This window comes from Cheilinus undulatus, linkage group 13 (assembly GCF_018320785.1).
Source record: "Cheilinus undulatus linkage group 13, ASM1832078v1, whole genome shotgun sequence".
Classification (NCBI taxonomy): Eukaryota; Metazoa; Chordata; class Actinopteri; order Labriformes; family Labridae; genus Cheilinus; species Cheilinus undulatus.
The window spans coordinates 36030081-36318438 of NC_054877.1; the positions used below are offsets into that span (position 1 = coordinate 36030081).

The 288358-nt window shown below is 39.1% G+C and overlaps 4 protein-coding genes across 8 annotated transcripts; 3 read left to right on the plus strand and 1 right to left on the minus strand.

Moving 5' to 3' along the window:
- The first annotated feature begins 123900 nt into the window (after positions 1-123900).
- LOC121520228 lies at positions 123901-211488 on the plus strand. The gene is made up of 25 exons (XM_041803603.1): positions 123901-123985; positions 139305-139444; positions 146743-146841; positions 154952-155083; positions 159446-159565; positions 163662-163700; positions 166961-167026; positions 170658-170717; positions 174874-174921; positions 175156-175264; positions 187729-188370; positions 192836-192963; positions 193309-193378; positions 199045-199216; positions 199424-199571; positions 201398-201545; positions 204546-204687; positions 204815-204947; positions 207811-208008; positions 208096-208336; positions 208645-208773; positions 208861-209024; positions 209485-209638; positions 211105-211176; positions 211275-211488. The coding sequence occupies exons 1-25, from the start codon at positions 123916-123918 to the stop codon at positions 211427-211429; spliced, it is 3579 nt and encodes a 1192-aa protein (XP_041659537.1). The 5' UTR covers positions 123901-123915; the 3' UTR covers positions 211430-211488.
- A 1161-nt stretch (positions 211489-212649) lies between these two features.
- c8a (complement component 8, alpha polypeptide) lies at positions 212650-220101 on the minus strand. Of its 2 annotated transcripts, none has more exons than XM_041803028.1 (11): positions 219904-220101; positions 219656-219764; positions 217453-217600; positions 217183-217330; positions 216880-217069; positions 216611-216793; positions 215696-215936; positions 215475-215606; positions 215217-215374; positions 214641-214866; positions 212650-213525 (listed from the first exon to the last, which is right to left on the minus strand). In XM_041803028.1, exons 1-11 carry the CDS (start codon positions 220011-220013, stop codon positions 213374-213376), a joined length of 1797 nt encoding a protein of 598 aa, XP_041658962.1. In that variant the 5' UTR covers positions 220014-220101; the 3' UTR covers positions 212650-213373. The 2 variants fall into 2 exon arrangements, with proteins under 2 accessions (XP_041658962.1, XP_041658961.1); XM_041803027.1 differs by having other exon boundaries at positions 219656-219767.
- Positions 220102-222622: 2521 nt separating this feature from the next.
- On the plus strand, positions 222623-236159 carry si:ch211-188c16.1 (uncharacterized protein LOC562677 homolog). 2 transcript variants are annotated; one of them, XM_041802350.1, is made up of 20 exons: positions 222623-222818; positions 223700-224633; positions 224743-224934; positions 225154-225685; positions 227594-227709; positions 227788-227813; positions 227905-227945; positions 228050-228103; positions 228298-228430; positions 229532-229691; positions 229894-230017; positions 230129-230160; positions 230525-230585; positions 230736-230770; positions 231042-231105; positions 235053-235151; positions 235284-235297; positions 235539-235572; positions 235724-235814; positions 235904-236159. In XM_041802350.1, exons 1-19 carry the CDS (start codon positions 222810-222812, stop codon positions 235791-235793), a joined length of 2730 nt encoding a protein of 909 aa, XP_041658284.1. In that variant the 5' UTR covers positions 222623-222809; the 3' UTR covers positions 235794-235814; positions 235904-236159. The 2 variants fall into 2 exon arrangements, with proteins under 2 accessions (XP_041658284.1, XP_041658286.1); XM_041802352.1 differs by having other exon boundaries at positions 227908-227945.
- Positions 236160-239532: 3373 nt separating this feature from the next.
- On the plus strand, positions 239533-267453 carry LOC121520627 (phospholipid phosphatase 3-like). Of its 3 annotated transcripts, XM_041804177.1 has the most exons (7): positions 239768-239892; positions 241867-241940; positions 251403-251557; positions 261869-262149; positions 262231-262288; positions 262421-262597; positions 263289-267453. In XM_041804177.1, the coding sequence occupies exons 2-7, from the start codon at positions 241925-241927 to the stop codon at positions 263415-263417; spliced, it is 816 nt and encodes a 271-aa protein (XP_041660111.1). In that variant the 5' UTR covers positions 239768-239892; positions 241867-241924; the 3' UTR covers positions 263418-267453. The 3 variants fall into 3 exon arrangements, with proteins under 3 accessions (XP_041660110.1, XP_041660109.1, XP_041660111.1); XM_041804176.1 differs by lacking the exon at positions 241867-241940 and having other exon boundaries at positions 239533-239892; XM_041804175.1 differs by lacking the exons at positions 241867-241940; positions 251403-251557 and adding an exon at positions 254387-254544 and having other exon boundaries at positions 239533-239892.
- Positions 267454-288358: the final 20905 nt, after the last annotated feature.

Below are 288358 nucleotides of genomic sequence, written 5' to 3' on the forward strand. Positions count from 1 at the left end.
GAGGTTACTGCAGTGAAGGAGAGAGAAATTTAATGAAAAAGAGCAGGGGAGAGAGGAAATGTGGATGTGTGAGCGGGGTGACGTGGGGCAGAGGTGGGGGTTGGATATCCAGAGAGCACAAAACGTTATGTAATTCATGGCTTGCTTATGTAAGGGATCAATAGTGTAAGTGCAAAAGAACCCCAGTTCCGCCTGTATGTGTCCGCACACATGCTAATCATTGTTCTCCTCTGAAGTTCACGGCTAATTGTTTCTCAGGAGAGGTGCCAGCATCCTCTGCTGCTCCTGCTGAGGAAACAGAGATGGTGTTGCAGGCTGTGTTGTCAGACGTGAACAGGAAGAGCTGCACAGCCCGATCAGACAGGTTTCCCCTCATGCTTTTTAACATTAAAGAGGTGGGATGTAGTGAATATTCTGAAGTGAAAGGCAGAAGAACATTAAAGTCTAACCGAAGATAAATTGCATGTTCTTCTATGGCATTCACGCCAACTCTTAAAATCTTGTTCTTTGCTGTATTGGAAAATAAATAATAGAAAGGACACATTCATCTTTCATATTTTTTGGTTTTATGACTGTTCCCCTTATTATACCACAGCAGGGAGAAATGTGGAAAGTGGAGGCAGATTTTTCCAGCTTCCAGCAGGCATTCAGTGCGATGCCTCACTGGTTTCGCTAATATGATTAAATGCAGACAGACTTTACAGTCCAACATCGACCCTGTGTAAGCAAGACAGCAGGTCTTTAGTGGCTCATGTTTGGCCTTTTCTCTGCATGCTGCTTTGTATGTTTTGCACGCTAATAATAGCTGCCATAGCATAGGCTGCATAAAACAGATTAATGTATTATTATAATGGATTATGAAGCTACAGTTAAAGCCTTATTTTGGCATTTTGGCTCTTCACATTCTTGTTTATTTAGTCAAAGGTAGCCATATTTGGACCACTGCCACTCTGTTTGTTGACAGGCATTACCTGATGTTGAAAACAAGTTGATTTATTTTGAAAGTCTGGCTAAAACTACACTGAAACTCCACTTTAAGCACCATGATTTGCATGTGCATTATGTGGATATCAGAATCATTTCTAGAAAAACAAACTAATGAAGCTGTGCTTGACAAAATTGATGGTATCCCTAGAAAAGCTAGAAAATAATTTGACCATAGGGACATGTTAAACTAAGGTGTATAATTAGAATCACAGGTGCCATCAGACTTGTAATCAGTCAATCTGCCTATTTAAATGTTGAAAATAGTCACTGTGCTGTTTGGTATCACTGTGTGTACCACACTGAACATGGAGCACAGAAAGCTAAGGAGACAGTTGCCCCAGGAGATTAGAAAGAAAATAACTGACAAGCATGTTAAATGTTAAATGACTCTGATGAACCATAATTTAAAAGCAGTGTCTGATTTTCATTAGTTAATTTTCAGTACATTTAAATTTATTATTACTTTTGTCAGTTTCAAGTTATTTTATTGACCAAATTGTTTTTTTTTTTCTGTAACAGGAAGATACCAACAATTTTGTCCATGTGTGTAAAACTTCATTTCTACACACAAACAACCGCATCATAAAAAACTTTAATTAACTGGTCAATCCAGACAAGTAATACAAATTAAGCATAAAAACACATCAGAAAAACATCCACACATAGCCAAAAAGGCAGTTAAAGAAACTCTTATAATTCAGAATTTCTGTTCCATGGTTTTTTTTAGCTGTGTCTCAATTCAGGGGTAGAATTCTTTGAAGGAGTCAGCCTTTGTAGCATGTGTAGATGGCTGGGCTGATCATAAATAACCCTTTCAAAGTGCTATCACCTGAGCTAGCTAAAATAAACATCGCTCAGCTTATACTGTAATTTTTGATGAAATTCATATGATGTAGACCCTGAAATGGGACAGAGCTTATATGTCAAACCCACCTTCCTAAACTATTCCCTTACTTAGCTCTCCAGTAATCTCTCCTGTATTGTACTGCAACGTGAAAAAAATATCTAACCGTTTTATTAATTGAAGTGCTGTTAATGATTTTAATTAATTTGCTTCAAGGCTGGGTAAAGACTATCTTTAGCCCAGCTTGAAACAGCCCAGGATCCTTATTAACTTGAATGAGGTCACCAGCACAGATGCTCCAGTAAGCAAAAACCTAAAGGCACTTCAGAGCGGACAACTGGGAAGTACTATAGATGGCCTCAAGTACATCATACGGGGCAATTTGGGTTTGGGACGTAATAAAAAAAACTGTGGATAAGGAGTCAAAAGTTAGGTAGCTTTAAGGTATAAAATGCAAATTTCAATCTAATAGATGTTGCACTTTCGCACCTGTCTCTCAAATATACATGTGAAAACAAAGCTGAGAACAACAAAATGAGAATGAGTTGGACTCCACTCTTTTTTAAACTCAGAGCAGAGCAGACATCAGTGACAACAGAATGACATTGATTAAGTCAGTTAGAGCATAGAGGAGGAGCTGGGGTGGAGGAGGGTTGAAAAATCAGCTTTCACAGAACAACAGAAACATCATAACTGTGATGAAAGCCTTCCATATAGATTTTTCTTTTTTTTACAAACTATTGATAACATCGTAAAGTTATATAATTTACTTTTTGACAATAACCCAATAGTAGTAGTAAACATATTTACATTTATTTTGTTCTTTTTTTCCTCAGTCTTCTCTTTAATTTAGGGGTGTTGTTGCAGAAATCCATGTAGGCCATGGATTTACTAGTATAAAGGCACTTAAAAGAGGAGAAGACTCAAACTGTAGGTTAACTTATCCACAAATTTTTTATTTAGTCTTTTGTGGGATTGACGTTGTGCAGGGGAGGCGGAGTGGAGTACCTACTGTTACATAATTATTTATTGATACCCTGTTTACTGACTAACTGTGCTTGAGTAAATAGATAAGCTAAACTATCACCTTAACTGACATCCAAAGCTTACACAGGTCATAAAATATTCATGCAAGTGTCTGCCGTACTCTGGCTGAGTACAGTGCAGTGAGGAATTGGCATTTCGCTTGAACTGAACGTCTATATATGTGTGTCAGAAAGCCAACATCATGCACGGCAGAACTCTACATGACACCTGTCAAGACTGGGAAATGGCTGTTCTCTGTTTTCCAATCCCCTGCTCCATCAGGATGGCCTTGTTCCTTTTTCTTCCACTGTAGGGAGACACAAAATCACAGGCTTTCCTTCTACTTACATTTCCTACATGCTCCCTCTCTCTGGTCTTATTTCGGCACTCATGCTCTCCCTTTTTGCACAAATAGCTCTCTTTTGTTACCCTCCCTGTTGTTTTATTTCCTAGTCTTTGTCTTTCACTCTCTCTCTTTCTTTCTCTCTCTTGCCCACTCGGCTTCACCTCCTTCCTCTCAGCTCAGCTGCTCTGGGATTGTCCCCGATCATCCGACATCAAAATATCCTCTTCTCACTGTTGCCCTGTGTTCCCTTCATCTCGACCATGTAATATTAAAGTCAGAGGGGACAGTCCTGCTGTTTTCAACGAGTGCTTGTTCACAGTGAAGGAAAAACAGAAAACGAGAGCAGGAGAGGGGAAAGCGAAGTCACCCACAGCCGAGCCAGCGAGATGAATGCACTTTGACTAAATCTTCCCTTTAGCCACTTATTATTATTCAGAAAGTCCAAACCCTGCTCTACCGCAGCTCTAAAGCTGCATATAAAATGTGAGGGGTGCATTTATAGACGTCAACAAACAAAGCTGTTTAAGGCAAGGCTGAGATTGGAACCAAGCTCAGATATTTTTGAGTGATCACATGTTTACTGCTGTTTAGGAGCAATAAATATCCTACAGCCTTGAACAAATATTGATGTTGTCCAGCTAGATCTGGACAAAATCAGTCTGTAGAAATGCATGAATGTTCACTTAACAGCACTTTTTATAGTAAGGTAGGAACCTTGTTACAGCTATAAGAATAAACACTTATGGTGCTGCGTTAAAGTCTTTTGCCCCCTTCCTTAGTTCTTTTTTTGGTGTATTTTTCACACTTGCATGTTTCAGATCATCAAACAAATTTCAAAATTAGACAAGAGTACAAAATAAATGCTGTTTTTAACTGATGATTTCATTTATTAAGGGAAAAAAAACATCCAAAGCTACCCGACAACTACACCCATATCGTCAGACCTGTTGATTTAAGAAATCACTTAAATAGAACCTGTCGGACAAAGTGAAGTAGGCTAAAAGATCTCAGAAGGCAACACATCTTCCTTTTATCTAAAGAAATTCAAGAACAGATGACAAACAAAGTCAGTGACATCTACCAGGCTGAAAGGGTTACAAGGACATTTCTAAGGCTCTGGGACTCCAGTAAACCACAGTGAGAGCCGTTATCCACAAATGGAGAAAACTTGGAACAGGGGTGGACATTCCCATGAGTGGCTGGCCAACCAAAATTACTCCAAGAGTGCATCAACGACTCATCCAGGAGATCACAAAAAAACCCAAAACAACATCTGAAGACCTGCAGGCCTCAGATTCAGTTTAGGTCAGTGTTCATGATTCAATCATAAGAAAGACACTGGGCAAAAATGGCACCCATGGGAGAGTTCCAAGGTGAAAACCACTGATGACCAAAAAGAACACAAAGGCTCATCGCACATTTACAAAAATATATTTAAAAAAAAATCTTGATGATCTCCAAGACTTTTGAGAGGTTGTTCTGTGAAGTGACAAGAAAAAAGTTGAAAAGATCAGTCAAACATGTTGATGGTAGTGTGATGGTCTGGAGCTGCTTTGCTGCTTCAGGACCTGGACCACTTGCTGTAATTGATAGAACCCTGAATTCTGATCTTTACCAGAAATTCCTGGAGGAGAATGTCCAGCCATCTGTTTGTGACGGCAAGCTCAAGCACAATAGGGTTATGCAGCAAGACAATGATCCGAAACACACCAGTAAGTTGACCTCTGAATGATCTGAAAGACAAAATAAAGGTTTTAGGAGTGGCCTGGTCCAGTGGTCCTCAAGTGTTTCAATCTGTGACCCCCAAAATAGAGGTGCCAGAGATCAGGGTCCCTCACTGTTGTTGAAGGTGGTTGAAACATAGTTGAACACAGCCGTGCAAATTTAAGAACAGTCTTGTGCAGACTTTTTTGTAAGTTTTTTAAACATCACTTTGATTTCAGCATAAATCTCACAAAATTAGTTTGCATATCCAGAGTTGTGTTAACCCAAACACTACTAGTGACCTTTAATACTTTTCAAAACAATAAACTGTAGAAAAGTGTTATAAGTTTTATTTCTTCATTTAATTTAAGGAATATATAAGATCCATAATTATGTATCTCCAGTAAAAGATTGTGAACTGAAGTGGGCCGGTCTGGGCCATGAAACTCCAGGGCTATAAATAAGTCCCACTCTGGCCCTGGACTGACATGTTTACATGCATTATAAAAATCCAGATTTGCTTGGACGAAAACAATAATTTGACTTTTCTAACTGCATGTACATGTAGTAATTGGTGCAGAGAGTGAATCAGATCAAGATCACTTCCTGAATCAGATTACTGCAATTCAAACAAAACATCAAAATGAATGTTAAACAAACTACTTTTCTGGCATTTCACCAACTTCAGAGAAACAAATGAAAAAGGCTTTTTAAGGGGTTCAACTATTTTATTGTGTTTGCAAACAAATGAACCTTTAAGTGTTTATAATGTCATTGCAGCCCTGAAGGGACTTTATTTTTATCTTGTAAATCTCTAAATCTCTTTCACACATACACTGCACCCCTGAAAGCTTACCAGAATTGGTAGTCATGTTCTGTCTGACTTGTGCAGACTTCTTCCTGCCAACTCCTTGATAAAAAGTTCATGAGAGGTCAGGCAAAGTTATGAGTGCAGCAGATAATAGTTCGTAACATCCACTGTGATCTGCTGAGCAGGGTGGGAGAAGTTTCAATGATTTATACTCTCCTCTGTTCACCTCAGTTAGAAGTGTCATGTTTTCTTCTCTTGGATTTATATCCTGGGAACTTCTTTATGCATGACATAATGATACTATCACAGACCTGGTCACCTTTATTGTAGACTAGGGTGTCAAACTCAGTCACAGAGAGGGGCCGGATTCTGAGTTTAGGTCTAGCCTGAGAGCCGAGCAGGGTCAACATTTAACCATAAACTGTCAAACTCATTCTCACCAGTAATGAATTATAGGGAAAAACTAAGCACTGATGATTAGATGTTATAAAAAGTCTAAAAGATAAGTTAAAATGCTCGAAATCGGAGAGATAAAGTCTAAATTATTTATTTTATTCATTTTAAATTATTTTTATTATTTTAAATCATGAGTTCAAGGGTCAAAAATGAGTTTAAATTTTAAATTGTGAGTTTAAAAGTTTAAATATTGAATTAAAAGTCAGATTTGTGAGGCTAAAAAAATGGAAATTGGAAAAAAAATCACAAGTTTAAAGGTCAAATATGAGTTTGAATCTTAAATTGTGAGTCTAAAAGCTTAAAATATAGGATTAAAAATCAGAGTTATGAGTTTAAAAGGTCGAAATATGAGATGAAATACGAAATCGAGAGTTTTAAAGTTCAAAGTGTGATCAGAAATTTAGAATTGTGAATCTTGAAGATCAACATATGAAATTAAATATACAAAATCATAAGTTTAAGTTGTAACTGTTAAATGCTATATATTGAAAATATGAAATGAAAACACATTTTTTTTAATGTCCCAATCTTGACTTTTTATCAAATTTTCAAATTTTTTATGACATAAACAAGGATATTTTAAATCTTCAAGGTAAAGTTAACATTTTTATACTGGAGGAAAACTGCAGACCTCATACAGCAGGCCCAGTTATAATAAAGATAAAATATGATCCTGCGGGCCGGGTACAACTGTACCAGAGGCTGGATTTTGCCCCTGGGCCTTGAGTTTGACACCCCTGCTTCCAGCTACCCCACCCTCTTAAATCTAACTGACAAATGTTATTGGTTAGGTGAATGTGTGAAAGGCAAGTCTGGAGAATTTTAGAAGGAGATGAGTCTCCTGAAATTGTCTGGAAATCATCTGAAAATTGTCTGGAGTTTGTGTGTGATGGGATTTTATGACTTTTTTATCCATTAGCTTGTCATAAAAGCAACATTTACAAAAATGAATGAAAATTGTATCCTTTTTCCCCACCAAGGATTCAAATACTGCTCCATCATTGAGTTTGTTTTCCCCTTGACGGCTGACACACTGTTGTTGTGAGTTAATGAAGCACTCACATTCACATGTGCTATAAAGAAAAGCGCAGAGACCGCCTGCTGGGGGAGAAAACGCTGACTTTTATTCGGGGTCTCTCTGTAGTTCAGCCCACCAAAGAGGCTACATAGCAGCACATATGCAATTAACTCAGGACAGATGGTCCAAGTTCACATCAAATCAATGCCGGGGATGAAGTGATGGGTAGGGAAGCCCGCATCGCCCCATGGGGCCACCACGGATTCACTGTCACTGAAGCGTGTGTGGATTTGACATGTTTGATCAGGTGACTCCATGCAAAGTGTACACACTTTGAAATTGAAATACATGCCAGAGAGTATTTACAGTGCCCCTCTGTGTTTTGTAACAGAGGTGGATCCGCATTACAAAATCTATAATTTTATCTGACGCTCATTCATTATGCATGCGATGTGCCATTAGTGAAGACAGGTAGGGGTAGGGCCGCGGGGTTTTAATGAATTTTTCAGTTGACGATGATTGGAGGATTTGCATTTGCAGGAGGTGACATTGTGTTTGTTCTGGAAAATTGGCTGAGATTAGAGTTCATGGACGTGGTGTTCCTGTAGCAGCTAATACTGTTAAAAAGAGCTGGAAAACATTAGGCTGTGTGTGCGTTATGTTGGGTTAAATTAATTAATCTCTGCAGTAATCCTGACCTTGTTAAGATAATTTCCATGCCAATGAAAAATGGCAAAATGATTACTGACACTGATTAAATACAAATAAAACATGTTGTGTGATAGTGTTGCTCCACATTGTGTTGACCTCATGTCATATTGTAGTGTCTTGCACTCTTATTTATTTTTATGCTTAATTATTTTACAGCCCTAATTAAGCAAGTATTGGCATGAGGGATATTTTAGAGGTAAGTTTTTTTTCACAAACCTGAATCCAACTGTTGGGATCTTCTTCTGTTCTGTTGCCACCACACAATAAAAATCCTGGAGTGCTGGTAGCGTGGTGGTTAAGCCTGTGCGACCCATGTGTGTGTGTGTGTGTGTGTGTGTGTGGGGGGGGTTATCCTTGGAGCTGGCGGCTCAGGTTCAAAGTCCGGCCTTTGCCCCTTTCTCTGCAGTCATTCAGTCCCTCCTCTCTCTGATTTCCAGGCTTAAGAAAGCACAAAAGCTCAATAACTAGAGATGTACTGATTATAAAAATCAGGGCCAATGTCGATATCAGTGTTTAAAATAACAATTTAACTGATGGCTCATGATTCTTCCATCACTCCTTTTGTCCTAACATTCACAAAACCAACATTTTCTTCCATGTTTTATCATGAAAACTGATCAGAATTTGTCTAACAGATCATATCATCTGCCCAGTTATACAACTAGAGATGTTCTGATTCCATTTTTTTCCCTCCTGTTATCGATTCTGATACCAGAGCATTTGGGATCATCTGATTACCAAGTACTGGTATCGGTGAGAGCTTCCTGGACCGACTATGCTGCGGAAAACGAGAAGGATCTGGCTGCAGACCGTGCATTACTGATGTCTGAGACGCCGTATATCTCAGAAAGGAAGTGCTGTAATTTGCCGGGACAACGTATTTCCAGTTTTAGAACTTTTTAAAAAAATGTAACTTCATTTATCAAAATTCTGGCAGTTATATTCATGAAATAACCACATTGCAAACATTACCGACTAAGACATATTTCATAAATAAAACTGAGAAAAAGGTCAGATGTCTAATCTGGGATTGAATAATGCATAGATCCTTTTTGGTAGAAGTTACACAAACGGTGGCTCGTTTTTGCTTTGTTAGCTTAAACTAAAGCTGGCCTAGTGGTTAGGGTGTGCCCCATGTTTGCAGCCAGCCCTGGTTCCAGTCTGGCCTGTGGCTCCTTTCCCACATATCTCTCATTCCTGTTTTGGACTCAATTTACTGTCCTCATGCCTCGCATTGGAGGCGTAAAATCTTTAACATAAGTATTAGCAAACGTAGCTAATGGTAACAAAGTTATGTACATAACATACCTACGCAGCTTGTCTGCTTTGTGAGGTTAGCTTTAGCTGTGTTAGCTATGTAGCTACATTAGTGATGTAGCTTACACAGCTAACGGAGCTATGTAAGCTGTGCTTGCGGCTTTAGAATGTTTTCATTGAGGAAAAACTTTTTTTCTTGTTAGTGGACTGTTGATTAAGTATTTTGTTATCAGGTTTTGCAGGTCAGGTTTTGAACTTTTAACATTTGGTACCCTAACCCTTACCTTAACCTTTACCCTAGCTTTGAACTTAAGTTTAATCTGTCCCCCCCAAAAGTTTAGGCGTATTTTTCCATTCTTGGATACACAGCGTCTCAGATGAATGGTCGTGAGAGCAGCTGTCAGAGATAAATGTTCTGAATGTTCACATTATTTTATCCCTACAGTGAATCAGAACATGGCTCAACAAACAGAATGGTAACGCACAGTTTCTCTGTGAAAAACAGTTTACAAAGGATAAAATAACTTAAATTGAGGATTCTGCTAGTGGTTCTGATCTCCCTGTGGGAGTGTGTGGAGTTGTGCGACCAAAATCTCAAAACATGTCAGAAATCTTACTGACCAGTTGGGACCAGCTGGTGTTGCCGTAGATTGGCCGTGGTTGTATCCCCCTGTACACTGCATAACAAACCGTGCGTGATCTGACTGAAAGTCGGTGAAACTTCCAAGTGAGTCATGCTACTTAAAATTCGTGGCTTAAATGGATGTACTGTAATTCACACAGTCCATGCCCAACTTAAGAGGGTTGAAAAGGTAGTTATCTTTTAGTGACCTGTTACACTGCTTGTCGTATACGCCAGTATCGGATTGATGCATACACACATGTACTTGCAGAAACCAATACCCTCATTTCCAGCAGTATTGGATCTATTTTCAATACTGGCATCAAAATGGGACAAACGCAAAATGAAACTCTTCTCTAAATCAGCTATTAGACGTGCTAAATGTCAGAATTAACCTGATACACAGATAAATATCTGCCACCGATGTCTGTTCACAAGTTCTTTGCACATAATTGATACCTGTCAAAAGGGCCGATACACTGCATCCCTAACCACAACAACAATAATAATACTAAAACTAATGATTATTGTTATTGTAAAAGAAACAATAAGGGACAATAGAGATGGAAAGTTTTGCCTCTGAATCAGCTGAGGCAGAGGGTGAGGGAATTTTTTGCACTCATTGAGCCACTGCGAAAAACAGAGATGAGGAAATGCACATCTGATACTTTGTATTGATGGCAAGTAGATTTGTTTTTAGTTCTGCTGTCAGCAGTCATTTATCTCACACTAGAGTACACACAATAATTCAGTAAACATGACTCAGATACTGGCAATCAGCAGTGCTAATAGTGAACCTATCACAGGGCTCGAGGTTGGACAATGCTAATTGAAGTCACAGGATTTTATGCCATCAGTTTTGCAAAGTGATGTAAATATGCCTCAGAATAAATCAAAAGTGGGTCCTCTTTGAGGAGAAATGGGACTAAGGTAAGTTGTGAAGCCATAACTAAGACATAAAATTTTGTTTTTTACTATCTCAGGTCCACACTGCATCATTTTTCATCATTTTAAGTTAAGTGGTTGAAATGTTTTTAAAATATTTTATACTATTAGATAAAGATGAATGGTACATCTCAATTTGGACAAAAGTAAGAGCTGACATGTGCTGGTGACATCGTTTTGAGCAAGAGATCAGCTTTGAGCAGCTGTCACAGCGTCCATGTTTCTGGCTACATAGGAAGCTAAGATTAGCTCACTTCCAGAGGCTTTAATGTAATCAGATAGCTGAGGTGTGCTTTCTCAGAATAGTCGATATATTGTAATGCTTTTAACAAAAGGAAAAACAACAATCTTGAGTATCATGCTTCATTAATGCAAGTGTATTCCTACGCCCACTCTGGATGGTAAATATTTTATGCCATAGGAAGCAGAACAAAACCTTAATTTCTGTCTCTGTCTGTCAAAGATTTGTTATACACGAAGATAATGGCGCCCACTCCTTCCTGCAACAGTGAAAAAGACATCAGAGGTCACAGGCTGGTTCCTTCATTAGTTACAGACTGTCAATACTTCACCAGAAACTGAAGTTGAAAATCAGAGAAGAAGAGAATATTTATATCTCACCGTCTGCCTGTCAGTGCCAAGCAGCAGCGACTGTAACTGAAGTGTGCGATAATGACCTTGCTTCGGGTAGTCAACAAAATATTAATTAGAGGTTTTCTGTGTTTATGAGTCAGCTGTGGCTGTTATGCAACCCTGGAGAGGAAAACAGCCAACTGTTTGGATGTGAATTCACAAAAAATACAGAGGTTGTGCACAGAATGAAAGCACATTAACATAACGCCATCTTGACACACAATGATCAATAGCGTAAGAGTCTGACAATAAAGAATCAATAGCGTATAAAAAGGAGAGTGTTCGTTGGCAGGTTTAATAGCAGGCTTGTTGCATGACTCTATCATCCTGCAGATTATTTCAGCACCTGCAGTCACAGAGGAAGCTGTTTGCAGGGGAGGGGAGCTGTGCGAGTATTATGAGCATCTTTGCTAATTAACAGTTTCGAGCTCCCCAACCAAAGCCTGCAGTCTCTCTCTCTCTCTTTCTCTCTCTCTTCCCTGCCCCTCCTCGTGCTGGTCTGATTTGTATTCAGGTGGCTCCCTCTCCTCCCTGTGTATGACTCTGCAGAGCAGGTGTCCATGGCTGTGGCTCAGACAATGATAGCCCACTGATAAGCTGCCTCGCTCACACTGATGGATCGACAGAGACTCTGCATCTCTCACGGATGAGAATGACATGTTTTTAGCTGATGTTTTGTAGACATGGAAGGTCATTTGAATGCAGAAAACATACACTTGCAAATGCTAGGCGATGTAGTGCATAAACTAGCATCTATGCAACAAGGTCATACATGTTACACAGATCCTTCCTCTTCAGTTTTTACACAAATCTTAAAATGCAGGCCTGTATTAAATAAATATGCAAAAATTTGGGGAATCAAAAATTATTAGCCACTTTTTTGAGATTCTTTTCAAAGAACAACGTGTCCAAGTGATACAGGCAAGGCAACAGCTGCTGGCTAGCATAGCTTGGCATTAAGACTGAAAACAGTGCAGTGACCATACATCCTGATATAACTGGGAGCAGCCCCTTTTCAGGCTCTGTATCCTGACAAAAATCTATAAAACACTAACGTACTTTTTTTTTTAACAACCCCTGTACCAGTTTTAGCCAACTAAAAAAACAAAACAAAGTGCAATGCCTTCAACACTATTAGTTTCCCACAACATTAGTAACATGCCTGCAACACTATTAGCATGCCTGGAACAATATTAGAATGCCTGCAACATTATCAGCATACCTGCATCACTATTATCATTCCCACAACACTATTAACATGACTGGAACAATATTAGCATTCCCACAACACTATTAGCATGACTGGAACAATATTAGCATTCCCACAACACTATTTCTCATGACTGGAACAATATTAGCATTCCCACAACACTATTAGCATGCCTGGAACACTATTAGCATGCCTGCAACATTATCAGCATGCATGTAACACTATTAGCATTCCCACACACTGTCAGCATGCCTGCAACACTGTTACCATGCCTGCAGCACAATTAGCACACCTGCAACACTTCTAGCATTTTCACAACACTATTTGCATTCCTGCAACAATTTTAAAATTTTCGCTGAAACATAGTTAGAACACTTGCAACATTTTTAGAATGCTTGCAAGATAATTTGCATGCCTGTAATACTATCAGCATGTATCCAACACTATAAGCATGCCTGTAATAATATTAGCATGCCTGCAACACTTTTAGCATGAGAGCAACACTGTAAGAACCCCTGCAACACTATTAGCATACCTGCAACACTGTAAGCATGTTGCAATACAATTAGCATACCTGCAACACTTTATGCATGTCGCAGCACTATTAGCATGCCTGCAACACGTTGAGCATGCCTGTTCCACTATTAGCACACCAGCAACGCTATCAGAATGCCTGCCAAGCAGTTACCATGTCTGCTTCAGTATTAGCATGCCTGCAACACCATTAGCATGCCTCCAACATATAAAATCAATTAAAGGGTAAAACATCCAAGAGGGTGAATTTTTTTAAGGGCACTATATCTTTTATGATTACCCAGTTATGCAAAGATACACAGCACCTCAAGATAATGGTCCTAATCTTTACAAGTATCCCAGATGGATGCTAAAGCACAGTCAAATGCTATGATAACTGATAGCACATTGTATAAATGCTGCCCTTACTTGCATTTCCTGATGGGCACGTAGGTTTGTCGATTGGTTTAAGGTGCTACCCATGTACACGGGCGGCCTGGGTTTAAATCTGGCCTGTGGCCCTTTACTGCATGTCTTTCCCTGCTCTCTCCCTGATTCCGAGTCTTTCCACTGCCCTTCCTCTGTCAAATAAAGGCCCAAAATAAATCTTATATCTGATATAGTGCATCCCTAACCACAACAACAACAGTAATAATAATACTAATGATTATTATTATAATTACACTGTAAAAAAAATTCCGTTAAATTTACGGTAAAACGCTGGCAGCTGTGGTTACCAGAGATTTACTGTAAAAATTACGGTGAGAATGTATGAGAAAAAACGGTGTTTTCATTCTACAACTGTAAATATTACAGTTCAAACCTGTTTTTTTTTAACTGTAAATTTCTGTTAAAAAAATACAATATTGTAACCGTTTATACAAGGATTTGCTGTAAAAATAACAGTTATACTGTAACCATATTTACGGTAATTTGCTGTACAACTTACTGTAATTTGATGTAGAAGTTACAGCTCTATTACAACATTTTCTACAGGGATTGGCTGTAAAAATAACGATAATGAAACAAACCTGTTTACGGTAAATTACTGTAAAAACACCAGAAATCCTGTAAACCTAAATACAATCTATCTCAGTAATAAAAACAGTAGACCCGTATAAAGTTAAACGGTATTTTATTATAACTACTTAAATTTTACAGTAAATTACTGGCAGCTGTGGTTACCAGAAATTTACCGTAAAAAATACAGTACAAAACATGAGAAATTACAGCTGATATTTGCAGATTTTACGGTAGTAGCAAAATACTGCCCAACTTTAAATTTTACAGTAAATTACTGGCAGCTGTGGTTACCAGAAATTTACTGTAAAAAATACAAGACAAAACATGAGAAATTACAGCTGATGTTTGCAGATTTTACAGTAATAGCTTAATACTGCCTTACTTTAAATTTTACGGTAAATTACCAGCAGCTGTGGTTGCCAGAAATTTACTGTAAAAAATACAGTACAAAACATGTGAAATTTCAGTTAATTTGCTAGATTTTTGCAGTAGTGCCCTAATACTCCTACTTTTAACAAAAGATTCAAGCTCTCTGATAAACAATAAGAAACTCTGCAGTTATATGTTTGCAATAAAAAACCTTTCAACACATCTGATAACTTGTCTGTATACTCACAAAGCAGTTTAGATCTTGGAAGAAAAAGCTTGTGTCCATATGTATGACAGGTAGTCCTTGGTGTAATGCATGAAGATGAAACAAAGTCACTTGCCCCTAAATGATTCAAGAGTAATGAGTCCAGTCTTGACTGAAGAAGGCCTTCCACTTGGGAAGCTTCACATGGCCAAGAAACTTCATCTTCTTGAAGACTCCAGCACAGTTCATCAGGTGTTCTACTTTGGACTGGCTCCATCCTCTCTGCAGGAAGTACATATACAAAACAAAGTTAGAGTGATTCAGTGCTTCAGTTTAATGCCTACACAGATGTAAATTTGAGAAAACTAGGCTCTAATAAGCCATGCTTACAATCAGCACAACAGAATAAAATAAACAGTGTGTACAGTACATACAGATCATTTCTATAATAGAATATGGTGAAGAAACGCAAATGTACCCACAAGTGCCAGCTATTAAGTCAGCAATCACCTAACAACAGCCAATTACTTTTTCCGTTATTGATTATAATGAGACAGTTATGACATATTAATTGCAATTTGCTTTTCCTTTATAGTTTAGAGCTGTGGTGCCCAGACTTGTATCCACTGAGCTCCCCCCTCCTTCACATATCCAAGAAGATACGGAACCACAAAAAAAAGTGACATAGCTATTGCTGTAAAAACTAAACATAAATTTGAATTGATTTCATTGTTTAAAGAAGTTTTAATTTTGGCATATATTTTTAATTTTAGTCTTAGTTTTAGTCTTTAAGTGAAATGAATTTTAGTTTCAGTCACATTTTAGTCATTTCTGTCCATTTAGTTTTAGTCCATAAAAAGTCCTCACATTTTAGGTTTTACTTTTAGTCCAAGCATTTATTGTCTTGCTTAAATCTGGTACCAAGTCATAGTGGAATGTTCTCTGCACCCTGCCAAACCTGGGGTCCCTGCTTTCTATAGCTGAGAGACAGAAGAGCTACAGCTGCATTGTTTTTGACAGAATTACCCACAGTGGAGAGATATCATGGATTTTGAATGTCCAACGAAAACTACATTACATTCTAGTCAAAAACTAAACTTAGTTTTTGTCAGTTTTAGTCATCACAGATCTATTTTTGTTCGTCTAGTTTTGTCATGGAAAACAAAGCTGTCGATGAACATTTTTAGTCATAGTTTTAGTCGTGAAATTAACACTGGTTTAAAGCTACACACAATAGCCCAAACCACAAGTGTTAGCAAAAGACCTTGGTATGAACCATTCATAAGGGTTATATTGTGATTTTAGGTAGTTGAACCACAAGATAAATATTTGCAAACTATGCTCTTTATTTATATATTTACTTGTAAGACCACCCAAATAAATATAGAATTTGCTTTTACATGTAAATATAATATATAATTTTATATATAATTTCTATATAATTTCCCTTCGGGGATGAATAAAGTTATTATTGTATTGTATTATGGTAAGCCTACCCATTAAGCCCAGGCACCATTTAAGCCCACTTGTGACTTTGAAGTCAATTTAAAAAAAAAAAAAAGAGGGGCCTGTCTTATGCTATACATTATTTTGTCCAATCACACAATTTCTTAATTATATGTCAGTTTTTGTTTGACACCAATCACATTTGTAGATATTGAAAAAGGCCCGCCTACATTTGTGCAGTCTCAAGAAGGCTCAGATAAAGTCGCCTCAAAACTTTGGTGTTTTGGGACCCCTCAGAAAGAACCTCTTTTCAACCATTTTCAGCCACTGACTTGTTAAGTACATTCATATTATGTAATTTGAGAGATTATTGATTTGTTTTTTTTGTGTATAAACAGGTAGTTTTTTGTAATTTCTTACTATTTAGTTTTATGTGAAAAGATGAGTCATGCTAGCTAGCGTAGCAAGCTAATCACTAGTCAATACATGTAGCCCTACTGATAGATACACTGCTTAATGATTAAAAATGATAAGTACACAAACTAAGTGTTTTCTGATTCATTTTACATAAATCTTACATAAAACTTTGAACAAGAATTCCTTGATAATTCAGAAAGTTTGGCAGAAGAGGAATAACTGTGATGGCAAGTTTTGCAGCATATTTAGGCTACAGGCATTTCTTTAAACATTTGTTTAATTTTGGTGAGAACATATTATCTTCATTTCCCTGGTAGTCACTGTAGTACCATTTAAGCCCAGTGTGTTCCATTTAAGCCCATCTTATGTGTTTCAATAGAAAAAAATGAAATTTTGAGGTTTGATAGCTTTTCGCTGTAATCATGTTGGATGTTGTTATACTAACTTCATTAACACGAGTACATCACAGATCACACACTGACCAGAAGAATTGTTATGTCAGTTAATTTTTCATAATAAATTGTTTATAGTGAGAAAAATGCCAACAAAAAAAGAGGAATTACAGCAACTGTCCTAAAATCATCATTGTTACAGCCAAACATTAAATCCAAGTTCAATAAGATATTGTTGATTCACTGTAATGTCATTTAATACTTTTAAAAACAAACACATTTTCTTTATTTTGTCAATATTGAATCAAATTTTGTCAATATTAAATAAAATGTTCAATGAAATGTTAAATACTGAAGCCAATGAAAATTAGGTTTAGGCCTACTTAGTCATGTTTGTGGTGGTCCATTGTTACAAGCCAAACATTAAATCCAAGTTCAAAAAATAAATTGTGTTTAACATGTATAACATGTTACTGAATTAATATATGTTTACTACTTGAAAAATGTAATGATTTTTTAAATTTCTGTCAATAAACGTGGTTGTGGGCTTATTTGGAACACGTGGGCTTAAATGGTACTTAGGTACCAATTAAGCCCATGCCAGACTTTGACTTTATTCATAACATTTCTTTAATTTGTTCTCTAAAATATGCATAAGTAAATAAATATACCTTCAAATGAGGGATTAATCCTTCATTCTAACAAATGATCATGTTTATAAACCATCTTAGTATCTATGAAAAATACGTGAACTTAGATTTTGGTGGGCCTAATGGGTACACTTACCCTAAATGCTTTGGGGTACAAAAGGATTTTGCTGTAACAAAGATGATGGGCGCTGAATTTTAAATCAATCATAATGAAAACATATGACTCACACAGAAAACTGTATTGGCCCCCATATGGTGTGATCATCAGAACACTGAGAACAAGCTGGACAAAGCAGTGGCATGGCAGTATTCTGGGTATTTCTACATGACCAGATTAATGCAGTGCTTGGTGTAAACTACATAAAATAAACATAAAATGGCTTCATGTTGCTTAAAGAAAGATTAATCTAAAGAATTTATTGAGGTATGTACAAATGCTGTGCAAGGCTTACCATTATTTTTCCTTGATAACTGGCGTCTTTTTAGAAGAGTGGAATACCGGAGACAGTATAAAGTAATGGAGTCCTAGTCACCACTAGCAGAAGAAACAGGACCTTAAAAAAGAGTAAGGAAAAATAGAAAGACAAGGTAAAGCACCAAATCATGTCAACTAGAAGTTTTGAACACTTATGTATGCACTGATTGCAAAGTACTATCCAATTTTGAATTCACTCAAAAAGGAGGGGACCCAATCTCTTCTTGTCCCGTGAGCTGAATGTCTTCTCACATCCCTTGTGTTTTGTGGCAGAAGCTACAGCAGACACAAAATGCAGACATACATGTAGAGTGATCCAGCTGTCAAGCAGTTATCAGACGGGTGTTGCTGTGTTTATATGTTCTTCTAAAATCAACACTAAGCTGTGACTGGTGCTACCCTCTCCACTTAGAGTGTGTGTTGATCCCACAGCTCTGTATGTCATCTTGCTTGCCCTTGCGCTTTTTCTGCTCACAACAGTTTTGGTTTAGAAAAAAATGCTGCACATCTATTTCTTTTTTGTTTTTAAATTTGAAAATTTGGATACTATCAAACCTAAAAATCTGAACCAGAATCTTTATTGTCATTGTACACAAGTACAACGAAATTTTGCACAGTTCCATTCAGTGCAATTATTATTACCTCTGCCAAGGAGGTTATGTGATCGGCAGGGTTTGTTTGTTGGCAACATAACCCAAAAAGTTATGGATAGATTCTGATGAAATTTCCAGGGAATGTCAGAAATGGCAAAAGGAAGAACTGATTTGATTTTGGGACTGATCCAGATCATCGTCTGGATCTAGGAATTTTTAAAGGACTCTTCACTATTGGGAGATAGGGCTAATGGCGGAGGTCTGCGCTCTCTGAGTGCTTTTCTAGTTTATTATTGCAACTGCTCTGGGATATGTGCTGTTTTTCAGTCTGTTAGTTTTGGCTCTTATTGTCCTGAACCGTCTTCCTCAGGATAGCAGTTGTTACAGGTGACAATAACACGGTTATAAAAATAACTGATATTGTATCACATGATGCACATGGCTGGAAGGAAATAAAACATTTTGCCAGCATTACACTATACCATATAACTACCTCTAAAGAGGAAAAATTATTACCTCTGTAGGAACTCCTGAGTGGATCCCAATGCTGGTCAATGCATAGCATGAGCTGCCTTGAAGCCTAGCAAGAGGCTCCTGGGAGGATGATAAAAGTAGAAAAGAATTACAAGCAAATCATCCATTACCATCCAAATGAGTCTTTAAAGTGTTTCTGAGATCCACTTACTACAAAAAACAATACATGGGGCAGGCTTTCCACTGGTACCCCATCTGGCAAGAATGTTTCAACAAGGCAAAAGAGGTTGTCTTCTTTTTTGTCGAAACAGGAGAGAAGGGGAAACACCATACCCTTTATGTCCTCTGAGCAGCCCTCCAACTGTCCTCTCTGAATCTTGAGCTTTGTGGCATCCTGCAAAAATCAAGTGAGCTATTAAATCTTTAGTGCCATGACACTGATGTGCACATATCCCCATTGTGCATTTAGGAGGTGCTGGAGCCAACAGGTAGTGCCCAGGACCACCACAGTCCACCACCACACTATCCACCTTATTCCTGGGGCCGCTACTGCAAATGTGAATATGGGCGAAACTTCCGGTGCCAAAACGGAAGTAGGCTACATTAAATACATGTATTCTAGTACAGCAGCTAACTATAGACGCTAACAAAGAACGACAGTTGTTTCAATAGGAATTCTTCTGGAATTTGTAAATATTTATATTTTTGTTATCACATGTTCACACTGTTTGTATTATAAGCTGTAGATAAGTAAATAAGGTGGATACCACATTATTCCTGGGGGTCTACTGTAGCTATGAATGGAAGTGGAACTTCCAGTACAGTAACAATAATAGCAAAAACATGATTCTTCCAAAGGCTTACTAAAGTGATTTAGTGTCAACAGTGGTTGTTCTGAAATAAATAAATATTTGCTGTAATAAATACTGCTTCATTTTTGTTAAATCAATGAGCTGAAATGTTTTAATCATATTTTCTGTAATGCTCAGTACCTGCTGCTATGTTCATGGTACTAATATTATGACAAAGTTAAATATGTCTCTCACAACATGCTGTCCACTGTCTAAATGCATCGGGGATGTGATTCTTTTAGTATTAATTTATCATTAATTCTTAATACAAAACTTGACATTTACCAAACTGAAGAGCTGGCAACTTGAGTCATGGATAATTTTATAAATATAATTCCCATATTTAAGAGGGATTAGTTTGTAAAATGAGAATTTCAGCAACTCCACAAACTAGAAATGTATCTTTTTATACCGATATAAAGCTACTAAAGTTAGCTAAATATGCCCTTGTAGGTTATCTAAAGTAATGTCATCAATTTGAACTCTCCAGTAGAGGCTAGAGAAATAATAATAATATTATCCCGTCTGAGGTGAAGCAGTCTAAGTTTATGTAGTTTGGTATTAAAATTGCTTTAATAGTCACGTTTAGCATCTGGTTTCTATGCAAAGTCCCATTTAGATAGAACGGAGCGGAAGTTGCGCCCATATTCATGGAGGGGTAGGAATAAGCTGGAAAGCCTGCCTCAGGGGCTCTGAACACAGATATGAATGTGACTCTGAAGGGGAAAAAATCCTTCACCTTAGGTCGCTCTGAAGCATCAGTGCTGCGGCGGGACTCTCACTTTTTGGCTAGGGGACATCACGGTCCTCACGGTCACTCCCACCTCATCTGGAAAACTCCGTCCTTTTTCTTTCCCTCTTCCCAGTGTTCCCAGTATCCAACCGCCCATTTTTTGTGCATTTTTCAAAAGTCTGAAGTGGGCGGAGTTAGCTCTGAGCTTGGGGTTCACTTATGGTCCCCAACACAGCAAGTGTTAAACGTTCTCCACGCTAAAATGACAGCAAAAAATACAAATCAAACAGCAATGTTGGCTGGTCTAGAACTGAAACAAAATGCCTCCTGACCCATTTAACTTCTACCTATAAACACGTGGTGTTACTGAATGAAAAGAACTCAAGAAATATTTGACACTACGACAAAAGAAGTTCTACATACCTTACCAATAGCTCGTAGGCTGATGCTCCGGGTGACGTCGAATTAATACACGCCGATGTCCTGCTTTGTATTCCATCTTCGTTTGCAGCTCGTTCTACGAGCAGACAGCAACTTTATGAAATATTTCCGCGCACACGAGACCACAGAAGACACGAAAACGCTGTAGTTTACCAGGCAGCCGTCGGCGGTTTGATTTTCCAACGAACCACACACGCATGCGTATAAGGTCCTTCTTTCCCCGCGCCTGCGCGAAACCGTATTCGCGCATGGCAATTGACTGCAACCACAGTGCGCAAACGCATTTCGAGAAAGCAGCACTGTTAGTGTACATGGAGGGAGGTGACTGAAAGCTGTTCACTCTGGAGCTCGTTTCCAAATTGTTCCATTTTTAAACACCCAAATCGCTGTTCTAGTACAGACAGAATAGAAAACGTTCCTGTGTAGACAGGGTTGAATGGCGACGGGAAACAGTTTTTCAAAATTATTTTTATATATTTATTTTTTATATTGATACAACTTTATTGAACAGATTCCAATAGTTAATACAGCATTGGCACATGAAACAAAACGTATTTACTAGACACAAATAACCCCACATACAGGTAAAGAGAAGTTTAGATTAAATTACATAAGGTATGAGAAGTAAATTAAAATTTCAGAAACTAAACCATGGTTTCATATTGTTTTTTTTTTAAGATTTTTTTTTCCCCTTAGAAATCAATTTGATAGACTATATGTACAGTTCCCATTCATTTTTAAAACTGATTATGGAGGGTTTCTTGTCATTCTATTTGCATTCATGTTTAAGTTGTTTAACCAGTAAAAATAACTATTGTATTTATATAATGTATATACTATATATTCAACTGTATTATATACATATTATATATACAGTATGTATCTCTCTCTCTCTCTCTCTTTATGTATATATAAAGTAGTTCTTTCCAATTACCTTGTTATATTTCCTATCGGTAATATGTGTCATCCAATTCCAGTTCTGAAAGATTGACTGAAACATTAAAGTACATCAATGTATTTTGTGTTAGATGCATTAAAGGAAGTGGAATGGCTTTACAAATGCAATGGCATTCTTTGTGAGAGCAATTAACATCATTCTTTTCCAATAAATCAGTTAAACTAAAATAATTGACCACTTTCATCCATCAAATTAAGAACAAACAAAATGATTTTTGGTACCATTCTTGGTTTCAATAAGGTTTTCATATTAACTGTAACTGTCCATTTCACAAGGCAGCATCATGTGGTGTAGCACTGAGAAACAAATGTGAACATAACAACAAATTGGTGCTTGTTCACAGGTTTTGCAGGTTGACAGGTTTTTACTGTATTTTCTACAGAACTTTCCTGATCATGCAGTATTTTTAACCTCTTGTCCCTGCTAAAATTACGGTATGTGATTGCAATTTTTTTCACAGATTTTTACTGTGAATTTAAATGTACATGAGAGAAAAGTCTGTAATTTTAACAAAATACTACTGTAATATTTAGAGTAATTGCCCGTCTTGAAGATTACAGTATTTTTCCTTTATTTTCACAATCTTCTTTCGTTTAAACGGTACAATTTTGTAATTATTACGTACTTTAATTGTAAAAATTTATGTTTCATACCGTTGCTTGATTTACAGCAATTCTGTGTATTTTATACAGTAATATATGTTTATTTGTTTTACGGTCTTTTACTGTTGCTATTTGACAGTCTTTTGCCGTATTTTCTACGGACATTTTTTACAGTGTATCATTGTAAAAGAAACAATAAGGGACAATAGAGATGGAAAGTTTTGCCTCTGAATCAGCTGAGGCAGAGGATGAGGGAATTTTTTGCACTCATTGAGCCACTGTGAAAAACAGAGATGAGGAAATGCACATCTGATACTTTCAATTGATGGCAAGTAGATTTGTTTTTAGTACTGCTGTCTGCAGTCATTTATCTCACACTAGAGTACACACAATAATTCAGTAAACATTACTCAGAGACCGGCAATCAGCAGTGCTAACTGTGAAAAAAAAGTTAACATACAGCCCTGACAGTCATTTTTCCCTGCTGGTTTTACAAAATTTATTTTAGTAGCTATTGGAGTAGTCCTGTATGGACTGATTAAAAAACAGACCAATAAAAAAGTCAGTTTTTTTAAAGAAAAACTAAATCTGTCCCTTTAAGCCCTCTAAAGCAATGTCTGGCAGTGTGCTCGTTATCTTTAAACAGAAGTCTGGCTCACAGACGGATCCCACAGGTCGAAGCGGTCTAGTATTCTCAAAGTGAACTATTCAGTATGTGATGATATTGGGCTGCCTGATCCTGGCATCCGGCATGATAGCAGGACGATTATCTGCTGTAATCTTTAATAACGTCCCACGGAGGAAGACAGAGTGCAATAAGCTGCATGTGTTCTGGCTCGCCCCGTCCGAACAAAGTGAGAGAGAGGGAGAGAGATGGCTTTAGCCCTGAGTTTAATGTGGCGATGAATCCTCAGCACAAGGTTAAAACTCAGTGTACCTCTGCTGCTGCTGCTCATTCCTCATTGGCCTCAGGGTCATGTTGGTTCCTATGTTTTCCTGTTTATCTTTGAATTAGTCAAGGTTTTAGGTGAGCCAACAGTGAAAAATTTATTTATTTAGGTCTTTGAGTGTTTGTTAAAAAAGCAAGGGGGTCTTTGAAATGCAGCTATGATATCAGTTTTCATTAAAACAAACTAACTTTGTGACTTTGGTCTGACGAGTTGTGTTTGTGTCAAAGTTTCTGAGGCCTCGGGCTTCGTCACTCCCCGCTGAGCTGCAACGTTAATGTCACTGTGTGCATCTGGGTGTATAATTGAAAAATGACTACTTAGAAATTAAGGATGCCAAAGCAACGGCATGACAATGTGATGTAAATGGAAAGTGAGGGAGAAGTAGTAAAATGCTTTAAAAAACAACATTTGATGTTGGGGCCTAAATTAAAACATGTAGCTCAGGTCCGCCGTCAAACTCCAGAGTGGTTTTTAAATGATTTGTGAGTTTTAGTTTTGCTATTTACTTATGAACATCACACCATTCAAGTACAAGATCTTACAGCCGCAGCTATCAACATTTTTGCAAAAGCAGCTGATCGGGTTATTTGGAGCTGAGAACTCTCCATCTTTCCTTACTGAGGCTGGCAAGGGAATCGACTCAGTGCAGAGTCAGGTGTGTGATTGGCCGTGATAAAGACGAGGTGTGGGAGGCTTTTACTCTGCAGAGCTCTGTGCTGACTCATTGTCTCACCATCAGAGATACTGGAAAGTTCTTCCAGTGATTTCTAAGTGCTTCTGTGGGTCTTGTGTACCCACAGAAGCACCATTCGAGCCTGTCTCTGAGCCTGGCTTACCTCTCTGGTGTCTCAAGGTCAGACTACACAATCTTTTTGTCTGGTTTTACGGTTACTGTGTGAGATTATTCAGAGAGGCATAAATCTGTGCTGTGACTTGACCAGCACACAGACAGACGTCCCATTATTCTAATGCTAACGGCAAGTACTCACCCGTTTACTTCAGTGTATCTACTAAGAATGCACAAAAATAATTTTTGTTGACTAAACTATGATTAAAAATGTGTGTCGACAAGCTAAAAATAGATCTTTGATGACAAAAACTCTGAAAAAATAATATATAAAAAATACTGAAAATAAACTCATGAAAATCTGACATTGCCTTTGAATTATGGTATAACAGAATCATTAAAAAAAAAAAAAAAAAAAACTCTAAAACTGGCCAGGACAAAACTGATGATACGAATTGTAGATTAATGGGAACTAAAATGAATTTAAATAACAAAATTGAAAACAAAAATATAGAGGGTCTGATTACTTTTTTTGGGAAATTTTACTTTAACCTAGGGGTCCACGATCACGCTGGAATGATTTCATCATCCGCTACTTTTGTCATATGATAGCATGAAAAAAAGCCAAGTTCTGTGTTGCAGTCAGTGTGGAAAGCGTGATTTTTAAGCTTTCTTTCTGTTTTTGTTTGATGTCAGTAGGCAAAGTAAAAAATATCATGATTTGAATTTGATATAAAAGTTCATTTTACATGTAGGAGACAGTGGACCATACTGTACAGGACTGGCACTGTTTTTTTTTTTTTTCATAATTTCGGGTTTTTGAATTTCTATTTAAAAGTGATGAGCTATAGTTTTAGACAACACTTTTTAATTTTTTTTCATGTCACAAAGTTGAGGTAGTGCAGAAAAAATGATACCAATTGTGAGCAAGGTATACTTTTCTGAGTGATTTATACTGGCAAAAGTAAAGTATGAACAAAATGGCAAAATAGCCAGTGAACCTCTAAGGGTTAAATTCACATTATTCTAAAACTAACTCAATGTTTTCAGTTTTCATAATGCAATTAAAGGATCTCAGGACATTGCCTAATCTTGCCATACTTAGGCTGAAATCCAAGCGGGCTTTCATGTGTTTTACACTGATGAGTCTCCTATCTAGCAACTCTACCATAAAACCCTTGATCATCATACATTTGGCTGACTGTCCTGACATAAATGTTCAATAAAGTACAAAAAGAGTAAAAACTACCATAAAGCCCAGATTCTTAGAGGGCTGCAGTGATGGTTGACCTTCTGGAACTTCGTTCCATCTCTCCACAGGATCTCTGGAGTTCATTCAGAATGACCATCAAGCTGTCTCTAATGATCGGCCCTTCTCCCCTGTTTGCTCAGTTTTCCAGGGGTACCAGCTCTTGGAGGAGTCTTGGTTGTGCCAAACTTCTTCCATTTGGGGCTTATGGACTCCACTTTGCTCTTGGGAACCTTCAGTGCAGCAGAGCTTCTTTCGTAGCCTTCCTCAGATCTGTGCCTTGCAACAGTCCTGTCTCTGATCTCTGCAGGTAGTTTCTTTTACCTCATGGCTTGGTTTTTGCTCTGATTTGTATTGTCAGCTGTGAGGCCTTCTATAGAGAGGCGTGTGCCTTTCTAAATCATGTCCAATCACTTTGATTCACCACAGGTGGATCAAGAGGAATGGGAGGAACCTGAGCTAAATTCCAAGTGTTGTTGCAAAAAGTCTGAATCCTTGTGTAAATGTGATATATATTTTTATTTTTTATTTTTCATACATTTGCAAAGATTTCTAAAATTCTGTTTCCACTTTTTCATGATGGGGTACTGAGTGCAGAGTAATGAGAATAAAAGTGATTTTTTTTCAACTGTAGCATTAGGCTGCAACATAAAAACAAAATCGTAAAAAGTGAAAGGGGTCTGAACGCTTTCCAAATCATTTTTTATCCCATTTTTTTTAATGTGTGAATGTTTTCATTTCCTGTGAATGAAGTGGCCTTTTGTTTGGATTATCTGTCTGTGTGGAAACAAGAATGGACAGACCATCAAAACAAGCGATAACCTGACTGTATTGATGATGCTGTTTTTGAGAGGTGGGGTGCAGGGCGATGTTCGTGGTCAGTTTTTCAGCCCTGCTCATGTTCTCATTTTTTTTTTCTTTGGTGTCTGTGATAATGGATAAAGATTCATGGTGGCCGTGGCTGCTCCATGTCCGCTGCAGCTCCTGGAAGGATATTTATGCTGACAGCCCTCCTTCTCCCACCGAGCCCGGAAGGAGGATCACACAAGCTGTCACTCAGATTGATGTCTCCCCTGACGGCACAAGTTAAAAGGAAAGGAGGAGAAGGTAATGAAGAGAGGATAGAGGATGCTCGCAGGGGTTACCTACGTAAGAAGATCATCTCTCTCTGCTGCATCATCTGTATTCTCTTCATCACATACATGAACAAACTATACTGTACGGAGTGGGAGTTGCACCCACGGTGCTGTTGTGTAGAGCAAAGCAGCTCTGTTTCATAGAGGATTTCTTGAATATGTCTTTGATATGCAGCCTGTGCTAGAAAAAGGAAAAATGTGTCATACAATATGGATCAAATAGAAAGGATGTGATGTAATGTCAATGATGTGAACTCGCTGCATGTTGGTGATTATGTGGAAAATGTAGAGATGGGCAGCTGCAGAGAGCGACGCCACTGTTATCCAGTCCCATCAAGTAGAAAATGGGATGTCGTTTGCTCTCACAGGTACGACCAGGAATGAGTTCCAATCTGAGTGTGCTTTGATATCAGACATGATTTGTTTTCATATCATGCCTTCGATTGTGCAACAGGCAATTTTTTCCCCCCGTGCATGTGTCCGTGTCTCTACATAAGGACGAGAGGAAACATAATCTAATTTCTATTTTCATTTACAGGACAGATTGTTCAAATGGAGTAATAACCGCCTCCTCTGCCCCCTCTCTGCCCTCCTCCTCTTCTTCCTCGGCCTCCTTCTTCCACTCTCCTCCTCCTTTCAGCTCCGTTCATTTCCTTGAAGAATGCATTGGAAAGCGTGCAAATGAGAACAAGTGAACAAATGAATGTTTCATGAATGCTTTTATGATGAGAAAATGCAAATGAGGATGAGTGAATGAATGAATGTTTAATGAACGCTTGTTTAATGAAAAGGACTTATTAACTAGAGCGCTGACTTAGCACTGCGCCACAGCCCGCGCCCACCACGCATGAAAGGATCACATTATATTTTGGCAAGGAGGTGATACAACACATTTAAAAGAACAAGCAGCACTAATCAGTCGGACCTGATTGACAGGACAGCGACATATTGAATTAGCTGCCGTGTCCCCTCACCCTCCTGTGTTTGTTTTGGAGGCCGCTGAATAAAAATACTATCTAAGGGAGTGAAATTGGACGGGCCATGCCAATAGGGCCATGTTTTTGGCTTCTGATGCTGGTCTGAGGAGGAGGCCCACACATGAGAGAGACGCATCACTCACCTCATTAGCTGCTGTTGTCACGTTCCTGCTCAGATAAAGAGAAAATATTTAACTTTTGTTTTAATTGCCCCCTCATGTCCTTGTGTGTGAGTTCAAGTGCCTCTTTATTAATCTTTCACACTATCTTCGGTGGAAAAGCTGCCGACATATGCATGCTTTTGCACAATGAATGTGATCGCACGCCTCCGATAAGCACAGTCTCGTGGATGTGTTTTTCTCTGCTTTAACGCACCTTTTAATTGTGATTTTAAAGCCAGTTTGGTGCACTTCCTGCCTCTTTATAGGGTCTTCCTGCCGCCTTCATCACTCTCTTTGGACAGGCTTGATTGCTGAGGTAAACCCAGCAGGAATGATTCACAGAAATGTTGGAGCTAACAGGAGTGTTGTTATTTTATTCCCACTTAAGCAGTATACAGCGAGAGGTGTAAAACCTAACGTGTTGGCAGATAAAACAAACTATTTAGTGGTTTATTCATGTATTTTCCACCATTCATGCTGTCATATAGACAAAGTCTTTCCTAGAAGTTGTGCCATTTCCCTGTTTTGTTGTATAATTTATCATTTCAAACTGGTCTCAGTATGAGCCTTTTTTAGGGCTTTAACCCTTTATAGGGCAAAAAAACATACACGGTCTCTTTGGTGGACTTCCTTCATGGCCTCCCCCAACTCTCTACAGTAGAACCAGAATTATTTTCTCAGCCAATTAGTGGAGATCAGTCAACATCAGGGAACATGGCATCACATTATTCGACCAATCAACAGTGGCCCAGAGAGTCTCAAACTTCCTGTTTACATGGTATGAATCTCAAACATTATAAAGGTGACTGGTAGAGCTAAGACTCACGAGAAAAAAAGGATGAACCATATTTGGACATACACCTGTTTAGGGATGTAAAATGTTGTCTATATTAAAACATGGCCAACTCTAAGGGGATGTTTTTTTTTTAAACAAATAACTTAAAATATAAAATAACATGATCCAATGATAAGAAAAAGACAGGGCAAAAATGGCATCCTTGGGAGAGTTCCTAGGCCAGAACCATTCCTGACCAAAAGGAACACAAAGGCACGTTTCACATTTGCTAAAAGACATCTTGATAATCCCCATGACTTTTTGGACTGAAGAGATAAAGGAGAGGAGCTAAAGGGTAAGCAAATGCTCAGACAGTGTTTTCCCAATAGCTAATGAACACAACTATGCAACACCTGAAAACACTGGAACATATGTTAGTAAAGAAGCTATTTTTCATCTTAGGTGTGCCCTGGACAAAAAAAAAGGTTTAAAAAAAAAACACATTTTGGCACCAAGCCTTCATTGACAAATCCTCTAGACCTTAAAAACACATTTTGGTGTGTTTCTCTAAACACCTGAACCAAAGAAAACCTGCATTATTCTTGCACAGTGCCTACTAACCATTCTTGGCCAGGTCCCCCTTGAAAAAGAGATCTTTGATCTCAGTGGGGCTAGCCTGGTTAAATAAAGGTTAAATAAAATAAAATAAACTAACATAAGCTTATTTGTTGGTTGACCTGGGCATTGATGTGATTTCAGGAAAAGGGTAGCTATATGAGACAATTTGATTATTTGATAGATAATGATCTATATGGGGACTCTTGGTTGAATTTAAAGCATTTTGAAGGTAACCCTCATGATGCCAGAGGGCACCAGAAGGTCTGACATCACCCTTTTTTCCTACTATTTTTTAGAAATTAAAGCCAATCAGACAAAAGGTGAAGAGGTGGAGCTGACATTGATTGTTAGCCTCCTTATGAACAGCTACAATGCACCTGTCTGCAAGTCAACCAGGCCTTAACCAAAATATGAAATGTATAAATACATCATAGTCCTAATAAAATCAAAAGGATTTAAAAAGCCAAGATTCAATTAAAGGACATTCTTGAAGATGGCTGCTGTAAGGCTTTAACCTCCAGGACACATCGTCAGTTTTGTACCTCAGTGTTAGGGATGTAAAGGTGCGTGTATTCGTACCGAACCAATTCGGTACGGGCCTCTCAGTACAGACATGTACCGAACAAATACATGTGGAGCCAAGCTCATACACAGGAGGAAAACCAGAAAACAACTCACTGTCACAATGTCCTGACAACCACACAACCACAGCAAACAACAGCAACAGCAATATTCCCAGATAAAAGTGTCCTGTTTAGTAACACTTTGTTTCCCAGTAAAATACAACAGTGGACAAAGACAACAATAGCGACATTATTCTGCAGCTGTGTCGCTAAAAGCACGTCGTCCAGTGGACCAATCAAAGCGTTTGAAAAAGCTCCACTCAAACAAGAACGTCACTGTAAAGAGGAGGAACAGCAAAGTAGTATGATGGTAATACGGTAGTATGATGATGCATTAAAGTTGGATGGGATATTGTGGCGTTTAAAGAATGGGTATAAACATGTCAATATATCAATGAAAATAACCTAGTAACTCAAAAATGTATTTATTTAGTAATATTTTTGGAAGGAGGTTACAGCATTATTGATAATATAAATGTAATTTATTCAGCCTGTTTATTTTAATACAATTTAATTAAAAAATTAAAATGACATTTTATTTATTTGCTTCAATTACCGTACCAAAAATGCACGGAACTGTGACTTCAAAACCGAGGTACATACCGAACTGAAATTTTTCTGTACCGTTACACCCCTACTCAGTGTCATAGGATGTTTTGGCCTTTTATCACAATACACCCTCTATAGCACTGAAATGTTCTTCAGCACCACTGTTCTACTCTTGATATGTGACTATCTTTAGCTTTCAGCATACAAACAGGTAAAGAAGGCTGGGAAATAGAGATCAGGGCATAAGCATTGTCGGGTAACAACTCAATGTAACTGTACTGTAAAAAAACATTTATGTATACAGGTCCATATTGTACTGAAAAGTTGATCTTGTTTTACTTGAAACAAGTGTTAGTGTCAAAAGCTGCAGTTCCTCAAATGGCCACCAGAGGGCAGTTCCAACTGTGAGTCAATTCCCATTGAAAACCATATTTAAGTCTCAAACTTTACAATTTCAGGTTTACACCCTGATAAAAATGAGGTTAATAATTGATAGTTGTACATTGTATGACTAATATAAATCACCCATTTGAATAATGTAAGGATTAAGATTATGCATAATTTGAGTCCATAAAGTAAAGAGTGTCGTAACGTCAGCCGTGTTTAAAATTAAATATTATCTGAGACAGCGGCGACACTAAATACCATCGCTCATTGGAATTGAAATCCTCCCTGGGTTCCTCCCTGCCTCTCAAACACTGAAGTTTGGCAGATTTATCTGGACGTATAAAAGATTTATGATTGAGCAGAGTGTCAGCGGCCTTTTCAAGGTTACAGTGCGTCCTTCAGATTAGCCAGTTAATATAAAAACGGCTCATCATTTAGTGGCAGGGTGGCTCCATTTTATAATCCCTGAATGAATTTAAACCTTTCATCTCTAAACGGAACCATATTATTCCAATAACCGTCATTATCCCTCATATTAACTTAGCCCTGGGAACACACCAAATGGCAAGGACCACTCTGTCTCCTATTTGACCTTCCGCACCCACACTTATACTCTCTGCATATGTTCCCTCGCTCTCCTCCCCCCTATATCTCCCCATCTCCTCCTCTCTCTCCCCCGTCGCTACAGTTGCGTTGGGAGGAAATGGGGCTTAACAAAAATATTGTCAAACTGCCTGGAAAGCCGAAGGGAGGAAGCTGGGCGAGCATATCCAAATAGCCTTCATTTGAATTGCTAATTTGAGCTCCAAAATAAAAAAAGTGTTGACAGAACGGAGAGCAGAGTAAGGGAGAGGAGGTCCTTAATAAAGCAACAGTGTTAACTCTTGGGTGAACGGCTTTAGAGGGAGATCAGAGCGTTTTCAAACAGGGTGGACTTAAGCTTCTTCAGGAGACCCTCCTCACCTGTACACACCTCTTTTTCTCACTCTATCAGCTTCCCACTAATTCTGTCCCCTCAGTGGCTGTAGCCTCCGCAATCGCTTTTCGCACCGGCTTTTTTTCACAGCTTTTTGGATGAGATCTGCTTCTCCTTGAAAGAGCATGCAAATGTGTGAATGTATGTGCGGCAGAGACAGAGAGGGAGGCGGAGAGGAGACGGAGGAAGAAGGGGAGCTTTGTTGGAGATGTCTAAATTGGGTTGTCTTTGTGCAAATCCACTGATCTCTTTCAGATGAAAAAGGGGAACATGTGCTTTTGTCCCGCTAATAAGAAGTCTGCAGAGGAGCGAGACGCGTATCACAGCCATAGATACTTTTGTGGAGTAAGAAACATGGTGAAACTTTTGACCTAAGACACCTGTACTACTTTATCAGGTTCTTTTAAACCTGCTGCAATAAGGAGTTTACAGATCCTACTTCCAAAAAAGTTGGGATGTTGTGTCAAATGTGAATAAAGACTCAATACAGTTACTGTCAATCCTTTTCAACCTGTATTCAACTGAATACAGCACAAAGACACAATGATTGATGTGCAAATTAATAAATGTGTTTTGTATAATTTCAAATATACTGGTAATATATTCTGAATTTGTTCCACAAAAGTCTGGACTGGGGCAATAAAAGGCTATGAAAGAGCTTGAATGCTCAAAAAACACTTGAAACATTCAACAGGTAAGGAGGTTAATTGGTAACGGGTGATAGAACCATTATTGGGTTTAAAAGGGCTCAGTCATTCATACAGGGATCTCCCCTTTGTGTAAGACTGCGGTCTTGTACACACGTAGCCTGGGTATCTGGGAAACCACATCTATTTTTATACGTTTAGGCCTGTCATCGACACGAAACTGCAGTTTTACGTCACTAAAAAACGATCTTTTCTGAAAACTCTGGCCAAAAGAGAGATTTTGGAAAAATCCGGTTTTGTGGTTACATGTGTAAGCCGGGAAACAGAGTTTTTGGTTCTCAAACGTCACAGCTTGCGCCGTGTTTGAATCTCTAGCGGAAGAGACAGAATGACAGAAGTTCATTCTGATTGGCTGGCACGGGTTTCACATCTGAAAAACACTGCCACCTATGGGTTTGGCATGCTTAGAGCAGCATTTAATGGCAGATTTGCCGGTTACATGTGGACGTGTTTTTTTTTGTAAACGATCAGGTGTGGACGAAAGTATTTTTAAAAACCAACGAAGGGGGATATTCGTTTTAGAAAATACTCAGCTACGTGTGTACAAGGCCTGCATTGTTACCAGTGGTGGGTGTAACGTGGTACAAAGTAGCGCGCCTCTGTAATCAGATTACATTTGCCTGTTAGGCAGTAGTGCAGTAATTCCCTAACCCCCCATTAGAAACATATTGGAAGACGGCGTCCTAGGGCTGCCCTAAGATAAAAAAAAACAAAAAAACTATAGGATCCCCTAATTTTGGTGAAAAAATCAACATTTTTGAGGTTATAAGGTTGTTTATTTACAAGATAAATTAAAATGTCCGAGTTTGAAAATTGGAATTGTGACATTACAAACTCTAAGATTTCTAATTTTTAAAATCATAAATTTAGGACATTGTACAGCCAGAACACTGGTTGGATAACCTCAGTTTATAAATGTCTCCTCTAATTCCAGATGATAATGATAATGTGATTATCCTGGGCCAAAACCAAAGGTACTCCCTTATTGTTCAGTCCCAGTAAGGCCGGCCACACACAAGACGATTTTTTTAATCTGGAACGATTTTTAAACTGTGGGAGACCACAGACTTCAGGACAGTTTCCAACGATTTTTCATCTTTAATCCTCTGAATGCACACAATAGATGACTCAGCCAGACTGTCAGATCACTGGAGACCACACACTTGCCGACCTGCCTACGACCTCGCATGATCTTCAGAAAACAAAACAAAACACGGATGTCTGTCGATACAGTCTTGCTGTCTCTCCACAGCAGGCTGCCCTGGCATGCGTTACAGGTGAAGCGAAAATCATAACACAAGGGAAAGACTCAGGATGAAATCATGGCTGAAATTAAGTTAAAGTTGTGTTCATGGTTGTGAGTGGTGAAAGTACGTATGTATGATCTGGCTGTGATGCTACCTGGTCTGCTCGCTCTCATTGGTTGTTGTGGGTACTCCGTCAGCGGCACTACAACCTAGAATCGATATTTAAGATTTTGGATTTTGGAGGCTACGACGTGATTTGGAGCAGTAAAACAATCGTGTTGACACCACACACATGCAAACTTCTCAGACAAACAGTCGTTTATGATGAGGCTCCTCTTGGGATATGCCCCCACGATCATGGGGGGGAGGCAAATCTTGCCCCAAATCGGGCTTAAAGTCCTGTAGTGTGTGGCCGGCCTAAGACATATCATTTCATTAGGCTCTCAACTTCAGAAAAACTCCTTAATAAGGTCTGATTTTCTTCTGCACAATCAAGTATTTTCAAATTTATGAGATTAAAAATTCTAACTTTTGGTTCACATAAATAAATGGTTTTTAAAGTATAATTTTTTTTTTGAATTAAGCTTTGGGACACTGGAGATCAGTGTTCAGCCCTCTGTATGGAGGTGTTGCGTGACTGATCAGATAAAACACATCAGTGGTCTGATGTGTCAACATTTTGGATATTTTTTTATAATGGCCATCGAGTCCTCTGGACTAAAGAGAAAAAGTACCATCCAGACTCCTATCAATGCAGCATCTGTAATGGTGTGGGGGTGTATTAGTGCCCATGGCGCGGGTAACTTGCACATCTGTGAAGGATTCATTGAGAGGTACATACAGGTTTTGGCGTAACACTCCATCCAGACGTCTTTTACAGGGACGTCCCTGCTTATCAAATCAAGACAATGCAAAGGCACATTCTGCACCAGTTACAACAGCATGGCTTCACAGTAAATCAGGAACTAGTCTGACCTGCTTGCAGTTCTGACATATCTCCCATTGAATGGCCCATTATGAAGGGCAAAATAGGATACTGGAAAGCCTATACTGTTGAGCAACTTCGAGCAAGAACGGGAAACATTCTTTTTTTTAGTACTTTAATAATCAGTGATTTCAGTCCCCAGATTCTTACAGAGTGTTGTTTGAAGAGGTGATGTGACACAGTAACAAACAAGTGCCTGTCCCAGTGTTTTTGGAACACGTTGCATGCATCTAATGTGTACGTTTCAAAGAAACAACAAAGTAATTTGTTCAAACATTGAACATCTTTGTGTTGCATTTAATTGGAAATAGTTTGAAAAGGACTGAATTCTGTTTTTATTCACATTTTACCCAAGGTACCAACTTTTTTGGAATTGAGGTTTGTATATTTATGGTTTTGATTTAAACAAAAAATACAAACATTAGCACTACAGCTCTTCATCCCTTGACATCTTGGTTGTTAGATTGCTGAGATAGTTCACACAGGTGGAGATCGTATGAGGCTGAAGGTCACAGGATTTCTCCACTCAAAGAAAGAATAATCACGCCATATTAGTCTTACATTGTTTAGAAGCAAATAAATAATAGCTAGCCAGTGGTTAACCTAACATTCAAACACTGGTTGACCTTCCTTCATGAGGACATGATCACTGCACTGCTGTTTTGTTTGCAGTCAAGGGGAGAAGCTAGGTGATCATTGTGAGTCATTCCTCATAATGACACACTTAAGGAGCCTGTTATATCACATATCATTTTTCAGTTAAATAATAAAGGTTGAACAAGTAGGCCAGATACTTTGTACTGGCACCTTGGAAAGAATCGAATGCAGCAAATATTGCTTCCTTAACCGAATAAAGTCATCCAGGTCATGGTTCTTTCATATTTAACAAAATGGTATAGTGAAGAAAAATTGAAGAAGAGCTAGTTCCACATGCACAAATGGATGTTGGAAATTTTTGAAAGGCTAGGCTGATTTTGGAGGGGTTTATCATGTTAGTTATTTTGCAAAAACAGGATCTTTGTTTACCTTTCATCTGAAATCCTAGTTCTTGACTCCAGGGAGTTTTAATCACTCAACACCTGTAGTTGAGATTTTGTTACCAGTGGAGTATCAAACTGGTGTTTTAATTCTAATCTAGGAGGGGCTTTTATCGCTTTTTCTTCCCCAAAATAAATTCAGGATGTTTTTATTAGCTGGTCAAGATGCTGAAGCAAATAAAATGCATCATTTCTGTTCAGTCTGTCTACTTGTGTGTTCAGTCTCGCCTGCTTTATGTGGTTAAAAATAGCAATAATACCCCGGATCTATTTTGTTCCATTGCTGCAATACACTATGGTCATTATATGAAAGTTTGATTTTGTGAAATCAAACAGCTGAAGTAGGACGATAACCTACTGTGCTACCACAGTAGTGTCTTCACTCTTTTCCCCGCCCCGCTCCCTTCACTTCTTCCTCCTGGCACAGAGCCAGCTAACTTCAGTAATCACATCACCATTGCTAATCACACAATTATCTCATTACTCGCGTTGCTCCAACATTCGCATAATGGGAGGACAGAAAACAAACGTCCATTTTTATGCGTGCTTACACAACACTCTCTTGACCTTAAACTGGGACACTGACTCAAGTCAAATAGCAGAGCGGTAAAAATCAAGACCTCTATAAAGGCTTAAAGAAAAGATCACACCTTTGTACATGTTGCCTGAAAGGAAGGATACTGAACAGTATAATCAGGAATAAACACTCTGAATGTAATTACCCAGACCATTTTGAGCATGCTGGGAATAAAATTACAAACATAAATGAAATAGTTGATAACTTAAATCAGTTTTTTTGTGGAGGTAGGGTCTAAATTGGCAGAGGAAGCAAGGAATAATGTATCAACTTCTTTTGTTGTGGTATCTGAAGATACAAATTTGGAATGTATGTGTTTGGGAACAGTGCATAAAAATTATGTTATTGAGATTATTAAGAGCTGTAGTAACAAAACTTCGACAGATGGGGATGGTTTAGATATGTCTTTGGTGAAGCTCACTATGTGGGGAATAATTGAGCCACTATCTCACATTTTCAATCTCTAGTTCCAAATGGGAGTGTTCCCTGAGAAAATGAAAATTGCAGAGGTTATTCCCTTACTTAAATCTGGAGACAGACGTCTTTTTACAAACTACAGTACTGCTGCTGAAGAACTTATTGAGACTTTTCTCAAGCAGACAAGGGGAGTATAATTTACAGGGGGGAATTGAAATTTATACAAACCGCAGTCCGGATGACTCAAAAAAGCATGTGCATCTCAGTTTGTGGGGTAACGCTTTGGAACAGCCTTGATATTAAACTTAAAATGCGCAATAACACAAAAAATTTCAAGTCCTGTTACAAGCAGATATTAATAGATCAGTACAGTATTCAAGAATCACATAAGTAGGTAGAAATGTGTGAATGAAAATGTTTATTTTCGTAGGAGTGTAGGTATGTTTGATTATATGTGTATAAATTGTTATGTGTATACTCATGTAACTACTCAGGGTTTATAATCTCTTAAAATGAAGAAACGTGAACGACATATATACATCTGTGTATATGTAGGCATGGCATTTGTACACATGTATTTTCTTAGGTATCAAAATCTCTTAAAATGAATAGGGTAGGTATCTAGGATGTATGTGTGTGTATACACTGTTGTGTGGATGTATAGATGCATTTACTCAGGTATTAAAATCTCTTAAAATGTAGTAACATGGAAGGTATTCAGGCATGTGTACATATGTGTATGCTATGTTTAGACACTTTTGTACTTACTCAGATTGTACAATATTTTATATTGGAGTAATAAGGTATGTAGGGGCAGGTTCCAATAAGCATTTATGCTTCCACCTGTCCCTTATCAAACATTGCTGGAGCTCTTTTTTTTCTTTATTGTTGTCCTTTATGTCTGGTATGACAAGAGATATGATTTTCATTAAGCAATGAATTGTTGTATTTCTGTTGATTGTTTTTATGTTTGAGATGAATAAACATCAAATCAAATCAAATCAAAGGACAAGAATGTGGTGGTAATGAGTAAATGTACCAATGCCAGAAACAACTCTCCACTGCTGTGAACTAACACCAAACTTTTCAGAGCATCCACATGTAACACACAGAGGAGCTGTAGCTCCCCTTAAGCTAAACATACCAGGACCCTGAGTAATGTTCAGTATAGGAGCCTGATGCTGATACCATCCAAGCAGCCAAGGTTTGATTTTCATTGATAATAATAAGGCTTAGTATTGCCTTTTTGCATCAAAGAGCATAAAAGAGGGAGCTTGTGAATGTCCTCCATATTAGAACATACATTTATGCTGTTCACAGATTTAAGGTTCACACTTTCACCTAGCAAATTACATGACACTTAATTCCAAGTGATGTTACATGATAATGCAATAGTAACCTATCTAGTTGTGTATGAAATGAAGAATTTGTAAATAAACAGGGAGGATTATTTGAATAGGCTTGAGTTGTATGCAGGGAAACAGTCTGTACACACAGGCACAGAGGCACAGGCACACACACACCAAACTTAGTCTGGTACAAGAGAGCAGAATGGAAAAATACTGATTGTTTACTTTTATATGCAAAGGCAGAGTGGTGTCTTTTAACATGTGCCAAACGTTACATTTATATGATGCTCACTGGTACCCTAAATCCACCTCTGCTTGTAATGATATTTGGGGTTGGAGAAGTGATGTCATGGCGCTGCCTTGTGGATGTCGCCTATGCATCAGATGTTCCCCCCAGATGCTGAAGTAGGTACCCAGAGGAGTTGAATGCCTGCTGAGGGATTTTAAAAATTAGAGAGAATCATTGGACCTATGTATCAGTTCTACTTTTAAACCACTTTCCACCACATTTTTCTGCTCATTTTGGCTACTACTTCTTGCCACGTTTTATCCATTTAGCCACTTTTTGCTCATTGTTGCCAATGTTTCGCTACTTGACGCCCCGGTATGCCAATTCTATTTGGCACTATTATCCTATTTTTGGCCATATTTTGCCCATTTCTGCCACTTTTTTGCTACTTTTAACCCTTGCTGTTTCTCTCCCTTGTTTACCACGTTTTGGCCACTTTTAACCCATTTTTGCCACTGTTTTAAATCTAATCTTTTACCACTTTTTTTGCCTACTTCTTTTTGCCGTTTTTTCCCCACTTTTCCCACTGGTGGTGGTGTCCAGGGTGCAAGAGAACATCCCTGGACAACACAACTAGACGACTGGGACACCCTACAGTCTTGCACCCATGGTGTGATTGCACAAATAAAGGGCAAGAAAAAATAAGTTTTTATATTGGGAGAGGGATTTTATCAAAATGTAACTCTTTTAAATGTTTCATCAGTATGGAAGTTGCTAGGGTTGATAACATTTGATCTGTTATTTCTGTTCAAAGTTAACTGAAGTTAATGCTAATGTCATCATCTAACTCTTATGAAAGTCTCATGGTCCACCCCGTGTTTTCTCCTCATTACCATAATTGATTTCAAAGTTGCCATGTTTAATATCAAACCATATGTGGTCAGAAAGTCATGATCCTTGGGATTCTGACCACTTCAAGATCCAACCAAGACAGCAGCCACAATCTACCCATCCACCAGACCTCTGACAGAAAACACAATGATATGTAGAGTCATTAAACTTGCCATTTGAAGGTTGAGCCCTACTGTACCTTCCTGATCATAACAATCTAACAAAACTGGTCCTGCTGCATGATCCAAATCCATGAAGATAGAAATCCATGAAGATCCATGGACTGCTTCAAATAAAACATAATAGAAACTCATTTGATCCACTCAAGCAGAACTCCAGTAGTACTGTACTGTAGGTGGGCTTTCATTATTTCACAATAAAAGCCTCCTGATGCAGAGACATTTTACCTGGTAACGTAACAAACTCTCTTAGAGTGGTATGCTCTTTGAAAATGACTTTAACAGAAAATGAATTCAAAGGAAGTTAAAGAGTTTGGTAATTGCTTTTCAAATTAAAGTTACTTTAAAAATTAGGAAAAAAATCTTTATGCCATTATTTAAAAATTAACTGATTTGTGTCCTGCTCTCACTTTACTCATATCTACAGTGCTGTGAAAAAGTATTCTTGATTTCTTATTTTTGTTTATTTGTCACATGTAAACGTTTCCAATCATGAAACACACTCTAACTTCAGAGATAATCAGAGTAAATGCAAAATGCAGTTTTTTAATGATTTCATTTATTAAGAGAGAGAGAAGAAATCAAGAAGAAGGCAAATACTCTCCATAGCACTGTGCAGATTGATATCTCCATATGAGTTTAAATTTAAAGTCTGGCCTTAGATGTAATCGACTCCAACTCTGTATGCCACTCTCAAGTTGCTATGGCAACCGCAATCAGTGACCATAACATGAATAAGAGGTTTGCTCATAACAAATATCACTGTCCTGGTTTGCTGGCCTTACGCCACAAGCTGAGAAATGATGTCTGTAAGTTCAGACGGTTTAGAAAAGGTGATGCTCTCCTGCAATCCCACGGAGGACTGCAGACTATAAAACAGCAGTCTAGACAAAAAAAAAAAAAAACATTCTGTTTGAAGCTGCATTTTTGCAGGTTTCCTGAAAAAAGCTTGAATTCTCTAATAAAAATATATCCACAGTTTATGTCTTACCTCGTTCACATTATGAATCAAAGAATCTTTGGACAATCAAAAGCAGTCTATATTCCTGACACTAATGCACACACAAGGATTCACGCTTGGCTGCTGTAAATTCATTACACAACACTAGACATGCAGAAAAATTGAAATTTTGGACTTAACTGGACACAAAATGTCTCCTACCTCTCTAAAACAAACCTCACCATAGAGCACTGGAGTCCTCTTTTTCACCACACTCTTCAGCTGAATATACGCACCCTCAAAGATCCCTCTCATCCCCTCATGTGAACCCCGTTCTACAACCAAAATAAATCTGTCTGCTGCTCTGTTTGAGATCAGACAGAATACTGTGTTCAGCCACAACATGACTTGAGAATACACTGATCTTTCCTCCATAAATAAATAAAGCTGCTCACATATCTGTCTGTAGTAGTGCCATATTGATTTAATTTTGGATCACAGCCCTGGAGAAGAACAGTGTTATATATTTAAAGGAGACAGAGAGGGAAAGTCCTTCAAACTGAGCATACTTTATCTGAAATGATTTTAAAGCTGCAGTGAGGAGTTTTAACCAGTTATAAAACAGGCTTAAATTAACACTGATACCTCTATATGATCAGCACTAAGGCTGATTATTACTGCTAATGAATGTTTAATGTCTGAAGCTCTGCAGAGAAATGAAAACATGATTGTATGAGGGGCCATGCAAGACATAATTCATTCTGGACCTTTCACATACATATATTCTTCTCTCACACACATATATTCTTCTTTCACATACATATATACTTCTCTAATATACATACATGTAAAGTATAGTGGAAACGGAAGGCAGTTCATTTTTAAGCGCTCTGATTGGTCAAGAGGTTTGCAAGGCGGGTCAAGGTCAAAACGAGCATTTAAACAAGCATGGAGTCTCAAGCATGTCCCTGTGGTCAAATTATTTTCAGTCTTTTTAGAGGTACCATCAGTTTTATCCGGGCCAGTTTAAATTATTGAACCACAAGTCAAAGCAATGTCTGATTTTCATTGGTTAATTTTCCTGTAAAATTTAAATTTTTTATTACTTTTGTTAGTTTCAAGTTCTTTCAGTGACCATTGTGGGTTTCTCTTTCTGTAACAGAAGATAAATATTTTTGGGGGAAATAAAACCTTGTTAACATGGACAAAGTAGCAGTCTAGACTAGTCTTGATATTAGAAAGCTACGTTACATTTTTTTTGTCTTTTTCTGGAATAATTAGCTCAAATAAATGAGAGCCAGTAAGAAAAAGCTTCTCTTCATCCACTTCATCAGATTTAAAGCTCCTGTGAGGATTTTTAACTGTTAACTCCTTTGGAGAGAGCAATGGGTCTCACTTAATTGCTGTTTTTGTCCTGATTTTGTTGTTTTTTTAAACACGTTTCTTTAAAAAAAAAAAAAAAAAACAGAACCACTGCCCCTATGATGTGAAAGATGATGTTTGGGTAAAGCTATTCACTTCAAGTAACACCTACCCCACGGCAGCAGTTTAATGCATTAATAATAACATTAAATATATAGTCAATCTTGTCTCTGATGGTCGTGTTTGCTTTTGTAAGTCATAAAGAGGCATCAGTATTAATATGAGTCTGTTTGGTCACCCCCAGAAAACTCCCCCAGGAGCTTTACACATGTTAATATTAATCTGTTTCTTCATAAAATAATTTATGAGCTGGTCAGTGTTGGACTGAAGTAATACTCTGAATTTTTCACTTGAAGAATAATGTATGCAGCGGTGCAGTAAACATACCTCACACACATCAGCTATGCTCTCAGTGCAGCTCTACTGTATCTGCTGCTGTTCAGACTCTGTTGAGGGACTGACTGAATACTGGAGAGCGGCTCGTCCAGGCTCTGCAGAGAGTAATCTAGGTCAGGTGTGTGAGCTGCAGTGCAGGTTCACGGCGCTGACCCAGTAACGAGCCCTGTCAGCCCACCTTACCTGGCACTCGAGGTTAGGTTAGTCCCTGTGACTGTGTCAAACAGCAGCCAGAGGAGCGGCCAGGCAGAAACATCCAGCTGTCCGATCAGCTGTGGGATGAGCCTGTGAAGGCATCCGGGATGGCAGTGTGTTGACATCTGGTCCTCAGTGTCGAGTCCAGAAAACCCCAGTGGTCATTAAAGGGTTTATATTATACTTTGAATAAGTAATGAGCCACAAGATGCCAGAGTTTTGGAAGGATGGTTATAAATAGCTGTTAAAGAGGAAAGAAAGAAAATTTATTTCAAAAAGCATGTTTGATAAAGTATACAGGATTACTCTTTATCCTTTGAGTTGATCATGAGGAAGAATAAAATAGCAATCCATGCCAAATGAATCATTACACATAGAAATAAAGTACAGCATGCCAAAACAGAGTGATATAAAAAGGTCCACTGCTGCTTGTAGTACTGGAGGTTCAGTTGTAGGTTTCTCTAGAGTCTTGGGCCCTGACAGCAAAGGTACAATCACCTCCAGGAATAATTCTTGACCTTGGAACAGCCAAGATCAATAAATACACAATCAATTACATTATTTCTGCAAAGGTCAGTGACTGCTTACATTATGTTTTCTTTTGTTTACTTGGACAGAACTGTAGCTACACAACTATTTAAGGACTGGTTCATCTGAATGAAGTCAATTAATATCGACTAAACCTGCAGAACAAACATCACCTTCTCCCTGTCATAATCAACAAGAGTCAACAGAAATACCAACACATGCTCTGACCTACAAGCTGCCATGGGCAGTCTATTTTCTGGCAGATCCATTTCCTGGTTAAAACCAGACTCAAAAATTGGGAGACAATCTCGCTATTCTGTTTTTTCATTTTTGACAAAACAAATGCTCTGACATTTGGTCAGAAAATAACTAACACAATTTTAAAAAAGGAATCCAATTTTTGTTTTTTTATTATTCTGTTTTGTTTTCTTGTTTTAATGAAGGAAATCATGTGACCCATTGGGAAAGGTGAATATTTCAAAATAAAAGCTGTCATGTCAATATTTAAGCCTACATAGATTCGCTGTTTTTTAAGTATAACAATAAGCCCTATTTGCTCTATACAATGTATTGAACATAAGGTCAACAGTAAATGTACTGGTAATTTAATAGACTACATTAATATTATGAAGAAAATAAAAGTAATATAGCCTAGATAAATAAGCCTGAACTGCTTAAGGTATTTATCCATGTACAAAAATGTTAAAATGTTTCAGAGGTTAAATGTTATGCTTGATTTATTTCTGACTTCTCACTAAGCCTGCTAAGAGAGCTCAAAATTGGGTATAAAAAGGTGAATTCAGTTTGAAATGTAAATACAAAAAATACTAAAAATCCTCATTACAACACGTCATGATGCTGGACGGTCTCTGAGACAAATAGGGAAAGACAGAAAGTGCTCAGTGTGGCCTATAAGATTTGGAGTCCAGAGCCGAGGCTAGCACTAACAACATGCGACACGGAAGAGGCAGAAAACAAAATTTAAGAAGCAGATGTCCGACACCTCAAGATTTTAAGTGCTAGAGAGAGAAGGCAGACCACAGCTGATCTTCAGGCAGAGATGAATGCTTCTAGATAAGAGTCAGAGAAAGTCTCCAGAACGATCGTAGGCAGATGAGTGATGGAACAAGGCTTAAAGTGAGGAATATCTACTGAGAAGCCATTATTGAGGCCTGTAAACATCCAGAAACGCCTCAGACAGGAAGAGGGGACTCTGGATGGACAAGTCCAAGTTTGAATTCTTCGGTCATCATCGTCGTGTTAATATCTGCAGAAAAGCTGGAGAACATTTTGATGCCAGATGCACCCACAGTGAAACACGACAGAGATTCTGTTATGGTATGGGGTTCCATTTGTGGAAACGGCGTGGGCAGATTAGTGAAAATCAATGATGTCATGAACAAAAACGTCTACCACAACATCTTAGTGCATCATGGAATCCCTTCTGGACTAAATCTGATTGGTTGTGGGTGCATATACCAAGAAGACAATGACCCCAAGCAGACTTCAAAGCTGTGACTGCAGAGATTATTGGACCAAGAACCAACTGATGGACTGGCCTAGACAAAGTCCAGATCTGAATCCGATTGAACAAATTTGTGATTTAGTAGATTCAAAGATTGATTGTGCAAAAGTTTTACCTAAAGCAAGTCTGTGGGAACAGCTAGAGACTATTTAGAACAAAAAAGACAGTGGGAAAGTACATAAAAACAATGCCAGCAAGAATCTATGCTGTTATCAAGGCCAAACTATTAAGGGGTTTTGGTTATTTGTGAAAAAAGAATATTTATTTGTTTCATTTTGTTATTTGCCAAATATATAACAATAACACTTTTACTTTTATACAGTTTTTTTAAAAAAATTCTAAAATATTTATGTTTTCTCGTTTTTTTGACGGTCTAATAAATTTGTTGAGCACTGTAAATGCAATAGCTCTTCCATTGTTTTTCAAAATAAAAGCTTGAGCTATCACATAATACTTTTATTCTGAAACCTTTGCAGGTCCATTATCTAGTGACTTAATTTACTAGCAGGTCTGTCAAGGAAAGAAATTGAAAGTATTACACCATTAAACACATGACCTGCTGTTGTCACAGTTTTATTAATTATTTTAAATACCTGTGATAAAACTGCGACACTCCAGGCTGAGCGTTTACATCTTGAAATTGCAGTTATAAGAAAAATCATGAAATATTGCAAAAAGAGGTAGAAGGAATGCTTAAGATTGGCGTTTTATTTTAGGACTTATTTCATAAGTTAACAAAACCCTTACCCCCATACGTATGGCTACATGCCATGTGATATTAACTGCAAACAACGTCTGTATTTGCTGCACAGAGGACAAAAATAAACTGCAGATATGAGCTGCAATCAAACCCAATGTCTGGAAAAAGGTCAACTCCTCTGCACATCACAACATCCATGTGAAAAGGTAAACATGTAGGGGTTCACGTGTCCTTTTCACCATACCTGTTTTTTCTCCTGTGATAAATTGAATTAGCAGGTGGTACATTAAGCAGCTTATGTTTAGTTTATGATCATCACCCTCCCCCCTCTTTTTCTTTATGCTTGATTCTCGCTCCCACTTTGCTGTCGGATGTCGAGTTGCTCCCCGAAGCTGCTCCACCTTACTCCTGTACCTGCCTGCGAGGCTCCGGCACGGCTTCTGTGTGTTTGTCGACTTAATGCTGGAGCAAGGCACTAATCTGCCATTAAGACAGGAGGGAGAGAGAGGCTTACCGGTGTTTCTCTTACAAATCCACTTCCAGAAAACCCGCCAGAGATGCCACACTGCATCCCAACGGATTAGTGATGGGGCTACCGCTGACACGAGGGGTGTAGAAGGGGGTTGGGGGAGGGGGTTAAAAAAGGTCAAGAAGAGATGATGTGATGGAGAAGAGTTGAGGAAAACTAGGTGAGAGACTGGACAGAAAAACTGGGACAACTAGGAGAGTGTGTGGTTAAATGAGACAAATGTGCGTAAAGATGTGGGAATACACAGAAAAAGGGAAATGACACAGGAAGGCAGAGGTGTCAGAGCAAGGAAATGAGGACAAAGAGGAGAACAGAGGAGGTGGCGGAGCTGTGTGGGTGCTCCAGTTGTAGAACGAGGGCTTGTGGGCTGAAACATTAAATATCTTGTATTCACGCTATGTTGACTTAATGTTGTGCGCAAATATTAGTAGCTGACAGGTCCTCGCTCTGTGTTTTAACCCATTTCAACCTGTTCAAATCATACACTGTATGAATAATAGACGTAGCCGGCGTGGCTGCCTTTCTGCTGCTTGAAGTCTTTCATTTGGCCTCTGCCATGTTGGAGCTAGAAGTGGACAGGAACCCTGCTTGGAAATAAATGAAGTCATGAAAGCTAAAGACTCTGTTCTCATTGCTTGTAACCAGACTGAAGAAGTTAGGACAGCTTATTGGACATTACAGACTCACCCTTTAAGGACTCAGGTGCTAACAGAAAATCAGCAACTAAGCTTTCCATTCTCAAAACTCCAAATTCCATCCAGTTAAACAGAAATTTAGAGTGAGCAAGCTAAATATGGCTAGCTGTTTTCTCAAACTCACTCCCTTGTCAATTATATTGAGGTATATTTTACAGGAAACTTTGTTCTGATTGGCTATTGCACTGTTCCTCGTAACAATCCTGTTCACACCTGCTTGGCCATCCTAAAGGCCTTTGCACACTGGGTCCGATTATTTCGTCCGAATTTTTCGCACGTTAGAAAAAGAAAATTGGGCTCATGTTGTTCTAATCAAGGTTGCACACTGACGCTGAAATTTTCGTCCATCATTTTTTTTTTTTCCAGAACAGACTTGATCTTATGCAAAACTTTGCATTAGTCCAAGTCATTTCAAGTCAGTTCAATGGGTCTCTCAGAAATAAAGGTGAGAAGGGGTTCAACTTGTGAAAAACTGTGTCTAAGAATTGCAGAACAATTTCAGAAAGATGTTCCTTTACAAAACATTATAAATACTTTGCATCACCCTCCATCTACAATACATAATATCATCAAAAGATTCAGAAAAGCCAGATCATGATCCAGAAACACTGCCATCTTCTCTGGCCAGACCAATTGAGGCAAAATGGAAAACTGTTCTGTGGTCAGATGTATCAAAATTTGAAACAAATTTTTGGAAACCACAACCAGTAAAAAAGGCAGTGTTTATATCCCAGTGTTAAGCAGTTCAGAGTTGATTTAACTCACACTGCAATTCAAACACCCCTAGAAAGGCACTATCAATGATGAAAGGTATATATATAGAGGTTTTAGAGCAACATATGCTCCCATCCAGACAACTTCTTTTCCAGGGGAGGTGTTGCATATTTCAAAAAGACACTGCAAAACCAAATATCACATCATCACAACAGCATGGCTTCACAGTGAAATAGTCCAGGTGCTGAAATGGCCTGCCAGTTCAGACCTTTCACCAACAGAAAATATTTGGAGCATTAAAAAAAAAACAAACTAAAATACAGCAAAGGAGACCCAGGACTATTGAGCAGCTAGAATCCTACATCAGACAAGAATGGGACAACATTCCTCTCCCAAAACTCCAACTGGTCTCCTCACTTCCCAGATGTTTACAGACTGTTGTTCAAAGAAGAGGGAATGCTAAACAAAGGTAATTTCTGCCATCAAATTCCAAATGAGCTAATATTTTTCATTATTAATGGTTTTGTCTCTGGAAGGTTGTTAATGTTCTATTGTAAATAAAATATGGATAAAACTATTCATTTCTGTTTTCATTTAAATTTTACACAGCACCCCAACTTTTTTGGAACTGGGGTTGTAATATTGAGCTCAATGGGGATTAACTCTCCTATGATGAAAGCCCCAAGTGGCCACTGGAGGAACTGCAGTTTTGGCACTGAAGTGTTGGTTTAAGTGGAGTTTTCTCTTTTGTAAAAAAAAAAAAAGAAAAAAAAAAAGGAAGACAAATCAACTCCACCATACTTCTTCCTCTGCTCTAGCCCGATGTTATGGCCTTTGTGGTGCGACTGTGATGCAGCCAGGTCATGACTCACACCTTTCTGAAGGCCGTCCATCTGTGGCGGGAACACCGGACAGTCAGAGCAGGGGTCTGAGAGGGAGCACTTCTGACAGGCAGATGGCTTGACTCCTCCGTGCCAGGACTGTGCCCGCTTCCCTCCCTCCGCCCACAGCTCACCCCACTCTTGGCTCAGCCCATCTGTGGACTGGCCTTGAGGGGGATGAATGTGCACCCACCTGGGCTGACTGTTGGGCCGACGCGACAGAGTCCATTTTGTTCTGAGTCAGAGGTCTGTCAGCGCCTACAACACACTCAGAAACCACCCACGCTCATCCAAGGAGCTGCCCCTGTAAAGGTAAGTGAAGGTTTCTTTTTTTTTCTTCCTTCTCCTCCATCAAACACTCCTGGCTTTCCGTGGGCAGTTGCCATGGCTACGGTAAAGTAAGCGACCACCTGTGGGCTCGCTTCTGATGTGAAAGAAGGAAAAAAGGCAAAAAGAGACAAATCAACAGACTGCAAACTGATTGACCGAGCGTAGCCTGGAATAAATCCAACATTTCAGATCTTCTGATGTTTTCAGGGCATTCACGAAGGCAGATAAAAACATCTTGATTCAGCAGAAAGGAAAGTCTCTGCATCAGTCAGATAGGGACTCAGTCACAGTGGGTGTGGGCAGCAGATTTTAGATCGGGTCAGAGCAGCCAAAAAAATCCTAAAGCAGCTCGCTCCACAGACTCCTCTCCTGCTGGACATCAATCTTCACAGCTGCTGTCAAAGCAAAGAGCAGATTTGATTTCTCCACTGAACAGAACTAGACCCTTGACCTCCCTCCCCTCAAAGCCCTGGTAGCCCCAAGTTGTTGCTATGGTTACCAAAAAAAGCGGGTAGTGGAAGTAGTTGCAGCCCTGCAGGATGCTGAGCTGCTGTGAGCCTTAAAGGAATGGATATAAATGTCTTCAAGCCTGCTCGCAAACTATAATTGAATACAGTAAAGGAAGGCGCCCTGTCAATAAATTACCTGTTTATTTCTGGCCTTGAACAAGGTGACTCTGTTACACACCCTCTCTCTCTGCTCTGCTCAATACCACAGTCATGTCTTAAGTCATGTATGTGTGCAGTAGCGTGTGCTGTATGTGTTCCTACACGTGTCCAAGTGAGTGTTGACTTGGTGCCAGTGGGTTTCCTCGTGCCAGCACCGCAGCCTGGTGAGGCAGAGCGGCATGTCGGCTGCACAGCTGCGCGCGGGCAGCTCCCATTGGTCGGGGTTAACGAGGTAGAGAGCACATCTGCATTGGAGCCGACACGGATGAGTGAGGCCACAGCAGAAGCTGTCATGCTCTCTCTGCGTCTGACTTGCCTGCGTGTGTTTTTGTGTCAGCAAGAGGTGCTTGACAGTGGATTTATTTTTGTGTCAACAAGGGTGTCAGTGTGCCATTGAAAGGGGAATATGATTTATTCTAGTGCAGGATTATTTGCATTACTCTGCTGAAGCATTTACTGCAGTTGTGTGCATACACTAGCAGAGTAAACTAAATCTTTACATCCCTCTACACTGCAAAGGACTTATGGGGTCTCTATAGTTTAAATAGATGCTTAAGTATTGTTTCTCACATATGGCGCACCTGGCAGGAAGCTCATGCTGCACTTGACATGTCTAATTTCCCACAATCAGCTGACAGCACATCCTTCCAATTTAGCGGTTAATTTAAGGTGTAAAATCCCCATCTTTCCCTCGACTCTGTCATTGCCACTTCTGCCCTGCACCAGCATAATTTCAAACTCCCCACCAAGGGTTTAAGATATAGACCAGGGGTCACTAACTGGCGGACCCCAGTCGGGGTCTGGACCCAGACGCCACGCAATACAGACCTGGACTCGGACCTACAATCATTAGAAAGACAAAGAAAGTAGACGAAAAGACAAGTGAGCTGAGACAAGGAGTCTAGGACCCTATGATTTTCACGTTAACGGAGTTGCAGTTGGTCAATAAAAACGGAATCCACTACACTAACACTAACGCACATGTGCAAAAAATCTTGGTTTCAAGAGGAAACAATATTGTCATTTTACATGACCATGAATACAGCGGTGTCTTTAAAACTTTGCATTTTGAAACCTGTTTTCAGACTTTTTTTTTTGGCTCAAGTGCAATTGTCATGTAAAACCCCAATACCCAAAAACTTGGGGCACTGTGTAAAATGTAAATAAAAACAGAACACACTGACTTGCAACACTCATAGTCCCGTATATTATTCACAATAAAACATAAACAACATATCAGATGTTGGAACATTTAACCATGTCATGAAAACTATTAGCTCATTTTGAATTTGATGCCAGCAACACATTTCAAAAACAGTAGGGAAAGGGCAACAAAAGGCTGGAAAAGTAAGAGGTAGTAACGAAAAAACAGATGAAGCATTTTGCAACTAATTAGTTTAATTGTCAACTGGTCAGTAACATGACTGGGTATAAATGGAGCATTTAGAGAGGCAGAGTCTCTGAGAAGTAGAGCAGAGGGGCAGATGTTCACCAATCTCTTAAAGACTGCAGCTAAAAACTGTGGAGCAATTAAAAAAATGGTTAATCAGTGTAAAAATGCAAAGACTTTAAATATCTCACCATCTAGAACACATAGTATGATGAAAAGATTTAGATTATCTGAAGAAATCTCTGTGTCCATGGTCAATGATGGATACTAGTGATCTTTGGGTTCCTCGGGTGGCACTGCATCCCTGATGGTATGGGGTTAGATTAATGCCTATGGCATGGGCAGCTCACACATTTAGAAAGGCACTATCAATGCTGAAAAGTATATAGAGGTTTTAGAGCAACATATGCTCCCATCCAGACGTCTCTTTCAGGGAAGATAAGATAAGATATTCCTTTATTAGTCCCACAAGGGGAAATTTCAATTTACAGCAGCAAAAAGTATCTTAGACAAAGCAGGCCACTGGCGACAGAAACACAATAGAAATAGAGTACAAATAAGAGTAGTGTTGCAAGAGCACTAATAAATACAAAAATATGGAATATAAGGATGTCAACTTACAAATTATAAATAGTATTTACAAACAGTTAAGGCCTTGCATATTCCATTTAGACAATGCTAAACAACATACTGCATCCTTCACAACAGTATGGCTTCACAATACAAGAGTCCGGGTACTGAAATGACCTGCCTGCAGTCCAGACCTTTCACCAATAGAACATTTTTGGTGCATCATAGAATAAAAAATCCAGCAAAAAGGACCAACTAGTAGATCTAGGCTCATGACATTACATTAAAAAATTAAATAAGAGAATGTGCTTTAATAGAGACTACACTGTTTAGATTAGGCTTTTGGCTAAATTATAAACAATTCAAGACATTTGATAGAAATTTTGATATTTCATAACTGTATGCACATGTTCAAAATGAACAGAAAGTAAATCCCAATGCAAACAATGCATAACTTTCCTGAGATAAAACAAAAATGTTTATTTCTATTGGTTTGATTCAATTTATAACAGTGACGGCTGAGGCTGTGGCCTCTGCTGCAGCTTTGTTGAAACTTCTGTAGCTCTTAATAAATGTGGTAGATATCTTCACTGTCAGAAATTCCTGATATCTCTGATTGTTAGATCCATCTCAGAGGCAGATTTCTCATGCCTGTCTGCTCAAGATATGCAAATATGGCATTTGACACGTCATAATGTTTGATGTGAAATAAGCCTTTATGCTCCCTCTCTGAAGGAAATCAGGATCCTGTGACACAGGGATCTACTGGATGTATAAATCTATGGCGTATGGCACGTGAGCCCCCATTTTGCGTTATGTAAGACTCAGTCAGTAGAACAAAAATATGATCATAAATGATGCAGTGGTGGCCTACATACTGAAGTAAAAGAGTGTCTGACACTGTTAATGTGGAGGATTGCTCTGACTGTGATCAGATGAAGGTGTAGAGAAGAAAAAGCAATCATGAAGGTATCTTTAAAGGTGCAGATGACAGCTGGATGATATTTATTTTGAAGCAGGATACTACTGTGCTCATGAATATCTTTATGTCATCTGTCAAAGCAAAGCCCTGCTTTAATACCTGGATCTGCTATGCAAAGCCCTTAAGCAGACAGCTACTCCTTGAACTGCAGGTGTATCTGCTTAAAAAGAAAAAATTCGAGTTGTGTCGTGGCAAGGGTAGCCGACATAAAAAGGCACTGAATTAAGGGGATAAACGTTCAAAGTGCATTATCAGAGAGGAACAAGTGCCTCCATTCACTGGTCATCACAGAAGTAGGTCCATAAAAACAGATGTCATTTGTTGATTTTGAATGCTATTCCTTGTGTTTGTTAGTGAAACCCCATTTCTGATCCATTAAGCTCAGTATTTTGGTTGTTGCCTTCCTTTTATGAAAGCAGAAGGAGCCATATTTCAGTAAAAGGGTGCAAATTTCAAAATGGACATGAGAAAATCAGTGAATTATGGATCGCCGTGCCCTAAAAAATGTCCAGCATTATTGTCTACCTCTATAATTACCAAAATATGGGTCACAGCCCTTTAGTGTGGTGTCAGTGTACATCAGGTGGTCTAGAGAAGTTGCCCTCAACTGGTGGGTCGGGAACCAAAAGTGGGTTGTGAATGTGTGCAGGGGAAAAAAAAAGTGGCAAAACCTCTACTGAGTATGAAAGCCCAAAGTCAGGGATGAGCTACTTTGGTTCCAAGGCCACATGATTTTTACCCCACTGCCAAAGGGCCAGAGTGATAGAAGTTGTAGGATGATTTTAATTCAACATCCAAATGACTTTTAAGTTAACATGAAGAAAATCAGATGCTTTCATTAGAATTTGATATAACACCATTTATATTTTTAAACTTAAATTCAAACACAAATACTTATTTTAATGAACTAAACACAGGATTCAAGCCAGTTTAAGACACTATTTTCATGCAATGAACATAACTGGTAATTTGTTTTAACAAATGCATTTGCTAATTCAAATAAGATGGTTTTAAAGAAACATTCACAAACTTTTACAGCTCTATTTTCTTGGCAAAGAACTAGAGTAAACGTAGTTCAGTCATGGTAATGAATGATATGGGGATTTTTCTACTTTCAGTGGCAGTTTCTTTGAAGTTTTCTTCATGTTTACAGTGTATTAATATTTTACATTTTCTCACAGGCTGAATTAATTAAGGGGGCTGCCAGTTGCCCACCCCTGCCCCAAGTGGACAGTACAGTTCATTGAGCAGGTTAAAGAACTGCTGGGTGTAACAATCGATGACAAACTTTCATGGATGTCTCACATTAATAATATTGTTGCAAAAATGAGCAGAGGTATTTCCACTATTAGAAAGAATGCTTACTTCCTAACAGAAAATACAACAAAGCAAGTTATTCAATCTCTAGTCTTATCCCACCTTGATTACTGTCCAACTGTCTGGTCTAATGCCTCAAAACAAGACCTAAATATGATCCAGCTCACCCAAAACAGAGCTGCGTGTTTAGTGCTGCACTGCTCAATGAGGGACAGTGTGGATGAGATGCGTGCCAGGCTGTCATGGATAAATGTGGAAGAGAAACTTGCATATAGCCTGGTCCAATTTTTAAGAAACATCAAAACCTCCAAAATGCCTTCGTACTTGTTCTCCCAGCTTACCTACACTAATGATAGATACAGTTATGACACAAGACAAGTCTTTTTGGAGTGTTTCACATTACCATGCCCAAATCCAATGCTTTAAAGAGGACCGTCATGTATAGAGCAATGTCTATATGGAATAAACTGCCACTGCATTTGGTCAAAATTATTAATAAGACTACTTTTATGAAGAAATTAAGGACAGCTGTTTAAGATTAAAAAAAAGCCTTTTACTTGAGACAGCTGATAAATGATTAAATAAATCTGGCAGATATATAATAGACTGTTATGGAAACTGGAGTTATGATACTGTAAACAAATATTTTAACCATCTGTTTTCAAGTTATGAAATATTTTAGCTCTTGGTTTGTTGTGACTGTTTGATTTTATGTATTTTACTGTATCGTGTCACTGTTTTGTATATTTGTTTGATTATGTTTTGTGTATTGTCAAGCTACTTTATCCAAGATTATCAGAACATTCCTCACAAATTCTCAGATTTTCATGCTGTCTTGAGAAAGACTTAGTAAAATTAATGCATGCATTTCCTTCTGTACTTATGTGCGGTGGTTCTCAATTGGTGGGTCAGGACCCAAAAATAGGTTGCAGACCTGTTAACAGTGGGTCGCAAATGTATGCAGAGAAAAAAGTGTCAAAGAGTCTATGGATTGCTATGTAAGAAATGTTTTGTTCGATAGTTTTAAGTTTTTGACAGTTTTTGACAGAAAATGATAAATTTCCCTGATTTATTCAATGTGACATGACCCAAAATCTGAAAGGAATTCTAACTGTTAAGAAAGTTAACACTACATCCTAAAAAAAGTTGGGGTGTTTCTTCCCATTTGTCTTTTGGTGGCATTGGAACAGAAACTGTTGATATTCTTCTTTGGGACTTTTATAATGAATCTATGGAAATTTTTCAGTGAACTAGGAACTTTTAAGAATTTTCAACAGAAATCCTCAAGAATTTTCACAGACATTTCCATTAGTAGTAGTGGAAAAGTTAACCTTTTAAAGCCTGATACCTCGTGTAATGGTCAGAAAATTTGTATTTTTTGGGACCGAGATCTTTGTTTTAACCTTTTACTGAAATAAAAAAAAGGAAAATTGCCATAAAAATTCACATAATTTTTCTGTGTATCACATTTGTTGCATTTCGCATATCTTTCAATTAAAAATCCACTAGAGGTCATTTTTTTACTCATTTATCAGATTGTATTCAAGAGGTTTTTAGGGAAATTATTAGGGATGTCAAAAGATTAAAACTTTGCGATTAATCTCAGAATTTCTGTAGTTAATTGCTATTAATTGCACTCTTTTTATGCCATCTCAAAATTCCACTATATTAGATCTCAGACCACTTTCATGTCATTTTTCAAACATGATACAATCAGCTTGAAAGGGTTAAGGGATTTCTAGGAAATGTTTTAGAATTTTAGACATTTTAGGACTTTATTTCGGGTTTTTTCTTCTGTCTCAGTTCTGCCACATTTTATTCTGTGTTACCCAAACATTACTGTCTGTCATGAAAAAATGAACACATTTAAGATCTTGAAAAGCACTCGGAGAGTGCAGACCACCGCCATTAGCCCTAGCTCCCAATAGTAAAGAATCCTTTAAAAATTCCTGTATCCAGACGGTGATCCGAATCACTCCCAACATCTAATCAGTTCTTCCTAATGCCATTTCTGACATTTCCTGAAAATTTCATCAAAATCCCTCCATAAATTTTGAGTTATGTTGCTAACAAACTAACTAACAAACTAACTAACAAACCTTCCCGATCACATAACCTCCTTGGTGGAGGTAAATATCAGAAATTTGGGTCTAGATTTCTCATTGTGGAGGTAGTGGTGGGTCTGAGACTGGACCAGCTGAGAATCACTGGTCTAGAGAGGACCATTTCACTTTCTTGATTGTTATGTGGACAGATTATTTACTTACACTGCATTGCCAATGTCCTGTTTTATTCTGCTTCTCAAATCAATTTGTGCTCAGTTGTGTTACAGAACAGTGATTCCAAACCTTTTTCTGCTGGACCCCCCCCTCCCCCCACCTTTGGCAGATGAAATTTTAAAGCCTCCCCACCTTTCCCCATACACACATATACATACAGTATATCGATACAGAGACCTGTCTCACGCTGGGAGCACATGTTAAAAGGAAGAAGTGTTGCTTTCTTTTGTAAACCCATCATTTTAAAGGTGAAGCTGTGGTTGAGATGTCTGGTCATATTTTCTAGTCTTTGTTTCAGTCGTTTTGGCGTCTAGTGTGGATTCATTTCCATTTACATGAAAGTCTGCACAAATTTGACATGCTTTGCTTGCAGTGCGCAACGGCCTACATTGTTTTTATTTAGCCTTGCTGAGCCCGCCATCATCACTTTGGGATCCCCCCCAGGGGCCACGGGCTGCACTATGGGGATTCACTATTATAGCAAATGTTTAGCTTGAGCATATTTTTAGGATCAAAGTGGGATGTGGCATTATAAGTACATTGGGAAATGCTGGTTTATTGAAACTAAAAAGGAACATGAATCTGTAATGACTAAAAATTAATTCTAACTATTAATTGAGCCAAAAACTTCTGAGAAAATATTCTCTGAGTTTAACTTAATATGAAGATTTAATGCGTCAAAGATGGTGATAGCCAGGCCAAAGACATGGTGTTTTTATGTTGTCTCTCTGTTCATCCCAACTAGTCTCAATGTCTCAAGACTGCTTTGTTAGATTTTCATACGCCTGTTTTAGTCTGGGTGCTTGTTTGCTCCATGCAGCCGTCATGAGTGCACGCTTCAGCTCATCCTGTCATGGCTTTCATACCAGGTACGTGTGTGCTCTATCGCCCTGCTGTCACAGCTCAATCTGGGGTTTTATTTTGAAAAGGGTACGTATAATCATATTGTGTTTATTACATATTCTACTGATGTGGAAACAGAAAGCTCCAGCAACAGATGAAGTTTAGGGAACTTCATTAATGTGGTGCTTTTTAGCTTGTGGCCATCATCAGGATCATCAAGGAACCCATTACAAACATATTCTACAGATGTAGATATATATCTTTGCTAAAACAAGGTACACACTTATCTCTATTCTTTATAATTTTCCAATCTGATTTGGCCAAGAGATGTATATGGCTCGCAAAAAAATTGTGAAGTGAGCCCCCTATTCTCTAGATTCTCAGTTGTGATGTTGACATGCTGTTTACTGTGGATATGACCTGGAGAACACAGAGGAACAACTTGTGCAGATGTGAAGGAAGAGCTGAAATAGCAAGTTTTAGTTTAGTTTGCGGCTGATGTCTCTGTTGAAGCCTGCAGAATCAAACAGCTGATAGCCGAGGGTTTCATCATAAAATAGTGGCAAACACAGATGCTTTCTGGGTGATAAATAAAACGCTTGAAAAAAATTCAAGTACATCGTACAAGAATAAGTGTCGTCTTTCGGCCCATTTTTACTTTAAGCTTGCTAAATTACACAAAGCATCCGTACCCGTCTGTAGAACTGTATTACAGACGACACCCCCATCGATACCTGCTCAAAGGGGCAACTCACAATAATATTTGTTTGGCTCTCAAATAAATCTTCCTTCCATGCTATAGTTTGGCTTTATATGTGTGGATTAAAAATTGAAAAAAGATGAAGGAAAGGAAACTGGTACTCAAACAGGAGCTACCTACAGTGGCTAATGCTAAAGAGCCATTTCGTAGAGTGGCCTCGTTCGTGAATGACACATCATTACCTAGTACCTCACTCCACAAGGTTTATTCAGTTAATAGTGCATCACTGTTTGAATGAATAGCATGTTTGTGCCAAAATGAGGATTGTTTTTTATGTGTTAGAGGGGCTCTGCTAGCCTTGTAGCTCAGTACAACACTCCTCTAGGCTCTTACTCAGGTAAATCAGTTAAACTTTGGTAGAAATTACTTCTTTTGTGAAGTGTGGGGATCGTACTCAGGGAACATTGAAACTTTCTGATGTTAATTGCAGTGTAGCAGTCCATTTAGAGCTGGAAAGTACTAACTTTCCTCTGTTACCAGTCATTCATAATGTCTTTCCCCCTCTTCCTGACCCCCACCGGACCTTTGGTATCATGTGATTACAAACAACCTACAACTAAACTAATAAAAACTTAGCCAGAGATAACATTTTCAATATCACCCAGCTTCAAAATGTCTATTCAGGAACCAATGGGTGACATCACTCAGACTATGACCTTTTTTTTTGCAGTTTTTGATTAACTAATATGAAATAGCTACAACAAACGTAGTCGTCTCCTGCCAGCAGTTTGAAAGAACTCCGGCTGAACACTTCCTGCTTTGGCTTTACTTTGGAAACCAGAGGCTGCCTTTCCCTTTCATTGATACACCTTTAAGTGAACATTTCCGTTCAAGTTCCACCACCCCTTAGGAAATGGGAGCACCTTTTTAGTAAAAATACTGTCCTACATCCCCCTTGCACCCAATTGGAAACCTGTATTACAGCATCAAAAGAGGATTGAATGGCGTACAGTGGAAGAGTTCAAGCTTGCTTATGCATGATGTGTCCTTCCCCTCACTACGGTCTGCTGCTGAGAATGAATGTGAGCGTACTCAGTCATGCATAAATATGTCTTTGTGCTTAATTGTGTTGCAGAGCACAGTAGTATCTATCTAGGACAGTAGCATGTAGTGATTGTTGTTTACACCGCCTATTTACATTAGAAAGCCGCATAACAATGGACAGTCTCACCGCGTAGATGCGATAGCCGAGGTTTTTAGCGGTGAAGCCCATCGTCCTTATTGTGTGTCTCACCCAGGGAATGTAGAATTAACAGATTAGCCAACTGGAGGGGGGTAGAAGAAGAAGGAAATGCCTGCACGGTGCTGTTTGATTTAGAGAAGAAAAGACGATGGTGATTGTTTGAGCAAGCGTGCGTGAATTTCTTGTGTCTATTTGGGGATAATGACTGAAATCGTATGTACACAGGACCTGATGAATGTAAGCAGGCCTTGATCAAAAGCAAGTGTCTCCCTTTCTCCTCCTGTTTCTTGGATTCATGTGTATGTGTGCTGATGAGTCTGTGGACCGTAGCGTGTGCGTAGAGCGAGACAGACAGAGAGAGAGATAGTGGCGAGATGAGAGGAGAAAGAAAGAGAGAGAGAGGGCAAACATATTCGTCTCTACCTTGGACTCAGTGGCTGAGTCACTGCAGATGGAGGGCATTTTTCATGCTGCATTGCTGCACAGTTCTCTTTACTGCGTTATTTTTTATGACACTCCTCCCCAAGGATGTCAGCGTCTTAAGGAGGCCCCTGACTGTGATTAATATAACAGGCTGCCTATTACCTACTGACATTTGAATACTTCTCCTACACCATTACACATCTGCCTCGTTCTTTACAGAGCGGGTTATAGCGACGACATGCTACAGTACATGTGGAGGGATTGCAGGATATTCAGACCTCCATCTGGCTCTTTCTGCATCCATATTTCATCCTACTCTCATTGTCATCTTTCTTCTGTCACTCGCTGGCTCGCTATGATCCTCATCTTCTTTCACACCATTGTAGCATGTCTCTGTCTGGCTTCTTTCCTTGCATACCTGCAACCGTTTCCATTCCAAGTAAATATCACACTTGGCTGTCCATCTTACATTTCATTAAATCTGGCTTCAAACGTCCCTTGTTTGTGCTGGGAAAGTTTCTGCTGTAATTATGGCGCCGAATCACTGTTTATCAAGATCTGGAGTTGTGTTCTGAAGCGATGCATCGCAGTAACGTGAACCCCCCGTGGAACAAATCAAAACTGGGTCAGAGCCTCAAAATATCAGAAGAGGAGCCTTATTATCATTTCTGTGTATTGTGGAGCTTCATATTGTGCCAGATAAAAACTCTTAACAAAAGGTTGGCACATTTTGGATGGAGATGAGGATACAATGGGGGGGGGGGGGGCAGAAACCAGATGTCGGGGAAGCAGGCAGTGTTTGTCAGAATGAGCCTCCAGCCTCTAAATAGCCCATAGTCAACTTCTCTGTAATGATCAAAGATTCAAAACCCAAAGATTCAACTCCCAAATCTCTGCTGAATATCTCGGGGCAGCCCCTCAAATGTGGAAAAGCCTACCTGTGTGTCTCAGCGTGCCTCCATTTGCATCTTTCCTGCGTGTAAAGTATGCGTGGGTGGTTAAATATATATGTCAGTAAGACACGGTGAGTGTGTGCAGCAGCTGCACCCATCTGTCTGCATGTGCACAGGAGAGTGATGGTGCGAGATGTGCATGTAGGTGTGCCTGTCAAGGCTGTGAACAGGAGGTCTGAAGGCATTTGAAAGCACTGATGGAGAATCAAATGCTCCCTGGCTTCCTTCTCCCTTGCCTCGACTCCCCGTCTGGAGCTCCACTTTTCTGGCGCGCTCTGAAATATACCCATCTCAGCTCATCATTTATCTAGGATTGAGTCTTAACATCTTGTTTTCCTTAAGAAAAAAGTGAATGCGGGTGGGTAGAAATGGGAAAACTTGACTTGCTTACAAAGCTTGTTCACCTGTTTGAGAAATGTTAGTGATGTAGTTGGCAGACTGCTGCTCTAATGCCTAGATAGTCACAGAATATTCTAAAACTGTGACAATTAGGTTAGGAGACGAAATGTTCTCACACAACTAACTTTTTTCTAGAAGTTTTCCAAGCACTAGACTGGTAAGTTGCTCTTCAGTGACCACCAGTCACTTGAGGCAAATTTGGCCCACCATCTGCATAATCAGACATGGTAAAAGAAGTGACTGACAAAGACAGTGTGCTTGGGACTGGTCTTCAGACAGTGGAAAGACTGCAGAGAAGGAGCCATAGAAGGTGTGGGAGCATTATCATTTGTTGAAGCTGAGCATGCCAAACAGCTGTGGAGATACTCACAAGCCCCCTGCTTGTCACTTTGTTAGGTTTCTTCTATGAAAGAGTAGGTCATTTCTCTGCAACGAAGAGGTGATGCAGAGAGGAATTGCCAGGACTGTTAGTATGTGTGCTTGCATAGTGAGGTCCAGCTACTTATCACCCAATAGAATATTCACCTCCTTGGATGTTTTACCCTTTGATTGATTTTATAAATCAACCATGGTCAATATAATGTTGCTTTTTTTGACCAAAAATACCTCTTTAATGTCAAAGTGAAAAAAAGATTTCTTCTGTGTACTGTCAATTAGATAAACAAATGTCAGGTAAAATATGTAACTGCATACATATTTACCCCCTTCAAGTCAGTATTTCGTAGATGCAGCTTTGGCTACAAGCTCTGCCAGGTTGCACAGGGATTGGGCGTGAATAGTCCTCTACCTTTACAACCCTTCCAGAGTTGGCTGCTGAGAAGCATACCCACAGCATGATGCTGCCGCCACTGTGCTTCACAGTGACGATGGTGTCCAAGCATAGCGTCTTGTCTGATGGCCAAAAAGCACCATTTTGACCATGGAGTCTCCCATGGTGAACTATAGTCAAGATCCAGTCTGAGTTTTCTTCAACCATGGCATGCAACTCTCCCATAAAGCTTTGACTGGCGACGAACTCAGGCAGCAGTTGTTGTATGAGAGTCTCTCCCATCTGAGCTGCTGAAGCTTGTGAATCGTTCAGAGAAGTCGTAGGTGTCTTGGTGGCCTCTCTCACTAGTCTCCTTCTTGGTCACTCAGTTTGTGAGGACAGCCTGATCTAGTCAGGTTTACACTTGTGCTATAATTCTTCTATTCCATGATGATGGATTTAACTGAACTCTGGGGGATAATCAGTCCCTTGGAATTCTTTTTTGTGTCTCTTTCCTGATTTACACTTTTCAATAACATTTTCATTGAGTTGCTTGGATTGTTCTTTTGTCTTCATGGTGTAATGGTATCTTGGAATACTGATTAACTAGTGACTGGACCTTCCAGACACAAGTGTCTTTCTACTGCAATCACTTCAGACACATTCACTGCACTGGGGAGATCCCCATTTCCCTGATTGTGAGACTACTAACTCCAGTTGGCTGGACCTCTGTTGAATTAGGTCAGTCACTTGAAAGGGGGTGAGTATTTATTCAGTCACTTGTTTTACATTACATTTTTTATTTAATTGGCATTACTAATAAAATCCTTCACTTTGACATTAAAGAGGTTTTGTGTAAATCTGAAAAGAGAAGAAGAGCAGAGCTATTAACTGATCACCACCTGATTGTAAGCGGGGAAGGCCTCTGGGCAGACCTGGTAAACATTAAAGTGTGCCGAGGTTGAACAGGAAACATGTAGGCAGAGACCCATATCCTTGGAATTTTTAACTCTTACCTTGTTAGGAATTTCTTGTGCATCCAGGGGAAGGTTTGAACCCTCAATTGTTGAAGTAGCTGTTAGGAACTACAGCTTAAAAACACTGGAGCCTGCCATGGCTGCAACATAGGAACTAGTTGGTGCAAGAAGCCAGCAGGCTGTTGAGGGAGGCCTTTAGGGCTTGGCAAGCCTAGGGACTCCAGAAAGAGCATGTATGATCACTAGGTAGACTGAGGGTTTTATCCTCAGCTCCTGCAGTCACACACCAGTGTGTCCTTGAGAAAGACACTTCACACTTGCTCCCACTGCTGCATTAGTAGCATGGGAATTTATATGGATGCATATGAATGGAATTAGTTAATCCTAATGGCCACTTTGCCATCATTGGTGAAAGTGGAGTGAAAGGATGTGAATGGGTTAGTGTGACCTATGGTGTAAAATGTGTTTTGAGTGGTCAGGTGACTAAAAAATTAAACTCCATTTACTATTAAACTGATTTACAGGTAGGGCTGTGGCTTCTTCTGTAACTGAAGAAAGACCTAAGAGCTGTAGTTCAAGAAAACTGTAATAAAAAAAGGACTTTCAAGTACACAGAAAGAAGTTCTTGAAAACTGTCAAATGATACAGGATGAGAAAATGGATTTGACTCCAGTGGTTTACTGCAAGGGTGGAGAACTGCTGACTCAAACTTGGCATATCATTGGATGGCAAAAGAAACTCTTTAAGAAACCATACTTCTTTATTTGGCTGGGGATGCTGAGGCAGTCATGAAGCTCCTCAGTTGTAAGGTGAAAGGCATGTCCATGCCTACCACTGAGGTCACCGTGATCGGTCAGACCCTCCATTTATTGCTGAAATCATTCTTACATGCCTTGAACTAGAAAGTACACATCAGATTTACACATTAACCATATGGGTATAACATTAGCTTTCGGAATAAGAAAAACATGTTTCAATCATGGAATTGAAAAAAATGTGGGGGGTGGCAGACCCCCAAAAGTCAAGACAGTTACAGACTGTAGATCTTGACTTTTAACTTTAGTTAACCCTTACCTAAACTCTTACCCTAACCTAACTGAAAGTTTGACCTGACTTTTATTTTGAAAGTTTAAGTGTGTATTATCATTTTTATAGATGCTGTGTCTGCGTCTAAGAGCTATGGGCTTTAGCTGGCCCCCTGCCCAAATCTCCCTAGAAGGGACCTTAGTATTTCTAAAACTTTGCATGTGACCTGGATGAGATAAGCCTTCATATGCTGAAGGCTGTGATCACTGTTGAACATGTTTTGGCTGTTATATAGGCTCTTCCAGTCAACATATATTTCTTAGCTAATGTAGCTTGGTTATCTTCAGCAATGTGAGCTAAAGCAAACGTAGCTATAGCTAATGCTGCTAATGTACCTGTGTGGGCTATGCAGATGTTATAGCTACATAAATAAAATGGCTACAAATCTAATGTAGCCAATGTTAGCTTTGTATCTTTGTTTGTATACATATTCATGAGTGTCATGAGCTGTAGCTTTTGCTATGTAAGCTGCATAGCTCATGGCTTACACAGCTACTGAAATTACATAAGTAAGATTTGCAATGTCAGAATAGGTTCATGGGGGACAAGCTTTTTTCTGTAAGAAGACTGTTTACGCAGCTTTATGAAACTAAAATCCAGTTTTGCAGGTCAGGTTTTTGCTTTCCTAATCCTTCCTTAACCCTTACCCTAACCTAACTGAAAGTTTAATCTGAGTTTTATTTTGAAAGTTTCACGGTGTATTTCCATTCTTATAGATCTGGCGTCTCACAGCAATGGTCAGCAAGAGGGGGCCTTTGGACCTCAGTATTTCTAAAACCTTGCATACGGCCCTGGATGAGATGCTCTGACCACTGCTGGACATGTTTTGGCTGTCATAGACCTTAGGCCTTTCCAGTCAACGTATATTTGGTGGCCTATGAGTCTCCTCAAAAGAATCATAAGGGGGGCACTGCAGGATTGAGGGGTGCTGAAATCGCTACTGTGAGTAATCCCATCCCTGTAATGCCAAACTGAGAAATGTGTTCTCATCCAAAGCCAGACATGTTTCCAGCATGTTAGCTTCCATCATCAGTGCCCTTGTATCTGATTGTGCTTGTGATTTTCACCCACAGAACCTCAAGCCACAGCCTGATTGCAGAATCACTGAATTCTTGAATAGTAGTGCATGTGCCACAAGATTAGCTAGCATTAGCTAAATAACCCAAGCTTCTATCTTTGTAACGTTATGCAACTCCAAGTCTGACGGCCCTTTTTTTTTTTGTCAGTTTTGGGTCTCCGTTGTCAGAATAGACACTTTCTTCTGTGCCACAGTGACAGGGATGACAATTTGCGAGGCTCATTTGTGAAAACAGAGAGGCATGACTGAAGCTGTGGTTCCCTCCTGTCCTGCATTTACTCTCTTCAGTTTCTTTCCTCTGTCCCTGTAAAGAGCACCAGGAAAACCCACTCCCTTCCTCTCTTCTGGATTCATTTGACACTTGTGTGTGTGTCTTGGGATTTTATGCATTGAGATGTGCAGAGCAACACACGCCTAAAGCAGCACACTGAAAAAACACCCTCACACGCGCAGAGGCGCACAGGGTGAAACACACATCCATACATATACACAAACACCCCCCACCCCCCTTCTATGCAGTGCAGTAAGTACAATGATTGTGTTTTGGCTCCATTTTCTTCAGAGTGGTGACAAGTCTTTTTTCCACTCACATGGTTGAAATGAAATCCAATTATATCTGTAATGGCTCTCCAACTCTTCTTCTGCTTTGAAGGAGTCAGCTTGCTTGAGTCACCACTGTTGGACCCAAATGTGCTCAGGAAATCAGCGATGCGCAATGGTGCAAATGTGCAACAGAGCCAGATGCAGTGTGAGAGAGTGTCTGTAGTAAATGTGAGGTTCTATTAAAGCAGCTGATGTTAGAAAAGGCCGATGAGCTTTTGTCAAACTTTGTTACCCTTCTAAGTGTGTCGCATGTTTCGACAATGTCTGTCGTCTATTTGCATATTTTAATTAAATAGCTGAAATTTAGAATAATCGCTCCCTAAATTTATGGGGTAATTATATGGTGTTTGTCCTTGACTTGGCAGCGTCACCCACCCATGAATAAATTCATCATAGACTTGTGAAGGCAGACAAAGTTACGCTGACACCTGCAAACTTTGTTTCCTCCTCTTACCCCTCAATTACCCTCTCATACTTCCTCCTCTGACACAATAAATCACATCCTGTCACCAAGTCTTTGTCATCGGCTCTCTGTGACAATAGGATCAAAGTGATATGTGGGAGGAAAGGGCACGTTCAATACTTGAGTGAGTGTGTGCTGGGACTTCTAAACACCCAGCACACTTGTTAAAATAAAAGACCTCTTTGATAAACCGGACATGACCAAAGAGTTGTGTGTTTCCATGGCAACCTGCAGAAGCTGCTGTGTGCTGAGAGTAGACTGAGACAGATGGATGATGAACCTGTTGTTCAGTTCAACAGAGGTGACAGTGAGATTAACTCGAAGAAAAATGTGGTTCATCGGCACATTTTCAGTACAAAGTAATCTGACTTGGCATGTTAGGCAGTAGCCGATGATGACAAATATGACTGTACTCTTTCAGCATATGTTTTTGAACCCTATGTGTAAGCTCAGGGGTTCTCAACTGATGGGTCAGGGCTCAAAAATGGGTCACAGCACAGTTTTCAGTGGGTCATGATTGTGTGTCTGGATGACATAGTTGCAAAAGGTGCAGCAGTCCTTAGTGGACTGGCATCCATACATATATTACTCAGTTTTATCATGATAATGGGTAAGTTTAAATGTTTTCTCTATATTTAACTCGTTTATGTCCTCTTCGTGCCATAACAGAGCAGATTTCATTTGATTACTAGGCAATTACTCAAGATCTCTGGAAACTGGAAAAAATTGAGGAAATGGGGTATGTAATGTCCTATTTTTTTTTCACTTAAATAGTTTGTTGCATTCAAGATCCAATCTACAATATTATTTATTAAATAAACATGTTTTTTTGTAATTTTTTAAAAATGTTGGGTTACATTTTTTCATTGAGGAAACTGGTTGGTCATGAGGATAACCCTAACCCTAACCCTGGAGAACCACTGTTCTAGGTTATGGTATTTATTGTTAACCTGACACACCAGTTGACTGTATTATATACACCAGGGGTCACCAAATGGCGGACCACATCTGGGTCCTGGTCTGGACCCAGATATGGACCTGGACCTGGACCTACAATCGTTACAGAAGACAAAGAGAGTAGACGAAAAGACGAGTGAGCTGAGACAACGAGTCTAGGGCCCCATGGTTTCCGCGCTAGCGGAATCACGGACAGAATTTTGGAATTGGCCAATAAAAACAGAATCTACTATTTAACATTGACATCGTGAAAATTTGAGTGATTTTGACTGAAATGCTGTGTTTTTATTAAGAGGAACGTATATCTGAGGAATATGTTCCGGGGGAACACTAAAGCAAGGCACAACTTGTGCCCCACATAACAAACACACTTTAACTGATGATCCATTCGAGTATCAATTAGCTTAATAATTCCCCCTGCAGATGCTGTAGTTCCCTTTGGTTGCTTAACGAGCCAACACATATCTGCATTAACGCAGTCTAATATGAAGCAGACAGACAGACAGCGAGGATGGAGGGAGATGAGGAGAGAAAAGTTACAGTCAGGAGTAAAACACAATGCAGCATCAAACTGCATGCACTGTTACAGACTGCCAGAGTAAAGAAAAGTTTAGGTAACAGGTTTAACCATTTAACTTCAATGTGACCTTCTTATTAAGTTATTATCACTGTCTGACAGAACAGAAAGATTTCTTCAGTAACATTAGAAACATCAGTTAGGATGTGATTGTACATGTGGATGTGTCTTATGTTGGAAGTATCAGACTGTTACACTGGTTATAGTTATTTATGTCAGGGTTATCAAAACTATGGCTCATGGGCCAACTGTGGCCCTTTTTCAATAAATTTAAGGTTGTTTCTATTTAATTAGTGAACATTTTATTCATTTACATAAATAGGGCACTCTTTTTTATGGTGAAATTAGTCGAAAGGTTAAAAAATGGAATTCCAAAATATTAAACTGGAATTTGGCAAAAAATAAAACGGATTTCATCGGGTCCTATAGGAGAAGTTCACAGATGCAGAAACTGTGAGCTGTAGACAAATTTTCATATTTTATCAGTGCAACAAGTCCTTGAAATCGCACCCAGATCCACATATCACACTAACTCAAGTTAGACATTATGATGTTCCGGGCCTTTTGTTTAATATATTTTCTCTGATTGGACCTCTTTGAATTTTAATTGATTGTCCCTGATATACACTGTTGGAGTAGTCACTCAAAAAAATAATCAATTGCGAATTACTAGCTACTTTCTATACAAAATTAATGCATTACATGACTTAGTTAACCACAGCTTAAAGTACCTAGTTACATCGCTTTTTCTTTACTCCTTCACACCTGAGATCTTCTGTAACTTAAAGACAATGAAAATGCAATAAACCTTACATATTTCACCAAACCACATGGTTTACAGTCTCTCTGAGTGTTATATATTAAAGGTTGGGTGTTCACACACAACTGCTAAAAGTTTCCAATAAGTGACGCCTTTAGTTCACTGCAAGCTACTGATTGAAGTGCAAGTATTTTTGCTAAAGCATCAGAAAATGATTAGCTTAAAAGTTGAGCAACACATAAACAGGAAATTGTAAGTAAAATTGAACAAAACAGCAGCCAAATGTGTTCTTACATTATCTGTGGTGTATGGGGAACATTGCACGTCACATGCTCGTGTGTTTGAATGACACAAAAGACTCAGTAAAGGCAGAAAGGTCATGCACATCAAAAACTTCTGAAGACATTCAACAAATTGAACAAATCGTTGGAAATGATTAACAACTCAGTAGAAGAATGACGGCAGAAGCTGTCTTCAATTTTGTAAGAACATTTGTACGTGACAATAGTGTATGCCAAAGTTGTCCCAAAACTTCTGACCTTTGATCACACAAATTTGTGGAGACATTTTGGAACAAACTGAAAGAAACCCACATTTTTTAGAAGGAGTGATTACATGTGATGAAACTTGGATCTTCCAGTATGATCCTGAGACAAAACAGCTGTCAGTGCACTGAAAAACACCGTTGTCACCAAGAATGAAGAAATCACGCCAAAGCAAGTCCAAAATCAAGGCCATGCTGCTCTTGCAGGTGTTTGGAAAAGAGAGGAGGGTTGTTTCTGGGCACAGTTTGGTCTTCACCATCACATTCTTTCCTTTTGTGCATATTCAAAGTATTGTTCATATCTCAGCACATCTAGAGATGGAGCGATTTGGCAGCGGCCAGCGCTGAAAATAGACCTACAGCGTATTCCCAGCGAAATGTAGCAGAGTGGCGATTCAGGGATGCGCCAGTGCCGGACTGGAGCCCAGGCAGTCAAATTGCTCTGTTTGACTGATTTGTTTTTCTCTATGCTTCTGTTTTATACGTAGTTGGAGGATTTACAGTAACACCAGTAATGAGATTATTATTTAACACTAACAGTAAAGTCATTAGTAAGTTAGCAGCAGTAATGTGTTTCACTACTGCATTACAGATAAATGTAAAGTGATGACAGTAATGCATTACACCCAGCACTGATCATACATCCAATGCATGGGATATAATTCGCATGCATCTGGGAAACCCTCCATACAAAATGTTTGGGAAGGGCAGGACTTTTGAAAAAAATCCCAGAAGATGAGTAAAAGAATGCTCTGTCCGTCACACTTGTTAAAGTCATTCAGAGCGGTAAGACAAAATGAGGTGGTAGATGTGCACAGCTCCAGTGGGCTTAGCAGTGAGGCGCTGTTGTAGTTGACCAATGGTTAGGCTTGTTGTTGGATAAAATTCATGCTGAGGTCAGTCAAGAGAAGTGCAAAAATATCTTCCCATCAAAAAAAGCTTTCATTGTGGTTCTTCGCTCCTCTTTCAATAAATAAATGCTGCCCACATTTACTACCAAAACAGCCACTGAAGCTACATCTGCACCATAACTTCACTGGCAGCAGTCACTGCTACTGACCTGCACTACAACTAAACCTTAACTGTTGCTGTCACTAATCATACCAAAGCAGGGAGAAGAGTGAAAAAAAACATTCTGAGGTTGTTTACTCTTTTCTAATAAAGAAATATAGTCCACTTCTGATAGAGCTGCAGCCATACTACAGCTACATACATGTAGCACATTGCTCCACCAACGGCAGCCATTATTACTAGACTTCAGTCCAACTAAACCCCATAAGCTACTACCTCATTCTTTTTGCTGATTGGTCAGGCTTGTTCTCAGACTGGGCAGTTTGGAGCTTTGTGAGATGGATCTGCCTGATGACAGACATTGAATCTGGACAATACATCTGCTTTGCAAAGTTAATTTACTATATGTACTCACACAAAAATAAAGCAGTATGTATGGAACCTGAGGGATGATGGACTACTACACATTATCTCATAAATTGATGGGAAACATTTTTAACTTTGGGCTGCATGGTGGGGCAGGGGTTAGTGCTGGCACCTCAGCAAGACGGGTCTTGTTTTGTCCCTATTAGACAGAGTGTGGGGTTTGCATGTTCTCCCTGTGCATGCATGGGTTCTCTCATCAAATTCCTCCCACAGTCCAAAGACATGCCTATTAATTTAATTGGTGTAATTGCTTTTACTGACAGGCGACTAGTCCACGGTGTACCTCGCCTCTCACTCAGTGACTGCTGGGGTTGACTCCAGCTCCCTTGCAATCCCAAATGAGACAACCAGTATACACTTTATTCCTGGCCCCATGATACCTTGTGTGAATTCTGGGTGAGACTTCTGTCGCTGAATAAGGAGCCAGTGTCTCCTATAGTAACAAGATACACTTATCCTCATTATCAGAATGATTTGGATGTTATAATGTGTTGTGATTTTGCCTCTATCTTCTCCCACGGAGGGATGGACTGACTGTAAATGACCTCAGATAATGCACACAAATAATTTTAGCGGGCCTGTTCAGTTTCATATTTGAATAGCTGTGTTTGGATGTTGTGTGTTGTACTGTGATCCCTGTTGGGGTTCTTTTGGTTAAGTTTCTAGTGGATTGGTTTTGATATTAAACACATTTGCATCATGAGTGAAGTTATCCACTGAGCCGCTCCTAAAGGAAGCATAGTCCAGATTCTTCATCAGTATACATTATCTTTCAATAAGGTTGACTAGAGAAGACCCACCTTGTAACAGATTTTCTACTGTTTCTGCAGTTCTGTTATATTGTAGGATATTAAACAATTACAGAAGTTGAACTATATGTGTTGTGGACAAATAAAGACACTTATAGGGTCACTTTAATATGAAAAAAAAAAAACCCTGTATCTTAGGTTTGTCATGACAGACTGCTGTGTTATGAACCACCAGGCCAAATTTCATTCATGAAAAACACCTCTAAGTTTTTAAATTAAGCTTTAAAATCAGGAAAAATGCGGCAGTAATTACTGCTCTAGGATTGTGTGGGCATGCCAGTTGAATGGGCTGAAGCCACGCCCTCTCACGACAAATATGATCCTCTCAATTTAAAAAAACTGCAACAACCTGAATGGAAGTCATCGATCTGTTGTGCTGCTATGCAACAACCGTTAATTTAGAGCTAAAAAGTCTGTTTCCTTTTCTCATCATGAATTTAACGCTTCTAAAAATTCCTAATATCTAATTTTTTCTGATTTATATTGTTACGTATGTTTCTCTCCTGTTTATGAGACGTTAAGTTGCTGCTGAAAACACGCCATTTCCTGAGATCACTCTTCAAAATAAAAGTCTTCAATGATGATTAGTACTGGGGCCCCTTGTTGTACCAGACCTGGCAGAAATAGACGGTGTCTATCATCACTTACTTTACTAAGCTTTAGCACTGCGATGCTAACGGACGTAAAGGATTAAACTGTTTCTTCTTGTAGAGAGGCAGTCACAGTCTGCTTCTATTAATGATCCAGGACCATAGACAAGTGAATTCAGGATTAAAACACACATTCATCAGGTAAAATGTTTGTTCCTGCTGCATCTAGTTCAAGTGAAAAATAGACAAGCGCTCCAGTGATTAGCCTGCCCACTGACCTTATGGTGAACTCCAGTCAGAGCACAGCTGCCTGGCTCTGTGCCAGAGCAGAGAGACTGAAGTTTGGGAATTAAATTTACTTTTCTCTTGCATAAATTTCTCTGTTATGATACTTTTAATGACCCGCAGGCCACCGTGGCTGATAGATTTGGGAAATTTACCTCACAATGAACAAAAACATGGCATGTAGCTGCCTGTCTACTTTCAGTGAAGGCATGGACATTGGCTAACAACAGACTGTACTGAAATGAACAGGTGAGTGGTTTTATGTCATTGTAGCTTTAGGTGAGCGCAGTAATGCCCCATAGTGACCAGTGATGTGGTGGGGTGGTATAACTTAAAAAGAACCAGGAAAGAGGGGAACAACTTTCTAACAGTCTAAATCCAACCTTATTACATCATATCTAGTGTGTAAAGACAAATTTTTGGTTTCACTTCACAGGGTGTTAAATTTAACTCTGTATGAGTTTGTTTAACACTGTCAAGTTTACTGAGTTAATGGATTTTTCTGATTCTCGGGGGGGATTGTGGGCAGGCCAGGGGTACATATTTTGCTAGCAAAGCCTGAAAAAGTGTATTTTGCTTAATATGTGACCTTTAAGTAAATTTTAACTTTAGTAACTATACTTTTACTTGAGCACAATAGCTGCATATTTTTTCCTATATAATTATGTATGTAATAACACAAAATAATGTATCTATATGTAAAAGAAAATAACTATTCTCTGGTTTATTATATGGAAGGGAGCTGGTTTATTAAATTAATCAGGTGTGTTGTCTTTGTGTGTAAGATTATTATTGTTTCTGTAGGACCATTTTGCTCTCTGTTTGCATATTCTGAATAAATCATGTCAATCAATCAATTCTACCAAACTCTATAGTGGCACTGTATGTAGATGACTTTATCATGAGCAGAGAGCCACCAATTAAAATGTGATGATTTGTGGGTTTAAACATGCTGGCGTGCCGTTGTTCACATCTTAACATGTTAAATCTTCATTATCTATTCTGAACAACTTAATGGAGTAACTGAACTGGAATAAAGCATGTCTGTTCATATTTTGCTTCATGAATGGAGAGACAATAAAAGACACAAACAGCTCATGATTTCCAAATCTCTACAGCAGACAATATCAAGATGTCCAGATTAAAAAAGAAAAAAAGAAGAAAAAGAAAAAAGCTGGCAGAAGATATCCCAACACAACCCTGTGAGCTAGATAGTGTAAAGATGTAATGTAACCACATTGTGTTAATACGTCTTATTAATAATGGGATTAAGCAGATGGATGTGAATCCATCGTCTTTTCCCTACAAAATAAAATCTGGCACCTGCCGTTGTCCATCTGTTTTATTTCCTCTGCTCAGTTTAATATCAGTCGCTAATAAAATGTCACACCCTGAGCTGGATCTATGTGTAACCCTCCTCCGCTTGGGTTACACATGTTAAAATTTAGAACGGATTTCCGAGTTGAACTTTATGACTGCAGGAATTATTTATTTATACTTAAAGAAACAAATAGATAAAGAAATAAACGACTTCAAAATGATTCATTATATCAGCTGGTCTAGCCTCAGGACTCAGATGTGTCAAAAACTGATTAAACAAAGAAACAGGACTAAACAAACATGTTTAAAATGTACTTGTTATCATGGCAAAACAGGTCAAAATAGGTGGCTGTATGTCTGCTCTGGGCTTCCATACATTATAGACTCTTTACCACATTGGTGACCCAATTTAAACAGCTCCACAACCCACGTTTGGATCCACCAGATGACAATCACAACAAGCTAATCTTTAACTGCTTAAACTTTACGCTAAGAAATTTCATTATAAAGACCAAAACTTTTTAATGAAGAGCAAATAATATTATAAGTGATAAGTACATCTAATTTGAGAGAGCAGTGGGTGCAAAGTCCTAGGTATGTTATATAACACAGTCATGTTGATGTAATTCAGTAAAACTAAATCGTAAAGGACCTTTTCCCACCCAAACAGAAAACAGCAGCAGAGGTCATTTAAAGCTAGTTGAGCTGTTTCAGAAAATCCACGGTTTGTTTATATCTTAGCTTTAAGAATAAGATTTTCTCCAGACCTCTGTGACCGTGATAAACAGCTGCTGTGGCTACATGAGATTAATGAGCTTCTGTTGTGGTTCTCATTCTCAGCCAAGTCACAACAATAGCTCAGATTTAAGACAGACACAGCTAAGCCACATGTACGTCACAATTAAGGATCTTGACAATCAGAACAACATGTTTTACCACATCGTCATGGGAAATAAGAGATCAAGTTTGCCAACTAGGGGAGTCCAATTGTGAAATTTTGCTGATTTTACAGTTTGTTGTTCCCACCTCACACTATTAAATTGATATTTGTGGGCAGTAAATCATATCCAACTTAAGATCTTTTATTTGTTCTCTAGAGCAGCGGTTCTCAACCTGGAGGTTAGGATCCCCTTGAGGTTCTCGAGACACTCAAGGGGGGTTGCTTTCAAATAATACATATTTTATATATGATTTCAAAATGGTATCTTATATTTAGAAAAATATATGCACACAGTTAGTCAAATATAAAATAAAAACATGGTTGGGGTGCAGTGGGTTAGGGTTAGGCCCCATGTATGCTGTTGGCCCAGTTTAAGTCCAGCCTGCAAATTCTTTCCCGCTTGCCTCTCTCCTTTATTATCATGTCCCTGTTTTTGACTCAACTGTCCTCCTCTCTAGAAATAAATGGCATAAGAAGCCCCAAAATATATCTAAAAAAATAAAAACATAGTCATTTGGTGAGGTTTAGGCTCTAATTAAAGTAATATTTTAAAAAATCCTTTAAATGTGAGTCTGCACATGACTATTCTTGAAAGTACACAGCTGTATTCAACTATGCTTCGACAACCCTAGGGTCTGTGGGGGTCCCTGGTCTCTGCTATAGAGCTATACTTTAGTGACATGTACTGCCTACCAAAGCTATTATAGTTAAGTGAAACTAAGACCTTCAGATGGAGGGCAGAAAGTGATTCCTGCATGGAGAAGCACTATCAAAATGCCAATGTTTTGTTTATTTCAGACTGTACCAACCATTCAAATTATGAAAAAAATTTAAGCTACTTATGTGTCCTGACAGTTGTGACACTTTAAGACAAAGAATTTTTTAAAAAGGTTTAAAAAGCTCACATAGGAACAGCATCAGCCACGAGTTAAAAGCCTCTGTCTAAAGCCTGGATGAGCGGAGTCAGTCTTCCTGTATTGCCCATTTCCACAAAGCCATCCAGCTTGGTCCAGTAGCGTACAGTTTGTGACAGTAAACTCTGATCTTGCCCGTGTTAACACAGCCAATACTCTCAAGCCTGGCTCGTTGAGATGGGATCGTTGAGACCTGGATCATTTGGCTCAGCTCAGTAAGAAGAGTCGGCATTTTGGCTCCAAAATGGCCCTTTATATGGCAACAGTTTGGCTTTTTTAAAAGTGGAATAGATAACAACAGGCTTGTTTGTGAATGGCACATCATTACTCTGTCACTTATTTTGTTTATATGGCCAAATCTAATTTTGACAACCTCAGGGTAAACAAAGCCCCCACCCCTACCCTGAGATGTCTGGCACCTCCCCTTAGAGGTCCAGGACCCCAGGTTAGGGACCAATGATCTACAAACAACAGTTAGCTGGAACAACAAGCTTATCTTCCTTGGTAAAAATCTGGTGTTTTATTCTACCAAAGGTTCCCTGCTCTTTGTTCCCAGAGGATTCTGTCCTTCAGACCTGCTGGTGTCTGACTACATTATGATTATCCATTCTGCAGGAAATGAAGAGGCCTGGGATGAGACTGATAAAAGGAGAGGAACTTGTCTGCAGGCGGAGCAGTCAGGGCCGGGGGTCACATGTCATTTATCGATGTCAGGTTTCCTTTTCTGAATGCTAATCGCTAACACACACTCAGACAATAAAATTAGACTTGATTAAAACAGTCATTAGCATAGAAGATGTCGAAGGCTGGGTACATTAGTACGTGCACAGAAGTCTCTTATTTTGTGGAAGTTTATGTTGGTAAAATTGAAGCTAAATGGCTGAATTGATGGTCGAATCTTGAGATGACCACTCAGGACACTGGAGCAAATCAGCGCTAATATGTGTCCAATAAGCATTGTTGCAGTACAAGTTGTGTCGTGATCCCAAAGCTGCAGCCCTGTCCGTCACTGGAACCAGGAGCTGGTTATTGATCAGGCTTCACTCCAGGATTTTTGCAGAGGAGGGGGCACCAGTTCACAATCACTCCTCTGGGAGATGACTAATCATTCGATGAGATTTTTGACTGCGCTAATCTCCGGATTGAATGGAGATTAACCGCCATGTGGGGTGATGACTCTCCCCTTTGTCTTTTTTTGTCTGGATGGGGATCTGCTGGGTCTTATCTTATCTCTGTGCCTCATTTCTCCGGGGCAGTTCCTCGTCGTTATCAACATGGCTCCATCTACATGGAAATCAAAGCCTTTGCAGAAGTGGAATACGATTAGGGAGGGGGAGGAAAAAAAAAGTCTAATCTTTCTCCCCCCTCCTCCTCCTCCTCTCTCGATTCATGCTAATAATTCAACCTGCGAGGAGCTGAGAGACTCAACAACAACAACACACGCTGCCTGTTATTGCGGTGGATGGAGGTGGCACAGTGGCGATGAAATGTTTCGTGTGCGAGGCTTCTTTTTGTCTGCAGGCCTCGAAAACGAGGATTAACTCTCGCTTCGCAGGACCCAGCTGCCTGACACTGACCTCCTTTGTTTTTTAATGACCAAAGAGTAGATGCCTGTGTGTAGCTGGGGTGGCCGCCCAAAGGAGGGCGGGTTACAGCGGGGGGATTAGAACCACCACCACAGCAGCCTCCCTCCGCTGTAAACAAAAGTACATGGTGCTTTACAGTGTGTGTATAACATCCCGCGGCTGGTGACACCAGACAAAAAGAGGAAGACTGAGTCCATCTGTAGCGGCGGGATTAAGCTGTGCTCAAGCCAAGAGCTGCACGTCAATCAAACGCTAAGTGTGTGTACCAGCAGCGTGTATATGTGTCACTAACTGTACACCCACTCACATACAAACAGCTCTCGTCCGGTGGTGCCGGGGTTGGGGGAGGGGGCACCCCAACACTGTTGTTTTCATTTGTAATCTCCAGGATGGAGGAAAGCCAGCGATGCATCAATCACACTCACACTGCAAAACAACACAAAAAATGAGAAGTTGTTTTTTTTTGTGTGTGAACTCGAGTTGCACCAAAGCATGAATCAGATATGAGTGACATCTTCAGTGTGGAGCGTAAAAAAGGCTTTTACAAACACAAATGTTGACATTAAAGATTCAACAAAAAAGTATTTCATGCTGTCTTTTATCTGCAGGAATGTCCCAGACTGTGTTGTGAGCGCTCCCACACATGGGTCACCACCCCCACCAGCCTCATGCACCCGCACCCCCTCCCTGTCTCTTTGAGCAGCTTGTTGTCGGGTTGTCAGGACCCCCTGCTGATTCCCCATAATGCACCAGCACTTCTGCATGGCACCCCGCGGCCACTGGCTCTGCAGCCACGCTGCAGCCGCACACAGAGGTCGAGGCCTCTGTACAGTAGGTGTGCAGTTTTGTGTGTGTGGGATGGATGGATCTTGACCTGGATGTAGTAGACCCCCACATGAAGGTGGGGGGTCATTATATCCCCATGTGCTGGTGTTTTAGTGATTGAAGCGGACTCACTCCCCTACACCTTTCACCCCGGTTGGAGGGGGGAAAATTGAAATCAATACGGCTGATGATGAGGGGACGGGAGCGGGACAGGAGGAGGGAGGAGGGAGAGGAGGGGGCTTGACGGATGGCTGGTTAGAGGGGGGCGATCAATTATCCTGATGGATTGCTTTTTGGGGATTTCAGAAACGAGACGGATCTTTGCTCCTTAAAGAGCGACTAAAGGAGGGGGAGCGGGGTGTGTGTGTTAATCCTGTGAGATTTTAGGATACTTTGATACTTATTGACTTGACGTGTTAAAAACCGAACAATCTGTTATTATGATGATCTACGGTATTTAAGACTACCGAAGCTTAAAAAAAACGCCTTCAGATCTTAAGCCATACTTTCATTGTTTGAAATGGTTCACAGAGGTTGGAGTTTGGTTTATAGCTCTGGTGCAGGGGTCAAAGTTCAGTGCAAGTTCGGTTAAGCAGTAACAAATGCCCCAGGTGGGTCACTCTGAGTTCATTTATTTACCATTGAAATGACAGTTCTAACAATCACAGTTGTGTCTATCTTGTGTTAATTAGAACAACAGTAGCCTCCCTGTGATTTTTGGTACAGTTTCAATGGATTTAAATATTAAAACAGGAAAGGGAAATCAAAACACATTTCACTGAAATGAGAAATATTTCTTCATTTCAAAATATAACATCAATACTATGGCAACACAAAAATATGCATGTCTTTTGGAGCAGTCTATTATATTTATGATTTATCAAGGAAAGAGTCACATTGTTATTGAACAGTAGGTTAGTTATTCATCTTCAGCCCTGCCTGTGTACACCGTGGCAAGGGCAGGGATTGGCTTATTAATACATTTACCCATGATGAGACATTGCTATGAAGCATTTTGAATAAATACTTGAAGCCGATGTCTTCTACTTCTTTATATTTCCACAGTCTTAAAGTTGATTATCTTTATTACCGACTCCACTGGAGCTACTTCAGTTAAGATGCTTTATTGGCATGAATGGTAACAACCGTTGTTGCCAAAGCAAAATTAAATAAAAATCAACAAAAATATTTGCAATGTATGAACAGTAGGAAGATGCTATTATGGTGGTTTTCTTATGCCAAACTCCAGTGATTGGCATGTCTCAGTAATTCCATCAGATATTCATTAGTTTGTTTCTGGAAGCCAAAATTCCCCTAAAAACGGATTTATAGAAGCCTGTGGGTGTGCAAGGCTTATCACCACCTGGATTGGGGAAAGGATCCCATCATTACCTTAGCTGTCTACTCAGATGTCATAATGGATTATGACTGCATATCAACGTTCGGTCTACCATGTCTTTAGAAAACGATATGATCTCAGTATGGAAGTCCAAATAGCCCTAATTATTGTTGTTTAATAGCAACAGTTTCAACAGTTCCAGTTACAAGCCTTACCAACACCTGGATTGGGATGTGGAAACTTACACCTGTTTTTGAGTGCACCAGTAGTACATTACATTTGAGTATATTTCTAAGTGTAAACTCACTATGCACTTACGTACTCAAGAATGTTGTAATTCTTACAGAAGTATGCAATTTGGCACACACTGATAGTTACAATATGTAGCTGATATAGCTACACAGCTAATGTAGCTGGGTCATTCCAGAATTGGAGGACAATTTAGCCACCAAAACTTTTGAAAAATCAAAACTCTGATATATATATATATATATATATATATATATATTTTTTTTTTTAAATTACAGATAATAAACCATCAAAAATATTTAGGTTTGCTCAGGCATTCAAGAGAAATGTTTTATTGGATTGTTAATTTGAAGTATCCTGTGTTTGGTGCAACCCTGTTACTAAAACTCAATCAACTGAAACACAGGTAAATACTGTTTAATAAAACCTTTCTCAAAAAAAAAAAATCCAGGACTTGACTTTGTAAGACTTTAGGGACCTTTGGAAGTCTATCCTGGCCAACATTTAAAAATTCAAACATGCCTCTTTCCTTATTTCAGTATTTATTTCCAGATTTTTTCTCAAATACATCATTTACATAGTTATGTAAATTTAATATTCAAAAGACAACAGTTTAAAGTCCTTTTTTTGTTTAAAAAAATCATGGAGTAACACGGTTGAAACTAGAGTAACAGGGTTGCACGGGGTATCTGGGTTGATTGATTCCATTACTTTCGATTGCAGCTCATGATGTATTCATATGTGACATAACCATATAATCGCAGGATTACAGGCATGCCGTAACAAATTAATATTTTTGAAATTAAATATATATTTGCATTTACATATATGATTTTAGGTACATTACTTTAAGTAGACCTGTTCAACTGCTCATTTTGTTAAGTATCTAACCAGCCAATCACATAGTAGCAACAAATGCATTTAGGTATGTAGAATATAAAGGTAAAGACAATGTGTTGAAGTCCAAGCTGAGCTTTAAAATTCAGAAACATTTAAATAATTTCTAATGTATGTCACAAACCCTAAGTCGTCTTGCAATGATTTCAGTTATGTTGTGTTACAGGGGAGTTGAGGTTGATGCAGTCTTGTTACTGTAGCGCCACCAGGTATTTAATTAAAGTAACAGGCTAAAGTAAGGTAAAGATTTTTTTTTTTTTAGTTGTAAACCCTTGTTGGACAAGCAGCTGTACTAGCTAGCAAAGGACAGGCTTAGGTATGAAAACAAAAAAGAAAAATATTGACATGAATTTGTCTAATTGTGTTAAAATGAGTAACAGGTTTTTGCTGGTTAACTTTACACCATCAAGTCAGGCTGATAATCTTAACATTTCTGAAAAGTAGAAGATAGAAGTTAATTTAAACTCTAGCTGTGCCGTTAGCATGTTGCTTGATGGTGTGAATTCTGCAGAGTCATTCTCGTTTCAACTTTTTACTTTTCTTCTATATTGCAAAATTTGTTTTGGTAACACATTGTGGGACACAACTTTAAGGCACAATAACTACTATTTAAAATGTGTTTGTGGAATAAAAAACTGAAATAACAAGAAACTTATAATAACAGGATCAGGCCAAAAAAAAAGTAGAATTCAAAACAAATTTCAACTGTTACATTTGATCTGTAGGTTGGACATTTGGTGGGTGGTACAAGAGAAAAAAGCTATTTTCATGGGGGTTTGGGAGCCATCTTATTTAAAATAATATTTTACCAACACTCTCACCACAACTACTCTACATTTTGCCTCAGGAAAGATGAAATTTGCACAACAACTGCATGTTGTCAGATTTTTTGGGATTGATTATTTAAAATTTTATGGGTGGGATGTAAAATGTCCTCTAACTCTGGATTGTCCCAGCTATGTTAGCTATAGCTGCACTAGCTATGTTACCTACCTAGCTTGGTTAGCTTTATTTAGCTAGGTTAGCTAAGTTAGAATGTTTTCATGGTGGACAAGCTTTTTTTTCCAGGTTGTGCAGGTCAGGTTTTGGACTTTTATCTTTTGGTTTCCTAACTCTTTATATTAACCCTCACCCTAACTCTAACCAGAAGTTTAAACCAATATTGTAATGGACGTTTTAGCATGTGTTGATGTTCTGACAGAGGCAGCATCTGACAGTAGAGGTCTGTGAGAGGGGGCGTCTGAGATCTAAGGTCCAAACCCAGACTGTCATGTATAAAGTGAGCAAAGAAGTTAGGGATGCAGGCCGTTAAACGGTTAAATTTGTTAACAAATTAGCAAATGCAAGGTTTACAAGTTGTCGAGGGTTGAACTTAACTACTTAACCAAAGTGAAAAGGCTACATATCAAAGCACGATAGTAATCTGAATGCTGGTGGAGCTAGCTGCTAATGTTAGCCACACTCTACACAGTATCTATATATTCTCTTCTCTTTAGACTAGTCGGTTAAATGGAAACGAACCTGGCATTTAGCCAAATAGGGAAATGGACGCCTGGGAATATTTTGTCCACAGGTGGGCGCCAAAATGGACTCAAACTAAAAGTTCCTCACAGAGGGAACACACAGGAGCATCTTAATATTGTTAACCAGGGTTTGTACTTTTGTTTCAGTGATATGAATACTGTTTGATTTTTCCTAGAGTTGTATCAGAGTTTAAAAATCTCTCCACGGTGACAGCCCTAGAGTCTGGTTGGAATATCCTTTACTTATATCTTTGTTATTGTGAGAAGTGCCAACCGGTCCCTCCTCCTCCTCCTCTCTCTCCATCCTTTATTTTTCAAAAATGTTTAATCCTCTTCGTCCCCTCCCCCTCCCTCCCTCCTCCTCACATTCTCCATCTAACGGATCCTCTCTCTCTCCCTCTCTCTCTCTCTCTCTCTCTCTTTCTACATTATTCTCTGTGCATTTTAATTTTTCTCTTTCTGTCACCGGGGGCCCACTTTTTCCCCGCCCACTCTCCTCATTTCTTTTTTTTTTTTTTTTTCGCAGGGTCTGAGAATAGTGAAGCCAAGAAATAGTTAATCTCTCCGGCTGCTGCTATGATTGGCCGCTGTGTGCAGCCTTCAGCCTCCTTGAATGAGAAACAGGGGTAACCAGGCAACTTCAGAGCCGGAGAGAAGAGAGAGGAGAGATTAAAAAAAAAAAGAAGATAGAGCGTTACAGGATCTTCAAATTATGGAAGAATTTTTGTAAAGAGAAAAAAAGCAAGGCAATGTGATTTCACCTTGTGTGTCCGGGAAATGGAATTAACAAATGGATTTTCTTGAACGCTCTCTCTCTCTCCCCCTCTCTCTCCCTCTCTCTCTCTCTCTCTCTCTCTCAATGGGGGGAAAAGATAGAGCGCTCAAATGAAGGGGACACAGATGTGGATTAAAACGCATAAATGGGACACTCCGGAGACGCACGCGCTCAGAAAAGGTGAGTGACACCTCACTTCTCGGCTTGTCAATTAACAGGAGTGTTTAAAACTGTGTGAGTAAGGGGAGCTGAATCCGGGATGCGAGGCGGCTCAGCGACACGTCAGGATTTATGGAGAGGATGCGTTGGCTGCTGAATGGAAATGGGTTGCGGAACAGTCCGATTTGGGTTGAGAGACTGTCTTACATTTGAGAGAAGGGGAGAAATAAGATGATAAATGAGCTCATTGATTGTGGATTTGAACGTGGAGTCCTTTTAAGCACAAACGCCGGTCGCCTGTCAAATAACCTGCTGTCCCACATTCAATTGCGCACAAATTGGTCATGGACATTTCGTTTTCTGAGATGATTCCGACCCCTGACTTACATGTGTAGGCTCTGTTGCTTGTATCATGCCATCAGAAGACACAAGTATCAGGAAAAAAAAAAGCTTTTTCATCAACGTCTGCACCCCCTCCCTCTCCAAATATTCAAATGAAGCGCTGTCCTGCTGCAACAGCAGTAAGTCATCTTCAAACCACTGCGCGTTAACGCGCTCCGAGAGGGCTGAATGAGTGAAAGATGACGCATACGCCGGTAAATGTATCGATCTGAGTTGGTCAGAAAATGCTGTGTTGGAGGAGGATGATGAGTACCTGTGGATGGATGTGTGTGAGTGTGTGTTGGATGGGAGCGCACGGCGCAGCGCAGAGGGGAAAGTCTGCCTCAAACCGGAGCAAAGGCCTGCAGAGGAGAGGGTCCTCTGGTCTTCATTCACGTCCAAGGGTCATTGTGGGGATCAAAACAATCCTGTTGATTGAGGAAGCGTCAAAGAGGTGGGGGGGTTGGGGGGGGGGGCAGAGGGGGGCGTTCAAACTGCGTCAGAGCGTGCTGTTGCGCCCACATTTGGATTTTACCGAGGAGATGGATGGATGTCACGCGCCAGTGATGCTCTTATACGCATAGATTTGTCTTGAATTAAACTTTATAAAGTCTGTCATGGCTTTTCGTTCCATAATTACACAAACTGAATCCTTTAGATCATGAGAGCTGTGGAGATCTGCCTATTAAGGAGACATTTTCTAATTTAACACATTTTTTCTTTAAAGTGTGACTAAAAAAGGTTGTGTTTGCAAAACAACTTGGGATCAAGCTTTACTTGAACTATCTCTTATGCATTTCTGCTCCAGAGTCTGATATAGAGAGTTTAACCCTTTCCTTTTCTATTATTTTAACCTGTTAAAGCTTTTCTTGAAATATTTCCTGAGCATTTCTGATAGGGATGCACAATAGTATTGGTATATCAGTATCGCCAGATAATAGCTACAAAAGTGAGATATCGATATTGGCAGATATTAAAAAATTAGGGTGATAAAAACCTGCCTAGCTGTAAAGATTGACGGTGCAAACTAATAATTTAGCAACGTCTCAGACTGGGCAAACAGACCTAGTTAGCTAGAGTCCTTTACATTTTTTACACTTTAAGTGTGTTTTGACGAGTTTGTTCATCCTCAAACTTTAAATTGTGGGTATTAGGCACTGAGGTTTTAGGTCTAAACTACATTTAAATATCAGCGTAATATCTGCTTATCAGATACTGGCAAACATCCATTATCATGCATCCCTGGTTTATGATCCAGAGGCTGCTTAAAGAGAGTTTAACCTTTTTCTTTTCCATGATTCTAACCTTAAAAAAGGCTTTATTTGCAAAATTCCATGCGTTTAGACTTTTTTTTGAAGTATTTCTGAAGCCTTTCTTATAGGGATGCAAAATAGTATCAGTATGATAACCATGTCAGCAGATATTAGCCCAGAGAGTGAAATACGGGTATCAGCAGATGTGAAAATTTCTGGCGTTTGGCTGTAAAAATCTGCCTTTATTAGCTTTTAATATTGTCTGTACAAACAAAGAAGTTAGTGGAGTTTTAGGCTGGACCACCAGCTTAAGTCTTTTTTTTATTCATCATCAATCTACACTTTAAAAGTGTGTTTTGAGGACTGAAATTTGTTATATTTGTTCTCAATAATGGTATCAGGGTTGGCCCGTGCTCCTTTCCTGCATGTCACTCCCCACTCTCTCATCCTGTATCTGACTATCCTCTGTCCTTCTCAAAAACAAATATCAGTATTGGCCAGAATTAACTTTTTCATATCTGCATATCAGATATGAGCAAAAATCCACCACTGTGCATCCCTAATTTCTGATACAGAGGCTGCTTAAAGAATGTTTAACCATTTCCTTTTCCATTATTTCAACCTTTCAAAAGTCAAACCCCCCTTGGGTAAACCTGAACGTGAGCCAACAAGACCAGTTCAGATGCTCAGTTCCTTGCTGGACCATATGTCCATCATGATGTCCTGTGTTTTCTGCTTGAGTGCTGATCTAAGAGCCGGCCTGGATGGAAAACAACCTTCAGTGTGGCCTTTGAAAAGCAGCTAGCTGCTCTTAAACGAGCTGCTGGTGAAATATTGGCGCTATCTCACATCCGGTTCGTTCAAATGACCACATGTGATGCTTATTTGGCGGCCTGGCGGGATGTTAGGAAAGGTCAGCGTTGTTGACATCGGTGCTAAAGTTCATTGGCGACTTCTGCCAATCGTCCAAACTGCCTCTGATAATCTCCTTACAGCGGATGTTCTGCAACGGATCCTAAGCTGCACTCACTGGCTGAATTGTAGGACACATGTGCTACACATACTCACACGCACGCCCACGCATACACACTACCATACAGTACAGTTTCCAGTTGTCATCCCAGGACAGTTCTTTGCAGCCCAGTGTGAGTTGTGGGGCTTAAGATGGAGCTGAACAGAAACACTCGAGAGCATTAACTTCTCCAGTACGAGCTTCTTTGTTGGGTCTCCCAGTGGATTCAAGACACTTAATTTAGCTCCTGACAGCTAACGCAGCCAGTGGATATGGGAGCTGTATCTTATCCGATTAAGCCCGTAATGCTTTTTCCCCTTGTGCAATTATTGTAAAATGGGGAAAGTGGTAAAGTTATTTCTTTTTCATGTTATCTCAGCACAATTACAACAATGCAGAGACAACATTTTGGCTTCTGGTTGTTTTGCACTCCTCAAATCCTTTGGGTTGTTTGCTAGTGTTTCCTCCTGCCTTTTTGTTTCGCTGAAAGCCCGCTGTATTGTCACATTTGTTGCTTCTCTTCATTTTGCATTACCTCAATATGAACTCCCTTAAGATTTCCCAAGTGCTCTGAGATAATGCATCTAACGAACAAGGGGGTTACACTCACATTAATGTAGCGTTTCAGCGTTAGACACACGATTGCTGAAGTGGCCTGAATCTTTTATAGGAGAAGTTTTAATGAGCGTGCGAGATTGCGTCTGAGTTCTCATTTTGCTGGTGGCCTTATCACATCCAGTCTGCTCATTAATGGAGACGTGGCCCCTGGCACAGGCAGGTCAGAGGTGATCGCAGCTGCCTCGACTAGAAGAAAAAAAGAGGGAGATTGCTCAGATAGTGGTGCATTGTTGGATAATGAATGATGCACACGCTCCGTCGGGAGTGTAATCAACATGACAGGTGCATCTGAAGCCCAGAGTGCAGCGGGAGGGTTTGTGTCGACCAAATGTGTCAGAGGCAAAGACTCAAGCTGTTAAAGTAGTCAAGAAAGGAACTTTGCACTCTCCCCCAGGGAGATTTATAGGAAGAGTTTCATTTTCCCAAATTTGTTTGAATACTTTGTTTTCTTGCAGAGTTTAGGAGATCCAAACAGAGTGATAAAGAGAAAATGTGCTATATTGTGTGAGGGTGTAAGTGGGTCAAGTTACAAAGCATCCTCCCTAGTCTGGACCAATACAGAGTCAGGTACAGAACCCCTCTTAAAACAGCTTATTTTAAACAAAGTTTTATATATATATAAGAGGCAGAGCATAATAAGTTGGGATTATTCCAATTCTTTTTTACATTTGGACTGAGGCCATGTAAACAAGACAACAATTTCAGCTAGAAACAGCGACCTTTTGTTGCATTTAGTCGGTTCATTAAGACAACAATGATGCTTTGGGTGCCTGAAAATGGGTTCCCTAGTGCAATTTTTGAATACACCAACATTTTTATTGTTATGTTAGCTGGCAATACAGAGCTCCCATTGAAAACCAAGACTTTTATATACATTGCAGTTCCAGCCAACGGCCATATGTGAGTAGGTGGACTACAACAACAATGGCGAACTCCCGAGCTCTGTTTATGCTGCTCTTTCTCACTTGACATATTTTTAGACATTTTCCTGGCTTTGTAGTCTAGGGTCATTGGGAGTAGCAACACCACCATCGTCCATCCAAACAAGCATTCTCATGTCAGCCATTTTTTTATATTTACACCTTACCACTCTGAAAAAGAAAGCATATGTGCTCATGCCTGTCTTTTTTATTATAGAGCTGGCTGGGCATGAATATAACATTTTCCATTGTTATTGTTGATCCCTGTCCACAATGCTTGTTAGCAAAATTAACTAATAATTATTTTGATACTAAAAATAAGAAGAGATTGTGTAGTCAGGGGATCACTTAAGCATGGCCTTAGTAGCAGTGTTTGTTACTTCTGGACTAAACTGGCTAACTGTTTCTTCATATTTCCCATCTTTATGCTGAGTTTAGTCATGACATCAATCTACTCATTTAAGCCTTAACAAGATAGAGAACAGCAGTTTTTCTTCAATCTTCGAGACATTCTGGTTTTATGATCCTCAAATACAGACGATTCTTTATTAAGTTGGGATAAGATTAGGGTTAGGGTTAACACAAGTAATAGTGAATGCAATGATAACTTGTTTGATCAAGCATGACCTCTAGAAATGGCCCAAAACACCCCATTATTTTCTCATTTCTTCAAAATAGCTGATTTCCTCTCATAGATAAAAACATTGTCCCACTTGGTTTTTTTGTAGATCTCCCTAAGGCACAGACACACACTAAATTTCATACATCTAAGTAAAACTGCTTTTTGACAGTGTCCTGTAAAAGCACGGTAGATGGCGCTGCTGAGGCAATTTTTAAGGGCTATTTTTAAACCTGTATCAATCTTGCATGTCTTATGCCCCAAAAATGGGGGCGAGTGGGAAAAAAAAACAAACACCTACGATTTCAGTAAGGCTCTCACACCCCAAAATTCTTAAAGGTCACATATTTTACCCCTTTAAGACAAGTTAATATTGGTCTCGGAGGTCCCCAAAACATGCCTGTGAAGTTTGTTGCTGAACAAACACTCTGGTAGGATTTTTGCATGTCTAAAACCCCTCTGTTTCAGCCCTGCTCAGAACAAGCTGTTTCTGTGTCTTTGAATGTTAATGAGCTGTCTGACTCCGCCCCTCTCAGGAAATGGATGGGACTAAATGGATGTGGCTCAGCTACCAGCTGAGAGGAGGATCATTTTTAGCGCCGTTATCTATGCAGTAGGGGCTGCATTGACTACTCGACTTTACTGCTGTGTGATGACTCTTTTTGCTGGAAGTCTCCTAGTCACTCATTACAAGATTAGGCATTTACAGAACCTAACATGTAGCTTTTTTATTAATTCTTATAAGGTTTTTGACACTGTAGACCACAGTTTACTGATAAATGTGCTTCATCACATTTGCATGTCAAACCAAGCAGCCTCATGGTCTGCCAACTATTTGATTGGTTAATGTGTTCAGATGGCTGGATCCACCTCTTCTTTTCTGAGGTCCTAAAGGCATGCCTCAAGGTTCACTCTTAGGACCTATTTTATTCAGTATTTATGTTAACAATCTGTGTGATAACTTGTCAAATGCCTCATATTATTTCAAGGAGATGACACTTTTTTTTTTTGTTAATAAATTTTGCAGGCCTTTGAGTTTTTAATCTTCTTGAAGTGTTTTTCAGTCTTGTCTGCAGACACTTGACTTGGTGTTTAATGCTGATTAAATCAAACTCATGGTCACTAAAAGTTTAAATGCAAGTAAGTTACCAGGAACCATTCCATCAGTTTTAACTACTTAAGGCTGACCTACTGAGCTAATCTCAAAACAATAAATATCTGTTTTCTTTGTGATCTGAGCAATACTTAAGTTTTTAGAAGGCATTCTATAGGTGTCCTTAGGTCTAAATGGGTTAATTAAAGGCTAAATTATCATAAAAGGAAACAATGGACACTAAGAAGATGGCAAGTAAGGCACATAATGTGCCACTCTAGAAATCCAGTGACAGTGCACCAGGGTTTCTTTTTTTTTGTAAATTCTGTTATATACCATATTAACCTTTTGTTTTGCACTAGCACCAAAAAATGTTTGTTAGCTGCCTGTTGTTAGGAGTATATGGATTATGATCTGCAATGTAAATATGTTGTTGGTTATTTTCATCACATAAAAGTCGACTTTAAAAATACTCAAGTCGTGGAACCCCTACTATTGTAGCTCCATTAGCTACAGAGCTCCATTAGCTATGTAGATCTTTTGGTATCCTAACCCTGACCGTAACAATAAATGGAAGTCTAACCCGGTTTTATTTCATAAGTTTTAGCTTGTATTTCTGTCTGAGATATCTGGCATCTCAGATGAATGGTTGTGACTGTCTCGTACTAACCTACTGTGATTAAGAGTACTGCACTGCACGTTAGCATGCTGTTATACAGTATACTAACAGAAGTATGAGGTTTGAGATATGCTAGAGAAAATGTATTCAGTGAAATCACCTGTTAGCTAGTTAGCAGTCTGTTACCTAAGCTAGCACACTGTCATACAGTCGCTCCTAAATCCATCGCTAAAGGTCAATTGTTCGGAACATGTTTGAGGCTAATTCAGAACCAAACTATAAAAAGGAGGAGTTTTGGCACATTGGTATCACATCAGACCTAAAGGAATGGGGAACTTCTGGTTGACTTAGCTGTCTACAAATACCTAAGTGGAAAAAAGTCATAAAATCAGCAAAATGACAACAAACAATGTTTTATGCACCATTTTGTTTGTACTGGTCCTTGAGAACCTACTAACATCAGCCATAACTCAAGTCTAGATCAGCTTCTCCTGTTGGACTCTTTATAGCAGCGTTTATGAGAATCATCCTTTAAAATATATTTACCCTGACAGGCCTCAGACAGGGAAATATGAAAAAAAAACAATCCTCACTTACCCAGTCTCTGCTGACATCAACAAGCTGTTGTGTCAAATGGAAAGCTTGAAATTGGAAAATGTTTACATGAAGATTTCCTTTCCAATATGTTCAGGCAGACCTGTTGCGGTAATAGAATTGGAAACAGGCCCACACTAAAACCTGAATGCAGCCCCAACAAATAGAAGATGTTATCCTGCATGTACATGTAAGGGACAAAACCTATTTCCCTTCATATTTCCTTTATAAAAGCTCATTAAATTATTTTAAATAAAATCTTAGACATTATGAAAGTAAACTAGGTCATTATATTTACAAAAGAACCCAAGCTGAGTTTTTATTCTTGAGTTAAATATTTAAAGAAATTAGAAAAATGTTGAGGAAAGTAGGTCAGCAATTATAGGAAAGGCAGGCTAGGCTTATGTAATATTTCCACTAATTCATATGTAAGCCAGTCAATTATAGATATACGTGTAAATTCTGCTAAAACAGCAGTCAAGCACCATTGACTTGGAGTGTTTCCTCACTGTTGTGTCCCTTATCGCACTGACCCTGTTGAGTCGACAATGAGGCTGCGACCCCGCCGCCATACAGAGTGTTAACTGGAATCAAATGGGGCAGTGAATTGCCGGCCCATCACACAATTATTTCCATTGTGTGGAAGCTGGGTGGCGAGTAATCCGTGTGCCATGGCCTGTAACATCTGGTGAGTGAGTGAAGTGTGCAGTGTGAAAGCAGGAGCGTGAGCCCGCCTTGTCCACTTTCCACAGGGCCGCACTTCTTCGATGCATCAATGACACCAGCCATCACAAGGGACATGTCGCACGCCAGACCAGTGATTCATTAGGACTCAATTAGCTGGGAGGCATGGGGCGGCCTGCCATATGCCTCCAGGTTCTACTGCAATCTGTACCCACTCCCCATCACCACTGTACTCTGGCACTGTACTCCGCTGTGTACATGTGTGTTGAATCAGTGCAGTTCAGCCGTCTGTTCCTCTTCGCCAACCTGCCTTCTTTGTCCCATTAAAACTCAGTCAGAAGTAGAGATTTAGCGTCTCGTCTCCAGCCACCCAGCTTCTGAGCTCGGAAATGAGTCACAATGACCTTCAGCTCAACTCATGTAGCGCCAGTTGGCTCCGAATGAAACATTCATCCATCTAGTGAAGTACGAGGCTGTGGAGCTCCAGATACTGTAAATCTTAGGAGGTAAGAAAGGCCCCCGCTCAATATCGACTCGCCTCGCCTGCCAAGAGGCGGCGTGTGCTGCCGACAAGATCTATCCGACCTCGAATCTAGTTTGTCTTCTTATCTGTGCCAAGGTAAAAGACCCCCCCCTTCCTTCTCCTCGCTTCGTCCTGCGTGCCCCCACCGCCCAATCAAACTCCTCCACAAACCCAAATTAATGAAATGAGATGGGAGCAGAGAGCAGACGCAGAGAGGGCGATGAACACACCAAGCTTAAGATATGTGATATGATGTGATGTGGCGTATGCACACACTGCTCATACATGTTAGCTGGAATCTGATCACTGACTGACTCCAAGATTTTAAAGGTCAATACCACATATTTGATATCAAAGATGCTACAGGCTTTCTACTACACTGATGGTCAAATGTTTGAGGAAAAAAAACATAAATAGAGTCTGTATTATGATTTTTTAATGTGAAATGGAACACAGGAGGGATTCAGTCAACCAATTCATGCATTTGATTGGATATATAGCATTGGCTTTACAGCTGTGGACAACCACAAACTAACAAGGCAAGAGCACTTTTACAGAACATAATGGGATTGCCTGTCTGGTCATCCAAAATCCTTTTTTGATTGGATCTATTTTTTGTCTGTCATCAATTGTAGGATGAGTCATCAAAAACATTGACCTGCGACACAGGAAGCTGAAAAAAAAAAAGATTGTGAGCTGAAAACATGAAGAAATGACTCAGAGGGGATCTTAATTTCAAATACGCACTTCTCAAAATTTCAAGAACATTTCAAAACAGGCTGACCCTGAAATGTCCCTGAGTTGTTCAGTTATTCCCCTGAAAGTGGGATGTTTTCCTGTTAGAAGTGGGCAAGACACTCATGAAGAACATCAGGACATTAATGGCGTACGTAACTAATGATGACAGTTTTGCCCTTATATCAATGCCATGTGCAGGCCCGCCCACAGAAATTACTGTGCCCCTCATCAGTGCAATTCAGATCTGATTTATTGATATCAACACATGGAGCAGCCTCCAGAAAACCATTCACCTCCAAGGCTCAAACTAACTTTGAATATGACTGAAAAAAATGATGCCAAGTCATTGTTTCTTCTCCTTCCTTTCCCAGTATCCCAAATTAATTTCAAGACCTGGTAATTGTCATAGAAAACTAAAAATTTGGTTGTCATAGCTTAAATTTAGGATGGGTAACACTTTTGCAAAGGCCCTTTATGGCTGGAGCACAGAGAGCTTTCCCTTTAATCTCCCTAAACGTGCAGCTTTGGTCATAAGTGGTTTGATATATTCACAAAGTCGAAAAAAAAAAAATCAATCTGAAGAACATCCTAGAAAACAGAAAAGTGCACAAGGATCGCATTATGTAGAAGTCATCACTCCACCCACCAGATTATGGTGAATTTTCCTGACTTTTATCTGCTGTGTTCACACATCAGCTCCCTTTAACTTCACATGGAAATTTATTGGGAGAAAGCACTAAAGCACTAAATATTCCAGTCAAAATGAGAATGAATTAATGGGACAAATGTGTTCAAACATGCAAGTTTTCCATATGCTACTCATGTCAGATTTTTTTTTGCTGTGAACAGCACAAGTCACATTGAACCTTTTGAACCAGATTCAGGCCACTTTCATATGTGAGTCTGAATCAGATATGTTTATGATCTTTTGGAATTCAACTCCAGTGTGAATGCTGAAACAAAAAAATCAGACCTGAGAAAAGATCAGAATCGAGCATTAAGGCTTATAGTGTAAATACAGCCTTATTCACGTGTAATCAAGATTGCCCCTAAACGAGGATACCAGGAGAGCTTTCTGGCGCTCAGCCAAACAGGGGTCCAATTGAAGTTAGCAAATCATGATCCATTGTAAAGTGAATCTATGATAACCATATTTTATTATTTTATCTTACACCTGAATAATGACCACTCTGACTGAAGCAACTACAATTAATTTTGTTTATCTGTGCTGTCATATAAAATAGCCTTTTTCAAAATGTAAATCCCTTTCCTTTAAACAGAATTGCTTTTTTTGTAATGCTAACAATATAGCTGGGGGTGCTGGCTAAACCTTTTGGCAAGTAATGTCAAATTTTATAACTGAGCCGTGATGTGCACAAATTTCAGGATACCAGAAAAGAAAATAGAGGGAACTGAAAAAAATGTAAGATAGAAGAATTTAAGTAATTTTGAAAAGAGGCAAAAAAAAAAAAAAAAACTAAACTAAACTAAAAAAAAAGGCAGAAAAAGTGGTAAAAAATGGTCGCATTGTGGCAAAAATGGATTCAAATAAGTAAAAAAGGGGATAAAGCAGTGAAAAATGGTTCAGAAAGGCAGAATATGGTTAAAATCGGTGGAAAATTGTCAAAAGTGGCTTAGAAGTGGCAAAATAGGTGGTTAAAGTTGTGAAAATGAGTTTAAAATTTCAACAATAGGTTTAGAGTGGCAAAGATGGGTCAAATGTGAGAAAAAGAGGGTGAAAAACAGTGATATAACGGTGTTAAAATGGCATAAACAAGTAATTTTAGCATCAGAACCCAGCAATAGCTTGACTCAGCCTTTCGCCCCAAAATGAGGTAAATGTTCCTCGATGCCACCACCAATGCTCCACCAATAAGAGACATCTCTAAAATGACAAAGGATGAAAGTTTTATTTTCTAAAAAGCCAGTTAGTAGTTTTCAGTCATGTGACTGCACGGAGATCTGATGGGCAAAAAGGGCTTGAACAGTGGCAGCTATCACTAAGCACATATTGATGTGGCACCAGGTGTTTTATACTCCATCTCTTCAAAACATGTTAAAATGACCTGATAACTGCAGCAGAGTGGTGATATTTAATAAAACTGGACACATTGGACCCTGAAACAGTAACCAGACCTCTATATAATTCACTAAAAGCTGGAGATGTAACGGTATTGTCAGTGCTAGGTCTTCAGGGAAAAAGGTGTCATTTTTTTCGTGGAGCGGAGTGAAAGGAAGTGGGAACCACGGTTGCCATCAGCGTGAAAATGGTAGATGCTACGAGTGTCAAAGGAGAACCGAATGAAAACGTTTTTTAGATTATGGAGGCTACAGAGTCTTTTAAAGCTGATGTGCGGAGGCATTTTGATCTCCCAAAACCAAGTTTGATGCATTTTTGACGTGGGACAAAAATGCTGATGTTTGGGAAAATGACGGCCAAAAAATCTTTCATTATCAAAGTACAGGTGAGTGCTAATGAGCTAACGTTAGCTAGTTCACATTACTTAACGATCAGATCAGGATTATTGCCGGCTGTTAGTCAGTCTTCTGGCACTAATGGTAGTTAAAAGGCAGTCATATTGAAGTCAAGTTATCACTTTATTTGGTTGAAGGATTAGAAAAAGTCTGTTTGGTGCTACAGTTCATTGGAACCTTCAGAGACAACAGAGCATCTGGCGTAAGGCATTAATCCACCTTTGCTCCTCTTTGAGTTTTCTTTCTCTGGTGGCTGCGGTAGAAGTGTAACCTGGGTTTATCTCCTAATTAGTTATAGCATTCAACAGAACATCTTTCTTTCTTTCATTATAATAAATAAATAAGAACACCGGCTAATAGAAGTAGTTTGACCTCTTTTAAGTGAAGGGCAGTAGGAAGCTGCTCTAGCCCACCAGGAGGCAAGTCCATGAATATGTGACATCATATTAAAGCTTTGAACTGGCCTGTCATTTTCACAGTTCCTGGCACATAATTTCGGTGTGCAGTCGTTTAACCAGGGGGGTAGTGGGGGAGCCGGCAGCATGGCAAACCAATGTATGCACAAAAACCATTCCAGTGCATAAATGACACCTATGACACCTAAATGATCCCACGCGCACTTACACATCACACGGTGCTTATGTGAGAGAGAGAGTAATGCTGTATTTACTGCACCAAACAACAGAGAAGTGCTTCATACTGGACGCATTGCCCTGCCTGTTATAAAGCTGTTCTAGAGGAACATAAAGAAAAAGCTATGCAGTGCAACTGATTCAACATTTATGATTTTTTCAACAATTTAATGAAAACTAAAGAAAACTTTCCCTTGTTGTGTCAAACTCTTCCTTAACTAATTCAATATCATTATGAAGTGAAATCTAACCTTTGTCTTAACACACTAGATATGTTGGAATAAGGTTTCTGTAAACATGTAAAAGCATTGAGATCTATGTGTGGCTGAATTTTTGATTTAACTTTTAGAAAGTCATTCGCCTCTTTGCTAGCTTGGTTTTATTTAAAACATCTGAGCGCATGACATCCCTGGTCTTTATGGGGAATCACCCTGCCTCCCTAACGTGACAATGATAAATAATCACAGAGCAGTTATCTCAATACTGTCTGTTGTTAGCTGATGTCAGTGTCTTCATTTAAAGTTAACAGCCAGCTACATGCTGTGTTGTTGTTTATTGTGAGGTTATTTTCCCAAACCTATCAGCCACAGTGGCGTACGGATCATTTAAAGTATCATAATGGAGAGGTTGTGCCAGAAAACAGTAAATTTAATCCCCAACTTTGTTCTAAACAGAGACCAGACAGTTGCTCTCTGATCAGGACAGTTTTTTGTTTTTTGTTTTTTTTGTTTTTAATTTGAGAGCATCATATTTCTTGTGAGTGGGCGTGGCTTAACTCATTCAACTGACACACCCACACGATCCTAGAGCAGATTTTGCTGCCTCAAATTTCATGATTTTGAAGCTTAATTTTATAAAGAGATGTTTTTCATGACTGAAATTTGGCCTGGTGGTTCATAATGCAGTGGCCTGTCACACAACAAACCTAAAATACAGATTTCTAATTTCACTTTACTAGGACTTTAAGCATTTTGCTTCAAGAAAATCTCAAAAACCTGGCAGGTGACACTACTGACAGATGTAAGTTCAACATCCATCTTTGTGGTGTCATCATTTGGGAGTGGAGTGAAGCTTCTCATTTAAAAAATCCTCTAGAATTTCATGTTTTTTACTCCATAGAACAATTATTGTAGAAATGCGTCATAAAAATAACCTCTGACCTGTTACGACAACAAGTACAACATCACCAATCATATGCCTTCAAATGTATTTCCTTATTGACCTTTGTGAGTGGACACAGCCAAAGACAGGAAACAAATTGAAAGAATTAAAGCGACATGACCTACTGTTGTCACAGCCACTGAGTATGAAAGCACAGATTCATGGTATCCTAAGAGATCTGTACAGAAGAACGTGATGGAAAAATATTTTAATGTTTGATTTACACAGCTGTACTCATTTGGAATAAAGTAATTAGGCATACTTTCAACACAACGCATGAAATTGATGTTTTGAACACAGTTTGGCTTTAGCTCATTAAACTCTCACCCCCTGGTTGAGCCTTTGCATGCACAGTGTAATTAGATATGCAGCTCTCAGTAAGATAAACCACAACACAATCATCTGTGAGCGAACACCAAACATCTGAAAGCTGCTTTAATAACTATTACAACAAAATAGACCAAAGCCACACAGAAAAATATCAAGAAAAATGTTTCTAATTGAGTTCATTCTAATTTTATGGGGTTTGTTTCAAGTAAGTGTCTTCAGGAAATGGGAAAAAATAAGCATGTTTTTTCCAAATTAAAAGCGTAACTTTACAATAATGCCAGGAGGAGCGTGAGGAGCAGGAGAGAGGAGTAAATCCAGTGAAGTTGGAGCAGCTTTGCCCCAGTTGTCGGCACGTGCAGCCACCCAACTGCACTCCTCCAGCGTTTTCACCGCATTACCCAGAAACGTTACGTTCGTGTGACCCAATTTATCAGCCTCTCCTCCCCATTCATCTGCTCTCACAGATGCACTACAGGAGGCTCCGTAAGCAGCCGAGCATTCATCACCTCTGAGTACCGAGGTCTTCTGGTTGCATCCCGTCGGCCCCATCTACAACCTGATCTCCCACAGGGCGGGACAGCGGCTCCATATGTGGCTGATGATTATAATAGTGCAGTGAGCGGCCTCTATTTTAGCTCTGATGCATCTGTGCGTGAGCTTTTGTTTGTGCTCCATAAAATATGTAATCAAATATGAGCTTAGCAGGGTTTTTCTTCCACTGACAGACAATTTCAATATTGTATCTGCCACAGCCCCTCACTGCAGAGCTTTTTCAAACCCCCTAGAGATAATTGAGATGTTTAGTTCAGCCTTGAGGAGCGATCATGCTCAATTCTCATGTGATTTCATGTCCCCTGATTCTGTTTTTGTAGCTTTTTGAGCACAGCACAGGCCCCATGTTTGGTTCATTTACTGGTTTGAGTAATCAAATGTTTAATGACAGCAGAAATGTATTCACTCGCAGCAAAATTCAGCATTTACAGGATCAATTTTGCCATTATTATAGTGTTTTTAACATTCGTGTTTTCCCTATTGATATAAAAATAAATCCTTTTAGAGTTATGCAATACAAAAACCCACCACTCACATACTTCTATAAACTGGCTCCAACTACATCCAAAACATTATAACTTTGAAAAAAGCAGGATTTGATTTGGGACTCTTGTATTAGACTACATTAACCTTATTTTCTTTAGAAACTAAACTGGCATCTGAGTGTATAATGAAGTAGATTTTGCCCGTAGGTTGTCTGTTGGTGTTATTTTGATGTGGCAAACATGGAAAAACATGCAGAAACAATTCATCTCCTCGTCACCTCACTGTACAGATGTAGACAAACATAAATAGCATCAAAAATACTGTTGGGTTGGGTTTGCTTTAAGATACAAAAATCCTCTGGCACTAAACCACTACAGTCCTCTCACACTAACTCAGTCTGCTAAAAGAGATCCGTGAGTAACAATTAATTTATTAATGCTATAAAGACACATGCTATCACAATGGCCATTGTTTATATTGATCATATCTGTCATATATTTTCTTGCAACATTAGCTGACCTTAAAGATCCTCTCTGCAGCCAAAGTAGGATCTACTTGTTATTTGTAGGGTGTAGTCACACTTGAGCCAGTTGTCCTGTGCCATGCACCCCCCAGTCCTCAGCTGGCCTGTACTCACATCGCTCCAAGCCCAACCAGCTCTGAGTATGAATCAATCATCGTTGAGTCGGCACACTGGAGAAATACACAGACCTCATAACAGTAGCTTTACTCACTTTGTGTCTTATTTTGACTTGTTTTGGTCACAGAGGCTCTCTAAAGGCCCTTGCATACCAAACAGGTTTTTTTTTTTTCATGTGACTAAGCTTGATGCAAGCGTTCAAATCAGCAATGTCACTTCACCATACTAGTGATGGGAATTTCGGCTCTTTTCAGTGATCCGGATCATTTGGTACGGCTCAGCAAGAAGAGCCAGCTCTTTCGGCTGCTAAGAGGCTCTTCATTTGGGTACCAGTTATGTTCATTTGACCTGCCAGATTTAGCAACATCATGACATATGACTGATATTCTTGCTGGTATGTTAGTCCAATTGTGATCAGTTTTTTGAATTGATGAAAATATCATGCTATTATTTTTTTGAAATATACTGTCCCCCATTCCAAAACCCCTTGTGAGTCAAATGAAATCAGCTCATTGGCTGGGCTGTACGATTCACCTGATATAATCAATATTGTACCATCATGCCTGTGTTCCTAATGTGAGATGTGCCTGTGGAAGTGTATGTAGAAAAGATCACATAACGCACACACAACATACGTAAAAATAATGAAAATAAAAGTTGTAATGATATGAAACAGCTGTCAAATGGGACCTGGCTGTTCTCGTTCACTTAAAAGAACCGGCTCTTTGAACCGTCTCATTCACATACGACCCATCACTACGCCATACTAAATTGCAGCTAATATATTTTTGGAACATTGTTTGATTTTTCAAAGTTTCGCTCCAACAAGCAGACGTCTGACCAATCAAATCACTCATTGTTGCCTATGTAGAAGAGTTTTTAGGCAGAGGAGCAAAACCTGCTCCTCTTTTCTCCTTTTGATATGAATTTTTGTCTCTAGCCAGTGCCAAGTTATTTTAGTCTTTAATGTGACATTATGTTGCCTAGTAAAAGAGCAAGGCAGGCAGCCACCATGTGAAATGAAATGTGCTATGTATGTAGCAGCTGGAGTTGTTAATAACCAAACAGGTTTTTAGTCCAATAATACATTTAACAACAAAGTCTCCTCTTACCTCAGACATACAGCAAATCACTGTCTTGGGTCAGTCAGCTCCCTGAAATTACTCTTTTGACCAGTCCTGTAACACAAACGTATAATCTCTATATGTCAAAACTATGAACAGTGACTGAAGCCTTTTTTATTTTTTTATATAAAAAAAGAGCAGAAAAAAATGCACGAACCATAAAAACTGAATTTCCAACCTAAGCCACAGAGCTGCTACAGGATTAGAATCACCATGTGCACCGAAATATAGGTTATTTGCCCTGAAATTTTTGCTCTTCACATTACAGACACTGACAGTTCATACGGGAGTAAAGAAAAGACGCCCAGGGCAATTATTACAAATTACCAGAGATCCCAGGGTAATTCTAGTCCTGTATGAATAGGGCATAAGATGGTTCATCTGTGAGAAATTGTGGCCCTCCTACAAATTCATGCACCAGCCAAAACTTGGTTAATGTAAGGTAAAAAAAAAAAAAAAGAAAGAAAAAAGAGGTTATCCAAACATGATTACTATTAGAGTCAGCACATATAATCTTTGAAATCAATCCCTGATCTTTATAAACCTGCATGTGGTATAAAATCAGATATTTTCTTTGAATTAAAAAATCATGTCATAGAACATTATCAGGACCGCCTGCTTACCTTTAGACAAAAATTGCCCTCAAATAAATGTCGCTTTTGGTCCTCTTATGATCTGATTCACTGACATAGACAATGATTTTAGTATGGCCATTAAAAACACCTAAAATATTGTACTTTTAATTTATTCCAGAGGCTGAAATGAATACAAGGAAATAAATCCCCAAGCCCCTCATGGGCAAAAAAACACTCAAACTCTTGTACACTTTTGCAGGAATATTCTCCAACTATCACAACTTGAATTAAATCACAAGCATTCATTAATGCTACCTTAATTTCTCAGGTCAACCCTCAGTTGATCTCTGGGTAATCCAGCCTGAGATGAATGTACAAGGAGCTGACCTTTAGCTTGACCTTGATGTAGAAACCAAACATTTGTGAATTTGGTTTGCTAATGCATCATAGTTACCCTTCATTTATTCATTTAGGGTCAAAATTGAAGAAGCTGTTGGGAAGATACGTGTTTGAAATAGTAAAATATATGCATGATATTGCAGCATAAAATTAGAAGACAAAAGTCCTGAAGTATCAGATAATGTGACAATACCAATCCTGCACACTGTTATTTATGTGTCTCACTGGATCATGAGTTACAAAATTTCAGATTTTGCAGTTAGCAGTTTTCAGTGTTGGTTTGTAGACTTTTACAGTATTGGTTCTTAAAGCTATGGTTTTAACACTTTAAAAGACTTCTGTGCTGCTGTTCAATGGTAATGAAGCCAAACTCCCTATACTGACAACAGAGTGTATACTAAAATGTACATTGAAACAGCTGTCTGGGAGTGAAGCCAAAATAATTAGAGATCCTCCTGATGGTTGGCTGCAGTATAGGCCATAAATCCCGCCTCCTCCATGTTAACAGATGGGACATGATGCATCAAACTGTAACGTTTTATACACTTAAAATAAAATTGTTTTGTTGTGAATAATTAATTTGATGCAAAAATGAGCAAATTGACAACTAAAAACTGCAGTTCTAAAACCTTCTGTAGCTATGACTGTCTGCCTCAAACCGACACATGGATCTTGTTCTTTTGAGATCTCTTTTGACATTTAATCACTAATTTTTATCTGTTCTTTGGTTAGCAGAAGTGGTGTGGTGTCAGGACTGTGGTTCAACCAGCTGGTTCCCCTTTCTACGTGTCTTGCCTCCAACTTACTTAAGCGCAGATTGTCAGCATTTATTGTGGGATATTCTGGCCTCACCTTAGTACAATGAAAGGAGACAGAAATGGAAAAGCCATTATATACAGGGATTGGTTCCATTGTTAACCAGTCAATGGTGCTGACGCTCAACTCCTGTTTTGTAATGTAGAAAATATGGGCAATCTCAGTCTGCACATGGCATTAAAGCTTGCTGTAACCTGCCAAATATGTGCCGTAATATCTGACTTGGATTTCAGAATTTAGAACCAGATAATCCTTATCACATAGCTGGTGTTTTTGTACTTTTTACCTTATTATTTCCCTCTTTCTTCCTGGTCCTTGGCTATTCTTTTAGATTGTTTTGGTTTCTTTTGTGCTATGTACATCACTTTGATGAGCTAATGCTAGTTTTAAAGGTATGTATTTTAAAAGTATGTCGAATTTTCCCCCTAAAGTGTCAACATTAATATAAACAGTGACTACTCCTGTATTCATAGTTGAGTACATGATATCAAATATTAATCTTACTTCTCAAAGCCAGAATAATGGTAGATGTTTGTAGGTTAACAACATTTCCCTGAGCCACTGAGACAGAAATGAATTGTTTATCTTTGCAGTGGAAAATACGACAAAGACTGCTACATAAAGGACATTTAAACTATGCCTTTGCTCAGAAAATCAGTACAGCATTATATCAACATGTGGTCCTTGCCAATAATATATCTATACAGATATAACAGCATTGATATGACCTCAAATTCTGTGATGGCAGTTTAAAATGCGCAACCCCCATGGTGCAGTTAAAAAAAAAGCAACAGATTGCAGCAGGCACTAAACAGCATGATGTAGCACACCCCTCCTCACTCTGAAACAGGTTAGAAGCCGTACTCATTCCAGTGACATGGATCATAGTGTCTACCTACTGCCAGCTAATAGAAAAATACTGGATTATTTCAGGTTTCTTTAATACCAGGGTCAGGAGTTAGACAAGAATCGCGCAAGCTGTGCAGTAAACAAGGTAAAACACTTTAGCAACACCAGTCTCCATTAACTTGACACAAGGATGATTAGCAGTTAGCGATAACAGATGGGTTCACTGTGCTAGTCTGTGTTGACCAAATCAGCATTCAATGATATGACTAAGTCAAAACTGATTATTATTTTTTTTTTACAGATTTGGGCTGTACAGGGTCACTAATGATAAGGCAGTTCATTACAGAAACAGTGGAGTTGTTTTATGCATAGGTGTGCCTTGAAAATTCGTCTGACTTTACATAAGTACTACAACTATGCAAAAACTAAAGAGACTATTACCAATGTCCTTACTGCATGTAAGCGTTACATGTTGCATTGCATCATATAGCATTGCATGCTCACTGTCCATCTGTTATCTGTTAAATATGCAAATGTAAATTTACATGTAAAAATATGACATCTCATGCTTTTACTTAGAAAATCTGAGGTATGGTGCCTCTAACAGCTGTGAGCCACATAGTTTTGTCTCCATGTTATAACAAGTCAGACCATAAAAATTCATAAATGGGTATGGAGAATATTCATGCAACACACCCCTCTTTGTAAAACAAGTTTCGGGAGTGAGAAAAGTGGAAGAAAATTAAGAATATCCTCTGGTGGGACACTCCTGGTGTCTTGTCATCCTTTGTGCAACCTCTTCCCTTGTTACTTGTCCACCTTAATAGGAGCGACAGAGAGAAAATAGGAACAGGGTGACTGGGGATAAACCTGGGGAGCTGCAGTGCATCACTTGCAGAGTGTCAGGATGCTACAAAAGGAAACTCTGTAATCAAACTGATGTAGCTGGCACTTGCTCACCTTCATGCAGTTGGGACAGGGACATGTTGCTACCTGCTACACATGCTGAAGAGGCTATTTTGCAAGGACATTAATATGGGAGAGTTTGAAAAGTTTGAAAACCATTGAGTGGGCTTATTGTGAGGTGAAACCACAATATTCTATGAAAAGTATGAAAAAGCAGCAAGAGAGACAACAGTGAGGGCCATGTCAAGTTTTAAAAGTTTAATATTACTGTATTTGCATTTATTGATAGCTAAGTGAGTATAGATAGACTACTTTACTGAGCCCCCCAAAGACCCATAGGAAACAGTGCGACATCATCAACTTTGATTTGAATTGTTTCATTGATAAAAACCTGAGCAAAATAGGCCTATGTGTGTTTTCTTACCAATATATAAATATATATATATATAAATCTTGATATAAACAATTTAATAAGTGATTTATCAGGATTTTGGTCCATTTATGTACATCTAATTCTGACAACCTCTGAGCAGTCAAAGACTCATGCCCCCTGAGATATTTGGCGCCCCTCATACGGGGTCCCGGACCATGGGTTGGGAATTACTTCACAATAAAGACAAACTGCTAAAGTCAATTCAGTGTTGGACGCAGTGTTGGATTGCCATTCTGCTGCTGTACCTTACTAAAGTTTTGTGGTGCTCACTTGTGATGGAGCACGATTGTGCATTCTCTCACCCCGTCTACCCCCATAATATTCAACTCCTACCCTCTGTTTCCAGAATGCTTTGTGAGTGACTTGCAGTTTTCTCCCTCATTATATGAAGTCCATTCATGAAATATAAACTCTGGTTTACTATTTAATTGATGCACTTTATAGAGGTTTCTTTTTTTAAAGGAAAAACATTTCTATGCCCCTGATAATATCTGTTTACCAAACTTCAAGGAGCTATCAAAGATAACTCCAGTGTTTTATTACAGAATGCCAAGAGCACTGTCATAACCAACCTCGAGTTCAGGTTGACCAAAGACAGTGATTTCTGATTCATTTAAATTCAGTGTCAAGAAACTTAGCTCCATCTTGGATCTAACATCTTCGAGACAACGTAACAGAGTGTTCATTGTGTTTGTTTATGGGCAGGTAGATCTGCAAAGCAATGAAAGAAATTCTGTATTTTTTTTCCTAAACTGCCACCAAAGGAAGCAAAATCAAAGAAAACAGAGTGGGGCCTTGACCTTAGCCTTGAGGGACCCCTAAGCCTTGTGGGGCTGTCACAGAATTTTGATAGATTAGAAATGCTTTACCACTCTTAATCAAATCCATATTAGCAAGTTTGAGAGAAATGTCATGAAATTTTCTTCAATTTAGGGTAAAACTTACTCCTAATACTTAACAGATGTTTACTGGGTGTATGCCAACTTTAATTGACTTAAGAGAGGGTCCAGTTGTGAAGATTAGAGGTTTCCCGAGGCTTCTAGCAAATGTGACAATCTCAATGCAGTCTCCCTCCTGATATTTCTTTAACCAGAGTGAGTGGTTTCATTTGCTCTCATTTGTAACTTTGTACCTTTTTTTAATTAAATGTAACTCTCTCTCTCTCGTACTGATGCCTGCAGGGATCACATCCCACATTTTCTGATGTACAGTTGCAGCGAACAGCGAGCATCTGGCACAGCAGCGGCGGTCAGCATGACGTCTGCTGACAAGACCCTTTAGATCACTTCTCATCAGAGCGTCGCAGCATGAGCCCACCCTGATGTTTGCCTCTAATCAGCCGTCAAGTGTCACATTCAGAGGGCTCGTATCAGACCTCTGCTTCGGGTTTATATAAAACAACACAAACCGCTGAAGACAACAGCCGCTCTGCTTGTTTGTGTTCACTATCTGTGTGAGATCTTGACCTTGTGATGCCATTGTAATGAGAGGCAGTGGAATATTTCACTTATCATTAGCGGCATGATTAGCTGCCAATGGGCTGTGCCCGGCGTGGTTTAATCCTCTCGGTCTCCAGAGTGCGATAACATATGAGATGACAACAGTTTCACACCCAGTTTCACACCTCCCACTGCTCCATACGTCGCCACCGCCTAATCACTCATGAGAGATTAATGAGAGACGTTGAGGTGTGCAGGGAGATCCTCTAATTACACCCGCACATATTGTACCGTTGTCAAGGGAATAGACAGTTTCTGAGAGGGTGTGTGGGTTGTCGAGTTTTAAAGTGGAGTTTTACGACAAACCTGTGACTACACAGAGGGGGAGCTGAGCTGCAACAAAGGCGTCCTCCGAGATTAAAGAAAAGAGTTTAAAGTACTTTGAGATGCATAAAGCTCAGCTGCAGAGACAATGACGTCAGTGAAAGAAACAGCTTTTTAGGAGTGCTGAAGTGTAATTTATTTGAGACAAAAAAATGTCCCTGTGCCTGAATAGCTCCTCCAGCTGCCTGCAAGAAACTAGTCGAGTCATAAAAGCAAACCAAATAACCCATCCGTGTTATCAGAGCTGAGTGTTAGTCATGCTAACTCTCCTTTGTATGTGATGTCAATCACTCCTATATTTCCTCTCAGGCATATTCCTGCCACACGCAGCTGTCTGAGAGGAAACTCCAACCAACTGTGGAGTTTTTACAGCAGAAGAAACCATTTTTCAAGGAGACTGTCAGATTTAGGACTATGTAAAACCCTGAATATAAAATGACCAAAGAAGAAGAATATTACAGTTTTAATGAGACGGGTTCAGGCCCTCAGGCCCTGCAAGAAAATTATTGTGGAGAATCTGGCAGTTGAGAAATTTTGGCTCATTTAATGAACTTACTTTATCATTAAACATTAAGAGACTTTTATCAATAGTTCTACTTTAATAATGTATTTTATCCTCCTGAGACCTGGGCTGTGAAACTTTTTCATAAAGCTCAAACATTCCAATAAAATTTCTCCCAAACATTCAATGTGAATTCATAAAAATTAACAAGAAAATTTCCCAAAAATTTCAAAGCAAATTCCCCTCCCACAAAAATGATAAATTAATTCCCCAAGTTCCATAAAAGTAATGGGAAAATCCCACCAAACATCTTGAATTTTCAAAGGATACCCCTCTTTCTAATTAATCTGGAAAAAAAAAATCCATGACATCACCCAAAATTATAAATTAATTCCCCCAAACTGGTACTGTGATGGATGCCACCTTTGCAATAAGATGGTTGATTAAATTTCATCCCAGCTGGATATTCCACGGTCAGCTGTAGGTTATGTTATTAAAAAGTGGAAGCATTTAGGAACAACAGCAGCTCAGCCATGAAGCAGAAAACCACCTAAAATCACAGAGTAGGGTCAACGACTGCTAAAGTGCACAGTGCTTAAAAGTTGCCAATGGTCTGCTGATTTCATAGCTGCAAACTTCCACTGGAATTAATTAATCATGGCCGAGCAGCTGTAGGCAAGCCTCACATCATCAAGTCCAATACCAAGTGTCAGATAGAGTGATGTAAAGCACAACAACACTGGACTGTGGAGCAGTGGACACATGTTCTGTGGGGGGATGTCACACTTCTCTGTTTGGCAGTAAGATGGGCGAGTCTGCATTCAGCAGATGTGGGGGGAAACATTTCCTGCCTGACTTTTTTGTGCCAACTGTCAAATTTAGTGAAGGAAGGATAATGGTATGGGGCTGTTTTTCAGGTGTTGGTCTAGTCCCCTTATCTCCAGTGAAGAGTAATCTTGATGCTTCAGCATACCAAGACATTTTGGTCAATGCTTTGCTTCCAACTTTGTGGCAACAGTTTGTGGAAGGCCCTTTTCTATCCAAACATGACTGTGCCCTAGCGTGCAAAGCACAGACTATACAGACATGGTTTGATGAGTTCAGAGCCCTGGCCTCAACCCTATCAAGCACCTTTGGGATGAACTGGAATGGAGATTGCGAGCCAGGTCCTCTTGTCCAAAAACAGTGCCTGACCTCATAAATTCTCTACAGAATGAATGGGCACAAATTCCCACAGAAACACTCTAAAATCTCTTGGGAAGACTTCCTAGAAGAGTGGAGGCTGTTATAGCTGGAAAAGGGGAACAAGTCCATGTTGAAGTACATGTATTTGAATACAGTGTCAATGGTCAGGCGTCCGCATACTTTTGTCCAGTTTACTCATTCTCCCATGCATGCTCAGGCTCTTCAGTCTTCCTACCACTGTCTAAGACATGCTTGTTAGGTTAACGGCTGACTCTAAATTGCCCGTAGATGTGAGTGTGAGCATAGTTGGTTGGTTATCTCTATATGTCAGCCCTGTCATTGACTGGGGTGAACCCCGCCCTCCATCTCTTGCCCGATGACAGCTGGGATTGGCTCCAGCCACCAATGACCCCCAAATGGAATAAACCATGCAGATAATGGATGGATGATTATTTTCACTGCCCTGAAGTTCCCCACCAACCAAATACAAAAAAGCCCTCAAGTAATTTTGCTTATTTTTGTAAATTGATTTAAAAAAATATTGTCTAAGTTGCAAATGAATGATTTTGGCAAGCAGCATTATTGTCCTGATTACTAAACACTCTTCAGCCACTTTGAATGAATGAAAGTTTGGATGATTATTAGCCTGTAACTACAGGGACAGAGCACTGGCGGGGGTTTGTGCAAATTAAGTGATGGATAAAAGAAAACATAAAACCTAGACAGAAAAAATCCAAATAGCCTTTTTTATCAAAGAGAAAAGTCCCTCTTCTTTTTCTCTCCCAGCGTAATAACGTCTGTTCAGTCCCTTTGTCGCTTAAATGACAACAGTAATGAGGAACAAAACACTCAGGTTTGACTGTAGTTAGTCTAAAATGTGTCACACCGCTTTCATTTACATTAACTCAAACTACTTCTGAACATTGTGTGTCTGGTGTGTCTCATCATGACAGCTTCCATCCCATGCTGTGACAGTAAGTAGAAAAACAAAAAGGTTCCTGTTTGAAACGTCTGTTCGGTGTTTCCCCTCCGCTTCATTAACTCTCCGACTGCAGGTAATGTTTTTGTGCTCAGCTGTTTGATCACGACAACTTTTATCTCCTGTCACCGGCTCTCTGCTGTGTTTGATTGTCAGAATGCCTGTCCAAAATACTTCTGAATCAAATCTGAGTCTTTTAAAAACCTGAATAAAGCCGAAACAACAAACATGGAGACGTTTATTCATAGTCTAGTTTCATAAAGAGGCTTCTAACGTCTCTTAATTATATCCATGACCCATGTAGTGCAATTAAAGAGGACACCTTTGGCTATTTATTTAGTTCAAACAGGATACAGAAGGAGGAAAAAAGGCCTAATTGTCTCATTAATTACTCTCCACATGAAATAATGACCAAACCAAGGTTTCCACGGCCCCTTTGTAACCAACAAAAGCAGGCCAGGGAGGTGGGGGTGGCAGCAAAATAAAACGTGCTTCAACCTCTTTTCACAAACGGACATTATGTTTGAAAAGACGGAGACAAAAAGAAAGAGGGCACAGGAGAGGGGAGAGCTGGATTTGAAAGTGTAGCCGAAGAGATTCAAAAAAATGAAAAAATATAAAGAGACAGAAGGAGAAAAGATTGGTTGGTGTTTGTCCAGGCCGGCTGGAGCAGGCCCAGCTCTCCCTCTCTCTTACTGAACGTGGTAAATAGCCTGTTTCAACACACTGTTCAGACGCTGGGACACAGCACAACAACACACCAAATCAACAGTGAATTAAAGACTCCTAGGGGAAGCCACAGAGCAACATTAGAGGAGGTGTTTTGGAGAGACAGATCCACCAATTAACTGTTCTGAGAGGGGTCCTGGAGCCTCACGCTGGCCACGTTTCCAGACCCTCCTCTGTGTGCTGTGTGTTGAATTAGATAAATAAAAGAAGGGAAATGTGAGCTATCTTGTTGTCACGCTATTGTTTACCATCACCATGGGGAGCTAGTGACACTTTATTAGCCTGAATATGTCTGTTACGGAGGCAGAAGCAGTCGGAGAAATGCAAACTTTCAAAATAAACCCCATTAATATTTGCACCTTGAGACGTGTGCTGCGCAAGCGAGAGAGTATTTGTTCATTTCTGTCATGTCTCAGATTTGAAGAGACACGCACACACAGGCACATCTTCTCCCCGGCTTCCCTCCGTCTAAATTGGGTGCAGTTATCCTACAGCTGAGCTGGTAAAAAGGGATAATGCAGGAGCACTTCAGAGGGCAGCTCCTCTCTGCCCTCTGAGAAGCCGAGCCGGGGCCGCGCTGGAGCCACGCCTAGCTGAGTGCACCGCTCCGAGGCCTTACTGACATAAATCTGCACAGCAAAGCAACTGTGTGGCAACGCTTATTTAGTTTACCAGCTGTAGCAGCTGAACCCAAAGCAATGAGGCCTCACTCTTTCTTCAGAAAGTAAATGAGAACGCTTCGAATACCCCAGCTGAATTTTTTTTGGTGTGTATTATCTACCCCCCCTTCCTCCTCTTCCTCCAGCCTGCACACTTGACTGTTCCATCGTCAGAGGCCCTCCATCTTGTCAGAATGAGGTGAACTAATGGGCCGTGGCTGAACAGCCTGAGCTCAGAGGCTATCAGTTCCCCCTGGAAGGCTGGGGAGGAAGAGGAGGAGGAGGAGAAGAAAGGCGAGGTCCTTCGCCCTCTCTGGCGACCATATTTCTGTTCTGCCTCAGATAAATCCTTGCTCAAATCAAAAGGAATAGTCTAGCTCTATAGTATGATGTGAGTAGTTGTCCTCATTTCCTCTGCTTACATCTTATGTAAATGTTATTCCGATTTTAGCTAGCTTAAAGAGAGCTTGGTTATTTTCCCAATTCCATCACATATTGTCATTAGGGTCCTTCATCATGCCTCTAACATCCTTTGGTTTTTAGCCATGCAAGCAGGGCAGCTCCTACCATGTTGGCCTACAACTTTGGTCTAGAATCAAAATCTTAGCAGCTATTGGATAAATTTCCCTTAATTGTAACATAAATATTTATAGTTCCCTGATGATAAATTCCTCTGACCTTGGTCATCCTTTGACTTTCTCCCCCAGAAGTAGTTTTAAATTCATGCTTTTTGTAGAATTTCTTATTAGTTACTGAATGTATTAACTTAATGAACTAAATTAGTTTATTTGTTTATTTGACAGGGGGCATGCTCTACACAGCTGTTCAGCCAGAATTATTAATAAATTATTTACATCTGCGAATCCTGGGCAAGAAGAAGTTAATATAAAAACTCAAGTGAATACAAATTAAGGTATACAATTACGGCCCTGCTTTATTGTTAGAGTTGTCCCATACTGCTTTCAGAAATGCCTCTGAAAATGCAAAAACTGGCTTTCAGCTAGCATGCCAACGCACTCATCTGATATTCTATTTTCTAAGCAGCTTCACTTGTTTCCTATTTTCCTACAGGCCACAAGCCTTTAAAGCCACAATGAATTTTATTGCTACCAACAGGAAATGCAACCAGTGGCAGTGCCATGCTATCAGACAGTGTCATGGTCAAACGTGATATATGATACAGTATGATAGGATACAAAACAATATGAGATGAGACAATATGGTACAATAGGATACAATACTATAAAATAATGTATAAGTGAAGGTATGATGTGATACCATATGAGATAGGACAGTAAGAGATAAGATGCTATTATGTAATACAATAGAAGATGAGACAATATGATTCAACACGCTATGTAACTATACCTTATGATACAATATGAGATTAGATGAAATGACACAATAAGATATGATACAAGACTTTATGAAACAGAAATGCAAACTGCAGCACGACAACATGAAATACAATACAAATGATATGAGATGAGACAGTATAAGCAGAGGTGATACCATGTCATAGAATATGATATGAGAAGATACAATACGATGATTTATGATGAGACACGATAATACAATATGAAATGATAACATGATAGATTGGACACATGAGACAAAATGGTACCATATGATGTGATTTGATAAGAGACAGTATGATGATAAATAAGATTCAGTGAAATACGTTATGTTTCAATTCATTTTAATAGTATACAACAGGATACGTTGTGATGGAATATGATAAGGATACAATACAATACAGTACAAGATGAGACAATAGGATACAATACCAGACTATCTGATACAGAAATGAATAAGACATGATAAAATGCAATCTATGATAACATGAAATACAATACAAATGATATGAGATAAGACAACGTGAGACAGTATGAGAAGAGGCGATACCATAGGATACAATATAAGTTAACACATGATAATTTATAAGATAATAAAATGCAGTATAATATCATATAATATCATAATATAATATTCCACAATATGATATAACAAGATAAAATATGATACCACATGACAGGACATGCCATTATATAATACATAAGATATGATAGTTTATCATAAGACACAATACCATATAATACAGTATGATAGGATAAAATACAGTAGAATAAAAGCGATATGAGACAAGACAAGACAATCAGAAACAATATGAGATGACATAACACAACACGCCAAGATACGATCTGATATGATACACTACTATATTGCTACCATACACTGCCTGTTATGGTCTTTTATGGAAGCTGAACAACATAAATGCAAAGAAAAAATTGGCAAAGAAACCAGAAGCAACATGGCATAGAATTTGTATGAAATCTACACAGCATTAAAGTTGTATTTGTTTTCACTGTTCAACATGGAACTAGTGTGCTGCTTGCTGACTTGTTGAGTCATAACTGGCATTACAGGTCAGCCAAAGATGTCTGATAGTAACTAAAGCTCAGCAGCCTGTTGCACCAGCTATGCGTAAGTTCTCCCTTAAGTTATGGCGTAAAGTCCACACTAAACCCTACGTTGAAACTAGTTAAGTTCTAACTTAAGTTGTGTCATTGTTCGGTTGCACCACAGAGACATAAGGTTGATCTTTACTAGTAGATATTTACGTCCAAACTAACCAAAATATTGTCGCCGATATGACATATGGTCTTACTTTAACAAATCACTGAAAAACAAATTTGTAACCCTGTGTTTGCTACAGACGTGAATGGCTAAAAATAACGTTTGTTAACTGCTATTAATCCTCAAACAGCATCCAACGTGGATGAAGAATATGACAAGGCATTTTGCCTATGTAAGTATTGTGAAGCCTACAGCCTAAACCTAGAGCCAGTATAAATAACAACACTGGTATCAAGTGGTGAAATCGCTAATAACATAAGATAATACAACAGTGGATGACGGAAATGATCTCCGCTCATGGAAAACAGCAGTTATTGATCATGGAGAATGCAGTGCTGACTCCAAATTTCCGGTAAAATCCTCAACTCCTCGTCACCTTCCAGGTTATCACATCTTTTGGAGCTATCACTATGACAGACGTTTTCTACTTAGGACTTTACACCTAGTAGGGGTTAGGTGTAAGATTTAAGTTAGAACTTACGCCTACGTTGAAACTATCACAGCTAGTGCAACACCTTAAATGTTAGGAGAGTGTAAACTCCGTCCTAAGTAAGAACTTATATTCAAACTAGGCTATGTTTGAACCTAAGCACAGCTGGTGCAACCCGTAGCAGCCGAGTCGAACACACTAATGTAAATAAACACTTCTACTCACTGCTACTTTGACTAGGATAGTAAAGCCATGACTGCTGCTGTACTGGATCAGCAGTATTTCATTTTAGCTGCTGGGGATGTACTGTACAAGTAACTGAAAAATGACAATATTTTTTTTGACAGTATTTTTCCATTAGTATTTTTGGAGGTCTCATATTGGTGCTAAGTTAAGGCATCTGAAAAGGTATCAAAATGCTTGTTTATGTTAACATTTAGGAGAAAGCACAGGTAATTACAGCCAGAAAGAGCTGCTCTCATGTTCCATTCTTGATATTGTCTCTGTTAATTTGCATTTCTTTCCACATTAGTGTGACTTTAGCCTGCCATGACATGCCATGTAACATGATTAACCTGCTGAAGTGCATGGTCAGAATGTGTTAATTAATTTCAGTGTTATCCCAAAGACCTGTACACCACTCAACCGCCCAAAGTCAGAATTGAATTAGTCCAAAAAACGAATAAACCTTATCTTAGATTCAGGGGTTATCAGCCCCTTGTAAGGCCACATGAGACATTCTTATTGTTGATTGTGAGGCTGCGATAAGAGCTGATGTAGAATACAATATCATCCAGCTCTGTAACTATCACAACAGCAAGGATTAAAGGCTTTAGATATGGAGAGCAGATAGCAGTGCTGACCAGTCGTCGATGCCTTAGGTGACACAAGGTAACACAGCAGGGCGACTCAAAGGAGTTTTGTTTGGCCAGGTTGTGACAGTGGTGTCCCGCTCAATAAGCTGGGGGCTATTTTGTAACAAAGATGACCAGCGCGAGGTGCCAAAGCAGGTCTGTCGAACAAACATTTCTACCGGCCTCGAGCCATGCCAGCGTTGGCGATGAAGCGAGGTGATGGTCGGAGGGATGGTGGGGGTGGGTGGGAGAGGGGTGCTCCTCACTCCTCACTCCTCCTCCTCCGTCACATGCAAGCTGGAGCACAGACTGCACCTTTCCGTCGGGACCGCAGTGAATGGAGGTGTAATTGGCCGTATCCAGTGATAGATGGCTGTTCAACCTTTGTTACTCGTCGATGGCAGGATGCACAGAGGCTTGTCACACAATATGAGGTTGATTGTGAAGTCTATTAAACGTGGTTCTCCGGAAAAAAGGCTTAAAAAAATCTCAAGAATGATCTGATTTAGAAATCAACCCGTGCTCCGTGATTGCACATTATATTTCAGAGACGATAAACATGACTAAAAATTTGATCACAGTTAATGAATCATTTTCATTTATAGAGGCAGCTAGGGAACATAACTCATGTAATTATTGGAAATTACAACCCATTGTCTCTCTCACATCAATCAAAGATCCAAATTATGGTCTTCAGTTTATTCCAAACAAATCACCGTATCAAGGAATTCCACTTATGTATGTGCATAATTAAATAATTTTGGAAACCTGAAAGCAGAAACACGACTCCATCTGAGATTTACTGCCATTTTAAACTGTTAAAAGAAAATAAAGACTTCTAAGAAAATAATCAGACATATAGAAACTCCTCCATATATTATATAAAGCAGGGAGGTTATTGTTTTGTTTGTTTATTGTGCAAAAAAAAAATAGTAAGTTGATTGAGGCAACTGGCAAGACTGAATATAAGTAATTATTTGAATTTACAGCCTATTGTCTCTCAAACTAATTAAAGATTTGAGATACTGGATTTAATTTATCCCAAACAAGTGGCATTAAGCAGGAAATTCCTACTTATGAAAAACTGAAACACATTTAAGAAGCTTGTATTAGGGATGGAGATCAAAACCTGGTCTTGTTAAGACCCAGTTCTGCATTTTTCAACACCCATGAACTAATGCAGCATAGTTAATCTACTTCCAATTGCAATCACAACGCCCAGGCTATACAACTACATAATTGCTTAAAGCAGTGGTTCTCAACGCTGGGAGGTCCTGAGACACTGAGAGGGGGTCTCCAGATGTCTTAAAAACACTAAAACTACTTTTTAAAATTACACTGTTGCCACTAAACTAATTTTTGCCACTTAAAACCCATTTTTGTCCATTTTAAACCCTTTCCACCACTATTTCTGCGTGCTTTTGTCACTTCTAAACCAATTCTTGCCACTTTTTGCCTATTATTCCCTTTGCTGACCCATTATTGCCACTCTTAATCACTTTTTTCGCCCATTCTTGCCCATTTTAAACCACATTTCACTATTTGATATGTCAGTTTTTTCCAGTTTAACCCATTTCTGCTCATTTCTATCCATTCTTCACTCAGTTAACCCTTTTTTGCCTGTTTATGTCAATTTTTAATCCCTTTTCACCAAATTTCCAACCATACTTGCCACTTCTAAGCCATTTCCGTCCATTTTAAATCCACTTTTACTAATTTTTTTGCTTAAAACTGTTTTTGCTATTTTTTGGAGGTTATTTTTGCTACTTTTATCAAACTTTTGCCTCTTCTAACCCATTTCTGCTACTTTTAAAAACCAATTTCATCACCTTTCCACCTTTTTTGGTGATATTAACCCATTTTAGATTTAATTCCAAATCTAACAAAAGAGATTTACATTGTTAAAAAGGCTACACATGAATAAAAAACGATATCTGTGTCTTTGATAAGAGTGGGTATTATTCAGATTAAATAAAATATATGGATACCACAGCTTAACTTTATAATGGACAATGATATTTGCTGACCATGAGCCCCCAGTTTGACTGAGCCCCAGAAAGCTCTCCCATTTATCCTCCTTATAGGCGGCCTTGTCTGCACATGACTATTCTTGATTGTTCATGGCTGTGGTAGACCACCTTCAGGTACAGTGGGGGTCCCCAGTCCCTGGAACCTTTATTTTGGGGGTCGCGGGCTGAAAAGGTTGAGAACCACTGGCTTAAAGGGTGCAATAATTTTGGTATAAAGTAGTACCTGAAATGTTAACAAAAATGCCTGCAGAAAGGCCTTTAAATTTATTGCACTTTTTTCCAAAGTGGATGTAGAGTTTTAGCTGGCAGAGAAGGTTCTGCTCAAAAGACGCTCCCTGGGTTAGCCAAGCAGCATGCTCTGACTTTCCAGAGAACGTGTGACTAGAAACCCCCATATGGATAGTTACTGTACATTTATGACAAAACCTACAGAATACAATCAGATTAGTTCAAAAGCAATTAATCCATAGTAGCATGAATCTGAATATGAGCTTTATGCTATAAAGGATGAGGCTGGGGTGGAGGAAGTTAAGCTTAGCCAGCAGCAGCAACATTAATGCAAGCAGTGATTAGTGAGAAGTATGTCATATTTAAAGAAAGAGAAAGAGCTGTGATTGGCTGTGGGAGCTGGGAGGCAATAACTGGGATCAGCTGGCTGTAAGCTGATCACAGCTGGGCGTATGACTACCATGTCCTGCATAAACTACTAACACTGAGCTTCATTAATATGAAAACAGTACTGTAAAAACTTCAGGTTTGTATTTTTAATGCTTCTTAATATTTGTGTGTTTTGAGTTAAGACATCATTCTTAAAGCTATCGTTATCCTCTCATTTTTCTTGGTAATGAAGCAAGTAGACTCATGAAGCTTAGCTGATAAGACCAAAAGTCGGCACATTTGTCAGTTTGTTGTCAGGAGGAAGCTTAAGAGACTCAACCTCTTTTTCCCAATTATTTTAAATGTATCTAAATATCTTAAAATGTTTTTTATATACCGCAGCCACTGTAGACTGACTTCAAAGCCACCTTCAGTGTCCACATGGCTGTTGTAATCAGACATCGTCCACTCTCCAGTCTATGATCCTGACATGAATTTATTGATCTTACACACCTGCAGTGTAGCAAAAGCCTCTAGTAAACAGTCAAGTTAAAAGTGTATTTTCATGTAAACTGTTGGGATATGTTTTTTAAATCATTTTGATAGTTTAATTGGAAGTTGAGTAGGAAATTTGCACAGTTTTTTTGATGAATTTGATTCAAAAGTCTGGGGGAAATTTGCTGAAAATTGAATGTACTTCATGAACATTTGGGAAATGTATTTGTAATTTTTGTAATTTGATCAGGAATTTCAAAATTTTGGGGGGGTTCTTTAAAAATTTCAATAATTTTCATGGAAACTTTAGGGAATTTGTTTGGATATTTGGGGGAATTTTCCTTTTTTTTTTAAATCAGTTTTGGGGAATATATTCGCAAGTTTGGGAGAATAAGTGAGAAATAAATCGGAAAAAAAATCTGAAGAAAATTTGGGATACTCTAAAATGTGTTTTAGAATTTTCGTAGGCATTTCTAGGTCATTTCTTTGTAATTGATTGGCCATTTGTATGGATTTTTGAGAGGAAATTTACCAAAAAATTGAGAACTGTGAAATTTTCCCCATGTCGTCCATTATCAAACCAACAAGAAAAATGACCACACCATAGCTGTCTTCATCTGAACATTTCTGGCTCACTGATGACCCCCAACAAAGGACAAACTGACCAAAACATCTGCACTAAAACTGATCCAGTGCTGGATTTTCTTTAAAAACAAGGCCTACAGGAGATTTGTGAACATCATTTTCGGTCAAATAAAAATTCTGTGCAAAATAAGAGGAGCTTTTAAACTTATCTGGTCCTACTTATCTCAAATAAATGGAAGAAATCTAAAATGCATTCTAAACAGAAGCTCAAGTCTCAGGAGGTTGATGGCTTTCAGTTGGATGGGCGTTAGCTACAACCAGTGGCTACAGTTTACACTGAAGTCTGATGGTAAAAGATCAAAGATAGAAACATGATAAGATGATCTGAAGTTATGAAGCTGATATACGCCTTAATGACGATTAGCTAACTTGTGGTAACATTTGTAGAAAAGTTTGTTTGTGGTGTTATGTACAGTGTTTCTGACAGCATGAATGCATTGCTAAAACTATGTTGCCTTACCCAAGAACAAATGTAGACATCCTTGTTGATCTTTGTGCTGAGCCAACTGTGTGGTCTGCCACTCAGCTTAATCCAGAGGAGACACATGGCTGTGTTTATGTGAGGTTTAGGGAAAGGGATAAAATACATTTTGTTCTCTAGTCTCTCAGCATACCTTGCATCAGTGATGCCTGTACTCCATAAACACTGTTTGACCATTTTTTATAACTATGCAGTACTTTAAGAAATTATTCAGATCCCCTTTACTTTTTTCACGTTTATGTTGCAACCTGATGCTACAGTGGAAAGGAAAAAAAATCATGTTTATTCTCATTAATCTACACTCAGTACCCTATTAGGGCTAATTCAAAACAGATTCTGAAAAATGTTTACATATATATATATATATATATATATATATATGATTATTTTTCTAAATACATTTGTAAAATTTAGCTCAGGTATTCCAATTTCTCTTGATCTTTGCTGAGATCTTTCTTCACTTTGACTGGAGTCCACCTGTGGTAAATTAAATTCATTGGACATGATTTGGAAAGGCACACACCTCTCTATAGAAAGTCTCACAGCTGGCAGTGCATACCAGAGGAAAAACTAAGCCACGAGGTCAGAGGATCAGCCTGTAGAGCTTAGAGACAGAATTGTTGCAAGGCACAGATCTGGGGAAGGTACTGAAATTCTGTTTGCACGGTGCTCTTGGGGACACAGAAGTTTGGGGCGCAACCAGGACTCGTCAAAGCTGCTCGCCTGGCCAGACTGAGCAGGGGGGGGGGGTCACTCTGATGGGGCTCCAGAGATAGGACAACGTTCCACTACATCTGGATTAACCAGGCACAGCTCATCACCTGCCCAATACCATCCCAACAGTGAAGCATGGTGGTGGCAGCATCATGCTGTTGGGAGCACTAGGGACTGGGAGACTGATCAGGCTTGAAGGAAGCTGTACAGAGCAGAGTATAGAGATATCCTCAATGAAAACCTGTTCAGGACCTCAGAATGAGTTGAAGGTTCGCCCTCCAACATGACAATGATCCTAAGCACACAGCCAAGACAACACAGGAGTGGCCCAGCCAGAGCCCTGACCTGAACCTTATAGAACATCACTAGAGAGAATGGCTGTCCACAGGCAGTCCCCATCCAACCTGACTGAGCTTGAGAGAGTTTGGAAGGGAAAATGGCAAAACATCCCAATCTAGACATGCAAAGCTTGAGGCTGTAATTGCTGACAAAGGGACTTCAACTAAGCAGCGAGTAAAGGTCTGGCTTATTATGTCCAATGTGATATTTCAGGTTTTTTTTTTTTTTTATTATTATTTTTAGTAAGATACAAAAATGTCTAAAATTCTGCCTGTTTTGTCAATTTAGGGTACTGAGTGGAGATTAATGATCAAAAAAAAAAAAAAAAAAATTGAAACAATTATAGCATCAGGCTGGTAAATATTAAATTACTGCAGAAAAAAAGTAAACTAGCAAGCTGGATGTCCCAGTGTATTGTTTGTTGTTATCTGTGGCAAATGTGATGTAGAAGTCTATAAAAGTTATGAGAGTAAATGTGCATTTTTAAAGTTTGGCATCTTCAAACAACAAATACAGGATAGTTTACTCTCATAAATAAAATTCAGATCCCGTCTAATCCCAATACTCTGATGCTGTTTGACAAGATGTATGTGCCTGTGAGTTACCCAGAGGGTCCACTGCACCTTCTGAAGGATATACACTCAAACACCTCCCCTGAAAATCAATGGCCTGCATGATTGATGTGCTTAATGTTAAGGAAAGAGAGTTGCCATACATCAGGTTTTCTTGCAGCGTGCCTGTTCTCGTTCAATAATCCGGTCACGGGGCAAAGACTCTGACGCAAGCAGGAAACAAACATCTCCAGAGACGATTTGTAAAAATACAGACAGACGGAGACGACGACAGCTGCGGGTTGATGGGATGAAATAAGGAAATGTGAGCAGAAATTAAATCCCTCGAGGAAGTTTTCCCCCGTGCTCTTTAGACAGGTAGAACTAAAAAGAACAGATTAATAAATAAAAGGTGGCTTTTGTCAGGGGCTTTTTGACATCCCCAAACAGTTGGGAGTAGCAGCGAGACGAGTGATGCTCGTTAACTCTGACCCAAATCATAAGAGACACTGGGAGCTGTTAAAACACAGAGCAGATTGGGGAGTCTGGGTGACCTAGATAGCATTGGTTTTGACAAGCAGCCGTACATCGCATTAAATCGCTCTTGCATCTAATACAATGAGGCATATCGACTTCGTCCGTAATGAAAATTACATTGTGATAAGGCTCTTTGTGACATGGAAAATACCTTTCCCATCGCATGCACTCTGTGGCTCCTTCTTGAGGAGAGTGCTTCTGTGGAGATCGCCCCTGCGTGCAGACCTGGGTGACTTTATGCAGCGAGTGATCGCACATGAGGAGTGACACACGGTCTAGACGGCTGTGCACGAGGAGAGCCAATGGTGAGGCAACTCCACAGAGCTGATGTTCAAGGAAATGAGATGAGCTTAAACATCAGAGCTCGCTGGAGAATAATGGAAAGGCTGAAGGACATGTCTGTAGGAGGAGGAGGAGGCTGTAATGAGGCTATTTCATGGATCAATTTGCTTTATATAAACAGGAGTGCACAAAGCATCTGTAGATAAAAGACATGTCCATCTAGATGCTTTACTTCAATCTCACAAAAGCAAACCCATTTTACATTGAGATGTCGTCTTATATACCATGCAGACCATTTTACGAGTTTAGCACTCTGTATTTTTCCTACTAGATGTGAAAATGTCAAAGATAAATGTTGATTTATATCTAGAGAAACATTTTAAGGCAGCAGGAATGCACATTTGGGATAAAGAGAGGCCTCAAATAAACAATCCACGTCTAAATAAATGGTGCAAAAACAGCATTTTTCTTTCTCTGCATTGGTTTGTGACTAAAACCAACGAAGTATTGGTAAAAGGAATTCCATTTGTGGTGCTGAAAACACAAAAATATGATGTTTAAAATATTCAACATGACATCTTTATCCGCAGACAGTGTCCCACTTACTGTGGATAATCCACAATCCCTGTTAAATAGCTTTCTTGGGACCATAAAGTAGTTCCAATAAAAACTGCTCTCATGAAGGTCTGTGGATTATCCAGATTTAATAAGGACACTGCTTTTTAAAGTCATAATGCTGCTCAGTTTGCGGAAGTCATGTGAAATTTCATATTCATGTCTTTTCTGTCATTGGCTTTGGACGACAAGAGTAAAACTGCAACTAATGATGATTCAAATCATTTCCATCTGTGTGTGTTTGGAGTTCAAGGCTTCACTTTAAGCTTAGAGTAACGAGGAAATTTACATACAAAGCCAATTCCAAAAAAGCTGAGGCGCTATGTAAAACAGAATACAATGATTTGCAAATCTCATAAACTCATATTTTATTCGCAATAGAAAATAAACAGCATGTCTGCTCTTTAAACAGGGACATTTTACCTTTTCATGAAAAATATGTGCTCATTTTGAATTTAATGGCAGCAACACATTTTAAAAAAGTAGGGACAGGACAATTAAAGGCTTGAAAAGTAAGTGGTACAGTACTGTAGGAGCATTTTGCAACCAAAAATGATAATTGGCAAAAGGGCAGTAACATGACTGAGTAAAGAAGGAGCATTTTAGACAGGCAGAGTCTCTCAGATGAAAAAACGAGCAGAGGTTCACTAATCTGTGGAAAACTGTGTCAAAACAATTGTGGAACAATTTCAGAAAAAGGTTCCTCGGTGTAAAATTGCAAAGACTTTGATTATCCCACCATCTACAGCAGTGGTTGGGTCACGGGAACCCACCATCAACTCTTCAAGGAGAATTTTGACCCAAATTTTGCAGATTTTTTTTGGTCAATCAGATGTATTTAATAGAAAAAATATTAGAGCTTGGGCCTAAGACAGCACAAAAAGTGTGACAAAACAACCAAACAGGACAAAACGTGCATGATAGAGTCTCATAGACAATATTGTGCAATTTTTTTTCCCAGGCACACATGCACGACCCACTGAAAAGGACTTCACTACCCATTTTTGGGTCCCAACCCACCAGTTGAGAACCACTGATCTACAGTACATGATACCATCAAAAATGCAGAGGATCTTGAGAAATCTCTGTGTGCAAGGGACAGGGTTGAAGGTCATTGTTGAATGCCTATAACCCTTCAGGTTATTAAAAACAGACTGCATGGGCTCAGGTATACTTCCAGAATCACTGTCTGTCACCAGTTCACTGTGCCATCTAAAAGTGCAAAGAAGAAACCATATGTAACCACAATCCAGAAACATCACTAAAGCTCATTTAAAACGGACTGAGGCAAAATGGAAAACTGTTCTGTGGTCAGATGAATCAAAATTTGACACTCCTTTTTAAAATAGCAAATGTTGTATACTGTGGACTAAAGAAGAGAGGGCCTATCCAGATTGATATCAGGGCACAGTTCAAATGCCTGCATCTCTGATTATGAGGCTACATAAGGCCCTGCAGCATGGTCAGCTTACACATCTGGAAAAACACTATTAATGCTGAAAAGAAGATAGAGGTTTTAGGGCAACATATGCTCCCATCCCGACAGCGTCTCTTTCAGGGAAGGACTTACATATTTCAGCAAGACAATGCTAAACCACATACCAAATCCATCACAACAGTATGGCTTCCAGGTCCAGGTGCTGAACTGACCTGCCCTCCGTCCAGACTGGGACAACATTCTAAGGACTGAGACCGAGAATTGAATTGGGGAAACTGGTGCAACACCTCATGCAGCGTTTTGGAAGGAAGATGATGGCTGTCCTTCACACTTATTAAAAGAGACACGTAGAAAGAATAACGTCTCTTTATGTACCAATTCATCAACTTTACTGATGTAAACATGAAAAAGTACTGGCTCCGAAATGTTCTGACAGAATAAATGTGGAAAAGCAGTTATCTGAACGACTTTTTCATCTTCCGTTTGTGTGCTAGCTTCACTTTATATCTGCTAAACTGTGACAACTAAAACAAATGAAAGCTTTATAATACAGACAATGAAGAACAATTATAGTCAGTATGGCGTGTTATGGTTTTAGAATAATGAATACACTTTGAGAAAAGTAGCATTTAAAATAAATGATTTTGGCTGTAAAGATTTGTCCTTTTTTATTTTTATTTTTTTAAAGGTTTATTTTGGGCATTTTTGTGCCTTTATTTGATAGAGGAGGATAGTGGATAGAGTTGGAAACAGGGACGAGAGCAGGGGAGAGACATGCGGTAAAGGGCTCCAGGCCGGATTCGAACCCAGGCCGTCTATGCACACAGGGCGCGCCTTAACCACTTGGCCACCTGCGCCCCAAGGTTTGTCTTTTTTAAGATCGAACTGCACCACTAGTGCTTTTCAGTGTCAGTGAAGCAAAAAGTTATGGGAGAAGCAAGGCAGCAGTATGAATCTCAATTTGAGGTTGCAACAAGCTTTATGCTATAAAGGAGGAGGCTGGGGTGGAGGAAGTTCAGCTTTGCCAGCAGCAGCACTGTGAGGCATCAGCATTAATGCGAGCAGGGATTAGTGAGAACTAGTCATATTTGAATACACTGCTGTGTTGAGAGAAAGAGCTGTGATTGGCTGTGGGAGCTGGGAGGCGTTATTTGGGATCAGCTGGCCATCAGCTGAGAAATAGATGATTTGAACATTAAAACCTTACCATAGCTTAATACTTTTTTAGCTCCAGGAACTGTTAGTAAGGTCGAATTCTAGCATTAATGCAGCTGATCCAACCAGCTTGACTGATATCATTAATAAATCACAACTGGGGAGGGCCTAGTCTCTGGGTTTTGCAGGGGCTCAGCCAATTCTGTGGGCAAGCCTGAGGAGAAGCATGCTCCAGGACCCATGCTGGTTTAGGCAAAGACCAGAAACAATGCTGGCTTCGCCTCTGGTTTAATCCTATTGCTGAAGACAAAGGGAACTTGTCAAGATTTACAAGGAGAAACAGTAAAAAGGTAAATATTTGATAGCACAAGGTGCTGATGACTTTTGTCTTGTCCACTGAGCTGTCTGTGAGTTTTTAAAGGGAAATAAGAATTTAAGGAGCAGAGGTGGACTTATTACTGCAGAGATATTGCAGTGGCTTAACCAATATGGGCTTAAAGGGACAATTAAGCATGCAATTAAGAAAAATTAATGCACTAAATATGGACATTAATCTAGTGCAATTAGTGCATTAATACTGACAGCCCTAGTTCAAACATGCACATTTAATCATATGAAAATTATGATTTAAAAGTTTGTCCTTTGACCACATCTGAATGCCTCTTTGGAGAAAAATACACACTGGGTATGGATACTCTGGAGATTTTCTATTACATGTGTTATGCTCTATCCTTTTAGGTTAAAATCAGTCAAGATGTTAGCAAGACAGTGCACACATGAGTTCATGTAGTAGTGCTTAACATAGCCGCTCATATGTATAAAGCTAGACTCATCAGCGGAGATGTGAGAGGATGTATCTTCTCACATCTCCCCTTAATGAGTCTGTCTCAAAACTGTATTTGGGTCAAATTGTGAAAAGCAACATGGCCCTTGCACATATCTCAAAGAAACCTAAGATGACCCCGAAATCACACTCATATTCTCACTCTCACCTCTCACAATGTCACACAATGTCACACTGCATAACGTGTGCCTGGTGCTCCATGTGCTGCTGCTCTTTTCAGGCCGGGCGATGCTGAGGGCTTCTTTCTCCAACAATGGCCCATCACCATGCCAACAGAAGCGGTGCCAGCCACTGTGCCAGCTTGGCACGGCCTCCATGTTAGCAGTGGATGATTCAAGGGCATTAAAGCACAATGTGGGGGGTGGGGGGGTGGGGGGTGTTCCAGTTTATGGACGCTGGTGCCAGGATTTCCACCAGAGTTTGCTTTGAAACAGGCTGTCATTAACCGCTCTCTGCTACTTCCCCTCCTCTCGCACTGTCGGCTTCAGCTCTCAGCATTGACAATCCATCTTCTGATAATGTACTTTGCATGCACAGATGCATTGGTCATGCTTTAATGTTCTACATTTACTCACAAGCAGTACATTTAAGAGAGATATTCACCACAGGTTGCCTTCGAGGGTGGGCACTGACAAAGCACGTGTGCCGCACTCTCATTAAGGATTGATGATCCAGAAAAGATAATAACATCCTTAAATGATTTGTTAAATCAGTGACTGCGTTTTTGTATCTTAAATCAACATTGTAATAAGTGATAAGAGGCCACGTGTTTGGCATTTTCATTCTCGACCAGCTCCTGCTTAATATTGACAGTCATCTCTATCTCTCTCACCTTGCAGTGCTCGGGGCAAGTGACTGTGATGGGCTGTCGGACGGCATCTGAAGTGCTCTCCCAAAGAATAATACCCACTCCTGATCTGCTCTGAAGAACAATATTTCATTCAATCAATGCCACTGACTCCCTCAGGGGGAATTACTCCAGAGTAACAGGCGGACACTCAGAAAAGAGCAACAACGGACCATGTGATACTTGACCTTCATGGAGAGAACTCAGGTACACTCCAGAAGATGTCAAACCTGATCTGACGCTGCTCTCAAGAGGGTCTCACAGCTCATAATTCAATCATCCTTTCGCAGATTTTTAAAGCAATACTCCAACACGATGGGCCAGAAGTGACAGAGATCAGATGTCAATGCTGGATCTTCATTTATTGAGGAGTACCAGACGTCTCATGATGGAATTCAACGAGATTTTCTCCACCTGAAAGAAGGACAGGAGTGGTGGGAATCGGACACTGGGAGTTTGGAGGAGGATTAGCTTGCGTGCTGCTAACCCATGGTGGATCTGCTGTAAGCAGGACGAGGGACTCAGCAGTGGAGGATGTCCGCGGAGGCCGAGATCCAGCCGGGTGTCAAAACCAGCCAGCGAAAGGAGTCCAGGAGGATCAAAGGTATGTCTGATGCTATTAACCAAGATCTCTCAGTTTAGTTCAGCAGGTACAGTGCCTATAAAAAGTATTTACCCGCCTTGGATGTTGGACCCTTTTATTGCTTGAATGAATGAATGAATCATGGTCAATATAATTTGACTTTTTTGTCCAAAAAAATTAACAAAAACACCTGTAATGTCAAAGTGAAAACAGATTTCTACAAAGTAATGCCAATCAAATAGAAATATTTAATGTAAAATAAAGTGACTGCATAAATATTCACCCCCTTTGGCTGCAACCACAGCACTGAGTCTGTGTGGATAGGTCTCAATCAGGCTTGAACATCTGGACACTTTGAATTTACATTCTTCTTTGCAAAACTGCTCAAGCTCAGGCATGAACAGCCCTTTTCAAGTCCAGCCACAAATTCTTCATTGATTTAGATCTAGGCTTTGACTTGGCCACTCCAGATTTGCCTTGTTGTCTTTCTGTGTAGCTCTCTCTGTATGCTTCAGGTCATTGTCTATCTGGAAATAAATTTTCTCCCAAGCTATAGACTGAATAAGCTTGTCCTCCAGGATTTTCTTATATTTTACCACATTCATTTCACCCTGTACATTTACAAGCCTTCCAGCTGCCGGGACGCATCCCCACAGCATGATGCTGCCACCACTGTGCTTTACAGTGGGGATACGCAGTTTTTGGTGTCTGCTAAACATAGCGTCTTATCTGACAGCCTAGAAGCACCATTTTGGTCTCATAAGACTAAAGAACTTCCATTTGACCTTGGAGTCTCCCGCATGAACTCCAGTCGAGATTTAATGTGAGTTTTCTTCAACAGTGGCTTTCTCTTTGCCTTTAGCAGAGTCTCTCCCATCTGAGCTGCTGAAGCTTGTAACTCCTTCAGACTAGTCATAGGTGTCTTGGTGGTCCCCCTCACTATTCTCCTTCTTGCACATTCAGTTTGAGAGGACGGCCTGATCTATGCAGATGGAATTTTTTAGTATCCACCCCCTGACTTCTTTAAGTTGCTTTGAGTGTTCTCTGTCTTCATGGTTTAATGGTAGCCAGGACCACTGTGACTAGACCTTCCAGACACAGCAAACTTTATACTACAATTGCTTGTAACACATTGACTGCACTCAGGTGATCTCCATTTCACTAATTGTGAGACTACTAGCACCAATTAGCTGGACCTCTGTTGAATGAGGTCAGTCCCTTTCAAGGGGAATATTTATGCTTTCACTTATTTTACCTTTGTATTTTTGTTTAATTGACATTAATTTGTAGAAATCTGTTTTCACTTTGACATTAAAGAGGGTTTTGGGACAAAAAAGTCATATTACATAGACCAAGACTGATTTATAAAATCAATGAAAGAGTAAATCATCCAAACAGCCATATTTTTTACATTATGGACTGAGATAAATGCTCCCAAAGGATGTTGAGAAACATGTAGAAGGTAGTTTCAGCCAAAGATTGTATAAAACATGGGAGAAGTCATGGTGATGAGTTTTGAAGCTTAACAATGGTGGTCACCATATTGGAAATAATGTCTCCACCCTCATTTTTTCTTGCTTGATCTAGAAAAGGCAACATGATGGAACTGGGGCAGACCTTTAGCCTGATAGCAAATAGCTATGGTGCAACCAGCTGTTGGTCAGATCAGCTTCACCCTGAATGATGTATCATTCTTAGGCTTAAAGCCTCAGGACACCCACGCACGTGTTTCTATTAACCCAGGTTGATTAGACCAGCAGAGGTTTAAAACAGGTGGAGCTATGGTGAGAATTTATCATGTAAAAAATTCTAAGCAGAGGGGAAAACAGGTCAACAAGTCCCCCTATCAAAACAGGTGGAGCTGCCGGTCAAACAAACTTGTCCATACCCGCACAGTCCTAGAAGGGGACCAATCATGGTCTCTGCCACTAAGACCTACAGGTGCCCAGGGCCTTTGATACTACTGTAATAGTTGAATAAAAAATATGCACCCACCTGTACAGGGTTAACAAATTAAGACAAGAGCATATCAGACCAAAACCCTTTCCTGTACTAGGCTAACACGTTAACTTCTGCTGTGTGCACTTTTAACATGTATGTTAATGAGGACTGGGGATTTTGGGCCTGCCTCCAGCAGACACTTCTGCACTGGCCTCATTTTCAACATCCTTTGATTTAACATTAAATGGAAAACCAGCAGCTTTCTCATGTTAAACATCAAACATTATCCTTCACTCATCAGTCTGCATTTGGTTAAAAGTGTTTGACTGCCTGAAGAGATCAATTAATACATAGTCTTTTCACCTTACATTTTAAACAGTAAAACAGTATTCAGGGCACTTCCATGTACTGATAGTGTTAGATTAGGCTGCATTCTTAGTTTGAGGTTTTCGAAAGGGTGCTTTTTCTCATGTTGTGGAACCTTAAGCGCTGGTTTTACTAGAACAGATTTGTTTTTTAACAAGGCAGATTCACAGTTTTTCCAGTTGTTGGCCTACAGTCTTTGAGCAGGATTTCATGTAGTGGAGCAGTTTTGACTTCAAAGGGCTGAACAAACACTAGTACCATGTGGTGTTACAGTACTTTTGGAGACTTATTATCATACAAGCAAAAACAAAGGAACAGCTTGTCCACTTATCCAACAGATCTAAGAGAGTGGATAAAACTGAGGTCGCTTTCCCAACAGAGCTGTTTGGTCTGCTTTCAACGAGAGGTCTGAAAGTCTCAGTCAAACTCTGGTGCAGAGTTGATAGATAGATGAACCGTTTTTATCTCCTTCTTTGCCTGCTTTTCTTCTTCATCACTGTCTTTTTAGGATGAAAGCACCACAGACTTAGTTTGACCAAGTACAATGCGAAAGCGAAGCAAACCACATGAATGAGCAATGATGTTGCAGTGAGAAATTTTTCATTTGTCTTTTTGTAGACATACTCAGAATGGTCCATCAAACACTCAAATGATTTTTGTAAAAGCTGATGTATTGTTAGTCGGACTTCAACATGTTAATACTAAATTTTGATAGTTGCAGCAGTCTGAACTGCTCAAATCAGGCTGCCTGATGATGTTACCTGCAATTACGTCCCTTAAAATGCAAACAGCTGGTCCTGGGTGCTGCAAGCAGAAAAATTAGAATTGGGAAATTGAAATCTCATTTTCCAGAATATTTCATTAGATAAAATCGTGCTGTGAATTTACATCTATTCTTTTTTGAACAATCCTGTCTCCCTCATCAGTGTTGCATGTAAGCAGGACATTCAAGGTTATAGTAACTGAAATTTAAATAACTAAAAAACTACTATTTTCAATAGAGATCTTATACTTAGACAAGACTGAGCTATCATCATTTGTATGTTTGTGTGTGCTGCGAAATGCTACGATGGTGTAACCTTGTAAAGCAGATGGACTCGCCAAACTACACATATGTCATTAGGCAAATCTATCTTCCAAAGCTCCAAGCTGCAACGTTAATGCCAGACCTGAAAACAGTTTGGACCAATCAGTTTACTTTGAGAAGAATGAGGCAGTAGCTACAGGTGGGGTTTGGTTGTTCTGAAAACCAGTAGCAATGGCTGCCAATGGTGTAGTGTTTGGCTTGGATGTAGCTGTAGTATAGCGGCATTTTTTTTTTTTATTAGAATAGGACCATATGTGTTTGCTAGAGAGGAATGAACAGCACTGAAAGCATTGTCATGACGAAGGTGATGAAGGTGTTTTTGCTCTTCTGCCGACCTGCCTTGGTGAAGGGGGGGGGGTTGCTGCTGGTGGAACAATTAGCTCAGATGTAGCAACAGCAGCAGTTCTATCAGAACTAGTCCACATTTCTTAACAAGATTGATTTCTTTACCGTGAAAGCTTTCCATGACAGGAAAGATGTTTTCGCTCTTCTACTGACCTGCTTCACATGAGTTTGCCATCATTACAGGTGGGGTTAAGTTACACTACAGGCCGGCTGATAACGCTCTAGCTATTAGCTCAGGTTGTAGCTTTAGAAGAGCAGCAGTTTAGTCAGACCTCGACTACATTTTCTAGCCATAAACTAGCTGTACAGGCCAGCAGCGCTAACCCAGGTTGGCCCGTCATGAGTGTGACAATCAGAATGTTTGTCCAATCACCTTCTGAGAATTTTTCAAAAAGGTCTGCCCTCCCCATAGTTTTGTATTAGAGGTTTTCTAGATGACTGTGAAATATATTGTTTATTGCTATTGTAAGTTTTCTATCTTTTCATCATTCAACTTACAACCAGTACTTGTTTGTAAACTGCTTGGTATGTGATATAATAGATTGACCCTATGAGAGTACAATAGTATCTGGCTAAAGAGGATATTTCCACCTGTCTCTGGAGACGTCATCAGTTCTGCTTCAGTGCTTTTTACTGGGACAAGGACGGAAGTCAAACTTAGTAGCTTAACTGAGCTTTAACTGTAGCTCGACTTATCTTTGCATGCATTGTTAGGACTCTAAAAAAGAAAGTGTAACATTTTATGAATACTCAGATGCATTTTACTACCAGGTGTATTCTGTGTCTCAAATGTTGCAGACTGGGTTTGAAACACTCAAAAGATGACAGGATTTGTAGTAGAGACTCTCGGCTGGCTGTGAACATAACCTTCAGTCATGTTTGCATGTAGTTAAATAGCAATGCACAACATGGAGAGGGAAGCTTCACTCAGTCAAGTCCACAGAGAGGCTCCCTGTCTCGTCCCGGGGATCCAGATGTAGTAACAGCTCTGCTATGTAGCCCCAGGGTCCTGTAGCGCCATGATTTAGGTGTCATGGACAGGGTAATTCACACCCTGTCGCTTTGATGAACAGCATAAGTGATGTAATAGGACGAGGCACTCTCCGAACGTTCGCTGGGAGATTGAAATGGGATTGAATTGGCTGAGAGGAGGAAAGAAGAGTGTATAGAAGTGGAGAAAGAGTGAGATTCATTTGGGAAGGGGAAGGAACTAAAGAAGAAGAAGAGGATGCTTTCCCCTTTGCCCCTCCTTGCTTTAACCCCTTTCCCCCACTGTGAATAAAGCCACTCCAGCTACTTCAGTAAATCTGGCTCCTGCGGGCCGCGGGGCCAGGTCCTCTGTGGCTGTTTCACTGGCCCTGTCGGCTCACTCAGATAAATAGCCAGGCTGGAGGAGCACTCATTGATTTGAGTTAAGTGGAGGGGGGAGAGCAGAGGGTGGGGACTATTACACACGTGGCCATGCGGCTCATCGGAGGGGAATATCAGCCAAAGCTATCAGCCCCTGACTTTAGTATGTTAATCACATGTGCTGCAGGGACCATTGTCACAATCAGCAAAGATGCTATTTAGATCCATATAAATGGAAATGGGGTAACGGTAATGCATGCAGACCATCACTCAGCGGGTAGTGGTGGTTGAGACAGGTGAAGGACTACAGAACCTTGGACGAACTCCCTTCATACTGACATGGGTCAAAAGCAGCAGAAAATTTGGACTAATTAAATTAATTGTATTTGTCCTTTCTAAGCAAGTATAATCAGAATTCAAGAACTGTTTAATTCTGCTACTTTTTGGCTCTCTTTTAGAAAATTGCTTTCACAAATCCACTCACAGGGAGCTGTAAATTTGTAGAAAATTTCATGGCAGCCTGCCATCCTCTAGTACCACATGCTCATGGTAAACATTCATGGCCTATTTAAGTTTTACCAGGGGGCTGGCAGAAAAAATCCAGGGAAAGATGGGTTTAAAAAGTTGTCTGATTGCATTTGTATATGCAGCTGTTTTCTTGAATTCAGGACTGTTCATTATAAATTGTCCGTAATAAAGTGTAAGTAAATCAAGTTTTGGTTTGGTTGATTATTTCTACATGATGAGGGTGAAAAGCTGATCAATCATAGCAAAATCCAGGAAAGGAACTTTTAACTGTTTTCTCTCTCTCCTTAAGGCATTCATCCATGGCATTAAAACGCTGATTTATTGCTTAGTAAATAAACCTTGTGGAGTGCCTCTTTTAATGAATAGTCCTCAATTTAAAACATGTGAGCTGAAGGGTCGGCACCCTGAGTAGTGGCCATGTCTCTACCTCTACCTGCTTCCAGTAGCAGTTCATGCTTCATTATGTAGTTTAGTCAGAAAACTCTTGTCATACATTTTACCATTTTATTGTAAAATGGATAGATTGTATTACTTGATGGAGAAGGCTCTGCTCAAAAGATACCCCCTGGGTTAGTCGAGCAGCATGCTTTTACTTTTCAGGGAGCCCGTGGCTAGAAACCCCCATATGAATAGATACATTTATGACAATATGTATTGAATACAGCCAGATTAGTTTAAAAGCAATTAATCCTCAACATGAATCTGAATATGAGTGTGCAACAAGCTTTATGCTATAAAGGAGGAGGCTGGGGTGGAGGAGGATAATCTTTGCCAGCAGCAGCAGCAGCATGGTGCATCAGCATTAATGACAGCAGGGATTAGTGTCAAGTGCGTCATATTTATATACACCCCTGTGTCGAGGGAAAGAGCTGTGATTGGATGTGGGAGCTGAGAGGCAATAATTAGGATCAGCTGGCTGTCAGCTGATCACGGCTGTCAAACATGAACTAACGCTAGGCTTCATTCATTTGTCAAATAGCATCCAGCGTTTCTAAGGCACTGGTAAACAAGTTGTTTCTTCACTGTTGCCCCATCATGACAGCCAACGTAACAAGACATGTTGCTTTACACTGATAAAAATCTAGAATTTCTCTCGCTATGAAAACTGTTGATAATATTAAAGATAATGTAAAACCTCAACTTACATTTATATAAAAAACAGGATGAGTCATTTGTTGAATAAACATTGACATTTCAATGCATACATTCAACATATGGTAGCTTTAGGAAGGCTTAATGAAGTCCTGAAAGCAAAGACATTGAGACTCAAACAGAATCAGTTGTTTAACAGTACAGCACTGGCTGACAGAGCTTACAGTGTTTGTGGACTAACAGATACTCAGCTAAGATATCTGACCTGTTGCAATGAAAATCTAGCAATTGCCACTGTCCCCTTTCAGGACCCTTGCAAAAAATAACTGATATATTGTTCCTGCTTTCAAAAACTGACATAAATATCAAATTTTATAAGTGATATCCCAACATAAAAGACCTAATAACACTTGTTTGCAAAAGACAGTGGTGTAAACCTGCCCTTCTACTTCTACTTGTTTCCTAAAACAGCTAAAACCTCCAACCCCCTGTTCTTTACCTTTGGATGGTCTTTGCAGTAAATGTGTTATTATTATGTGCAACTTCTGGAAACCTCAAAGCAGACCTAAGGAGGCCAGACTTCAGTAAAAGAGCCAAGGTTTTAAGAAACATTCATTAACTTTGCCAAATATTCAGAGCATCTTTCTTAAAACCATTGTGTTTGAGCATCTTACTGTTGCATGAAAAGAACGACTGCCCCTTTGGATATCTTCACATTGACTGAGCAGATTTAAACATTTTCTTGCAGACTTTGCCGCTACCACTTCCTCATAATGTTAGAGCACACAAGGTCCTTGGATCATGTATAAATCATCAACATCTAACTACGTCCCCAGCAAATACTCACAATATTTTAAAAAATGGCACATTCACAACAAAGCTACAGAGTTCACACAGCCTGGAGCTCTATCACTGGTTAGCTAGCAGCTAAGATGAAGACATATGTTCACATGACAGCAACCGCAAGGCATGAGCTTCCTTCTTTGGAGGAGGCTAGACATCTCATCAAACCAGCAGCCCCTGAGCCAAGCTAACGTGCGAGCATCACACCTGAGTCACAGACCAAAGTAGGAACATATTTCTGAAATAAGACAATGTGTCAGACTAATGCTATAAATCTTTCCACTATTAGACTAACTGTAATCTCATTATTGCAACATGTACTCTTCTAATTCTATGCTTTCTGGGCCCCCTTTTACACCCCTTATCTTAATGCATGCATAAAGAAAAGGGCTGTAAATATACATTATAAATGTATAGACTCTTAACATTGTTACTTTATTATTGCACATTACTTGGTAGTCTACTTGGAGATTGGATTTTAAGATTTTAAGAGTGCATTTGTACATTTAGGAGGATGCTGCCCACTTTTTCTTCCAGTGTTGTTTTTTGGATGCTTTTAAGTGTGTACCTGTGAACTTGAGCCTTTCAAAAACATCTGGAAAATCACATCTAACTGCAGCAAACAGTGCCCGCCTCAGAAAAGCCAAAGCTCCCCTCGATCCATCAACTGAATTGCTTTACATGCGTGACTTTACTCTATCTCCATAGCAACTGTTGCTCTCCCAGTGTAATCTGTGCACAAAAAAAATTATTCATTTCAAAAAGAGAGACAAGGAACAGAGGACAGAGAGACATTGAAAGGGATCGAGACAAGGACGGGAATGCAGAAAAGAGACGTAGGAAGAGGCAGAGAAGAAAACAGCAGATTAAATCACCAGTCAGCTCTCATACTGCATGTGTGACATTGGAGAGATTGTAAGAGACAGTACAAATACTCACAATTTCACCCTTTTCAAACTGCATTTCCATTCTCTGACCAAATCCTTTGCTGGTCTGCTTATCAAACTGTGCAATATACTGCTTGAACATGAGTGTGATAATAACAATGTGGAGCCTTTACCTAACAAACGATCTTTCCCATCAACGTCCAGCAAACATCAATACCTGCGTGTAACTGTGCAGTGATTCAGTGGTCTGACTTCTGCATTGATGATGTGAACAATACTGCTCATTAGCTTTGTAACTGCTTAACCATCAGTCATTAAACCCAAACCTTGATTAAGTGCTCTCTGCACAAGTCAGGATGAGGCATTCTGACATCAATATGAGCCAGGTGACATGGGCGTGTCCTGGGGTGTCCTTAGCACCCTTGAAACCTTACTCACTCTTGGTGAAAAACAAAAACCATTGCTGATGATGGACTATCTGCCCTGTCAGAAGTGAGCTTTTCAGTCAAACCACTCGGTTTGGAAGAACGGATTCAACTACAGAAAGTAGGCAAGATCTAGGCCTGAAGAACCCTCTTCTTTAATTCACACCCATCTTCAAACACAGTGGAATTTGTGCCCGTTTATTCTGTAAAGCATTTATGAGGTCAACCACTGATGTTAGACGAGAAGGCCTGGCTTGAAATCTCTATTTCAATTCATCCCAAAGGTACTCTATGGAATCGAGGTCAGGGCTTTGTGCATGCAAGTCAAGTTCTTCCACACCAAACTCATCAAACCATGTCTTTCTAGTCTTTTCTTTGTGCACACGGGTACAGTCATATTGAATAGAAAAGGGCCTTCCCCAAACTGTTGCCACAAAGTTGGAAGCATAGCATTGTCCATACGGTCTTGGTATGCCAAAAAATTAAGATTGCCCTTCACTGGAGATAAGGGGCCCAAACAAAACCCTGAAAAACAAACCATCTTATTACAAAGGTGGCATCCATCACAACACCACTCTTGAAGTCATTGAGCTCTTCAGAATTATCAGAATCAGAAATGTTTGCAAATGTAGACTGCATGGTTAGTTGGTTTGATTTATACACCTGTGGTAATCTGTAGCAACATCTTACAAAACTGTAGAGTACTATTATCCCATATATAATGAGTTATTTTTCAATAAAATGCCCTTTGTATAGATGAACCAGCCATATGTTTTGTTTTAACATGGACACTGGCGTATGTCCAAACATGGTTCCTCCATTTTTTCACACTAAAATTGCAGTTATTGCTTGAAACCCAATGCAAATAAAGCATATCATGAGATTTTGCACTACTATTCACCTTTATAATGTAAGAGTTTCATTAGCTTACCATTTTTAAGTATGATTTTAAAGGCCCTTTGTTTTTGACCAAAAGGGATGTCAAACTGCATTTTGCAAGTTCTGGAGTTTGAGTTTGAGACACTGCTGATTGGTCAGATGCTGTGATGTCACTTGATGTAAAGTTGACTGATCTCCACTGATTGGCTGACAAGCAGTGTTTATTTTGACAGCTGTTTTTATTTTTTGTCTCTGTCTTAGCCTTTAGATTAAATGTCTTTCAGTTGTAATCACATTTTAGTAATTTTTACCCTTTGAAGTTTTAGTCTAGTTTTAGTCGGCAAAAAACGAAAAAGTTTTAGTCCATTAAAAGTCCTCACATTTTAGTCTTAACTTTTAGTACAAGCATTTATTCTCTTGCCTAAATCTTGGATCCCTGCTGTCTACAGCTAAGAGGCAGAAGATATACAGATACATTGTATTTTTTTCAGATTTACCCACAGTGGTGAAATATCATGGATTTTGAATGTCTGACAAAAATTAAATTTAATTGTAGTTGAGTTTTAGTCATCTTGACAAAAACTAAACTTACTTTTTGTCAGTTTCAGTCATCAAAGATCTATTTTTGGTTAGTCTTAGTCTAGTCTTTCTTATGGAAAAAAAGGCTGTCGCCAAACATTTTTAGTTATAGTTCAAGTCAACAAAATTAACACTGCTGACAAGAATCCTACTGGTTCAACTGTGTCACAGACATTTGGGAGGATGCCAAAGTGACCATATACGGTTCCTTGCTCCATAAAGGGGTTTAATGATTAAGCATTTTATTCATCACAACAAGCAAATATCTGCCATTTCGTGAAGTTAAAAATTTGCACTCTGATGTCATCTTTAAGCTCCATCTCAACACCCACTTCTCAAGTTGCCAGTCAGATGGCTCACCAAAGTGAGGGCACAGAAAAGAATTTCTAACTATCTATTCATTCATTCATTCATTCATTCATTCATTCATCAGAAGCCTCAAAATTTGGCCACTGCTTCCAGAAGGCTGATTGCCATCAGAAAATTGCAAGGATTGCACTGGAAACAATGCATTATTCTTATGACACCTTCACGTTAAACGGTATGTTATTCATGGCGAAAAAATGTTTAGTCAATTATTTTGGGAGATGTCTTTGTCAATGCCCCATAGCAATTCATGCCACCATAACATTCATAATTCAGTGCCTACGTTAGGCCTCTCCAGTTAAACAGTCTGGAGCCACCTCTGCTGACTGAGAGAACTCATGCTGCCGCTAATGTTTGAAAGTGTATATCTGCGTGTTTGCTGAGGCTTATAGAGGTTATTTTGTGCACATGAGGGAGGCAGATGGCTAGGACAGATTTACCCTCCTCTGACATCCATTCTCTTTACTGCTGCTTAAAATCATCACCCCCTGTGCTGAAAGGACATACCTAGCATTTCCATTTCAAATTTCCTGTGAAGAGATGCAGAAAATAATGGCTAACATTTCACACTGCATGGAGAGGGCTCATCGCTCCATACCCATTATTGTAACTCTCATTAGAGCCTAATAGGCGTTGTGTGTGGCCTACCGGCAGGCTGAGACGCTGACGGAAAGAGACAGTCAGACACAGATACACACTCAGAGAGGTTCAAAGGTTAAGCTGCCTTGATGCCCGGATCCCCAACAAAAAGTTTCCTGTTGCCAAGTCCTTATATCTGGAGGGGCACTTCTGACTCTCCATCTGTTGCCATCTGTGCTTTCACTGTCCCCATTCTAGTGTGGCAAGGAGGAGGAAGCAGCACAGTGATCAGAGACGAGCCCTGAAACAGTATGGAGCAGGGCGAACAGTAATTGTTCTCTCCATGGTTCTGGTTCAGGGCTTGGCTGTCGGGTTTTGATCATAGAGTTTGGTTTGAAGTCCTCTGAGGTCCCCTTTTTTGAAGATCTTGTGATTCTCTGGCATTGAAGTCTTTGTAAGATTGAAAAATATTACAGCAACTGGTAGAGTCTACCCAGTGCGGAAGCAAGTATCAGTATCAGCTTTGGATCATGTCTAATTTATGGTATCATGTCAGAAGTATCATGTAAAAGCACCGATCCAACACCATTGCTATGACACCCCCAAAATCAAATGGTTTCATGATCTGTTACAATAAACTAGAAGACAGTGTGGCTGTATTAGAGGGTGTAATGTGATCAGACCTATCAGCATAACAATAGAACATGTTGCATTTTTCACTTAAATAAATGTTGTAATTGTTAGAGGATCCCATCAGAGGCCATTTCTGGCCTTTTCAGAGCAGGACCTTCTGTTTACATACAGCTAGGCTGACATAGTTAGACTTAGACTGAAAAGCCCCCCACCCAACTGCCACAAAGTTGGAAGCAGCAGGTGCTGTTCTCTCTGCACCCACCAAACCCAGACTCACCCATCTGTCTGTGAAATATTGAAGCGGGATTTATCACTCTATGGAACACCTTTCCCCTGCTCCACAGTCCAGTATCAGTGTCAATGTCTTCATCCGATGCTTAGCATTGGACTTGCTTGGAGGAAATTCAGAAGTCTTCAGCCATGGAATCATCAGAGCATTGGTGACTTTAGGCATCATGCACCTTAGCGGTCATTCAGTGGCCCTGTTACTGTTGTTCCTTAACACGTCCACTTTATTAAAATACGACTAAGAGCTGAGTGTGGAATATCCAGCAGGGATGACATTTTTCAAACTGTCTTATTCCAAAGGTGGCATCCATCACAGTACCAGACTGCATGACTCGGTGCTTGATTTTATACGCCTATGGCAACATGTCTGATTGAAACACCTGAATTCAATTATTAACAGGTGTAGCCAACTACTTCTGTCCATATAGTGTATGTTGAAATCACTGCACAAAAACCTAAACCCTCTTCTTTGTGACTGCCTCTTCTAACTGTACACGTTTGCTGAATAGACAACTCCTTTTTGTCTTGTGCTGCTAAATGTAATTAATGTTTCACTATGGGTGAGGTAGTTGTTGGATTTCTTCTTATATCGAAGATGTTCCATGTAGCTGAGGCCCAGAGTAATAGTCCATAAAAGCCTGTAAATTAAGACGTCCTTGGCCATAGGCCCTTAAATGCTCTTATGCCCAGGTGCACTGGCAGTAGTTTCATCATTGTCTAGAACCATGAAATGACGGAAAACTGCATGCAGAATACACCTGCTGAATAAGCTAACAGCTGACGAAGCCCTGATAGACAAATCTGGTTCATAAATGAATGGCCTTTTTGCCATTTGTTTTTAGCAGAGTTTGATTTTGAGTTCTTCTGTGGCATTAAAGATGTTATAAGATGAGCCTGAGGTCAACTGGTAATATTTAGGGATAAAGATCTGAGGCATGCTTGATTCTAGGACGTTTGCCTCTCAGACCACCGGGGCAGGCTAAATGGCAGGCATGTTTCTGATACGTAGAATACACTCAGAGGCACACTAACAGCAGAAGAGGCTTTAGGCAGCCCTCTGTCAGACGAATTGTGAGGATCAGGCTTATGGGGCCAGAAATATTGTGAGGACTGTTCAACCTTGGGTAAATTGTAAATCCAGAAAGCAAGAGGAACATGTCACCCCACCTCCAATACACACCTTCTCCCTCTCTCCTCTTCCTCCCTTACAGTGTGTAACAACATGAAACAGCATGCCCTGCAGCTCTTTAGTGTTCAAATACAGCACACTCGCTTGTCTTGATCTGAACCCAGAGCACGTAGCACACGAGTTATGCCACTGTGTCAAGACTCTCATTTGGTATGCAAGGCCTACTTTTTTTTGAGGATCTGCGCATAAAGCTCTAAATCTCTCCTGAAGTGTTATTAGGGGAAATGGCACGCTGTATGTAAAGAAACAAATGGCACAGAACATCTGGTTAAAGCTCATCTGAGAGAGCCGCACTGAATTGGACCGATCGTGTTTAAAATGCAACTGGAGCAGCATGCATTTTACATTACATTACAGAGTGTATGAGTCAGTAAATTCAGGATGGAATACATAACGTCGTATGAAAGACGAGAGTGGCTGTATGAGGGATGGTTTTTAATCGTGAACGGCAGTAATTATCGTAGGAGTCCACCCTCTCTCTTGCACATACATGGAAATCTCACAGTTTGTCTTTTAGTGACTTTGTCATCAAAGGGGGAATGTTCATTTCTCTTCATGGTTGCCATGTGCATGTCAGGCAGCGTCTGCTTAATGTTCAGAGGTACACGGTGGCTGTATATAAGACTCATTATCCTCTGGCAGAGAAACAAGTCTGAATTAGACCCAGATTTGACATTCACTTGCTTAGAGACTTTAATGACTTTAGCATCGTCAAGCCCTCCCCCCCTTTAGAGAATTGTGCCCTCATGAATTAGTGAGAGGGTGTGCGTAGCCAAGACAAGCGCTTGCATTTGAACTGCTGATTTTTCTTTGGAAATTACAGTGATGGAGGAAGATATTCCATCTATTTGAGAGTGGATGCACATTGTAAAGCATGTGTTTCTGGTTGGATAATGATCATTTTAAAGCCATACTGTGGTTTATGAATGCAGCCTGACAGTCTCTGTGAGGGGATGCTAAACATTGTTCTCCTCCTGCACAAATGTTAGGCGTTAACTGATGCACTGTGCAAGCTCATGACCTAGAATCGAGTGAGCAAGGAGCCTGAAAACTGTTATATTCTCCAAGGTGCTGGTGACCTTGATTTTGCAATCCTGCTATCTCTTTGTGTAAATGTGCCGGTAGTCTGCGACTGACAAACCCTGCACAGGTTACGAGATGTTTTATACATCGTAAGACACATGAGACAGTGCTTGAAGCTCACAACCTCGTAATAAAAAAGTACGATGGCAGACGGCGCCGAGACAAAAATGAGAGAGGTGTCTGTGTCAAGGTGGTGTCGGGACAGCCGCATAGATTGACGGACGGAATAATCTGCACCAGGGATGAGGGAGGGGGTGACATTGTAACGCCCGAGGCCATCCAGACACACATTTGCAAATGTCTCACACCGCTATCCCCGCCACCCACCCGACATCCATCACCCAGGGAGGGCCTGGTGGATTATGGGTGAGCAGTGGACCGAAATGATTCCCCTCAATAGCCAGCATTCAAGCTGGTTCGTCAACCCTGATAGCACCCATGGGAACAACCCATGGGTGAGGCGTAGGACCACCCTGTAACCCCTTCACCCAAGCTTTCTGTGTGGATGACCCACAATGCCCTGCAATCCACAGTGTCAGAGCGTTTCCAGTGTTTCAGTTTTTCATTTAGTCCACTGGCTTTATCCAACTTCATTTTCCAATTTCAAGTTCAATTTTCTTTCAATCTTGCTCGCTGCTGCTAATTTGCTATTCATTCTGCATTTCCTATTCCATAAATATTTATACCAGAGCAGCCAACTCCCACACACATGCACACAATTGCACAGAAACACATAAACACAGCAGGCTCTATATACCTCAAGCAGGGCATGATGCTAAACTTGTACGATTCAGTCGAGCTCACACATCTTTGTTTCCTGTAATCACTCTCTGTTCCAATTCCTCTCCTTAATGTCTTGTCCTCGTCTCTCCCGCCGCAGGTCAGGACCGCACTGAGGCGGGGCTTATTAAGCGTTTCCGTGGAGATGGCGTGCGCTACAAGGCCAAGCTGATCGGGATTGATGAGGTGACGGCGGCGCGGGGGGACAAGCTGTGCCAGGACTCCATGATGAAGCTGAAGGTGCAGACGTTTGTGTGGTTTTATGCGTGTCTGTTAGTCCAGCCTCTTCACTCATCTCAGGCAGATTTGGTGGAGGCTTGCCCGGGCATGTCTGTATTGTCAGTGGAGTGAGTCATAGGAACTGTCTTGTCCTGTAAATGATTCACTGGAGCTCAAAAAAACTGACCAGACTGGAATATTAAAGCCCAGCTGTATTATTCTTTACCTCATTGCCATGCAGAAACGCTACCATAAGGCTATATTCTTCTTCAAAATGGTTGCAGCTTTGTACTTTCCTCTAATAGGCTGCTGTATTTTTTAGTGCAGCTCAAAGCTCTCTGCATTAATTCATACAGCTTTTCTGACCTCGGAGGCAAACTGGCTTCCTGTTCTGAGACTTAAAGCAGAATGTCACTAAGGAAATCTTCACTTTTTAGTGAGCGTCTGCAAGAACACTAACACAACCCCACCCCCAAATTTGTCTGCTGCATTTGTCTTCTCATGTCAGTCACAGTTTTCTATTTTTAATACTAAATCCATCATGTCTTAGTTTTTGGCACATATGCAAACTCTGATAATGTGACCCAGATAGTATTTAAGCCTGTGTTACTTATAGAATGCTGCGAGTAAATTAGGTCAGATTAAGCCCTAAAGTAAGTTGAAAAAGAGTTAATACTTGTAAATGTGGATGACATGGTTGAAGATGTACACGCTTGAAGTAGGTACAGTTAATCCAGAGTTCCAAAAACCCCAGTCACCCTACTGTTTCTGCATCTGCCAGCTCTGTTTATGTGCAGATAATGAAGATGGTGTTGAAGATATTCATTTGTCAATTTTTATTAAACCACATTTTTTTTTTTTTTTTTTTTTTTTTTTTTGGATTGCATGGTTTAATTCCTTTGTTTTGCATTTTGCTGTTACTTTGGTTTACCTCTCAGGAATTCCAGCTTAACTGCTTTATCAGGGTTGCCAGGCCAAACCAGCCCGAATGCTGTTCAAAATTAGCCCAAAAGCTATTGAAGCTTGCCCAAAAACCAGCCCAATGCCAGAATTCAACATTAACCTGCAAGAATTCTGCCAAACAGAAAATATTGCCTTAAAAAAAATAGTAATATTGCAGTATTCTTCACGAAACAACACTCATAGCCAGCAATGAAGAGAGGGGTCTTGCTGCAGACTGTACAGACTGTACACGTCTTTTTTTTTTTTTTTTTTTTTTTTTGGGGGGGGGGGGGGGTTTTCACTATATCCCCAGTTTTTGGGGGATAACAAGACTTAAAAACCGAACATGCAAAATCTGATTTCAAAATGTTCAGTCAAGCCAAGAAAGTGGTCTTCTTACAGGAAATAAAAGCTTGTCTATAACCAAGCAAATGTAGCTTATGTAGCTTATGAAGCTCTGTTAGCTGTGTAAGCTACTTAGCTAATGTAGGTATGTAGCCAAAGCTAAGCTTACAAAGCAGCTAAATAAGCAGCGTAGTTGTGTTTTCAATGTAGTTAGCTTCAGCTGTGTTTGCTAAAGCTCAGGTTGCTAAAGCTAACTTAGCTACAATGGCCTACATAGAAACACTTATTACATAGCTTGCAGACACAGATAGGGCTTATGTAGTTGTTTTAGCTTTAGCTAGCCTAAAGCTGACAAAGCTAAAGCAAGGCACCGTTCATGTAACTACCTCTAAAACAGGTCTAAACATAATTTAATCCCAGATTAGATCTCTGACCTTTTCCTGTTTTTGCTTTATAAAATGTAGCTTAGTATGTTTGCAATGTGGTCATTTTATAAGTGTAACTACCAGACTTTGTTTATGAATAAAGTTGAACTTGAAGCAAAATCTAAAACTGGACACATGAACAGCCTGCAACAGGGGCTGTCAGAGATGTGCAGCCAGACCGTCCTGGCACTGAAAGCAATCTTCTGTACACAGTTATTTAATCCATTTTGTAAAATTGCCTGACTTGTATTAGAATAACACTGTTTTCAATTCTGCCCAGTGTGGATTTGACTGGTGGGATGAGTGCATGTCAGAGCAGTTTTATCAAGATTAAATGTATGATGCATGAGCATGCACATCTGAATCGGATCACATGTTTTAGCTTCCATGTGAACAGAGAAGTTTAGATCTCTGAAATGCAAAATAGTGGAACTTTCAGATGCATTATACAGGTGTGATTTATTGTGATTAACTACAGAAATTCAGAGATTAATCAGGATTAAAAGATTTGAATATTTTGACAGCCCTAATTGTAATTCTTACATTTAGAGCTCTGTATGAGCTCCTGTTTTTTCAACAGCCTACAGCAGTGCATCCACGTGCAATTACGCATATAGAAATGGATTAGATTATTTAAATCTCCATAGATGCCAACTGATAATGATCCAATGTAAAGTTTTTTTTAGTTTGTTTATGGTCTGCTTTTGAACATTCACCATACAGTTTAATAGTTCAGAGTGAAACACTCCTCTTCCTGTTAAAACTTAACCTAATCGCAACAGTCTGAAGTATCATCTGTTTAAGTAGCGATGTATACATTTAGTACTTTTCCTCTCAAGTTCAATTTTTTCCTGTATGACTGCAGTTTTTTCTGCTTCAATCTTCCACGATATTTTCGAAGTGATATTGCCGTGTACAACAAACTTGATTGCTGAACCCAGCCTGTCTATTTTATGTTTAGAACAAACTGATAAATGTTGGTTCATAAAGCATGACAAATAGGAAAATCAGCCGAATGCTTGCTCAGCATAAGCTAAAAAGTAATGTTGCTCTCGTAGATTTTCAGAGGTTGAGCGTACATACATTTAAACACTACATGTTATCTAGCAGCTGCACAGTGAGTCCACATTGAGTTGAAAATGTGCATGAGATGACCTGGCGTTGGATTTGTGCATATCCTCTGCTCCTGTCCAGATTGGTAAATGCCAAAACCTGAATGGAAATTAATGTACACCCAAATTCCTGGCGTACGCAGGTTTGATAAATGAGGGTGACTCAGAGCAGCATAGCTGGGATCATTTTACAAAGTTACTAAACCTTCTTTTGCTTTGTTTTGATAAATAAAGCTCCTTGAAGACTGCTTTAACTTGCTGATAAATCATATGTGCAGGTGAGTGATTCATGTTCGGCTAAATTAAGCAGCGTCTTTGGGCCATTTATCAGGTTTTTAGTAATAAATGGGAGAAAGACATCCAAAGCTTCTCTAACCTGCTATACAAAGTTAAGAACGCCATGGTTATCCTTGGACTATCAGATGATTATTCAGGGTTTATCAAGTGGCCAATTATCAACAAGAGTTATATAACACAGAAATAGTCTGCTTCCTCCTTTCTAAAGTTTATTCTGTATCCTCTTTAATGCCAGCAGTGCTTAGTGACTCCAAAGTAAAAAGCAAGAAATACTTATCACTCTCTTTGTTAGGAAAAAAGCAGCACATAAGCATCTTAACAGAAGGTGGCTACGGGATAAATCCCGCTCCAAAATAGGACGTATATGCATGGCTTTTTTGAATATCTTCTCACACACTCTTGAGCCTAAATGTGTGGGAAGCCCCCTTGAGAAGAGCAGAATAGCCAGAAGGCAAAGCCTTTCATCACCCATATCCAGTCCAAGCGATGTGTCCAATAAAACAACTTTTTCACTGCCTGAATCTGACATTTCCTCCATGCCCTCCATATGACTCCTGTAGTCACCAGCCACCAGCCAGTTACAGTCAATGGGGCAGTCAATACGGACCTGCTATTATCTGGACAGGGAAAAAAGGAGGGTACAGAGTTTCTATTGAGCTGCATCTTGCTGCCTTGAGGACTAATCCACCAAATGGAGAAGCCGATGGCTGATTGACAACATCCATTGACTCTCCTGCTCACCCACCTCTCCTTCTCACTCACGTTATTTCTAAGTTATTCCTTTCACATGCTCCAATTTTTATCCCCCCTCTTTTTTAAAATTTTCCTCTTTTTCCTAGCAATACATTGACTAATTTCCTAGTTTGTTAAAAAAAAAAAAAAGGAGTTCAAAATCCAACCAGTCAACTAGTCTAAAGGTAAGAAAAAAATAGACAACAGTAGAAATTTAGAATTATTTATTTAAGTTGAGGGGAAGTAATAGCCTTACAAAACCAATGGATTGGACTGATTCCATGTCTGTCATCAGGCAGAGTCAGCCAACAGTTTATCTGGACAATGTGTTTCAAGTTTAACTTTTTTTTTTTTTTTCCAATTAAACTTTATTCATAAACAAATCTGGCAGTCTAGCTTTTACCTACATGAAATAACCACACTGAAAACATTACAGCTGAAGCAACATTTCATAGGTAAAAACAGAAAAAGATCTCTTTTAGAGGTAGTTGCATGAATGATGGCTCGCTTTAGCTAGCATAACTAAGCTAGCAACCTAGTTAACATGACTACGTAAACCAATGTAGCCAAGTTATCTTTAGCAATGTGAGCTTTTATCAGACATTTTTCTTGTCTCCTAACCTTTACCCTAACTAGCCACGTAGTTAACATCACTTAACTAACTAACTAACTAACTAACTAAAACTTTACTAAAGCCATCTTAGCTACATAAGCTACATGGATAACATAGCTGATGTAGCTTCATGTGTATAGACATCCATGAGCTTTGTGGGCTTAAGCTACGCTAGCTACGTTATCTAAATAGTGTACACAGCTAACAGAGCTATGATTAGTGTAATGTAGCATTTGTGCAATAGAATGTTTTCATGGAGGACGAGCAGCAAAATATTTTCTCAGCTTTATTAAACATTTTGTAAATTGGTTTTGCTAGTCAGATTTTTAATTTTTTAACTTTTGGTATCCCAGCCCTGGCAGTTTAAAGAAACAGTATGCAGGAATTTGGTCAGGCCTACTTTGGTGTTCACCTGAGGTTTGTGAATGCAAAAGCACTGTCATAAAACATGATGCTGAAACATCTACCCCTCATAGGCAGTGTATAGTTCTTACAGCAGCTGCTGAAACTGGCAAAGATGTGAGCCGCCAAAAAATCTTGTACGGCAGAATTATTGAATCTTGTGCACATATGACTCTGATAGAGTCTGCAGCTTGTTGTTTGCATGTGGAGTATATTCATACAACTCCTCCATAGTCATTCGGTGTCAGACTGGCAGCCTACTGTGTTGCTAAGCTCAAGAAATGTATTAAAGCCACTCCAATATTGACTTTAGTCTTGCTCAGTCACTTTTTTCCTCTTCTTACCTGCAATTACCACATTATCTGTCTGTGCCGTGTCAATCTCCGCCACACACTACGCTGAAAATTGCAGCTTTTCTTGTCAGTCTTTTCAACATGCCCTGTTTCGTCTCCAGTGCATGCCAGACGTATCACTCTGCGCTGCCTCATTCAAGATGCAAGGCGAGACTACTATCAGTGAAGCCCCTCCCAGCACATGTCAATCTGCACGGAGCAGATCAACACAAACAGGAAATCAAACATCCTTACATATAGCACATCCAAAGTAAAATGCCAGGGACTGACTGTCAAATGTTATCCAGCACTATAGAAAAACCCATCAAAACAGGAAGCAACTGAGCAGCAAATCATCCTCAGACAGGCAAAGTTGCATGCTGTTTGTTTGTTTTTCTCTTTATTCTTGCATGAACTATTGAACTTTTGATGTAGCTGCTCTTGGCTACACTTCACTCAGCAACAGAAACAGATGCGGTGAGTGAGAGTTGGAGCAAAACTGTGTAGACATACTTTATGGCAGATATATGTTAGCTTCATCAGTCTCAGTTTCTCCATTATTTAACCTCAGCTAGTGTATTAAGCAATGCCATGATGGGCTAGGTGCATAAACTAGTGCCATAAAGCAACACTTCTCACCAAAGTACTGCAGCCAGCTGCTAACTACAGGTGATCAAGGCCTCTCTCTCCTTCTGCACATCTCTCAATCAGTCAGCTGTGCACTCCCACTGTTTAATTCTAATGCTAGTGCGTGCACACAGGCAACCAACCAGCAGGATCTTGGTTTGATGAGAGCATATCAACCAACTAATTGACTGGAAGGTGTCAGCCTACAGTTTCCGAAGGAAAATGCCTTAAGTTGGGGATTCTGCTCTGTGTGTGTCATTCAACCAAATTTTGAAATATGTCCGAACACCATCCAATTGGCTGTTTAGGACAGGAAGGGTAACAACACTACATCCATCCATCCATCCATACCGCGTACCCTATTGGGGGTCGCGGGGGGGCTGGAGCCTATCACAGGTGTCATTGGTCGAGAGGCGGCATACACCCTGGACTGGCTGCCAGTCAATCACAGGGCTAACAACACTACATGTGATTTAACGATGGTACAGTTGCACTCAGAGACCAGACAGGCGCTAAAGCACACCAGCTCGAATTGCTACATATGGCTGCATCGACCAAATAGTAATTCTGTTTTCAATTAACGAGGATGGCAATGATTAGTCATTTAGGTGGCTAGTCATTCACATCTCTAAACTGTTCCCCTCTTTTTCTGCAAATGAAAAAGCATGTGTGTGTTTAAAGATGGATGGATGTATTTCCTTTAACTTCTCTCTGCAGAAGCAGAGCTTGACTGTGATTAATAGCCTGGGTTTCAACTATTAGTTAAGCTTTAAAAGAAACAAACTGCGGTGGAACATAGCTGGCGCTCACTTGTCAACGTTCCCCTGCCTGCAGTTTTGTAAGACATTTCAGAACAGGCAGGTCTTTCTTCTCCTCTTATCTTCTCTCTTTCTTCTCCTCTCTTCTCTCACAGTCTTTGTTCTATGAAAGACATGTCAAGCACACAGGTCGCATCAAACAGAACACAGTGAAAATGTTAATTGTTTCTGTATTAAAGTGGGAAATTTAACAAAAAAGGAGCTGCTGAGGTCCATGGGAAAAAGGCACATCAAAGGCAGGATCGGCTGTTCAGTCAGCACTATGTGAAGTTGTCGGAGCGAGCCGGTCGGTCAGCAGCGCGATCCATTCTGTCAGCAAATCTCACCTTATTGTTGTTAGCTCGCACTTGTGTATGTCACGTTGAAGTGCAGTAGACCTACTTTAAGAAAAGAGAGAAAAAAAAGAAGAAGGAGAAGGTGCTTGGGGGAAAAAAGAGCTGCAATAATAATAATGTGTGAATTCCTCTGAGAGTGAAGCTTCAAGAAAAGACTCATGAAAGAACATTCTGTCCTATCACACCTTATGTAACTTCTGTCACCCTACCCCCCCATATCCCCCCCAAATCTCCCACTGCCACTCTCACCTGAGTCGAAGGAGAGGAAGGCTCACTGTCTTTTCATGCCGAGTGTCTATCCTTTCATCTCCTCATGTCATTTCCTTTAATCTCTCACAGGGGATGGCGTCCTCGGCACGTTCCAAAGGGGAGCACAAGCAGAGAGTCTTCTTGACGGTCTCCTTCGGCGGGATCAAGATTTACTGTGAGAGATCAGGGGTGAGTAACATGTCAGGCGTACGGGGCTTCGTGGCAGAGCTGCGCTGCGAGGCCTCTGCCAGCTGCTACACCGTGAACCTACAGTATAGGACATCCAGAGGGCAGACGCTTGCACAGTTCACTTTACTACGGCTGCTAGGGCCGCCATCTTGTAAGCCTGGCTGGCATGGTTGACATATTATTACAAATGTGGTACCTGCACATAAGGAGGATAACTCAGTTATCATTTATGTCAGTTCATTTGGAAGAAGCTGAAATATTGGGCCCTTATAATTTACCAAGAAAAGTCTCAGGTAGATTCTTGAAGCCTCATAAGATAGAAACATGTCCCTTTAATGGCCATAGGAGGCCATACCGTGAGACTGCAAAAGTCTCACAGTACTGAGAAAAGATTGTGCTGATGAAATTAAAGTCTGAAAGTGACTGAGTACTCAACTCAACAGTTCAAAGGAAACTCCCACACTGTCCAACTTTGTCCAAACAAAAGAGGGGTATTTATTTGCAACATTTCAGTACTCAGCCTTTATCAGGTAAAACAGAGTCAGAGCCCTCTAGTATGTCTTTCTCGCAAGTTGCACAGTGTGCAGGGGTTTTCCTTTAAATCGTCTGTTGGATACCTTGCCCTCTGAAACACACCAGTGTGCACTGGACTTGAAATGTAGCAAAAATGGTAGAAGTTCTGAAAGGGCTCATGAAAAACAGATGTATTCATTATATCTTATCAAATAGAATCAGTAAAAAGGTTAAAAGACATCAAATCAATAATATAAAGACATGAAAGATAATAAGAAACAGAAAACGCCATTGAGCAAACTTAAAAAACAAAATATTGGAATTTCCACAATTGTGTATCTGTCTCGTGTGCCTCAGCATTCAAGTGCTCAGAGTCTTAATTTCCTCATGGACACAGATTCACAATGGGGTCTTGTTGGGGATGCACATTTTTGTTTTTGCCAATATCCAAATTTCCAAACTGGTTTTCCCTGATAGCGATGTTGATAGGAATGGGGTTCTGCCTCAAACCTCCTCAAGGAATATTTCAGTATTTTTGAAGCTGGGCTGTATGAGGTACTTGGCAGTAGTAGTGACATTAGCTTCCAGCGATTTTATTGAGCATTGCTCCTTTAAGGAGGACTCCCTGGTTGTACTAGACAGGAAGCTAGGCTATACAGTGTACCAGATGAGTACAGTTTCTCCCTGGAATTTAGCAAAAATGGGCACAAAACAATGTTGGCTCGAACACAGTATTGAAAGCTTTTGAACCTTTTTTACCTGGAAAGTCTGTGTGTTTTTGTCACTATTTTTCAATGTGTGCTTTGGATACTGGTTAAGTGCTCTTGCATTGCAAGATGGTATGAAAAAAAAAAGATTAAAAAAAATTTCAATAGTGTGTATGTTTGAGCCAACATTGTTTTGGGGCCCATTTTTTGCAAAAAACTTGCTAAATTCCAGGGAGAAACTGTACCCATCTTTTACGCTGTATAGCCTAGCTTCATGGCCAGATACAACCAGTGGAAGACATTTGATTAGTTATCCAGGTAACTAATCAAACATCATCAACTCATGCAGTTGTTCTTAACATGCAACACAATAAACAGGTAATCTGTGTGTTCTTTCCTTATGAGTTTGGTGTTTGCATTTACAGCATTGTAGCGAGTGTGCTCACTTTGCAAAGCGTCTCTGAAAACTATAATACTTTCTTGAAACTAAAACAAGAATGGCCTGAAACAGATGAGAGATGTTGACTTTTATCTCACAATTATTACAAGTCAGTGCTATGTGATAGTGGCCTATGCAGCTAGTGTATTTTTTTTCAACATTAATTTTAAAAATGTACCCTAAGTGCACAGTTTATATAATCATTTCAAGGTTTGGTGTTCAGGCAGAAGATTAAATAAGATAAATAAATGTTGGCTACATCTAAATGTGCTCAATTAGAAAAAAACCATCATATACTGTACAGTCTTTTTTTCCTGACGTGTAAGCTCTCAATTTTGTGTATGAGTGCTTCATAGACTTTGAAAACCATAATCTTCTAAAGAAACACTGAACGTAGATTTTAAGAACAAATTTCCTCCCAAGAACAGTTTGTGAATGAGGTCCATTGATGTTAAATTAGCAGTACCATGCTCTCTATGTAGCATTTGCCCTTTAGCTAATAGAAATTGAACTCGACAGCAATAAATTACACGTCCCGCTTTTGATATCTGACCCTCTTTTCACTGGTTTTAACGCACACACCAAAGCAGGATTGAGGGTTTGCTGGAGGACCTACTTAAGATCACTCAGGCCCTGTCTGCCTGCTAATGATAGCACAGTGAGCGATGTTATGGTGATGTTATGAGACGGGCTGTTTCCTGCCTCCATCCTGGCTTCCATCCCCCTTGGCGGACTCAGAGGCCTGCTGTTCCATTACAGGATGATCGAGGGGGCTCCACTCTCCCCCGTCCTGGGGCGTAGTGTTGGCTGGATGGGCCCACTCTGCTCATCAGTGCTAACCGATAATTAGCACTCAGTTCCACCCCTTAATGATCATTGCTGCTAATGCTAATTACACCACGGCTCCACCTCAGCTGTCGTTAGAGCTAAACTGATAATTACGCAACAGTGTTTGGTCTTGTGACTGCCGACCCCCACCCCTAACCCCCAACCGTCTATTTCCCAAAAACCACTCATCTTTGATCATATCTCCTCCTAATACGGCTGCTGGTGATGGTGGCGTGTCTTTGAGCTGTAATGAAAAAGAACATTAAGTCTCCCGCCACCACCAACCAGCTCACCAGCTTTTGACAAGCTCATTTGTTGTTTTGGAAATCATGCCCCTAATGCTCTTCATTTTATTTACTGATTACCAGCGGTAAATAACACTCCACACTTAATATCCCCGCTGAATTATTATGGTGGAAGTGGGGATCACTCCAGCTCAGGCAGCAGCGTCAGCGAGCATTTAGATGGAAATACTTTATGTAAAGCTGACATGATTCTCTGCTGAATTGAGTCGACGAGTCATATTAGTTTTGTATTTTACATTAATCTGAGGCGTTACCAGCGACGCTCCCCACTGAATCTCTGCTAATATTCGAATGAAAGCTCCTCCCCAGTGCCTTAGCTTATCTGTGCTAATAGGGGAGCAGCAGGTGGGTGTGCCTGAGTGACAGCTGGATTACGCTTTGTGAGTGTATAAGTACAGCAATGTGCTAAAGTCTTAAGCCAACACTAGCTTTGATGTTTTAGCAAAATTCTAATGAACATACATATTTATAACCCAGTCTCTTTATTAAAATGCAGCCTGAATATACAAGAAATGTGAGCTCAAAATTAATAGAATTCAATTTTGAGGGGAAAAAAAGGTTAAACAAGCAAATGTGTATTTACTGTGACCTCTGGTAGCATTAAACTCAACTTGAACCATTTTGAGGAAACTGCCTTTAAGTTTTTCTTTTAAAGTCATCCTCTGGTATGATATATCAGGCTTCCTGAGCACCTCCTATAGTATAATGTCTTTTATTTCTCATTTCATCCAGATGTTTCTGTAGTTTAAGTCTAGATTTTGTACCAGTCACAGGTCAGGACTGTCAGTATTTTATCAGCTGTTTTTCTCTGAAAATTTCACTACTCAGAAGTTTGTTTAGAGTTCCCTAATAGGTGCGTTCCATAAGAACTGTACAGCAAAAACTGGTGTTTTGAAATCTTTGTGTTTAACTTTTCAGGTTTAATTTTAACTCCCAAAATGTAATTTTAACTTCAACAAACATAATTTGACAGTGTTAATCCATCCAGTGTTATTCCAACTCTGTAGAGGGTCAACTGAATCAAGCTCTGCCATTTCAAATCGGGGGAATCTGTGGATGGGTTTTTCTCATCATGCTCTTGGGCAGAGTATTTATATGTTTTGGATATGCTTTAAGTAGGGTTGGAGCGATCTTTGTAATGATCTATTGATGTTTGTCGATACATTGATTGCTTGATATACCATCCAATCAGACTGAAAGAAAGTCAAAACATCAATTCACGCCATCATCTGTGCTTTTACTTTGAAATTCCTCCTGCAGCATGTCCTCAACAAGCTAGTGGTAGCTGCATTTGTTGCTACTGTCAGCAACTGAAACAAAGAGGATATCTGCTCCTTTCTCGGCTTTGTGGACATATTTGGACAGAAACTACTCCAGGGTGGGCTTCTTGCCTTAATTTGCCGGCTACATCTGCGTTTTTATCCATATTTACCTCCGTATGACATCCTTATCAGAAATAAACCACTCTCCCCTCGTTATGGCCTAATTAGTGTGAGTGGTGTCTGATACAGGCTCTACAGATAAACACAGAAATTTACATTATGTCTGCTGCTTCATGTCACCATTGATACACCGATTGTTGTCCATCTCACATTAAATTTAGAATGAAAATATAGGCTGTCCAAAATCATTATTGTTCAAGAAGGGCAGCTTCTCTCTTCATATTATCCCCCTCTTTATCTCTCGTTATGAGGCCGCTAATAACAACAGAGATTGTCCTTTGAAATGAACCTTTGTCTCAAGTCCACCTTTTATAAGAATCAAGAGGCCAAAAAATAAATAAATAAACAATAAAAAATAATCATGGCAACATCACATGCCACAGATTTAATCTCATTTAAATATCATAATGTATTGCCAAATTACCAATAAAGTATGTACCACATTGATGTGACCCTAGAGGTAATATAGCAGGAAAAATATCTAAGTCCACATGCTTGTAAGCGGGTGCATGAAAAATTTTAAAATGGGGAAATGTAAGTCAGAGGACTTGATCATGATTATGAAACTTGCAGAAAAAGTACCTGGGATCTGGGGTCTGCAGCCAGCTGTCTTGAAATATGGAGAAAATATTGACATGTACCCATTATCAAAGTACAACTGAGTGATGTAAAGCCTATGAATTCCTGCCACCATTTTTTTCTAAGTACACATTCATGACCCACTTTTGGGTCCTGACCCACCAGTTGAGAACCACTGCTTTCATATGGTATTAAAAAAGCATTAAAAGTGAATGGTTAGGGTTGGGATTCAGAATGCTTTCCTTATGCATAAATAAATCATTCATAGGTGTGTTTATAAATGAAATATTTAGAAGTCAATATTGCTATGACTGAAATATTTACTAATACTTTAATTATGCTTTGTTAATGCTGAAAATGTATAGTTGTTATAAAGTGTTGGTGTCTATTGAAAAAGCCCCTTTTTCACAGACTAAGAGTCAGCTAAGACTAGGGATCTTGCAGGTTCACTAACTGCAGACTTCAACAAGATTCCATGGGAGATTATTTCACATCATACACCTGGTAGAAATGTGCAGAGGAGGAAGTTGTGGAGCTGTGGAGAGACAAAAATGCCTCCTTGACATGTCCTACACCACAAGAGTAGAGAGGAAAATAAAGGATCTCGAGGGCAGGTGCAATGTCTGTCTATCCTCTTTTCTTCCTCATTCTGTCATGGTACAAAGGATGATACATGTCAAAGGGGCATTCTTGCTCACTCCACAGCTCCACTAGTTCTCCTTATTTTTCAGAGTTTGGGACAGTCAAGAATTCCAGTGCTTAAAACAGAGAGAAATGCTTTAATATGCATATAAAATACAACGGCATATACGGTTTAGAATCATTTATTTTCATTTAAATTTAAATCATAATGCAATAGATTTTAAAGGACATCAATTTGGATTACAACCCCAATTCCAAAAAAGTAGGGACAGGGACATATTTACCATTGTGTAGCATCCTTTCTTCTTATGACAACTGTCTGAAAACATCTGGAAAGTGGTGAGATCTGGCTGGAGTTTTGGGTGAGAATGTTGTCCCATTCTTGTTTGATGTAGGATTCTAGCAGCACAACAGTCTTGGGTCTTAGCCAGATTTTTCATATTATGATGGCTAGTTCAGCACCCGAACTCTTCTACTATGCAGCCATGCTGTTGTGCCATGCTGACTTATGCAAAGCCTTCGCTGAAAGAGACATTGTCTGGATGGGAGCATATGTTGCTCTAAAAACCTCTATATACTTTTCAGCAGTGATAGTGCCTTTCCAGATGTGTAAGTTACTAATACACACTACACACTACACTAATACAGCCCCATACCATCACAGATGCAGGCTTTTGAAATGTGCATTGATAACAAGTTGGATGGAGCCTCTCCTTTCCATGGTTGCCAAAAAGAACCACAGAACAGTTTTCCATTTTGACTCAGTCCATTTTAAATGAGCTTTGGCCCAGAGAGGACGGCACTGTTGCTGTCATATATGTCTTCTTCTTTGCATGATGCAACTTTATAACTTGCATTTGTGGATGGCACGACAAACCATGTTGACAGTGATTCTGTTTCTGAGCCCACGCAGTAATTTCCAATACAGAATCATGCCTGCTTTTAATGCAGTGCCATGTAAGGGCCCAAAGATCATGAGAATCCAATGTTGACCTTAGACGTTGTCCCTTGCACACAGATTTCTCCAGCTTCTCTGAATATTTTATTAATATAATGTACTGTAGATGGTGGGACACTCAAAGACTTCAAAATTTTGAATGGAGGAACATTTTTCAGATTTTTTTGCAGATTGGTGAACCTCTGCCCATATTTGCTTGTGAGAGACTCTGCCTCTCTAAAATCATTTTATACACACAGTCATGTTACTGACCTGTTGCCATTTAATCTAATTGGCAGCAAAATGCTCCTATAGCTGTTTTTCCATCAGTACCACTTACTTTTCCAGCCTTTTGTGGCCCCGATCTTACTTTTTTGACATGTGTTGCTGCAATCAAATTTTAAATGAGCTAATATTTTTCATGGAATGGTAAAATGTGTCAGTTTCAACATCTGGTATGTTGTTTATGTTCTATTGGGAATAAAATACAGGCTTTTGAGATTTGCAAAACATTGAATTGTTTTTATTTGCGTTTTACACAGCACTCAAACTTTTTTGTAAATGGGGTTATAATTTGAAGCCATCACATTTCTGGAACTTTTTACTTTGATATAATTTTTTATAAAAACTAGCCAGTATTAATAACTTAAAAATGAAAGTCTTCTACATCCATTTTTTTGCAGTTTGTTGCTTTTAATTACTAAAAACTGAAAGCAAATTGCCAAGAAGTTTAAATTTCACAAATACATAGGCAATATAATTTTGCAATTTAGGTATTTTGCTTACCTTTTTTGATGGACACATTCTCCTCACCACCTTTCTCATGAAACTGCCCTTTTTTGTTTAAGTTCACTTATAATTGTGATCATTTCAATAAAAGAGATTAGGCCCTTTTAAAATGTTATGTAAGGACAATTCATTTAAAGCTCTGATTGGGTAATTTGTGTAGTGGAGATGAGGTAATAGTAATATGACAGCACTGACTGAGGCTATGGTAGAGAGGCCCCGATGTGTTGCCTTCTCAAAGGCACTGCAATTTTAGCAACGCCCCTGCCTAAGGCTTAGGCTCCACACTGTACTGTATATATATGCATTTGATAGTGTGTTTATGTATCATGAGCTTATTCTGCTCTTGCCCAAGGGTAAAAACCTACCCATCAATCAGCAACATTGTGTGTCCATCATATGCTAAATCTTAAAAAGAAGATTTTCTCGCCTCCTACAACTTTAATTTGGTGTTTATGACAATCACTCAAATCCCAGACAACCAAATCCTGCAGAAATCAAAGCTGGACATGAATAAAGAATCAAACAAGATGTCTGCCATTCAGCCTGATGCAAGAGCACACAATGAACAGCATGGTGCAAGATTAAATCCTTGATTTTTCTTCTTGTATCCCCTCTCATAGTGAAAGCATCTATATTTATTATAGAGATGTGAACAGCCTAGAATCTCTCCTCCCTCTGTCAGACACAGTTTGGCTCTTTCTGTGTTGGTTGGCTGCTTTTGGCTCGACATTATGCAAAGATGTTTAAAGTAGCTTTGACCTACTTTTCTTGCCAACACAGTGTACAGTTCTTGTACTTGTAAAACATTATAAAACCCCGCCATGTTTCACATTTGCTGTCTTCTGAGAGAAGAAGACAAAGAGCAAATGTATTTTTCTATTTTTAGCTGGCCTTTGTTGATTTAACACCTACCCCTGTCTGTCGCCTAGGTGCTTCTGCATCACCACTCAGTCCACGAGATCAGCTACATCGCCAAGGACACCCGGGACCACCGAGCCTTCGGATATGTGTGTGGGAAGGAGGGTCACCACAGGTTTGTGGCCATCAAGACGGCTCAGTCGGTGAGTAACTTTCCACTCTGCTGGAGCTGATTAGGTCACGTGTCTCAAGTCCTCTGAGGCATGTCTAGGCTGAAAAAGTTATTGACTATTAAAGTGACATTTGATTTGAACATTATTTAAAGCTGCATTAATGGAATGAGGCCTGAGACTGAGGCATTTTCACTGAATAGGCCTGAAATTAAATATTGAAGCTGTGTGGATATACACAGACTGGCACTAACTAGTACATGATTCACTGACAGAAATATGCAAATTTAAGTCTTACATCAAATATTAACAAGCCAAGTTCTCATTTTTGTGATCCAAGATCAAGACTGTGGAAGCCCTAAGAGGACATGCAGCCATTCATTTTATTTTACTTGGTTTTCCCATGACTCTGAGTAAACTTTGTTTGTTTCAGATGATGATAATGTTTCAGGTGTTTTGCTGAGATCTCAAAAAATCAACATGTTAACCTGGGAAAACCATCCAAAAACAACAAGACACATATATCAGTATATTTAGTAAACAACCAAAATGTACTTGTATCAAAGTGCAAGAATCAAACGTCAAGTTGACATGTTTAAAATTTCTTATTGATCCATCACAAATCTTCAACTGCATCTCAGGAGCTCTGAACCCAAGAAATTAACTGTTTTTAGTCATTTATGTAATTAGGAGTATTTATGCTGAGATACAAACACCTGGCCAAGACATCAGCACAGTAAGTTATGACAAAAAACAGGGCATAACAACAAACGTTACATCAACCAGTGAATCAGCAGAAAAACACATGCATACACTTACCAAATATTCCCTTATTCCAGCTTTAAAATCTCCCAAACTAACGCAGCCTTTAAGTTTTAAAATGAATCTGTAGATCCAATCATAAGGCAAGGATAACAGGGAGAGCTTTCTGGGGCCCAGCCAAAGGGGAGGCCATAGAGGTCAGGAAAATCATGGTCCATTATAAAGTCATTTATGCTGTAGTACAATAAAGCCTTTTTAAAATGTAAACCCTTTTAAGAAAACAGAATGGCTTTTCTTGCAAATGTTAACAACGTGGATGTGCACATTGTCTAAAGAATTTGGAAAGCAATGTCAGATTTATAACAAGGCCATCATATGCACAAATGTTAGGGTTCCAGAGAGGGGAAATAATGAAGTTATAAAGTGGTGAAAGTAGTTACAGAATGATCAAAATGGGTTAAGATGGAAAAAATAGGATGAAAGCTGCAAAGATGGGAAGGAAAAAAGGGGCAAAAATGGTTGGAAAAATGTTGAAAAGCAGTTAAAAATTAGACTTAAAAGAGTTAAAGACTGGTGGGATAAAGTGGTGAGAGTGGTTAAAGAATGGGTAAAATGCGGATGAAAGCTGAAAAAATGGGTTAAGAAAGGCAAAAAGAGGCAAAAATGGTTGGAAAAATGTCAAAGTGTTTCAACAAATGGGCAGAATTCGTGATGAAAAGAGATTCAAAAAGTGGCGTAAAAAAGTAATTTGAATATCAGAACTCAATAATAGCTTTACACACTTTTCAACTCCAAACTAAACTAACCAGGATGCTTGCATTAATGCTACTGATCCAACACATGTACATTGACATCATCAATACATCACAACTAGGGAGGGTCCATTCACAGTTTTTTTTTTACAGACCTGGGCAGACCTGGCTCAGATGACAGAGCAAAAACATTAAAAGCTCTTTTACTAAAGTCAGAGCAAATTCAAGGAATCTCATTCACGATGAATCCCTGAGAATGAAGGTTACAGCTACTAACAGTTCTCAGAGTCAGTAGAGAACATAGACAAGAAGGCAATTCATGCAATATGGCCTTCTAAAGAAAAGTGTACCAATTCTTCCTTTCTGTTGTATGAGGAAGGCCAACCGACATTCTCATACAAAGCACATGGAGGCTGTGATGACACACTTAGTTAAGTTGTTTATGTAAACCGGTCCCATAAAAATGGGTTGAATAAATAGGAAATGTACCAGATAGTTAATAGTATTACTTCATGCAGTTAATGCATGATCTTTATTTTACAGCTTTAACATAAGTATTTATATGATTTGTTAAATAAATAGAAAATTCCAGCATGAGAATAAATGGGAGAAAAGTTTGCCTTTACATAAAGTAATTTATGTGTTACCATGTTTAAACTCCTGTCATTGTTATCCTCTAGAGTGAGCCTTTGTACATCCTGTTTACATACAGTACCTCATCCCGGACAATATTCATGACCAGCTTTAAGTTGCTCAATAACAATAGGCTGCTGAGAGTGGGCAAGCTTGGCAGAAAGTGTTTAAAATTTTTAAATCAATTAGAAAATTAACTGATAGCTAGTAAAAGGAGGCTAAAATGGGGATAATACAGTCTCTCTGTCTTGTTTTGGTGAGGAGTCTGGCTCTTGCGTTTTGGAATAACTGTAATTTAACCAGGCTTTGTTTTGACAGGCAGGAGTACAGAGAATTACAGTAATCTAGTCAGGAGGAAATGAAGGCAGACATTACTGTTTTAAGTTGATTTTTGGAAAGCATGTGGCCAATTTTTGAGTTTCCTGAGCAGATAAAAACAACTGCATACTGAAATGACACGCTTATCCAGACTGGATTTTTTTTTTAATCAAAATGAAATCCAAGATTTTATTTGTTTTAGAATTAAGTACAATTCTTTAATTGGACTTGTCCTAAGACCACTTTACTGTATGAGGTTAAATGATGAATGTGAGAAGCCCATAAGATGGTTTAGTTGTTCAGGAAAAAGAGAGCAAAGCTCAGAGGGATTGCTGGGGTGTGAATGTACAGAATGTTCTATGGAGCGGTGTGGTGACATGTTAATACTAATGGTCTATTGATTTGTTTCTGAACAGTTGCCGTGCAGGAGACTGTTCTGCTCTGTTTGACCTTCAGTGGTCTAAGTGTTAACTCTCATACACTGTATAGAAAACCAACCAACAGCAACTTGAAGCCTGCAAAACATGGAACCTGCAGTAACACATGAACATTGTTTCTGCAGCAAACAAAAACAAAGTAGATGTGTTGACTGTAAAGAACTGAAAAATTCTAAATGAAGCATAAACTAACATCAAGATTGGCACTGAGATTGTGGCATCTCAAAACGTGTAAAATTATGTGGCAAACTGGTCCCATCTGCAGAACTGTTTAACCTAGCTTCCATGCTGGTACTCTGGTCAGTTTCTCAGCAAAGGGCCCACACTGACAAGTATTTCTTTTTTAATATCTTTTAAAAGTCTTGGACATCATCAAAATTTTTCTTGGCAAATGTGAGATGAGCCTTTGTGTTCTTTTAAGTCAGCAGTAATTTTGAACTCTCCCATGGATGCCATTTTTGCCCGATCCCTTTCTTATTGTTGAATCGTGAACACTGACCTTAACTGAGTCAAGTGAGGCCTGCAGGTCTTTAGATGTTGTTCTGGGTTCTTTAGTGACCTCCTGGATGACTTCTTGATGTGCTCTTGGAGCAATTTTGGTAGACCAGGCACCCCTGGGAAGGTTCACCACTGTTCCAAGTTTTCTCCATTTGTGGATAATGGCTCTCACAGGGGTTCCCTGTAGTCCCAAAGCCCTAGAAATGGCTCGGTAACCCTTTCCAAACTGACAGATGTCAGTGACTTTCTTTCTTATCAGTTCTTGAATTTCCTTAGATGGCTGCATGATGTGTTTTGTTTTTTAAGATCTTTAGCCTACTTCACTTTGTCAGCAGGTCTGGCAGTGACCATGCCTGGATGTGGCTTGTAAAATTGAACTCAGCTTTCCAAAACACAGTTAATTCATGATTCAACGAGGGGGGCAAATACTTTTTTTACATAGGGTTATGTTGGTTTGGATGGCTTTTTTCCCTTAAAAATGCGATTATTATTTTAAAACTGAATTTTGTATTTACCCGGGTTATCTTTGTCTAATATGAAAATTTATTTGATGATCTTCAACATTTAAGTGTGATCAATATGCAAATAAATAAATAAATAAATAAATAAATAAATAAATCAGGAAGGGGGCAAATTGTTTTTCACCACACTGTATTTACAAGTAACCCTTATAATCCTTTAAAAAAAACTCAGACTATCCCTTTAACCATGCAGCTATGTAGTTGATTAATGTAATGGTCATAACCAGTGAGGATGTTTAGCCTAAATTCATCCAGTCAAGTGTTTAAATTTTATCTTTAAAGACGGTGGAAGAAACACATCCAAACAACTTTAATGGAGCAAAAAAAGGCAAACTTCAAATCAAACATGTAGGACTACTGTAGCCAGACAGCAAGTAAACAAACAGATTCTCCTGTACATTGTATTTTCCTGGTTTATATCCCTCACTTCAAATCTCTTAGTAGTTTTACTCTTTTATTTTCCTCTTTTTCAAGGCCGAGCCTCTCATCATTGACCTGCGCGACCTCTTCACGCTCATCTATGACATTAAGCAGCGGGAGGAGATGGAGAAAAAGGCTCAGAAGGACAAACAGTGCGAGCAGGCAGTCTACCAGGTAGGAAACTAAGAGTCTCGTTTTTTTTTTCTCAGCTTTATTTCCCATTTGGAGGCGAGATCACACATTATTACTCAGCCAGCGACTCATTCACACAGCAGACATCTTAACACTTTTAGGCTGCCTCTGAAGTGCAGACTGTGTTTGTCTGCATCATTGATTTGTTGAATATATGGATATAATGGAAACACAACAGGTCTGGTTGCTGGCTTTGATTGGAGTCATGTATGGGTGACAGGAAAATAACGTGTTGGTGTGTCTGTTATATAATAATCACTGTCTCATTTAAAACAAGCATACTTGTCAGTCAGTAATGGAAATTATTGACATAGGCTATACTGTTACCAGTATTGATACCAATATTGATGAGTAGTGAGGTCTGAAATGACGTTTCAGGCATCTGGTACCATAGTTAAATAAGACCATAAAAACATTTAGTGTTGGGCAAAGCTAACTGAATGTCAGCCATCACAGTTTTTTCAACAAATATGTGTATTTTTGATTCTTCTGGTGCTGAAGGAATACTTTGGCATTTTTACCATTAGACAATAATGGCCTGATTGATGTTCCAATGCAAGCATGGGATTTATGATAAATCTCTGTGATGAATTATATTATTATTATTATACGTTTCTTTTCCCAAGACACAAGCCAAAATCTTAAGGCACACCTTATTAATGTCCATCCAAAAAAGCCACATTAAAAAATTGCAGTAACATGAGTTTTTGTGTAGCTGTGGCATCACTGTATGGATGTAAAAATTTCCCACAGCACACCATGACTTCCCCCAAAGAACACCAGCGTGCCTCGTCACACCATTTTAGGACCACTGAACCATAAATAGCTAGTCACACTTGTTAGTTAGCATCAGGATGACTTGTCGGCTGGAATGGAATATAAATAGATTTATGTGTTGGCACTTAATGCCGGTCAAATACTCTGCTCAAACTGAAATACAGCCTCCAGCAGTCACTGGTTGAGTCTGTGGCCACAGACTTTCTTAAGCTCTGGTCAATGAGCCTTCTCGTTTGGCTCTACTGTTCAGATGTAAACAAACATCCAAGGCAGGGTTGGCTGTGTTTCATCAAATGTATATGGGCTGTGTCAGGTTAGCCTGCTGTATTAATTGGACCAATGAACACCTACATCAAGCACAGGCATGGGGACTTAAAGGGGACATATTATGCCAAATCACTTTTTCAGGCTTTTCTAACAAAAATATGTGCCCTTGGCCTGTCCACAGTCCCCTCAAGTACCAGAAAAATCCATTCCCTTCCATCCTCTCTTTCTCCACCTTTCAGAAAATGTGTGCTAAAATAAGCCGTTCTCAGAGAGGGGTGTGGTCAGGGGCAGAGTCAGACAGCCCATGAACATTTAAAGCCACAGAAACAGCTCGTTCTGAGAAGGACTGAATCAGAGAGCTTTTTAGACATACAAAAATCCTTTACTGGAGTGTTTTTTTCAGCAACAAACTTCACGGGCATCTTTTGGGGACCTCTGAGAACAATATTAACTTGTCTTAAACGGGTAAAATATGTTCCCTTTAGGGCTGATGACACCAGCACTGCTTCATTAGCTATACATAGCAAACCAATTTCACATTGTTTACCCACTGATATTTTTAAATAAAATAAACTAACTGCTGACTGTTTTTAGAGGGAATTCTTACATTTAGACAAGTTGGATAGTCTAAATCAAATGTCCATTTAGAACAAAGAAACTGACCAGCTGGGAACATCCCAAACATATATTTTGTCCCAAAATGCATACTTCTGTACTAAATATTTTGGGTGCAGTGCCAAAAGTGCGTTTAAACTGAGACGTATACTCAAATGCAGTAAAGGCTACACACTCAACACCACCTGAGAATTAAAGTACTCTGGTCCTCAAATGATGGAGCCTAGGGCTCCACCATCAGTTCCTGAATAAGGAATTATGACCCAAATTTCAGTTAATTTTAACCATTCATTCTTATCTAATGAAAAATACACTATATTGCCAAAAGTATTCACTCACCCATCCAAATACTAATATCCAATCACTTCCATGGCCATAGGTGTATAAAATCAAGTACCTCGACATGCAGACTGTTTATACAAACATTTGTGAAAGAATGGGTCACTCTCAGGAGCTCAGTGAATTCCAGCGTGGTACTGTGATAGGATGCCACCTATGCATCAAGTCCAGTCATGACATTTCCTTGCTCCTAAATATTCCACAGTCAACTGTCAGTGGTATTATAACAAAGTGGAAACAATTGGGAACGACAGCAACTCAGCCGCTAAGTAGTAGGCCACGTAAAATGACAGAGCGGGGTCAGCGGCTGCTGGGGTTCATAGTGTGCAGAGGTCGCCAACTTTCTGCAGAGTCAATCACTACAGACCTCCAAACTTCATGTGGCCTTCAGATTAGCTCAAGAACAGTGCTTAGAGAGCTTCATGGAATGGGTTTCCATGGCCGAGCAGCTGCATCCAAACCATACATCACCAAGTGCAATGCAAAGCGTCAGATGCAGTGGTGTAAAGCAGGCCACCACTGGACTCTAGAGCAGTGGAGACGCGTTCTCTGGAGTGACCAATCGCACTGCACCATCTGGCAATCTGATGGATGAGTCTGGTTTGGCGGTTGCCAGGAGAACGGTACTTGTCTGACTGCATTGTGTAAAGTTTGGTGGAGGGGGGATTATGGTGTGGGGTTGTTTTTCAGGAGCTGGGCTTGGCCCCTTAGTTCCAGTGAAAGAAACTCTGAATGCTTCAGCATGCCAAAAAATTTTAGACAGTTCCATGCTCCCAATTTTATGGGAACAGTTTGGGGATGGCCCCTTCCTGTTCCAACATGCCTGTGCACCAGTGCACAAAGCAAGGTGCATAAAGACATAGATGAGAGAGTCTGGTGTGGATGAACTTGACTGACCTGCACAGAGTCCTGACCTCAACCCCATAGAACACCTTTTGGATGAATTAGAGCAGAGACTGAGAGCCAGGCCTTCTTGTCCAACATCAGTGTGTGACCTCACAAATGCGCTTCTGGAAGAATGGTCAAAAATTCCCATAAACACACTCCTAAACCTTGTGGAAAGACTTCCCAGAAGAGTTTAAGCTGTTATAGCTGCAAAAGGTGGACCGACTTCATATTAAACCCTTTGCATTAAGAACGGGATATCACTTAAGTTCAAATGCGAGTCAAGGCAGGTGAGCGAATACTTTTGGCAATATAGTGTAGTACAGTTTAAGCCTAATAAAGTACAAAACGTGACAAATCAAAGAGACAGGACAAAACAACCATATATTTTAAAAGAGTTTCATGGACTTAAGTACATTTCTTCCCTGGTACACATTTGCAACCTACCGGAAAGGGCTCTGCAACCCACTTTCTGGTGCCAGTCCAACAGTGATTTAGGGTATGATGATGCTCTTTCAAACACTACTACAAAAAGAGGCATGCCTTATATAGTGCATTATATAATAAGACGTGTGTGGTTTGGGACACAGCCTAGGTATTTGATTGGGTTCCGAAACAATAATGGGAGCCGAGACGAGACTTTTATTCGGCTTGTAAAGTGAGTGGCTACCAAATGTTCAACTTGGAACTTAAAAGTGGCATGCACAGATGTCATCAGAGTTTCACTGCATATGGAGACAGCGTACTGAAAATAGGCTCAAGTTGCATAAAAGCTCAGTAACATGGTTACCACACAGTTTGCGTCATCAGCGTTCCAACATCGGGCTGATAAGTTTCTGCTGGCTGAATGCCAGATCCTATTACCTTTACACAACTCCTCTCTCCCGTCTATGTTTAACCTGTTGGCTGTTGAGTGTCTTCTTTCATTTATCTTCACAGAGCATGGCTCTTCTCATGAAATGTAAGGATGCAAGCTTAAAAATGTATTTGATGGTAGGATTTAAAAGAGCATAGAAAATAGACGACCAAAAAGTATCTTTGCTAACAGGATCTGAGCCAGTATCAGGAAGAAAAGCTGCTCCAACATCTCTATGTGTTTTTGTTGCCTGATTTCTTTCTTCTCCTCTAATCTCGCTGCTCTGTCTTTTTGATGAAAAACAAAATGTGTCCTCTGCCCTCTCCCACCTCCACACAGACCATCCTGGAGGATGAAGTGGATGATCCAGTTTACCAGGTAGGTCTGTCGGCACACAGAGCAGGAAACCAAACACTGCTGATCTTAATGCTTTTCTAGCTTCACTGGTGCTGTTTTCACTCGTAAAGTGCAGAATCGACAAAAATCAATTAATCCTTGATTCAAATATCTCCTCCAGTCACTGATCAGCTTGAATTAATGACTCATGATACTTCACCATCACAGTAATACACTGTAGACCATCCTAGTGGACAGTTTTGTTCAACCATTCAACTCCCATCTGCCAGTGCAGTGTTGTAAAACCATATTTTTTAATTTGATCTGTGTCAATGTCCTGATTTCTTCCAAAGACACAACCCTACCCCCCTGACTGGTTGTTACCCCCCTGTTTTTTGCCCTGTGTATTTATTTGGCTGACATGATTTTCTTTTTTCTCTGTGTTTGCTCACACTGAATACAGACAACACTAACTCTTACTCTGAATGCTATGTTCAGTGGTACGTCCAGCCACCTCCCAGATCACCTCTGTTCTTTGCTCTTGAAGTGTGTTTTTGCATAAAATCATTCCATTTTTGCAGCTTTATCGATTATGTTGATGTTGGTTGACAAAACTCCAGACTGTAGCCACAGTCTTAAAGGATTACTTTGACATTTTGGGGAAATACATCTTTGCTTTCTTGCCAAGAAGATCAATACCACTCTGGGTTTGTGCAGGAAATATGTAGCTTTAGACACCAAAACTTAGCCTAGCTTAGCAAAAAGAATGTAAACTGCAAGCCATTTCCTTACAGAATTAAAGAAATTAAGGATGCCTGAGGTTAAACGGTTAATTTCGTTAATCAAATTAGCTGGTGAGAGATATATGAGTCACTTAAACTAATTACTGATATATATATTTTATAAACATGGGCTGGAAATCCCAGTCTAAGATGCTCTTTTAAACTGTAATGAACCTCCCACCACTAGAGGTCAATGTAACTTCAGTTAATGACTGCTGCCTTCTGTCTGAGCTTTCTCTGGGCACTTCACTGGATGTAAATATAAGAAGCTTAGCGGTTAGCATGTAGTTGGAACAGCATGATATGGCAGTTTTTTAAGTAATAAAAGGAAATTAAGTTGTATGTAAGCTGTGAAGGACTGAACTCACATTTAACTAACTGAGGTTAAGAGGTCACATATAAAAGCATGATATTAATCTGCAAAGAGGAAGGAAAACTGGCAAAGCTAGCTGCTAATGTTAGCTATGCTCTACAGAGTATATCAGGTGAACATCATACAAACTAACTTAACATCTCTCTGATGAATTTGACTGTTTTTAAAGTACTTTAGACTAGTCAGTTACACAGAATTTAACCTGGCATTTAGCTGAATGGGGAAATAGACGCCTAAGAACATCCTCAGTAGTAATATGTCATAGTTTGAACATTTATTGACAGCCTTTGTTTGCTGGCTTGGTAGACATTTCCATGGTAACCAGAGACCCCACTAATCAGAGACATCACTGTGACCTTCAACGATTGTGGTATTTTTGGCAGCAATCCCAAATAAACTATGTTTTTCTTCAGACTAGATTGATATCTTGCAAACTTTTGTCTCTACAGGACCATATATCATCTTTTCACTCTGAGGTAGCTCTTGGTAAGTCTAATTTGGGTACGTCCAAGAATACGACTAATAATCAAATCTGGAGAAAATAACTGGACGTTTTGCTTCAGGAAACAACACTGTTGAGCCCGTTATGTCACAGGAAAGATAAACACAATATGAGTACACCTTAGGTTTGTGCTTTTCAAAGTAAAAGCCTGGTTTAGCATTTCTTTGAAGAAACTCCTCATTTGTACAGAATGCTATTGTTCAGCTGTACGCTGAATCAAGTCACTTGAAGGTAAGTTTAACACGCTTCAAATCTGAAACAGCCGTTAGGTTATACAGTTTGGCTTCTGGAGTTTGGGGTCATAATGTGTTGTTACCAGAACTGCTTTCCTAACATTAATGACAGGTTAATACATTTGAGCTGAGGGCCAACAGATAACATTAACCAATTAAGATGTCAATTTAAAAATAAACACAAACAGAAACTGTAACAGTGGCAAAAAATATAATGTAGACTTTATATTTACAATAATTTAGAATGCATCTGAATCAAGGTTGTACTAAATACAACAAATCTGAACTTTATCACCTGATATTTTATGTAATCTTCTATGAAATGCCTTATACCCTGAAAAACACTGATTTAAATTGAATCCAGAATGAGAGATTAACACCCCTACTGTTTTAGATTTAAAGCACAACCTTTAAGTCAACAAAACATACAAAAATATCTGTCCAGCATGAAAAAAGTAGTGATATCTCTCTTCAGTAAGATGATCAAGCAACCATAATCAATTTAAACTGACCCCAAAGAAAACAACTCTAAAGTGCATCATTATTATATCATCAGTGCATCATTAGCATTTCACAAAGACTTCTCTCTTTGGAATGTAAGAGTGTTGTCTTCTTTTTTGCAGATGATACTGTTTTAATATTCAGGAGCTTCGGCACAATGACCTACTTTCATTCTGCTGATGAGTGCAGGTCCTTGAATAAGACTTTGCCTCTCAACAGTAATTAGGTCAGAAGTCCTTTTATTATGTCGTTCAGGCTATTGTCTTGTTAGTGTACCTGTAAGAGTTCCAGAGCTAGCTTTTACCCATATTTCTAGTCTTAAGTGCTAGGATAAACTAACTTCCTACCTGCTTTGCAACATTGTTTACACACCCAGAGAGAGAGTTCAATCTTATCGATTTTCTCTTGGCAAGAAAGTGGGAAAAAATATTTTCCAAAATGTTGAACTTGCTAAAATTTGAGATTCACAAAGACATTTGACAATGTCAGTCATAAGAAGAGAGAATGATGGATATGAGAACGTATATTCTGACCTGCAGGTCCGAGGTGGAGCATCACATTACTGTTGTTGAACAGAGACCTCTGACTAAGACCTCCACGTTGCCTTTAACTACTGCCTGACCTATTATACTTGTGCTCTTTCCTCTTCCCACCTCACTCTTTTTTCTTTCTCTCTTCATCTCCCCTCATTCTCTTTTCCCATGCCCTATTTTTTTTTACACCCTTTATTTTCCTGATCTCATTTCACTCCCCATCCGACGCCATCTTCGCTCCCCTGTGCTTTCATTTATTCTCGTCATGTTTCGCTCCCTTGTTGTATCTCTCTGTTTTATATGCCAACCTTTCTCTTTGTCTTCCCATCTCATTATTCTCTGCACCTCTACACCTCGCCCACTACTTCTGTTCTTTAGTACATAGTGTTTGAGGCTGGACACGAACCCCTCCGTGGCCCCCAGTCAGAGGAGAGCGTTTATCAGGTACAAAGACAAGCATTGCCCCCCTTTTTTCCTCCCTTTTCATACCCTGTGATAGATGATAGAATTAACAGTACTTACAGTATGATTTTATATCTCTTAGGTCGCTAAGTTCAGCTTGTTTTTGGAGATAGGGGTTTCTGGGGATTTAGATCAAGCTAGAGTTCTGTTTTACTGTGACTGAAAATAAAATACATTTAGGAGAGGATTAAATCAAGCAATGGAGTCTAAAGAGGTTTGTTTTCAAGTTATTCTCAACATTTCAGTCAAAACCTGTGGTTATATTGAACACAGCAAACACTTTAGCTGCTACTTTTGAAAAAAAAAAAAAAAAAAAACCCAACAGACCAGGAAAGAAATTGCTGACCTGTGAAATTTTCCTGTTGAAAATTGCTAAAAATAATGATCTTGAAGACTCCTTTTAGATAAACAATCTGTTTTAGCCTTAAAAGCACTAACTTTTGTAATTTAAAAAGCCCAGTCAGTATGTTTACACAGCTAGTTACTGCAGACACTCCTCCTGTTGATCTAGCTAAAAAGTTACCAAGCTATAAACAATGTCAAACTATAAAAACATGGACAAATCTCATAGCTCTGCACATTAAACACATAGGTAATGCTACAGTTTTGGTAAAAACTCAATACACACCATAGCTAACAGTGGAATCCAAAGGCAGACAAGAATGAGACTCCTGTTATGATTGGCACTCATGCCTATCCACTTATCCACATGAAAGAATAAAGTCTCACCCTTATTATCTAGATGTTTTAGTCTGACTTTTAGGAATTTGATTTACTACCATCTAAAGGCAAACAAAAGTGTTAACATGCATTTTAAAAATTCAGCTTTAGTCAGACTAAAGGCCGCTGCACACCAAAGATGATTTTTCGTACGCATAATTCACATGAAATAATTTTTCTCAAGCACGTAGCAAGTCAATGCAAGCTGTAATTTTTGCCATGTGTAATTTTGGCTGATATTTTATTGACCCATGTTTGATTTTTTTTTTTTTTTTCAAAGTTATGTAGTAATACTCACAGCACACACCTGACCAATCAAATCACTCGTTGTTTCTGGTAGAAGAGTTTTAGGCAGACAGAGAAGCAAAGTTTTTTTAATCCATGATGTTTTCCTCCTTTTCGTATGAATATTTGTTCGTAGCCAGTGCCAGGTTATTTTTGTCTTTAACGTGTTATTATGAAGCCTAGTTAAAGACAGGGAGAGGGGTCCGGCTGCAATGTTTATCTGAGATATATCTCAAAAAGGAAGTGCTGTAATTTACCAGTCCAAAGTATTTCCAGTTTTAGATTTTTTGAATTTACTTTATTCATAAACAAAGCCTGGCAGTTATATTCATGAGATAACCACATTGCAAACATTACGGAACAAACAAAGATAAGAGGTCTAATCTGGATTAAATTATATATTATCTAATTATAGAAGTAGTTACACAAATTGTAGCTATGTTAGCTTTAGCTAAAGCTAACATAGCTTTTCTTGCTATGTTGTTTACATTGCTACATAAGCCAGGGTCGCTAAGTTAGCTTTAGCAATATGGGCTTTAGCAAACACAGCTAAAGCTAATTTGGCTATGTAAATAATGTATCGATGTTGCTTGCATATGTTAGCTTTAGCAAAAGTATCTGAAGCTAATACAGCCACGCAGATGCGTAGCTTATGTAACTTCTTTGTTAGTTTAGCGTTAGCTAAGTTAGCTACGCTTGTTGCATTGAAATGTTTTTGTGTAGAGCGAGAATTTTTCTAAGCAGACTGTTTATTTGACTTTATTAAACATTGTGTAATCAGGTTTTAACTTTGGTATCCTAACTGTTACCTTAACCCTCACCCTAAACAGAAGTTAAATTCGATTTTATTTCAAGTTTTTTTCGTATTTCTTTTCTGAGATATCCAGCATCTCATATGAATATGTCCATGTAAACCAAATATGACATGTGCAAGGCTGGAGCTGTTTCCAAACTAATGGGACTCTGATGAAACATAACAACAAGTCAGACATATGGCTCATCATTGATCTGGGTCAATCAGCTTCTTTAAATTACTCCTCTGCCTGGTCCTGTCCCAAAAAGAAAGTGAGCTCCCCCTCCCAGCAACTATTAAGTGTGCGTTAAAGATAAATAACATTATTTTGTTCACAGAATGAGCCAACTTTACTGAAAAGACAGCATACAGTGCATGACGCAGGCAGAAACTTCATTTTATCTTCTGCTTTATTTTATCTAATTTTACCAGAGGACAGTACAAAACACACTGAAGATGCTTAGAGTGGGAATATTTTTAAATTGTACATAATCTATTTGGAAAATCGCGTTGCTCCTGACGTGCATAGAAAGGCACGTCATAATTCGCCTTCAAATTATTTGCATTTTCATGTGATTTATTCACGTCATCCTTGATGTGCAAAGTCCTTAACACACTGTTTACTTTTTCAAACTGCATGTAAACATACTGTTTTTTTGCCAGAATTATAAGACATACCAGTAAGCATTAATAGTATTTAAAATGGTCTCTTATAGTATAAAAATAGAGCTGACACAAACTTTGAGACTGATATCAGTTAATTAAAATTACATTAGATCACTTACAAACTCTTTTCTGATACCTCTTCCTGGGCAGGAAATAGTGGGTTTGCCCCTATCAAAAGGAGGAAAAAAGAAATGACAACTATATTTAATTAGTTAAAATTAATTTAAATATTGTGTAGGATTTTACCTTGAATCCAGCATGGAAGTGGCGGATGTTGCCACTACAAAAAGGGAGAGAAATTTATTTCATGAAAATTTCACGAGTCACAAAAGGACAGGATGAAAAAGGATAGGCAGCTAAACAAACAGTCACATAGCATCTTAAACAGCAGCAGAACAGTCAAGGTCAGCTCTTCCGCCTGTATAGTTCAACCAAAGCTCCTTTTATATATCCAACACTTTGACCTTTTGGCTTTAGACCATTTGAACGCAACCAGCCAGGGCTCCAGGGACCGCTGGTATGGTTTAATCCTACCCTGTTCCCTCCCTTTCTCTCTCCCTCTTCCCTTCCTCCTCCTCCTTTTTGCCTCTCTGTATCTTGCGTTCCTCTGAAGATGAAAGATGCAGAGAGAGATTAATCACTTGCCATGCCATTTGATCTCAGAATGAAACAAGATCAATAGACTTGGGGAAAATGTAACGGAGAGTTAACCAGTCGAGGGCGTGAAGGAGAGAAAGGCAGCGGGGTTAAAAGCGACAGATAGTTGGAATAAATGTGAGGGACTTATACAAAGGAGGGAAGAGCTGAGGCATCTTCGTATTGTTAGATGAACCAGTGGAGACACACTGTTGCAGAATAACAATAGGCTTTCTTAATACTCACAGAACCAGCACGCAGCACCATAAGCTTTGTAAGCAATCAATATTGATTTAAGTAGAACTGATTCAACTAAACAGCTGTACAATTTTGCATAATCCAACTGCCCTAAAAGATTAAATTAAATATAAAAATGGGCTAAATTGAGTGAGCAGTGAGCTTTCTTTTCATAGGAATGTGTCAGTGCTTGTAAACTTCTGTTTTTTAGCTTAAACATAAAATTTTGTTTTTATTCTGTTCCTTACGTTTGAATCGACCTCCAATCCAACGCAGGTCCCAACCAGTCAGCAGAAGGAAGGGATCTATGATGTCCCAAAACGCCATTTCATGACTGTAGGTGTTTTTTATTTTCTATTATTTGTTTCTTTACTCTTCTACTTACAAACCTCTCTCTTTAAAATCCTCTTGCAGGAAGTGCCTTAAGCCCCTTTGACGTTGTTCAGTTGTAATATTTTGCTGAAGTGTCATTTATATTTTAAGACATGAATTGCAGCCTAAAGGCTCTGAAAAAAAAAAATCCAAGGACGAGTCAGACAAGGGTTTATGTCTGCATCCGCTTTCCACAGTGAAGATTGTGATGAAACAAAGCTACATTTGGCCTGCCTGAAGAGATAAGACTAATTGATTGGTCCACCAAAGTCAGATTTGTCAGCAATTTCACAGGACATTAGAGAGGCAGGCTATGTAACCAAAATCCAATCCTGTGCATAATCTGATGCATGTCGGGACCAGATGGTCCAGACAAAAACCAGTTTGATTGGCATCTGTTTGCAGTGGACTGACTTTATGAAAGCAGGGGTGGTGGCTGCGTCTTCCTCAGAGGATGAGGATGAGAGGTTTGTTGGAGGGGTGGGTGTTGGGATGAGCTGCATGCAGTGTAGTCACGGCTTCATACAATCACGGCCACCAAACACTCATGAACACTGCTCCATGATAACAGTTATGACGGAATATTTATCTGAATTTACATTTTCAAACAGCCATGACATCACTTTATCCCAGGTTTCTGGATCATGTAACATGGGTAATCTGACCAGTCATTTTGATTCAATCACCACATGACTGACCAGCAACTTAAAGGAAAGTTAAGAGTGAAACTCCATCAGAGTATATTCAACATGATGTAACTTATTTCAGCATTCATCTAATTTCTTGAGAGAATTACCAACTAACCTAACCTCACTGTTAACAAGCAAACATTTCTTTTAGCCAGTAGTGATGGGCAATGATCTTTGAGCATTAAAATAGGCTTTTATTTATTTACTTTTAAATCAAAGTTTTCATGTGACAATCTTCACAACCTTGAATTTTTTCCCAATATTTTTACTTGTTGTAATGTGGTAAGCTACTATGCTATATGGCTTTTGTTTACTATCACAGTGGATCTGAAGGCTAATTTCAATCAATCTGCATGTTCTAAATCGCATACTTCTGTTAGTATACTGTATTAAAGTACGCTAAAATGCAGTACAGACCATTTAATCACTCCAGGTTAGTGCACTGCTGCTTAGAATTTATAAGTTAAAAACAGACATTCTCATCCAGATTTGGCAGCTGTTTTCACTCAGGATTAAATTCTTGTAACCTGCATTTCATGTTAACATTTGCTTAAAAAACAAACTTTTTGCCTTAAAAACCCTTTTCTTGATTAAAATATGCTGTTGTGCTAGTTACTCATAAGCTAGCTAGTAAATGCTAAAGTTATTCAGCATGCCAGCTGCTAACAGTAAAATATCCACTACGCCATCACCATGGTGCTAATCGAGGGTGTCCATCGTCCCACACTGAATTCTCAGACAATTTTGAGTGTTCCAGTGATACACCATACTACTCAGTGTAACATGGCACACTCATAGATTCAAAATATTTAATATTTTAGTACAATGCATTCTGGGAAATGCTTCCAAAAGAAAAAGAAGGAAGTAGTGGCATGTAACAGCTGGAGGCTAATGCTTACAAATTGAGGTGCTAAGAAGCTAAATTAGCAATTCTTAGTTTACGAAATTATCCATTTCAGTCATAAATTGTTAAATCAATAATCATTTGAACAACCAAGCATTTTACTCAATTATATAAATTCTTAAGTGAAATAGCCTAATTAGGGTGTGATGTTGTGTTAGTAAATGGCAGCTTCTAATTTGTTAGCATAAAGCTAATGAAATCAGATGTAGCCTTCATCTCAAAATTTTAAGGAATTATCTTTGGATAAATGCCAGTGACTTGCAACATTTCTTTTAGCTTGCAAACATTTCAGTTACCCTAAGTAGCCTAAACATTTAGCATGTCTGAAATTGCATACATCTGCTACTATACTGTATTATAGTAAACTTAAATGCAGTGCAGAGCACAGTGGGTCTGTATAGTCACAAATTGTGCACTGCTGTTTTTGCTTAAAGGAAGTGACAAACTGCCTCTGTGCTCTTCTACTTCCTGTTTAACACAGACGCCCATGAGACCTAAATCAATTCATAATTTAAATTTGACAGCTATTTTCACTGATTTATGTTAACATTATTTGCTCAAATAAGATGAAACTATTTTGCTGTAAATGCCTTTTTCTGGATTGAAATGTGGTGTTGCTAATAAGATGTTAGCTAGCTAGTGGATGCTAGCGTTAGCTGGCTGGCTAACTTGATGATGCTGCATCTCTAATATGGCGTTCATTGAGGGTGTGAATTGCCATCGTTCCACATTCAGCTATCGTACGTTTTTTTAATGGTGTCATGTGTACACTGTATTTTCTTCTCAGCATGAGTGCGATAACACACTTATGTACTCAAAATATTTACTATTTGGTGAAGAAGTAAGATTTGGGGCACGCTGATTGCCATTAGCTAGCAAACATTCCTGTTAGCTAGCTTCTGTTAGCTTTATACTTTCACACAGCCTAATTTAACACTTAAACAGTGACATTGTTGTTGTCATCATTAGGCCTATTAAGGTAATATTAGCTTGGTTGTTTATAAATGCTAAATTTAGCTAAATAAGTTTGTTCACTAATAACATGATCAAACTACAAAAAAGCATGCATATCTTTAAACAAGTAGTCAAATTTCCTGCATTTTCATCATATTATTTACAACCTGGAGGACAAAGGTAGACATTTTAACTTTCCTAATAATCATCATCACAAGAAGCAGACCATTGTGTGAATGGTGAAATGTTTTTTTTTTTTTTTTTTTTTTTTACAGGAAGTAAAAAAAAAAAAATGTTTTTTTTGATTTCCCTCTTTCATCAAGAAAAGATTGTATTTCATCCCATAATGGTAGGCTTATGAGTTCTTCACCACCATGCAGCGACCATGCTCACATCTCCTAAAAAGAAGGTTTAAATAAACAACATTCATTCATTCAAGCCTATTTTGCCGAACATTCAGTCAGACAGAACTTCCACACAAGTTTTGAAAACAGCCCTAGCAAAGTGCTTCTCTGCTCTTCTTGCTGTTTGTGTGCTTGTTGTTCAGCATATCAAACAGATAAAAACTGCCCCCCCCTCCTCGCTATCTCACCCAAACAGCCCATGCCGGTATAAGTAGCAGCGCTTCCATATCTCTAAGTGTTACTGCTTGTCTGTTCATTCAGTTGGAGCTTTTTTGAGAGCTTGGAGCGCTCCCTGATGTGTGTCAGTGCCTGCAGGGAGAGACTTCACTGTACAATGTTTACCTTTTTCCAAATTCTGACTCATTCTGTGGCCCTCAATGGTCCCAAAGTGCCGTGCAAACTGTGCGATGCGCTATGTCCCGGCTCATTCAAGGAGGACATAAACACCCTGTTAGCAGCAACACGGATTGCTGCAATTCCTCCCTTTTTTTTCTTTTGTTTAAATATGTGCGTTTGTTTATTTATAGCATGCAAATCCTGTGTGTCCTGTGTGTTTTTGTGGTGATTCATTGTCTGCTTGTGCATGGCCCCAGAGACATTTCATGCAACTTTGTCATCCAATAGTGTCCTTGAAGTAGTGCTAGTAGAGGATAGAGGGGGACTAGTTCAGGGGTCACGCCTGCCTATAGGGTGAGGTGGTCTCATTGTCTCGGTCGGGTGGTTCCAGGAGCTTCTTTTTTTATCCATTTTGATCAAACAAACAGACTCCTCTGTGAGTGTGTCCACTCACAGAGAAGAATCAGCATGATAAAGCAGCACAGGCTCTCACAGGGGCCTCCTCTTGATTGGCAGACATAAGAATATCTAATCAGAGGCTGTTTTATAGGACTGAATAGCCTTTTACCCACTCAATTATAGCGAGCCATGAAAGATTCATTTTAGATCCATTTTCTGATAATGAAATTGAGGGGATAGTTGTTTCTTGCCATCCGCAGCACAAACTGCCTTTGTGAATAGATTTCAGTCCCCACACCTACCCCACCCATGCAACCACCATACCCTATCTGCAGATGGATACAAAGGTTTAATGACTGTGCAGATCTCATTGTCGTGATGTAACACTGGACTTCTCGTCTCTCTCTTTCCTCCTCCTCTGATGCGACTCGCAGAATATCAACCACTTTGATCTTTTCGGTGACATGTCCACTCCTCCCTCGGTGAGTACTATTACTTCTCTTTAATATTTGATACAACTTTTAAGTATTGCACAGAGAAATTACATCCATATTTCATCACAATGTTTTATCTGTGCTGTTAGGTCATTTCATTTAGATCTAAATTACCTGAATATCCGGGTGAAATGCAGATTAAAGATAAATGTGCAGCTGTGACTTTTAAGTGACTTTCATAGCGGTGACATCTGTGTATATTTGCATCCCTGTTACTCCCAGATGCCCCCATCACCTGCCAACACGCTGGACCCCAGCCGGAGCAGCCGCCAGCAGCAACACAATCCCGCTGATATGTACGCCCCCTTCAGCCCCACCTCCGTGCCGTCAGGTAGGTTCCCCGGCCGACACGCTGCATCTTTTCAAAATACAACACATAAAAGAGAATAAAGCGCTCCTGGGGATGTTTTTTCTTTGATGTTTAGTTTGTGAAGAGCTTCGCACAGATTTGTGCAGGATGTGGATTTATCTCCGTATTTATAAGGACCACACATCAGGAAGCAGAGCGTTTATGCCATGCAGAGAAACTGATGACTGTTGTTTTTCATTGACCACGCTGGGGGGGGTTTACATATTTTAGGGTGACCACTGGTATTGTAATCATTTAAAAGAATATGTGAGGCACCTTGATTCTTCTTGTTATCTTTAAAAATGTGCCTGTGAATGACAGCACAGCTTGAAGAGTGAATGTTTTTCATGAATGACTCTGATCTTGCAGCATGTCCTAATATGCATGCAAGCATGCATATCCTTGCTATCTGATGCTTGCATATCCATGCAATCATCAGATATCATGTTGCATAGCACAGTATGGGGCGCTCTCTGTCAACACTTTACCAGTGAAGTATTTACCTCTCAGCATTCCATATATTAGCCATCAATATTTGGTATTCTCATAATTTTTTTGTAAGCAGAATGACATGTAGTGCTGTTACATTAAAGGTGAAGAAAGGAATAGACGGCTTAAGGTGTTTTTTGGGTTGGTGAAAATGAAATGTATGTTGCCGCTTAGTGTTATTAACCTTGCAAAGTAGATGGATTTGCCATAACCTGACAAGCCAGATCGACTGTTTGAAATATCAGATGCATAGATATATTTCACATTCATCTGGGAAAGCTACCATGGAAGCATTTGGGAAGAGCAGGACTTTTTAAAAAAAATCTCTGAAAGGGATTGGAGGAACTTCCTGTCAGTTACATTCAGGACGACAGGCCAATCAGAGCGACAGCACAAAATAACGCACAGGCTTCTCTTGAGCTAACTGGTTAGTGCTGTAGACTGTTAATGCTGGAGCTTTTCTGTGAATAAATTGAGGCCTAGGCCGGTTAGGTCATCTTCTCCTCTAAAAAAAAAAAAAAGAAGTTGTCCAGTTCCGATTAAACTGCTGCTTTCCTACAACTACATCAAAGCTAAAAGCTACAGCTGCAGCAGCAAGTGGACACACCAGCAAACCCCACCCATTATGATTGCAAACCCACACGAAAGCAGACCTGGAGGAGCGCGAGAACATCTTTTCTGTCATGAATAGCTTTCAGTGTTGCTCTATGCCCTTGTTTTAATAAAAATTGTTGCCCAGTTCTGACAAAACTGCCGCTGTGGCTAAGTCCAAGCTAATCATTCCACTAGCAGCCATCATATACAATGGGGTGTCCAAACGTTTTCCACTGGGGGCCACGTACAAACATATATAAGGATGGTGGGGCCACTTTCATATGCCTCATCCTGAGGATGAATCTAATGATCTTATGATGATTAAGATATGCTTAGTGATTGGGTATGCTTAAATGGCTAGTTAATGGTTGAAAAGGCAAATAGCCAATCATCTTAAAGATTTTAGGGAGGCCAGTCAGATTTCAGGAGGCCCTGGTCAGCCCTGGCTACTACTGGCTCTGCCCCTAAAACACCATCTGTACTGCTATAAGACTCCGTAATCCATCAGGGCATTATAAATCAAAATATTACTATGACGTTGGGTGCCAATGTGTTTTCCACTTACAGTGTTGTCTTCATTTAGTCACAAAAAACTAAAATAAATAAAGTCTTCTTGTCAAAAATCGTTGTTCACAGAATAGCATGGTAGCACTGCCTTGTGCTGAAATGAAGTACAGTACAGTCTACACTGTAAAAAAAATTCCGTTAAATTTACGGTAAAACGCTGGCAGCTGTGGTTACCAGAGATTTACTGTAAAAATTACGGTGAGAATGTATGAGAAAAAACGGTGTTTTCATTCTACAACTGTAAATATTACAGTTCAAACCTGTTTTTTTTTTAACTGTAAATTTCTGTTAAAAAAATACAATATTGTAACCGTTTATACAAGGATTTGCTGTAAAAATAACAGTTATACTGTAACCATATTTACGGTAATTTGCTGTACAACTTACTGTAATTTGATGTAGAAATTACAGCTCTATTACAACATTTTCTACAGGGATTGGCTGTAAAAATAACGATAATGAAACAAACCTGTTTACGGTAAATTACTTAAAAAACACCAGAAATCCTGTAAACCTAAATACAGTCTATCTCAGTAATAAAAACAGTAGACCCGTATAATGTTTAACGGTATTTTATTATAACTACTTAAATTTTACAGTAAATTACTGGCAGCTGTGGTTACCAGAAATTTACCGTAAAAATACAGTACAAAACATGAGAAATTACAGCTGATATTTGCAGATTTTACGGTAGTAGCAAAATACTGCCCAACTTTAAATTTTACAGTAAATTACTGGCAGCTGCGGTTACCAGAAATTTACCGTAAAAATACAGGACAAAACATGAGAAATTACAGCTGATGTTTGCAGATTTTACGGTAGTAGCAAAATACTGCCCAACTTTAAATTTTACAGTAAATTACTGGCAGCTGTGGTTACCAGAAATTTACCGTAAAAAATACAGGACAAAACATGAGAAATTTTGCTAGATGTTTGCAGAATTTACAGTAGTAGCTTAATACTGCCTTACTTTAAATTTTTACGGTAAATTACCAGCAGCTGTGGTTGCCAGAAATTTACTGTAAAAATACAGTACAAAACATGTGAAATTTCAGTTAATTTGCTAGATTTTTGCAGTAGTGCCCTAATACTCCTACTTTTAACAAAAGATTCAAGCTGAATAAACAACAAGAAACTCTGCAGTTATATGTTTGAAATAAAAACCTTTCAACACATCTGATAACTTTTCTGTATACTCACAAAGCAGTTTAGATCTTGGAAGAAAAAGCTTGTGTCCATATGTATGACAGGTAGTCCTTGGTGTAATGCATGAAGATGAAACAAAGTCACTTGCCCCTAAATGATTCAAGAGTAATGAGTCCAGTCTTGACTGAAGAAGGCCTTCCACTTGGGAAGCTTCACGTGGCCAAGAAACTTTATCTTCTTGAAGACTCGAGCACAGTTCATCAGGTGTTCTACTTTGGACTGGCTCCATCCTCTCTGCAGGAAGTACATATACAAAGCAAAGTTAGAGTGATTCAGTGCTTCAGTTTAATGCCTACACAGATGTAAATTTGAGAAAACTAGGCTCTAATAAGCCATGCTTACAATCAGCACAACAGAATAAAATAAACAGTGTGTACAGTACATATAGATCATTTCTATAATAGAATATGGTGAAGAAACGCAAATGTACCCACAAGTGCCAGCTATTAAGTCAGCAATCACCTAACAACAGCCAATTACTTTTTCCGTTATTGATTATAATGAGACAGTTATGACATATTAATTGCAATTTGCTTTTCCTATAGTTTAAAGCTGTGGTGCCCAGGCTTGTATCCACTGAGCTCCCCCTCCTTCACATATCCAAGAAGATATGGACCCACACAAAAAGTGACATAGCTATTGCTGTAAAAACTAAACATAAATTTGAATTGATGTCATTATTTAAAGCAGTTTTAATTTTGGCAGATATTTTTAATTTTAGTCTTAGTTTTAGTCTTTAAGTGAAATGAATTTTAGTTTCAGTCACATTTTAGTCATTTCTGTCCATTTAGTTTTAGCCCATAAAAAGTCCTCACATTTTAGGTTTTACTTTTAGTCCAAGCATTTATTGTCTTGCTTAATCTGGTACCAAGTCATAGTGGGATGTTCTCTGCACCCTGCCAAACCTGGGGTCCCTGCTTTCTACAGCTGAGAGACAGAAGAGCTACAGCTGCATTGTTTTTGACAGAATTACCCACAGTGGAGAGATATCATGGATTTTGAATGTCCGAAAACTACATTACATTCTATTCAAAAACTAAACTTAGTTTTTGTCAGTTTTAGTCATCACAGATCTATTTTTGTTAGTCTTAGTCTAGTTTTTGTCATGGAAAACAAGGCTGTCGATGAACATTTTTAGTCATAGTTTTAGTCATTTAAATTAACACTGATTTAAAGCTACACACAATAGCCCAAACCACAAGTGTTAGCAAAAGACCTTGGTATGAACCATTCATAAGGGTTATATTGTGATTTTAGGTAGTTGAACCACAAGATAAATATTTGCAAACTATGCTCTTTATATATATATTTACTTGTAAGACCACCCAAATAAATATAGAATTTGCTTTTACATGTAAATATAATATATAATTTTATATATAATTTCTATATAATTTCCTTCGGGATGAATAAAGTTATTATTGTATTGTATTAGGGTAAGCCTACCCAATAAGCCCAGGCACCATTTAAGCCCACTGGCGACTTTGAAGTCAATTTAAAAAAAAAAAAAGAGGGGCCTGTCTTATGCTATACATTATTTGGTCCAATCACACAATTTCTTAATTATATGTCAGTTTTTGTTTGACACCAATCACATTTGTAGATATTGAAAAAGGCCCGCCTACATTTGTGCAGTCTCAAAGAGGCTCAGATAAAGTCGCCTAAAAACTTTGGTGTTTTGGGACCCCTCAGAAGGAACCTCTTTTCAACCATTTTCAGCCACTGACTTGTTAAGTACATTCATATTATGTAATTTGAGAGATTATTGATTTGTTTTTTGTGTATAAACAGGTAGTTTTTTGTAATTTCTTACTATTTAGTTTTATGTGAAAAGATGAGTCATGCTAGCTAGCGTAGCGAGCTAATCACTAGTCAATACATGTAGCCCTACTGACAGATACACTGCTTAATGATTAAAAATGATAAGTACACAAACTAAGTGTTTTCTGATTCATTTTACATAAATCTTACATAAAACTTTGAACAAGAATTCCTTGATAATTCGGAAAGTTTGGCAGAAGAGGAATAACATTGATGGCAAGTTTTACAGCATATTTAGGCTACAGGCATTTCTTTAAACATTTGTTTAATTTTGGTGAGAACATATTATCTTCATTTCCCTGGTAGTCACTGTAGTACCATTTAAGCCCATCTTATGTGTTTCAATAGAAAAAAATGAAATTTTGAGGTTTGATAGCTTTTCGCTGTAATCCTGTGTTGGATGTTGTTATACTAACTTCATTAACACGAGTACATCACAGATCACACACTGCCCAGAAGAATTGTTATGTCAGTTAATTTTGCATAATTATTTGTTTATAGTGAGAAAAATGCCAACAAAAAAGAGGAATTACAGCAACTGTCCTAAAATCATCATTGTGACAGCCAAACATTAAATCTAAGTTCAATAAGATATTGTTGATGCACTGTAATGTCATTTAATACTTTTAAAAACAAACACATTTTTTTATTTTGTCAATATTGAATCAAAGTTTGTCAATATTAAATAAAATGTTCAATGAAATGTTAAATACTGAAGCCAATGAAAATTAGTTTTAGGCCTACTTAGTCATGTTTGTGGTGGTCCATTGTTACAAGCCAAACATTAAAGCCAAGTTCAAAAAATAAATTGTGTTTAACATGTATAACATGTTACTGAATTAATGTATGTTTACTACTTGAAAAATGTAATAATTTTTTAAATTTCTGTCAATAAACGTGGTTGTGGGCTTATTTGGAACACACGTGGGCTTAAATGGTACTTAGGTACCAATTAAGGCCATGCCAGACTTTTGACTTTATTCATAACATTTCTTTAATTTGTTCTTTAAAATATGCATAAGTAAATAAATATACCTTCAAATGAGGGATTAATCCTTCATTCTAACAAATGATCATGTTTATAAACCATCTTAGTATCTATGAAAAATACGTGAACTTAGATTTTGGTGGGCCTAATGGGTACACTTACCCTAAATGCTTTGGGGTGCAAAAGGATTTTGCTGTAACAAAGATGATGGGCACTGAATTTTAAATCAATCATAATGAAAACATATGACTCACACAGAAAACTGTATTGGCCCCATATGGTGTGATCATCAGAACACTGAGAACAAGCTGGACAAAGCAGTGGCATGGCAGTATTCTGGGTATTTCTACATGACCAGATTAATCTAAAGAATCTATTGAGGTATGTACAAATGCTGTGCAAGGCTTACCATTATTAATCCTTGATAACTGGCGTCTTTTTAGAAGAGTGGAATACCGGAGACAGTATAAAGTAATGGAGTCCTAGTCACTACTAGCAGAAGAAACAGGACCTTAAAAAAGAGTAAGGAAAAATAGAAAGACAAGGTAAAGCACCAAATCATGTCAACTTAGAAGTTTTGAACACTTATGTATGCACTGATTGCAAAGTACTATCCAATTTTTGAATTCACTCAAAAAAGGAGTGGACCCAATCTCTTCTTGTCCCGTGAGCTGAATGTCTTGTCACATCCCTTGTGTTTTGTGGCAGAAGCTACAGCAGACACAAAAATGCAGACATACATGTAGAGTGATCCAGCTGTCAAGCAGTTATCAGACGGGTGTTGCTGTGTTTATATGTTCTTCTAAAATCAACACTAAGCTGTGACTGGTGCTACCCCTCCACTTAGAGTGTGTGTTGATCCCACAGCTCTGTATGTCATCTTGCTTGCCCTTGCGCTTTTTCTGCTCACAACAGTTTTGGTTTAGAAAAATGCTGCACATCTATTTTTTTGTTTTTAAATTTGAAAATTTGGACACTATCAAACCTAAAAATCTGAACCAGAATCTTTATTGTCATTGTACACAAGTACAACGAAATTTTGCACAGTTCCATTCAGTGCAATTATTATTACCTCTGCCAAGGAGGTTATGTGATTGGCAGGGTTTGTTAGTTTGTTTGTTGGCAACATAGCCCAAAAGTTATGGATAGATTCTGATGAAATTTCCAGGAAATGTCAGAAATGGCAAAAGGAAGAACTGATTTGATTTTGGGACTGATTCAGATCATCGTCTGGATCTAGGAATTTTTAAAGGACTCTTCACTATTGGGAGATAGGGCTAATGGCGGAGGTCTGCGCTCTCTGAGTGTTTTTCTAGTTTATTATTGCAACTGCTCTGGGATATGTGCTGTTTTTCAGTCTGTTAGTTTTGGCTCTTATTGTCCTGAACCGTCTTCCTCAGGATAGCAGTTGTTACAGGTGACGATAACACAGTTATAAAAATAACTGATATTGTATCATATGATGCACACGGCTGGAAGGAAATAAAACATTTTGCCAGCATTACACTATACCATATAACTACCTCTAAAGAGGAAAAATTATTACCTCTGTAGGAACTCCTGAGTGGATCCCAATGCTGGTCAATGCATAGCATGAGCTGCCTTGAAGCCTAGCAAGAGGCTCCTGGGAGGATGATAAAAGTAGAAAAGAATTACAAGCAAATCATCCATTACCATCCAAATGAGTCTTTAAAGTGTTTCTGAGATCCACTTACTACAAAAAACAATACATGGGGCAGGCTTTCCACTGGTACCCCATCTGGCAAGAATGTTTCAACAAGGCAAAAGAGGTTGTCTTCTTTTTTGTCGAAACAGGAGAGAAGCCCTTTATGTCCTCTGAGCAGCCCTCCAACTGTCCTCTCTGAATCTTGAGCTTTGTGGCATCCTGCAAAAATCAAGTGAGCTATTAAATCTTTAGTGCCATGACACTGACGTGCACATATCCCCATTGTGCATTTAGGAGGTGCTGGAGCCAACAGGTAGTGCCCAGGACCACCACAGTCCACCACCACACTATCCACCTTATTCCTGGGGCCGCTACGGTAAATGTGAATATGGGCGAAACTTCCGGTGCCAAAACGGAAGTAGGCTACATTAAATACATGTATTCTAGTACAGCACCTAACTATGGACGCTAACAAAGAACAGTTGTTTCAATAGGAATTCTTCTGGAATTTGTAAATATTTATATTTTTGTTATCACATGTTCACATTGTTTGTATTATAAGCTGTAGATAAGTAAATAAGGTGGATACCACATTATTCCTGGGGGTCTACTGTAGCTATGAATGGAAGTGGAACTTCCAGTACAGTAACAATAATAGCAAAAACATGATTTTTCCAAAGGCTTACTAAAGTGATTTAGTGTCCACAGTGGTTGTTCTGAAATAAATAAATATTTGCTGTAATAAATACTGCTTCATTTTTGTTAAATCAATGAGCTGAAATTTTTTAATCATATTTTCTGCAATGCTCAGTACCTGTTGCTATATTCATGGTACTAATATTATGACAAAGTTAAATATGTCTCTCACAACATGCTGTCCACTGTCTAAGTGCATCGGGGATGTGATTCTTTTAGTATTAATTTATCATTAATTCTTAATACAAAACTTGACATTTACCAAACTGAAGAGCTGGCAACTTGAGTCATGGATAATTTTATAAATATAATTCCCATATTTAAGAGGGATTAGTGTGTAAAATGAGAATTTCAGCAACTCCACAAACTAGAAATGTATCTTTTTATACTGATATAAAGCTAATAAAGTTAGCTAAATATGCCCGTGTAGGTTATCTAAAGTAATGTCATCAATTTGAACTCTCCAGTAGAGGCTAGAGAAATAATAATAATATTATCCCGTTTGAGGTTAAGCAGTCTAAGTTTATGTAGTTTGGTATCAAAATTGCTTTAATAGTCACGTTTAGCATCTCGTTTCTATACAAAGTCCCGTTTAGATAGAACGGAGCGGAAGTTGCGCCCATATTCATGGAAGGGTAGGAATAAGCTGGAAAGCCTGCCTCAGGGGACTCTGAACACAGATATGAATGTGACTCTGAAGGGGAAAAATCCTTCACCTTAGGTCGCTCTGAAGCATCAGTGCTGCGGCGGGACTCTCACTTTTTGGCTAGGGGGCATCACGGTCCTCACGGTCACTCCCACCTCATCTGGAAAACTCCGTCCTTTTTCTCTCCCTCTTCCAAGTGTTCCCAGCACCCAACCGCCCATTTTTTGTACATTTTTCAAAAGTCTGAAGTGGGCGGAGTTAGCTCTGAGCTTGGGGTTCACTTATGGTCCCCAACACAGCAAGTGTTAAACGTTCTCCACGCTAAAATGACAGCAAAAAATACAAATCAGACAGCAATGTTGGCTGGTCTAGAATTGAAACAAAAAGCCTCCTGACCCATTTAACTTCTACCTATAAACACGTGGTGTTACTGAATGAAAAGAACTCAAGAAAAATTTGACACTACGACAAAAGAGGTTCTACATACCTTACCAATAGCTCGTAGGCTGATGCTCCGGGTGACGTCGAATTAATACACGCCAATGTCCTGCTTTGTATTCCATCTTCGTTTGCAGCTCGTTCTACGAGCAGACAGCAACTTTATGAAATATTTCCGCGCACACGAGACCACAGAAGACACGAAAAAGCTGTAGTTTACCAGGCAGCCGTTGGCGGTTTGATTTTCCAACGAACCACACACGCATGCGTATTAGGTCCTTCTTTCCCCGCGCCTGCGCGAAACCGTATTCGTGCATGGCAATTGACTGCAACCACAATGCGCAAACGCATTTCGAGAAAGCAGCACTGTGTGCATGGAAGGAGGTGAATGAAAACTGTTCACTCTGGAGCTCGTTTCCAAATTGTTCCATTTTTAAACACCCAAATCGCTGTTCTAGTACAGACAGAATAGAAGACGTTCCTGTGTAGACAGGGTTGAATGGCGACGGGAAACAGTTTTTCAAAATTATTTTTATATATTTATTTTTTATATTGATACAACTTTATTGAACAGATTCCAAGAGTTAATACAGCATAGGCACATGAAACAACACGTATTTACTAGACATAAATAACCCCACATACAGGTAAAGAGAAGTTTAGATTAAATTACATAAGGTATGAGAAGTAAATTAAAATTTCAGAAACTAAACCATGGTTTCATATTGTTTTTTTTTTAAGAATTTTTTTTTCCCTTAGAAATCAATTTGATAGACTATATGTACAGTTCACATTCATTTTAAAACTGATTATGGAGGGTTTCTTGTCATTCTATTTGCATTCATGTTTAAGTTATTTAACCAGTAAAAATAAGTATTGTATTTATATAATGTATATACTATATATTCAACTGTATTATATACATATTATATATACAGTATGTATCTCTCTCTCTCTCTCTCTCTTTATGTATATATAAAATAGTTCTTTCCAATTACCTTGTTATATTTCCTATCGGTAATATGTGTCATCCAATTTCAGTTCTGAAAGATTGACTGAAACATTAAAGTACATCAATGTATTTTGTGTTAGATGCATTAAAGGAAGTGGAATGGCTTTACAAATGCAATGGCATTCTTTGTGAGAGCAATTAACATCATTCTTTTCCAATAAATCAGTTAAACTAAAATAATTGACCACTTTCATCCATCAAATTAAGAACAAACAAAATGATTTTTGGTACCATTCTTGTTTCAATAAGGTTTTCATATTAACTGTAACTGTCCGTTTATTTCACAAGGCAGCATCATGTGGTGTAGCACTGAGAAACAACTGTGAACATAACAACAAATTGGTGCTTGTTCACAGGTTTTGCAGGTTGACAGGTTTTTACTGTATTTTCTACAGAACTTTCCTGATCATACAGTTTTTTTAACCTCTTGTCCCTGCTAAAATTACGGTATGTGATTGCAATTTTTTTCACAGATTTTTACTGTGAATTTAAATGTACATGAGAGAAAAGTCTGTAATTTTAACAAAATACTACTGTAATTTTTAGAGTAATTGCCCGTCTTGAAGATTACAGTATTTTTCCTTTATTTTCACAATCTTCTTTCGTTTAAACGGCACAATTTTGTAATTATTACGTACTTTAATTGTAAAAATTTATGTTTCATACCGTTGCTTGATTTACAGCAATTCTGTGTATTTTATACAGTAATATATGTTTATTTATTTTACGGTCTTTTACTGTTGCTATTTGACAGTCTTTTGCCGTATTTTCTACGGACATTTTTTACAGTGTAGCTTCATGTTCAAATGTTGGCCATATTTCATTTAATGTTTAGAATTTGCTGAGGGCCAATCAGAAATGTACCGCGGGCCGCATTTGGCCCCCGTGCCATGGTTTGGACACCCCTAATATACAACCACTAAAAAAAATCCAACCCCTTTCCCCCGTAGCTCACAAACTCATGCAGAAGCAAGTCAGTGGGAGAGCAATAAACATCTTTACCTTTATAAAAATCTTTTGGTGTTGTTTTTATTCTTTATTTCATATAGAAATGTGGTCACGTGGTGGTAAACTTGACGCTATGCTAAAGCTACATCCGAACTTATCACCATACTGGAGGCAGCCACTGCAAACAGCTTCAAACACAACTACACCCCGCCCATAGCTAAAGCCCAATGATGCTGAATGGCCTGAAGTGTTCAGTTTAGCTCAGACGTTGTGGATTGAAACCTTTTCAAGATGGATTTGCTTGCTGACAGAGATGGAGTTTGGCAAATCCATCTGCTTTACAAGGTTAGATCTGACAGATCAATCAGCAAAATGGTGTGGTGAGACTGGCATTGATGAAAAGGGAATCAGGAAGAAGGTTGTTCCATTTCAATGGACCACCTGTTGAGAGAATGGGCTGTGATTGGCTGCAAGGGCCCAGGAGACAATTACTATGTCAACAGGCAAGCAGCTGGCAGGTACACGAGTATAACTATTGTGTCTGATAGAAAACAAGCAACGCCAAGCTTCATTGAAAAACAATCCAAATTTTGGAAGGTGAGACTGTAGGCCTCATGATCCTAAAATCTAACACCCCAGGCATTACTGTAAAATAACTACATACAAAAAGTTCAAAGTTATTCTGTGGCTTATGTTTGACTAAAGCTCATAAAGAGATGCCAGTATTAGTTACAGTTGGTTTCTGAAAAAAGCTCCTAACAAAAGCTTTAAGTCCTAATCAAAATTTTCAAAATTAACATTGTTAGCAACTGAGATCTACCAATTGCAAGCGTACACTTTTTAAAAGAAACGTTATCTGAGTTCTTTAATCAACTGACAGATTATGTTTCTGTCTTATTTTTCAGCAAGCATAGCCCCGATGCAAAAAACACAAGTTTAAGGCATCACACTGAGGGGTTTTAATTTTTCAAACAGGAGGCTATCTCCACTTCTTTTTAGAAGTCTTTCATAAGTGTTCATAGTATTATGGGTTCAACTTGATATCACAGCTGAGTTAAATTCTATGAACACTGTTGTCACAGTTTGAGTTTTTTTAAACACAGTTGATAGGTCTGGTTAATGCTTTACAAGAAAATCTTCCATACTTCTTCTTTGACGCTGTAATAGCGTTTGAAAGCTGTCCTTATATGCACCTTTTGCTATTGTTCAGCATTGAATTGTTCTCTTTGTTAGTCAAAGATTGTAAGACATCAATGAGAGGTAGGAACATGCTGCAATTTTGAAAATGGTTGTATTGAACTGACAAGCGTGTTTTGTGCTTGAATTTTCCACTTCCTTTCCCTGTCTTGATATCATTTCTTGTTTTTTGCTCCAGGTTATATGACCATGGGTCCGGTGCAGGCAGCCCAGTGGGCGCAGCAGCCGTTTCCCGGTCAGGCCCAGACTCTGGCTTTCCCTGTGCAGGGACCCCTCCAGGTGGCGCAGGTCCTCCCTGGTGGTCAACCAGTCATTTGGAGCCAGGCCAACATTTTCCCGGCCACTCAGCAGCAGTGGGCGGCCATGGCAGCCTACATGCCGGCCCAGACCGTGGGCGTGGGGGGGCACGCCATACCAGCTGCCATGCTCCAAGGCCTGGTACCTATTACCACAATGTGCCCCCAAGCCTGCGACCTATCAGCCCCCTCCTCCGCCATTACAAGCCCTCAGCACACAGCGGACCCCACCCTGCTTCAGAGGCAGCTTAGCCTCGGAAAGGACGGCCTTGGTGTGGACTCAGACGCAGGCGAGGGCACCTCTGCATCAGGAGCAGTTGGGATGGGACCTGGTGTTGGTTCAGCAGCAGTGAGCAGGTGTGGGACCCCGGGTCCCTTGAGTGTACCAGACACGCTGGTCTGCACTCAGCTACTGCCTCCTTCAGCTGCTGCTACCCAGGAAGAGGAAGGGAGCTGTAGTGACCTTGACCTCTCTAGGATGACCCTGAGCCCTGGTACATCCACGTCACCATCTACTGAATCCCGTAAGTGTCCTTTAGTGTTAAAGTTTACTAAATTATCATGTTTACCACTTATAATTTAGTAAACTGTATGTCCTGTGAGACCTTGATCTCAGTGGGTTTTCCTTGCTAAGATAAAGGATAAGTAATTTTAAAAAATGTGCAAAGTATTTTAAAGAAACTTTGATCCACATCAACCTATGACATTTATTTTCTCAAAATTTTGGATTGAGCTAAATTTGTGTTTAATGTGAATAAGAAAATGCTAACATAAGCACACATATGATGGAGAATCTGATAAACATTATACATTGCTTGTTTTTCAGAATTGGAGTCAGAAATATTTGTTTTAGGATGGAAAAGTATATATTATACAATACCATTACCTACTCTGTAGTGGCAAATCACAGCAATTTTCATCCTATTATATTTTATCATATCATAATATATTAGGTAAAATTTTGTAATGTATTAATGGTATCCAAACAACAGAATTCAGTGATAGCACATACTAGATCGTGTTCTATTATTATTGAGTTTATGATACTGTTCAAATGGCAAGGTGTGATATGATGTTGTGTTTATGGCATAGATTGTCTCTAACATATTATTTTCATATCATATTAAACTGAATCATATCAGATCATACCATATGTAGTTTACAAATACAACATAAATTCTAGCAATGATCAGTGTAGTGTACAGTATTGCATCATATCTGTTGGATCATATCAGACTGGACTGTTTTAATGGAAACTCTTTAAATTAAACTGAATCATATCATGTCCTACAAAATCATTTACTGTAAGAGTGAAGAGAAACTTTTTGCACTATGAGGTATTGTGTGGTATGGTATGGTATGGTATCATATTTGATTTGGAGTACTTTCTTTAAAATGTTGTGTTCTTTACACATTGCTTAATAGTATAATGCATCATAGTGTATAAAATAACATTGGATCTTATATGATTTCCTATTGCATTGTATAATATCGTGCTGTATTGTATGATATCATGTTGTTTTGTTTTCTATCACAATTATATTGCATTGTATAGGATGGAATTATTATTTTGAATCATATCAGATCCGATATTATTATATGCTATAATACTGGACTGTATGGTATTGTAGCAAATGGTATTGTGGGTGTAGTTGATAATGATGCTGTATGGTAAGGTATGGTAGGGCATAGCACAGCACAGCACAGCACGGCACAGCTTGGTACAGTACAGTACCATGCCATGGCATGGCATGGCATGGCATGGCATGGCTTGGCTTGGTATGGTATGGCATGGCATGGCCTGGCATGGTGTGGTATGTAATAGCTTGGCATGGCATGGTTTGGTATGGTATAGTATGGCTTGGCATGGCATGGCATGGAATGGCTTGGCTTGGCTTGGCATGGCATGGCATGGTATGGAATGACTTGGTTTGGTGTTGCATAGTATGGTTTGGTAGGTTCAGATTGGTATGGTATTGTTTAGTATTGTTTGGTGTGGCATTGTATGCCTTGGTTATGATTAGTATGGTATGGTGAAGTATGGAATGGAATGGATTGTATACAATAGTGTGATATAGTGTGCAATGGCACATTGCATTATGGTTTGGAATGGTATGGTATAGCGTGGTGTGGCTTGGTTTTGTTTGGTTGGGATTGGTTTGGATTGGTTTGGTTTGGTGGGTTCGGACTGGTATGGTATGGTTTAGTATTGTTTTTTTTTTTGTTTGTTTGATGTGGCATTGTATGCCTTGGTTAGGTTTGGCATGGTATGGTGCGGTACAGTATGGTATGGTATGGCATGGTAAATCATGGAATGATATGGATTGGTATAGAATGGTGTGATATAGTGTGGAAAGGTACATTACATTATGGTTTGGTATGGTATGGTATACTATGGTATGGTATCACATCGTATCACATTACATTGCCTTGCATTACATAAATCATATCATATCGCATTACATCACATTGCGTTGTATTCCATTGATTATCTCACATCATATCATATTGCATCATATTGCATCACATCATATTGCGTGCAATGTATCGCATCGTATACTATAGCAGCTTATAATATCATATTGTATGTACTGTATCATACAGTATCATATCTTGTTTAGTTTAATTATATGAATTCAGTTTAAATTGTATGCTCTTGGTGATATTAAAAGCCTATAAATTTATGTGAAACATTAAACTAGGAGGATGTCAACCAACTTAAGTTTCTTGCTAATAACCTGCTCTGGAGTCTGTGAAAGACAGCAGACAAGTCAAACATGCATGAGGCAAAACTCAAGCTTACTGTCCAAAAACACACAGAGGGAGTTAGAGACAAGGACAACAAGGAGAGAGAGGTAGACAAGAGGAGAGGCTGAATATCCTGGAGGACAGAGATCCAAACATCTGGACTGAGATGCTGGCAGTCGGGGAGAGAGAGAGAGAGAGAGGCTCAGGACAGAGGATGGTCCAGCACTGAGCAGCCAGAGAATTAGAAGAGGGAGAGAGATGCATAGCTTGGATGCTCATGTGCTTGTGGGGCAGGGATAAACTGGGGGGTTTGGAGGACCAGTGATTTTCAGAGTGTACAGTATTTAGGACAAAAATGGGTTAAGAATACTATTGCATCAATGTTACTGACATAAAATATCTCAATCAAAAGGCTTCAATATGTTCATTTTTTGACTGATAACATATGAACTCTTAATGAGACTGTTATTTCAGGACATTGCTCTTATTTCTCCTCTGTTTTACTAATATGGTGTTTGTACATCTAGTGTTTTATTTGGAGTTCTGAGTTACTTGATACTTGAACTCAAAAAGACTAATTTAGTCAGCTTTGGCTTCTCAAATATTAAATATAATTCTGTGGTTTGTTCTCAATCTTAAAACAAATCACAGCTATAATGTATTTCTGTGGAAGTGTAGAACAAAGAAAACACACTTTGGCTATCTGGGAAATGCATTAAGAGCCATCATATATTAATTGAATGGCTTCTGACTTTTTGGTAGTTTTTGCAAAGAAACATTTTCTGCCTTTTGTTGATTTCTGAATGTTTGATCTGAATCAAAACATGTCCTTTTTTCCTGGAAATACAAGCCCTTATTATCCTTGTTCATGGTCATCACAGTAGCACTGGTCATCTAATGTAATATTCTGAAATATCTAGGGAAGAACATTAATCTTAGAGCTATCTTCTGATTAGATTAATTGAGTCAATCACAATTAATTAAGGTCGACAATTAGTGCACTAATATATATATTTTTTTATTTGCATTAATCGCATGCTTTATTCCCCCTTTTCAACACACTTTGGTTAAGGCTGTGACAGCATCTTCCTGCAGCTATAGTGATGTCAAATAAGTCCCCAACTGCCCCTTATAGCCATCCGCACCTTTTTAATGGTGTCTTATTTCATTTTTAATCCATAGCAAGTTCCTTTTTCTGTGGTCAAGTTTATGGCAGGTCTGTACCCAACAGGAAGTCAATTATCCTGAGTTAAAAAAAGTTGAAAAATTCCCAAACTACAAGAAAACAGTTTGAAATGTAAAATTGTGGAATTTTAGAATGCAATAAAAGGGTGCAATCAATCATGATTAACTACAGAAATTCTGAGATTAATTGCAATGGTATCTTGGTTTTATTCTCCATGAACTATTATAAAGTTCAAACAAAGTCTTATATTATACAAAGATAACCAGAGTAAATACAAAAGTAGTTTTTAAATGATGATTGAACTGAGTCAAATGAGGCTTGCAGGTCTTTAGATGATGTTCTGGATTCTTTTGGGACCTACTGGACAAGTAATTTTGGTAGGCTGTTCCAAGTTTTCTCCCTTTGTGGATAATGGCTCTTACCATGGTTAGCTGCAGTCCAAGGGCCTTAAAAATAGCTTTGTACGCCTTTCCAGACATCAGTGTCTTTGTTTCTCACCTGTTCCTTAGTTTCACCTATTTTCATGTATTTTTTTCCTTAAATAAGACAAATGTGTTTGCTCAGATTGGAGTTTTTGCAGTGCATCAGTCTGAAAAGTAATGGTTTATGGTGCAAGGTCTAAAGTAATATAAAATTACAAGCCATATAAAGTCAAAAAAAGTTTATTGTAAGTTTGGAGATTTCCATACTGTGAAACTATGTGATGTCAGCAGGTATATTTCTCCAGATGAAGAGGGCTCAATATGAAAAGGCCCTGCTGCTCGCTGTCTTCTCTGTCTGCTTTTAAACCTTTATTTGATATTATGCAGAATGCAGAATGTCAGGTGTAAAGGTAAAGAAAGTCAAGGGGATGACATTCAGTAAAGGTCACTGTCTTGATCTGGACCTGCTGCCTCTCTGTGTATTGGTTGTGCATGCTACAAGCTTCATGCCCAAATGTGTTCACAATGCAGATTTGCATCGAACAGTAAACACTCCCTAGGAATCTCCTCATCCTCTTACTTTATCTTGCTTTCCCTATTTTAATGCTTTAATTGAACGTGTCTCCTCTGCAGCATCCACTCCCGCTCCTCAGCAGAGCTCGTCCTCAGACTGCCCCCCTTCCCAGGCCAGTGACCCCCCAACAGATCACTCTCCTGTAGACCCAGAGGGCAGCTCCAGCAACGCCAAGGAGGAACAATCGGTGAGCTTTGCCCCCCTTGTGGGTCACACCTCCAGTCAATAAGAGTCATGGATTTGATTCAGCATCCGACAGCATGATGCTATAATCTATTATCATTATATGGATGATCTGTTCTCTAATAGATCACATGTAATCAGCCGAGTAGATGCTATGTGATTAACAAGGCCAGATTGGATTGATTTTACCCCCTTTTAGGGAAAAATGTCAAATCAGTTAAACATAAAGGTCAAATATGATTTAAGAGTCTTGATTAGATCATTTATAATAAGGGGAATTATCTCTCAGGGTAATAACTGTAGTATTTCCACTAAACGTTGGGCTGATGTTTTCCTCTTTTTCTCTCAGAGCTCTGCTGTTGCGAGGTCGATTTCCCCGGTGCTCACTGGAGACCCTGATCCTCCGCAGGATCAGACATGTCCACAGGAAGACAGCTAGAGAACAACAGACTCGGAGTGGGTGTCTTCTAGTCTCCTCCACACCTTTTGTATCTCTAATATATAGCCCTAGAAACATTGGGATTTCATGCTTTTTGTTCCTGCTCCTTTCATGTGCTCTTTAATTTCTCTATAACCCTACTCTGTGTCTGTATCAGCCTTATATTTCATTGTCAGTGTGTGCTCTTTTTCTCTGGATCAGTGGTTTGAGCCAGCTTGGTTTAGTTCAATGTTTTAGTGATTATGCGTCTCTGCGTCACTTGTGTTAAAGCTGAAGAAGGCACAATATTGCCACCTGGTGGTCAGAGCTGTAACTACACCCATGCAGCTTAATGAGATGGTTGACTGTTTCTGTTTGTGTTGTAGGGAGATGGAAGCTCTTGAGGCCGGGACAGAAGCTCATGAGACCGAGAAGTAGAAGAGAGAGACGAGTGACTGAACAGCAGCGTCTCTCACAGCTGGATTACACTGATTTGTTCAACCTTGAAAGGATATTTTGGCAGTTCTATTGCAAGTTGGCTATCCTAGGATCTGCTTTCCTCCAGAGGCCACAAACTGTACTGTACTCCTCCGCATGACAGCAAAACTTTGGAAACCTTTCAACCAGGAAGTGACCTTTCATCTTTAAACCCTACATGAGGAGGGGACTGCTCCCTCCTGTAGTGGATTACCTATGAGGATACATTACACAGCTGTGATGATGCAGTTTATTTTTGGAACCTTTAAAGAGGAGCAGCCTCCTACTGTACGTGGTCGACCTTCAGTTTGTCAACCGCCACCAGCAAAGACTGCGCTCAGCAGATGGATTTGCCAAATGTTCTCGTCGTGTTGCTCCACCGAATCGTCCATTTTGCATGAACAGACTCGATGTGGATTCAGCGGACTCAGCTGTGAGCAAAAACTGTTCTCTGCAGCTTCCTTCTTGACCTGAAACCAATCAAAAAAACATGTTTTTTTTTCTTATTTTATAAGCTGTGAATTCTTTGTTGATGACGCTGAGTCATTCGAGATATCCAAATGACTTTGAGGCATCAATGTGGAAATTTAAAAATTTGCCAAACATCTATTTTGTAAATAAGAATCCTCCCAGTCCCCCCTACCTGAGCCTCTGTGCCATAAGATAGCTCTCTGCCTCTTTGGATGCCAACTACCTGTGTTTTATCTCAAGCAATGCCCTACCAGCACCTCCATCTTTGACGTCTGGATGTTTGTTTTGCTTTCTTTCTGCCATTTTCTTTTTCAGAAAGCGTCTATTTTTGTTGGGTCGGTGAGATATGAACTGTGAATCTGTGTTACATGGTCATAATAAAAGCCTGCTGTACCTGTCTGAAGATATGAAAGAAAGGAAACGGTTGCAAAATATCTAAAGATTACAGACTTTTTTAGTGAAAAGGGGGCTGATATTCCTGCATCTTTTTGTTTTTTAGATATTCTACATTTCCAGCTAAGGTCACATTGTTTACAACTTGCCTCTTAGTATCATATCTTTGTTTGTTTTCTTGAGTAAATAAGCAGAATAAACCCACGCTGATTTGACATGGCTTAATAACCACGAGTTCAGAGACAGTAGAGTGCATTTCTCTGCCTTATCAGGTTTATTTCTGTTGTTCGGTCACTGTTCTTCTTGTCGGGTCATTTGTAAACAGTAAACAGGTCATTGTTGTAACAAAGCACTTGGGCGTATCGTAGGTCTGCTCCACTGAATGGAGAGAGTCCAGAAAGGAAAGGGTTATGTAATATGAACAATAGAGATATCACTATTAACTGCTAGACTTACAATAACAAACGGTAACTGTACCCCTGCTCGTGTAAGAAAAATGAGAAATAGTCCGAAATATTTTGTAAATTTTATTTATGGATTTAAGAATTGTCATGAGAAGAGAAAAAAAGGACTTTTGTACGTCTATGACTTCCCCATACACTGTATCCATCCACTGTTCAGTCACAAATAAAATATCATGTGATTCCCACTTTGCTGCCTACAGTGTTTACCCTTACACAATCTCATTAACTTTAAAGGACACAGAAGCAGCCAACAGAGGCTGCTCTCTTCTCATTTATACAAGACAAATCCTCTCTGCAGTCTTTCACACTCATTTAGTAGTACATGTGTTTCAGTGGCTAAGTTCTCATTATACCAGATATTCCCAACTCTGCTATGGTGAGGGCCACATAAAGTCACCGGCATGGACCCCCTTTTAAAATTCAAAAGTCAGTGTATATTATGATAGCAAATATGAGTAATTAATAGGGCTGTCAGTCTATTTAATTTCAGAATTGTGATTAATCGCTTGGCTTTGGTTGTTGATCATGATTAATCACCGTCTTTATTGCATGCTTAGAATATACTTATTTTACATTATTAAATGATCTTAAACACATAGAGGGTGTAGAAGCCTTTTTGTGGCTTTTTTCCTTTTTTCATTATTTATACTGTGTTAATTCTAATAACAGAAATTTTGGAAGGTATGTTTTATTCCAGTTGAATTTTGAAATTATGTAGCTTTATTGTGTACACTCACGGTGTTCAAAGACCTGCGCACAGATTCAGCTGGGCTCCTGAAACCCCCAGAGAATGGGCTCTCCCATGCTGTGGTGCATGTGTGTTGGACCAGTAGCATTAGTGCTAGCATCCTGGCTAGCAGTTCCCTCGTTTTGGAGCTGAAAGTGTGTCAGACTGTTATTTGGTTCTGTTGTTCAAATGACTTAGTGTTTGATGTTTTTGCATCTACTAGCCATTTTTTTGCCACTTTTAACTGGTTTTCTCTACTTTTTAACCCCTTTACACAACTTTTTGTCTTCACATTTTGTCACTAATGCCACTTTGTACCTCTGTAACCAATTGTTGCCACTTTGAAGCACTTTTCACCTATTTTTGACCCTTCAATTTTTCCCACTTTTGTTCAATTTTTGCTTCTTTGAACCAGTTGTTGCCGCTTCTATCTCATTTTTTCCTCTCTGTAACCACTTCCTACCACATTTTCTGCCCATTTTTGCCACTTTTCATCCAACTTTGCCCATTATCTTTTTTTTGTCTATTTTCGCAATAATTGATATTCCCCTTAAATCTATTTCAGTTCCTTTGAGTTTATTCTCTCGCATCCTAACATTTGTCCACATCATGACTTATCAATGAAGTCTGATTACTTTCTAAAAGCTTAGGTCAATGTACCCAGTCATATTGTAGAATTAAAAGAAAAAGTAACCTTGTTTTAACAATAGGGGTTTGCATTTTTCAAGAGTCTATATATTTTACTAAAGCATAACAAATATATACATTTTTTCATAAGTGTATTCAGGTTTAAAATAAAATATGGTTATCACAACTTATCTTTATAATGAATCATGATTTTCCTCACCTCCATGGGCCCCCGGTTTGGCTGGACCCCAGAAGAATCTCAGATTTTTTAATAGTAATAAACATATTAGTTTTACGCTTTCGCCATAAAAGCTTAATAACTTAATTACATAAGATTACTTCTTAAAAACAAAATAAGTATTCAGGACAGGTATAGCTGGTTAAAAAAGTTGATTTGTGTTTACTGCAAAATCCAAAATAGCTATTTCAACTCTATTTTTCTGAGTAGATAGAACTCATTTTTAATTTTAAGTAAACAGTACTCAAAGTTTTCCCAGAATTCCTTTGGGCATTAAACCCTATTGCAACCTGAGTGAAGTTGCCAACTTGGTTAAAGAGGTCCGTCCTATAAAGGACAATGTTGATGTTAAGTGGAACTTAATGAGACATCAGACCAAACTGTTGAAGGTAAAAAAAAAAATGTTGTGTTAACTTAGAAAATACTTCACAGCTATTTCAGCTTCATTTTTCTGAGTTGATAGCACACATTTTTAGTTTTAAGTAAACAGTACTCAATTATCCTAAGTATTTTTGGTAAGTGAACACAATTATTTTACAATCATTCATTTATTTGCAGTTTTCCCAGAATGCCTTTGGGCATTAGACATTTTTGCACCATGAGTGAAGTTACTGACTCACTTAGAGCAGTGGTTCTCAACTGGTCAAGCCTTGGGACCCACCATCAACTTCCCAGTGGAAAACTGCGACCCAAATTTCCGATCTTTTTTGACCAATCAGGTTTTTTTAATGAAAAACATCCAAGTTTGAACCTCAAAAACTGCAAAACATGCCACAAATCAAAGATGAGAGGCAAAAAACAGCTTGTTTAGAGAGAATTTTGTTGACATTTTTGACACAATTTTTTTCCAGGAACACATTCACAACCTTTTGGGTCCTGATCCACCAGTTTAGAAACACTGATTTAGAGAAGTCCCACTTGTGGGGGACAACTACTGCATAAAATATATAGTATATTGAACATGATGGAGGAAGACTACCTGGTCAGTGTGCATCTTTCAGTTATGTTCACTTGTTAGTCACTTAAGTTGGCCTAAGCCTTGAGTGGCATAAATGTTCAAAACTACAGCATGTGATAAAGGGGTTACAATCAAATTAGTATTTGAATCTGTTTTGAATATTGAAAACAATTTATTTTAAACTAGTATAGCACATTAAAAATAATTGAGTTAACATTTAAAATAAATATCTAAATAGAATATATTTTTATTTGAACTCACAAAAGTCAAGTTTAGTTCACTTGTTATTTTTGAGGCAAGAGTTTCCACAGTTTTTAAAGTAAATGCAACTAATTTTATTTTACAGGGTAGCTATGGTGCCCTCAGGCAGCTTATTTGCCACATCTATGCCTTTCTTCAGCCTCAATTTTCGACCCAAACACATTTAAAAATTCTGCACAGTGCTGTATCTCGATGAAGCTCAAAATGGCAAAGAAAAGCTCAGATGTGGACACATCAGCCGGACAACACCAGTAGCTTCTCCTTCTGACATGACAGTACCATCATTTTTCAATTTCTGATCGTAACTGACCAGTCAGTTGATCTTCCTTTTGCAAAGATTCACTAGCCAATCTGGCAAAACAGACCCTTTTTAATACAAATTATTTATACAATGGTAACAAGTAAATCCAAGTGTGGCAATAAAAAATTACATAATACTCATTTTAAGCCATATTCACCTGATAAATCTAGGTAAACCTCTTATTTGAAGATATGAAAACAAATCCAAAAATAAGGCCTGCATTTTTAGCAATAAGAAACTGAAACTACCACTAGAAGGTTATACGTCTCCTCAAGTATGATTACTATTATATCAGCTGTGGGAGATACTGGTAATTAGAGCAGCTTATTCACTGTGAGTAACGTGTGTTTTTGTTGGTTTTATCTGAGTAAAGTACATCTGAGTCATGTGATTGTGTCATTCTGTAAAATCCAAAAAAGAGTGAAGGTAAGCAAAGTTCAAAGGTCATGAGCCATGAAAATTTGGGGCCTGATTACAGGAATTTACTGTATTACAAATCTTTAACTTTCCATCACCTTCATTTCTTAACTTGTCTGTTTTATAGCAATTTAAGATACTTAACATTATCATCAGATTATATATAATAGAGTTTTAAACATCCAAACACTTATCAAGAGCTTAGGGTCGCAGTTTCATAAAAAACCTACCTGACTTAAACACACATCAACGGCCGGATGCTGAAACACTGAGTCTGATCTCCCTGTGGCCTGCGATGTTGTGCATTCAGCTCCATCTGTGCGAAGCAGTGAGTTCATATGCAGGCCAGTATTGATCGCTGTGCGTGTTTACATAGAGAGCTGAATAGTGTCCTCTTCTCGTCTACAGTCGTTCATTATACAGTCATGCTTTCTGTGCTGAAACAGAGAAGTGCACTCAGTCTGTGGGGCTGTATCCCTGGTACTCTGATTTTCGTGCTGTTGAGGTAGGGGTTTTATTATCTGTTAAATAGATTGCCTACAGCTTTTTCCTGTGATTGTTAAGCTTAATTTCCATTGGGGTTAATTAACATCACCATTTTGCGGTAAACATGCTGATTCCTGTTATTCTGCTCTACTGTAGCAAGAAACTCAAAGACCTTTCTTATACAACTTAAAAATGCCTCGTAACATCTATATTTTACATTTTACAGTGAAGTAGCGGTCACTGCAGAGAACAATGAAGAGCTGAATGTTCGTGAAGCTCGGTCAGTGGGCAATCAGGTGTTAGCTCATCCAGTGGACTGTGTTTTATCAGAATGGAGCTCATGGTCACGCTGCGACACCTGTCAGAAAAAAAGAGTGAGTATGATCATGCCTGGCAGGTGATGGTGGGCCAGGGGAGCTTTATCACTACATGATGTGTTTTTTTTTTTTTTTAGGTCCAGCATGACAGTACAATGTTTCTGCTACTTATTTATGATGAATAATACAATCCAAATAAATAAATAAATAAATAAATAAACCGTATCTAAAATTGGGGCAAACAATGTTCCCTTTGATCATCCCATTATCTACAGTACATAAAATCATCAAATGGATGTTCATGATCTTCAGGCCCTCAGGTGGCACTGCATCAAAAACAGGCATCATGACTTTATATTGTATTGGTTTTGCCAAAGCTAGACTCTTTATAGAAGTAATTATGCAAATGGTGGTTCACTTTAGCTTTTGTTAATGTTAACTATGTAACTAGCGAAGCTATGTTAGCTTTTAATGCTACTGAAGCTAAAGCAAGCCATTGTTTGCATAAATACTTGAGACATCTGACCTTTTTACTGCTGTATTTATCAAATGTTGTGTAGTCTGTACTGTTTGCAATGTGGTTATTTTTTAGAATTTAACAGCCGTACTTTGTTTAGGAATAAAACTGAATTAAAAAAAACAAATACAAAACAAACTTCTCAAAATGCAGTTGGGGACAACAGCCAGACTCCTCTTGGTGTAATGGCTATCTGAGCTAATTGTTTTAAAAGACTGGACTTTTTAAATTGTCTAAATAGTTTTAAAACCTCTGCATCATCTTGCATGCTATCATACTAAACAAAATTATGCTAGCCATAGCATAGTGGCAGTGACGGCTTCTCCATCTCAACCAATGACTTATAAATTGAGAGAAAGATGCATTATGGGAGTTTAATATTATTTATTTCACCAGTTCTTTCAACCTAAATGAACATATCTTTGGAGAAACTCTTTAATACTTAAGTGGTTGTTAGATTATTAGTAAAACTCCAATTTCATGACCTCAAAGATACAGCTAAGTTAGCTTAGCACACAGAACTAGCTTAGCTCAATTCAGTGCCAGCACCTGAAGCTTAAAGGTTTATAATGTTTTTTTTTTCAAATATGTGAAAAAATTACTATTATTTTGCCAAATATGTAAGCCACCTGTACAATTTCTAATCTTTCTTCAAGTTCCGTCCTTGTCTGGGCTGAGATGAGTTAGGCTAGTAAAGTTAGCGTTGTTTTTTAGCAAAGTTGTCTGCTGTTGTGTTAGCTGTGAAATCACAGTCTTAGGAAATAACTTCAGCAGTTCTTCAGATTTAGATAGTCCCCAGCACGTTTAACTTATTTGATATTTAGTGACAGCATAAATTGCTAAAAATAATAGCTTAAGAATAGCAACCAAGCTAATAAATAGAACCAGCCAGTACTGGTTTTGTGGACTACTTGAGCTAAATATTAGCCAATATTTCGTTTTTTTCCAGGCCAGTTAATCTAACCAACTGTATAGCAGGAGTTTAATTAAATAAACTTACACATTTGCTTGTATGTGTTTTTTTTTAAAATAAATGCTAAAATTAGCATAATATTATTAAAATACTGCAGTGTAAAGCACTCAACATTGTGACACTTGAGGGTTGTATTTCTGTGAGCTAAAGAGTTCCTCTGCTGCCAAGGGTTTCAGCTGATGTACTTCAGTGCTCCATCTCATCCACTTTACAAGAAAGGGGGATTAATAACCTTGACATGACAAAGTGAAAACAGCCCTCTAATGGGATTACTGCTGTTATAGCTCCCCGAGGCAGTTTCCGGGCTCTTCCACCACCTTTATTGGGTAGTGTTGAGCTTTCCTTTTTGTCTTTCACTGACCGTTTATGTGTTTGTCTCACTCAACCATACAGTATCGCTTTGCCAAGCTGGAGCAGCCGGCTCAGTTTGGAGGACAGCCGTGCAATTTTCATGGCAGGCAAGAGGAGGCCTGTGATGTTCCAGCCCGCTACACCTGTGACAGTGTACCTTTGTGTGAGGGATTTCTCTGCTCCCAAACAGGTATCTCCTACACCTATACCTTTAAATGTTACTTTGTATTCTAAAGAACTATAGGGTTATTAAAGGGGCTCTATGCAAGATTTAGAAAAATATCAGTGTAGCTACACCGCCGGCCATTGGGTGAACTACAACAATATTGTGTTGCTCGTCCACGACGGCACGCTCCTTGCTCATGACCGAGCCTCCAGTTTATCAGCTGATACACACGCAGACCAAGGTGATTTACCAGCATCGTGTATACAGAGGAGGTAAGTGAAGAAACACTTAATAGTTCCACCAACTAAAAATGAAAATGAATAAAGCATATTTGAACGTCTAGTGCAGACACGGCACAAAGGCTACTAAAAAAGGACGATATTTTCGCGACCATTTCTATGAATGAACAACTTAGCGACTTAGTGCAGCACTGACCAATTTAATTGTCTTTTTACGTGTGTAACGTGTGATGTGTATTGAATGGGACGCGTTTTAGAGCAGAAGCAACAGGGCTAACGTTGCTTAGCTCTGATAATGGTGCCTCAACCACGGATATCAGATAGCTGACATTATGTGTTGAAGATATTTTACAAACTAAGTATCGAAACATAAACTCAGTAAGTTGAGTCCAGTGCCAGGAAGCAAGGAAAAGATGAAATATTATGCGGAAAACACTAAATGAGTAACGTGACATTCTCGTTGTTTGAATAGCATCTTTGTAAGCAAGCTAACGTGATGTAGTGTATGGTTTATACAACATAAAACACTACATTGTATTTCGTGGTCCAGAGTGATGCTTTACCTTTACCACAGGAAGACGGCCATCTCTGGATCGGTATTTATCCCGAGCGCCGAGCGTAGCTCCCTCTATTTCTCAAATGATCCATCGATATTTATCCTCCATTTCCCCCTGCGTCGGTCACACTCTCTTTTAGCTTGACGGGCTTCAGCAGATAAAACTGTCTTAGTTTTTTATGTTTTCGTGGAGTTTGTGTGGGTGTTTGGGCTGAGCTAGCCGGTCGTTTACTCGCGGAAGCAGCCTTCTCCATTCAACACGCCGTTGTCAGGTATAAACAGAGCAACGGGGTGCGCGCATTACGTAGTACCCGACGTCACTTCCGTTGAGATTTCGCGGAAAATTCGGCCCGAGTTCTTCACAGAGAAACGACTCCACAGGCTTATACAGGCAAACAAGGAAGACATAAAGAGCCCCCTTCTTCACATCGGGATAAAGTGCGCACCATTATATACTCAAAAGTGGGAAGTTTTAAAGCAAAAATCTTACATAGAGCCCCTTTAAGTTTATTGTTATAGGACAAACAGTGGTAACACAGGCTGCTTGAATGTTTGTGTGTTAATAGATTGTGTAAAGGTAAGTAAATCATCCTCGTTTCCGAGAGGAAATTTCAAACTTCCTTGCTCTGTTGTTAAAGAAGCAGTTTGGCATTTGGGCAAACACACTTGCCCGCTTAAATTTTAGATGGTTACTTTAAAAAAAATATCAGCTTGTATTGCTTTTTTCCTAAAAGAAAAAAAAAATACCCAACTATACAAAGGGTGTGAATCCCGAGCTTACAACACAATAGGATACAAAAGAAAATGAAGCGATGCTATATGGTATGATATATGACACATGACATGGTACATTATGATATGACATGATATGATATGATACAAAACCATCAATACAGCATAATACAGCATAACAGAATACTATAGAACATGATGTACTAAGATACTAAGATGCAATAAGATACAATACAAGAAGATACGATGCAGTACAACACAGCTGATGATATGACAAGATATGATACAACACAATATGATATGATATGGCATGACATGTATGGACGGTAGAGACTATGGTGCTTTACTGTGTTTTTTAATGCATATTTGATGCGCTTGAATTATGTTTCTTTTTAGCTTGGACCCCAGGAAGACTAGCTTTGCTCTAGGATACGGCTAATGAGGATCCATATTAAATAAACACGACATGGTCCATACAATGCAATGCGATAAATGCGAAACAAAACAATCCAATGTGAAATGATACAATATTGACACAACATTATACAAAATGGCAGGACACGACCTCATACAATACGATACGATACAAATGATTAACCTTGCAAAGCAGATGGATTCGCCCTTTTCCATGTTTCTCACTGGCGAATCCATCTTGCAAAGCTCTTCTGAACAGATTGGGCCCTGTAAGAAAATGACCGGACCAATCAGGAGTGAGAGGCAGTACTCCGGGCGCAGTGGAGTTGTGACGTAAGCAAGCAGTGACAAGAGGCTGGTGTAGTTATGGAAGAAGAGATAAGTGTGGTTGCTGCTAAAGCGTCAGTTTTATCAGAACTTGATGACATTTCTTTGTTAAAAGAAGGACAAAGAACAGCAGTGAGTTGTTTTCTTTAAAAAAAAAAACAAAAGTCGTGTACTGACATGTCAACAGTCACCATGGTTCATGTTGTGCAGTTCTCTATGGAGTTTACTCCTCAGTAGCGGCACACACCTACAATATCACGTTTTGTTGCTCTGATTGGCCTGTAAAGATGTGACAGACAGAACGTTCATCCGATCACCCTCTGAGGTTTTTTTTTTTTTTTCCCAGAGGCCAAAGCACTGTCTATAGGAGGTTTTCCAGATGGCTGTGTGAAACAAATCTTGGCTTTTTTGTTTGTTTTTTTGTTTGTTTTTTACAATAAAAATGTCTTTATTTGACACCAGAGTTAGATAATTGTATCAAATAATTCAGAACAAAAATTTATTGCACTATCAGTACTTTGTCTCTCACATAAGGAAGAAATTGTTCATCGTATGACCCCCGATAAATCACAACTCTCCTCATTTTTTAGTATATGTGGGGGTATATATAAACAAAGTTGTTTTAACAGAGATGTGCCAGACTTTATTATCTTATCTTTATCTTATTATTACCAGAAAAGAATTCCACAAACTATTATCTTGTTTTTGGGTAATGAAGCATCACTAAATAATGCAGACATCTCCCCTTTTCTTCAGGTCGCTGTATTCCCAGAACTCTGCAGTGTAGCGGTGAGGATGACTGCGGGGACATGTCAGATGAAGTCGGCTGTAGGAACGTTGCCAAACCCTGCAGGCAGGAGGTGGAGGAGTATTGGGGAATTGAAAATCTTGCCAAGGGGTGAGTCATTCTCCCATTAATCTGCAATGTGAGGAGGATATTTTCATAGACTTATAAATGTAGAGATGTTTCTCTTCTCAAATCAATCTGCTCAGTCTTAAAGCTGTTGCTGTTATGCATTTTTTAGGATCAACATCTTGAACAGTAACCTGGAGGGAGTGGTGCTTGATAACAGATACTATGCTGGCAGCTGCCTGCCACATTACATCCAGGACGTTGGATTCAGGAAGCCGTACAACCTGCAGCAGTACACTCTACAGGTGAAACAGGATGGCATTTACACTGCAGGACAAATATAAACTGATACAGAATATATACAAGATTTTTCTTTTGGTAACACTTAAATTACAGTATCTGTTTATAAAAGGGTCTTTAAACTGCAACTACAACATTTGATCCAAATCTGTCTGGAAATTCGGACAAAAAGAACACAACAGACAGAGAGCTCCCTTTTTATCTGTATGCATTTCAAATATAGAGCAAAAATGAGCCTTTTAAGTTACAATATGCAGAATTTTTACACAAGTACCCCGAGTAATATTCAGTTTTATAGTTCTAGCACTATTAGCTTGTCCCAAATTGCATACTTCTTTACTAAATGCAGGATATTTTGCGTGCATAAGTGCATTTACACTGATACTCAATACTCAATTTACACTGATACTCAAACACAATGTACTATGTACACTCAGAGCGGTCAGAGAATTTAGTGTGGAATGAAGGACATGTCACAGCCTCAATGAACACCACACTGGTTTACCATTCTGCTGTCAGCATGCCAGCATGCTGGCTATTGCTAGCATCTGCTAGCTTGCTAACGTGTTATAAGCGACGGCAGCACATTTTCATTAAGAAAAAGACATTTAAGGCAAAATAAGTTCATTTTCTTTCAGGGAATAATGTTTACATGAAATACATGTAGTTACCATTGATTTAATAGCAAGTGTAAATTGTTGTAAATTTTGATCATAATCACCTAACATGCAAAGTATCTTCTCTAAGAGGCTTTTTGGGGTGGGTTTTTGCTCTTGTTTTAACAAAGAAATATGGTCGAGGTCTAATTAAACTGCCTCTCTTTAATGACTACATCCAAGCTTATCTCTACCATGGCTGTAGCCATTGTAAACAAATGGCCCACAGTACAACCCCACCTGTTATGATTGCAAACTCAGGTTTCCATCATGAAAAGCTTTCAGCATTGCTCTTTGCTCTTGCTTTGATCAAGAAATGTAGACCAGTTCTGCCACATCTACCACCATACTACAGCTAGAGCTGAGCTACCTGCTACACCAGGGACAACTATTGCTAATAGCTCACAGTACATCTAAACCCCGCCCATAGCTACCGCCATGTACCCCTTGAATGACACTGATACGTTTCCCTTTCTCCTGACGATCATAGTCCTGTACATAACCTTGTAAGATGTATTGATGAAATAAGCAAATGGATGTTCCATAATTTCTTACAACTGAACAAAGACAAAACTGAAATACTAATAGTAGTCCCACAAAAACAGAGGCAAGAGTTTTTCTTCATGTCATCATTCCTTCTTCAGCACAGTGAGCATGTCAAAAACCTAGGTGTCATCATTGATTCGAATCTAAACTTCCAAAATCACATAACAGCTACCAAAAAAACAGCATTCTACCACCTGAAAAACATCTCCAAACTGAGGTACTTCATGCCACAATCGGACTCCGAAAAGCAGGATCATGCCTTTATATCCAACAGGTTAGATTACTGCGACACCCTTCTTGCTGGACTTCCTAAAAACTAAATTTGAAGGCTCCAGCTCATCTAAATCGCTGCTGCCAGAGTACTAACAGGGACAAGGAAAACAGAACATATTACACCTGTACTGAAAACTCTTCACTGGCTTCCTGTTCAGTACAGAATTGATTTCAAAATGTTACTTCTAGTCTATGAATCTCTGAATGAAATGGCACCCCAATGTCTTTCTGACCTTCTCACTGACTACAATCCTATCAGACCTTTCCGATCATCAGGCACGTGTTTCCTGAATGTACCTAAAATAAAACTAAATCTGGCAAAGGTGCATTTAGTCACTATGGAGCTGTCCTCTGGAACAAACTGCCTGCTGACCTGAGATCTGCTGAAACACTTTGTTCCCTCAAAAGTGGCCTTAAAACACTGCTTTTTTCTCAAGCCTTTGCCTGCTAGGTTATCTTTGTGTGCAAACATGTTCATGGATTTAAATATGCTCCTTTTAGGATATCCTAAAATAAGTGTATGTAGAATGTTGTACACATTGGTGCAAGGTGTGTCCAAGTCATTAATTACTTCTTCCATACTTCTGTTTTTCTTGACTCAGTAGTGTATCTTTGTTGCTGTTTGTCTGTTTGTTTTGTGTCTGGTTTTATCCTCTGTAAAGCACATTAAGTTTCCATTTGTATGAAATATGCTATATAAATAAAATAAAATAGAATAGAATTGAATTGAATTGGAGCTTTACCAGATGGATTTGCCTGATGACAGTCTGGCAAACCCCTCTGTTTCACAAAGCTAATTATTCCCTGACATCTGCCGCACATTTTGGCCCCCAAGCTCCTCCAGTAACATTGTGGCCCCACTGAATCTGTCCAAGCCACATCTACTGCTTACTACTGGTTTTGACATCAGGACTCTGTTCAAAAAAATCTGCACTCCATAAGGTGTGTACAAAAAGTAAATGAATATTTTGGTTTCATGGATGAATTCACATACTGAGGGAGAAAAGCTGTTAAAGGTGGTCTTCCAAGTTTGAGCCACTGGCTACTCACAGAGCATTCAGAAATGACAAGAATGCCAGCTATTTCACCAGGAAGGCCATTTTTAACTGCATTTAATGGCCTTCCTAAAAAACAGCAAGGCCACTTTTAACAGCTTTTCTCCCTCATCATGTGAGTTCATTCATGAAACAACACACAAACAAGAATGTCTTCTTGTAAGACTGTATTTATACTATCTAATACTGATAGTTTATGTCATTTTGATTTGATCTGTCATCTTATCTTGTATTTTGTATATTCCAACTCCATAAGCATGGCTTACAAGGATTTTTTTTTTTATTTTAATAGTCCATTGAATGACACCTCAAAAAGGCAATTTTCTTTGTATTTACAGACAAAAGGATCCTATGATTTTACCCTGCAGTCGTTTGAGTCGTATTCTGACTACATGGACTTCACCTTAAAGGAGCGTATGAGCCAAACTGTTGTTTCCTTTGGCTTTGCAATTCCAGGCATTGTTGAATTTGGCTTCAATCACAATAATGCCAAATACACCAGGTCCGTTCAGAAGATTCGCCGTGCTTCTGGTCAGGTAAAATCCCTTTTAGTCTTTCTACATCCTTCAACATAGTGATCCGATTTACTCAAAACTAAATTCAAATTCAAATTCCCTTCACAGGCGAATAGCTTTGTGCGGGCCAAAGCAGAGCTAGAGCTGGCTCAGTATATGCTGAAGTCAGAAGATTTGATGCTTCACCCAGAGTTCCTGCAGCGCCTGCGCTCCCTGCCTCAGTCTTATGTTTACGGTGAATACAGACAGATCTACAGAGACTATGGCACCCACTACATCACAGAGGCAGCACTGGGAGGAGACTATGAGCACACCATCATCCTGAACAAGGAGAAGCTGGAGAGATCAGGTAAAGGATAACATTGGCTTTTACAATGGAGTCAGTTGGGGTGCTCAGGAAGTCAGCCTGCAACTAAGTCATTTTTTCTTTAGTCTACCAAATCAAGGTAAAAACTAGCAGGACCTCCAGGACCCTGGTAGATGATTCAAAAAGAGATTGGTCTGATAATTGAGGGCTCTACCTCCCATGCTACTTTTTAAGATGAAATGCAGTCTAATCAGTCCCTTATTCTGTTAATTAAATGTTGTAGGAGGATCACAGGTCATTGCAGTGAATCCACATTGATTTTTTTTTCTCATGGCATTTCTTTGTTCTAGATTATTCTTTGGAAGACTACAAGCGTTGTACACAATCCGGCCTTAAGGTTGGAGCAAACATATTTGGAGTTTATGTGTCTGCTGGAGTGAGCGGTGGATCCTGTAACGGCCTGCTGAATGAAATGGGAGGTATGGCAGCATGTTTTATTTAAAAATGCTCTTCTTTTTTTACAAATAAACATTTTGCTGAAACTGAGTCTTTCCATTTCTCCACAGAGGACACAGTGAGCGGCAGCATGGTTGAGGATTTTGTTGCTGTTGTGAGAGGAGGAAGTAGTGAATCCATCTCTGCTTTGGTGTCCAAAAAACTTCCAACCCCACAGCTGATGGGGCTATGGGGCGAAGGTGTGCGTTTTAACCCCGACTTTATCCGCAAAACAGTGAGTTCTTTTTTTAACTAAATCACATGTTTACCTCTCAGATTTCTACCTTATCTATTTCTGTTTTGCAACAGGAATACTCTGGTTTCATTTGTAATGCTCATCTATCTGCTTCCTTTTTGTCCCGTCTGTCCTTCTGGTTCTGTTCACCATCTCTTCTTGTAGTTGTAATAAAACTATTAATGAGCTTGTCCTAGATAACTAATACAAAACGTTTCACTGAATGGGTCAGAGGTGGTACTCAGATTAACAGAATTACAGCGGGGCAAAGTACAAGCAGGCCGATCAATAGCAGTTTGGAGAGAAATCAGCTAAAGATGCCAAATAGAGGTGTGCCAGATACAAACAGGCGGCTTTGTTCTAACCCTTCTGGATTCCAGTTTGTTCCATGGGAAAAAGAGAATGTGAAAAAATAAGAAGATCCGTGCCTGTGTAGTAATGACACGTGTTTTTGCATTAGACACGGCCGCTGTATGAGCTGGTGACTGCCAGAGACTTCTCCCAACATGCCTCCCTGAAAAGAAACCTGAAGAGAGCGCTGTCAGAGTACCTGGCCGAGGCTGATGCGTGTCGCTGTGCTCCCTGCCACAACAATGGAGTGGCTGTTTTAAGAGGTACCCCCTGGGCTTAGCTGTTTGGTGTTTATGACTAGTTTTATTGTACAATATTCAGATGCTACAAACATAATGCCAGTTATATTACCTCATCTTTGTGGGCCCTTCTTACACTGGGGCTACGTGCAGGCCTACTCAATCCCCCTTTTCCCCTTAAAAACTAGACATCCTGTAAAAATGAAAAATTTATTGACTAAAGTCAATCATTCTGACCATTTTGTATAAGCTGTGTTTGTTTTTTCATTAATTGTAAGCAGTTCAGTTTGATTAGTTTAACTATGAAATGTAATGGGAAGTATTACTTTTAATTAGGGTCTGATCACTGACTTCAGAGCAAGAACCCTATTGACACTGAAGGAATTGTTATTTTTCTTTTCCGCTAAAGATTCACTAATTTGGTGGCTTTAACATGCCCCAAAACTCACCAAATTTTCTTCAAAACTGAGCTCCAGTGAAACAGTGGCCCCAAACTTGATACAGGGGACTGGTTAAGAGCTACAGAATTGTTAGACATTTGTATCATGACTAGAGGTGAAATAAGTCTCTTGGGACCACCAAATGTACAGAAAGTGCAATACAAACAGCTAAAGGTAAAATGTTTGCGTTTTTGCTGATGGACAGGCTGCACATTTTAACAAATGAGTCCGAGATTTTTTATCTGATTGACTCCAGAATATTTTTGTTAGAACAAGACAAGGTGGATATCAAAAGTTACCAAAAATGTTAGGGTTTTTTTTGTCATAGGGTGGGGCTGTAATAGGGGCCCAGACTTACACTACTTTTTGTACATTTTTTGATGTGAAGTTCACCAAAAACGCCATACATTTCAGTGCTTCTGTCAGTTATCACCGACTTCACAGGGATGATCTCATTGATCCCCAGTATATAGATGCATCAATATCATTTCTTTGTCACAGTGGCCCCTTCTGCCAGTTGAACATTTCCTCCACTGATTTTTAATTTTTCCCTTTAAATGTTCAGCCTTCGAACACCATTCAATCTAGACTTATGATTTTGCGATATCATATTGGTCATCATGAGACCTATAAAAAAGCCTATTGAATCCTTGACCTGATCCAGACAAGAAGCCCCCCCAGCTTCAATTTCAATTTGCTGTATTGGCTTGAACAGATCAGTTACTGCCAAAGCAGTGTAAAGAATAAAAATCAGTTAAATATTGACACATAATACAAAGGAAATTCATCTCACTTTCAAATAACGATGTTTTGAATAATGCCAAATGAATTTAACCTGCTGTAAATTTTGAATACATTATTCTGTGTTCTCTTCATTTCTGGTAAGACAATGGTATCACTCTGAGCACACTCTAATGCAAACATCTCATCATAGCACCTCCTACTAGCAACAGGAAGTGACACAAATGGGCCATGTCAAAACGCAAAATAAGAGATGTGGTTACAATATTGGTGAGGATAAAGGAAGTGTATCTTTATCTTCTTCAACAGGCACCAGGTGTGACTGTGTGTGTCCTGTCGGGTACAGTGGAAGAGGCTGTGAGATCACTCAGAGGCCGAAAGGTTAGAGCAAAATGTTACAAAACTCCAGACTTAGCATGAACTTACTCTGCAGGACACTGAGATATTGATGTGTGATATGCCTTGACCTGTTTTGACAGATATGGCCATTGACGGCAGCTGGAGCTGCTGGGGAGCGTGGTCGTCCTGCAGTGGAAACACAAAGAGCAGAAGTCGACACTGTAACAACCCTGCACCCAGCAACGGAGGCCTGGCCTGCAGGGGACTGCAGCAGGAGTCTATTGAATGTTTTTGAAATAACTGTCCTGATGTTAGCTTGGAAAAAAGATTTATAAAAAGCCTCCTTAAAAAGAAGTTTATTCTGTGGTATGTCTTTTTATTACCTTGGGTTAAAATAGATCGTATTTAAATGAAAACACCAAGTACCAAAATGGTATATCTCTCTCACTGAAGTTTTATAAAGATTCTTAAAGCATGCCTGCCTTTTTAGGTATGTCTTCCCTGATGTTTTCTGTGTGACTACACCATTTAAATTGATTTACCATCAGCGCAAATCTTTATTCAGCTTAACCAAACTGACGTTAAAGAAATGCCTCACAGAAACTCTGCCTCTAAAACTGACAGATTCAAAGCTTTAAAAATAAATACATCCAGGCAGATAGACAAGAAAAACACAAACACTGTTAGAAGAAAATGAGATTTAGTCTTCATTTTTTTCAAGTTTTATTTTAAAGATCTTTATTTTTCTTCAGCTATGTTTTGCATTATTTACCGAGGCGGGCATAATTGAGAAAATGTTTTGCCAATTTATAGGCCTTTAACAAAATCATCAACTTTGAGAAAGTTTATCGGTTGATTATTTTATTTTTTTAACTGAAGACAACCTCGACTTGTATTAAAAATGTTTTTGCAATGTCAATAGAACTTCTATGATGACTAAAGTACTCAAAATTATGCATGTCTTTTTCTGAGAAGAGAAACTTGTCAGATATATCACCCCTGCCTTCTCTCTAGTGGCGCTTCAGAATTATGTTTGTCAATCAGCATTTCACAATAAAAAGCACCAGAATAAAGATGGGCATTTTTGTGGGTTATTCAACAAGTTCTCTAAAAGACAGGAGGCAGTACGCACTCATTCAGGTTGTCCTCAACTCACCCTGCCATGTAAGAGCATCTTTTTGACCCTTCTTCTTTCTCAGGTAAACAAACTGACAGAGGGCAAACCCAGAACATTTTTCACTGTTTCAGCTGCTCCTTTATATCAAATCACTGGCACATTTGCTGCGCACAGGGATGAGACATTTTAACATCTTTTATAGACTTTCTTTCTCGTCCCTCCATGGGCGTCATGTCACATTAAATAAGTGGATTCAAGGACCAAAAATTATTTCACAGGATACTAAATAAACTAAAATGTTAAGGTTTTGACAACCTCTCCTCAAATTAACATCTGTGTTCAATATTAATTTAAAGAATCAGCACTGATAAATAACAACTGATCAAGAGACATGCACGCAACTCTGATAATTTCCTTTAATGGAAGCAGGTTTATTTTTACATTGTATACAATCCATTATATTAAGAAGAATATTTTAGCATGATGGGGGGCTGCACATTGGTGCAGTGTTTGGCACTGCTGCCTCACAACATAAAGGTTCCTGGTTTGAATCCTGACTTTACAGGGCCTTTCTGTATTGAGTTTGCATTTTCTCCCTATACATATGTGTGATTTTTGCAGATATTCCAGCTTTTTCACTTGGTCCAAAGACATATTCGTTAGGTATATTGGTGACTCTAAATTGCCCATAGGTGTGAGTAAGAATGTGGCTGGTTGTTGGCTCCAGCCCCTTGAAAGGCGGCACACATAATGGATAGTTAAACAGCATGCACTTTTTCTATTGTGGCTGATAGTTAACATCAACAGTGTGATTTTTTTTGCCAGGGAAGTGATGTATTATGTTGTTCTGACATTACATGTGTAATGGGTATGGTATATATTGGTATATGTAGGTATATCAAAGTTACAGTTGCACTGAGACAACCTTAGATTAGACTATCAATCAACATACAGCAATCAACAAGCCAAAATAATTTTAACATCTGCACAGTTCACATTTATTCAGATTTTGAAGCATGCAGTAGTGTATCCTGAGGAACAACAGTGATTTCTTTAATTTTAGCAAAAGTGTTAAGGATGTAAAAACACTTAGTAGATTGCGATGAGTCGGCACTGAGGGCCTTAACAACGCTGACTCTGAGAGGAGGAGCCCAAACAGGTTCTTCCACCTCCATCAGGCGCTGGATTATCACAGGTTCTTGTCCGAGTCTTCCTCCCTGAAGAACAGGATGACCATGCCCCCCAGCATGACCATGACCCATCAGTCCTGGTATCTGTTGAAAAAATTCTCTTGATTAAATATGTCTGCTTAGTGTCATTACTTCATCACATCCTGTAGCCTGAGGAGAAAGGAAAACAGGCTGATGAATCAGCCAAAAGAGTAAATTCCATTTAACATTTGTCAGGCAGTCAGAGGGCAAACAGGCAAAATTTGGAGTCTTTCAGCTTAATGGGTATTTTATCAAGTTTAACTGCTGATATATTTTTAACGTAAAACATCAGGGAAGTTTGAGGAATAAGAACTGTTGGCACCACTCTTATCTGTACTGTAAAATTAATCATCCTTTTCTGGACTAGCAAGGTGACTTCATGGATTCCCTGCTCACTGCCCTCAGCAAAGAAGACTACCATCTTCATCATCTTAAGTCTTAAGATTTTAATGCAGATGAAACAATGCTAGCCTACGTAGGAAGTAAAGTTTTCTGGTGTGGGCAGATGTAAATGTTTTAAAAGAGGTCGATTAACAAAACTGTTAAAAGTCTGTCTCCTGCCTCTAACTTAATAATTACGGGAAATATCAAGATGGTTATAATAAATTTATAAAACATATTACCCAGAATGTAAAACCTGGACAATTCTTTGAATAATTCCCCCTTTTCTTTTTATGTCGCTGCATCGGCAACAGCCAGGGCCAGGTGTTTTATGTTTTCTGTACATTCTCAGACCATGCACAACTGTTTTGGTTGGAGCTTTGCAAGGTGGATTTGCCTGATGACAGACATGGAATCTGAACAATCCATCTGCCTTGCAAGGTTAGCTCTGACCTAGTGATAAACCAAATACATGTTGAACGTCAGAGGTCAGTGTCCTTGACCCTCATGTTCATCCCCTGTTTCTGAACACAATATCTAATATCTCTAGAGTTCCTTTGAGGGATTCTCCTCAAATTTTGCATAAATGGAAGGCCTGACTTTCAGGGATTTTCTCTGGTTAGCACAAACCTACGCTTAAACTAAAGGTTGAACTGATAACATTATGGAAGTCAAAGATCCCTGCAACTTCACACTATCTAAGGTCACAGCGTCTTGCACCAAGGCAGCTGCACACCTCCTGGAAGCATATAACCTCCTGGTAATAGTTGTAGTCAGACTCATGACAAATGTCTCACCTGCTCTGTGAGTCTCTTCACAGGCATCTCCCTGGTAGCCTGACTTACAGATGCAGTTACAGGATGTTCCTTTGAGTATTGTGATTCCATTGTTCCTGCAGGGGGCGCAGCGACAGGAGTCGAAATGCTGCATGTACTCGTCCCAAGCCCTCTGCATGTTGGCCAGTCTTGCTCCTACATGATTAGCAGCCGTGCTGAGGCGGACAAGCTCATAAATCGGCAGGGTCTATGTTTATAGAGTAGAAATATTGGACACACAGAGAGAAGAAAAAGAAAAGTTGAGAAGCTGTCGATTCATAGACATTGTTTTTCCATAGACTGTATAGAAGAAGTGGACATTGCCTTTTGTTTCATGGAAAAGGCCAGTGATGTGGTTAAAACTTCTAATTCCAAGTGTTCTTTTAGTCATGGCTTCCTTGTAGTTGACAAGCCCCTAACATAGTCACTTGTTGGAAGGCGTAACACTAAATTGATGCACATTTTCTAAATGTCACTTTTGGCTCCAAAAAGGGGGATTTATGGGTGTTTTTTCTGTTGGCTATGTCCACTCTCTTCAGTCTTGTTACATTAAATTACCTCATACTCAATGAGTGTTGGGTTGTACTTGAGTGATGCTCCCCAGTTCTTGTAGGTGTCAGGGTTCCTGATAGCCAAAAGGCCACTGCTGCTGACTACGATCCCACCTTTCACCAGAGTTACAATGTCTTCAATCACAACTGAACGAGAGCTCTGCTCTACATTTTTAAAGAGAGAAAAACATCACAGTGAGGCAAAAGGTAGATGCAATAAACCAACACGAATCATGCAAAACATTAGCTGTAGAGGGGGCCTTACGTTGATTAAATTTTCCTTTTTTATTGCATGAATCTGCTCCCACTTTCAGCCCTGCTGTTCCCAAAGTGTCAAGGGGATAACTTAAACCGATGGTACCACCAAAGCATCTTCCAGCTTGGTCACCTGTCAGCCCTGTGAAATAAATAAACCAAACAAAATCTGATTTCATATTCTTTCTCTATTTGATAATGTTAATTTGGAAACTGGAGATCCCACAATACTTGATTCAGCCATGGATGTTTTGTTGACAACAACAACATATTCAAGGGTTCCTCCCATGGTTCCCTCTGTGACATAATGAGTGCCGAACGTGTTGAAGAAGCGCGAGTACATCCCAAAGTTGTACTGCTCAGGAAGCTCCATGAGTGAGACGTAGAAGTCATCATGAAGCATCAGTTTGTTAGTTCTCATTTTGAAGTGAGCTGTTTGTACTTTGGACAAAAGTCTGACGAATCCGAGGTCCTGAAGACAGAAAGGGAAGATTTATGACAGACGTTCCTGATACTGATTCCCAAACCAGGTCTCTGACATTGTCTGATGCAGAGTACTCTGACACCAGAGCATAAAAACTTTAAAATACATAACAATTTCAGCTAGCAGTACATTAGGAAATTGTTAATGTTATGTAGCAACAAAACACGTGACGTAACCGTTACCGAGCTACACCCCTACTGAGGAGTAAACTCCATAGAGAACTGCATAACGCGAACCATGGCAACTGTAGACATGTCAGTACACGACTTGTGTTTTTGAAAAGAAAATAACTTAATGCTGTTCTTTGTTCTTCTTTTAACAAAGAAATGTCATCAAGTTCTGATAAAACGGGTGCTTGAACAGCATCCACGCTGACGTCCTCCCCCATAATCGCACCGGCCTCTTGTTGCTGCTTGCTTACATCACAACACCGCTGTGCCCGAAAGTACTGCCCCTCGACACTGATTGGTCCCATCACTTTTTAACCGGGCCCGAACGGTTCAGATGGGAGCTCAGCAAGATGGCTTCTCCAGTGAGAAACACGGAAATGTGCGTATCCATCTGCTTTGCAAGGTTAGTAGAGTGCTGCTCCAAGAGATTAAAACTGTCTTTCAATCTTTGAACAAATGTGTTGTGTGTAAACCATATCCTGTGAATCATACCTGGCTTTTGTGCTGTGTTAAGTTCTGGAGAAATTCTGATTCCTTACTCCCTCTCAGTCCTCCTTCCACATAATAGATCCCAATTGTAACACCAGCATTGGAAGATTTTGATTTTTTCCTTGCCTCAAGCAGGCCGACCAAATCCTCGTAGTATTCATGAGAGCCCTCAGATGTAGCTTCAGCCTATCACAGGTTGAATTTTATGTCAGACTGTGTCATTTTGTCCAATATAAAAACAAAGAGATAACAAAAAGCTCATCAAAACATACCACAAAACGGTAAGCATGATAGTTGTAGGGCTTTCTGTAGTTCTTCTCATCTTCGTTGTAGTGCAGGTTCTCGCAAAATGAGTCATAGACAAATTTCCTCCATTCACCATTGTAGACGTATTCACACTTTCCTCCAAAGTACTTTGGGTCGAGTACAGGATCCACAAAGTCGTCTGTCAATGCATTGTAGCTATATGTAAAGCAGAACGATTCAAATCAGGACAAGCTTTTATTTCTCAACAGCATGAATAATGGCTCGAACCAGCAGAGAAAAGATGTCTATTTCTATTCTTCAGTGTTTACCCCTGAATGCCACGTTCAGCCCCAGGGATTGGCATGAGGGTGGAGCACTTGTCGTCTCTCCGGTTGAAGTCTTCACACTCGTCTTCATCAGAAAAATCATCACAGTCTGGCTCTCCATTACAGCGGAGAGACTGACTGATGCAGCGCCCTGCATAGACACAGAGATTGTCATATACACAATTAATATACATATAGGAACACAACATCAAACTAAACAGATATTTTGATCAAACATGATGTGCGGCCTGGGTCTTGGCTGTTTGGACTTGCCTGTTTCTTTGCAGGTGAAGTCTTCTCCACAGTAATCTGGCACCAGACACTCTGTAGTTGCTGTCGGACATGTCAGATGCTCCCACAAAGTCTCAAAACACTCTGTGCCGCCAAACTGTGACGGTTTCTCCAGGTATCGGAAACGAAACTATGAAGCAGAGAAACAGAGGTACAGGTCAAATGAAAGTCTGCTTCTTGGCTCTGCCTTTAATTTTGGACTATACAGTCATATGCATCCATCCATCCATCCATCCATCCATCCATCTTCTGCTTATCCAGGACACGGTGGCAGCAAGCTAAGCTACCATACGTCCCTCTCCCTAGCAATATTTCCAGCTCCTCCTGAGAGATTCAGGTTGCACTCCCAGGCCAGATGGAATATATAATCCCTCCAGCAAGATCTGGGTCTGTCCTGGGTTTTTATTTCAGTTGGATGTCCCCTGAAAACCTCCACAGGTAGGTCACCAGGAAACACCCTGATCAAATGTCGAACCACCTCATATGACTCCTTTCTTTGCGGTGGCTCCTATCTCATACTGTCATGGCAAACCAAGGAGAGGCAATGTTTTAAAAAAACCTGCTGGAGTGGAGAAAGAAGTAGGCGCAGAAGTCAGTGTACAAAAGTCAGTATCTTCTACAACCCCAGTTTCATAAAAATTGGGTACTGTGTTAAATGTAAATTAAAACAAAATGCAATGAGATGCAGGTGGCCTAGTGGTTTAAGGCGCACCCCATTTTTCTAAGCATCTCTCCTCACTCTCTCGTCCCTGTTTCCAACCCTATCCACTGTCCTCCTATATCAAATGAAGGCACAAAAAGCCCAAAACAGAAAGCAATGATTTGAAAATCTAAAAAAACATATTCTTCATAATAGAATGTAAACAACATATTAGATGTTGAAACTGAGATGTTTTACCATTTCATTGACAATATTGGGTCATTTTGGATTTGATGGCAGCAACACATCTCAAAAAGTAGGGGCGTGGCAACAAAAGACTGGAAAAGTCAAAGTTGTCAATGAAAAACAGCTGGAGGAGAATTTTTGCAACTGGTTAGGTTAGTTTACAACAGGTCAGTAAAAACAAAAAACAACAACAAAAAAAAAAAATTTCAGAGGCAGACTCGCTCAGAAGTAAAGGTGGGCTGAGGTTCAATCAATCTGTGAAAAAATAGATGTAAAAGTTTTGTAACAATCTGAGAAAATGTTCCTCAATGTAAAACTGTGAAGACTGTGAAAGTTCCCATCTACAGTACATGATATCATCAAAAGATCCAAAAGGCTGAAGGTCAATATTGCCTGCTTGTGATCTTTGGGCCCTCAGACAGCACTGCATTAAAAACAGGTATGATTATGAACAGGAAATCACTGCATGGGCTCAGGAACACTTCCAGAAATCACTGTCTGTCAACACAATTTGCTGTACCATCCACAAATCTAAGTCAAACCAGTGTCATGCATGCCTTTTTTTGTAAGCTTCATGTGTATGAAAATGTTCTTATAATGAAATAATCTTTGTGACTACGTTTGTTTTGTTAAGTTTTTTTTTTTTTTTTTTTATAAAAATGATTATTCAAAAGAAGGGGATTGTGCTAAAAGTGATCCCAGGATGTTTTGCAAGCAGCTCGCAGCATTAACCAGGAAGGTCAGTAAACATTATTTCTCCTTCATTCTGTTAAATTCATCCATGAAACAAAAACTGTGGTTTACCATGGAGTGCATTTTGTATTGAACAGTCCTTAATTCAAAACAAGAAGCACGCAAGAGAGGTAGTTAATATAGCCTAACTGCTCCAGACTACATTTCAGAGATGGTTTTAGTTTATGAGCCAGGACAGCCCCTCAGATCCTCAGGTTCTTCTCTCTTGGCTGTTCCATAGAGCAGAACTAAAAAAGTTTTATGATTCTGTTGCTACATACCTCATGGACTTTAATGAGTATTTCTGTGGTATAGATAAAAATGTCACAGTCATCTTTCATTGATCTTATTGGAGCAGGAGTGCTGATTAAGAGTAATCATAGCTCTCTTTAGCCCCACTGATCATCTCATCCATAATATATTGATCCAAGCTAGCAAACAAAAAGACAGTCTAGTTTCTACTCATGCTCATGGAGAGAGTCCTAGTTTTACAGGACAACAAGGTTGTAATAATGATTATCTTGAAACATCTTTCTCATATTCAAATGCATTGAGAATTACAGTTACCTTTTTGTCTGTGCAGGCGTTGCAGGGTGTCCACTGTGACCAGGGCCCCAACCTACAGTTGATGGGAATAGGCCTGTTTACAGCTCTGGTTCTCCTCGTCCCGGCCCCACTGCTTCACGCAAGAAAAAAAAAAACTTTATCTTCTCTGTTCTTCCTTTAATACCCCTGGGATATGAGATATATTAAATAACCACTGCTGAGACGTTATCAAGGGATTGTGAGAGGTGGTGAAGCAAGGAATACTGCACCTGTTATCAGCAGTTGTCCACGGCCTCCTGGATGCATTCACATGTGGGAAATAAAAGATGAACAGATACAGAGAACATAATGTCAGAGGTAATTTTTTAAATATCTCCATGGGAAAAATGGATAGCTTGGTCCCGTAGATTAAAATGCTACATCACAAAACCACTGTTAAGATCCTATGGGGACGTCTGCTGCAGTATTGACCAACCACAGTGAATGATTGATCAAAGGTAAACAAATGCTCTTACAACAGTTGGGAAAGTTTATTTTAATGATCTAAAAGCCCAATTTCCCATCATTCCCCCCGCAAAAACAACACTGCAGTTCAGACAGAACATGTAACAATACAAGTAAATAAACAAGTTATGCAATTCATGCACATGTTCAATAGAATAAAAGACTTGTTTGAATAAACGACTTGATTAATAAATAAATAAATAAAACAGGATTTGACAAACTAAGCAGAGAAAACAAAGAAAACCATGAAAAGCTTGAATTTTTCACAAAAGACAATAATAAAGATAAAAGATGAAATCAAAATAGTCAAAATCCTTCAGGATAATCCAGAAAAACAAAATAAAATAAGACAACTTCTAAGGAACATATAAGCTGATAAAATAAATTTGCTGATTAAACAAAATGCAAAACTGAAACACAACAAAAGACGCCAATTCATAAAAAATAAACATCAATAAGAAGACAAAGCACTAAGAGATAATCCATAACAATAAAATACAACAGACAACACATACACAAATTAATTAAATAGATTAGAAGATACAACTGATTAAAAAAAGGAATAATTGATAAAAGCCCATTTCCATGACTTGAAGAGAAAAAAAATTAAGTTCAATCATTATTCAAAAGAATTTAAAAAAATGTCAGAAAAAAAAAACTAGTTATGAGCCAGACATAATGAGGAGATAGAAGGTCAAAAAATGATTAAAAAAAAATAATAGTTCTAAGATTTTAAAAAGTCAAAGTTATGAGCAAATATGTCAGGATGATTAAATAAGATTTCAAATTCACTGGACAGACAGAAGGAGATAGAAAGACAAAACAATGATATAAAAATGATTAATTGTTAGATTTTTAAAAGTCAAAATTATGAAAATATAAATCAGAATTGTGAGTATGTCATATTTGTAATTTTTAATCTCACAATTATCTCATAATTTTGATTTATGGTGTAATTTTGACTTCTAATGTCATAGTTTCTTCTTTTCAGATCATTTTTCTGCCATGTTAACTTATAATTTTGCTTCATTTTCTCATATTTTTTGCCACTTTACCTCATAATCTTAAGTCTGACCTGCTATCTGATTATTTCAGTTTTTTAACTCATAATTTTGACTTTTTGTCTCATGATGATATCTTCCTATCTTATAATGTTTACTTCTTACCTCACAATTATGTCTTTAAGTCTCATGGCTCAGACATTTTGATCCCATGATTTTCTCTCGCATAATTTTGACTTTTGATTTCATACTGTCGACTTTTTTTCCTTCTAATTCTGATTTACTATCTTAAATTTTAATTTTTATCTCATATTTTGACTTTTATCTCATAATTATGGCATCAAATCTCAAAACTTCAATTTTGGATCTCATAATTTCAATTTTTCTTACAACTTCTCGACTTATGTTTCATGATTTCAACTATGTATCTCTTAGTTTAGACTTTTAATCCTTTAATTTTGAATGTCTTATGATCTCAATTTTAGCTCATTATTTGGAATATTTAACTCATCTAATCCTTTTGTCTTATAATTTTGACTGTTCTATATCACAGTTTTTTTAATCTCATACTTTTGACTATTTATCTCAAAATTCTGAATTTTTATCTTATAATTTTGAAAACTAATTATTTCGACTTTTAATCTCTAAAGTTCATTTATTATCTTATTATTTTGCCTTTAATTGTAAAAATGTCTTATTTCAATCTTATAATTCAGACTCCTTAATCTCGTGATTTGTTTCTCTCATAATTTCTAGTTTTTTTCATGATTTTAAAACTTTGAATTTTCACTCTTTAATTTCATGATTATTTATTCTTTGAATTTCCACTTTATACTTTATTATATTTATATATCTATTATTATACCGTTTTACATTCATTTTTTTATATTTATAATTATACTTATTTTTGTCATAATGATGACTTTTTATGTCATGCTTATGACTTCATCTCATAATGACTAACCATCTCATAACTTCGACTTCTGACCTCATTATTTTGACATCTGAACTTATATTTTGGACATTTTACGACATCATTTAGCCTTTTTCTCATAATTTCTTCTTTTTTATCTCAGACTTTACATTCACCAATAACTTAGACTTACTATCTAATTATTTCTATTTTTAAAATGAAACAAAATCTCATAATTTCTATTTTTTTCAAGGACTCTTTATTTTGACTTTACAACTTAAAATTTTGTTTTTTTTTTTTTCTCACAATTATGGCTCAATATCTCATAATTTAGGCTTTTCACCTCATTATTTTACTTACTAACTTTCTTCAGTACTTTAAGGTTCAATTAACAAGGGGGCCTTGAAAGTTCAGAACTGAATTACCTTTAACATTTAGACTTTTTTTCATATCGTTGCTGTCGTTCTCTTCCATTTTTCTCATCTTCTTCATCACAACACCGCCTTGCTCAGACACATTTGATAGGGTAATCATATAGCGTGACCATGTACGTTAAAGATGCCACGCGCATCAGCGCGCATGCGCGTTCAAAGGCTCAGGCGGCGTTTTCAAATTGTTTGTGTTAGCATTCAGATGGTTAAATTGCTTTCATTTCCATACGTTTCTTTCAACGCAGTGGAGAGCGCCCACTTTACATCAGGTGTAAACCCCATCCCCGATGTAAAAACGTGAAGAGTGATGAACAAAACGAGCTACAATGGAAGAGGTAACTATTTAACAATTGTATGTAAATTTAGCTTGACGTGTGTTGAATGACAGGTTAGCTACAGGCAGCCTTCTGACATGCTTTGTTCCAGGTGTTTCGAAATTGAAGGTCATCCAAATGATTACATTCTGTGACTGTCAGCCTAGTTTTATCAATCCCAATATATATATCTGTGTTTATTTTCCCATGTTTAACGATATCTTTCTCAGGGTGACTTGGCCATCGTCTTAAAACACTGGACAATGGCTGTAAATAGCTTATCAGTGGTGCTGCCAGCCAGGGGGGGATTTCATAGATAATCAGCAGAGAAGCGGTCACACAAACACACAAAGAACAAAACACAGACCTTAACAAGAAGAAGTAAATAAGTATCCTTTAGCATGCTGACATATGCATACAAAGGTCAAATAATCCTTATCCTGGTTTTGACAATTTTAAACTGCTAAGAAAAATATTTTGTAAATGAACTATCAGAAATGCTTTTTCTTTGACATTATTAAAATAGTTATCTTATTTTTTAAAAATATTGCAAACAGCTAATCACACCGATTATTTTTGGCAGATTAACTCTGCCTGAGAAAAATCCTAGCCAAAGAAAAAAATAAATTCATACTGATCTATGTAGCCTAAGGCACAGTCAGACAAATATTTCTAAACCCCTGCATGAAAAAGAAAATTAGCAGCAGCTCTTTAGTAAATAGCTCTAGGCCCTGAGAATTTTTTTTTCCTTTTATTTAATTTTGGTAAACCAAGCATTAATCCTGTAGTATAAGCAATGGGGTTTTGCTCGCTAAGTGAACCATCCAACTAAATCATCTGTTAAAGATATAAAAAAATTCAATTTATCAAACAATTATTGATTTGTGGTTCTGTTTTCTAAGGGACTGATCAACGTCAAAGCTCTGAGAGCCAAGTTTCAGGAAGAGGCCCTGGTGGCTCAATCTAAAACCAGTCGACCAGCTGTTGCAGAGAAGCCAAAACACCTTCCTCCTCCAGGCGGTCACTGCAGCTCTGTGGTTAGTGGTATTAATATCGCTGTAGAGAACAAAACACAAGTTCCTCGGGTCATCTTCAGAGATGGGCTGCGGTCATCTGGAGGCAAGCGACCAATTTCCTTCCCACCACAGACTCAGCAGACCTCCTCCTCATCTCAGCTTGCTAATGGAGAGAGCACAACTAGGCAGTCCCTCAAAGACCGACATATGCCTCTGGTGCTTCCTGCCCTGCCTGTAAAAGAGCAAAAGACAGAAGTACAAGCCAAAAAGGAGCACAAACTCGAACCAGAGCCAGGGAAAGATGTCGTGCCACATACTAAAATCAAAAAGAAAGGATTGCTGCTTCCTTTCAAGTCCACCAAAGCATCAAAAGTCAGTGCAGAAAATGGAGAGGAGCCTACGTATGCTGATTTGACCACCAGACCTTCCAGTGCTCCTGCCGAGTTGCCCTCTGTGGAAAAACAAACTGCAGAAGATGGGATTTCTCTGCATAGTGACCAATCAACCACTGAGTTCCCTCCCTCCAGTCCAGATATTCCAATCAGCCCTCCTCCTGCAGAGACAAGTGTTGACTCTGACAGCAAAAACAGCACTTTGGAGAGGGCTAAGAAGAAATTTTCACGCAGGCAGATGTTTATCTCTGCAAAATCTAAAAGCCTGCGTTCACCTGACAACACCCCAAGGGACAAAATGTTACCTTCGCCGCCAAAAAATATTGAAAGCGCTGAGCCTGAGCTGTCCTTACCTTCAGCAGGGTGCCTTCCACACCTGGCTTGTATTTCAGCCCGGCCTTTCTTCAAAGCCAAGAGCTCTGGACGCAGTAAGTTACACTCAGTGATTAGCTGTTGCAGACAACCTGACAGTTATCTTATGCTTTTTTCAGATGGGATTTCTAATGTGTTTGCAATATTTTTATTTCCAATGGCTAGAGTCTCCGTTGAGTAGGCAGTTTGGCAGGAATAAAGCTGAACTTCCTGCTGTCAGAGCTGCTGAACTTCATCCAGCAGCTGCTCCTCCAAAGAAGCCTCTGCCAGATTTAAGGGTACTGGGGTCAATGCCTCTGAAGCCCCCCAGGCCTCAATTAGTAGATCTCAGCGCTTACATCTCACCCACTGTTAATGGTTTGTTAAAGTTATTTTGTTTCCTGCCATTTTCCATTAAGTAGCTGCACTTTATTTGACATTTGTCTCCTCCTTTTGTGGCCACATACTATGATGGCAAAAAGTTTTATTTCCCTTGGACATCAGTCACTGTGTATTATCCATTCTGCAGTTTACATTACACTTATTTGTGGTGAGGCTTAACATCTGTTTAAAGCTGACTCTGGGTTCATATTACAGAGGTGTCACCAGGCTTGAGCCAAGCACCGAGCGACGAGCCAGAGTCCATCCCCAACCCTGTGCTAGACGCTCCAGAGTTTCCAGACTTTGAGAATTCGGAGATGGACACAGCAGAGGGCGATGCTGTTGACATTGCTGCATTAGAGCTTGAGGCCTTAGACTTACTCGGCACAGACGTTCCTGTGCCAGATGACTGCGGGGGCTCAGATTTTGGAGATCCACAACCTGAGTTGTCTGTGTACGAACCTGCAGAGCCCCTTATGAGCACCGCCTTCCAAGATGTGAACCTTGGCAATCAGGACTTAATACCCCTCGATCCAGTCAGCTTCTCTGAACCAATAAACCTCACAGAGTTCACAGAGCCAGCTGCAGCAGAGCAGTGGCCTCAGAGTGAGGAGGTCAGCACGGACCCCCTGTCTAACTCTCAAGTTGATGAAGCTGATCTGGGAGCTGCTGAGTCTTACTCTGCTGCACAGGAAACAGACAGTGGTAACCACTCAACATTAAATGAGGGAATTCAACCACATCAAGGGTAAATTTTTAAATGTGACAGTCAGATTGGGAGGGATGTAGCAGTACACTCAAAGATGCAGGACAGGAAAGATGACAGGAAAGATGCAGAGAGAGTGGGGAAAGACATGCACCAAATGTTGCAGAGACTAGGAATCGATACCATGACCAGCACTTACTCTATATTTAAGGGCGCCTGCTCTAACAACTGAGCTGAACCAATGTCCAACAATACAACTTTTAACATGATTTTACAGATTTTTCCTAATTTCATAAGCACTTACATTTAGAAACAAGTAAAATCTTTTACTTCTATTTCCCCTGGAAATGCAAAGTATTTTTTTTCTTATTTTTCTTTATAGAAGTACTTAATGGTTTTTCATTTTGAGGTTTTAGCTGGTAAAAAATGATAATATCTTACAGATACCTTCTGAAACTAGGCATGCATGATGTTATCAGTATGTTATTGGGCAGAAATTAAAATTTCTTCCGATAGAAGTTTGAAGTTTATATGTAATTATTTTTTCATACATGGTGTCAAGAATTTAAAAAAAACAGGATCATATTGCATTATAGTTCTTTCATGATTATTGATTGAACAGAAAGGATGGAGACAAACTTAAGATTACTTAATTAGTTAAATAAACTATGTTGTCTTCTTTACCAGACTTTTGAGACAAAATTAGCGAGTTTAAACATCAAATCCAAGCAGCCATTCTGCAGTTTTTGCTCATCAGGCGACTGCAGATCTTCAAGGTGTTGACAAGTCATTTCATGAAACGATTCTTCCCCAGGTAACCTTATTTAGTACAGTGCAAAAGAAAATGGGACTGACTTTGTACTTCTCCTGAATCACACAATTCACAGTCGGTTTTCTCTGGGAATATTTTTGAATCCACTGATCTCAATGGCCATAGGAAGATTACCAGATTTTAACTGTGCAACCAAGAATCTTCAGCTTTTCCAGTGGTGATATTTTGCCTATAAAAATCTGTCTATATCATCTGTAAGTAATGGCCGTACTACAAGTAGGTTAGTGGAGTTTTGGGCTGACCAGCAGACCTACGTCAGCTGAAGTCTTTTTTCTTTACTCATTGCCACTTATTCCATCTCACACTTAAGAATGTGTTTTAAAGGCTGGAGTTTAAGTCTGATCCACATTTAGTATCACTATCGATGTCAGCTGAATTATTTTGGAAATGTCAGCATATCAGATCTCGCCAAAAATCCACTATCTCTATCTGAAGCTTTTGTTTTAAACTTAAGGATTTTAAAACAACTGGAAATCAAAGGAAAGTAAATTAATTAGTGTAAATTTCCAATAGGGAAATCTCTTCAATGAAACACTTCATGGCTCTATGTCCAACATTCATGCACAGACAGCTGTTAAAGACCGTGAATTTCTTTTCAATTTCGTGTCACCTACTGTGAGTTTTCATTCACATTACAACTGGCTCTAATCTGTTAATCATCGACCCAAATCTCCACGCGTAGTAATCTGTGTGGGTCCTGCACTCATTTAGGTGAGCAGGGTTTCCAATCCGCTTCCCAGTGTTAATTCTTACTGTGCCTCATTGTCTCAAGCTTTGCAGTCGTGTCTGCTTTTTGCTCTCTTCACCTTTAGACTCTCACTTTTACCGAAATTCATGACTGTCAATCTTAATTTGCTTTCACCATGCCTGTATGCCTCTCTTCTTCAGCTACTAATGTCTGATAAGAGAAGCCAATATCAGATAGCACCCTCTTCTGGTCGTGAAAGCATTGCAATTTGTATTTTTATCTAATTGATATATATTGGCCATATTTGTTTCTCATTTAATTTGAGTGTAGAGGTGTTGTTACATCCCTACATTTAAGTGTAATTTTTCACATTTCTGCATGTAATTTAAATTCCTATCTGTGCATTTTTATTTGTTTTGCTCCACTCCAGTGTAACTCAACAGGACAGTTACTATGAGACGAGTGATAACGTGTATGAGGACGTTGAGAACCTTAACAAATTTATCCTGGCCCAGAACCTGCGTAAAGGAAAAGGCAGTATAAAGAGTAAGAATGTTGACTTTATATTTTTTTTCTAAGTTTAACGAGACCTTTAACAGACCTTTACCTCACTGTGTTTTACAGATCCATATGCTGACAACCTCCTGATGGTAACTACGTTTTTAATCATCTTCAGTGTGCCTATGAGCCTCTTTGTCTCAATCATCTGAGTTTAATTCAGATTTGTCTGTTTATTTCAAGAAGGAGGAGGCGTGTCTTCACATATGGCCGAGGAATCCCTGGTATGCTTTTTTCAGTCATATAGGTCCCGTGTTTTATCACTGACATTTCTGTCTAATACAAAGCAGAAATTGATTTTTCTCTGATTGTTTTTCTCTAACTGCAGGGCAGCCAGCATATCAGGAGAACATGTCCATTCAGCTCACAGTCATACCCTCCGGTATCATCACAGCACATTATTCAGACACATCATTACACCTTTTTTTTTAACACTTTGAAATACATTTTGGTTTGTTATTTTTCAACCTACTATTGTTGGCTCATAGTTTAGTTTATATCATAGGTAGTATGTGTACTTTGGTTAACATGTTTGCTATATTTGCATACACTGTAAACTGTCTGATTTATTTTCAGAAAAGAACCCCAAAGCCCCACCACTGCTGACCTTAAAGAACAGAAGAAGAGGGAGAAGCAGCGACTGGAGAAGGAGAAAAAGGAGCAGAAGGAGAGGGAGAAGAAGGAAAATGAGATGAAAAAGAAGTACAAAGTAAGTGAGACAGTCATCAAAAATAAACAGTGATTTTTGCTTCATCCAAGTGATTTTCCTACATGCCAAGATATTAAAGGGATGTTTTTGTATGTGTGAAGATTAGTTGTATAAGGTACGTGGTAATCGTCCGGAAGAGTCAGTATGCTTTGCCCTTTTGAGGAGAGAGCGCTGAGGGCATCTTCAAGGAAGATAGATTATCAGTGTGATGGACTGGTGCAACAGCTCTACGAAATAACTTAGCTCAAACCTGTAAAAGGTCACCGCTGGCTCTAATGCACACTTCAATAATCAATAATTTCATACTTCTCTGTCCATTGTTGAACAGTCTGCTCTCTGCAGCTCCTTTCTGTCATCTTTTCAGGAGAAAGACATTTTGTCTTGTGAGCAGTGCATGTGTTGGGCAGTAATGATAGCATTTGTATAAATAGGAATTTATAGGACACTGTGAGGTGGGACAAATAAATTGGGAAGTTAACATGACAGTCATACAAATATAATAAGCATATGTTTCTTTATTTTAAAAAAATCTTGTGTGCATCATTTTTAAGCATTAATTGTCTACTCAAAAGGCCACTAAAAATGAAATCAGGAGCCTGACCTGGCCCCAAAGCCTCCAACTGAATAGCCTGGGCCTAGTGATTGTTCTCCATGTATGCAGTCTGGGTTCAAGTCAGGCCTGTGATTCTTTCCTGGCATGCTATTCGTGACTCTCTTATCCCTGTTTTCAGCTCTACCCACTGTCCTATCTTTCAAATAAAGTAAAAAATATATGAATAAATAAATTCAAGAAGGCCTGCAATGTAATAATGTTTTCAGCGAAGTAAACATAAAAACACAACGTTGGCTTCAGTAACTCCAGAGCTGCTGTAACCATCTTTAGTGCTGTACAGCCTAGTTTTCCTAGCCAGTGCCCCCAGCACACTCTCCTTACAGGGGCTATGTGGACTTTTGTGGCTTACCATTACCAAGTACCTTATACCACTCAACTTAAAAATAGGTAAATATCCCTTTAAAAAGTCACAGTTAGTATACAAGATACTGCTTTTTACATGTTATTCACCTCACTTTGTGTATATAATTGGGATGTGATCCACTCAGGTGACAGGTGAAGAGGAGCCCATGTACCATGCCAAAGTGATTTTGGCGAGCAAGGTCCGCAAGAACGACCTACCCGTGAAAACTGGGGATATAGTCAGCATCATTCGAACCACCAACTGCCCAAAAGGCAAATGGTTGGCCCGAGACACAAACCACAAGTGTGAGTCCAGACATAAATTGTTGAAAGTCTTCAATAAAATCCTGATTGGAGATTATAGAATATGTTTGTTAGACCAGTTTGTATTGAAGGATTTTCCTGCTATAACAGAGTTGTAGCCTGACTTTTCCTGTGCCTCATCTTTTTCACATTATGATATAAGTTTTTCAGTTTTCCAGTAAGTACTCTCTCCTGTGTCTGGCAGACGGTTATATTTCAGTCATGAATGTTGAACTAAATATCAAGGAGATGCTTGAACTCGGGAAGAAGGCCCAAGCTGCTGGACGAGGAGGCAACCATGAGGGAGACACTATCAGCATGGGGAGCAGGTAGATCCTGATACCGTCCTTTGGCATCTTGATCAAATGCTATTTGCATCCAGCCCAACACTGTGAGCCAAGATCAATAATTTATCTCTTTAATTTAATTATTTTTTGCAGATCCTCTAGCCATCCTGTATTGACAAGCAGTTGTAAGTATAAGTAGCCTTTGCACAGCATTGAGCTGCTTTTTTCTGTAATCTCTGACCTTCATGTTGCATTAGCATTTTTGTCGTCTCACAAAGGGCTGCAGCCTGAAAAAGACAGAAAACACAACTGGTTTATATAATCTACTGACTTGATGACAGAGAGCAGTCACACACAGCCAAAGAGTCACACACACACACAAAAAAAAAGCCTGACCTGAATATCTTAACTAGTCGTCATCCTCTCGACAGCCATTTGTTATTTTGTGATTGTGAAGGAATGCCATGTTAGCTGAGGGCTTTGGTTTCTACTCAGCCAGACATCTATCATCAGCATGCACACTACTATTAATCAGTTTTTTCCCCACAGTCACAGATGACAGTGAGGAGTGGGCCTGTGAGGACGAGACTCTCTCAACCAATGAAAACTAGTAAGACTAAGATATCCTTTACTGTGGCTTAAAGATGCTTTCATTTGAGACTGGCTGACCACATAAGAGTGCATTAACCCATCCTTTGTTAAAGATATGACTGAATTTATGTGGCACATGGTATGTAATTACTCTCTTTCTGTGTTGTAGCTTTCCCCAGCAGACGGCCTCATTGCCTGATATGTGTGAGTACGTTTAACTTGCCCTCCTTTTGAAGTTAAAACATGAGAAGAGGGGATTTTTACCCCCCCTCCCCTGCTGTCTGGTTTAGTGGCTGTTTTATGTTTTGCACTGACATATGTCAGACTGCTACATGCCTTTGATGTGCTTTTTTACCATGCCATTTCCTTACTCCCTCCCCACTCTGTCTTATTACCCTTGCATAACTTACCCCCCGTACCTCCCTCCCCCCCACATACCCTCCACCCCATGCCCTTCCTGTGTTCGCTCTGACAGCGTGCAGCCATGTCAGCGCCCAGCACACTCTGAGCGATGCCAACCTGGAGGACCTACACACGCAGTGAGTCTCCAACGCACAGGTGTCAAAGCAGATACTTTGGCACGCTCTCTCTGCATAAATCTTTCTACATCTCACCTCTTCTCGAGGAAAAGAGAGTGGACATATGATGTGTGGGCACAGCTTTTTTATATTTCATTATAATGTAAATATTGAACATTGGTAAGAACAAAAATATCAAGGAAAGCTGAACAAATTTATAAAAAAAGCCCTGATACTTTGGTCTTTGAAGGATCTAAAACAATTTTCTTTTTAATTTAACGTGGCTGTGATGTCCTCTTCTCTATTATTGTAGACACATAACTACTAATTTTATTTTTGATAAATATTCAGATAAGCTTTGTGATACTTTAAAAGAGGAAAGAAGAGCCCTTACAAATGCCTGGAACTATTAAAATGCATGTCTATGTTTTATCCCCATTTTTAAACCCCACATATATCCAGTTTACTATGATATAAAGATGTTTCTCAGCACAGAAATGCTTAACACAGCTGAAGTCCATCAGTGTCTGATTAGGTAACCTAACATGATAATTTCAAAAATAAAACACCAAAATGATATAGAAAGGGATCCTATGAGGAATATGCCATAATCAGAAGTGATATAAAGTCAGATAAAGCTGTTACATATATCTTACACAACTTAAATCAGTGCCAAAGCATATTGCCAAAATTATATTAAAATGTATACATAGACATAAAGATATACAAAATACACATTCGAAATATATACAGTATTATGTATCTTGTAATATTGTACATATTTTTAATGTATATTTTGTATATCTTTGTCATCTTCTCATACAAAGTGAAATATTTTAAGACTTTTTTTTATTGTTACAGCTTACAGCTCATGAAATTCAAAATCCACTATCTCAAGCATCACAGATGTGCTGATGATGTGCTAAGCTTCTCAGGAGAAAACAAACTGGACCACTGATCAGTGGTCCACAGTCCTGTTTTCAGATGAAAGTCAATTATGATTTCATTTAGAAATCAGGGTCCCAGAGTCTGGAGCAAGATCAGAAGGGCCCAGGATCCAAGGTGCTTAAAGTCCAGTGTTTCCAGTGTCCACAGTCGGTGATGGTTTGGGGTGCCATGTCATCTGCTGCTGTTGGTCCACTGTGCTATATCAAGTCCAGTGTCAACACTGCCAGCCATCTACCAGGAGATTTTAGAGACCTTTATGCTTCCCTCTGCTGAGGGAAGTTTTATGGAGATACTGATTCTTTTTCCGGCAGGACTTGGCACCTGACCACAGTGAAACCAAAACTACCAGAAACTGGTTTGCTGACCATGGTATTACTGTTTGATTGACCAGCCAACTTGGCTGACCTGAACCCTATTGAGAATCAAGAGGAAGATAAGAGACATCAGACTCAACAACAAATGAGCCGAAGGCTGCTATTAAAGCAACCTGGTCTTCATAACACCCAAGCAGTGCCGTGGACTGATTGGCTCCATGCAACATCGCCAAATTTAGTGGTTTATGCAAAAAAGAGCTCCAACCAGTTACTGAATGCATAAATGAGCATAATTTTACAGAAGCTTAACATTTCTGTGATATATATATGCTTTTTTGATTGGTGTTTCTGAAATTCTGTTTTGAGATAGTGATTTTTTTGTTATTTTTGTGAGCTGTAAGCTATAATCATCAATATTAAAATAAAAAATTCAAAATATTTCATCTTGTAAAGATGAATGTAGAATATATGAAAGTATCACTTCTTTAACTTAATCTTCCTAACTTAATCATGGGAAATAAAGAACTTTGTCGTGATTTTCTCATTTTTGAGATGCACCTGTATACAGATGCTTCTATGGCCGCTGGAGCGTGCTGAAACTAGAAATGTCTACTGAACCAACAAATGTTGACCGCCAGCTGCCAACAGTAACAACATATTCTGCTGTTGAAATGATTGGCAGATGACAATATTATTATTATATTATTTACATTAGTAATGACATTTTCAACACCACATTAGAGATAAATACATGCAGTTTGTATTTAAGTATCAGCAGATATTACCTTAAAAATTGAAATACTGGTATTAGCAGATATGAAACATTTGCCGATATCCACAACTGATATTTTGACTGTAAATTTGTATTCATCTTCATTCCTTACAATTTAAAGATTGATTAATGGACTTAAATTTGTTCATTCTCAAACTTTAAGTTGTGTGCTTTAAGGACTGATGTTTTATGTCTGAACTACATTTAAACATCAATTACAGATAATGGTTTTAGCTTAAATTTATTTGTTAATAATGGCATACGGTGCCTTGTATCCCAAATCTGCACACTACGGAACCTTGATTGATCAAGAGAAACTCGATAGATTGCTGGATAGATATTTCACCCTCTCAAAAATGTGTGCACAGTCATGTAACTTTTCCCTTTTCTTTGCTCTTTAATGTTATTTCTGCATCAAAGTAAATGTTTTATAGTCACAAGCATTTGGGTGTAGCTGGCTTGATTCCCAAATCATTGATGAAGGGACTTTGTGAAAGTTAACAGGGGATTTGAATGATAGAATTCACTTCCTGAACCTGAGCCTAGAAAACAATTTTGAAGAGGTTTTAACTTCTTTTTATCTCCGTATTGGGATATGCTTATACTTTGGTGACTAATAGAAACACCGGCAGCAAAGTTTGGGTCAGTAAATGTCCTTTTGCACTTTGATCTGGTGATATTAGAGGGGAGTTTGTCCACTTTTTTAAAGAAGCAACATTCAGTTGTGAGCAATGGACTCATCTCAAATTATCTGAAACTGTCTACTGCTACTAACTGGCTGATCTGATGGCCACACGTGTGGTGCCATCTGACGTCACCATAGAGGCAACTGTTAACACACACTTTTTCCAGGACCCTGAACTTCACTAGTAGACGCTAGCAGCATTTGTGGGTCAAGGTGGGCTCCACCAATCAGAGCCGTCACTGTGACATTCCAGGATTGGGAGTAATGTAGTGCTGTTGCCCAGGAGTGCAAATAAGCAAATGTTTTGTCTTACAATGAAGACTAATATATATTAGATTATGTCTTCTATGTGACCAGATATGATTGTTTCCCCATTTAAAATCATTGACCATTGCATACACAAGTAGCAGCAGAACATAGAAGTTTGCACACTGAACCAATCGAAGACGTCCCTTTGACAATCTAGGATTGTGAAGGATGTCATTCTGTTGCCCAAGATTGTGAATAAACCATGTTTTTTTTGTTTTGTTTTTTAATCTATTGGATAATGTGTGAACTTGTGTGTTCTGCATGATCATACATCATCGTTTTAGACTCGGGTGATGCCATTATGGCTCATAATCAAATATAAAAAGCAGCAAAGACTGGTGATGTTATGGCTGATAAGGATGGGGGCAATGGGCATATCTTGCCCTCCTTAAGCCCTTTCCAGTATGTTCTAAAGGCATTTTTTTAAACTCCAGGGTAGACGCACCTCAGCTGAAACTCTAAGCTTGGGAACTTAGATGCCATCTGGTTTTTTTTATGTCCCGTGGCTCAGCTCTTACTCTGTTTTGTGGATGCCAGGGAACTTGTGGCCCTGTTAATTTCTTCTTTGCCTAGGGTAGAAGAAGGGCTTGTGTATCTGAGGTTGCGTGGCCTACATCATTATATTAAGGACCTTCAAAGTATTCAGAGAAATGTTAAGTAGCCTGACAGCAAGTTACTGATTCTGAGGTAATGTAGTGGAAACTTTAAAGGATAAGTTGCACTACTATCCTCATCTTCAGCCTTTGGATTCTGTTGAAACATATTGAGAGATCGGCACCTTTAGGATGTGAACACTGATCTATACAAGTGAGCAAAGGGTAACTATATTGGGTACTAAAATACTTAAGAGGTGATCTCTTCCTGTATATGTCATTGATTAGTTTGAATAGTTGCACGTAAAGCTGATAAGTCTTTACAGCACCCTGTCTTCAACCCTCAGGATGCGACATGAGGCCCTGCAGAAACTCAACATCTTCTTTCAACACAGCAAAGACGACTTTGGCGACGTCGCTGACAGTGAGGGAGCAACCCCGACAAAGTAAAGTGTTGTCTTTTCCATTTCAACAACCAAATCATGTCATTATGATGTCATTTTAAATTTTTGTTAACATTTTAATTTCATTTCCTTCCAATAAAACCTTTAATTTAATCTCATCTACCCCTTACAAAGTGCTGAGCCACAGGGTAAGTTTGCAGAGTTGATGTTCTTTCCATGTCTGCTCTGTTGTCACCACTTACATCACTCTCACTGATACTGGTGGGTCTAAGAGGAGGATACTCTAAGATCTCTTTAAAAGCACTAAGGTCTGAACACGGGTTGGCGTCAAGCCTGAAATGGAAAATAACTTACGTGGTACACTTATCTAATCCCTGTAAACTGGAGTCATGCAGACAGTGACATTTTCATCTGCTTGTCCTCATACAGACTTCTTGTGCGCTGTTGAGGAGCCTCCGTATCCGTAAGTGTCGACTGTTTCCTTGTAATCAGTAAGAGAAGCTAGGCTGTGTTTGATCTTTATTTATATCCCCAGCAGAGGACTCAGATTACTTCAGGTTCTTTGGCATATTCTCCTCTTTAACTGTGATGTCTCTTTGTGTTTTGTATGACAGTGAACAGGAGGTTGACTTCACAGAGCTGGGACTCCTTCCTCCCCCGCCGCTTTATGCTGACACCTTCTGATCACAGTATTAAGTCAAGCTGGTAATGTCATTGTGAGAAACTTTTTGGATTTGAAGAACATCTCTGTGGAAGACAAGTCATAATTGAAACCTTTCTGTTTCTTCCTGCAGTGAAGAAAAGAAACCATCAGTAAACAAGCTGCTGTTATGACTGTATGATATTTCTGATTTTGCCTTTTTGTTTGTGTAGGTGTATTATCACATAGTGTTCTTTGCTTTTTTCCTTTTAAGTTAAACTGAGCACAAATTGAGTCATTGCACTTGATCCAAAACAAATGAGACAAAAAGCAAGTTTGTCACCTGTAGTTGTTTGTGTTTAAGGATTTTTTATATGTTTTGTTTCTGTGTTATATCAAATAAATATTTGTTGTTGATATATGATTTTGCCTTATTTTTATAAAATCAGCAAGTTTCTCGCAGGTGTTTAATCCCGTCCCTAAAGCAGGGTGAACACTTGGCAAATTTCATCCGATTCAGACACAAATTTTGAGTCGCACAAATAGCTTGGAAGACTTGCCGACTTTCAGTCAGATTATGCATCATTTGTCATACAGAGAGATACAACAGCCAACCACAGCCCGACCAGCAGCTCCTCACTGGTCAGATGGATTTCTGAAATGTTTGATATTTTGGTTGTGCAATTCCACACATTCCCACAGTGAAAGCAGAACCACGAGCATAATTCTTCACTTGGGAGCTTTTTCTTTCTTTAACTGTCAGGCAATATCCTAAATAGACGAGAAAGAAATATGGTGATGCCGATTGTGTGTAATAGACAAGATGATATGATTAGATACGACTTCAACCTCAATAAGTGAGACTTTTCAAAGGAAACTCCACAGATTTTTGTCACAGTCCATCCCAATATCACTCATACAGTGTGAACTCTCAGGTCATGCACGACCATCTTACTGCATTGCGTAAGCACAAATCATGTGTGATTTGTGCATGATTCAGTCGCACAGTGCGAGCTGACAATCAAATACATCTGTTACCAAGTCAGTTTGAAACTGCACAGTGTATGCCCAGCTTAAACCCTGGATTACCAAACTAATCAGCCTGCAACCTCCAAAACAACAATGCCCGCAAGCTGAGATCCGCACTGTACCTTAGAGGTGGTAGAGGAATAGATTATCTATTAAAAATGAGTCATGTGCAGACATCAGTTTTAAGAATTTATATAAACTTTACTTTGACTTCAGCATAAATCTCACCAAATGACCATGTTTTTATTTTAAATTTAATTAATCTCAAGCATAATTACAAAAACTGGTAAAATGTACAACTTAAACTGTTTAAAAACACTCAGGGTTTTTGAAGGCATCTTGTGACCCCCTCTCAGTGTCTCATGACCCCAGGGGGTCTGGACCCTCGCTTTGGGAACCACTGGCGTGAGCGCTGAGCCATATTTAAATGCTACATAATTACACCATAATATCAAAGTTCTGAGTAAAGCACTTACCACATTTTATCTCCACGGTGTAACAATACTATTTTTCCTACAATAACATTTATGAGGCCTTTTACCAATACGTAAATTGCGTGCCTGCTCAGATAAAATCTCAACAAGTAACCTACCTTTGGCTGCACCGTCATCTGCCTTTTTCCAGGTTTTCACAATTGCCAAAACACCATTTCCCATCCTCTGAACCAAACGGTCAACTGCCTAAACTAATTCATCACATCGGCCCCCATGTTGGCAAATCTAAACACTTTTCCTGGTTAGACACAATTTGCAAAACTCATTTGCTCTTTGCTGTCCAAAACTCTAAACATAATCTCACTCTCTAAAACATATTTTTTAAGCATAATGGTAACCTCTAGGGTCAGAAGTTAGACACAATATTAGCACAGTTGTCACCACCAACGCAACCAGTCAAAACGGAAACCACTTGTTTTTAATGATGTGGAAGGTGATATCAAAGATGGAGACGGTGAGAGTGGGGGTAGACTGAGGAGGAGGAATAGAGGGAAGCTGAAAAAGAAGACCAACACTAAGAACAGACATTTCTAGGGATATCTGTATGAAATCTGTATCAGGAGTTACTAGTTCAGCAAAAAGTGAATTATCGTATCGGATATTAGGGCTGAACAATTTGGAAAAATAATCCCATTGCAACCCCCCCACAATATTGCAATTGCGATTTGATATGCAGTTATTCCTTAAATTCCTCATCTTATTTTTTTTTCCAACAAACAATAAATCATTCTATGTGACAACCAACACAATTTTTAGATCAAACAAGGGCTGAACACCTTTGAAAAACAGAACAATCTAATTTTGATGAGTTTTACTATTGCAACTTGTATATAAATTGTTGTATTGAAAGGAGTAATAATTTTTAATTCATCCTCATATTTAATAAGAAAAAAGTACACAAATTGAAGAAGTTAATATTTTTACACTTGAATGATTGCATGATATGTAATGCATAACATCTCTGCAGCAAAAAAAGTTTAAAACTGCTATTTTGATGCAAATTTCAGACTAAAGAAATATTGCACCTTCTGAGATTTTAAAATTGCAGCAGGCCATATTGCAATTTAATCTAATTTTTTCTCAATTTTCCAGCCCTATCAGATACGTACATTTCTGCCGATATTTACAACTGATGTTTTGGCTTTAAAAATCTGCCTACATCAGCTGTAAATATTGGCAGAACGAAGTTTTAGTTCTAACCAACAGACCTACGTCAGCTGAAGCCTTCTTGTAATAATCCTCATTCCTTACACTAGACTGCATTTTAAACACAGAAGTTTTAAATCTGACCAACATTTAAATATTGGTATCAGCTAAAAATAATTTGTAGATATTATCAAAAATCCAATATTGTACATCCCTAGAAAATTTCAGGTGAAATTTGAGTAACAGTGATAGACAAAATTCTATCTCGTAGAATGAAAATTAGAAAAATGGGTGAAAATACTTACTGCTGACCAAAAGATAAACTATGGTTGAGTTGTGAATATTTATTTTAGAAAACAATTAAAAACAAACAAACAAAGGGTCTGACACACAGTTGTCTACTCTTGGGATTCTACCAGCGTCCCAACATTTTTGTACTCAGACGTTCCTGTTTTTTTGCTACAGAGCCATCTCTCATTGGAGTCATCTTTTAGAAGTCAGCTTTTTGCTTGCTAAAATGTTAAAATATTTGAAAATTTTCTGTCAAGTTTTAAATAAAACCTAGAGGCACATTTAACTCCTGTAAAAATTAATTTGAGGGTGAAAAGATGAAATTTAAGGCTGCTCCAGCACTTCTAAAAAGGGTCTAAAATCGTTCGTAATTGAAAAAGACTGCCGATAAGCAAGGTAAAACTAGACACTGCTCTGCTTTAATACTTTTGTTAGCGCTTAACCTTGCTTTCATCGTTGTTAAGGCTGAATGTAATTTCTCCACAGTTTTCTCAGTGATGCATACTTATTCTAAAGGATTTGTCACTGTCAGCTGAAAAGTCAGTCCCACATCTTGTTGTAGTTGGTTTCCATGTGGAACAAACTACACGAAAACAAACCTCATAGATATCACCCACAACTTGTGCTCTTATTCTTGGATGTCTGACTCTTCTGTGTAAAATCCCCCTCCTTCACTGCTGCGTGGGCATCCCCAGCACCCAGAGGTGAGTGTGGGAATAAGCCCGTAAAGGAGCTGGCATATGGCATCAATTGACAGAGGAGGGGCCGGAGGTGTGGCTTTCTTGGAAGGCTGTCGCAGGACTCTCACTAGTCCGGAGGAAAGGAGTAAAGGATGGTTAGAAGTTAGAAGAAAGCCAGATTGTTAGGGACTAGTGGTTTGAAAGAGCTTATTCTCTTATTAGCAGGCTAACAGCACATGACTACTCCTCTTTAGGATTCCGTTAAACGACTTTTAGTAGATAGTAAATGAAGTCAACTCAGCACTGCGATAGCTTTTAACAAGGTTTTCATTCACTTTGATTTGAACCACACAACACGTTTTAAATGCAACGCTGTTTGATTTATGAGAAAAGTATGGCAGCCGAGACGAGGAACGGCGGGAGTTCACTGAACAACAATAACTGCAAAGACCACAGCCGGAGAAAGTTACTGGTCGGAGTGGATCTCTTCTGCTTGTTTTTAGGTAAGAATCAGGCTTTTACGAAATGAAATACACAAGACTTCCACGAGGAGCCACTAATTTCATTTAGTTATTTACTGTCACGTCATTGTACGTAAACAACCTAACTTAACAGGGTTTACACCGTAATAACGTTACTTAACGTTACCTAACTCCTCAAACCCTGGCTCTCCGTCTGATTTTTTTTTATTTTGCTAAAACACAAATTTCCTCAAAGATACTTTATAGTATAAACCTCTGTGTTTCAGTATAATGATTTTATGTTTATTTATGCTGATTTCCTCTTTCCTCTGACAATGCTCTAAAGTAGGGGTGTCCAAACAGTGGGCTGGGGGCCGATTGTGGCCCTTTATCCAATTTCATTTGGCCCTCAGCAAACTCTAAAAATAAAACAAGGTATGGCCCACATTACAACATAAAAATAGTGCTTGTGACTTAATTGTTCTTCGTAGTTATAACATTGGTATGGCTGTGTTAATTCTGTTAACAAACGTTTGAAAAAGAAGAGCTAGGGGGCATTTTTCACGACTAGATTATAAAAATAGATGAATAGACAGTTAGATTGGCAAAAAAGTGGTAGAAACAGGCAGAATAAGTGGCAAAATTGGATATATAGATGTACTATACAGATCCCAAATTGGAAATTGCAGTGTTACAGCAGCTAGAAGTGTATAGCAGTAGAAGAATTATTACACTGTAAATAAGCATTAAGAATTATGTAGAGAAGGAAAAAATATAAACATATTTATAAGCAGTAAGTCATCTAAAATTACAAATAAAGTGATGAATAAGTGAATAAAAAAATAAGCATACAAATTAAGATTATAATCTATAAATACTAGCTGTATTGCAGTAAGTATCAGACTGAACATGTATTGCTTGGAAGTAAAGGTTTAAATGTGCAAGGATATGTTAAACCACTGGTTACAGCAGTGGATGTCTCTCTACATTGAACTGTTCTATGCAGTGATGACACCAGTGTAAACATATTGAAAACCAGGGCTTAACATTACGTTCTTTTTGCTCACCAGCCACTGTGGCTAGTAGTGGAAATACTATTTGGAGATTAAAGTTGACTCTGGCATGCTAAAATGTATTTGTACGAGACATGCATTTCTTTGAAATTAAACCAATTAAGTTTCTGGTCAAATAAAAAAATGGGCCCAAAACTTGCACTTCATGTTTATTTTGGGGAAAAGTTGCCTCCCATGTGCAAAAAGCCTCATTGCATTAAGCATCTTCCACTGTAGCAGTGTTCACAAACACTGAGCCCGTTTAGAATAAAGCTCAGGATATGTCCCCGATAAATTTAGCTAGCCAAAGTGGCTCATTGGAGTCACTGCTACCTGCCATGGCTGAAATCCACCTGTACTTGGCTACTAGGTAGTTGTTGACAGCCAAAATTCTAACAACAGCTTGATTTATTATTCTTGGATAAATAAAGACAAAAGTATTACAGCTATAATCCATCTCAGGGTCTGATTTTCAGAGTAGGCATATTTTAACCTACATTGGATTTGTTTAACACAATAAAAGAGAGGAATATCAAAGTGTCCCCGTCATGCCTATTTTTTTCTCTGCGTGGCCCTCTGTGAAAAAATGTTTGGACACCTGTGCTTTAAAGGGTTAATCTACTTTCATGTCATATCTAATAAAGTAAATTATTTAAATTGACAAATTAAACAAAAGAGGATGAGCGAATCTACAAACTTTTGGCTAATGCTTTGATTCACTACAACTAAAACAAGTTGTCATTGCAACTGTAGCCCACACATTTAGCTTTAACAGCTATTGAGCTATATATTTTCCATAAACTACATTATCTTAGTCAGTGGAAGTCTGCCCCACCAAAATAAAATAGTACTGGCAAAAAGGAAACTAATAAATTTCCCCTTCTGGGATATATATATTTCAGTGGCCTCCACCCACACCTGTACCGTGGCTCTGCCTGCTCTGACTCCTCATTATTTTTTCCAGAAAGGCTCACATTCCTCAACAGCAGGAATTCTCTTGATCTCAACATCTGGCATCAAACATGTATATGAAACGGTGTAAGTGTTTGGAGTAATTAAGGCAAGTGGTGAAAAGGTCAGCCGTGAGTGTGTGCATGTTCATCTGCACTGGTTCTGTGATGTTCAGCAGCTGTAAACACTAAATTAAGGTTGGTTCTGTGGGTGACACATTTTTGAGGTTTGAACTTAAATTTCTTTTGAAGATTTTCTTTAAACTTTATCATTTCCATATTGTAACTTCTTTACTTTATCCTCTGATGTGCACTGTGTTTCAATTTGGCTCTTTTGTGCAATATTTGGTGAGAAAACTATTGCAAACAGTGACGCTGGCCTCTGCACAAAAATAAAATTTGTTGCAATACCATGGGAAAGCACCAGCTATTGTTTAAGCAACTCAATGAAACATCAACAGTGTAAGCAATCATTTTCTGACCTGCTATATTTAGTCTGTCTAGTTTTGTGTCAATGGAGGGTAAATTCCCATGTGCTCTGTGTGTCCACTTCCCACATAGAAGGTTGTCAGCAAACCAGCCATGTTTTCCTGACTTAAGATGTGGTGTAACACTCGCAACCACAAGGAGGAAATGGAGGGCTAGTACTTATAAACACCAATCCTCTGTTCTCTCGCGCTGATTGCAGTTCTCAGTTTTCAGCATCCAGAGTTATATCTCAGTGAGATCCCAAGAGACCACCAGTGAAGATAACTTTAGTACACAGGAGGAGAAATTTCTCTCATATTTACAGCTAAGTGGGTCTGGATCTAAACGAATAACACTGAAAAAGCAGAGAGCACTTATTTGTTGTTTTGTATTTGTTTGTTTGCTTGAATCTCTCATGAGGTGTTAAGGCTCAGGGTTCGATTAAGCCTTTGCAGGCAGCTTTCATGTTTTCAAGTTAATCGTCTTATAATGTTTCCATGTGGGTTTGCCCTGGTTCAGCACTAGGTCAAAGGTGGCTAATCATTCTGAGATTCACCTACATTTTTAAGTTTTGTTTAACTTTTTCATCAGAAATCAAGAAAAAACATGAAAGCACCGCTTCCCAAAGTGTGGGCTGGGGCCCACTTGTGGGTCCCAGAGGTACTGTATCAGGGCCTCTAGAGGTTATTTACAAAAACTAAAAATCATACAATTTTATTTAAAAATTAAATCACATTTTAAGTCCTCATAAAATACTCTATTAACCCAGAAGTAACCAAACACAGCCAGAAGTTGTAACTGATGTCACCTTATTATCATCTATTTTGTCTGATACAACCGGTGTCACGGTTTAACTTGTGTTGGATTAACTGGTGACACTCCACTAAACATTCTACTATGCCACCTGCTTCCCAATATTAAGAACTTATTAGTTTCTTTTGAGACATAAATTTTATCTGGGGAGATTTTACTGCACCACAGTGTATGTTTACAGAGATGAATATTATAAAAGAAAATTGTCTTTGCAGATGCCTGATTAAAACAAATAAATATCTGTGGCCAGTTAACTGTACTTTGTGACCCCTCAAACACCTTTCAAGTAATTTTAATGTATCTGAAAGTAAACCATTTAAATTGAATTCTCTGTTTATAAAAACGTTAAGTTAAAGTTAAATACTGTGTGTCTCATGTTGTACTAGGGTTTTGGTGGACCCCAGAAGATTTTCAGCTCTCAGACTGTTCCACAGCATACTGAAGTTTGGGAAATGCTGACTTAGAGAAATGTGTCAATTGTAATGCAGACACTCAAAGTAGTTAAAAAGGCATTAAGCATATAAGGATGGATACAGTTTGGTTTAGAGGAAGTTTAGCTAAACTTTGAGCACTGAAAGAAATTTAAGTGTTAGGTTGAGTTTGAGTCTTAAAAGAGGTTTGGCCCAGTTATTATCAAAGCCAGCATGGGCCCCAAGATTTGTTTTTCAGCTTATAAATGAAAGAATTAAAATTTAAAACTGTTAAGAATTGGCACTAAGACACAAGCCAGGTCTCAGTTTAAGGCAGTTTTAAAAGAACTAAAAAGATCCTTGCTGTAAATGCAGCAATAAATGATATCAACTTAAATATACTTGTTTGCAATTTGTGTGAAAAGTCACATTTGATTAATTGATGCTTGGCTGTTTTAAGTGCTAAGTTTGTCAAATATGATGATGTGTTTCGATATTTTGCAATACAACTTGATAGGAAGCTACTTCCAGTGGTACTGTCCGACTTAAAACCTTAGTACTTCTGTGGAGACAGCTTTTGAGGTTCGGGACAGGTTTTCCAACAGTCCAGTAAGGTGTATCATTTTGTTTCTTATTGTATAAATGTATTAAAATGACGACACATTTTTGTATTTTTGGACAAAAAGCTGCACTTGGCAGTGAGTACTAGTAGATTTGAGAAGCAGCTGGCTCCAGACAGCAGACATCTACAAACGCGTGCAAACTTTGAGATCCATAGATGCATGCTCCATCCATAAGTCCTGTCCTAAATACTAAACTATTGGTTTAAAATATCCAAATTAATCAGAAATGTGTTAATATGAGAAAATTTAGCAATGATAACATAATTTGATCCAGCAGCCAGGAAGCTAGGAAAAACAACAATTTTGATAACTTGTGAACTTTAGAAGATGTTCAGCATGAAATTAGCTGTTAGCCTGTCCCCTAACCTTGCAAAGCAGATGGATACGCCTGTTTACGTGTTTTTCACTGGCGAATCCATCTTGCAAACCTCCCGTCTGAACTGTTTGGGCCCGGTTAGAAAGTGACAGGACCAATCAGCAAAGAGGGGCAGTACTTTCAGGCGCGACGGATTCGTGACATAAGCAAGCAGCAACAAGAGGCCGGTGCAGTTATAGCGGAAGAGCTTAGCGTGGATGCTGCTAAAGCGCCAGTTTTATCAGAACTTGACGTTTTTCTTTTTGAAAGAAGAACAAAGAACAGCAGTGAGTTTTCTTTTCAGAAATGACAAAGGTTGTATACTGACATGTCTATAGTCGCCATGGTTCGTGTTATTCCTCGGTAGCTGCGCACGCTGACCTCAGTTGCAGCTACATCGTGACTCCGAGTTTTTTTCAAATCCTCTTCCCTTTCCCAAACGTGGTTTTCCAGATGGATGTGTAAAACAAATCCACCTGGCGTGTCAGATTACCGGTCCTCTTGATTTACTGATCAACAGCTGAGATGTTCAAGTGCACATGCGTCTATGGAGAAAGACCCTCTTGGAAAATTTCCCCAGTATGTTGGCAACATGTGGCACTGGAATATTGTCAACATGTTGTGTAATTGAGGACAGGGTTCCTGCAGATCCTTATAAAGTCTTCCAAAGTTTTAAATTGGGCTTTTTAATCTAAGGCCATACAAAGTCTTATTTTCACTAAGTGGTCTCAAATTTTAGAAGACACTTTGACTTAGACGTCCTTTACCAACCTTTGTTACCTACCAACATTTATTTGATTTAACCTCCTGAGACCTGAGCTTTTGTTTGGAATGCATTTTTAGTTTCTCCCACTTCTTTAGGGTAAGTGGGACCTGATAAGTCTAAAACCTAAGCCCTGTCTTTGAACAGGAAGTAGTTTTCACCAGAAAAAATGATGTCTGTATTTGAGGACAACAGGCTTGTCTGACTTTACAACACACAACATTTGTTTCTAATACATATTGAGTGTGTTTCAGGATTCAGTGAGGCCTGTATGAACTAAATTTCCACTAAAAGTTGTGGATGTCTTGGGAAATTCCCTTTAAAGTGATCAAAGATTTCCAAAACATTAAACAATCCCCCAAAATTCAAAGACATTACTAAAAAATTTCTGCTAGATTTAAAAAATTCCTTTAAAAATTTTCCAAAATGTCCTCAGATATTCCCAAATGTTATCTAAATTTTTGCTGAAAAAGCCTGGAGATTAAATTATTGAAAATTCCCCAAACATCTAAACAAATATGCTCAGCACTTTGGTGGTCAGGAGCCCTGGACATCTTTCTTCTTTGCTTGCTTTCTATTATTTATTGTTATTATTTGATAGTTAAACTGGTATAGATGTTTGAATTTTATATGTAAGTGCATATTTTAGGCCAACTTTACTATTTTTCCTTGAGTGTGTGTTTTTATTAAGAGTAAAAACAAACATCCAAAAATTGCCTTGTGTATTTAACATAGTCGTCTTTAGAAATCTGAATAATTAATAAACTGTAAACAGAAGAAAAGCAGCAGTTTAAGGCATTGTAACATAATGAAAATGCACTTTTTCAGCTTGAACAGAGGGACTGTGAAGTAAGTTTTGCAACATGCCCAGTAGACAGGTTGTGTGGGGGGTGCTACAAGTAAAAACAACTGCATCTGTGTATACACCACAACTACCTCAGACATATATACATTTCTACACCAGACACTGTGAGAGATCCCTGCAAGTGGAAAAAGTGTGTCTGTTTGCTTTAATAGTCACACTTGGTGTTTTGGCAAATGCCTCCAAAATATGGTGGGGGATTTAGTTCAACGTGAGGCTTATACTTTGATTCTAGTTTCCATAAACTGCAGCTACATGGAAACACCAGAGCTGAACTGGGGCAAAGGCAAACCGGGCAGAGTGTAGGAAAAATCCAACAAGTGTGTCTTAATGATAAGCTTGCTTTCTTGTTTTTTTTTGATGCGAGACGATTCAGGGCTGAGAAAGTCATCATCATTCTCAGTGTTTACTTGTTTTCACCAAGGGGTCCCAAGTTGATTGTTAAGGAAACTGCTTTAGGGCAAAAACACCTGAATATGCCATTAGAAACTCAAAACTTTGGGAAAAAATCAATGTTGTTTGTTTCTGTTGTCGTTGGGTTGATGGTGAGCTAATGCAAAACCCACGCCTGCTGACTGGTGTTGTTGTTGGCAGCCCAGACCCACCTACCCTCTTCCTCCTCCTCCTCCTCCTTCTGCTTCTTGCCCCCTGGCTGTGAGGAGCGGGAAAAGAGGAAGAGGGTAGGAGGGGAAAATCCTAACATGCAATGCTGATGCTGCAGACGGATGGAAGAGGTCGGGGACTGAACAGAGAAAGAAAAAAGCAGCTGAAAGTCTGGAAAAGAGCTCTTGACGATGTCTTACAGGGGTAGTTTTTATTTTCCTTTTTGCCAGTCGACCATTTGAAACATTTCACCTGGCTTCACCAACCATTCATCTCATTAAGAGTCTGCCATCAGCCTATTAGGAGGCTTAACACTCAGAAGAAAACAATTGGTAATCTCCGGTGTTGAAAGAATAAAGCTAATGAGAAAGGGAAAAAAAACGTAGTTCTTAGATTGTCCACTTGAGGCAGACTCCAAATTCAAGGAATCCCCATTAAAGCCCATGTTAATAAGTAGGTTTACAACTTGATAAAAAATGTCCTCAGTAGCTTATTTATGTTTTTGCACGAACTGTACATGGGGTAACTGTTTTTATATCTTGTTTGTTTTGATTACATTAAAGGTGCAGTGTGTAAAATTGTGAATACTAGCGGTATTTAACAGTCAGATTCCAGATTGCAATGCTCATTTCTTGTGGTAACTGTGGCAATCAGTGGTATTAAGGCTGCCCTTTTCAGATAAATGTACATTTAAATGGAGTCTAACCAAAGTGGGAACAATGCTCAGAAAACAGTCAAATTCATCAGAGAGTCATTGTGTACGCAGGTAGGCTATATGACGTGGGGCTGCTGTGCCTAGTAGAGTGTGGCTGAAGTTAGCAGCTAGCTCCACCAGGCTTTATAACGCTTTAGAAAAAAAAAAAAAAACTTGTCATACTGCACTGTTCCTACAACACGCTAAATGCTAAGCTTCTCATGTTTACATCTGGCCAAATGCCGTTGGGAAAGCCTTGGTGGGAAGGCAGGGGCATTTACTGAAGCTACAACAGCTTCAAGTGTTGGGAGGCTTCATTACCATTTTAAAGGAGCATTTGACCAAGATTTCAGGCCCATGTCTTTGAAAAATGATACATAATTAGGGATGCATGATATTATGGCCTGATATAAGTATTGGCAGAGATTAAAATATCTGCCAATATTTTAAACTGATATTTTGGCTGTGAATATCAGCATATATGGACTATAAATTATGACTGTAATTTGCCATTTGTACTAAGTTTGTTAAGTTTTAGACTTGACCAACAGACATATGCCGGTTGAGGTTTTTTCTTTGTCAATTCTCAATCTTTCAACTTTAAAGTGTATTTTAATTACTGAAGTTTGTTTCTTTGTTAATCCTTATGCTTTAAAATCTGTTCAAAGGATGTAAGTTTTAGGTCTGAAATGCATCTTTGAATATCTGTATTGATGTATCGGCTAAAAATAAATCAGTGAATATTAGCATGTCGGCAAAAAGTCCAATATAGTGCATTCCTAATAAGTAGTTAACTGACTTGAGTCCGGCGCTGGCCAATTTGATATCAAAATTAAGCCGTTTTGCTGGATAGCTACGCAGATCCTAAATAAATAATAGCTGCATTTCCATCACCCTTAGAAATACGTAAATAGTGCAATAAAAAAAGGGTAATGGAAACATCTGAATTTCAAAAAACCTCTCAAATATCGCAAAAAAGTTTTTACAGTCTCACGAGGAGGTTTTTCAGACGTTTCGATATAGAAGTATTTTGCAAAAGTGTAATGGAAACACTGTTTCCACATTTACAAGTCACAGGATATGACGTATGGTGTCACATGACCAGTGCACCCCAAGACAACATGGCACGGTACTTGTGGACACAAGAGGAGACAAGGCTTTTCTTATCATACTTACACCTAACGTTACACAACAGATGGATTTGTTTCACACATCCATCTGGAAAACCTTCGATATACTGCGTTTGGGAAAGGGCAGAGCCTTTGGAAAACACTCGGAGGGTGATTGGATGAACGTTCTGTCTGTCCCATCTTTACGGGCCAATCAGAGCAACAGAACACGTGACATAGCCGCTACCAAGGTGCGCATGTGCAGCTACCTAGGAGTAAGCTCTGTATAGAACTGCATAGTGCGAACTATTGCGACTATAGACATGTCAGTACATGACTTTTGTCTTTTTTGAAACGAAAACAACTCTCTGCTGTTCTTTGTTCTTCTTTTAATAAAGAAATTTCGTCAAGTTCTGAGAAAACTTATGCTTTAGCAGCACCCACGCTAATGTCTTCCGCCATAACGGCAAGTTGAAATTAAAGAAATATTGCTTTTATTTTGCAAAAAACTGTAATAGAAACCCAGCTATCTTTACCAGGTTTGTTCTGCTAAACGCTACTAGGCTTAATATTACACGCTGCACCTTTAAGGCAAAGAATTATCTATATAGTTTCATAATTAGGAGTGTGGTCTGGTTGCATTGTAACTGTTGGACATGAGGCATGTGTCAGCTCCAACTCTTTGTTTTTAGTTTGAAAGTTTAGCACCTCCAATATGGCCGCCACCATTGTTGGCCTTTTTAATATCTCTTTCAGAACCAATAGGTGACGTTACAGATACTATGTCCATGTTTATACAGCCTATGGTAGAGAATTATAATGAGCTGATTATCATTTTAATCAATATTTAAGCAAAATGTCAAAAAAACAACAACAATAGTTTAGCTTTAAAGATGGCCGAATGTGCTGCTTCTTGCTGAGTAAGTGACAGGTCTTTGGGTTATTTTTTTTCTTAATGTGAAAGAATCAATCACTATGGGTTCTTAAGAAGATTGTAATTATCTGTAACATTTTTTATATTTTAGACTAAATAATATATATATTGAAATTGAATATTGAAAATAATTAACTCATTCTTAAACACAAAAAGATTTGTTTGTTGATGCACCAGTATCTGATGTTTCATTTGTAAATAGGCCTGAAAGTGGCGTATGCCATTTACCCACACATGAACTTGATGATAAAAAGTGCATTGTGAAGCATGTGTGTTACATTTTGGAAGCTGGGGAAATTAGCAACGCAGATGGTGAGATTTTATAGATTTAGCCAGGTTGTATTTTGATGTGTCCTGCACATTTAATTTTACCAAATATTTAACTCTATGGACAGCTCCACCTCATCATAATCATTCAAACTGGCAGTTTCCGTTCCACACTTGCCTGTAGTGAGCTGTTTTCCATCTGTGAAAGTGTTTTGAGGCACTTTAAGAGGTCAGAAGGACTCTGAGGTTAACATACGTGTCGAACATCCAGTACTCTCAGCCATTTTATATGTTTTTGTTGTTTGAGCAGTCCTTGTTTTGGGAAGGTCTGAGTGGTTCTGTTCAAGGCCAGGCTAAGCTAACAGAAGAAATCAGACACCCAGGATTTATGCACATTAGAGTACTGGTTATTTTTACAGTTACAGTACTCTCAGACATACCACCCTGCCCTTTTCTCTCACCACCAGACTTACTTTGGCTCGGATCTGATTGTAGCTCCGTTCTGGTATTTGTTTGAGGAACGAGAATGAGAATCAGAAAGTTAATAACGCGAGTCCTACTGAATGTGGAGGGAAACCCGGCGTTCTGCAGTTCCCATCAGGCAGCAGAGCTGTGACTGTAACCTGAGCTTAACCCAGCTGGACCTTCAAAGGCCAGAGTCAGCTGTGTGTGTGTGTGGACGTCTGGATTCAGACGGGGGTTGAGGGGATCAGCAACTGGAGCATGTGTTGACATTTGGTTTGAGAAATCATGCCCCCACCCCACCCCACCACAGCTATACCTCCTTCAGCAGCTCTCGCAGCACTGACCTCTACACCCTGGTGCTTTTTGGCTTTTGAGACAGAGGAGGAGAGCGTGTGGAGAAACAGAGCAGCAATGTTTGTTTTCTTTTGTATCAGCGGATCGCTGATTTATTCAAAGGGTGACTTGAAAGCTCCATCATCAGTTAAACATTGCTTTGAAGTGATTTTGAAAGTGTTTTCCAAATCCTGTCAGAGGTTTGAGGCCTCTCCTGGGTACGGCGTCCACACTCAGATTTCAAAGTGCTCCCTTCAAGCCTTTGGTAAATGGGGGAAACTAAAACTGTTCTTTTTGGCTTGCATCTTACTAACACCCACTCTGTGTTTGTTGTCAGGAGATAAATAAGATCTTTTTGCCACTTAAAGTGGCGAAAGACTAAATTGATCAGACGCAGACACCCCCCGAAGGCATCTTAAAGTGGGCCTTTTAAAGTGCACTTGAAAGCCTGAGCAGACAGGAAGGAAGGCTCTGATAGTGTGTCTGTTTTTTTCTTGTCAGTTAACAGCAATGGTCTTTCTTAAGAACATGCCATATCCAACCCTTTTAGCGCTAACTCAGCCTGTTTGAGCTCCGGTTATATTATTTTGAGCATAAAGGGATTGCTTAAGTCTACAACAAAGATGTAGCCTCAATTTGGCAGTAATTTCAACAAATTGTTCTGTTTATTATGGCTCATTTTCTCATGACTGCATAAGTGTTTGTTTTAAAAATGCCTGCAGAAAGGTTTGTATGACTGAGATTTCTATCTGTCCCTGCCTCTTGTTCATGACATGTGTTGATGCAGCTGTTCACTGTAATGGTCAAAAGATCTGTCTGACTTCTGCTCGTGTGTGTGCCCATCCATACAGTGTTGCTTGTTGCCGTGTTTTTGCACAAATCTCCCTTCCCGCCTTACCAGAGAGGATTCTTCTGCAATGACAACAGCATCAAAATGACCTATAAGAGCAGCACGGTGTCCAACACGGTGCTCACAGCCGTGGGCGTCACTGTGCCCGTGGTCTCAGTAAGTTTTGTTGTGGTACTGCGTGAGAGTCAGGGAGCATGTGTTGGGACGAACTCCATTCATCCAGTGGTTGACACCTCAAAAAGCATGATTGGTTAAACAGACTTTGTGGTTCTGTTGTAGCTCATTAACTGTAAATCATGCGTGCCGTCCACGAACAGTCAGCTGTTTTCCAAAGTATTTTATTGTAAACCTTTAAATTTCAAAGCTGAGACAGTCATTGGTTTCCATCATCACAGCATTAGAGAAATAATACTGATAAATTATTTATAACCTATGGTAACAAAGACGTTGAGTTTGGAGGTTCACTCCTAACTTCTCACACTTTTTGCAAGGATGCAACTTAAGTTTTATGATCTTATTTACCTGAAAATGTCTGAAAATTAGGGCTGGGCAATTAATCGCAAATTAGATTAAATCTCAATATGTCCTGCTGCAATTTTCAAATCGCAGAAATTTTTGTCAAAATAATATTAAAACTTTTTTATGTAGCAGAGATTTTATTCACTAAATATGATGCAATCATTTAAGTGCCATTTTTTAGAAAAGTATGCAAAAAAAATCATATTTTCTTCATTTTTGTACATTTTTCTTATTGAATATTAGAATGATAAAAATTGTCCCTCCCTTCGATACAAGAATTCATATCTGATTTGTAATATGAGTCAAAATCATCACGATAAGTTATTTTTTCAAAATTGATCAGCCCTTCTTTCATGTAATACTGTTTTGGTTTTAATTTAGAATGAGTCAATGCTTGTGTTCGTTGCAAAATACATAAGATGAGGAACTTCAGAAATAATAACACATCAAATTGCAATTGCAATATTGGGTGGAAAAATTGCAATTAATTTTTTTTTTCCCAATTGTTCAGCCCTGAAAATAGTAACAACAATCTTTATTTATAGATCAGTTCTCCTAATTTACATAACAAAGTGCTTCGAAGGAATAAAGTAAGCTTTTGAAACAGATCAAATTAATGTAACCCCTGAAATCACAGCTTTCAGTATTTGTTGAAATAAATCTGTAAATATCGGCACATCGGATAACCGCAAAAACCCAATATTAATTCAATTTCAGTTCGCTTTATTGGCATGAACAAATCAGTGACTGCCAAAGCATTGTAAAAAATAAAAAATCATTATATATTTACACATAATATAAATTTGCTTATTAAATAATTCCACAAATAATCAATGTATAATGAAATAACTGATTAATTTGATAAAACAATAAGACTTAAGATTTAAAAAATGATAAGAAAAATTAAAAAAAAAAAAAAGAAAAAGAAAATTAAAAAATATATATATCTTGCATCCATAATTAAGGAGTATCAGAGTTAGAGTGTAAAATCAATAAAAATTTGAGCAATCTTTATCCCCGCTTTGAAAGTGCTCTACTGCACATAAATGTCTTTTATTCAAGGTATTGACAGCTTCAACCCATCCAGATACTTTGCCTTAATGATGTCAGTCCTGCCCCTTTCTGGGTGAAAATGTCCCATCAGAAAGAATGGAGGTGGATGGGAAAGTTTGGGGCATTTAGTATTTTAAAACTTGAAATAGGAAAACCGTGTGCTTTAACGGTTACTCAGAGTCCATATCCAATAGTTATTGGGTTATAAATAAGAAATGACTTTTCAGAGTAATGATTGGCATCTTGAAATGATAAAACCAACAAAGTTTTAGCTGTTTACGAGTCAGTTCAGACTCTATCAGTCAAACTGACAAACTACCCCAGCTTATGATTTCACGTATGCATGTGTTTTAACCTTGAATTGATTCTCAACTTTCAAACGGTACTAAGCTGGTGAATGTATGAAAAACCTGTTAATTGGTCAGCAGACTACAGCTCCTGTTGTTACAGAGCGATAGCAAGCTTAAAATCAGTAGAAACACATTAATGGTCCTACGTTCAACCACTATAATTCTCTCTAGATTCTGCCCAAAGACACAGAGCTCTTCTTTTACTCACTTTCGTCAATCAAGGATTAAAAAAAAAAAGAAAAGTGGTCAATCGTGGCTTTGAGTTATGTGATGCTCAAAACAAAAAGCAATAGCATTTTAAGGATTTGCTACCAGTGTTTCTAAATCTACTATCAGTCAAACTAGGAGCTTGCTTTCACCCAAACAGGGACGTGGTCACTCTGGAGCAGGAAGTGCAGTTGTACTGGTTCTGTCAATACAAGTGTTTAGTCAGTATACTTCAAATAAAATACTCAAAGTGCATCAATATGAGTGAAAAACAACATTTATGCTTATATCTGGCTTATTAAATAGGCTTTAAATAAAGACAATGTTTTGACCTAATGTGATGACTCAAATTTTTGAATTCATCAACTAGATCTATACTGAAACTGTGAGGGGCTAAAACCAGTTTAAGTAAAGACTAAAATTGCATGTATATATATAAAATATTAGTTTTTTTTCACTTAAATATGTCTTGGACTTGATTCTCATTCTGTTCAAGAGTTCATGGAAACCAGCGGCATCTTTCAGGAATAAATCAGACCAAAACTGTAGTAAGCTTTGGAAAATGTCCAGCTGCAGACGGCCCCAAAATGATGGTCCTTGGAAAAGTTGAGTTCAAAGACCCCACTTAAACTGAATATTGAATAAAGATGGTGTCATTATTTCTTGCTTAGCCCCAGATAACAACCTCTGATTGGATCAGGCCAGTCCCAGATGTTCCCTGTTCACCTCTCGCTTGTACCTGCGACCTCTGTAATTTACGTTTCATTAACCCAGCACCTCCATCTCTCTCTCCCTCACCCATCCCCACCACCCTTCTTTCTTTCTCTCTGTGCCGCTCACTGCTTCTTCACACTAGCCGGCCTGCCTTTCTTGGTCATTGAGACCAGCGCTGTTCAGCCTTACCGTAGAGGGTTTTACTGCGACGATGAGTCCATCAAGTACCCGGCCAAAAACGGAGACACCATTAGCGACGGTGTGCTTAGCGCTGCTGGCATTCTTATCACCATCCTGTCTGTAAGTCACCTCACTCTGATCACTAATGTCATCATCACTTCTTGTTTCAGCGGCCTTCACTGTACTAGCAGCACCCACTGATACCCTGATCATAACCAACATCACAGTCACATTTAACAACACATTTTATGTGAATGATATGAAGGTTTTTTAAACTGTTGCAACAGGTGTTCGTTTTCTCCAACCTGCACACGACCTCTGATGATCACACTCTCACGCTCAATCAGAGGGTTTATCTGACAGTTGGCTCATTGTGTGAATAAACTGAGATTATCCCACATGATTACAGATTGAACACCTCTTCAACCTGTGGCCTGGTTGGCCTCAACACATTGTAGATAAAAACCAGTCAACAACATTTGTTCCAGCTTATCTTTGGCTGTCCGAGATTAACCAGGTGATTAGGACACCTTAGGACTTCAGGTGCTTTTCCAATCTCCAGGGAGAAAACAGTGAAGTGAAAACTAGTGTTCTGTATGGAAAATCCGCATAATAGACCATCAACCAATCATTCCTCAACACTTAAACTGATATTCTTCATAAAGGTTGAATCACAACTTAACATCTTAAATCACCACAGAACTGCAAACAAATAAAAAGTCAGTGTTGATGCAGACGCAGCTTTTATATGCCAGTGTAGACAAGCTATCAAGGCATCCTACATTTACACACAATAACATCCATACCTGAAGCTATACCTGCTTCTAACAAAAATAATGAACAGAGCACAGATAAAAGAGACAAGAAGTCTAAAAATTTCCAAATTATTTTGACAATATGCTAAACAACTCCTAAAAAAGTACTTTAAAAATTGTGTATTTTTTTGTATTTTTTTTGCCCAATGACATATCATCAAGTACTTTAACAATTCAGTAACCATTTAGCAGGCAGTAATAAACCTATAGACGTCCCCCCAATAGTAACTTTGTTACAATCAGCTGTAAATAAATGGGTAACAAAAGCTAAAACCCACTTCCCAACCCAAAAGGCCAACGCGCCACCATGGAAGAAATGCCTGTCACACTATACCCCCCTCCCCAAAAAATAAAACAGAGAAAATAGTAAAGCACATTATTATGTCTTGATTAAGATGCCAAATTATAAGTATAAACCTGCATTCCTGAACAGAAAAATTAGCTTTAGTGGTTAAATGTTAAGCTTCATTTATTTCTGGCTTCTTAGAGAAGCCCAGTGAGCCGTCTCAAATTTGGGTATAAAAAGATAAATTCAGTCTTAAAATTCCTAATTCTTGTTAGAAAATAGTGAAACTAGGAGAGCTCACTGAAAATAAAAAAGTCAGCATTGAAGCACTTCATGATGCTGAGACAAACAGGGAAAGACAAAGTGTTCTCACAGTGTGGTCAAGTATGCTTTGGAGTCAACTGCCCAGACTGGTACTTAACAAAATGCGCCAAGGGAGGGGCAGAAAACAAAAGTTAAATTAAGCAGATGTCAGACGCTTCAAGATTTTAAGTACTAGAGAGAGAAGTAAGACCACTGCTGATGTTGAGGCAGAGATGAATTCTTCTAGATCAGAATCTGAGGCCTTGTCCACACAGAGACGAACAATATATTTCTGTTTCGTGTTGAAATAGATTTCCGTAAACACAGGATCATTTCAGGAAATGTCCGCGTAAGCATGGAACCACTGAAAACGACTGAAAATGCAGTAGTATATATGCCAAGCTTGTACGTGGCGCAGTGCAAATGCGGAAATGCACCAAAAGAGAGAAGATCACGGAAAACTGACAGAAACTTTCTCCTAGTTGTCCTTGTGGTTGTTCTCCCCCGGTGGATTTAATAACATCTGGTGTATGCTGTTCGCCGTGGTGGTAAAGGAGCATCACATTTGCTGTAAAAGCCATAATAAGCTCAATTGCTTCAGCAGCACGAACACAGCCCTGTAATCCACCATTTTTGTTTTGGTTTGACACGTGCATGCGGCGTAAGTGGGCTACGCAATGTGTGACGTAATCGTTTGAAGAAAGACGGCTGTCCACACGGAGACGAAACTGTAAGCATTTACAGATCTGTTTACTCTGGGACCCAGTTTCAAAAAGTAGCGTTTACGGCCTCCCAAAACACTGTTTCCGTGTGGATGAAATGCTGATACGAAAAAAACGTATGCGTATACTCCTGAAGTCGTCCCAGTACGGACGGGGCCTGAGAAAGTCTCCAGAATGACCATACCTATGTGGCAGAAAAGCTGGAGAACGTTTTGATGTCAGATGCATCCACGGTGAAACACGGTGTAGATTACATTATGGCATTGGCTTCCATGTATGGAAACAGCGAGGGCGAATTAGTCAAAATTGATGAACATCGACGTCTACCACAACATCTTAGTGCATCATGGAATTCTTTCTTGACTAAATCTGATTGGTCATGTGTTCATGTACCAACAAGACAATGACCCCCAGCAGACTTGAAAGCTGTGACAGCTGAGACTATTGGACCAAGAAAAAGGAATCTGGAGGACTGGAACTGATGGATGGGCCTAGTCAAAGTCCAGATTTGAATCCTATTGAACACATTTGGGATTTAGTAGATTCAAAGATTGACCATGCAAAAGATTCTTTAAAGCAAGTCTGCGGGAACAGCTAGAGACTATTTAGAACTCAATAACAAAAGAGACTGTGGAAAAGTGCGTAAAATCCATGCCAGCAAGGATGTAAGCGGCTATCAAGGCCAAAGGAGGCCAGGCAAAATATTACGTTTTTAGTTATTATGTGTGAAAAAGGACTAGTTAGTTGTTTCAGTTAGTCATTTGCAAAATAAACAATAACATTTTTAGTTTTAAACAAGTTTTTGAAGGATTTCTAAAATATGTTTTTCTAGTGATGACAGGTGGGCTAATGAATTTGTTAAGCACTGTACATCATACAAATACATTTGACTTACAAATCAATACACCAGTTAGAATTGCTTCACAATACAGACTTTAAAACCATTTTGGAATGCTTATTAATGGAATTCTGAAAATTTGATCAGCATGTAATTCATTGCAATAAGCTATTAAAATATAGTGATTATTCACAATTAAAATACAAATTATTTTATGGCCTTCATTTAAGCCACTTTATAGAAACCAAAACAAAAGTTAAAACCTTGCTACGATGTAAGAATGGTATCTTAAACACATGACATTCCTAAGCAATGTCTGGCCAGGTTTTAACTCATTAACTACAACCCGTAAAAATGCCACTTGTTAGGAGATATGTTAGCAAAAGGCTAACAAAACATATTCCTCTGACATGCACACTTGAAAATACTCTCTTGTTTCTTGATGGTGTTACTCAGCATTCATGGTTGTCACCCAGCACAGATTCCCCATCATCTCGCCTTAAGTCCCCTTGGAGAGCAGACGACTATGTGGCTGCGGGCCACAAGGGTTTTCATGGTGAGAAGACTTGTGGCCCTGTGTAATTATGGTTGACGCAATGGTTGTTTGGTTAAATACTATAATTGGCGGGGTGGAATTGTGGTAAAGGCCCCAAACAAGAAGACGTTGCCAGATATCTCATTTTCCCCCTAACAAAACGTGACTTTACAATCCATCTCAGCCCCTCCGGAGTGTTCTAGCATTTGTGTTTCCTGAACCTGAAAACACCAACACTGGGTCATGTTGTGCTACATTTCCCTGCGAGTGGATCTGAGAAACACAGGAGGCCACATTGTTTTTGATTTATGCAGACCATTTATAGAAGAAATAAAAACACCACAGTGTGACTTTAAAAATAAAAGACACGAGCCACAAATCAGCATGTCGCCCCCATGATTATCTCCTGGGGTTCCAGTAAAACAGCTACATATCATACAACACCAATTCATTTATTCTTTCACACGGTTGAATCTTTCACACAAGAGGAACCAGATGTGTTTTCCCCCCACTTTCCTTCTTTCCCATGAAAGCAGCTGGGCTTTATCGAGCTGGCTCTAAAGGCCTGGATGGTGGAAACAACACACTGTATCAGCTTGTTAAATCTCCTTAAAGGCTATCCCTGAGTGGAGAGCGTTTCCCAGAATGAGACTTATTTCTGCGCCTCACGAAAGAATGTCTGATGAAACTGAGATACTAACACGAAAACAGCCAGACATCCCTTGTGAAATCGGAGCTGCTTCAGCGAGAGAGAGAGACAGCCCAAGTGCTGAAAAACAAACGTGCCCCCGACGTGTGCCTGGTGGAGTCTGGCCACCAAAATCAGACACGTCGCCTAGCTCAGCGTTTCTGCTGATTAGAACCAGCGGTGCCTCCCCAGCCCCCTCTTCTCTCTCCCTCCCAGCACTCATTCCTCCTCTCACCTTTCTCTTTCTTCCCTTTGTGCTCTTATTACCTTGAAACTCCCTCTTAATCTTAATCTCTTACCTCTTTTGTTTTCTTTTAAACCTCCTTTATTATCAGTCTGCTTTCTTCCCCTTCACTTTCTCACCCCACTCCCTTGATCTGCCTTCTCTTCCACACTTTGGCTTTGTATGCTGCTAGAAGACAACAAGGAACCGGGGGTGGGGAGGTCGTTTATTGAGCTTGAACAGCTGTTGTGAGTTATGGCCGTCCAACACCCCCTCCTAAGTGCGCCTCCTTATGCGTCAATTGTCAGTTTGAGACTGTGGTTTATTTACACTCATACAGAAAACTATACATGGTGGACAGTTCGAGTCGCCTCCCACGTCGTCTCACTGTTTTCCCTCAGAAGTAGAGTGACACAGGTAAACACTCCTGACTATAAAGTAGGTATTTTCAAACCACTTCAGAAGAAAATCACTGGGACTTCTATTTTAAGATTCATAATGACATTTTAACTCTTAAAAATGTTATTACAATCACATTCATGACTTCACTGCAGAGATCTCTTTAATCCAGACTCAAATGTCAAGCCCTCCCTGAATGACATGCCTTAATGCACATTTTCCAAAAGTCCACAAGAGCTTAGTGCTTTCTCTACGTGGGATTAAGCAAGAGCCTGAAGGACCTTTTGAGCAGTTTGAGGCCCTTTATAATAATACCTTTATTTATAGAGCACTTTTCAAAATCCAGGGTTCAAAGTGCTTTAAAAAGGAGCAAAATGAAACAGGCAGATCATGAAATCAAAAGCATAGCTAGGATTAAAGAAAAAAGGATATTAAAAGATATAAATTCATTCCAAAAAATCAGCCTGAAAAAAATCCTTTAAATATGCTTTTTTTCAATTGATTAAAATAAAATAAAATTCATGTCAAATCAGGAATGGTTAAAAAAAATGCAGCTTTGCCCAAGGGAGTAACATCAAAGTCTGCAGTTGTAGGACAGACAAAGACCACTTACACATTTGCATTAAAAGCCATGACAGGTAATTAAATACAAAGCTAACTGTCCTTTAATTGGTGCATTCACACTTTACATTAACAATAGGTAATGCAATTGATGCAAGGCTTCAGTGACGACCCGCAGAGCTCACTAGCCTTTCTCTTATGCAAATATCAACCCCAACACCATTTCCTGGCTTATAGGCTTTTGATTGGGGCTTTTCTCCAATGACTTTTGGCCATACCAGTCCAAGCCAAGCCGTGCTAAGTTACAGTTCCATCACCAGTTTGCACAAAATGGTCCTGCCCTGGAGGCAGGGCCCAAGCACGCCCGCCCTGCCTCCAAGCACGCCACAGTGACGTCACAGGGGTTCGCTATCATTTGGAGATGCCCAGTAGATGTTTTTGAGTAGCAATCGCTGCACCAAACTTGAAAATATCTGCTGGACTAACATTAAAAGGAAAAACTTTGAAGTAGAAACAATGGCCAACTCTCGGACAAAACAGTACTTACTGAAGCACAGCTATTTAGCATCATCACCTCAAAACGCAGACTTATCAGCTCAAGATGCGCTCTCACAAAGGTAACTCAGTTGTAGAGGAAAAGCAAAACCCCTGCTGCACTGGGCTGCTGTGCTGAGTCAGACCAAGTAGAGTCAAGCCTCTTAATGGAATGAACGTGCCTCTTTAATGTCTGTCCAGCTTTGCTGTTCACTTTTCTTTTAGAATTGAAGAGTCATTTTAATCTAACCAGAATAAGTTTATTTACCAAATATTGTGTAGTATATCAAATTGTATAAAAATGTTGTTCAGACCTAGAAATTCAGTCCTTAAAACACACTTGAAAGTTAAAGCAATGAGGAAGAACAAAGAACAAGACTTCAGCTGAAGTAGGTCTGTCGATCTTTCCTAAAAGTCCACAAATTTATTTGTACATACAGCCGATATTTACAGCCGACATTGTTTACATCTGCAGACACAGATAATTAAACAAAAAAGCAAATAATCTGGCGACAATAGAGGCTAGCGGTGATTTTTAACAGCTTTTCGCCCTCCTACGGTCAGAAACATGCTTTAAAGGAAATTGTTGTATAGTATTAAACCTGGGGGGAACTGGTTAGATTGAAGTGACAACTCAATACAAGCGAAACCAGATGGTATAATCAAAGCCATCCTTTATGCATACTTGCAGAGTACCATCAGTGGACAAGGCGATTTTCAATGCATGCAAGTATGCCTAGTGCCTACACTACCAAACTGATCCAGATCCAGGCACCATACCACCTCTGTACACAATCTGAGCTATTGGATACTTAAGAAAGCCTTACTTAACAAAGATATATTCAGATTACATTAATGCAAATGAAACTAGACATTAAAAAACTGAAACAGAAGGAAAATAATAAAGAAATCAGACAAAACAGATGACTAAAAAAAGTTATCATGCAAAAGTTGCTTGTCTCCAAAGCCCCTCAATATAAATGAAAATAATGCTTATATGTACTGTGTAATTACACATCTATGTATAAATTTAAGCATATTGAACTGTTTTCTTTATATGATAGTGCTTTTTTATGGCTGCCCACTGAAAAGACTGCAGTTAAACTGCAGCTTGATGTAATCAGCCTCTGACTGAATGTGCTCTGTTCAATCATGTTCAGCTTGTGGAGTGGGTGTAACACTGTAAATATAACCAAAAAAAACATGATTATAAAGATAACACGTCTAGGTTTCTGAAAAAAATATCTCACAAGAGCAAGTTGATTAGGCTATTACAATGCTGCTCAGTTAATCACAAAATCACCCTGTTGTTTTAGAAACCACATGAGTAGTATGACCAACACATTTCTGTCCAAGAAACATGATTTTTCAGAGCTCTCTCATTCCTCACAAAATATGTTGGCCCAGCTGTATTCACACATTTCCACTTCTTTCTCTGGAGAGGTGAAGTTAAGTGCTGAGGAATTAGGGTGGACACTGGAGTGGGACGATGTCAAAATCATCACATTCACTGATGTTACTGTGTCTTCTGTCTCCTCAGATCATCATAGGGGAAAGCTACAGGATCTACTATTTGAACGAGGGATCCAAGTCTTTCATAGGAAACCCCTACATCTCTGCTCTCTACAAGCAGGTGGGCGTGTTTATCTTTGGCTGTGCCATCAGTCAGTCCTTCACTGACATCGCCAAAGTGTCAGTGGGCCGCATGCGCCCCCACTTCCTCGATGTGTGCAAACCTGACTTCTCCACCATCAACTGCTCCCTGGGATACATCACTGATTACCAGTGCCAGGGGCCGGAGAGCAAAGTGCAGGAAGCCAGGTGAGAAAGACACAAAGAAACAAATCAAAAATGTTTGAATGTGAGCTGTAATATAATGCTGGTGTCTTCTGTTCCTCTCAGGAAGTCTTTCTTCTCTGGGCATGCATCGTTCTCCATGTACACCATGCTTTACCTGGTGGTGAGTTACTAAAAACTTTTACATCATCATTCAAATTCATTCTTTGTAGAACAGATTTTAACACCATACTGGAAACTTTACCCAGATAATATAAAGTATGTTTGCCTGATCACAGTTTTGTCTCTTTTACAGTTTTACCTGCAGTCTCGTTTCACCTGGCATGGAGCTCGCCTGCTGCGCCCCCTGACCCAGTTCACCCTCATCATGATGTCCTTCTACACTGGCCTGTCCCGAGTTTCTGATCACAAACACCACCCCACTGATGTCCTGGCTGGTTTTGTACAGGGAGCACTGGTGGCCTACTGCATTGTGAGTTGTTGTAGCAGCATTATCTATATTATCTAAATAAATTATTATGATTTTCTATGTTTACAGTAGAAGTTAATTTCATGTTATAATGTGTTTTACTATCCGGTTAAATCACAGTCATTAAAAGACCTTCTCAGACATGAAAACAGCTCTAAAAATGTCAGTTGTGTGAAGAGAAACAAGCTTAAAAACCCAGCACTGCTCAGTTAGTCTGGTCAGCATCATCTTTTATTTAACAGAAGTCTAATTAAGAATGCCGTAAGGAATAAGGAAATAAATACAGAGATCAAAACTTGCAATATAGCCGTAAAAGCATGAAAACATTAGTTTCAGAGTCTGAACCTGACACTGATGTTCTGGAGGTTTGAACAGTTCATTAGACATGCATGTAAATAAAGTGAGAGGAAGCAGATGTTTGACAGATGCACAACACCCGTAGGATTTCTCAAATGTAGATAGATTTGTAAATACTAAGTATCTTAAATAACTGGAAAATCTTCAGACAAAAGGAATATTTAGAAAAGTACTTATTATGTAGCTAAACATGAACCTTTTTGCCACAAGGAGTTACCACAGTTTGACTAAAAACAGATTTATTAAGACCACCTTTTAAATTAGTCTGTTAAGACGCACATTGGTGAGAAGTTTTCTCCCAACATTAACTTTTTCTTTTTTTCTTTTCTCTCTGCAGGTATTCTTTGTCTCTGATTTGTTCAAGCCCAAAGGTAGACGTACTACTTTATTGCCTACCCCTGTGAAGAAAGACCTTGTTCCTCCAGCAGACATCAGAGAGCGGAGCAACCATCTCATCATAGCATAGAAAAGACTACAGACTGACTATACATAACCCTGACCTGTGCCATTTCAATCACTACTACAGCCACTGGTCTATACTGGATAAAATAAACTCCAATGATCTGGATAATGCAGACAAATGGGGAGTCTTGATCATCTCAGAGGATTAGAAGAGGCCACAAAAAAACAGTCCAGCAAGTTCTGCTCCCTCCATGGAATTCTTTTCATCTTTTTCCTCACATCTCGTTTGACATTTAAGTGTGGAAAAAGACAGGAGACTGGAGTTGTTTGTTCCTCTTCTGTTATGAAGATTACTGGAGATTCTCCTCTGTCAAAACCTTTCCATGGACTGAAGTCTGAAATCAAACAAAACTGAGAAAGGGCAGCTGTGAACAAAGCTGTGTGGCTTCTGTGCCTTCTCCTTTAGCTGCATCTTAGCATGGGAGCTAACTCACGACAAAAAAACAAATTCCTTGGTTTCATGAAGGATGTTGTTTTTGTTTTTTATTACAAACATAGGCAATGTATGTGTGATTTATAGCACTATTTTAGCTAACTCAGTACTGTTTGTCACCACTTGAATGACCTGAAGTGAAGCTTTGTAAAGCTTTGTAAGTTTTTTTTTTTGTTTTTATGTCCATAATGCAGTGTACCTTAGAAGGCGCACATAAGTTACAGTAGGTGGAAAGTACAGTGAGAGTGTATGTGTTGGATGTGGGCCTCTTTCTGCTGGCTAGGACGAGCCCCCACTGAGCCATTTAATGAAATGACTGTCTGTTATATGTACCAGACGGGTGCTCACGGGTGTTAGGTCAGAGTGTGTGAGAGCGCACATGTGTTCTTCACGTATATCCCTGTGTATGTCTGCGTGTTTGGGTGAGGCTTTTCTGTGAGCGTGCCAGTGTGTATTAATGTCATGTCTATATATTTCAGTGTTTATAGCCTACAAGCGTGGTTCTCTACAGCCAGAGAAGAGGCACCTGCTCCAACAGACACGTGTAACTAGAGACAGCAACACTGTGGAAACAAAGCATCACACACAACACTTTTATTTTACTGTTATTAATCATAGTAATGATTCTTATCATGGAAAAATCCTGTGATCAAATATGCTGCAAATGCATAAACATGTATGTTTAACTAATGTAAAACCAGGGAACTCCTTTAACAGTGGTTATTTATGGTAGCTTTTAAGCACAAAAGCACACATTAGCAAAACAGTAATGAAATTAACAATTTACTCTTTGGCACATCTTTAAAGACCCATTGTGAAGCCCTGGCCTCCTTGATTACTGTTACATAGGGAGACAGAATCACTGTTGTTGTTTCAAATGGGCTTCCTCCCATTTTAAACAAGTGAAATACTCCATGACTTGACCAACTTTTATTAAATGAGAAGGGTCTGGCTGCAGACCGCAGATCTCAGACGCTCCCCCTTGCTGACCACTTCTGTGGGACCACACCTCTGTCACAATGGAAATTACGTAATTTGCCAGTGCAGTGTATTTCTAGATTCTAAGATTAAAAAAAGAAATTCCCCTTAATTCATAAACAAAGGCTGGCAGTTACATTCATTAAAAAAATCCCATTGCAAACATAACAGATGATGCAACATTTCCGAAATAAATAAAGGGTCGAGGGTCTAATGTGGAATTAAATAATGTATAGGCCTGTTTTAGAAGTAGTTACATGAGTGGTTGGTTGTTTTAGCTTTGCTGGCTCTGATGAAACACTAACACAGCTAACATTGCAAAGGCTAAGAGTAAACAAGATAGATTAGCTATGTAGGTAGCATAGTTACAAATTAACTTACCTAAATATAAAGCTAACAGCTACAAAAGCAAAGTAGATAATGTAGCTGCATAGGTAACTTTTAAACTAACCAAGCTACAGAGCGTAATCTAAAGCTAAAAAAAAGCTACATTAGCTATGTAGAAAACATAGCTATGTAGCAAATTGGTTCAATCTAAAACTAATGAAGCTACACCAGCTATGTAGGTAACATAGCTACATAGTGAACATAGTGAAACTTGAGTATAATGATGCTACATAGCTTAATCTAAAACCAACAGAGCAACATTAGCTACATGAGCTAAGAAGATAACATTGCTACAGAGTATATGTAGCTAAATCTTTAATGATGCTACATATCCTAATCTAAAGCATACAAAGCTATGTTAGCTACATAAGATAAGTAGATAACAAAGCTTCTTTGTGAATCTAGCTAAATCTTAATCCAGTGAAGCTACATAACTTAACAGAAAGCTAATAAAGCTATGTTAGCTACGTGAGCTAAGTAGATAACATGGTTATGTTGCTAATATAGCTCAATCTAAAGCTTACAAAGCTGTGTTAGCTATGTAGGTAACATAGCTAGGTACTGAACATAGCTTAATTTAAAGATAATTAAGCTACTCTATCTATATGTAGTTAAGGTTTCTTATGTGAGCCAATGTAGCTAATGTGTTAGCTGCTAGCCTTATAGCTTTGTTAGCTTTAGATTTAGCTACATAGCTATGTAATAGATGTTAGCTCTGAACTTAGCTTAATTTGCTTCGGAACTATGTTACCTACATAGGTAATTTGGCTTCCTTAGCTTTAGCCTTACGTTTAGAGTAAGCGTTAGAATGTTTTCACAGAGGGCAAGCTTTTTTTCCAATAAGAAGACTGTGTAGTCAGTTTAATTTTTTAAAATGTTTTGTAATCAGGTTTTGCAGGTCAGGTTTTTGACCTTGCCTTAACTCGAACTGGAAGCTTAATCTGATTTTATTTTGAAAGATTTACCGTGTAGTTCCATCCTGGGTGTATCTGAGAGCTGCAGTCTGCAGCAAAACTGTCTTGAATTGATTCGAATTTTTGATAAAACTGGCCTCATTGAAAGAATGTAGACAAAGGTAAAGCAGGGTGTATGAGGATAACCCAGATCTTTAAAAACTTGTTAAGACTGTGTAAAATATAACTGAAATCTGATATCAGCTAACATTAGCTGCCCTTCTTTGGTACATTTATAAAGTACTTGCTTTGAAAAAAGAGATAAATGAGATGTGTTAAGGCTGATATCAAGCCTAATTAGCTCACATTATAGAACATCAACAGTGAATTATGCTAATTTTTCTAGTATGATGTTTGCAAGTTTGCTATTAAGTAGCGTTAAAGCTACATAGCAGTAGCAGAACAGCACATTCTGTCACTGTTGAAAATGTAATCTCTTACCTTAGAGCATATCAGTATTCTTCATGATTGTCTCTTGGTTGAAATGCCAGGGTAGTTGTCCACAGATTTGAATCCAAAGAAGGTATTTTTTATAGTAAACCTTTGGAAACAGAATAAAAATACTCTAGGATAACAATGTAGATATCTTAAGTCGCTCTTGCTGACGCCCCATTTTCAAACCACGTTGAAGTACCAAAATTACTTTTTGAGATCTTGAGAAAACAACACAAATTTGGTATCACAGGAAAACAGCTGATTAAAATGTATAGATTTATGTCCTCTTAGGGCTTGCATGAGGCTCAGCTTTGTGGTAGACAAAAAAAAATTATGGTTTGCATGCTGTAAGATTAATTGACATTTTACCAAATAATAAAAAAGCTTAAACCACTGACTTAAAGCTTCATCCCAACTTTTTAAGACTAACTGAGACAGGCGTTGATCTAAAAGATATAGAAAATATATTTTTTTCTCAAATCATGCCTTGGTAATCTAACAAACACATCATCTGAAAAGTGCTCATGCTGCCATTATTGTATAATCCTGTATTAATGTATATTAACAGTGTATCTTTTGAAGAAACTCCCACTATGACTTGTGTTGAGACCTGTGTAAATGTAAAACATGCTGCTTACAAGAGGCAAAACTCTGCAGACGTCCTCCAGTTTTAGCTGACGACTTGTGAATATAAAGTTTTATGAAAAACAAAGCTCTCCTAGCAGATAGCTTCAGTACATTTTTATTAAGAAATGCTTTCAATATTTTTGTAATGTTGTGAAATTTTGTACAATGAAACTGTAAGACGTATCAAAGAGATGGTGTCTTTAATAAAGCACAAAAGATGAAGAAGAGCTGTGAGGTGTGTCTTTTCATTGTGAATAGGAAATGTGATGATTTTCAGGAGCTGGCCAGCTTCGCGTGTGATGGAGAGATCTGGGCGTGGGGCAATGGTAGACTTCCATGCTCGGCTTCCTGTGGGGAAATAGTGTACATTCCTGACTTTAACCCTGCTCCCCAATGGCCCTCTGGAATAATATAGACTCCACACAGAAAGCATGCCAGAGTGGGGAAGTGCATTCACATGAGAATGCTTAGAATCTTTATAATTAGCCTGAAATGCCTTATATTATCCTTTTAGACCACTTAGTCTGCACACAAAACCTGAATAAACTTCATATATTTAGACCATGTGCAAGTTGTAAAGTGGAAGTCAAAGTAAGCATTTGTGTGAGTGCCAGCAGAGCACGAGCTGGGTTTTAGGTCAATGTGTTCACATGCTATCCTAAGCTGATTGATTTCACTTTGGATCAGGCACATTGCCCAGCAGATTAGACTTGATTAGTTTAATAAGCTGCAAAATGGGCTCTGTTTTCAATGGCCATGCCAGGGGTGATACTATTGTGTAGCAGCTGTCTTGTGTTATGACTACAAAAAAATTACTGTTTTCAGCGTCTTAACTGGGCACAAGACTACACCCTTAAGAGTGTGGCATAAGGAAGGGTTTTCAGGCAAGCTATTATCATGGCTCTGAGGATTTTTACATCACTTCACCACCTCCAGTCAAAATACACTCTATAGACAAAAGTATTCGGCTACATGACCATTACACCAAAAGGAACTGTAACAAAGTTGTACCCAAATACATGTACTTGAATATGGAGTTGCAGCTATAACAGCCTCCACTCGTCTTGGAAGGCTTTCCACACAACTGTGGAACTTGTTTCCTTAGGAGTTTGTGCCCATTCATTCTGTAGAGCATTTATGAGGTGAGGCACGGACGTTAGTCAAGAAGGCTTAGCTCACAATCTCCATCCCAGTTCATTGCAAAGATGCTTGATGAGGTTGAGCTCAGTGCTCTGTGCGGGCCAGTTAAGTTTTTCCACACCAAACTCATCAAACCATGTCCTGCTTTCCTGGGTCACGACCGCGTTAGATTAAAAAAGGCCCTCCTCAAACTGTTGCCACAGAGTTGGAAGCATAGCATTGACCACAATGTCTTGGTATGCTGAAGCATTAGATTGTCTATCACTGGAGATAAGGTGCCCAGTCCAAACCTTGAAAACAGCCCTATACCATTATCCCACCACCAGCAAACTTCACAGCTTGCACAAAGCAGTCAGGCAGACAACGTTCCCTCGGCATCAGCCAAACCCAGACTCACCCGTCTGACTGCCAAACAGAGAAGCGTGAATCGTCACTCTACAGAACATGTTTTTCACAGCTCCACAGTCCAGTGTCAGTGTGCTTTACACCACTCCATCTGATGCTTGGCATCAGACTTGGTGATGTGAAACTTGCATGCAGCTGCTCGGCCATGGAAATGTATTCGATGAAGCCCAAGCCTCCAAGTTTTTTTTGCTTACATAAATATCTTCAGAGGTTTAGAACTCTTCAGCTATGGAATCAGCAGCGCGTTCGAGACTTATACACGCCATACCCCTTAGCAGTCGTTGACCCTGCTCTGTGATTTCAGGTGGTCTTTCACTTTGTGGCTGAGTTGCTGTTGCTTCTAAACATTTCCACTTTTTAATAATATTACTTAAAGTTTTCTGTATAATATCCAGCAAAGACGAAATTTTACTGACCGTTTTGTTGCACAGCTGGCATCCATCACAGAACCACACTTGAAGTCACTGAGCTCTTCAGAACATCTCATTTTATATCACAAATGTTTGCAAATAGAGACTGCATGGCTAGGTGCTTGATTTCATACGTCTGTGGCAACAGGTCTGATTGAAACACCTAGATGTTTTACTGACAGATGTGGCCAGATTTTGTCCATATAGTGTGTGTCAGTAACTACAGGATGGAATACATTTATATAGGATGTTGCCACAGCATATCAAAAATGTAACTTTGTTGACCAGTAATCCAGTAACTGAGTGAACTTTGATGACAGTCAATAATTCAAGTTACAAGGCTGGCCTGTGCCAAGGGCAGAGATGGGCATTTTAGCTCATTATTCAATAGGTAGCCGTATGGTCTTGCTCTTGTTGTGTACTTTCATGTCACAATGTAAGAAGACAGTATGGCATTACACATGATATAAGTGAACTCAGAGACATGACATTAACAGTAGGGGTGTAACGGTTCACAGGGGTCACATTTCAGTTTGTATCTCGGTCTTGAGGTCCCCGTTTGGTAGTCCAGAATTTATAGTTGTAGGTGTCCCTCATGTATTACTTTAGCTGGTGGGAGTGCAGCTCACAGTTTGTTCCATCTGGTGTCATTTAAAACTACCTGTTATAGCTGGTAAGACCCCTGGAGTACTAAACATGACACAAAAAAGTAGAAAACATAGAATTGATGCAAATTTAAAAAGTGAAACAGAAACTAAAAGCTTAATATCTCCTGATATAAAATTATACAATGCACATGGGTGCCTGCTTCATCGACCAGGCCAAACTAGCATACTTGCAAACATTTTTCAGAGGTACATTTCCTCATCCACATCTCTCTAAAAATATTAAGTTTCCATGAAGATTTTTAAACATGTACTCATGATCCGCTGATCCTACCGTATATCCTAACAGATGCTGATAGTTTATCTTGTCATGGCCTTCCGAGGAATGAACCAGTGTTTTGAAGTCGTTTCCTTCTGTTATGACTACAACTTAATGACTTTTCCCAGTGTCTTAATTGGGTGCATGACAACACCCTGCAGGGTGTGTGCCTGTGTTAGACTTTCGGTTTTTGCCATGCTATCATCATCATCGCTCTGGGGATTTCAACATCTGTTCACTCCTGAAGTCCAAACTAAAATATTTCCCCTGCTACCGGATGGATTACCATAAAACTTGTCAGAGGTCTTCACAGGATGTAGCCTTAAAGGAAAAAACATTGTTTTGTTTTTAATGTGAAATCTCTAAACAACAGTTTAATGTATAATAGTCTGTAATATGTCACTATCTTTAGATGTTTAGAGATTTTTTTACTCAGTTTTCATAAGACTGATTTTTGCACGGTCCAATCATTATCCAAAAAAGGGTGAAACTTGGTTTTAAAGCAGTTTCTTTTTGTATGGGAGAACCATATCATTATATTTTTGTAGATTTAAACATTAGTTTTAAAATAAGGTGTGCTTTATTATTCTGCAAATATCACACATTAGAGACGTACTGAAAGCTTAGATGTTTTTACTCTTTTCCCAACCAGCTTTGGCGTGAGTTTGACTCGCCAACTGGCTCCACTGATAGTGAATAATCATTTAGTGGCATGACAATAGCAGGCGTCAGGTTCAAGTTCCATAATTAAAGGGATATTTTGTAACAATCTTGTCACGCCTTTAACCATTTTATTGCAAAATGGATATACAGTTTGACTTGGCAGAGAAGACTCTGCTCAAAAGATGCTCCTGGGTGAGTCAAGCAGCATGCTTTGATTTTCTATGGAGCATATAGCTAAACCCCATATAGATAGATACATTTATGATAATGCCTACTGAATACAATAGCATTTGTTCAAAAGCAATTACTCCATAGTTGCCTGAATCTGAATATGAGGGTGCAACAAGCTTTATGCTATAAAGGAGGAGGCTGGGGCAGAGGAGGTTAAGCTTTGCCAGCAGCAGCAGTGTGGTGCATCAGCATTAATGCAAGCAGGGATTATCAAGAAGTACATTATATTTAAATATACTGCTGTGATGAGAGAAGTTGATTGCTGTGGGCTCTGGGAGGTGAAAATTGGGATAAGCTGGCCATCAGCTGATCACGGCTGGGTGAATAACTACCATGTCCTGCATGAACCAACGCTGAGTTTTATTTCTTTTTTAGGGTTCTACCCTTCCAGACAGCATCTGTGGGTGCTGCCCAGATGGATGAAAATGTGGAATAAAAACACAAATGCTGTCAACGCTTGTCCAAATATAAAGTGGAACCTCAATATTTTACCCAATGAAGTTATCTTAAATCATTAGATTACAATTTCTCCATGTGGATAACCAAACACAATTTGCATCTGGAGCCACAGTTTCTCTTCAGATCCATAATTGACACATTTGATCAGAGCATCAGTGGAAGTGAAATCTCTGCCCCCAAACGTAGAGGTGCATCCACTGAGCTGCACCAGCATTGCTCTCTCTTACCTCAACAAATACCCACTTCCCTGGCCAAAACCCTGACTTCATGTTTATCTCCATGAACCAGTCCTGACCCACTCCACTAGACCGTCAGCAGTACCAGATTTTCTCAAAGATATCTTTAGCTATAATTGAATCTGATAGAGGCTTCGTGCTGTGTATATTTTTAGTAATCAGCAGACCAACACATGGCACAGTTCAATGTGTTTCAGCTGGACCCATTTTTCCAGTTGGGTTTCAAAGAGGCTTTCTTTATCAGCAGCTCTAAGCACTCTAATAATGGAATCCTTTTTATGTGGTGTAGAGGAAAAAACAGTTGTTGTGTTTTCCCACCACAGTTTAACCTCTACTATGTGTGAAGTAATCCTGACAAATTCTTCTCATGAACTCTGCCGTGTTGTTGTGGTTCTTCTGTTTCTATGTCTTGCAAGGCCACATGGAGACACACTGACACCACTTCCTGTAGCACTGAGACTGCTGTCAGTAACAACTGTAAACACACAGCTAAAGTGACAAACGTTCCCATCACACAAACATAAAGGACTACTTTTGCTGTATTTAGAGTCGTCATTTTACAAACCCCAGTTCCAAAAAAGGCGTGACATTTAATGTTCAGACTGACAAAATTTTCACACCCGTATGGCTCATTATGAAACTCAAAATATGACAACTGAAACCTCACACAGACAGTACTGTGCAACAGTTTTAGGTATGTAGAGCGCTAACGGTTCTTCACAGGTCCTGATGCTCCACAACCCCAGGCTGAAGAGAAGAGGCAGGGTGGCCAACGACAGTGTCGACACATTTGACATGCACGTGTGGCGCTCAGCAGCCAAGGGCGAGCCTAACAGCATTTCTTTTGTCTGGGCCTTTGCACCCCTGGAAATACGCCCAGCAACCACAAACAGTTTTCAGGTGCTTAGAACATACACACGACAACCAATGTTGTCACAACCTTCCTACCTGCCCTAACAGTACTCTAGGCTATGTTTAAGCACCACATCTACCCATAACTCCGCCCTAAAGCTGTGTTTTTTGTTTTGTTTTCATCAGATTATTTTCCCATGCCCTTGGTAATGTACAAAGACATCCAGGGCTTGACCTGGGTTGTGCTAAATCTTTCTTCCCACCCGATTGGGCACTCAGGTGGGCGTACTTGCCATTACACGCCTTACTTCAGCCTCAAATTTCGGATCAAACATGCCTAAAACTTCTGCACAGTACGGTATGAAATCAGGTAAGAACAGGAAAGAATTCCACTTTTGAATACTTCAACAATTAGAGTCTTCAGCACCAAGGTCCACACAGAGTTTTCTTAGAAGGAAGAATGATGTTAACCTGACCTGCCAGATAGACTGTCACATATAACCAGGATATATTTCACATTCATCTGGGCCAATCAGAGAGAAAAACAAAATGGGTCAGTAGACATGTGAGCTCAACAGACAGGTTTATGAACAGTGGAGCTTGTCAGTGGATAAAACTCAAGTGGAGAAACATTTTGTCTGCCAAGCGAAGCTTTCAGTGATGCTCGTTGCTCTTTATTTAACAAAGAAATGTGGTTAAGCTCAGATTAAACTGTCGCCATGCTGTAGATACATCCAAGTTGAACATCAGCAGCAGCCATTGCTATTGGCTCCCACTACAACTAGGACCCACCTGATGTAACCACCTTGTTCTTCTCAAATGATGCTGATTGTTCAGATCCATTTTCAGACCTGGTATTCAGATTGGAGCTTTGCAAGATGGATTTACCTGATGCCAGACGTGAAGTCTGGTCAATCCATCTGCTTTAAAAGGTAAGGGTGATGTAACACAGTAGTAAACATGCTCCTGTCCCAACTTTTTTGGAACATGTTGCAGGCATCAAATTCATATCCCTTCAACAGATTTATTCATTTAGATTCATTCAAAGATGCGCAAATCAGTGCATTCTGTTTTAATTCACATTTTACACAGTGCCCCAACTTTTTTGGAATTGGGGTTTGCAAAATATTAGAGCTTTTTAGGTTTGGCTTTTTTCAAGCTTAAAAGGGGAAAAAGAAACGATGCAATTGCATTTTTTGTTAAGTGTCTCTCAAGCTGAAATTTGTTGGAGCAAAAGAGAAAATGTGACCTGGTTGGATCTTGTGGACAGGCTGTTCTTCAGAAAAGTTTGGCCTGTCTGCTCTCTCAGTCAACTTGAAGCATGTCATACAGTCTGACGCCACATGACATTATTGGCAGTCGATGCTGAGGCCGTTTGTCCACTCCCTGACAGACGGAGGGATGCTGAGAGAAAGCGGCACACCCTCCAAATGCCCTGCCTGATAAGTGACCTCATTACGGCTCAACTGGGCATGTTTTTCTTATTCACAGAACGCCACGATGATGGCTGGCTCCCCGGGTGACCCCTGCTTTTGATCCATGCCAAGCTCTTAGACTTACAGGGTTTTTTTTCTTAACTTGGCTCTTGGCTCACAATTACTTTCCAGGACTGGCATTATCAGCCCGAAACACACTGAAACGCACATCTTCAATCCCTCTGCACTAGCTGTTTACAAGAACATTCATTCCTCGTACAAGTTCTGTTTGAGTGGACTGAAACAAAAGCGAAGCGACGACAGCAGGCCTGAAATATGTTATGTAAGTCTCCTTTATCTGCCCCTCACTCATCCGCACACAATACTTGCAAACGCCCCTCATAAAAATCCACTCGAAACCATAATGTTAGCCATAATATGTTGTGTCCGTGCCCAGAAGCTCTTTTTCTTGGATGACTTTGAGTTGCAGTGCTGCAGCTGTAACTAATTCTCTCCCTCTGCCTCTCCTTTTTCCCTCTTTCTCCCTTCATCCTCCCCCTGTGTCTGGAGAATGTAAACATTAAGAGGGAGGCCAATTCTCTGCCATCACAACCTTTCTACAGCTGATATGGAGACAGGGCTACACTGACCGTGCCTCTGAGCCACAAACAATTTAATGTACACACCGGGCAAAGTGTGATTATGGCTAGGAGCGTGGTGGCCCCACATTTTGCTCATAGTTTAACCCTTTCCTGGCATGTTTTCCACCCCAACGTCAACATTTCAACCATTAATCTTACGTGGGTCGACCCTTTATGTGGTTGCCATTTTATAACACCATGGATGAAGAGCCAGCCAACCCCTCTCTCTGCAGTATTACTGCCATCAGTAATGATGTCAGTTAGTCTGTTGATCTGTCACAAGGCCTTTCCTGAATCAATTACTGCTATTAAAGTTGCTTTGGGTCTCATCATTCTCAAAAACCACAATGACATTATTCTGGTGCCAACACTGGTAAAGGTCATGTTACTTTTTGTTTCAAGAAATGACATCAAAAAAGCTCATAGATTGTAAGATTTCTAGTAAATTTGGAGCCAAGGGGATGATGCATGACCTAAAGCACAGAAGTGCTGAGAAAACTCATTACTGGCTGTACTGGCATGCAGTTTGGCTGTTGTATGATCTCCAGAGACAAACCCTTATGAGTTGGCTGATCTTGTAGCTGTTTCTGTGGTCAGTCACAAACCCTAAGCTCCTCTTACATTCAAAGTACAATCCAAAAACCTGTCCCCATAGACTGTTACAACAGCCTCCCCTCTTCTAGGAAGACTCTCCACAAAATTTTGGAGAATTTCTGTGGAAATTTGTGTCAATTTATCCAGTTGAGCATTTAAGATGTCAGGCACTGATGTTGGACATTCCATTCCAGTTTGTTCCAAAGGAGCCTGATGGGGTTGAGGTCAGTCCTCTGTACTGGCCAGACAAGATCTTCCACACCAAACTCAACAAACCATCTCTTAATAGTCCTTGCTTTGTGCACTGGGGCACAGAAAACTGTTGTCACAAAGTCGGAAGCATAGCATTGTCCAAAATGTCTTGGGTATGCTGAAGCACCAGGATTGCCCTTCACTGGAGATAAGGGATTTCACCCAAACTCTTAAAAACAGCCCCAAACCATTATCTCTCCTCCACAATTGGCACAGAGCAGTCAGATAAGTAATGTTCTCCCAGAATCTGCCAAATCCAGACTCATCTGACTGACAAACATAAAAGTGTGACTCATCACTTCATAAAACATGTTTCCACTGCACCCACGGTCAAGTGTCGGTCTGCTTCACAGCACTCGATCCGACTCTTGGCATTGGACTTGGTGATGTGAAGGCTGCATGCAGCCACTCAGACATGGAAAGCCATTCATGAAGCTCCGGTAGCACAGTTTCTGTGCTTACATTAATGCCAGTGGACACTCAAAACTCTTCAGCTATCAGTATCAATCAGCAGAGCATTGGTAGCTTTTAAGCACCATGCACCTTAGCAATCATTGACCCCACTCTGTGACTTTTGTGTTCTTCCATATCATGGTTAATTTGCTTCCTTGTTTAAATAATATCACTTACAGTTAACTGTGACAAATCCAGCAGGGAAGAAAATTTCACAAACCATCTTACTGCGCAACCTTAATAATAGATATAACGGTTTTGTTAAAATCGTGGTGTTGCAAGATTGAAAGGATTATTAATGAGGGCACTTACTATCTTATGTAACAGCAACCTCTACTACGCAGCTGAGACACCAGTTGACACAGTCACCAATTAAACTAATACACTGGGAGCCTTAAGTCCATGAGTGGATGAAAATGTTGGAGAAACAAAGCACAGATAATGAGTTTGAACTGATCTGATGATATTTCTGACCATGGATATTAATATTATGCCAAATTTGCTGTGAGATTTAACATTATTGTTACCTCATCAAGTGTCTCCATGTCTGTAGTTTACATCCCACTCATTAGATAGTTGTACACAGCCTGAGCTCTCTCCTATGCCCTCTAGTGGCATCCTCCATTAACATGCATTGAGTCAGGCAAGTATTTTTAAAAGATCAATCATGCAGTAGCTGAACACAAGGTAAACAGCAAACAGGCCTTAACATGGTTTTAAAATGTGCATTTTTTACTACCAATTTGAAAAAGTAGAGGTGTAAGACTAGCAAAGGCTAAGTAATTTGGTTATCCAATGTTTAATGAGGGTAATAATTTAGGTAGGCTCTACAGGTGGGCGTTTAGACTTTCGTATTGTTTTCTGTATGATGTCACAGTTATGTTGTAACCTCCATCCCTAAACCTGCTATAGAGTTACTTTACCCTCTTTGGAGACCATTTCTCACAGAAACCCCCGTTCCCTGTACCCCCAAAGACATAAACCCTCATGCAGCCTCAACCTATCAAACTGATTTCCAACCCCAAAATCCCAAGGCCTTTTTTCCCTCTCTTACTTCTTTCTCTGCTGAAGAATTTGAACAAATTACCTCCATATGTGTCTGTAGGAGCCCCATGGGAAAAGGGCCAAGAAGAATATACTGCTGACAGAACACAAACATTGACTTCATCAAACATTGCGAGCAGCGTGCTCTGATGCTCTCCATATGTTCACCTGGCACTGGCAGCTATTTGCTGACAGCACGGCAACATCTCACCAGCGAGGCTCTTTATCTTCTTATGCCACATGTTGTTCCATATCTGAGATGAGGAGGTTGATGGAGGCTGGTCATGCTGGTTCCTATCACCAATGAGGTCAACATATGCAGCACGGTTTGTAATTCCTTAGGCATCCAAATGATAAGATAATGGAGAAAGAACAAGATTTAATGCATATAAAATATAAACATTTATATGTACCATGTTGTGGAGAGACCCTCTATAGGGCCTCGTGTTTTCAGGCAGTAACCAGAGACGAGAAAGAGTTAGACATGACAAAAAATAGAGGAAAAAACGTAGCAGTTAGGAAGACAGAGTTTAAATTACCCTGTGTGATTAACTTTCCATCTCAGGTACCACACTCATTCTCCTTGAAACCTGTATTTCCTTTGGCACTCGGCCACAGGCTTTTGACCTTGTTCACTTTCTTTCTCATGTCACTTGGCAGGCGCTCAGTTATGACCTTTCAGGCAATGAATACACGTCTCCAGAGAAAGATCGCTTACAGAGGGCCTTCACTTGGCCTTAAAGAGAAAAATCACCCAATCAAGTACAGCTATATTTCACGCAATCATCGCTGCGTCTGGAGCTGCAGTCCTCCCTCAATGCTGACCTCCAACATTAGGAATGTGTGATTCACCGGGGGAGGAAGCGGGTGCACTCTGCTCCTATCTAGGCTGCACTCACAGCTACAGGTCAACCCAGAGGAGTAATGTCAGTGGGTCATGCCTCCTCCCCAGGCATCTCTAGGATCACAAAAGCATGGACAGATTTAGAAGGAGGTGAGGTCGCCAAGAATTTGGCAATAACAGCTTTTCTACGCAGAAGCGGAGCAATTAAACTGCAGGGGGTTTCATTGTGCAGCATTCTTCTCACATACACAAGTCAGCTGTTTGCGAGGTCATTTAATGGTGATTAGAGAGTGGAATGCAAAATACGTCAAGCAAGTCGACTTAAGGCTGAAGGTGCAACCGTGATTAGTAGTTTTGTCATCTCAACAGTCCTTACAAGAAAGTATGAGTGGTGCATGATAAACTGTTGAAAGCATGGTCCAAAAATTACCCCGCAGTTTTTAAATAGTTTGATCAAATGGCTCTGACAGCCAGTTTAACACTAAGTAGTGATTCACAACAAGCCTAAATTCAATTTACGATGATGTGGCATTCAAAATAACAGTCTGAATGCTGACTTGCAGCATATTTGGCAACAGTTAAAGCACTAAATGTTGACTCATGCTATTACTATGACATCTGAAGGTTTACTTAAGCACTGGATGTTAATGTTTATTACACCTTGCACTAATGTCAGCCTGAGTCAACTCTCACTTAGGTGGCCCAGTCATAGCTGAACAAGCCCTTCAAGTGCAAGAAGCACGCGTACTTTGTAGTTAACAGATCACCTTGCTTAATCCAAAGCCATCTTAACGCCTTCTCAGGGGCATCTGTGATTTTAATTAATTTATCGTCTCCCGTTTAGTCCTGTTATCCCGAGGAGATTAAGAGTCGTGAAGCGTGACTGGCCTGTTAAGCCTCAAAAAAAAAAGTTCGCACCAGGTTCATGACTCTCTCAAGACCTGGGTGGATTTATCTGTAGCTGGTTACCGATGCCATCATCTGAGTGCTGCACGTAATCTTATAAATGTTCCTCAGTGATTTCTAACAAGGAGTTATGGAGCCCAACTATGGTGGTACTTGGAAATTCTGACTCAAAGTAACTTGTAAATATGGAAGCAGGGAGGAGCTCAAGGCAGTCTAAATAATAGCTTGAAACATGCCTGTCTAGCTTATCTAGTTCGTTGTCCATTATATTCAAAATGATGAAAAAAACACCACAAAGTGACAGTTTAGTGGGATTAAGATAAGTGAGGCCTAAGCTTCTGGTAAACAGCTATGACCTGCCAGTCTGTCAAATCCGGCATGCCCCTCATCATGCATGGTTTAGCCTCAATATAAACAAAATAAATGAGCTGTATGAATGTAATAACCCTGGTGCTTTCTTTTTACCAACAAAGAAATGCCAAGACTGCAACTCTCAGAAGCCCCCTCTTAAAGACCACTCTAGTGAGAAGCAGCTTCTCTCAGGTCATAAATAAATCAGATTAAATGGTTAGGTTTAGAGTAAGGGCTGAGGGAACAGGATACCAAAAGTTAAAAGTCAAAAAATGTGACCTGCAAAACCAAATTACAAACATTTGATAATGCAGAGTAATCAGTCTGCTTATGGCAACAAAGCTTTCCCTAAGCAGCTAGTTTAGCTAAGACTAAAGCTAACGAAGCTACAATCACTACATAAATTACGTGGGTTATGTAGCTAACAGCAAAAGCTAACACAGCTGTATTAGCAACGTTAGTTTGCTAAAGCTAATGAAGCTAGGGCTAAAGCTAAGAAAGCTATGCTAGCTACATAAACTATGAAGGTTAAGTAGCTATGTAGCTAACATAGCTAAAGTTTACAGAGCTACATAAGCAACGTAAGCTTATGCTATGTTTACAAAAGCTTACATAGCTACAATACCTATGTAGCTAATGTAGCTGCCTATGTAGAAACTTGCTACATTTGCTAAAGCTCATACTGCTGTGGCTAATGTAGCTACATTGTCTTATGTAACATAAACCACATAGCCAGCATAGCTTGGTTAGCTTTAGCTTAAGCTAACCAAGCTAAAGTAAGCCACTGTTCATGTAACTATTTCTAAAACAGGTCTATGCATACAGGTAATTACTGTTCACCTAGTCTGTAATGCTTGCAGTGTGTTATTTCATGAATGAAACAGCCATTTTGTTCAGGAGTTGAGTTGAATTTAAAAACAAAAACGTCAGAAATGGGGAGTTTATTGTTCCAGCAAATGATCTCACTGTCCCAACAGAGGCAGTATCTCACAGTAATGGTCTGCTGGAGGGGGTGTCTGCGTGCTGCAGTCCCTCTCTAAAAATGAGTTAGTAAGACCAAACCCTGTTGTGTACAAGACTGAAAAAAAATCTTTTTTCTGATGAAAAAAAAAAACAGCATCAAAAATGTGCTCTAGTGGGGATTTGTTGAGTTTTGGAGACAGGCTGACACTTGAGAAACTGCAGTACTTCTGCTTTTGCTTCGTTTTTAAACTCTGAATGTTGCTTCTTGACCTTGACTTCTTAGTAACTCTCTGTAACTGAACATACATGTCATTGTATGCCTTTCTCAGGATAAATTCAGCCAATAATGACGAATGCATGCTCTCAACACCAAGGACAGGTACAGTCCTGAAATTCTCTTTCAGGACTCTCTGTTTAGAATCCAGATTCTCACTGATAATCTCCCCTTTCTCAATGGTAGATGCAAATGTCTTTGCTCCTTGTGGAGTCAAGGAGCTAAACTACCTCTTGAGGCTGTTCAGTTTCTTTCAGGATGGTCTCCTTGAGGTTAAACAGTAAGGTGAATTCTTATGGGACCCAAAATGGCCCATGGTCTTGTTCCTTTTCTCTGTCCCTGAAGGTGTCGCTGAGGTACTCACACACTCCTTTCGAGTGCAAACAAGCTGACCACTTTGTTATCACCTAAGGCTATGTGTTAGGAATCTGAAGAAAGGCTGATAAAGATGGCCTACCTCCTGACCCTCCCTCACCCTACTGTTGTATCACTCTGCTCAACAAAAGATGGCAAGCTTTCTCATGATGCACGACACCGCTAACCCAGTTTTGCTCTTATTTTTGCTACAAGATACCTCTAGAAAGCAGATGACAGTATGACCCCTACACTGGGCTTTTATCATGTTGATTTGGTTTGGCTGGGTTTGTTTGTCAAGCTTTTAGAAATTTGATTTGGTATGATTTTAGCCTGACTAACATGCATTTTAAAAGTCCAGTTTTGGGGCGCAGATGGCCAAGTGGTTAGTCACACCCTATGTATCTTGGGTTCAAGTCTGGCCTGTGGCTCCTTTCCCACATCTCTCCCCACTCCCTAATCCTTGTTTCTGACTCTATCCACTGTCCTCCTCTCTTGATAAAGGCATAAAAACCTCATATCAAGCATATCTCGTTGGTTCAGGCAGGCCAGAGTCAAGCGTCAACTGATCTCACACATGCCTTCATCGGCAGACAGCCAACTAATTCGCTCTAAGCATGCTATTGGCTAATTACACTCATGCTGCTCTAGTCTGGCTATGCTTGGCTGCTTCATCTGCAAGCTGCTTTTGCAACCCTCCTCCACCCCAGCTCCTCCTCTATGCTTTACCTGACTTAATCGATGTCATTCTGTCATCAGTGGTGTCTGTTCTGCTCTGGGTTTATTGCTGCTTCTCTCCCTGCCTCTGGCTTTCCTTGTAGGCACAGAAAGAGCAGTGAACATGTGCTGTTCCTGCTTGGTGGTTTCATCATAGGCTTGTGGAAAGACAGGGGGAGTCCCAGAACAGCCACACTGCCAAATATAAATAATAGCAATGACAGCAAACTAATAACTGCTACTTTTATACTATTTATAACTGCAAATCATGTGTGTTACTTGGAAAAGTGGTCCTGAATGAAATATATCTTTTAAAAAAAAAGCCCAGTTTTAGATGGAATCTTGTTTAAAATGGATTTTTAAAGTAATGACCATATATTTTTTGTGTTTTTATGTTTTAGTTTAAGTTATAATGACCACAGTGTATTTTAAGCCCAACAATAACATCTAATTAGATCAGATCTTATTAATCCTGAAGGTAATTTGTGTCCGCTATTCCATTACACACATAGCAAGTGAAGTAAAAAAACAAGAGAAGAAGCATAAAAACTGCTGTGAAATTAAGAATGTGCATAATGTAAGGAGAGTACTGTGAGGAAAGGGTAAAAAGTTAAATGATGATTATGTCCTGGTACACCAGGCTCTCCCTGTCCTGAAATCTTCTTGAATGTTTCAGGTGGGCTTGAGACCTTTTATCACATGCAAACTGCACTAGTAACATTAACTGGAACGGCCTAAGTCAGTGTCAACAGGTTTGTCTTTGTGGAGTGCTCATTCATCCCCTATTCCAGGGGTGTCCAAACTTTTTCCACCGAGGACCACATACAGACATACTTAAAGATGTTGGGGCCACTTTATTATCTGCAAGGCGAGGTACATGACATTGATTGAGTCAGAAGCAGAATAAAGGAGGAGCTGAGGTGGAGGATTTAATGGCTAACAATGGAAATAGACAATAATTTTCAGGTTTTCGGGGATGCCAGTGAGATTTCAGGGGGCCCTTTGTGGCCCTAGCTACCACTTCCACTGCCCCTTGTAATATTATTGGTACTGCTATTTGCTGCTGTAACCTATCAGGGAGTTAGAAAACAAGATATTGGACTTATTTTGGTTGCCAATATATTAACCATGTACAGACTTGTCTCAATTTAGCCACAAAAAAAAAAAAAAAAACATCCTTAAAGTCTTGTCAAGATGTTTGTTTACAGAATTAGCATGTTAGCAATATCTTGTGCTGAAACTATGAAGTACAGTACAGTCAAGCAAAAGCTTCATGTTCAAATGTTGTTCAAATGTTGGCCATATTGCATTTTTATGTTTTGAATTTGCTGTGGACCAATTAATATTGGACCCCTGGCCGCAATTGGCTCCCAGGCCATAGTTTGGACACCCATGCCCTATTCTGCCACAGCACACGCAGTCATTATCACAAAGAACCAGCCAAGAGACAAGCATAGCAGTAAAGATGAATAACTTATCATGCAGAGGACAGAGCGAGATATTTCCTTCAGGAGTTGGAGGAGAGAAAAACAGAATCCAAAGGATTGTTGGCCTTAATGTGTTGATGGAGAATTACAGATTAAATATACATTAATGATGCTTTATATTCTGGGTGAGTTAAGAGGCAAATACTTGTCAACATGTTCATTATTTAGGCTTCATTTTAACATTTACAGCCTTAGCTCTGCTCCAAGTGCAGAAAAAATCAGTGCAGTTTTTAAAGAGAAAGGAAAAATGGACATTGATAGTCATTCTAAACATGAGATGCTTCATTGATTAAAACCCTCACATTTTCTCCCCGGGGTATCAAAATGGATTTAGAGTCAAATCAATGTTTCTGTCGTACATCTATTAATGAGACCTGCTTCATTATACACGGCTGTATTATTGACTAAATGACAGAAATGATGTAGTTTCTGTATTACATGTTGGACAAAAACATTTTGGCTATATATCCTCATTCTGACTCATTCAGTTATTGAATCACTGGCACCAAGTGTTCATAGTTTCCATGTAACTGACTCATGACTCCTCATGGTGGCGAATAAAGGAATAAAGAACCAAAGTCAGTCAGCATAAGCGGTTGACAATGTGCTGAAAGAAGACAAATATCCTGATGGATCAGTTTATGATTGTCTTGCAATGCATCACTGATCACAGAGTTCTTATATATATTGTACTGTAATCACAGCTCATGTAAAATTAACCCTTAAATGCACACTTATATGTATCAATTCATGTTGGTGCATTTCTCTACTAGATATTTTCATGATATGCTGCTGACCTTACAGAGATACTCCGACAGTGAATAGGATGGTATTGCTAACAGAGAGTTTTATTCTTTCCCATTCATGCAGCACATTTCAAACTGTACCTGAACTCACATCCTCATAAATAACCATAAATTTGAATAAACATCTCTCTCAAAATTGCCTACATATTTTGCACAGCACACCCAAACACAGAGAGAAATAGCTAAGCTGAGAACAAAATCCGCAGAGACTTAATAAAAGGCTTTATTTCTGTACCTTTGGCACCTGCTGGTTCTTATTTGTAGAGTGAAAGAAAACAAGACTACAGGGGGGAGACGGGAATTACAAATTGGGTGTTTAAAGTTAAGGCAAAGGAAATTCTTCTCTTTGGTAGTCTTCAAGGGGGAATGCTGGGATACAGGGCTGTGAAATGAAATGGAAAATCTGAGGTGCAAACACAAGAATTTTGGTCAAATAACCAGACAAGAGACTATTTACATGAAATAAAACAAAGACGATGAAATTTAAAGGGGACATATTATGCAAAAAAATCACTTTTCCAGGCTTTCTAACAAAAATATGTGCCCCTGGCCTGTCAACAATCCCCTCAAGTATCAGAAAAATTTACTCGCTATCTTGAATAAAGAACTACCCACAATCCTAGAGAGTCTTAGCAACATCTCTGATTGATGGATCCACATATTTCCTGGTCGGCTGCTTCTATGTGACAAGTTACTGTCAAGCTTTGTGGTGATGAAAGAGTTACTAGTACGTTATCTGCCACCACATTAGCCAACAGACAAATTCAACTGCAGTATCTGGGTTTCAACCTTTAGGATGAACTGGAATGGAGATTTTGAGCCAGGCCTTCCCGTCCAACATCAGTGCCTGACCTCAACAAAGCTCAACAGCATGAATGGGTACAAATTCCCACAGAAACTCTCAAAAATCTTGTGGAGAGTCTTCCAAGAAGAGTGAAAGCTGTTATAGCTTCAAAAGAGGACCAACACTTTATATTAAAGTACACATATTTGAATGTCATTACAGTCCCTGTTAGTTATATGGTCTGGTGTCCAAATACTTTTGTCCTTACAGTGTATATGTGTAACAGTCCATGGACACAGGTTTTTGGATTGTACTTTGGAGCTTGTGGTTTGTGACTGACCAAAGAAACAGCTATAAGATCAGCCAACTCATAAGGGTTTGTCCCTGGGGATCATGCAACAGCCAAACTGCATGCCAATCCAGCCAGTAATGACTTTCCTCAGATCATGCTTCATCCTCTGGGCTCCAAATTTACTAGAAATCTTAGAATCTATGAGCTTTTTGGATGCCATTTCTTGAAACAAGGTCAAACAAGGAAAAGTAACATGACCTTTACCAGTGTTGGCACCAGAATAATGTCATTGTGGTTTTTGGAATGATGAAGACCAGAGCAACTTTAATAGCAGTAACTGTTTCCCAGGATTCAGGAAAGGCTTGAATGGGCACAAATTCCCTCAGAAACTCTCCAAAATCTTGTTGAAAGCTTTCAAGAAGAATACAGGCTGTTATAGCTGCAAAAGGGAACCAAACCCACATTAAAGTACATGTATTTGAATACAAAGGCATTACAGTCTCTGTTGGCGGGATGGTCAGGTGACCAACTGTATGTCTTGAACAAATTGCCTACAACAACCTTTACCCAATAAAACAAATCAATCCAGGATTGCACAACCTCAGCATTATTTGTCTTAGACTCTTTGCAGCAACTGCTATTTCTGAAAGTTCAATTTAAAGACAATATATAACAGGAAAACAAGGTCAGATCACACTGGATGGATAACATCTCTACAAAGACAACAGATTATTATCAGTTAAAATGAAATTATGTTTTATGTATTATGTTTTTTTAGTTTAAATTCTCTGCTGATACAAGTGCCAAACATCCCTTTTTTAAAATTATTTTTTCTCTTGAAATAGTGTTAATAGCTTTTTAGAGTCGTATACTAATTGATTGATAAATGCATCATTTTGCAAGCCAAAGCTTGCATTGCAAAATAGTGCCAAACACAGGCTTTCTGAGTGAGAAAAAAAAAATCAAACATTTTTCCACACTGTTCCTTGGCCTATTTTTGCCTTAAAGTTACTAAATCACATGGAGAAACTGTACCCATCTGTAGCGCTGTATAACCCAACTTCAAAAACACAGAAATATCTCTTTAAAATGACAGTTTTTTAGGGCACAAATAAACATATTTACAACCCAGTTTTAAAAAAAAGATTTTAGTTGGAATAGTTAATGTCTGTATGGGCGCACACTGTAGGGGTTGAACTCATCTGTTTAAGCTTCACTAAGGATATTGATTCCTGCATGTCTATGGCTATATGACTCATAGACAGATCTAAAGTCTGTTTGAGAAAGTGGACCGGACTCAAACCCCCCTTCAGTAACCAAAGGGCTGAAGTCACAAAGGCTCCATCCTAGTGGTGGGCGATACTGCAAATGTCGATTTATTATTTAATAAAACCAATAAAAACTCAAAAAACATAATCTATCATTTATTTATCAGTCTTAATAAATAGAACTAATTCTTTTCCAAGTTATCTTTAACTATCAACTATTTGGGGTAAAACATTTCAAAGCAGGATTTTAACTTATATATTTTTTGTAATATGGAACTTGATTTTTTTGTTGTTGTTTGTTTTCCTACTGTACCTAATGGTTAGACCGTTTAAATTAGTTAATTAATTCATGGACTATTCAATGTGTGGTTTGAGAAAATGCTGCAAAAACTGTCTAAGCTTTGAAAAGGCAGTCAAATTATAGGAGAAAAACTAGTAAACAGTAATACAGAGGAACACATTTAGAAGTACACTCTCAAAGTCAATTAAAATTAAACGCAAATGCATCAGAGTCAGCTACAGAACTTCTTTCTTTCCTGGTTTTTATGACTAAAGGCACTAGCTGTGGCTTTGGCTCAATGAAAAACACCATCAATGTCTTTTGTCGGAAAGTGAGCGGTGCAAATTAGACATGAATCTGACATCCTCTTCATGCATCAGCTTTATATAACTTTGAGATAAAAACTTATTAGACACTGGAAATGCTGACTCACCTTTGCATTATTGTGGAAAATTATTTCACAAAGCTGCAGCAGTTTATTTCTGCCATTCTCCCCAGTTTGATACAGACATGAGGCCTCTGAATAACCGTGTGTGCGTGCCTTGAGCGTGTATTGCTTATTGTTGCTTGTATTGTTTGCTCTATCTGGTTGGTCGCCAAAGTCACGTGATACGGAAAACAGTGCAGCACAACAGACAGACAAGAGCGACTGCAAACAAACAGATGGGGTGCATGGTTAGACGTTTTTTTAAAGTACTCATTTAATATCGATACTTTTAAAAAGTACTCGATACCAAATGAGTACTTTGTAAATATCGAAATATCGATACTTTAGGATCGATACGCCCACCACTACTTCATTCAACAGACTTAACCTTGCAAATCAGATGGATTCGCCCATTTCTGTGTTTCTCACTGGCGAATCCATCTTGCAAAGCGCCCATCTGAACGGAATGGGCCCTGTAAGAAAGTGACAGGACCAATCAGAAGTAAGAGGCAGTACTCCTGGGTGTGGCAGGTCGTGACATACACAAGCAGCAACAAGAGGATGGTGCATATATGGCAGAAGAGATTAGCGTGGATGCTACTATAGCGTCATTTTTGTCAGAACTTGACAACATTTCTTCGGTAAAAGAAGAACAAAGAACAAAATTGAGTTCTTTTCTTTGCAGGAATGTTTTTGACCCTCTCCCAACCGGATTCGGCAAGAGACTAATCGCCAAGCCTTTTGTTGCTTTGATTGGCCCATAAAGATGTGACAGACAGAATGTTCATCCAATCACCCTCCGAATTTCTTGTCAAAGGCTTTTCCAAACACCGTCTGTGAGAGGTTTTCCAGATGTATGTGTGAAAAAAATCCACCTGGCGTGTCAGGATACTACAGTATAAGATCAGTATGACATTTTAATTTCACTGTGAGGTTTCCCTGCCGCTGTGTAATTAATGCTTTGATGCTGAGAAGAAGAGATAGTACTGTAGCACTTGTTCAGTGTGGAATAAAAATATTTCTACCACTGCTCAGACTTGTTTATGTGTCCAACAATGTCTCACTGAGCCCAAGAAATGAGGTTGTACCAGGAGGGGCAATAAGGCAGCATTCCTTCACGTGGTGCAATTTGCTGCAATTTTTACTGCATTTTCTCTAAGTAAGGATAGGATATGAGAGCTTTAGAAAGCTCTTCTTTTTGGCACCAGGTTCCTCAGCGCCTCCTAACCTGGGGCGATGGAGACGCCAGAGTGATGCCTGGCCGTTCTCCTGGGCTTGGGGAGGAAAATCCTGTTTAATGTCTTCACAATAACATTCCCTGGGGTTATTTATTCAGGAATGTTAATGTGCTTAGAATCTACTGGCCCCCATGGCCTCTGACACGGGCTCCTTTGGGCTTTCCTATCAAGCATTCGATCAGGCACAGCACAAGCTCTTTGGTGCCGCTGCCATCTGTTTAAACAACAAAGATTGATGCAGCCGCAATCAATTGTTGACCCTGCAGTCAGACGATGGGTTATCTGTTTGTGCCTGTCATGAATTTAAACAATGTGCATCTCTGGTTTGGTTCAACAAACTAATATGAGTCCTGGAAGATGATTTATTTTGGCATTTGCGTGAAAATTCATGGACTTGTCTGTAGGACTCTCACGCACAGTAA

What these genes read in the sequence shown, in the direction of transcription:
- LOC121520228 (XM_041803603.1), top strand. Translation starts at nt 123,916, where the DNA reads ATGTCCGCGGAGGCCGAGATCCAGCCGGGTGTCAAAACCAGCCAGCGA. An exon ending in CAAAACGCCATTTCATGACT is followed by an intron (nt 170,718 to 174,873) that starts GTAGGTGTTTTT and finishes TGCGACTCGCAG; the next exon opens with AATATCAACCACTTTGATCT. An exon ending in GGAGAAGCTGGAGAGATCAG is followed by an intron (nt 208,337 to 208,644) that starts GTAAAGGATAAC and finishes TCTTTGTTCTAG; the next exon opens with ATTATTCTTTGGAAGACTAC.
- c8a (XM_041803027.1), bottom strand. Translation starts at nt 220,013, where the DNA reads ATGGAGATATTTAAAAAATTACCTCTGACATTATGTTCTCTGTATCTG. An exon ending in CTTCACCTGCAAAGAAACAG is followed by an intron (nt 217,331 to 217,452) that starts GCAAGTCCAAAC and finishes GTGTCTATGCAG; the next exon opens with GGCGCTGCATCAGTCAGTCT. An exon ending in AAAAGGAAAATTTAATCAAC is followed by an intron (nt 215,375 to 215,474) that starts GTAAGGCCCCCT and finishes TTAAAAATGTAG; the next exon opens with AGCAGAGCTCTCGTTCAGTT.
- si:ch211-188c16.1 (XM_041802350.1), top strand. An exon ending in AGGAAAAGGCAGTATAAAGA is followed by an intron (nt 227,710 to 227,787) that starts GTAAGAATGTTG and finishes TGTGTTTTACAG; the next exon opens with ATCCATATGCTGACAACCTC. An exon ending in AGATGAAAAAGAAGTACAAA is followed by an intron (nt 228,431 to 229,531) that starts GTAAGTGAGACA and finishes TGATCCACTCAG; the next exon opens with GTGACAGGTGAAGAGGAGCC.
- LOC121520627 (XM_041804175.1), top strand. Translation starts at nt 239,754, where the DNA reads ATGCAACGCTGTTTGATTTATGAGAAAAGTATGGCAGCCGAGACGAGG. An exon ending in TCTCTTCTGCTTGTTTTTAG is followed by an intron (nt 239,893 to 254,386) that starts GTAAGAATCAGG and finishes TCTTCACACTAG; the next exon opens with CCGGCCTGCCTTTCTTGGTC. An exon ending in ACACCATGCTTTACCTGGTG is followed by an intron (nt 262,289 to 262,420) that starts GTGAGTTACTAA and finishes TCTCTTTTACAG; the next exon opens with TTTTACCTGCAGTCTCGTTT.